We start from the raw sequence: 258,832 nt of genomic DNA, 5'->3' as shown, positions 1-258,832 counted from the left end.
GGAAACTTGCATCTATGATATGTATGGGCTCACATGTCCACTCAAAGGCCCTTGGGCCTTCTCTGAGGAAGTTGAAAGGAAAAGAGGGTTCAGTAACAATCCCAATTCTTCCTCTGCTAACCACTCCTGGAAAACCCATTTTTTATGTCCCTGCAAATTGACCCAACCTAGCGACCCAGGCACAGTGACAGAAATCATGTGTCCAATGGACATGTCATCTTTTGTACATGTGCCTAGGTATTCTTGGGTGGGTGGTGCCCATACAAAACTTCCTAAAATAAAGTAATCCAATTGACAAAGAGGGCTTTGAAGTAACAATGTGTTACAGCAGAAGGAGCTACATCCTCATAGAGAAAGCTAAAATGGGAAAGTGCATCCCAGAGCCACAGAAGCTGTCACCACTCTACCCGAAGCTTGAAGTGCTGGGAATCTGCATGCCATTCTCCACTTGCAGAAGAGTTGTTTTCTTTTCATGATCTTCTCTTTCAGGACACTCATGGTATCAGTGAGGACATGCAGCTCACATCCAGGTGTTTTGACAGCCAAGCCCCCAAGGGCATCACCCTCAAGTGTGGGAAGGTTCTGCAGTTCAATGCAAGTATCCAAATTCAGTTCTGAAAATAAAACAGGAACTGTTATCCTGTGACATACCTATTGACCCCAAAGAGTCACCTAATCAAGAAAGCAGCCTTGCACAAGAAAGTCTAAGTATGGATGTGTAGCTTATAGAGACTGATACTTTCAGGGCTGGGGTTGTAGCTTGGAGTTAGAGCACTTGCCTCAAATGCATGAGGCCCTGGGTTCTATCCTCACTACCACATAAAAATAAAGACATTGGGACTGATACTTTCATTTTGTTGATGATTCTGGCATATCCAGTATGATAAACTTGACAGGAGGCAAGTGTGCTTCCAATTCTTGAAAATATTCAAGAAATATGGAAGTTATAGACACCTATAGCTCCCCAATATAAAAGGCAATCATAACACACACATGTATTGCTCAGCCATAAAGAAGAATAACTTTATGATATTTGCCAATATATGGATGAATCTGGAGACTACCATGCTAAGTGAATTAAGTCAATCTCCCCAAATACAAGTATGAAATGTTTTCTCTGACATTCGGAAGCTAATCTACACTAAGGATTAGGAGGGAAGAGGGGAAGAATACAAGTTCCAGGTATTAGACAAAGGGAAATGAAGGAAAAAGAGTACGGCAAGGAAAGGAAATGAATGGTAAGAAAAGGAATGAACCTGACATAATTTTGCTGTGTACATATAGGAACACAATGCAGAGAATGTCACCTTGATGTACATCAAAAGCCTGGGGTCCTAATTAGATTAAGATATATTCCATGCTTCTATATGATATCAAAATGGGCTCTACTCTCATGAATAACTAAAAAGTAATAAAAAACAGAATAAAAAATGACACTTTAATTTGCATGTTTAAGTTAACAATACAGGGGGCTGGGTTTGTGGCTTAGTGGTAGAGCACTCGCCTCGCATGTACAAGACCCTGGGTTCGATCTTCAGCACCACATAAAAATAAATAAGTGAAATAGAGGCATTATGTCCAACTACAACTAAAAAAAATATTAAAAAAAAGATAACAACCCAGGTTTGAGTTAGACTTGTTCCCTATGAAAACCCCCAGAGAGAGATCCATGTGCTAGTAACTTCGGAAAGACTCATTCCCAGCAGAAAGAGGTAATGAAGTCAAGGAAATCAGGTACAGAAGGCAAAAAAGTCTAGAAAGTATAGAATTTAAGGGAAGGTAGCATGTGTCTGAAAGATGCTCTTCATAAGGTTGGGACCCTAATCTGACTGGGCTTCCCTGTGTCAGTTATCAAGAATATTAGGAGACCAGGTGTGAGAACAGAGCAGAGTTCAGAATGTAAACAGGAAGTGTAGATGGAAGGGCAGGTCAGGGCTACAAGGCCATGGGAAATACAGATAAGACCCAACAGAGGCTCCATCTGCTGTTGGAGACAAGCACAGGTGAAGAGAAATCACTGCAGAAGGATGAGCTCCAGTCTTATAGAGTTAAAAGGAGTCAAGTGCATCCCAGAGCCAACACACCTGAAGCCTGAAGGCCAGGGAATCTGCATGCTAGTTTCCTCTTGCTCATCAGAATTTTTCTTACAATTATCCTTTGTTTGCAGACAACTGTGGCATCATTGAGGACATGCTCTGTAAGTATGTGCAAGAAAGACAGGATTTGTAAAATCCAATAGCACCCAGATATATTTGCCAAACACTAGAAAATCAGAGTGGAGGTAGGTTGTGCTTTGGGGAAGAAAGAGATAATAAAAATCAAGCAAAATCAAAGGAGAAACAAACACATTATTAAAGAAAGGAAAACTCATCCTAAGGAATTAAAAAGTATGCATAAGAATGATATACTTCATGTATACCCATTATATATGATAAAGCACATGTATAAACAATGTGTAATACACACAGGAGGGATCTCTATATTTATCTGATGGACAACTGCTCCTTTGGGCTCTTGATTCCACCTGTGCATGGGAAACTTGCATCTATGATATGTATGGGCTCACATGTCCACTCAAAGGCCCTTGGGCCTTCTCTGAGGAAGTTGAAAGGAAAAGAGGGTTCAGTAACAATCCCAATTCTTCCTCTGCTAACCACTCCTGGAAAACCCATTTTTTATGTCCCTGCAAATTGACCCAACCTAGCGACCCAGGCACAGTGACAGAAATCATGTGTCCAATGGACATGTCATCTTTTGTACATGTGCCTAGGTATTCTTGGGTGGGTGGTGCCCATACAAAACTTCCTAAAATAAAGTAATCCAATTGACAAAGAGGGCTTTGAAGTAACAATGCGTTACAGCAGAAGGAGCTACATCCTCATAGAGAAAGCTAAAATGGGAAAGTGCATCCCAGAGCCACAGAAGCTGTCACCACTCTACCCGAAGCTTGAAGTGCTGGGAATCTGCATGCCATTCTCCACTTGCAGAAGAGTTGTTTTCTTTTCATGATCTTCTCTTTCAGGACACTCATGGTATCAGCGAGGACATGCAGCTCACATCCAGGTGTTTTGACAGCCAGGCCCCCAAGGGCATCACCCTCAAGTGTGGGAAGGTTCTGCAGTTCAATGCAAGTATCCAAATTCAGTTCTGAAAATAAAACAGGAACTGTTATCCTGTGACATACCTATTGACCCCAAAGAGTCACCTAATCAAGAAGGCAGCCTTGCACAAGAAAGTCTAAGTATGGATGTGTAGCTTATAGAGACTGATACTTTCAGGGCTGGGGTTGTAGCTTGGAGTTAGAGCACTTGCCTCAAATGCATGAGGCCCTGGGTTCTATCCTCACTACCACATAAAAATAAAGACATTGGGACTGATACTTTCATTTTGTTGATGATTCTGGCATATCCAGTATGATAAACTTGACAGGAGGCAAGTGTGCTTCCAATTCTTGAAAATATTCAAGAAATATGGAAGTTATAGACACCTATAGCTCCCCAATATAAAAGGCAATCATAACACACACATGTATTGCTCAGCCATAAAGAAGAATAACTTTATGATATTTGCCAATATATGGATGAATCTGGAGACTACCATGCTAAGTGAATTAAGTCAATCTCCCCAAATACAAGTATGAAATGTTTTCTCTGACATTCGGAAGCTAATCTACACTAAGGATTAGGAGGGAAGAGGGGAAGAATACAAGTTCCAGGTATTAGACAAAGGGAAATGAAGGAAAAAGAGTACGGCAAGGAAAGGAAATGAATGGTAAGAAAAGGAATGAACCTGACATAATTTTGCTGTGTACATATAGGAACACAATGCAGAGAATGTCACCTTGATGTACATCAAAAGCCTGGGGTCCTAATTAGATTAAGATATATTCCATGCTTCTATATGATATCAAAATGGGCTCTACTCTCATGAATAACTAAAAAGTAATAAAAAACAGAATAAAAAATGACACTTTAATTTGCATGTTTAAGTTAACAATCCAGGGGGCTGGGTTTGTGGCTTAGTGGTAGAGCACTCGCCTCGCATGTACAAGACCCTGGGTTCGATCTTCAGCACCACATAAAAATAAATAAGTGAAATAGAGGCATTATGTCCAACTACAACTAAAAAAAATATTAAAAAAAAGATAACAACCCAGGTTTGAGTTAGACTTGTTCCCTATGAAAACCCCCAGAGAGAGATCCATGTGCTAGTAACTTCGGAAAGACTCATTCCCAGCAGAAAGAGGTAATGAAGTCAAGGAAATCAGGTACAGAAGGCAAAAAAGTCTAGAAAGTATAGAATTTAAGGGAAGGTAGCATGTGTCTGAAAGATGCTCTTCATAAGGTTGGGACCCTAATCTGACTGGGCTTCCCTGTGTCAGTTATCAAGAATATTAGGAGACCAGGTGTGAGAACAGAGCAGAGTTCAGAATGTAAACAGGAAGTGTAGATGGAAGGGCAGGTCAGGGCTACAAGGCCATGGGAAATACAGATAAGACCCAACAGAGGCTCCATCTGCTGTTGGAGACAAGCACAGGTGAAGAGAAATCACTGCAGAAGGATGAGCTCCAGTCTTATAGAGTTAAAAGGAGTCAAGTGCATCCCAGAGCCAACACACCTGAAGCCTGAAGGCCAGGGAATCTGCATGCTAGTTTCCTCTTGCTCATCAGAATTTTTCTTACAATTATCCTTTGTTTGCAGACAACTGTGGCATCATTGAGGACATGCTCTGTAAGTATGTGCAAGAAAGACAGGATTTGTAAAATCCAATAGCACCCAGATATATTTGCCAAACACTAGAAAATCAGAGTGGAGGTAGGTTGTGCTTTGGGGAAGAAAGAGATAATAAAAATCAAGCAAAATCAAAGGAGAAACAAACACATTATTAAAGAAAGGAAAACTCATCCTAAGGAATTAAAAAGTATGCATAAGAATGATATACTTCATGTATACCCATTATATATGATAAAGCACATGTATAAACAATGTGTAATACACACAGGAGGGATCTCTATATTTATCTGATGGACAACTGCTCCTTTGGGCTCTTGATTCCACCTGTGCATGGGAAACTTGCATCTATGATATGTATGGGCTCACATGTCCACTCAAAGGCCCTTGGGCCTTCTCTGAGGAAGTTGAAAGGAAAAGAGGGTTCAGTAACAATCCCAATTCTTCCTCTGCTAACCACTCCTGGAAAACCCATTTTTTATGTCCCTGCAAATTGACCCAACCTAGCGACCCAGGCACAGTGACAGAAATCATGTGTCCAATGGACATGTCATCTTTTGTACATGTGCCTAGGTATTCTTGGGTGGGTGGTGCCCATACAAAACTTCCTAAAATAAAGTAATCCAATTGACAAAGAGGGCTTTGAAGTAATAATGTGTTACAGCAGAAGGAGCTACATCCTCATAGAGAAAGCTAAAATGGGAAAGTGCATCCCAGAGCCACAGAAGCTGTCACCACTCTACCCGAAGCTTGAAGTGCTGGGAATCTGCATGCCATTCTCCACTTGCAGAAGAGTTGTTTTCTTTTCATGATCTTCTCTTTCAGGACACTCATGGTATCAGTGAGGACATGCAGCTCACATCCAGGTGTTTTGACAGCCAAGCCCCCAAGGGCATCACCCTCAAGTGTGGGAAGGTTCTGCAGTTCAATGCAAGTATCCAAATTCAGTTCTGAAAATAAAACAGGAACTGTTATCCTGTGACATACCTATTGACCCCAAAGAGTCACCTAATCAAGAAGGCAGCCTTGCACAAGAAAGTCTAAGTATGGATGTGTAGCTTATAGAGACTGATACTTTCAGGGCTGGGGTTGTAGCTTGGAGTTAGAGCACTTGCCTCAAATGCATGAGGCCCTGGGTTCTATCCTCACTACCACATAAAAATAAAGACATTGGGACTGATACTTTCATTTTGTTGATGATTCTGGCATATCCAGTATGATAAACTTGACAGGAGGCAAGTGTGCTTCCAATTCTTGAAAATATTCAAGAAATATGGAAGTTATAGACACCTATAGCTCCCCAATATAAAAGGCAATCATAACACACACATGTATTGCTCAGCCATAAAGAAGAATAACTTTATGATATTTGCCAATATATGGATGAATCTGGAGACTACCATGCTAAGTGAATTAAGTCAATCTCCCCAAATACAAGTATGAAATGTTTTCTCTGACATTCGGAAGCTAATCTACACTAAGGATTAGGAGGGAAGAGGGGAAGAATACAAGTTCCAGGTATTAGACAAAGGGAAATGAAGGAAAAAGAGTACGGCAAGGAAAGGAAATGAATGGTAAGAAAAGGAATGAACCTGACATAATTTTGCTGTGTACATATAGGAACACAATGCAGAGAATGTCACCTTGATGTACATCAAAAGCCTGGGGTCCTAATTAGATTAAGATATATTCCATGCTTCTATATGATATCAAAATGGGCTCTACTCTCATGAATAACTAAAAAGTAATAAAAAACAGAATAAAAAATGACACTTTAATTTGCATGTTTAAGTTAACAATCCAGGGGGCTGGGTTTGTGGCTTAGTGGTAGAGCACTCGCCTCGCATGTACAAGACCCTGGGTTCGATCTTCAGCACCACATAAAAATAAATAAGTGAAATAGAGGCATTATGTCCAACTACAACTAAAAAAAATATTAAAAAAAAGATAACAACCCAGGTTTGAGTTAGACTTGTTCCCTATGAAAACCCCCAGAGAGAGATCCATGTGCTAGTAACTTCGGAAAGACTCATTCCCAGCAGAAAGAGGTAATGAAGTCAAGGAAATCAGGTACAGAAGGCAAAAAAGTCTAGAAAGTATAGAATTTAAGGGAAGGTAGCATGTGTCTGAAAGATGCTCTTCATAAGGTTGGGACCCTAATCTGACTGGGCTTCCCTGTGTCAGTTATCAAGAATATTAGGAGACCAGGTGTGAGAACAGAGCAGAGTTCAGAATGTAAACAGGAAGTGTAGATGGAAGGGCAGGTCAGGGCTACAAGGCCATGGGAAATACAGATAAGACCCAACAGAGGCTCCATCTGCTGTTGGAGACAAGCACAGGTGAAGAGAAATCACTGCAGAAGGATGAGCTCCAGTCTTATAGAGTTAAAAGGAGTCAAGTGCATCCCAGAGCCAACACACCTGAAGCCTGAAGGCCAGGGAATCTGCATGCTAGTTTCCTCTTGCTCATCAGAATTTTTCTTACAATTATCCTTTGTTTGCAGACAACTGTGGCATCATTGAGGACATGCTCTGTAAGTATGTGCAAGAAAGACAGGATTTGTAAAATCCAATAGCACCCAGATATATTTGCCAAACACTAGAAAATCAGAGTGGAGGTAGGTTGTGCTTTGGGGAAGAAAGAGATAATAAAAATCAAGCAAAATCAAAGGAGAAACAAACACATTATTAAAGAAAGGAAAACTCATCCTAAGGAATTAAAAAGTATGCATAAGAATGATATACTTCATGTATACCCATTATATATGATAAAGCACATGTATAAACAATGTGTAATACACACAGGAGGGATCTCTATATTTATCTGATGGACAACTGCTCCTTTGGGCTCTTGATTCCACCTGTGCATGGGAAACTTGCATCTATGATATGTATGGGCTCACATGTCCACTCAAAGGCCCTTGGGCCTTCTCTGAGGAAGTTGAAAGGAAAAGAGGGTTCAGTAACAATCCCAATTCTTCCTCTGCTAACCACTCCTGGAAAACCCATTTTTTATGTCCCTGCAAATTGACCCAACCTAGCGACCCAGGCACAGTGACAGAAATCATGTGTCCAATGGACATGTCATCTTTTGTACATGTGCCTAGGTATTCTTGGGTGGGTGGTGCCCATACAAAACTTCCTAAAATAAAGTAATCCAATTGACAAAGAGGGCTTTGAAGTAACAATGCGTTACAGCAGAAGGAGCTACATCCTCATAGAGAAAGCTAAAATGGGAAAGTGCATCCCAGAGCCACAGAAGCTGTCACCACTCTACCCGAAGCTTGAAGTGCTGGGAATCTGCATGCCATTCTCCACTTGCAGAAGAGTTGTTTTCTTTTCATGATCTTCTCTTTCAGGACACTCATGGTATCAGCGAGGACATGCAGCTCACATCCAGGTGTTTTGACAGCCAGGCCCCCAAGGGCATCACCCTCAAGTGTGGGAAGGTTCTGCAGTTCAATGCAAGTATCCAAATTCAGTTCTGAAAATAAAACAGGAACTGTTATCCTGTGACATACCTATTGACCCCAAAGAGTCACCTAATCAAGAAGGCAGCCTTGCACAAGAAAGTCTAAGTATGGATGTGTAGCTTATAGAGACTGATACTTTCAGGGCTGGGGTTGTAGCTTGGAGTTAGAGCACTTGCCTCAAATGCATGAGGCCCTGGGTTCTATCCTCACTACCACATAAAAATAAAGACATTGGGACTGATACTTTCATTTTGTTGATGATTCTGGCATATCCAGTATGATAAACTTGACAGGAGGCAAGTGTGCTTCCAATTCTTGAAAATATTCAAGAAATATGGAAGTTATAGACACCTATAGCTCCCCAATATAAAAGGCATTAATAACACTAAAGATCTAGACAGAGCTTTTAATCAGATAGAGATTATCAAAGTTAAGCAAAATCATAGTAGAAGGAAAACTATATGAAAGTAGAGAACTGGGGAAGAAACATCCCTGGAATATTTTAAATTTTACTCTGACTGACTTATTTTATATACAGGCATCATTACTAATAGAACTACTGTATATGCCTAACATATAATGGATACATCTGATGAACAGAATATTATGAACATTTACATGTGGAATTGTATAATATCAATATTCTGGCCACTAGAAGTCAGAAATAATTTAGAGACCTGAGGGAAAAAAAGAGAAGTTTGAAAAGCGGATGTTCAAAAATTCCCTGTGAGACACTGCACTACATCCCCAGGCCTATTTTGTATTTTATTTAGTGATAAGGTCTGAGTTGTTTACTGCCTTGCTTTTTTCTGAGGCTGGCTTTTTAAATTTTTTTTAGTTTTAGGTGGACACACAATATCTTTATTTTTTTTTTTTTATGGTGCCGAGTGTTGAACCCAGTGCCTCATGCATGCTAGGTGACTGTCCTACCACTTGAGCCACATCCCATGCCCTCTGAGTTGGCTTTAAACCCAAGATCCTCCTGCCTCAACCTCCTGAGCAGCTGGGATTATAGGCTTGTGCTTGTAATCAAAGGATCAAACATGAGCAAGAACACTGTAGGAGAGATCAGTTGTCCTAGGTTGTAAGAATAAGGTCATGCAGAGCCCTGATATGCACACACATAAATGGTACCTGTGAGTAGGTTACAGTCTCTACAACTTCCCTGCTCTTGTTAGTTCTAGGTTTACCATCCTGAATTTGTCACTGGACCCTCAGAAGTATAATTAATAGGAGTGCATTTGTGTTTTAATGGGGTAGTCATGAGCTGCAGCTAGACAAACGGAGACTTCATGCTCACCCAAGAGAGCAGCACTGAAGCACGGGGGCTGGTGGATATCTGATGATTCAGAGTGACTGGGGCAAGTGTTACAGCCCTCATTCAATACGTCCTGCAGGATTTCTTTCTCCTCCTGTGGGGCTTGTCTCAGACTGGAGGGATAAAGAGTACGATTAAATGAGAGTAGTAAATATGAGTCCCAGTTGGTCTAAATAGAGGCCTAAGGGAGTGGTCACAGAAGGGCAAGAGGGTACTCCTTTCAAAGAGAAAGAAAATGATCCTCCTAGGATGTGGGCAGGGTGCACATGTCTTCATGACAGGAGATAGGAAGAGGGGCTCAATCTACTGACTAGAAAAGAGCTGAGGACAGAGACTCCACTCTCCCTGTGTGATACAACCATGAGCCACAGCATACACAGAAAATGGACTTTATGTGTGTGTGTGTGTGTGTGTGTGTGTATTCCCCCCACCCAAGGCTATGACATTCCTGCCAAAAAGTCTTATCAACCAGAAAGAAACCAGATTTATATCTCATACTCAATGGACCCATACAAGACAGGAGATGTAGATTCTGTGAGGTAAAAAAACAAACAAACAACAACAACAAAAAAACCGAAACATTCAGTTAGTTTGATTACTTCTAGTTGGATACAGACAGGAACGACAGAGAAAAGAAAAACACCTCCTTAAAAGATGGACTTTTTCCGTGATTGAGGAATGCAGTCATACCAGCAGCTTGTGTTTGCCTTTGCATGTGAATAGTGTGGACACTTTGTACCTCTTGGTTTGCTCATCTGGGGACCCTCCTCATATTTAACCCATCCTCTTCCAGGCTCTTAACACTCATTGTTACCTGGGAGCCAGCAAGTCCTGTTCTTTTCCACTCTCCTCCTCTGCACCACTCCCTGAAATCAAATTCAGAAACATCCAGTCAGTCAATGAGTAGTTTCTACATCACTCACTACAAACACAGGGGAAGCCTGAACTGAATGGAGAATCATTAGTCCCAGACCTTTACCAACACGGCTGTTATATGTCTGTGGATCTGATATGGTACAAGAGAATACTGTTAAAAAAGGTTTGAGCTATTCTTGAGGATGAAAAGGCATTTTCATGTCTCCAGTAGAAATCAGTAACTGGGAATTAACCTATGCCCACCCTACACTTCCCTGTAAACTAAAAGTGGCTGTAGTCTTTGTGTTTCATTATTCCATTGTTAGTAAACTGAAGGCAAAATAACAATATCTTTACTTCTGGAAATGATGGATTTCCTTTTGATGAAAGAAAAGAGGAGAAAAAAATTTGGAGAAAATCTTTTTCTCAGAGGGGAAACAGACAATCATACCTCACTTTAGTGACTATAAACCTATCTGCAACTTACGATATTTCTGGAACTGGTTGGTAAGGGTATACACGGTAGATTGACATAAGATGAATTTTTCTTCCAGATCTCGGAAATTCCGTTTGTGTTCTTGTAATTCAGCTTGTAGTCCCCGTATGATTTCTTTAAGTTTCATCTGAGGCTCTCCATCAAGGTTCATTTCAACCCCTCCATCAGGGGAAGGGCTGAAGAATACTGCCATGTTTGTACAGTAAATGTACAGCCAGGACCTGCAAAGAAAACCCAAACATGTTATGGGTTAAAAACAAGAGAATCCAAGAGCTGGCTGCAGTGGCAAACGCCTATAATCTCAGAGGCTCAGAAGGTGAGACAGAAGGATCTAGAGTTAGAAGTCAGCTTGAGCAACAGCAAGGTGCTAAGCCACTCAGTGAGACCCTGTCTCTTAATAAAATACAAAAAAGGGCTGCATATGTGGCTAAGTGTTTGAGTGCTTCTGACCCAAATATTTAAAAAAATAATAAAATAACCCAAGTAGAATTCATCAGGACTAAGGGAAGACAGCAGCTGTCATGATTCACTTACTGTTGAGAAACAAGTACTCAGCAGTCCACAACACTTGAAACTCCTTCACCTTTCAAACAAGGATTCACACACCTGAGTCTACAGCGTGGACTCAAGACAGAAATGAGGAGGTAGGGCTGAGTGCGCTAGGTAACAGTCTAACAGAATTAGAAGGTTGGAGATGTCATGGAATGTGGGAGCCTCTGCCTTCCGATTGGCTCATGATGGCTGATCCACTGGTTTCTTCAGAAGGTCAGTACAGACGTAGACCACCACTCATTGGGCAGTCTCAGTACTTGTGTACCCTCATGCCAATATTACCAACTTTTCTTTGTTCCCTTCTCCAAACACCATATTTCACATTACTCCTATAGGTATATGTTGAGAATCCTTGAAGTAGAAATGGTTTCCCAACAAGTTAAAATTATCTACAGGACTACCCAGTGGTCACCTCATTATTTCCTTAATAATAAAGTGGATCATAAGGTTTTTCCTCAAGGGAACAATGCAAAACTGTCAATGTAATAGAGCCATAATGTTCTTCTCTGAATATGCCATTATTTCAAAATCCACTAAAAATACAGAACAAAGAGTAAACCATGAGTGTTTGAAATTGTTTTCTGCACTCTCTCAATATTATTTTGTTATACTCCGTTTTTATTGTGGCTTCTTTTCTCTCACTGGGACATCTGTTGGTGTACAGGACTCTGAAGGAATTCCTTACTTATTACAAAAGTTCCAATTGGCTCAGGCAATAGGAACATGGAAAGGAGAATAGAAACATGGAGGGGAGCCATGCTAAGTCTTTGTGAACCCTCAACTGTGGGACGCTCATTGGAAGAAGTTTTCCAGATCCCTCTTACTAAGTCCAAAGCAGATAATGTCCAGTGTTGACTCTGCTCTTCATGGCAATCCTCCCTTCACTAGGTCAGGCTACTGGTGTCTGCAATCAATGTTCTCACCTACTGAGAACCATGGCTGAATCTGAAGCAGATACATTAAGCTCTTTTCAGTAAGGATTGGATACCCTTCCTAGCATGCTGCAGGGAAATGAGCCCAGTGCTTTACCTGTCCAAGCTCAGCAAATGCATTCATTTGCTTTAACTCACTTATAATGTAAGTTCTCTATATACATGGAGATTTTACATTTTATACACACCACAGGGTAAACTGAGGAGCAAAGCAGGGGAGTTAGTTTATTCTGCTCCTATGAACACAAGAGTCATCGACTCTCATCCACTTGAATGTCAGAAAGCCAGGCTTTTAGCCACACCTTCCTCCCTTTGGACTGCAAACCTGAAATTTACTTCAATTATTTACCTGCATTTGAAATGAAGTTTGAGTAAAAACAAGAGTTGAACTTTGAGGAATGACAATATTAGTTTGTTTTGAAGTGGACAGAAAATGCTGAGGTCTAGCTAGAGAAAACATCACAATAATCTTCGCAAGGAAGAACTTATGTGTCTTACTTACCCTGCCTCTTTCTCCAGCTGGCCAGAACATACTCAGTATCTATTGATGTCATCAAAATCATCTTCGGATCTTGAGAATATGGATTTCTATGAGCCAAACTGGAGAGCAGGTGTTGGTCTGAGAAGTCATCCATCATTATGCTGGGACCTGTTGGAAACAACTAGTAGGGGGATCAACCTGACTACCAACATTTTTTTGATACAGCACTGGCTACACTCACCAATGAGTCCACTATCAGTTCTTTCACTTGCTGTTTACAAGACTGATAGTTCTGTATAAGCTAAGATTATGTTCGACCCATCTCTGTGTTCACAGTTTCCAGTGAGGCCCAAGCACTGAGGCAGGTTACACTCAATGAATGCATAAAAGTGGTTGCATACCACAGTTATTACAATGAAGTCCCTTTACAGTGTCATCTAAAGCCTTCTAGTTAGTGTCCCCTTCAATGAGTCCACAAGTGCCACATACAGAGTCCTGCACATAACTCTGCAGATGTGAAGTAAAGAAAACTGTCTTGAGAACAGTTTGTTTCCCACCTATAATCCACATTGCACTCTAGGGTTTGTAATCAGTGCTTCTGTCAGTTTTAATTTTCAAATGTAGAATTTTCTGTTACTAAAAACAAATTAACAGCTTTCTCACCACACATCCAAAACTAGTTATGATAAAGATATAGGGATTTGCTAAGGGGATCCATTCTAGATCTGAATAAGGTTTTTGTCCATAGAATTATTTCTCAAAGGCATATTAAAAACAATTTAACTTTAAAAATGAGTACCTAAAATAAAAAGAAAACCCAGTTGCAGGTGCCCTCTGCTCTTTTTTGTAATACAAAGAACTTTGAACTTACAACAGTATATGTGAATGATTAATTAAAAGTTCAATACCTGAATACAAAGAAAGAAAAACACAGCTTTAAAAAAATTGAATAAAAGACACTATGGGGTTAGAAATGATGGTAGAGGGGCTGGGGTTGTGGCACAGTGGTAGAGCACTCGCCCCACATGTGCGAAGCCCTGGGTTCGATGCTCAGCACCACACATAAATAAATAAATAAAGATATTGTGTCCAACTATAACCAAAAAAATAAATATTTACAAAAAAAGGAAAAGAAACAATGGTAGAATGATTTGGCCATTACTAATGCATGGGCCCACATGATTACATGAGTTTTGTAAATCTGCTTCATGGACAACCAGATGAAGGAGAAATTACACTTCACTGATTTGGGATGTGTCAAAGCGCATTCCACTGTCATGTGTAACTGATCAGAACAAATGAAGAATATATTTGAACAAATTAAAAAGCAGAAAGCAAGCTTACCAAAGTTCTGGGGCTGGTGTAAGTAGCAGATGCTCCTCTGCTGTCTGCATGTGTGGAAATTCTGGCTGGTGCGTGGGTCCTGGTCACAGGTGCTTGTGTCTTGATGCCAACAGCAATCCTTGTGAGCACGCAGGCATGTGTGTGAACACAGACAGCAGCTTCCACTTCGAGGGTCCTGAGGGCCATAAGGCACCTTGCTGGGAGATGTACATCAACGAGTGTCATTCAGAGCCCTGCCACATATATGTTCCCCATGATAAACAAAAACTAAATAATTTACAACTAGAATGCCCACACCACACAACATTCTCAACAAAATATTTCATGAGGATGAATTAAAAACAAAACAGGAAAGGGAGGATCTACACTAAATACACAGTCAACCAAACTAGAAACTAAGTCACATTAATAAGCAGATATAAGTCAAAATGAGTGGGAACCCAGATCATATCTCAATAATAAACTTGAATATTAACAGCCTGAACTCATCAATCAGAATATGCAGACTGGCAGATTCATTTCATGGGGAAAGACATCCACAGGCTGAGGGTGAAAGGATGGGAAAAAAACGTCACATTAATTGTGTAAACAAGCTGGGGTTTCCATGCTCATCTCAGATAAAGTAGACTTCAAGCCAAATTTAATTGGAAGAGACCAAGAAGGATATTTCATACTTCTTAAGGGAAGTATGTATGAGGAGGACATAACAATTATAAACATTTGTGTCCCAAACAATGGACGTCTGCATGTATCAAACAAATCCTTCTCAATTTCAATAGTAAAATAGATCATAACACAATAATACTGGGTGACTTTAACACACCTCTCTCACTACTAGACAGTCATTCTAAATAAAAACTAAATGAAAAAACTATAGAGGGGCTTGGGTTGTGGCTCCATGGAAGAGCACTTGCCTAGCATGTATGAGGCACTGGGATCAATTCTCAGCACAGCATATAAAATAAAATAAATAAAATAAAGTTCTAAGAAGTAAAAATAAATATTTTTTAAAAAGAAACCATACAGGTCGGCGCTCGGTTGGCGGGCCGGCGGCGGCGCTGGCCGCGAGCTGCTGGGGCCGAGCGCGAGCCCGGCCCCGCCCTCGGCCGCGCGGCCGCCCAGCAGGGTGCGGGTCCTGCGCGGGTCCCGGCCCGCCGCCGCCGCGCTAACCCCGCCTCCCCTTCCCCCTCTTGTCGCCCCGCGCGCAGGGCTTCCTCAGCCGCCGCCTCAAGGGCTCCATCAAGCGCACCAAGAGCCAGCCCAAGCTGGACCGCAACCACAGCTCCGCCACATCCTGCCGGGGTTTCGGAGCGCAGCCGCCGCCGCCGCCGCCGCCGCCGCCGCCGCCGCCAATGAGAGGCCTGTGAGGCGCGTCCCTCCGGACTGGGAGACTACAAGTCAGGCCCGGACTTGATGGAAAAAAGAACTTTATAAACAAGGAATCCAATCTCTCCAACATTTTCGTAGGAGCTGCTTAAAAGTCAAGCAACAAAAACCAGCAAAGTTTTGACTGTAATTTACAACGGCGTTATTGGAAACTGGGAGGTGAACAATTAGAAGATAACCCACCTACCCCCAATTGGGCAGTTTGCTCCACACTGATAACTTTCCTACAACGATAGGAAAAGCTGGTCAGTGCTATTGGCAGATTAAGGTTTCGCAGCAGTCCCGGACAATTTTTAAAACTTACCTAGTGGTCACAAATGAAAAACATATTCAACACACAGTGCGATTCTTTCCTTGATACTACGCACGAGGTTTAAAAGTTTCGTGTTATTTTCAAACTTTCTTAAATGATCCCATGAAATAAAAGTCGATAATAGAAATTCAAACAATACGGAGCAAAGAATGAGCTTACAGGAAGAGAGAAGCAAATAGAGGTAAATCGAAAATCCTTGAGCCAGAAATCTCCAAAGAGCTATTTGTAAATTCAGTTACCTCCTGAACTCCAGCCAATAGTCTCTTCGGCTCTGGAGCGCCCCGCGCGTACCGGTGGTCCTCCGCCGCCTCCGCTTCCATCATCGCTCGGCCTCGGCGGCCCCAAGTCCTGCCTGCCCCGGGGACTGCTTCCGTGCTGCCGGCGGAGGAGCAGAGGCGCCCCGCCTCATTCAGGATTTGGTTGCCGGAGCCGAGCCATTTAATAGAAGCCTGCCGTGAAACAAAAAAGTCGAAAAATCTCCCCGGTCGAGCTCTCCATCTCTTGGTTCTGGCTTGCCGGTCCCAAACAGTTAAAATGATGTTGGCCAGGCTGAGGGCGATCAAGCTCTGTGCGACTGCTGGGTGGAGTGGCTGGAGAGAGGCTTGGAAGGGACTGGGAAGCTAGGGCGCAACTCCTGGGTAGTCGCCTGCTGGACTTCTCCGCCCGCATGTTGCACTGCGCGCTTCAGGTCCAGCTAGTCAGCCTGGCCGAGACTTCCAGTTGCCCGGCAGTCGAGGTCAGTCACCGTGGCACTGGGGCGCATCAGGTCCGGAAGCCCCAGCCTTCCGGGCTGTCACTGCCCTATGGCCTTTCCCCGGCGTGATGGCGCTCCTCCCTCCTCCCTCTGCAACCCCGCGGGTCCTGGGTCCGCTCCATACCCCCAGTCTGGGAAAAGGCCCGGCACTCCAAAGTTTCGGGAGGGGGCGCCGATCTGGTTTAAGAGACCAAGTAACAGATGGAGGAGAACTCGTGTTTGAAAAGTTTTTGAACAGAACATTCATTCGCTCGATTGGACGTCTCCGGATGTAACCGAAGGGTCATTTAATCTGGATGTCAGGTGAAAGCAAGGCCTGGCAGTGTGGCGCACCTCAAAAGGAATGAGAACATCTTTTTATCGTATCTGTTTGCCATATTCTAAAACTAATTTCAAAGAAGGGGTTGAACTGAGTATGCCCTCCAAAAACATTTCACGTCCATTGTCGTGTTATGTGTCTTGTGTCACACCCACCTAGGTTCCCTGCAAATCTTTTCTCAGAAACCCTTTGACCATGGCTTAGTAGTTGGTGTCTCCTATGGTCCTTGGGAGAGAATTTCCTAATTAGATTATTCCATAGAAGACCCGTCTCCATAAGGAAACCTTAGGGTCTTGGTCCCACCCTCCAATTTGTCCTGGCGTTCCCATTCCCGAGTTCTGTGGGTCAATTCCTGCCCTCTCCGGAAGAGGAGATGAGACTGAGGTCCACCGAGGGCAAAAACCCGAAGCCACACCCGACCTACTTCCAGCAGCCCCTGAGGCGAAGGAAGCAACCAGGCTGGCCAGCGCCTTGTGGGTGAATATCCTTCTGCTGTACCCACTTGGGGCATTTAGTCCTCTCCCTGACCCCATCCTATACTCGCGGTGTGTAGGCTTCAAGGGTTCAACATCCACGCTAAGAAAATCCCAATAAGACCGAGAAAAAAAAAAAAAAAAAAAGAAACCATACAATTATACAATCAATAATTTATACTTAATAGAAATATATAGAATATTTCATCCATTAACGAGTAAATATACTTTTTTTTCAGCAGCACTTGTCTTCTTCTCTAAAATAGGCCATATCTTACACTGAAAAGCAATTCTTAGTAAATACAAAAAAAGCAAAGAAATTACCCAGCATTATATCATATTAAAATGGAAGAAATTAGGAATCAGCGCTCAAGTAAAAAACAGAAGCCACTCTACCAAAGGGAGACTACATTATACATTACTTAATGAGGAATGGATAGTCAAATAAATCAAGGATGAAATAAAAAAATTGTTAGAGGTAAATGAAAACACTGATATGACATATCAAAATCTCTGGGACACTAGGAAGGCAGTACTAAGAGGAAAGTTTACTGCACTGTGCATGAATAAAGGACCTAACACTACATCTCAAAGCCTGAGAAAAAGAAGAACAAATCAATACCAAAAGCAATAGAAGACAGAAACTAATGAAAATCAGGAAAGGCAGCAGAATACAACAGACACTAGTATGGAAGTATGTATAAACGTGGATGTATAACCAATGTGATCCTGCAATCTGTACAAGTGGTAAAAATAAGAATTCATAACCCACTTGAATCAAATGTATGAAATATGATGTCAAGATCATTGTAGTGTTTTGAGCAACCAATAAAAAAATAAAATAAAATCAGAGCTGAAATCAATGAACTCTAAAGGAAAAAAAATTGAAAAAACACAAAGTTGGTTCTTTGAAACAATAAATAAAATACATAAATCCTTGGCCATGCTAACGAAGAGAAAAAGAAAACTAAGATTACTAAAAAAGAAGATGAAGCAAGTAATATCACAAGGGACATGTCTAAAATGCAGAAAGAAATTAGAAACTACTTTGACAATTTGTACTCCAAAAAAGTAGAAAATATAGAATACATAAACAAATTCCTAGAGTCATAAGACCTACTCAAACTGAATGAGGAGGTCATACACAATTTAAATAGATTAATTGCAAGTAATGAAATAGAAAACACCATCTAAAGCCTACCAACCAGTCTGGGGTTGTGTGGTAGAGTGCTTGCCTGGCATGTGTGAGGCACTGGGTTTGATTATCAGCATCACATAAAAAATAAACTAAAGGCATTGTGCCTATCTAAAACTAATAAAAATATATTTAAAAAAGCCTACCAACCAAGAAAAGTCCAGGACCAGACGGATTCTCTGCTAAATTCAATGAGACTTTCAAAGAAGAATTAATACCATACTTTTCATAGTATTCCATGAAACAGGAAACGAGGGAAGCCTTCTAAACTCATTCTGAGACTAACATCAATACCAAAACCAGACAAAGACCCTTTAAGAAAACTTCAGACCAATATCCCCGATGAACATACATGTAAAAATTCTCAATAAAATTCTGACAAATTACACACAAAAAATACTAAAAACATAGTTCACCATGATCAAGTGGGGTTCATCCCAAGGACCCAAGGTTGGTTTAACACGCAGAAATCAATAAATGTAAATCATCATATTTTGTTGTTATTACAATATTTGTGTCGGTGGTATACTACATCATGAAATCACTCAAAACCGATGTTGAGTCCCCCTTAACACACTGGTTCCATCTACTCCCCATAGTTTCCTTGAAACCTCCTTGGGGGCATTCAGTCTTTGGTCATCTCAACTCACTCACATTCAGAAGCTTTCACCTGGCCTACGGCTAACAGGGAAAGGTCAGGGGATTTCAGGGTCTAACCCAATTCATCACTAGAGTCAACAGAATTGAGCTGGACTCCTGAGAACAGAGTAGCCATCCAGGACTCTACCCAAGAATTCCCGGACTCACCTGGAGGATGACACCCAGCTGCAGCTCCCAGCAGAAGTCCTCTCAGCAGGAGCCACCTAGCAGCTGTGCGGCACTCCCAGGTCTCCTGTGGCACTCCCAGGATCCTGCGTGCGCTCCCAGGGTCCTCCATGGCGCTGCCACTGTCCTCTGCAGCACACAGGAGAGGCTGTGTACCCAGGGTGCGCGGGGCGGAGGCTCTGGCCGCCACAGGGAGGGCGACCTGTTGGGCTTCTTACCAGCTCTCCAGGTGAGCAGCAGACCCTCAGAGGTATGGACGCCGGCACAGGAGCAGGACTCACAGAGTAGGGCTTCGAAAGTGAGAAGCCAACTCATGGGAACTGCCCTTTGGAGCGGGTCTTGAGGGTTGTGTTCCCCACAGGCGCCTGGGCCTTCCGGGGTCCTGGAGAGTGCGGAGCACGTGCGTGCGTGTGCGTGGGGGGCGGAGCTAGGCGTCGGCCACATCGGGGTAGGCAGGCGGGTGGGCGGGGAAACTTTCAAATTTGGGCGGGAAGCACAAGGCTTCAGAACCAGCAGGATGTGGTGCCCGAGGGTGTGCGACGGCACTTTTAAGTTCCCATCCTTTGGAGGCCTCGCCTGCGTGGTTTTATTAGTTGCTTCAGTCAAACTCTGAAACTCATCTCCCCCACAGAAGGTAGTGGTGCAGCAACTGAGTGACCGAATAGCGCTTAATAATAATATCTTTGGAGCTGGAGTTGTGGCTCAGTGGTAGAGCGCTTGCCTGGCATGTGTGAGGCACTGGGTTCCATTCTCAGCACCAAGATACAGGCCCATTTTTTTTTTAAAAAAAAAAAAAAGATCTTTTAAAAAATAATAATATAGTCATTTATTTATCGTTTTATTGAAATGCTAGTGAGAGCATACTGTTGGGTGTTGGACACAAAACAAATACGGGCCCTGTCCACCGAGTTTCTAGACTAGTGAGCCAGTGCTTTTCAAAGTATAAAATCAAGCATTCATTAAGCTCATACGTATGTGGTAAATACCAGGGAAGGGTGAGTTTTTCTTGTTCTCTGAAGGAAACAAAAGTTGTGGTTCTGTGTTTCCCTTAGAAGAGTGATGGACGCAGAGGAATGGAGAGGGTGCATATATGAAGCGTACAAGTCTGAAAGAGTGGATATCCAATCTAAGTATGAATTTATGTACTAGACTTTGTGTGTTCAGCATATCTCGACTGATGTTGATATGTTTAATTGCATGCCTGTCAACAGTGTGTTCACATTGATATTCAGCTGCAGATAATCTATCAGGAAAAACCTACAGGTGGACATGAGTTATTTTAGGGAAAATAAGTAGACAGTAGGTTTCAAGTTTGAGAGGATGGGATCAGATATGCAAAAGCAGAAGTGGGGGTGTTTATAATCTGGTATGAAAGTAGCCATTTTAAAATTTGTGAATGCACAAATAAATATGCATATATAATATATATGCAAATATATTTTTGATAATTGAATATATAGGTCTTGTTACCCATGTATATTCACAATTTTATGTATGCTTTATATTAATGTAGATTCAGGTATACGGTTATATTTAGGTTTAGTGTTAAATTTTCTGTAGGGTAAGGGTTAGGGTGAGTGAAAAAAATGCATATGGAAAACTAAGAATACTCATTAGAATAACCCATGAATACATGTATGAAAATATAAATAAATATGTTTTGAACTAGGGAAGGTTTTATTTTTTTATTATTTTAAAAAAAATTTAGTTGTTGATAGACCTTTATTTTATTTATTTATATACAGTGCCGAGAATCGAACCCAGTGCCTCACACATGCCAGTAAAGTGCACTACCATTGAGCCACAGCCACAGCCCTGAACTGAGAAAGGATTTAATGTGACACATATGAATACAGGTTTTTTAAAATAGTGCTTCTCTGCCTTCAACACACACACTTGCGCTGCCACTCCCTTGTCAGAGCACAGCCTGTGCAAGGCACCTGAGGCTGCTAGGGCTGCTATATAACCTGAAGGCTGCAGGAGGAAGGGGACCCAATAGGGGGTCCGGCTGCCCAAGCCTCTGGGGACCAAGTTGGCGGTCACTTCTGAAGGCTCCCTCTCTTAGCCCTTGTTCGCCCATTCCTGTTGCCTGGCTGGCCTGGGTGACTATCGCCCCAGTTCCTACACTCCATGGTGACGATTGATTAACTGGGAGAGATGGACTGCAGTGTGCTCAAAAAGCCTATGAAGTTGTGCGAGAACCGCTAAGGCAGAGGCTGTAGCTGTGGCGGCCTCAGAGGCAAAGAGGTTGGGAGATGGTGGTTGCCCTGGGTTGCATGTGAGGGGTGGAGACTGCAGTGCCTGGCGGCAGCTGGGCTGACACCAGTGGCAGCCCCTGAACCCTGGGGCTGGGGAGCGCCAGCAAGCACTTGCTGCTCGACTTTTTGCACACCTTTCCTATCAGACAGAGGTTCTGTCCACCTTCTTCAATACAACACCCAGGAAAATAGGCAGGCCAAGGGCTCCAGGATCCTGGAGTCCATCCTGCACGCTCAGGGGGAAGTGCGCCCTCTTGTGCTCCAGTCTCTACTTGGCTGCCATCCTCTACTTTGAGTGGAGCCCAGGCGCCAGGGGCTCAGGGAGGACCTCACCTTGACTCTAGTAGTGCGGACACTCCATCCTAAGCCCCAGTGAAGAGACGTCTGCTTGCTCAAAGGTGGCTGTGAGAAGTTTTCCTCTGCTTACCCAGAATTCTGTTCCAAAACCAGCGCCCCGGCAGACTTCTCCCCAGTGCCATGGAGTCCTTTCACCTGCATTGCAGCTCCACTGGAGCCGCTCTGCACAGGCTGCGGGGACCCTTGGAGATTCTTCAGTTCCTCTACTTCCAGGTTGCCTTCCACGCTGCCTGGAGAGACATGCTGCACGCCCTAGGGATCACAGTCCTATTGAATGTCTCCTCCGAATGCCCAAACCACATGCAAGGATGCTACCAGTACAAACGCATCTGGCGAAAGATAACCACAAGTCCAACATGGGCTCCTGGTTCATGGAAGCCATGGAGTAGGACTGTGCGGTGAAGGACTACCGCAGTCCAGGGATGGTGCACTGCTAGGAGGGCATCCTCTGCTCTGCTACCATCTGCTTGGCTTAGCAGATGATAAAGGAGCAGCTGAGGCTAGAGAAGGCCTTGAGCCGCATGGAGCAGCTGTCCCAGGTGCTGGCCACATCCCGCTCCTCCAGGCCTGCCAGCCCTTCAGGCCCCTTAGGGGTACTGCAAGCCCACTCCCACCCTTACCTCACAGTTTGTCTTCAGCTTCCCTATCTCCCTGGGTGTGCAATTGGCCCCCAGCAGACTGCAGGACCAGCACAACCCCAACCTTACCTCCCCAGCACTCAGAGCCACTCACCTAACCCCTGAAACTAAGGTTGCTGCCAGGGATGCCTCTGTGGGACTGAACAAAATATAAATTTGTATCAAGAGTATATAATGAGTCTAATGTCTACTATGGTAGATGTCTTTTTCTCCATTTATCATACCTTCTACTACTGCATAGACTGATAATATATAAGTGCAGTTTCCAAGTCTCATCTGGAGTAAGGATTGCAGTTGGCACTGATTCTTCAATGAGATGAATTCATGTGAGACAAACCTACATGTGCATACGGACGATTCAGGGTAGGAGTGGCATGTAGGGAATTTATGTTCTTGTGAAGAAAGTGAGTATCCTGATCAAGCTCTGGAGTTGGGTTTCTGGCAGCAAGGTGTTAAATGGCCCAAGCTGGGGAGTAGTGTCCACTGGAATATTTCTGTGCTGTGTTTGGACCTTTCTCCTTACTCCATTTTTTTTCTAGCTGTGCAGCATCCAAACAGAGGTCTCTATCCTTCCTAGAAATTTTATAAACTATGGAAATATCTTAAATATATCCCTTAATGTAATATAATTACATTAGATTATATAATTACATGTAATTATATGTAATTAATTATGTAATATAATTCTCCTCTCTACATATAAGACCTGACTGATGCCTTATTTGTGAAGATTGAGTTGATTCACCTAAAACACAACATTGCTGTGTTAATGAGCTTTGATGAAAACTACCTGAAAGAATAACTTTTAGAGGAGAGATTTATTTTGGTTCACAATTTCAGAGTGTTCAGATCATCATTGGCTGGCTCCAAGGCAGAAATATTATGGTGGAAGGATGTGATGGTGGAAAGCTGCTCAGCACATGGGAGCTAGGGAGCAGAGAGAGGGGAAGGGACCAGGACATATAGAGCCCAAGGTCATGCTCCCTCTGACCTTCTTCCTCCCATCATGACTCACCTGCTTACAGTTACCAACCAATAGTTCATTCAAATTTTTAATTCATCAAATGGATCAATCCAGTTGTTGTAATCCAACTGTTTCACCTCTGAATATGGTTGCCTTATTTAACACTCGAGTTCTTTAGGGGACATTTCTAGGTCCTTACTATAACAATTGACTTGCCCATGGTTAATATTTTTTCTATTATTATCACTACTGCTACACATAGAGCAACTACCACAAGATGTGAAGGAAGAAAGAATCCATTAGTAATAGCAACAGCAAACCAAATACTTAGACAAAAACCATTAGAAAGCTGTGCAAGATCTATTGGAAGGATAATTTAAAATACTGTAATGCACAAAAAAGAGACTTGAATTGATTTTTCTTAGACTCAATATCCTTCATTTTCACTTCTGCCTACAAGATTCATAAGGGACTATAATTTCAACAGAAATAACATGATTTCTTCAATTTTAGAACAAGACAAGCTGATTTAAAAAAAATCAGATTGACAAAGATTTGAAGAAAAAGCAAATTTACTTACTAATGAAAATATAAGACAAATTCATATTCAAAAGAATTGATACACAAAAGTGAATGAGAATGACAAACACACAATCAAAACCTTTGGTGGACTACAAATTTATAGGATGAAACCTAAAATAAGGTTTCATCAAGAACAATTGTGTTTTTCCCCCCTTTTAAACAGCTTTTTAGCAGTAGATGGACACAATACCTTTATTTTACTTACTTATTTTTATGTGTTCCTGAGGATCAAACCAGGGCCTCACACATGTCAGGCAAGCTCTCCACCACAGACTCACAACCCCAGCCCCAAAGGATAATTACTTTTAGTTTAGTCAGTATAGAGTGATATTCTTGATAGTGACTGTAGTGACTGTCACAATTGGTTTATTTAGAACACTGTATATATATATATAAATATGTGTGTGTGTGTGTGTGTGTGTGTGTGTATAAAATTTTCTAAGTAGATTACACTATTCTTTGCCTAAAGAAAATAGCAGTCACTGATATTGTCAAGAGTAGAGCAAAGGGAAGTATCCTAAAGATGCACTGTTTAGAATAGAACCTGATATTACAGAATACATAGGGGTAGCTTTTTCATTTTTACACGTCTCTTTGGCAGAGTCAACACCAGTAGTGTAGTCACAAATGTATATAGGGTATTAAAGTCCCTCTCATTCCACAATCCTCCACACCTCCACACCTCCACACCCCTCCCTTTACCTCCCTCCCCTCTGTCCAATCCAAGGTTCCTTCATTCCCCACCACCCTGCTTTATAGATCAGCATCTGCTTACCAGAGAAAACATTCAGTCTTTGTTTTTTGGGGTATGGCTTATTTTATTTTCTATTCTTAACACTTGTTCTAGGGACTAATATAGAAATGGGAAACAAAGACAAAAAAAAAAAAAAGAAACTATTTATACAAACTTTGCTTTAAAAGAAAACAAAAAGCCACTGAAAGACCGTTACAGTTTCACCCTGCCTGCCATCAGTGATGTTGGCCTTCAACGTATGGCTACAGCAACATAAATAAACCTCTATCTTACATTTACGCATACTAGGAGCACTCTGAAGACACAAAGGAGGCTTCAGTACAATTGGGGCCTGGCCCACACCACTAAGAAACAAGTAGAGGCTGCCATATGCAAGACTTTGCATAGGCTTGGTGTGGACATCAGTCTCATATTCCCCTGAGGGAAGTTAGATTAGCAAAATGGCACAGCATATTTAATGTGGAGGAGTGGGGGCAGTAAAATTTGGAGAATGAGTGAATAAAGGAAGCAGATTGTGCTAGGCTATAAATGAGAGGGCCTCTTAGCAAGTCATCAATTTCCTTCCTCACATGGACTCAAAGAGGTGAGACCTGATGGTGCAGTGCAAAGTCCAGCCTGGCTTGGCCTAGAGGAGCTACATGGTCAGGTGTGGATCTGTGAAAGGTGCTAGCTGAGTCTCACTGACACTGTCCAGCAGGGCCCTGCTGCTCACTAGGGTGCTTCTAGAACTGCCAAGGAGCTCTACATTGGAACCACATGACCCTTGTGTAGGAGGCAACAATTTCCCCAGAGCTGATTTTCTGAGGAGAGCTGCTGAGGTGAGAATTGTGTTGTGACAGGTGCTGTGTCACTGAGGCTGTTCAGAAGCAGTGTCTCGAGGTTTAGCATGCACTCTTAGGTGCACTTTGTCTAGTGAGAAGCCTGGTGGTCTTTGACTACTGGTATTCCATCACTGCCAGGAAGTCATTCTGCCTTTCTGACTACCCTAGTAGGAGACATTTCTGATCACCTCTTCAGACCTGCACCAGATTTGAAGGAATAGGGCCCAGGTGCTCCTTAGCAGATAGACAGTTGTTCAGATGTGGTGAGGGGGTTAGGCCTAGGCTTCCTCGTGTTTAAGGGACCTGTGGTGGCTTTGCTTCTTTTGTGGCTCCTGGAAGGCAAGAGTCTCAATGCTGGAGCACACAGAAGGACCCTTAACGATTTCACCTGCAAGTAAACAAAAGAATCCTGTTCAGATGGAACTGTTAGACCCCACTTATGATGCCCAGACACTGGAATTAGGGCAAAGCATGCAGGAAGGTATAAACATGGTGGGAGGTGGTAAAAAGAATGAGTCAAGGGGATGCACTGGGTCTGGAGGAGATTCCAGGTTCCAGCTTAGAGGATAAGCTTCCCTGTGCACCCAAATCCCTGGTGCCCCAGCCATAGCCCTACTGCATATCATATGGTCAGATCCTACTACTGTCCTTTTATTACCCAGTTCATACTACATGTTATATGGTCTGAAGAAAAATAAAGGCCTTTGTCATATTCTAGGAAAATAAGGATGGAGCATGAAACATACACATGTAGAAACAGCCTGTACTGAAGAGGACATATTGAGGCAAGTTCCCCTGTTAAGTGTGTGTCTCATTTTTCTTAAGGAGAAGTCAAATTGGCAGGGACCTCAGAGATTATCTAAGTCTAGGTCCACCTTTAACAGATGAAGGGTAGTAGCTCACAGAGGCAAAGGGGCCAGCCAAAGGCATACAACCAGTTGACATTAAGCCTGGAGTTAGAGACCAGAAATCATGAACAAGGAGAGGGTGGGCTGCACACTGGAGGGAGCCAGCAGGAACTGGAGGCTGTGGGTTAACTTGGCAGCGATAGGAGGAGGCTGTACAGAGCCAATCCTCTAAGTGTTGTGATAAGAGACTCAGGAAAGAAAGCAATCCTCAGAGAAGATCCAAAGGGAATTAGAAAGCAAGAGCTAGTTGATATACATCCCATGCTTGATCACACTGTGTGTCAAGGCTCTCAGGGTACAACTTAGGAACATTCCTAGAAGGCTCAACTGCTCTGATGTTTACCATATAAGTTTAAAGGTTTAATGTCTCATATTTAAAACAATCAGTTACACATCAAGTTTCTCTTAATAGGATTTCTAGGGAATTATTAGCACAGCATTTAAATAAATGTAGAGAATATCTGATATATATATAAATAAATTTCCCTTAAAGTGTCTTTTTTTCATTATCAGTTTTTTCTTTTATATCCAGGAGACCAAGTGGATCTTCCTTCATGTTTTTGAAAGAAAATGAGGTGTTAAAATAAAATGCTGTTCTTAACCTAATTTTGTGCACTAAAGTCAATTTATAAGGTTATGCCTTATTTGGTTTTTCATAAAGTAGTTCAGGAAAGTCCAGAATGCACATATGGCCTCGAGATCTCTTGGTAGACAACTGATTCACAGGGAGACTTTGAAAGTTTCTTCCCTCAAGGACCAACTGAACTGCATTTCTCTGACTCCTTGCTTGACTGACATCAAGGAGAGAAAATTGGGCTAAAGGGGACAGATGGTGACGAGAGGAGAATAATAACAGGGTAGAAAGCTGAGCGGGCAGGAGGGTGAAGGTATGGAGTCTTAAGAGGAGGCTATCCAGGAGCTAAGACCTGTGCGGTGGACCAGATATCTCCTAGAAGGTAAAGGAGGTCAGGGTCACTTACAGATCTGATGTCAGATGGTGATGTATTTGAAGCAGGCTCTGTGACTGTGTAAGACGCAATCGTTGCTTTAGCTCCAAGTTAGTCCTTGCCTTCTTCAAAACATCATGTGTCCTGGTCACTGAAAGAAGAAAAGAGCCCCACAAAGAAGGAATTTCCAGCTAGGCTCTACTTGCTGGGCATGCATTTTCTAGAGCATTTTCTTCTCACCCCTCAATCATGGCCTATTGCTGACCCCTTTGTCCCTGCTCCCGCTGCAACCACAATTGCTGTAGTCTAGCCTTCACCACACAAGATCTAAGGTGCCAGGACTTCCTTCTCATATCATTAGCGTATATATGTCACACAGAAAAGCAAAAGTTAGCAGATTGATATGTTTCTATTATTTAGGAAAAAAATGTTTGATGGATGGATATTCCACATGAATGTAACTTCCAGTAAAAACTTGTGAGGTACAGTTTCATAAACCACCTTTATGTATAATTTTCTATGTGCTTTCTAGTACAATGCCTTGTAGTGAAACTTCAATATGCACAAAATCACATGCATATATAAAATACATATACATATGCATATATGTTAAAATATTTATCAAGGGCTAGGGTGCAGTTCAGTGGTAGAATGAAGAAAAAGAAACCACTCTATAGAGTATGGCAGGTCTGGCACACATAGAAGAACTTGGGTTCAAATTCTCTGTATTACAAAAGTTCATCAAAATGTAAACTATCAATAAAAGGAGTTCCTGCTAAGAGGAGAGTGGGTCAGAGCCAGGTTCCAGTTCAGGCCTCTGGGGCTGGGAACAAGAGGAAGAGCAGGGACTGAGCCATGCTGCTGCATCTCAGCTGGTACATGGGAAAACAGTGACAGGGAAGCCCTGTCAGGAGGAAGTGAAGAGGAGACTCAACACCACACCCACCATGGCAGCTCCAAAAGGGCAAGGCAGCAACCTAATGTATGCTGAGCACTTCCTGCCAGCTGGGTACTGTGCTTAGCAGTTTATAGATATCTCTTACTTACAGGCCACAATAAAAAGTCCATGAAATAGTCCACTTTCATCTGACACTTGAGGTCATTATCTGAAAAATGTGTATTCAGCGCAACAGAGAAAATAAGGATTAACATGACCCAAGAATATCTGGCATGAGAATGTCAAGGCTCAGACTTAGAGAAACCTGAGCAGAAGTGATTGAGGATATGGCCATGGAGGTGATTGGAGAGCGTGAATCAATTGGTGTCCCCAAAAGACAAAACAGAAGACACAGAGTGGAATGTTGTGTCAAGAGGCTGGGGAGTGGGACCTCTGTTAACACTCAAATTAAAACTAGGGAGGCAAGATAGAGGCTGGATATTGAAGAGAGCCAGAGAAATCTGGTGAACATGCTTATCTGAAGAGGCAGGCAAGAGACTGGGGCACAAGTGGATGTCTACCACGTGGAATAAATGTGCCTGCCACCCAGCACATTCCCACAGCCCTGGTTTCCTTAGGGACAGGAGCATTGTGCCACATACTGAGGTCCCCCTAGGTGAAGAAAAGGAAGCCCTTCTAGAGAGTGTGGAAGGTCTGTGATACTGAGACGGAGCCTAGTGAGGTGGAAGGAAGAGCAACTAAAAAGCCAAGCACCTGATTAGGTCTCTAAGCCGTGTAAACCCAGCTTGTCTATTAATAAGTCTCAGTGCCCCTCTTTGCCAGTTGGATCATGTAAAATATAAAAATGTAGTAAAACCTGTCCTACTATAAATGACATTGGAAAACACAGGCTCCAGGCCAGTATGTGTCTCCCACTTATAGCCAAACTTCCATAGAAATTTGTTTTTGCCTTTTTAGGTTTCATAATGATTTTCTTACCTATATTTCTTTTTTAAGATTAGAACTGTGTAGTTATACATAGTAGTGGGTTCATTCGGACAAAATCATACACACATGCAATTTGACTTCAGTTCATGATTGCCCCCTTCCCTCTCTCTTTTTTCTCCCATTCCCCCTAACATTTCCCAAATCTTTTTCATCTACTCTACTAAACTTCTTTTTGCTCATCTATTAATTTATATTTGATTGCTTCTTTCTACCTATGCATAAAGGTGGCGTCCCCTGTGGTATATTTATATGCCCACGTAACAACTTTTTAAGAATTCATTCTGGGGCTGGGGTTGTGGCTTAGTCGAGAACACTTGCCTCAAATGCCTGAGTCCCTTTGATCAATCCTAAGCACCAGGTTAAAAATATATATAAATATATTGTGTTCATCTATAACAACAAAAAACAATCATCTGCATTGCCTCCCCTTACCCATCTCTGCACTCTGCCTCTCAATCTTCTCCATTACTGCTCTTTCCTTTATCTGTATGATATCCTATCCTGCCCTCCCCATTTCCTTTGTTTTACTCTAGTTTCTGCATGAGAGTAAACATTCAAGTTTTGAGTTTTTGTGTTTGGCTTATTTCACGTAGCATGATATTCTCATTGCTATCCATTTACCTGTAAATGTCATTATTTCATTTTCTTTTATGCCTTTGAAGAACCCCAGTGTGTGTGTGTGTGTGTGTGTGTGTGTGTGTGTGCATGTGTGTTTACACACATATCATATATATGTGTCAGAATTATAAAATTTATTTATCTATTAAGGTGATTCCATAATTTAGCTATTGTGAAATGTGCTGCTATAAACATTGAGGTAGCTGTCACTGTAGTATGCTGATTTTAGAAGTTTTGGCAAAATACCAAGGAGTGGGCAGATCCTCATAGGATGTTTACATCTCTAGTTTTTTGATGAATCTCTATAGTGGTTTCTGGACTTGTACTAGTCTGCAGTCCCCTTAACACTATACAAGTGTACATTTTCCCCACAACCTTGCCTGCATTTTTTTTATGTATATTCTTGAACATTGCAATTCTGGAGTGAGATAAAATTTTAGTATTCCTTTCATTTGCTTTCCCTAATTGCTAGTGATGTTGAACCTTTTCTCATCTATTTGGCTATTTGTAATTTTTTTGTTAAGAAGTTTCTATTTCATTTTTTCTACTGCCCATTTACTGATTGGGTTATTTGGGATATTTTTGTATGAAGTGCTTTGAGTTATTTATATATTTGGGGTATTAATCCCTAATCAGATGAGTAGCTAACCAAGATACTTTTCCCATTCTGTAGGCTCTCTCTTCACACTCTTCTTTCTTTCCTTTGCTGGGAAGAAGTTTTGTAGTTTGATGGCATCCCACTTATTTATTCATAGTTTCAGTTCATGTACTTTTGAGGAAGCTGGTGCCAGCAATAATATGTAGAATGTTGACCCTACGTTCTTTTCTAACAGTTGTAAGTTTTCTGGTCTAATTCCTAAGTGTTTGATTCATTTTCATTTGAGTTTTGTGCAGGGTGAGAAATAGGGTTTTAGTGTTATTTTTCTACATAGTTATCCAGTTGTCCCAGAACCATTTATTAATAAAAAGGCTCATTTCTCCAATGTATATTTTTGCACCTTTGTTAAGTACCACAGGGCTCTAAGTATGTGGATTTGTCTCTGTCTTCTATTCTGACCTATTGGTCTTTGGGTCTATTTTTGTGACAATATCATGCTTTTGTTACTAGAGCTCTGCAGCATTACTTATTGTCGGGTGTTTTGTATTTAACAGTGGTACCAATAATAAAAAACAAACTGAAATAGAAAATTAGTTCAAGAATTAGATAGTAGGAGACAACTATGTAGGCTAATATATTAACATCCCAACTTGAAGTGGTGGGAATTACAATATATATATATATATATATATATATATATATATATATATATATATATATATATATATATATTTAGGAATACAGTATTTTTCTTTTGGCAGAGCTATTTTTGTTTAATACTTTTACTTTATTTATTTTTACGTGGTGCTGAGGATCCAATCACTGCCTTACACATGCTAGGCAAGTGCTCCGCCACTGAGCTACAACCCCAAATCTAGGAATACAGTATTTTTATTGAAAATTCTTTTTTAAAATATTATTTTTACATAATAGCATATTTTGGCATACTATACATACATAGAATAATTATAACTTGTTGAAAATAGGATCCCCCATTATTGTGGTTGCACATGACGAAGAACTTCATTGTTTGTATATTCATACATGAAGATAGGAAAGATGTGTCTTATTCATTCTCCTGTCTTTCCTATTACATGTTCCCCCCTTCTCTTCATTCCCCTTTGTTTAGTCCAATGAACCTCTAATCTTTCACTCCCTTGTTGTGAGTTAGCATCCACATTCTGCCTTTGGGTTTTGGGACTGCCTTATTTCACAAAGCATGATAGTCTCCAGTTCCATCCATTTACTGGTGAATGATATAATTTTATTTTTCATTATGGCTGCGTAGTATTCCATTTTGTATGTATACCAAATTCTTTATCTATTGATCTGATGTAGGACACCTAAGTTGGTTCTGTAGCTTGACTATTGTGAATTGAGCTGCTATTAAATATTGGAGTGGCTATGTCACTGCGGTATGCTGATTTTAAGTTGTTTGGCTATAAAGTGAGGAGTGGGATAATGGGGTCAAATAGTGGTTCCATTCCACGTTTTGTAAAAAAGCTCCACACTGCTTTCCAGAATGATTGTACCAATTTGCAATTCCACCAGCAATGGATTAACTGAATCTCTTTCCCCACATCCTTGCCATCATTTACTGTTGCTTTTATTTTTAATATTTACCATTCTGAGTGGGGTGAGTGAATTCTCAGTGTACTTTTGATTTACATTTTCTAATTGCTACGGTTTTAAATACTGCAACCTCTGGATCAACCAAGTTTAGGCAGCTTTTCTGATCTCAGGTTTTTCTGTACTAAATCTGTGTTTCTCTGTGTTCTCCCCTCCATTTGTGGGGAATCTTTGCTGCTTTCGGTACCCATGTGGCAGGTGCGTTGGCGTCTATATATTCTTATTCTTTGTTTTTGTACTCAAATTTCTGATTCCCTAGTCCAATTGAATGTACACTATTATATTTTGTGAAATTCCTTTTTCATCAACCTCAGTAAGTGGATATATTGCTGCTGCTAAGCTATGGATTCAACCTAGGTTTTGATATATATATACACACACATGTATTGCTCAGCCATAAAGAAGAATAACTTTATGATATTTGCCAATATATGGATGAATCTGGAGACTACCATGCTAAGTGAATTAAGTCAATCTCCCCAAATACAAGTATGAAATGTTTTCTCTGACATTCGGAAGCTAATCTACACTAAGGATTAGGAGGGAAGAGGGGAAGAATACAAGTTCCAGGTATTAGACAAAGGGAAATGAAGGAAAAAGAGTACGGCAAGGAAAGGAAATGAATGGTAAGAAAAGGAATGAACCTGACATAATTTTGCTGTGTACATATAGGAACACAATGCAGAGAATGTCACCTTGATGTACATCAAAAGCCTGGGGTCCTAATTAGATTAAGATATATTCCATGCTTCTATATGATATCAAAATGGGCTCTACTCTCATGAATAACTAAAAAGTAATAAAAAACAGAATAAAAAATGACACTTTAATTTGCATGTTTAAGTTAACAATCCAGGGGGCTGGGTTTGTGGCTTAGTGGTAGAGCACTCGCCTCGCATGTACAAGACCCTGGGTTCGATCTTCAGCACCACATAAAAATAAATAAGTGAAATAGAGGCATTATGTCCAACTACAACTAAAAAAAATATTAAAAAAAAGATAACAACCCAGGTTTGAGTTAGACTTGTTCCCTATGAAAACCCCCAGAGAGAGATCCATGTGCTAGTAACTTCGGAAAGACTCATTCCCAGCAGAAAGAGGTAATGAAGTCAAGGAAATCAGGTACAGAAGGCAAAAAAGTCTAGAAAGTATAGAATTTAAGGGAAGGTAGCATGTGTCTGAAAGATGCTCTTCATAAGGTTGGGACCCTAATCTGACTGGGCTTCCCTGTGTCAGTTATCAAGAATATTAGGAGACCAGGTGTGAGAACAGAGCAGAGTTCAGAATGTAAACAGGAAGTGTAGATGGAAGGGCAGGTCAGGGCTACAAGGCCATGGGAAATACAGATAAGACCCAACAGAGGCTCCATCTGCTGTTGGAGACAAGCACAGGTGAAGAGAAATCACTGCAGAAGGATGAGCTCCAGTCTTATAGAGTTAAAAGGAGTCAAGTGCATCCCAGAGCCAACATACCTGAAGCCTGAAGGCCAGGGAATCTGCATGCTAGTTTCCTCTTGCTCATCAGAATTTTTCTTACAATTATCCTTTGTTTGCAGACAACTGTGGCATCATTGAGGACATGCTCTGTAAGTATGTGCAAGAAAGACAGGATTTGTAAAATCCAATAGCACCCAGATATATTTGCCAAACACTAGAAAATCAGAGTGGAGGTAGGTTGTGCTTTGGGGAAGAAAGAGATAATAAAAATCAAGCAAAATCAAAGGAGAAACAAACACATTATTAAAGAAAGGAAAACTCATCCTAAGGAATTAAAAAGTATGCATAAGAATGATATACTTCATGTATACCCATTATATATGATAAAGCACATGTATAAACAATGTGTAATACACACAGGAGGGATCTCTATATTTATCTGATGGACAACTGCTCCTTTGGGCTCTTGATTCCACCTGTGCATGGGAAACTTGCATCTATGATATGTATGGGCTCACATGTCCACTCAAAGGCCCTTGGGCCTTCTCTGAGGAAGTTGAAAGGAAAAGAGGGTTCAGTAACAATCCCAATTCTTCCTCTGCTAACCACTCCTGGAAAACCCATTTTTTATGTCCCTGCAAATTGACCCAACCTAGCGACCCAGGCACAGTGACAGAAATCATGTGTCCAATGGACATGTCATCTTTTGTACATGTGCCTAGGTATTCTTGGGTGGGTGGTGCCCATACAAAACTTCCTAAAATAAAGTAATCCAATTGACAAAGAGGGCTTTGAAGTAACAATGTGTTACAGCAGAAGGAGCTACATCCTCATAGAGAAAGCTAAAATGGGAAAGTGCATCCCAGAGCCACAGAAGCTGTCACCACTCTACCCGAAGCTTGAAGTGTTGGGAATCTGCATGCCATTCTCCACTTGCAGAAGAGTTGTTTTCTTTTCATGATCTTCTCTTTCAGGACACTCATGGTATCAGTGAGGACATGCAGCTCACATCCAGGTGTTTTGACAGCCAAGCCCCCAAGGGCATCACCCTCAAGTGTGGGAAGGTTCTGCAGTTCAATGCAAGTATCCAAATTCAGTTCTGAAAATAAAACAGGAACTGTTATCCTGTGACATACCTATTGACCCCAAAGAGTCACCTAATCAAGAAAGCAGCCTTGCACAAGAAAGTCTAAGTATGGATGTGTAGCTTATAGAGACTGATACTTTCAGGGCTGGGGTTGTAGCTTGGAGTTAGAGCACTTGCCTCAAATGCATGAGGCCCTGGGTTCTATCCTCACTACCACATAAAAATAAAGACATTGGGACTGATACTTTCATTTTGTTGATGATTCTGGCATATCCAGTATGATAAACTTGACAGGAGGCAAGTGTGCTTCCAATTCTTGAAAATATTCAAGAAATATGGAAGTTATAGACACCTATAGCTCCCCAATATAAAAGGCAATCATAACACACACATGTATTGCTCAGCCATAAAGAAGAATAACTTTATGATATTTGCCAATATATGGATGAATCTGGAGACTACCATGCTAAGTGAATTAAGTCAATCTCCCCAAATACAAGTATGAAATGTTTTCTCTGACATTCGGAAGCTAATCTACACTAAGGATTAGGAGGGAAGAGGGGAAGAATACAAGTTCCAGGTATTAGACAAAGGGAAATGAAGGAAAAAGAGTACGGCAAGGAAAGGAAATGAATGGTAAGAAAAGGAATGAACCTGACATAATTTTGCTGTGTACATATAGGAACACAATGCAGAGAATGTCACCTTGATGTACATCAAAAGCCTGGGGTCCTAATTAGATTAAGATATATTCCATGCTTCTATATGATATCAAAATGGGCTCTACTCTCATGAATAACTAAAAAGTAATAAAAAACAGAATAAAAAATGACACTTTAATTTGCATGTTTAAGTTAACAATCCAGGGGGCTGGGTTTGTGGCTTAGTGGTAGAGCACTCGCCTCGCATGTACAAGACCCTGGGTTCGATCTTCAGCACCACATAAAAATAAATAAGTGAAATAGAGGCATTATGTCCAACTACAACTAAAAAAAATATTAAAAAAAAAGATAACAACCCAGGTTTGAGTTAGACTTGTTCCCTATGAAAACCCCCAGAGAGAGATCCATGTGCTAGTAACTTCGGAAAGACTCATTCCCAGCAGAAAGAGGTAATGAAGTCAAGGAAATCAGGTACAGAAGGCAAAAAAGTCTAGAAAGTATAGAATTTAAGGGAAGGTAGCATGTGTCTGAAAGATGCTCTTCATAAGGTTGGGACCCTAATCTGACTGGGCTTCCCTGTGTCAGTTATCAAGAATATTAGGAGACCAGGTGTGAGAACAGAGCAGAGTTCAGAATGTAAACAGGAAGTGTAGATGGAAGGGCAGGTCAGGGCTACAAGGCCATGGGAAATACAGATAAGACCCAACAGAGGCTCCATCTGCTGTTGGAGACAAGCACAGGTGAAGAGAAATCACTGCAGAAGGATGAGCTCCAGTCTTATAGAGTTAAAAGGAGTCAAGTGCATCCCAGAGCCAACATACCTGAAGCCTGAAGGCCAGGGAATCTGCATGCTAGTTTCCTCTTGCTCATCAGAATTTTTCTTACAATTATCCTTTGTTTGCAGACAACTGTGGCATCATTGAGGACATGCTCTGTAAGTATGTGCAAGAAAGACAGGATTTGTAAAATCCAATAGCACCCAGATATATTTGCCAAACACTAGAAAATCAGAGTGGAGGTAGGTTGTGCTTTGGGGAAGAAAGAGATAATAAAAATCAAGCAAAATCAAAGGAGAAACAAACACATTATTAAAGAAAGGAAAACTCATCCTAAGGAATTAAAAAGTATGCATAAGAATGATATACTTCATGTATACCCATTATATATGATAAAGCACATGTATAAACAATGTGTAATACACACAGGAGGGATCTCTATATTTATCTGATGGACAACTGCTCCTTTGGGCTCTTGATTCCACCTGTGCATGGGAAACTTGCATCTATGATATGTATGGGCTCACATGTCCACTCAAAGGCCCTTGGGCCTTCTCTGAGGAAGTTGAAAGGAAAAGAGGGTTCAGTAACAATCCCAATTCTTCCTCTGCTAACCACTCCTGGAAAACCCATTTTTTATGTCCCTGCAAATTGACCCAACCTAGCGACCCAGGCACAGTGACAGAAATCATGTGTCCAATGGACATGTCATCTTTTGTACATGTGCCTAGGTATTCTTGGGTGGGTGGTGCCCATACAAAACTTCCTAAAATAAAGTAATCCAATTGACAAAGAGGGCTTTGAAGTAACAATGTGTTACAGCAGAAGGAGCTACATCCTCATAGAGAAAGCTAAAATGGGAAAGTGCATCCCAGAGCCACAGAAGCTGTCACCACTCTACCCGAAGCTTGAAGTGCTGGGAATCTGCATGCCATTCTCCACTTGCAGAAGAGTTGTTTTCTTTTCATGATCTTCTCTTTCAGGACACTCATGGTATCAGTGAGGACATGCAGCTCACATCCAGGTGTTTTGACAGCCAAGCCCCCAAGGGCATCACCCTCAAGTGTGGGAAGGTTCTGCAGTTCAATGCAAGTATCCAAATTCAGTTCTGAAAATAAAACAGGAACTGTTATCCTGTGACATACCTATTGACCCCAAAGAGTCACCTAATCAAGAAAGCAGCCTTGCACAAGAAAGTCTAAGTATGGATGTGTAGCTTATAGAGACTGATACTTTCAGGGCTGGGGTTGTAGCTTGGAGTTAGAGCACTTGCCTCAAATGCATGAGGCCCTGGGTTCTATCCTCACTACCACATAAAAATAAAGACATTGGGACTGATACTTTCATTTTGTTGATGATTCTGGCATATCCAGTATGATAAACTTGACAGGAGGCAAGTGTGCTTCCAATTCTTGAAAATATTCAAGAAATATGGAAGTTATAGACACCTATAGCTCCCCAATATAAAAGGCAATCATAACACACACATGTATTGCTCAGCCATAAAGAAGAATAACTTTATGATATTTGCCAATATATGGATGAATCTGGAGACTACCATGCTAAGTGAATTAAGTCAATCTCCCCAAATACAAGTATGAAATGTTTTCTCTGACATTCGGAAGCTAATCTACACTAAGGATTAGGAGGGAAGAGGGGAAGAATACAAGTTCCAGGTATTAGACAAAGGGAAATGAAGGAAAAAGAGTACGGCAAGGAAAGGAAATGAATGGTAAGAAAAGGAATGAACCTGACATAATTTTGCTGTGTACATATAGGAACACAATGCAGAGAATGTCACCTTGATGTACATCAAAAGCCTGGGGTCCTAATTAGATTAAGATATATTCCATGCTTCTATATGATATCAAAATGGGCTCTACTCTCATGAATAACTAAAAAGTAATAAAAAACAGAATAAAAAATGACACTTTAATTTGCATGTTTAAGTTAACAATCCAGGGGGCTGGGTTTGTGGCTTAGTGGTAGAGCACTCGCCTCGCATGTACAAGACCCTGGGTTCGATCTTCAGCACCACATAAAAATAAATAAGTGAAATAGAGGCATTATGTCCAACTACAACTAAAAAAAATATTAAAAAAAAGATAACAACCCAGGTTTGAGTTAGACTTGTTCCCTATGAAAACCCCCAGAGAGAGATCCATGTGCTAGTAACTTCGGAAAGACTCATTCCCAGCAGAAAGAGGTAATGAAGTCAAGGAAATCAGGTACAGAAGGCAAAAAAGTCTAGAAAGTATAGAATTTAAGGGAAGGTAGCATGTGTCTGAAAGATGCTCTTCATAAGGTTGGGACCCTAATCTGACTGGGCTTCCCTGTGTCAGTTATCAAGAATATTAGGAGACCAGGTGTGAGAACAGAGCAGAGTTCAGAATGTAAACAGGAAGTGTAGATGGAAGGGCAGGTCAGGGCTACAAGGCCATGGGAAATACAGATAAGACCCAACAGAGGCTCCATCTGCTGTTGGAGACAAGCACAGGTGAAGAGAAATCACTGCAGAAGGATGAGCTCCAGTCTTATAGAGTTAAAAGGAGTCAAGTGCATCCCAGAGCCAACATACCTGAAGCCTGAAGGCCAGGGAATCTGCATGCTAGTTTCCTCTTGCTCATCAGAATTTTTCTTACAATTATCCTTTGTTTGCAGACAACTGTGGCATCATTGAGGACATGCTCTGTAAGTATGTGCAAGAAAGACAGGATTTGTAAAATCCAATAGCACCCAGATATATTTGCCAAACACTAGAAAATCAGAGTGGAGGTAGGTTGTGCTTTGGGGAAGAAAGAGATAATAAAAATCAAGCAAAATCAAAGGAGAAACAAACACATTATTAAAGAAAGGAAAACTCATCCTAAGGAATTAAAAAGTATGCATAAGAATGATATACTTCATGTATACCCATTATATATGATAAAGCACATGTATAAACAATGTGTAATACACACAGGAGGGATCTCTATATTTATCTGATGGACAACTGCTCCTTTGGGCTCTTGATTCCACCTGTGCATGGGAAACTTGCATCTATGATATGTATGGGCTCACATGTCCACTCAAAGGCCCTTGGGCCTTCTCTGAGGAAGTTGAAAGGAAAAGAGGGTTCAGTAACAATCCCAATTCTTCCTCTGCTAACCACTCCTGGAAAACCCATTTTTTATGTCCCTGCAAATTGACCCAACCTAGCGACCCAGGCACAGTGACAGAAATCATGTGTCCAATGGACATGTCATCTTTTGTACATGTGCCTAGGTATTCTTGGGTGGGTGGTGCCCATACAAAACTTCCTAAAATAAAGTAATCCAATTGACAAAGAGGGCTTTGAAGTAACAATGTGTTACAGCAGAAGGAGCTACATCCTCATAGAGAAAGCTAAAATGGGAAAGTGCATCCCAGAGCCACAGAAGCTGTCACCACTCTACCCGAAGCTTGAAGTGCTGGGAATCTGCATGCCATTCTCCACTTGCAGAAGAGTTGTTTTCTTTTCATGATCTTCTCTTTCAGGACACTCATGGTATCAGTGAGGACATGCAGCTCACATCCAGGTGTTTTGACAGCCAAGCCCCCAAGGGCATCACCCTCAAGTGTGGGAAGGTTCTGCAGTTCAATGCAAGTATCCAAATTCAGTTCTGAAAATAAAACAGGAACTGTTATCCTGTGACATACCTATTGACCCCAAAGAGTCACCTAATCAAGAAAGCAGCCTTGCACAAGAAAGTCTAAGTATGGATGTGTAGCTTATAGAGACTGATACTTTCAGGGCTGGGGTTGTAGCTTGGAGTTAGAGCACTTGCCTCAAATGCATGAGGCCCTGGGTTCTATCCTCACTACCACATAAAAATAAAGACATTGGGACTGATACTTTCATTTTGTTGATGATTCTGGCATATCCAGTATGATAAACTTGACAGGAGGCAAGTGTGCTTCCAATTCTTGAAAATATTCAAGAAATATGGAAGTTATAGACACCTATAGCTCCCCAATATAAAAGGCAATAATAACACTAAAGATCTAGACGGAGCTTTTAATCAGATAGAGATTATCAAAGTTAAGCAAAATCATAGTAGAAGGAAAACTATATGAAAGTAGAGAACTGGGGAAGAAACATCCCTGGAATATTTTAAATTTTACTCTGACTGACTTATTTTATATACAGGCATTATTACTAAAAGAACTACTGTATATGCCTAACATATAATGGATACATCTGATGAACAGAAAATTATGAACATTTACATGTGGAATTGTATAATATCAATATTCTGGCCACTAGAAGTCAGAAATAATTTAGAGACCTGAGGGAAAAAAAGAGAAGTTTGAAAAGCAGATGTTCAAAAATTCCCTGTGAGACACTGCACTACATCCCCAGGCCTATTTTATATTTTATTTAGTGATAAGGTCTGAGTTGTTTACTGCCTTGCTTTTTTCTGAGGCTGGCTTTTTAAATTTTTTTTAGTTTTAGGTGGACACACAATATCTTTATTTTTTTTTTTTATGGTGCCGAGTGTTGAACCTAGTGCCTCATGCATGCTAGGTGACTGTCCTACCACTTGAGCCACATCCCATGCCCTCTGAGTTGGCTTTAAACCCAAGATCCTCCTGCCTCAACCTCCTGAGCAGCTGGGATTATAGGCTTGTGCTTGTAATCAAAGGATCAAACATGAGCAAGAACACTGTAGGAGAGATCAGTTGTCCTAGGTTGTAAGAATAAGGTCATGCAGAGCCCTGATATGCACACACATAAATGGTACCTGTGAGTAGGTTACAGTCTCTACAACTTCCCTGCTCTTGTTAGTTCTAGGTTTACCATCCTGAATTTGTCACTGGACCCTCAGAAGTATAATTAATAGGAGTGCATTTGTGTTTTAATGGGGTAGTCATGAGCTGCAGCTAGACAAACGAAGACTTCATGCTCACCCAAGAGAGCAGCACTGAAGCACGGGGGCTGGTGGATATCTGATGATTCAGAGTGACTGGGGCAAGTGTTACAGCCCTCATTCAATACGTCCTGCAGGATTTCTTTCTCCTCCTGTGGGGCTTGTCTCAGACTGGAGGGATAAAGAGTACGATTAAATGAGAGTAGTAAATATGAGTCCCAGTTGGTCTAAATAGAGGCCTAAGGGAGTGGTCACAGAAGGGCAAGAGGGTACTCCTTTCAAAGAGAAAGAAAATGATCCTCCTAGGATGTGGGCATGGTGCACATGTCTTCATGACAGGAGATAGGAAGAGGGGCTCAATCTACTGACTAGAAAAGAGCTGAGGACAGAGACTCCACTCTCCCTGTGTGATACAACCATGAGCCACAGCATACACAGAAAATGGACTTTATGTGTGTGTGTGTGTGTGTGTGTGTGCACGCATTTTTATATGTGTGTGTGTGTGTATGTGTATTCCCCCCACCCAAGGCTATGACATTCCTGCCAAAAAGTCTTATCAACCAGAAAGAAACCAGATTTATATCTCATACTCAATGGACCCATACAAGACAGGAGATGTAGATTCTGTGAGGTAAAAAAACAAACAAACAACAACAACAAAAAAAAACGAAACATTCAGTTAGTTTGATTACTTCTAGTTGGATACAGACAGGAACGACAGAGAAAAGAAAAACACCTCCTTAAAAGATGGACTTTTTCCGTGATTGAGGAATGCAGTCATACCAGCAGCTTGTGTTTGCCTTTGCATGTGAATAGTGTGGACACTTTGTACCTCTTGGTTTGCTCATCTGGGGACCCTCCTCATATTTAACCCATCCTCTTCCAGGCTCTTAACACTCATTGTTACCTGGGAGCCAGCAAGTCCTGTTCTTTTCCACTCTCCTCCTCTGCACCACTCCCTGAAATCAAATTCAGAAACATCCAGTCAGTCAATGAGTAGTTTCTACATCACTCACTACAAACACAGGGGAAGCCTGAACTGAATGGAGAATCATTAGTCCCAGACCTTTACCAACACGGCTGTTATATGTCTGTGGATCTGATATGGTACAAGAGAATACTGTTAAAAAAGGTTTGAGCTATTCTTGAGGATGAAAAGGCATTTTCATGTCTCCAGTAGAAATCAGTAACTGGGAATTAACCTATGCCCACCCTACACTTCCCTGTAAACTAAAAGTGGCTGTAGTCTTTGTGTTTCATTATTCCATTGTTAGTAAACTGAAGGCAAAATAACAATATCTTTACTTCTGGAAATGATGGATTTCCTTTTGATGAAAGAAAAGAGGAGAAAAAAAATTTGGAGAAAATCTTTTTTCTCAGAGGGGAAACAGACAATCATACCTCACTTTAGTGACCATAAACCTATCTGCAACTTACGATATTTCTGGAACTGGTTGGTAAGGGTATACACGGTAGATTGACATAAGATGAATTTTTCTTCCAGATCTCGGAAATTCCGTTTGTGTTCTTGTAATTCAGCTTGTAGTCCCCGTATGATTTCTTTAAGTTTCATCTGAGGCTCTCCATCAAGGTTCATTTCAACCCCTCCATCAGGGGAAGGGCTGAAGAATACTGCCATGTTTGTACAGTAAATGTACAGCCAGGACCTGCAAAGAAAACCCAAACATGTTATGGGTTAAAAACAAGAGAATCCAAGAGCTGGCTGCAGTGGCAAACGCCTATAATCTCAGAGGCTCAGAAGGTGAGACAGAAGGATCTAGAGTTAGAAGTCAGCTTGAGCAACAGCAAGGTGCTAAGCCACTCAGTGAGACCCTGTCTCTTAATAAAATACAAAAAAGGGCTGCATATGTGGCTAAGTGTTTGAGTGCTTCTGACCCAAATATTTAAAAAAATAATAAAATAACCCAAGTAGAATTCATCAGGACTAAGGGAAGACAGCAGCTGTCATGATTCACTTACTGTTGAGAAACAAGTACTCAGCAGTCCACAACACTTGAAACTCCTTCACCTTTCAAACAAGGATTCACACACCTGAGTCTACAGCGTGGACTCAAGACAGAAATGAGGAGGTAGGGCTGAGTGCGCTAGGTAACAGTCTAACAGAATTAGAAGGTTGGAGATGTCATGGAATGTGGGAGCCTCTGCCTTCCGATTGGCTCATGATGGCTGATCCACTGGTTTCTTCAGAAGGTCAGTACAGACGTAGACCACCACTCATTGGGCAGTCTCAGTACTTGTGTACCCTCATGCCAATATTACCAACTTTTCTTTGTTCCCTTCTCCAAACACCATATTTCACATTACTCCTATAGGTATATGTTGAGAATCCTTGAAGTAGAAATGGTTTCCCAACAAGTTAAAATTATCTACAGGACTACCCAGTGGTCACCTCATTATTTCCTTAATAATAAAGTGGATCATAAGGTTTTTCCTCAAGGGAACAATGCAAAACTGTCAATGTAATAGAGCCATAATGTTCTTCTCTGAATATGCCATTATTTCAAAATCCACTAAAAATACAGAACAAAGAGTAAACCATGAGTGTTTGAAATTGTTTTCTGCACTCTCTCAATATTATTTTGTTATACTCCATTTTTATTGTGGCTTCTTTTCTCTCACTGGGACATCTGTTGGTGTACAGGACTCTGAAGGAATTCCTTACTTATTACAAAAGTTCCAATTGGCTCAGGCAATAGGAACATGGAAAGGAGAATAGAAACATGGAGGGGAGCCATGCTAAGTCTTTGTGAACCCTCAACTGTGGGACGCTCATTGGAAGAAGTTTTCCAGATCCCTCTTACTAAGTCCAAAGCAGATAATGTCCAGTGCTGACTCTGCTCTTCATGGCAATCCTCCCTTCACTAGGTCAGGCTACTGGTGTCTGCAATCAATGTTCTCACCTACTGAGAACCATGGCTGAATCTGAAGCAGATACATTAAGCTCTTTTCAGTAAGGATTGGATACCCTTCCTAGCATGCTGCAGGGAAATGAGCCCAGTGCTTTACCTGTCCAAGCTCAGCAAATGCATTCATTTGCTTTAACTCACTTATAATGTAAGTTCTCTATATACATGGAGATTTTACATTTTATACACACCACAGGGTAAACTGAGGAGCAAAGCAGGGGAGTTAGTTTATTCTGCTCCTATGAACACAAGAGTCATCGACTCTCATCCACTTGAATGTCAGAAAGCCAGGCTTTTAGCCACACCTTCCTCCCTTTTGACTGCAAACCTGAAAATTACTTCAATTATTTACCTGCATTTGAAATGAAGTTTGAGTAAAAACAAGAGTTGAACTTTGAGGAATGACAATATTAGTTTGTTTTGAAGTGGACAGAAAATGCTGAGGTCTAGCTAGAGAAAACATCACAATAATCTCCGCAAGGAAGAACTTATGTGTCTTACTTACCCTGCCTCTTTCTCCAGCTGGCCAGAACATACTCAGTATCTATTGATGTCATCAAAATCATCTTCGGATCTTGAGAATATGGATTTCTATGAGCCAAACTGGAGAGCAGGTGTTGGTCTGAGAAGTCATCCATCATTATGCTGGGACCTGTTGGAAACAACTAGTAGGGGGATCAACCTGACTACCAACATTTTTTTGATACAGCACTGGCTACACTCGCCAATGAGTCCACTATCAGTTCTTTCACTTGCTGTTTACAAGACTGATAGTTCTGTATAAGCTAAGATTATGTTCGACCCATCTCTGTGTTCACAGTTTCCAGTGAGGCCCAAGCACTGAGGCAGGTTACACTCAATGAATGCATAAAAGTGGTTGCATACCACAGTTATTACAATGAAGTCCCTTTACAGTGTCATCTAAAGCCTTCTAGTTAGTGTCCCCTTCAATGAGTCCACAAGTGCCACATACAGAGTCCTGCACATAACTCTGCAGATGTGAAGTAAAGAAAACTGTCTTGAGAACAGTTTGTTTCCCACCTATAATCCACATTGCACTCTAGGGTTTGTAATCAGTGCTTCTGTCAGTTTTAATTTTTTCAAAATTTTTAATTTGTATAAAAGTTAAAGGTTGACTGAAGAAAAGACTTACACATTGACTTATGCTTGTCCTAAAAGATAGGTGTTAGAAAAGCATCTATGTGCCAGTGATTTACGAAGACCATGCCTCCCAGGATAAAGAGGGAGTGGAACTGAGGGAGCTGGGAAGAAAAGGCAAAACAGCCTACAAAGTGTGTGATTTCAGGGACAGCGCCATGTGTTTAAAGGATAATTTTTATAGTATTTGGACACTGAGTTGGCTCTGCGTCAGTGTGGCAGTTACAGAGATGAGCAAGACAATAGCTTTGGATACAGAAAAGAGTTCGGAGTGAAAACCATAGAAGTGAGCCAACCTTATGCATAACCAAAGTTGAATTTTACACTCTCCTATCAAGTGAATATAGCTTCCTTCATGTGGAAAGTCCCACAGAACTTGTGCCTTGTAGGCCTCTTCCTGTCAATATTTTTACATCATATGATATATTGGTGTTGTTTGTGAAGCTGCTGTTTTTGCTATGGCAGAACTGTCCAGGATCTTGGGATAACACTGCAGAAAGAAGTTATTCATGTCATTCTCATTTTAGTTCTTTTAAAGGAACAACTGACTTTTTTTAAGGGAGAAAGTCCCCAAGACTTCTCAGACAGGTGATAAAAATGCTCAACAGAAAACAGGCAATACAGAGTGGTTTAGCAAGGGAAACCAGTGACACCAGCAGATGGTTTTTACCTTTGCAGCTATTTTGGCCTGTTTGTGTGCTCCTTTTTGTCTGACAATTACCCTCCCAGGATGATTCCCTGGGGGCCAGTGATTCAAGTGATGCTTTTTCTTCATCATGATGCTCTTCACTCTTTCCTACAACTGAATTTATAAAAGCCCCTTTAGATATTAAGCAATTCTACCTCACTCGTTAAAAACTAATGGAAGGTAGGAATCAAGAAAAGAAACAACGGATCCCCTTCCTGGTTACCAGAATGGATGGAATAAGTACATTCTGTACTTTTGCTCTTCCTTGGGACCTGCAAAGACAGACACAAAGAATAACAACAAAAACTTATCCTTATGTCCTGTTACCAACCTGGTACCAATTTATTCACAGGGTGAGTGTATTCTTTATGTGATGAAAGGAAACTCTGAGGAGTACACTCAAGGAACTCTTGGGGTGTATCTTCTGAGAAATGGAAAGGTGTCCTTTCCTTAGTCACTGGTCAGATATCCCTTGTTTGGTCAATTAATAGCATCATACTCTATTTTTTGAATCTGGTGAACAGCTGAAACTATTCATTATCCCAATGATCAAGAAAAACTTAAAGACTGGCTTGTAGAACACTTTCTTCAAGACTCAGACCTTACTCCAGAAGCTAGTTTCTTTGTAGATTTGAGATTATTTACAGGGACTGAAATAATGTGTGGGATCTATAGACCTTCCTTGAGGAAAGATCTTTTGTGCTACTGAGCAAACAGAATAATTTCTATTAAAGGGAGTGGAGTGTGTCAGGGTCTAGTCCAGGCCTTCAGGAATAATTCTAACACATTCATGAGGGACCATACAAAAATATCTCCCATGATACAATCAAGAGCACTAACCTATTTGTACACTCACCAATCCTCAAAGTAGACTTACTGTTCAGGATCAAAAATTAGCAAGGACATTATAGGAGAGATCACCTGTTACAGCTTGGAGGAAAGAGACCATGCTGATCTCTGTTCCACACATGCATCAGTGGTGCCTGTGGGACTGTTGCAATTTCCACAACCACACCACTCTGGTGATTCCTGTGTTCACCATCCTGAATTTTCACTGAACCCCAACAGAAATCTGACTGATATCAGTATAATTCTCTTTTAATGAACTACTCCCAAGCTGCATCAAGAGAAGTGACTTCATACTCACTAAGAGGTCAACACTGGAGCAGGGATGTTGGTGGATATCAGGCAGTTCACAGTAAATGGAGGATGTCTTACGGGTCTCATTAATGAGTCCTTCAGGGCTTCTTCCACTTCCTCCTTTTCCTCCTGTCCCTCTTTTTCAGCCTGGTGTGATGAAGGGTATTGTTAAATCAAGAAAGTCAGATGCAAGAGTCCCAGATGGTTCTCAAAGAGGCCTAAGGGAGTGGTCACAGAAGGTCAGGGGAACTACCTTCTAAAAGAAAGAAACTGGTCCACCTAGGATAATGGCAGAGTGCTGCTGCTTTCATGGCAGATCATAAAAGAAGATGCACTGACTAGAAAATGAGCTGAGGATGATGGATTCTCAATGCTCCCTATTTGATACAAGCATGGCCCACAGCACCGACAGAGAACACAACAGTGGCTCCAACTTTTCTATAAATTGCATTGATTTTTACACACTTCAGAAGTCAATGGACTTGAAGCACTGCAAAATCCAAAAGGTTTTATGCATTCTAGGATTCTTTCTCTACATATTGTGAATAGATATCATGTTTTTTCTGGTTCCATGGTATGAAATCCCTGCCAATATGCTAAAGCCACCCATGCATAAACCAGATATATATCTCATCCTCAATTTATCCATACAAGAGTGTAGACATAGATTCTGAGTTTAAAAACTTTAGTGAAGCTGATTATTTCTACCCTCATGAAGCCCAGCATAGGAGAGTCCCCCCCCCAAAAAAAAATCTTCTCAAATAAATGGGTGAATTTAGTGTGTTACTTTAAAGCTGAAGAGGATAACTTGGGCTGTAGCCATAAAAAAGACTTGGTGAGGGCTGGGGATGTGGCTCAAGCGGTAGCGCGCTCGCCTGGCATGCGTGCGGCCCGGGTTCGATCCTCAGCACCACATACCAACAAAGATGTTGTGTCTGCCGAGAACTAAAAAATAAATATTGAAAAATTCTCTCTCTCTCTCTCTCTCCTCTCTCACTCTCTCTTTAAAAAAAAAAAAAAAAAGACTTGGTGAAACTTATAAGAGCAAAAAATTACAGCAAATTGTTGGAAATTGTCTCATAAATTAGAAGCAATAATGCAATACCTTTCTTCCATCAATCACTCAATCAATGTACCTATATTTATACATAGGTGCGAGTGTATACATACATATACACAAATACACAGGTATTATATTTTATATCATATTGTGTACTTAGTTTTCAAAAATGAATTAAAGCCAAATTCTGTTTTATAGATTTTGTTGTTAAAAATGGAAGTGTACTCTTTATTTCTCACTTGAAAAAACAAATAGAACTTAAATCATATTAGATAACACATTATCCTTTACTTACACTTATCCTTATCCTTTACTTACACTTATCCTTATCCTTTACACCAACTATTAGGTAGTAACCAAAACATCTCTATTACACTTAACTAATTTTTCAACCATTATCTGTAAGAAAGACATTACACCGAACATAGCTACAAAAAGGAAGTTATATAAGTGGTGTAATCTTGAATAATTACATTAAGAATGAGATTTACTTATATATACAGTTATTCAAAACAATTGTTTAATATTTTTTTTCATTTTATATATGGTTGTCCTTGATGTGTACAGAATGGTTCCTGGAATTTTACAAAAGTACACTGATGCTCAAATCCCTTAAACCATATGGTATAGTATTTCCATATATTATACACACACACTTCCTGGTACTTTCAGTCATCTATGGATTTTGCATAAACCAAATACAATGACATAATACCTTTATTTTATTTTTATATAGTGCTGAGAATCAAACCCAGCTGAGCCACAACCCCAGCCCACCCTACAGCATTTTAAAAGTATCCGCATTATTCTGCAGTGATAATTTACTAGATTATAGACTAAGGTTTTGGTTTTACATATTTATTTTACTTCCAAGAACTCTTAAAATGATTAAGACCTTGTCTCCTTGCACTGGATTTCCTACCGCCTAGTTTTATCTCTCACAGTAGAGAAACATCAGTAAATATTTGTTAAATGAATGAGTTTATTGAAAGGTCTATCTATCTTGATTTCTAAGGTGCTATCTATTGTAATACTGTCTTTCAAGTCGACAAAAATTTTTCAGAAAAGAAAAACTATATTAAACATTTACCAATTTAAAAATGCACCTTAATTTAGGGAATATGAAAATGGAAAAGTATTTACATATCTGAATTGATGTAACCCAATAATGTCTAGAAAAGGGACTAAATATATTAAAATAAAGCATGTTCGCAAAACAAATTAATGGAAAACAAAATATTCCAAAATAAAACTGCATCTTCTGTTTTAGAAGATACTGCATGGAAAATGTTGCTTTTGTTCAGAAAAAGCTTTTAGTTCTAACCCAGTATGTTTTCTCTCTAAGCAGTTTTTTGCGAAAATACAACTGCTTCCATTTCTCCCTTCTTTCTTGATAATTACTTCACTCCCAAGTACTTATCTCATCTTTTCATCAATTATTACATTTCCCACCTTTCCGTTAATGATGCCTTTGCTTGGTTGCCTATAGGTAGAATTAAGATTAAGGATAAAGGCACATTATTTAAGTGAATTGCAATCATTTATGTTATTATTAAATGGAGAGCAAAAGACTGTTAAGGTGAAATTGGAATTTCTGGATTACTACCATCCTGTGGAAGTTATTAATCAGCTACATCACAATGGCCTGATGGACCATAAGAACTCAGAAGACTTCAATTATGTCACAAGGTCTACACTGCTGCAACAACTAACACTCTATGTCTTTAGAGGGTGAAAGAGGAAAGTATGTACCTAGTCTGGTGTTTAAAAATTTGTGTCTAATCTGCAGAGGAAAAAAGTAATTTAAGATCACTGTTTTACAGTATTAGCTTCATACCATAGCCATGTAAATTAGGAAAAAAGTAAAATTACATTTAATGATAAAAACTAGAAATTGAAATAATTTTATATTTATTTTAAATGCTAAATGTTCACACATACTTAATTTCATTTTGATGAAATTCTAATTCTCCAATTTTTAGATCTTGAAAATATGTTCAAAGTATACTATAAGGAATCACAAAATCATTATCTTTAACATTAAGATGTTCATTTAGACACAATATAGAATAATATAGCTCATATTAATTATCCTCCAACTCTAGGCACAAAATCAATGTGCTATTTTCACTGTGTGCCTAGTAAGGGCAACAATTAGTCAACAGTGAATCAGTTACCTATAAAAGTGTCATCAGTCTTATAACAGTACACAAGCTATTATATTTATGCTATAGTACAATAAATTATTTTGTTAGTTTGTAATTCTTGCAAGGATGAGTATATTAGTGGAGATCATTTTATACTTATAAGAACAAGATTAGATACATAGTTCCCTATAGCAATTTAAAAACAAAACCCAAAGCACATTTTTAAGAAAATGTGCCCCAAGATACACAGTTCCTTACTGTGTGTATCTGTTTCCTGTGGGTCTTGCTTCATGACCATTTTGTGCAGCTTGTGTGTGTCCAGTTACAGACAGAGATCTTTAAGGTTGCTAAATGTTGAATGGAATTTCAGTGGCTGCTTGACTGCAGAAGAGCATAGATAAAGGGTGTGATTATTTCACAGCTAAAAGAACACAAAGATATTACTTAAGCATAAATCAGCACAAAAAAATATCAAAAATGAAATTGATGATGTTCAATATTCAATATAACTATACAAGCAAAGACCGTTTACTACAGACTCATATGATTAATATGAAAATAACCTTATTACACAGGACACTTTTTCAATAGAAATACCTATCACGAGATTCCATACTTAACGTCATTTGAAAAATTAAAACAAGGGAAAAAACTGTTATTGCTTTGTTCTCAATAATGTGGTTCTATCACAAAGATTATTATTTTAAACTTTTTCTGGTTTGCTTAAGTATTAATGTAAAGCATAAGCTTATTAATTGAAGAAAAATTCACTATGGAATAACAATTTCTTCAAATAAATTTGCATATAACAATGCAGAATGATATTAGGATCACATGGTCATGCAAAAGTGCCTTTTTTTTTTGGTGGGGAGGGAGGGGGGCATACAATGGACTTAACTCAGGGGCACTCGACCAGTGAACCACATCCCTAGCCCTATTTTGTATTTTACTAGAGACAAGATCTCACTGAGTTGCTTAGCGCCTCTTTAAATTGCTGAGGCTGGCTTTGAATACCAGATCCTCCTGCCTCCACCTCCAGAGCCACTGGAATTACAGAGGGGCCCCCCAAGCCTGGCCAAAAGTTCCTTTCTTAATTTTCAGGATTTTTTCTCCTTTTAAAAAACAATTTATCAAAACTACACTGTTTTATCTCGCTCCAGTTTGAATGCCAACCATCAAGAGTACAAATAGTAAGAAATGCTGACAAGGATGCAGGGAAAAGGGAACAGGGACCCTCAGTGGAATCCTGAATTGATACAACCTCTATGGAAATCAATATGAAGGTTCTTGGATGGTGTAGTCATATTACCACCATATGCCCCAGCTACACCGCTCCACAGTATTTATCCAGAAGAACTCTTAGTTAGCACATACAGAGCAAACATAATCATGTTTATAAACATGCAGAACATGCACAATTCATGTTTATAGTAAAACAATTAACTAACGATAGCCAAGTCATACAAGCAGCCTAGGTGTCTGTCAACAGATGAAAAGACAAAAGACAATGTGATACATATAGACACAACAGAGTTTTACTGAGCCCTGGAAAACAAAACAAAATTATGTCACTAACAGGAAAATGAATGCATCTAGAGAACATCGTGTAACGTGAAATAAGCCAGACTCAGAGAGTGAGAGTCATCTGTTTCCATTCTACGTGGAAGGTAGAGAGAAGGGGGGGGGGGATGCAATATCTCATAAAGACAGAAGAGAGAACAGTAGTGTAAAGGATGGGGTCAAGACGCGGGAGGATGGGAGAGAAAGCGGAAGTACTAGGGAATGAAACTGACCAAACTGTGTTAAGTGCAGGTATAAATATATCCCAATGAAGAGGAGGAAGGGTCCGCAGAGGCGGCGGCGCTCGGGGGAGCGGAGTCTACCTGCGAGCAGAAGTCCGCGGCCCGGACGCCCAGCTTGACGCACGTGGGACGCTGGAGCTTGGTCTCGCTGCTGCGGCCGTCCATCTCGCACACCCGCGTGTCCACCGCCGCTGTGCTGCCCGCCTGCCCGCCTGCTGCCGGCGGAGGAGCGGTTCGCCGGGGAAGAGGTGGAAGGGAAGGGGGACCGACAGCGCGAAGGGGAGGAGGTCTCGGCAACGGAGTCTACAAAGGAGTCCCGCCCCCTGCGCGTCCGGAAGCTAAACAGGGAAAAGCGGAATCCCGGAGGCGACCACTCTGTGCGCCCCGCCCTCGTCCAGGAGCGCAGCTGGCGCCCCGCCTCCGCCTTCCCGGGTCTTCCCGACAGAGCGCAAGTGGGGGCAGCTGGGGAGTCCAGCCTCGCTTTGCGCTGGTTGGACGCAGTTCACTGTCTGCACTCAGCTCTCCCCAGCTCTGGGCGGTGAAGGCCAGTGAGAGTCAGCGAGGAGAAGCGGGTACGCCAAGCCAACTCTGTGCCTTGGAAGACACATGCCCAGACGTCCTTACTGACCAAGGCTCTAGAGCTCTGCAGGTTCCCACGTCCTGCACGTCAGGCAGATGGAAAGGGCGCTCTGCTCTTCTGCTTTGCTTCCACTGGCCGCTCGGGGCAAAGTAATTTCTTTTCCTATCTCTCACTTATAATATTTCTTCTGAGGCCTAAGGACCACCGCTTGTCACAGAAAGGAGAATCAGAGCTGTCATGGGGAAGACAGCTGGGGTTTGCATCTGTTCTCTCTCTCTCTCTCTCTCTCTCTCTCTCTCTCTCTCTCTCTCAACTTTTGCACACCACCACCACTGCTGGTTTATCTCTTGCAAGAGAAAACATACCTTATACATATTTACATATATATAGTAAATTCTAAATAAATAATAAAAGAATGAAAGGTAAATGAAGTATTAAGAGAGTTCTTTTTTCAAGTGACAAGAATTTTTGGCTAGCAGATTAGCAGTGGAAGAGAAATTAACCAAATCAGGGTCAACTGAGTATTTATACAAAAAAGACAAAATTGAAGTGCCAATCATATAGTCAGAAAACTTTCTACTGAGAAGTTTGCAATTTTATTAAATAGATATTAAATGGACATGTAAGTCATGTCCAAAGTATTGTATCTCAGTGTACTGTCAAGATTACAAAATTCACTTCTTTTATACGGGAGAAAAACAGTGTTTTTATATGTCATGTCAAACATGATGAGACTTCCCTGCAGGTACTGAAAGCTATATACTTAGCTTAGAAAAACAAAGAACACAAAATCAGATATTTTTATGTTTCATCGATTATCTTTTTCACTTTTTAGAAAAAGAAGGAATATTCATGATTACACAGGCCTCTCCCTAACCTCTTAAAGATTGAGTTGGGATAGGTGTCATAGGCATCACGTTCCTGGTCTTTTCAAAGCCCACAAGATGGTACCCCTATTTTGCATGAATTAGGCACAAATAGAACTTGCCTTCTTGGGTTTTCTATCTCTGTCCTTGATCTTCTTTGCCAAAATTTGGGTATGTAGAAATATTTGTGCATATTCCAATCTATGACAGTTTTATCATCTGTATAGTTTGTATTCAATTAGAGACCTTTCCTATGGAAATGTTACTAATTTTTATTAAAAGATTGCTATTGTTCATGTAAAACATGAAAAAAAATTCAGTGAATCTGATAGTGTGAACTCGGGGGACTAGATACTCAGAGCTATGACCAAGTAGAGGGATTCATGCAAAAAAGTGTGGTGCTTTCCTCTCCTGGGCTCAGTTCTGTTTCACACCCTCTTGCACTCCAGATGATCAGTGATGTCTCTCCGGCAAGTGCCCGTGCCTCACCTTTACTCTGAGAGGAGCCACCAGCTAAAGGGGAAGGGGCACGGATAGGTGCTGGGTCATTCCTTGTTATCCAGGAAGTTCCTCCAGGGTAGTTTAGCCACCTTGGCTCTGACAGGTTCCTTAAGGAGTAAGGATGCTTGTACAAATCAATGGTGCATAGAGAAAGCTGAGGGTCAATTTCTCAAGTCTCTCTAAGCCATGATCATTGCACTCTTGCGTCTCAGTATAGTTCATTATTTTGGGCCCCATTCCTAGACTTCAACTTCATCATTAATTCTCAATTGTGTACTTGCTCAAAGTTTTACACTGGAGGTTACTGTCCTTATGAAGAACTGCATGGCTTCCTAATAAGAATAACAGGAGATGGTAGAAAAATTAAACCTGATTTAAAACAACCTTAATATTTAATGTTTATTTTTAAAACTCAGCCTTTGCAAAAAGTCTCATCATAAGATAGCACCCAGAGAATGTGTCAGCTTGGATAAAAGGTATGAAATAAAGCCACAATAGAAAGGGAACCAGTCAAAATTACTAGGCTCATAACATATCACAGGCTCTTTGAATACTTTAAGAAATAAGCTGAAATTATTGCAGCTCATGGAGGATGACTGAGAACTTCCAAGACTGATAAAAGCTAATGTAATGGGTTGGAGGTAATGATGCTTTGTTGGGGGATGGGTGGGGGAATGAGTGGAATTGTCTCTGCTGCACCCTGGTTCCCAGGATGCCAATAGAAGTAAACACAGATTGGTTCATTAGGAAAGGCTCTTTACTGCAAAAACAGCATTTGCTCTAGAGCTAGGCTCCCCTGCATGTTGCCACCATAGCTGGCAAACAGGTTATCGGCCACATGGCAGTCTCTTTATCCCTACCTTATCCCCTCCCTGTTCCCCCACCCTTTGCCCTGTTCCTGACTCAGTGCATTCTCCTTTTCTTCAGTGACCAGCTAGGCCAACCAACATTTGTCACCATCTTTTCTCTTGGTACTAGACTGTTCTTGTTTTCATAATCACTTGCTATATATATTTTGGGTCTATTATTTCCATCATTTAGTTCTAGAAGGTTGCCACAGTATCAGCAGTAGATAACAAGTACCAGGCACCGTGCTAACTGCTTTGCTCACATTGTCTCATATAATCCTCACTATAGCTCTTCAGTGTGCACTGTCAGTATTTCCATTTACTCCGTGAGTAGTAACATGAAGTTACCAAAGGGAACTGGTGGAACTGGGATTTGAACCTGAGCAGGCTAGCCCAGGTTCTTCCTGGTGGGCCTTTCTCCCTGTAGACATAGGAAGTGGGCGAGGCTGCTGATGTGGGTGGTCTCCCTGTATGGTGTTGCAGGTGGAGTTGTGGGTTTGCACTGACTACCTAGTGGGAGACCCTGGAGTACAATGGATGGCCTATGGGCTTTGGGTCAGACAGACCCATTCCAAGCCTTATCTCTGCCATTTACTAGTAAATTACTCAATCTTTCCAAGGTTCATTTTTTATTACCTATAATAAATGTCACCTACTAGGATGATGTTATGCTCAAATGAGATAAATATTTGTATCAGTGCCTAGAAAATGAAAAACAACTCAATAAATGGTAACTAATAATTTTGCCATTATTATTGCTTTTGGCAGTACTGAGGAGGATTGACCTTAGGAGTTCTCCATCACTGAGAAACACCCCCAGCCCTTTCTAATATCCATTTAGTTATTTATCTCCCTAATTTGCTGAGGGTCCCACCAAGCCACTGAGCTGGCTCTGAATTTTCGATCCTCCTGCCTGAGCCTCCTGAGCCACCAGGACCACAGGTATGTGCCACCCTATTAATTTTGTTTTTATAATATATAAATCCTTAGTTGTCACTGATCTATCCTAAAAGTTCAAGATTAACAAAAAAAGGTTTAGGCTTAGTCAGTTTTGCAAAAGTTAATGATGCTGTATTGATTTGTTTCCCTCCAAAATTCACCATAACTGCAGGGCTGGGGAGGAGACATGGGATCTCTAATTCAAAACACTCCATCACTTCAGCTGGTCTGTTTTTTCTGTTATATGACAGGATCACAAATGTTAGGAAATTATGAGTTGGGCATGGTGGTGCATGCCACAATACCACAGCCTGGGAGGCTGAGGCAAGAGAACCACAAGTTCAAAGCCAGCTTCTGCAACCTAGGAGGTCCCTGTAACCCAAGGAGACCCTGTCCCAAACCACAAAATAAATAAGCAAAGGGCTGGGAATGTGGCCCCCCTGGACTCAATTCTCAGTACTCCCCCCACCTCCCAAAGTTAGAAAATAAAATTCTGGCTATAGAAATGGAATCTACAACAGTACATTCAAGGCCTGGTTCATCCAGTCATTGCATAAGCATTAGCTGAATGTCCACTAAATGTTAGGAACTATTACTGAAGCCAGATTTAAAGTTAGGTAGTCAGTGTAGTTAGGTAAATCGGGTCTAATACCAAGTGAAATCTAAAATGGAGGCCATGCTGAGAATGATTCTGGGAAACACAGGACAACTCATGGAATGTTAATGAAGCCCTGAAAAGGCCCTAGGCCAAAGTCCATTCCAAAGAAGTGTGAATGAAGTCCTTCCTGCTCAGACTACTTCTGTGGCCCACCTGTGTCCCACCCCTTGGGCCTTCCCACCTACATTTCATCACTGAAAGAAACTATAAAATGGGGAGACAACCACACTTCCATGGGTTCCACCTCTTGGGTCCCCTTCTTCCTCCGGGAGAAGTCTTTTCTGCTGTCCTTTAATAAACTTCTAATTTCTACTCTGACCTAGCCTTGGCGTGTGCTTTTCTGGTGTTATTCTTCAACATCGGGGAAGCAAGGACTCATCGACGGTCAACAGCATAACATCACTGGCGCCTGAGGTGTGGGGAAGAGTGGTGAGGCCTAGCACAAGTGCAATGACTGAGTAAGAGAGGAAGTGGGCTGAGCACAGGATCCTCGGAAACACTAACATTTAAGGAGTGGGAGGAAATTCTGCAGCTGAGACAGAGAAATAGCAATAGAAGAAGGACAAGAAGAAGAGAGCTGAGAAGGGGCAGTGGCCATGAGGCTGGACTAGATGAGGTGAGGGAGGCACAGCACTTGCCTGGGATCTCAAATTTAAAGGGGAACAAAAGTTGTGTACACAAAAGTACGACTTTCTTATATTTGATAAAGGGGCTAAAAGCATGCAATGGAGGAAGGATAGCATCTTCAACAAATGGTGCTGGGAAAACTGGAAATCCATATGCAACAAAATGAAACTGAATCCCTTTCTCTCGCCATGCACAAAAGTTAACTCAAAATGGATCAAGGAGCTTGATATCAAATCAGAGACTCTGCGTCTGATAGAAGAAAAAGTTGGCTACGATCTACATACTGTGGGGTCGGGCTCCAAATTCCTTAATAGGACACCCATAGCACAAGAGTTAATAACAAGAATCAACAAATGGGACTTACTTAAAACTAAAAAGTTTTTTTCTCAGCAAGAGAAACAATAAGAGAGGTAAATAGGGAGCCTACATCCTGGGAGCAAATTTTTACCCCTCACACTTCAGATAGAGCCCTAATATCCAGAGTATACAAAGAACTCAAAAAATTAAACAATAAGATAACAAATAACCCAATCAACAAATGGGCCAAGGACCTGAACAGACACTTCTCAGAGGAGGACATACAATCAATCAACAAGTACATGAAAAAATGCTCACCATCTCTAGCAGTCAGAGAAATGCAAATCAAAACCACCCTAAGATACCATCTCACTCCAGTAAGATTGGCAGCCATTATGAAGTCCAACAACAACAAGTGCTGGAGAGGATGCGGGGAAAAGGGTACACTTGTACATTGCTGGTGGGACTGCAAATTGGTGAGGCCAATTTGGAAAGCAGTATGGAGATTCCTGGGAAAGCTGGGAATGGATCCACCATTTGACCCAGCTATCGCCCTTCTCGGACTATTCCCTGAGGATCTTAAAAGAGCATACTATAGGGATACTGCCACATCAATGATCATAGCGGCACAATTCACAATAGCTAGACTGTGGAACCAACCTAGATGCCCTTCAATAGATGAATGGATAAAAAAAAATGTGGCATCTATACACAATGGAGTAATATGCAGCACTAAAAACTGACAAAATCATAGAATTTGCAGGGAAATGGATGGCATTAGAACAGATTATGCTAAGCAAAGCTAGCCAATCCTTAAAAAACAAATGCCAAATGTCTTCTTTGATATAAAGAGAGCAACTAAGAACAGAACAGGGAGGAAGAGCATGAGGAAAAGATTAACACTAAACACAGACGAGTCGGGGGAGAGAAAGGGAGAGAGAAGGGAAAGCATATGGAAATGGTAGGAGACCCTCAATGTTACACAAAATTACATATAAGAGGTTGTGAGGGGAAAGGGGGGGGGAACAAGGGAGAGAATTGAACAACAGCAGATGAGGTAGAGAGGGAAGATGGGAGGGGAGGGGAGGGGGGATAGTAGGGGATAGGAAAGGTAGCAGAATACAACAGTCACTAATATGCCATTATGTAAAAACGTGAGTGTGCAACCGATGTGATACTGCAATTTGTATTTGGGGTAAAAATGGGAGTTCATAACCCAATTGAGTCAAATGTATGAAAGATGATATATCATGAGCTTTGTAATGTTTTGAACAACCAATAAAACAAACAAACAAACAAAAAAAAGTTGTGTACAATGGCACATACCTATAATCCCAGTGACTTGGGCAGTTGAGGTAGGAGAAGTGTAAGCCTGAGGCTAGTCCTTGAAACCCAGCAAGACCCCCCCAAAAAAGGGGTGGGGATATAGCTCAGTGGTAAATCATCCTTGTAAAGGGCACCAAAAAACAACCCTCAGAAATAAAATCATATTTCAATGCAACATTTAAAATAATCAAATTAATATAAAATTCATGATGAACCAAATATCAACATTTTACATAAAAACAGGATCTGAATCTGCACCTGAGATCCTTCCTCACATACCTCACCCTGTGTTCAAATGAAAAATGTTAATTAAGACAAGAAAAGAAAACTGGAAGTCTAGATTTGGCTGCACAGAGTTTGCTGATAACCATGGTCAGCTTAAGTGTCATGACTTGAGGGTTGAGAAGCCAGATTATAGATACTGACATTTCTCAAAGCATGATCTGTAAACCATAGCATCAGAGTTATTGGGAGTGCTTGTTAGAAATAAAGGTCAAGGCCCTATACTTAATCTGTTAAATCAGAACCCTAGGGGTGGGTGGACGTAGGGAGGTAGACTAGTAATTTGTACTTGTAATTTTTAATTTTTTGCTGGGCTAGATTAAAACCCAGTGTTTCATGATGTTAGGTAAGCACTCTACCATGGAGCTATGTCCCCAACCTAAACCTTTATTTTAAACCTCTTTTATGCACACCAAAGGACAACATTAGGGTGAACCTAGAGACATATTCCCTTTGGTCTGTGTTCTAGGTCTGAATCTGATTAATAATTTTTTTAAAAAGTAGGTGCCCTTTCTCACTGAGTTATATCCTTGGCACTTTTTATTTTTTAAAAAGTTTATTTTGGTGGAGCTGGGTATCAAATCCAGGGCCCCATGCATGCCAAGCAAGCATTCTACCACGGAGCTCCATCCCCACATCTCCAGAAGCTCCTACTTTCCATTTTGAGACAAGGTCCTGCCAAGCCACCCAGGTGGCCCAGAACTTGTGATCTTTCCACCCCAGCACACCCATAGCTGGGATTACAGTCATGTGCCACCACACCAGGCTGTTTAATAATTTTATCAGTGACTTAAATGAAAGAAAAAAACAGCTCTGTTTAATTAAGCCTTCAGTTCTGCCCAGCTTCAGACTCTCTGCTTCATTCCCTCCTTTATTCTGCAAACAAGTGCCAGCCCTCCTAGATAATAGAAATGCAGAGCTGAACAATGAAGGAGACAGATGCAGCTCCTGGTCTCCCAGTGGGGGTAAAAGAGATATTGAGCAGGTAATAACAATCAGATGTTATGACTATCAGGACAGAGCGAGGGCTGTGAGTACAGGTAATGGGAACCTCAGGTTCTCGGGTAGTCTGAGGCTCAGTGAAGGGCTTTCTAAAAACTGATGTTTAAATTGAGGTCTGAATTTGGGAGTAGGACTTAGTCAAATAAGGAGGGAGTTTTCAGAAGGGGACGGGGTTCAGGCAAGGAGAAATCTCTATATTAAAAGGGTCTGACTTGGATGTAGTGGTGTACACCTATAAGTCAGTTATTAGAAAGACTGAGGCAGGAGGATTACAAGTCCGAGGGCCAGCTCTGGCAATTTAATGAGACCTTTTCTCAAAATAAAAAATACAGTAGTATGGTGACCCTGGGTTCAATCCTTTGTCCTGCCAAACAAAACAAAACAAATGAAATGGTCTGAGATGAATTCACAGGCAGGCAGACCAAGAATATCCCCAGATCTTACCATAATACAAACCACCTCAAAGATGTCCAAATCTGCTTTCAGTCTTGCTCTGCCTACAGGGCTCCTGAACACAGGAACCTCAAACTCAGCATGTCCCAAATCAAACTTAACTACACCTAAACTTGCTTCTTTTTTATGTTATCTTCCCATTCACCTAGTTTCCCAAGCCAGAAATATGAGAGTCATCCTGAGGCATGAGTGGAGAGAGTAGCTGGGTATATAAATATGGAGCCCAGATTCCAGAGGGAAATTATCATGAAAATGGATGAGACCACTTAGGGAGAACTTGATAGTGTGAGCAGAGAAGAGGGACAATTAAGGGAATATTTAAAGTTTTCCCTTAAAGAAGAAAAAAGGAAGGAACAAAGAGATTTGGCATCACAGAAACCCAGGGAAGAGGGTTTTGAGAAGTGGGAAAGTTTGATTGACAAATGCCACTCAGGTCATGTATAAGGAAAGAGGATGTAGTCACTGGGCTCCGCCATTAGAAAACCATTGGCAATCTTGACAAGACCAGCATCAGTAGAGTCAGGGCAACAGGGATTAGACTGTAATAGGCAGAGGAGGAACCAGGAGAGGATGTGGAGACAGGGAGAGTAAATAGCCTTTTCAACAAGCTTCACTATGAAGGGCAGGATCTGGGTGCAACTTATGTTTGAGGCATGGGTTTAATTTTATTTTTAAGGCAAAAGAGATTCCATCATACAAAATACTGATGAAAAAAAAAGTTGGTAATGAGGCAAAGAAGAAAATACAGGAGAGAAAAAATAAAGTCCTTGAGGAGATGGGAAGGGAATCAAATGTTGAACAAATGAGAATTAGTCCTAAGAAAGAATACCGACTTCAACTCTGATGGGAGCAAAAAGATATGGAGGTCAGACTGGGGACACACTTACAGGTTGGGAAGATAGGAAGTCAATGGAGTCCTTGACATTGGGGATATACATATTTTTTTAATCATCAAATGTCCTGTTTTAAAATATTAGAGAATATCAAGAGAAAAGCTCCCTTAAAAATGTTCTCTTTTTTTCTTCTTTTGAAATTTCCTATTGTTTCGACCATGCAGCAAAGGCTACCTGCTTCTAAGGCAGGATCAACCTTACAAGGAACAAGCTGGATCCTTGGCAAAACTCCTGCTTCAATTCAGGGGAAGTCTTGCTTTGGTGGGTTTGAATGAAATTGTTGAGGATGTGATTCCTTGTGACTTTGCCAGCATCGTCCCACTCTTGTAAAAAGCTTAAGAGCCTGCTAATTGCTGCCTGTTCTTTTATAGAAGTCATGATCAATCAGTAGTCCTGAGGTTGGCTCACTACCCCCAGAGAACACTGGATATGTGATTCCAGGAAGGGTGTCCACTTAGCCTAGCCAAGCAAGACAACTGGGTGGACAACTGTGTATCAATCTCCAGCCCTGGAACTGAAGCTGGTAGTGGATAGTGGAGGCAGCTGGACAATGAAACCAAAGGGCACTGTCTTCAAGAATGCAATCCAGAGAGGTGAGACCCTCTGGGTTGGCAGAAAAGGACACTCCAGGCTTTCTACCTACACAGCTCTGTGAGGGGACACATTTTCTATTTATGGCTCAATTTAAATTTTTTGATGTTCCATAAATAAGATTATATAAATAATATAAGTAAATTATATAAATAATCTTATTTATGGAACCCACCCCTCCCTCTCCCCCTCTCTCTCTCTCTCTCTCTCTCTATATATATATATATATATATATATATATTAAAAAAATCTGGTGTTTCAAAACTCAGCAGCTGCCAGGAGTGGTGGCTCACACCTGTAATCGAGCAGCTGGGGAAGCTGAGGCAGGAGGATCATGAGTTCAAAGGGAGCCTCAGCAATTGAGTGACACCCTGTCTCTAAATAAAATGCAAAATGGAGCTGAGGACATGGCTTAGTGGTTGAGTGCCACTGAGTTCAATCCCAGACACGCCCCCCTCCCCCCAAAAAAAACCCCAGAAACTGAAAACTACCCTCTTGGCTCCTTGCTGGTAGACCCTCTTCTTTCTCCTTTCTGTTGCTATCCCCTCCCTACACGACTGTCCAAGGCTCCCAACTCTTTTTTTTCAGATGCTCCAAAGTGAGTCCCTCAAAAAAGCAACCATTATCCACGGGAATTAAAAAAGAAAAGGCTGTCTAGCGCCAGGTGGGGAACATTTTAATTAGATAGGAAGCTCCTTTCAAGTCCTCTTCTAATTTTCTAAATTTCTCCGTGAAGAGGAGGAAATCACAAAGAACTTTTCACGATCTCCAAGGGCATCAACCCTGCGATTCTGGGCGCGCTGCTCAGGCTCCTCTCGCCTTCTCCCAGGACCAACTCCGCTGGGATTCCCTACACTGAGGCGCAAAATCCTGGGCACCTGCGCCCCCTACTGGCCTCAATAGACACTCGGAAGCGCGCGATTCTTCCGGTCAAACGTGGGTGACAGTTAAGAATCTAAGTAACTGACTGAACTGCTCCCAACCGCTTGAACCCAGGACTGGAAACAGAATCTGATCATCCCACCTCTGAGCTAAATAACACCTTTTCCTATTTTCTACTTGTACGGAAATAGGACAATAGGTCCAAATAGAAGCAGGTGTCCTGGCTAAGGATTTGGTGGTCAGCGGCTTAGGGTCACCTGAGGACAGAGGGGGGTCTTGCAGGGTCATGGGGCTCATTGGCCACGGGGTGGAGACCTCCAGTGCCAGCAAACATGGAGCCCTCAGAGTCACCGGGGACAGGATCTCCCAAGCTTGGACACCCAGATTCAAAGTATCCAGTTTCTCAGTGGTTGTGGCCTCAGGCTCCTGAATTAATGAGGAGCCAGGGGACATCACTGGGGGACAGGGCTGAGTGGACAAACAGCAGGGGACCATGGAGGACTAAGGGAGCAGCCACTGTCAAGAACAGTCTCTTTCCCTGTCCTGAATCCTGCTTGTCCCCTCAAGTAGAACTTGGAGAGAAAACCAAGTCCCACTTAAGGAGTGAGAGAAAATGGGCTTTACCCCAACTAGACAAAAGGTTCCACCTAGAATTAAACTCTGATTGTTGGACTTAAAGTGTCCAGAGTGCTCACCATTACTGCATGGAACCACAGTAATGAACAAGTCCCAACTCTCCCTAGATTTGCAAGCCCTTTCTCAGGCTCCATCAAGCCCCAGCTTTTCTTCCTCCAGTGAGTACAGATATTACTCAGCTATTGCTCTATGGGTCCTCTAATCCATAAACACATTATATCTCCTAATTTAGGTGTTCGTTTATCCTTTTTAAATTCTTTGCCACTTATACACTCTAATTTTTTTGAAGTATTTCATTTTGGGAAAACCATTTTAAATGGTATTGATTTTAAAAGTTTGCTTTCTAGTTGTATATTGCTATTAATAGAAATACATTTTTGTTCATGTACACTGTACCCTACAACTCAGCTAATCCTGCTCATTAGTTTTTAATATTTTGGGGAGTTTTCATCCAGAATCTTTGGGATCTTCTCTATGGACAATCATATCATCTGTGATAGAAACAGTTTTATCTCTGCCTTTCCCAGAATGGATGCCTTTTCTTGTTCTGCACTGTCTCATTGTTAGGACTGACATAGAATGCTGATGTGACTGGTGAGGGTGGACACCTTGCCTTGTTACCAGTGTGATGGGGAGAGCATTTGGTTTTCTCCCGGAAGTGTGATGAGTGTGATGTTAGCTATTCCATTTCGTAGATACATCCTTTATCAGTTTGAGGATTTTTTCTTCTATTCATAATATGCTGCTACTTTTTTTATCACCAGTAGATGTTCTCACTGAACTGCCTTTGTCCCTTTGTTAATAATCAATTGGCCATACTGATGGGGCCCTATTTATGTAGCCTAATCTTTTTGTTATTTTCATCTTTGTGCTTATCCCTTTGCCCATAGTACAATATCTTGTTAACTGTAGCTTTATAGTAAGTCTTACAATTGGGTAGTGTAATACATTGTCAAATATAGTTACTATGCCAACTGATATTATTATGTAGTTTTAGTATTTAAACTATCGACATAGTGAATTATAACAATTGATTATTTTACAGAGACCCGTCAGGCATCCCTGGGATTAACCCAGCAAATAGGGAAGTTTCTCCCCACAAAAAAGAGAACCAATAAGATATATAGATATGAGAGGATGCATTATTAGAATTGACCCACAATTGTGAAGGCCAGGAAGTCCCATGATATGCCATCAAAGCTGGAGACCCAGATGTAATTCAGTCTGAGTCCACAGGCTTAAGAAGCAGGGAGTTTCACTGCAGAGTTGAAGTGATGACAGTCCCAGCTCCAGAAGACAAAGTGAATTAGTTATTCCTCCATCTTGATTATCATTTCTGTTGTTATTCTTTGCAGTATTGGAGATTGACTCCAGAGCCTTCTACATACGAGGCAAGCAATCTGCCACCGAGATACATTCCAGCCATTTTTATTTTATTTTGTGACAGGATCTCATTGAGTTTTCCAGGCTGGCCTTGAACTTGAGATCCTTTTGCCTCAGCCTCTCAAAGAAGTGGGAGTACAGGTGTGAGCCATCATGCTCAGTTCTCTATCTTTATTTTTATGGGACCGTGGATGAATTGAATAATGTGTGTCCACATCAGTGAAGATGGATCTTCTTTCCCAGTCCTGAGTCAAATACTAATCTTTACACAGGCAGAAAAAATGTCTCACCAGTTATTGGTGTGTACCTTAATGCAGTTGAATTCACATTAGAAAAAAATTATCACACCCACTTTATTGTATTGCTCATTTTGTATATTGCTGGAATTAATTTGTTAATACTTTATTACAAACTTGCATGTATGTTCATGAGGGTTACTGATCTATAGGTTTTGGGGTTCTTTGGTTGTTTTTAGAAGGCAGGGATCTCTTTTGTATTAAGGTCATGCTGACTTCACAAAATGAATAATGAAGTATTTCCTCCTTTTCCATCTTCTGAAAAAAATTCTGTAGCTTTTGTAATTTTTTTCTTTAATTGTTAACAGAATTACCCAGTTAATCAATATGGACCTCCAGATTATTTTTTATTATTAATATGGTTTTAATAATAGAGCACTATTCAGGTTTTTTGTTTCATTTTGAGTTAGTTTAGTAGCTTGGGGTTTTCCAGAAATGAATCCACATTTGAATTCATATGTATAGGGTAGTTCATAATGTTACAATATTCCCATATTATGCTCTTGATATTTTTAGGATCTTTAATGATATCCCATTGCCATTCCTGATAATACTAATTGTGTTTTCCTTCTTTTTCCATAAATACCAGTTATAATTTAACATTGTTTACTTTCTCAGAGAATAACATTTTCAAAAATTAGAGGAAGAATTGTGGAAGAGAGGATCTAAACAGTGGAGTTGGAGATTCAGAAGAACCACTGAGAAGGTAATGAAGGTAATGCATGAGAACTGATATGTCAGTTAACTGAAGGGTGACCTCAAAGAAAGAAGTGCTGGACTCACACAGGGACTTATTCCTTGTGGTTCTGCTTCCAGATATCTGGGTATGGGTCTCGTGCCACTGCAGGTCTATGCTGGCAGCAGTCACGAAGGAGAGCTCCATGCAAATGGAGGAGAGCAAGGGAAAGCTGGAACCCACCAGTTCCTCTCCATCTCTTCATCACCACATTAAACCAGAAGAGTCCTAAAATTATAATGTAGACTTACTTTCATACACATTTATTTTATAATTAATTAGGTATATATGACATCAGAATGCACTTTGATTCATTGTACACAGTTGCATCACAACTTTTCATTTCTCTGGTTGTACATTTCTCTTTTAACTAATTTCTTTTGGGGCAATTCTGAGAAGTGTACAACAAAGGAAATTCTGTGGAACTTAGTTCCAATTAAGCTGAGTTGACAGGGCACAAAATACAAGATCCTTTAAAACAGATTTCCAGACAAGGAATATTACCAGAACAAAAGGTGATCTTTCATAATTATAAAGAAATTGATATTGTTAAAAAATTTCTTTAGTTGTTGATAGACATTTATTTTATTTATTTTTATGTGGTGCTGAGGAGTGGACCCAGTGACTCACACATGCTAGGCATGCAGCTACCACTGAGCCACAACCCCAGCCCAGGAGTTGATATTTTAAGAAAACATGAAATTCATAAATGTGCATGCATAAGAGCTTCAAAAATGGAGAAAAATGACAAGAACTAAAGGAAATCTACCATCACTATATAGAGTTATAAACATTTGTTGTCTGTAAATGGTAGAACAAGTACAAGAAAAGAAAAAAAAGTGTATGGCTATAAATGATTTAAATACCACAAAGATTTAAAGAGTATTATATCCAGCAGATATTAAAGACTTATTCATTTCAGGATTACATGGAACATTCACCAAAGTAAACTGTAAGGTACATCGTGGTTATAGTTTTAATCTTGTATTTTCCACACATACTTAAGTGCTGAATGTTGGGTCCCTCACTGATGGCTCTATTAGGAGTGGTGGAAACTTTGGGAACTGGGACCTATTTTGAGGAAGTAAAGTCATTGGAGGCATGTCCTGGAAGGGGGCAATAAGGACTTGGACCTCTTCTGCTCTCTCACTTCCCACACACCATGATGTGAACACCTTTGCTCCACCACATGACTCAGACCAAAGTGTTTGGCTTCACCACAGGTCAAAGGAAAGGGGCTAAGAATCCATTTCAAAACATTTTGCTTAAACACATCTTTTCTTCTTTTAAGTTGTTTATCTTAGGTATTTTGTCACAGTGTTGGCAAGTTAACTCATACAATCATAAAGTGAGTCTCAAGATTTTCTTAAGAATTTTTTTCAGAGTATATTATTTGACAACAGAATTATGTGTCAACAATGTAAATATCTGAAAGATAACCAAACCTTTTGGAATTGAGTAATGTATTTCTTTTAAAAATACATGTGGGTTAAAGAAGATAATTACAAGGGAAATTGGAAATTATGTTGAGCTGATGGATAGCTTGAGATTCAACCAAGCAACAGCAATAGCAGGTAGTTGAAGAAGTTCTTAAAAGAGCATTTCTATTTCCACCTGCTTACATTAGAAAAAGACACAGGGATAAAATCAATGAAGTCTTGAGCTCCCACCTTGAGAAGCTACAATAAAGAAAGGAAATAAGCCAAAGTAAATGGATGAAGAGAAATAATAAAGATAGGAGGAAAAATAAAATAGAAAATGATGACACCATAAAGAAAATCAAGAAAACAGAAAATGATTCTTCAAAAAGCTGAGAGCAAGACCAAGCAAGAGAGAGAAGTGCAATAAGCAATACCAAATACAACAGGCATCTCAACAGATCCTAACATACTACAATAACGTAGTATTGTGTATCTTTCTGTAAGGATCTATTGTATAAAAAACAAAGACAACATAGATTAAAACAATGACAACACAGATTTTAAAAAAAACTTGAAAAACAAATAATCAAAATTCATACCAGCAAAAAGTGAAAAATCTGAACAGCTATATACGTATGATAGTAACTAAATTCATAAAAACGTATCAAATGTACTCTAAAAATATTACTTCACTGATGATTATGTAAAATATTTAAGAAATAATACTAATCTTATACAAAGTTTTTCTGATAGCATGCCCTGGATATGTGATACAGCCAAACCCATCTTATGAGGTCAGAAGGATCCTGGTCACAAAATACCCAAACAACACTTAAATGTTTTATTAAAACTTATGACCAGTATCACTTCTTCAGTGCTGGTGATTAAACCCAGGGCCTGTGAACCCTAATCAAGGATTCTACTGCTGAGCAAGGACCTCAATCATCACAAGGACATTTTGAGATAATAAAATGACAAACTAATATCCTTCATGAACAGAGACATAATAAACACCACCAAATATTAGGAAAGTAAATCTCAAAATATAACAAAATGGACATGGTATTGGGGGAGCGCCTGTGTGTGGAGCTGATCTCTGGGGCTGCTGTCCTTCGTGTGTCCTTTGGTCACCTTATGCCACAGGCTGTGGTTGCCGACTTCCACTGGGCTAGGAGTCCCTGAGGACTGTGGCAGCATGCCACTTTTTCAGGCCTCAGTGTTGCCTGAATCTCCATCTGATGCGCCACCTTGCGGAGGAGCTGAGGCGCTGGGACCAGCTGCAGAGCGAGTCTTTGGGGAGATAATCCTGCAGTTCCTGGACACAGTGGCACATGGAATGTTGACATATCCAACCAGACCCTGAAGGACAAATATGATGCCCTGCAGGGCACTTCTACTGCCATGGAGGAGAAACTGAGGACAACTACTGCAGAGAACCAGGAGCCAGTCACTAGGCAGATGGCCAACAAGGCCCAGGAAGCCAGCTGCCTCAATGCAGAGAAGGAAAAGGACTCCAGGAGACAGCAAGCCTGGCTGCAGAAAGAGCTTACTGAAGCCACAAAGGAACTGCTGCCCGTTGAACAGGATGATGACACTGAAATCATTGTGGATGGGACAGAGCACACAGAGGAGATCTCCCCTGTGCAAGCTATCAGTAGAGCAGCTGCTAAGTGACCCTCACAGCCTGCTGGAGGCCTTCTGGATTCTATCACTAATACCTTTGGGAGGTGCTTTGTCTCTCCGTTTCCAGTCCCCCAAGGCAATGTGGGCACTCATCTTGGTTCTGGTAAACATATGAGGGTACCAACTATTGCCTTATGTGTCTTTGATGCACACGATGGGGAAGTTAATGCTGTGCAGTTCAGTCCAGGTTCAGGGTTACTGACCATGGGTAGATGGAAGTGTTAAGTTATGGGAAGGATTTAGAGACAAATTTGAGTTCAAAACCTACCTATCTGGTAATAATGGTGGAATTACAAGCATTGAATTTTTAATTTTTTGCTGTTTTTTTTTTTTTTTTTACTTTTTACTGCTTCTTTTTAGTTATACATAACATTTGATAGTGCTGGGGCTTACAACTTCAAATGATTTTGCAAGCTGAATCTGGACTGTGGATTATTATTGATTATGGCACATGCTCACAGGACATAGTGGGGAAGTGCTCTCTGCTAATTTCCTGTTGGACAATGCATGGATATCTCAGGAAGTCATGACCTGACTCTCAAACTCTGGGATCTATGCAAGAAAGCATAAAGACAGCATTTGCAGGATTCAGTTGCAATGATGTTGTTTTCACAGAGCAATGTGTGATGAGTGGGCATTTTGACAAGAAAAGTCATTTCTGGGACATTCCATCAGAGAGCGTGGCTTGAGAAATGGAGCTGTTGGGGAAAATCTTTGCGTTGGATCTAAACCCAGAAAGGACTGAACTTCTGAGCTCTTCCCATGATGACATGCTGAAAATCATTAATTCTCAGACAAATGCCCTCAAGCAGAGGTTCAGTGCGCCTGGATTCAAGTGCAGGTCTGACTATAGATGGCAGTTATGTGGCAGCAGGCTTGGCCAAGGGCTCTCTCTACTCTCTATGTCTGGATTGTGCTCACGGGGGAAAGAGATTCTTTCAAAAACAGCATAGCTGCTCCCTTAGGCTGGATTCAGTGAGGCCCGACTGCTAAGGGAGCTAGACTTATAGCGCATGGAGAAGTTCTCCAGAATTCTTTTGCTGTCAAGTAGTCCCTGCTTGGGTGGGTGCAGCTGGACTTGGAATGCACTGGGTCTGGTTTGCAGTCTTGACTCCAGTGCTCTTCTGGAGCTCCTCCATCAACACTGTGGTGTGGTCTCCCTCCAATGTGCGTGTTGTCAGTGTGGACAAAAGCAGCAAAGCTGTGCTGAGGGCATAGACTTGATGACCTTTAGGAGAGGTGCAGGGATTCACACAAGTCCTTCCAGAGAAGAGCCCAAGTCATGCAACATGGTGGCCTTCCTTTGGATAGGATTTCTGAGAATTTTGACTAAGCTCTCTAAGGGCCTGGAGGAAAAAATACTGAAACAGCCTGACCCTGCAAGTCACCTGGCCAAGGTTCAGGCTCTTGCCTCAGTTGGTGTGGGAAACACTAGTAGTTCTGATCTTCCATACCTCATTGGGGAGCACGGGGTCTCCTCTGGGTCTCCTCAGTGGATGACAATGCCAGTGACACCCACAGGTCTGGGTAGGTCCCCAGATGTGCTGCTCCTATCCTGTTCTGATGGATGCACAGCCCCTCACCTGAAGGTTCTTGGCCCAGTGGACTTGCTCTAAGCATTGGATTAGAGGAAACTCCAAACACAGGTCCTGGGGTGGTCACAGGGCTCTCATGATCTCATTATTGCTGAAACTTGAGGTCTCTTGAGTGGTCTTCAGAACTTTGACTCCCTCCAGATCTTCTACACATCTACTTCTTGGTCAAGAAATGAATATCAATTTGGTTAAAAATCTTTTTGAGACAGGCAAGGACATGTGTCAACCTTTTCCAGTGAGGTGGGTTTGTGGCAGAGTTGAAAATAGCTCCTGTATCACTTTTCAAATGCCTGGAAGGTGGGTACTTGCCACATTCTTACTGGTGATAAAGGATTTGAGGACTCTGATGTATTTTCTCCAGAGCTGGTGGTGGTGATTCCAGCCACTGACTCTCTCCAGTCCTGCATGCCCTGACCTTGGAGTTCAGTGCAGGAAGCCCAGTCAAGGAGCATAGTGGTGTTGTGATCCCCTGTTGGGCTGTGATGAAGGCTGGGGAAACATTTATCCTTATCAGTTGACCTGTGTAAGACTTTAATTCTGTGTCTGGGTGTCCAGAACACTGTTTTTATCACATTTTAATTTGCACTTTTTTCTTCCACACTTGTTCTCTGGACATGAGGGTCATGAGTGCCAGAAAAGGAGAAAGGGATGAGGAATCTTTACTCTTACAGGGACATCATCTCCATTTTTCATCTTTTCCCTGCTTGCATCTTCTTTTTTGGTCTGCCATTTAAAGAACTTGTATTGAAGGGAGTGGAAATTCATAGCCAGGGCACATCTTTTATTTATTTAATTATGTTGTTGCCCAATAGAACTTGATGTAACTTAAAAAAAAATCTGTTATATACTTTTCAAAAAAAAATAATACCTTGTGACCAAGTAGGTGATATCTCAGGAATAGTATATTACTACTAACAATTGAATATTAAATATTGCTGTTAATCACATTCACAAAATTATTCACCCTCTAAATAGATGCAAAACTAGAACTTCACAAAATTCAATACCATTCATGTTCTAAGTGATAAGCAAATGAGGACTAGAAGGATAACACCTCAATCTGATAAAAAGTCCTATAAACAGCCTACAGGTGATTTTATACCTATTAGGAAAAGCCTGAAGTGCCAGAATCAATAAGTGAATTTAACAAGTGGCTAGAAGTGCCCATAACTAGGGACAGAAGAGGAACTACTGGACAATGGGAGTCTGTCCAAAAGGAAGATGGAGGGTAGGGTGAGGCTGGTGAGGGGCTTGCCTTTGTTTCAGCTAGAGCAGATTTGATGGGGAAAAAAAGAGAAGGATATCTTCCAGGTAAGGAAGAGAAGAAACTCCAGATTCCAGGTAGAGGTCAGTCCTGAATGACTCCAATAGGGAGATATTGTCTTCTGCCTTTGTTTTGTACTCAGGTGTTTAAGTATTTGCAAGAATGCCTTTGGCTTTGAAATACAGAGGAACTCACTGGCAGAATTAGCTGAAGAAAAGTCAGTGGAGTAGTTATCATTTAAAGACAAAGTAATAAATGGTGAGGGGCTCTAGCCATGGGACAATTGTAGCAGCCTTCAATTTTTTTTTTTTTTTTTTTTTTTTACCTCTAAGCTGTCAGGTTGGAAACTTGATAAGATAATAGTGATTTCTGGACAACTCAAATATCAATCCTTAGAAAGTAATTTTTTCTAACCAGGAGCACAGATGACAAGGACAAAATATTAGGTGATGTTTAGTCTGAGATCCAGTAGATCCAGCCACAAATGCCTTTTGAGGAAAGTTTTAAAGGCTATTGTCATTTTATCTTTATGTTGAAAATGAGCTCTGTGCCTTAATAGGTGACAGGAAAATATGTTTTCAGTGTTTAATTTTTGTAAATTGTATTCTTTCCCTGTGTATTAGCAGATAGAGATCTCATTATTTAAGAAAAGAGATAAAAGCAAGCAAGCAAGCAAGCTGCTTAACATTGGAACCATTTCCCCTCCTCCTGGGTGTTTTGGTGCTCATTGTAGATCTCTCACTATCCCCTCCTCCTCTATCCTTCCTAGCTGCTTGGACCTCTTTACTTCTAGAATCAACTTTTAAAATAACCAGTATTTGTCTCTCAGATCCTGGTTTATTTAACTAAAAGTCCTCCAATTCATCAACATTGCTGCAAACGATACAATTTTATTCCTCATTTATTGTTAAATCATGATGCAAAGAAAAGACAGCACTGACTCCAATTTTAAACCAAATTAAAGCAAGCTTATATTGTGTACACAAAGAGAGCTGGCCAGTGGCTGTCTCACCCAAAGCCAGGCTACAGAACAGCCTAGCTCTCAGGGAAGAAAAGGTTTATATAGCACAAAAAGTTACAAAGGGGGATGTTTTGGGGACTTAACAGCTAACAGTGTTGTGGAAAATGTAATACAAGGGCAGATAGAAGGTTAATGATCTACATGGTATGATATTTCAAGGTAGGGAGTAAATTCAGATCCCAACATCAGAATTTATGAGTCATCACTTAGGTTTCAGAGAGGGTAGTTATCTGGTCACGGGGAACCAGAATTTGTGAGGTGCCACTAAGGTTTTAGAGAGCATTGTTATTTAACGGTCAAGGAGAGCCAGGTATGATTGAGTTCAGAGCATGGGCAGGAATTCCAAACAAGTTTAGAAATATCAGTAATTTACAATAAAACAGAAATGAACTTTTCATGACTTTGTGATGAAAGGGATCCTAATCTTAAGATGGAATTTGGCTGGGTTCATCCTTTATGGCTGCATATGATTTTCTTGAGTATATTTACAATATTTTTGATATTAATTAACTGATGGATGGGCACCTAGGTTGATACCATCTTTTGGCTAGTGTGACTACTCCCACAATAAACATGAGTGTTCTGCTGTCTCTTTGATATAATAAATTCCTATTTTTTTTTCCTGAGGTTTGAACCCAGGGGCACTTAACCACTGAGCCATGTCCCCAATCCTTTTTATTTTTTATTTTGAGACTCGATCTCGCTAAGTTGCTTGGGCCTTTGTAGGTTGCTGAGGTTGGTTGTGAACTCAAGGACCTCCTGACTGAGCCTCAGGTGCTGCTGGGATTTCATCTGTATTCTACCATACCTTTTTGATTTATATAACTTAGTGAGTTTGCTGGATCATATGGTAGTCTCCACAATGACACTAATAATTTTTGTTCCCACCAACACTGTATATAAGATTCACATTCTTGACACAACAGGTGATGAGAATCAATGAGGGCTGAATTGTTTCCCCAGATGTGAAAATTGAACACCTGAAAAACATGGAGGCAACCTTAGAGAACAAGTTTTACTTAAAGGATAGAAGAGAAGTCGACTTCTCTGCAGAGATAGGGATCCAGAGCTGGTATCTAAAGAAGTGTGTGTGTGTGTGTGTGTGTGTGGGGGGGGGGTGTCCTGCCCCTATTATACTTTTTAGATTTGCTTTCTTCTCATTTCCTCCTTCTCCCCTTATCTTGCCTACAGGACCAAAAGGTGGGTCAAAAAGGTGGTGTGATCCTGGGTAGTAAAGGAAGGGAATGGCCCAGGGGGCATTCATTAAAAGCCCCTGGAAGGGAGGAACAGTGGTGGGGGGCGGGGGCAGGTTACCTTAGCAACAGTTGAAGGAGGAAGGGGAAGGGCTCTGGAGATATTAGCATTAATTTTCTTTCCTTTTGAAGGAGACTTAGAAAAAATATTTTTTGGCACTTTCTGTTCTATTTAGGATGGAGACATTCAAGTAAAGATTTCATTTCTTCTGTAGAAATTTCATTTTGCTTCCTAAAAGGCAAAAAAAAAAAAAAAAGTGAACTCTCAATTTATTTTCACTTAAATTATTTGAGGCAAGGGATTAATAATTCAACTATTCAAAACATCCCCAAAATTGAGCTTTCATCTCAAGTCTTATGGTTTGAATAAGCGTACCCCAAGGCTGAAGTAGTAAAGGTTTGTTCCCCAGCTTGTGGCACTATTGGGAAGTGGCAGAACTTTTAAGAAGAAAGCCAGTCATGGGGGGCATGTCCTTGAGGGGATATTAGGACCCTGGCCCCTTTCTGTCTCTCTTTGCTTCTTCCATGAAGTAAGTGGCTTCCTCTGCCCTGCACTCCCACCATGCCCCAGGCCCCAAAGGAGTGGAGCCAACTGACCATGTATTGGAGCCAACCTCTAAATCTATGAGTCAAAATTAACCTTTCCTTTTTCAAAGTTGATTTTTTTAGGTATTTTGTTATGATAATGAAAAGCTGACACACCGAGATATCAGATGATATGTTTAACCATCAGAACATCCCTGTTTCTAATTGCAGAGATAGAAAAAAACTCAGACATAATCCAATTCAGTGATTTAGATTTAAAATCACCTAGCATACTCCCCAGAGATTTCATAGAACCTGAGGAAATTTCTTAGGCTCTCTGGAGATTAGTCTTTAGTGCATCTGAGAACCACTGATTTAATCTAATCCCATGGTATAAAGATGAAACAACAGCTCAAGGCATTATTTGTCTGTGGTCTCTCAGCTAGTTAGGTACAAGATCAAATGAGGGACATACATTTTAAAGACCAGTATAAATATTATGCAATACAGGTTCTTCACTGTTTTAGGGTAGCCCACCAATGTTCTTATACCATACTGGATAACTATTTGAAAAATCATAAATAACTGTTTCTTTATGAAGTGCATAATCTTTTGCCTCAGAGTTCCTCTAAATCAGGTGTTTTTAATCTGAAGTCTATGGACAGGCTTGGGGGGGGGTCCACAAACACCCTAAAATTATATGTACAATTTATTTGCATGGGAAAAGGGGCCACAGTTTTTTTAAGATTATCCAAGAGACATAGCCTAAAAAGAACTAATAATCATGGTATGGAAACTTATAAAGGGACAGTTCAGGGAGCTTCATCAGAACAGGCTACTCTGATGGGGGTTCCAACCTCTGAGAGTTTTTCTCCCAAACACTTTGGAACTAGGGTCATGCTTTCTGCTCAAGTCTACTTGAAGTTACACTAATCTGATTATAAAGCCTTTGGGATGAGCTTTGCTTACTGGAGAGCATTTTTCCCCACTTCAGCCACATTTCTCTTATAGTAAATCACGGAAACTCACCAAGACTCCGCAAAATTCTATTCACCCCACTGGGCTCAGACTCAGGAATTGTTTCCAAGTACTGGAGTGCCCGGACCTCAAACAAACCTATAAAGAAAACTCATGTTGGTAAACCTGTTCAGTGCTCTGGAAATTAGTTAAATAAAACTTTATTCTTATTACCAGTATATTATTTCAATATTACAAAATAAATAATTCTCAAACTGAACATTTCCAAGTTTGAGCCCTTATAGCTTTACATTGTTTTTGGATTATATTATTATATTCATGCTATTTAAGCCATCACCAAATAAAGAGAACTCTAGGATTAAAACTGACCTTTAACTCCACTTTTCCGAAGCTCTCGGTCCTGGATGAATCCTGCAAACATCTGAGTCTCCATGAAAAGATCGAGAAAGTGGCGTACACTTCGGGATGTGTGAGATTTACGGAATGGTTCCCTTTGGAATACTCGCTCCCCACGCTCAGTGACAGTCATGTTCAAAGAATAATGTCCAACCAATTCCACAAAAAACCTGACAAATGCTTCAGACACCAGAGAATTGAGTGTCACATCTGCTGCAAAATGAAAGAAAAAAAAAAGAAAAGAGAAATCTCCTAAATGTTGAGTATCTGGGAACACAGGCTCTCGGGATGGAAGTCATACATTAAGAGGTGGAGAATAAACTGAGGAATGCTCATTCTTAGCTTTCTTTCGTGGTCCATGACCAGCAAAAAGCAAATAGCTCATATTCTGACCTTCATTTTCCTCCCACACATACTCTTATTACATCTTTTTTTTTTCCTGCGGGGTGGGTGGGGGTAGGGGATAACCAGGGATTGAACTCAGGGGTACCCGGCCACATCCCCAGCCCTATTTGTATTATTTAGAGACAGAGTCTTGGTCTCGCTGAGTTGCTTAGCACCTTGCCATTGCTGAGGCTGGCTTTGAACTCATGATCCTCCTGTCTCAGCCTCCTGAGCTGCTGGGATTACAGGCATGTACCACCATGCCCGGCTCTTATTACATCTTGCTTTGGACATCTATGGTTTCATGGGTAACTGCTCTTTCAAAGGTTACCAGCGAGAACCAACCAAATCTAATCGACTTTTCTATTTTTACCCTTCTTTAAACTCTGTGCTTCATTCCTGCCCAGCACCATGTTTCTCTTCTCTCCACTTTATTCTCTCCTGATTCCCTCATTCTTGTCTTGCCTTTAAGACTAAACATTAATTTTTCTTTACCTCTTCATTTCTAAGTATGATCCTCAGAACACTTCTCTTCAACATTCCCTTTCTTAAAAAGCAAACTGGCACACAGAAAGAACTAGTTATTTTGGTGATACTCAGTCTTAGATCTCCAGCCTGGTTTTCAGCCTGTGCATTTTCTGGCTATCTATGGGTGATCATTGTTTGGATGTCCCATTAGCACATAAATTCCATTTATCTACAAATCACCATATCAGGTTCCTTTTGGAAATTGGCAGATTATGAATCAATTAAATAAAACACATTTAAACAAATAAAACACATCTAAAGCCAAATTTACTATATTTCCCACCAAATGTTTCCCTTTCAACTTTTCACCTCATATTTCACCATGATTACTCCATAAAAATAATTTACTGATGCTAACACACAATAAAGGGCAGGGCTGAGGGAAAAATAGAAGTTTATTGCATTAGACAAAGAACAATGAAGGGAAGGGAGGGTGAATAGGAATAGGAAAGGCAGTAGAATGAATTGGACATAACTTTCCTGTGTTTATATATGAATACACCACCAGTGAAACTCCACATCATGTACAACTGCAAGAATGAGATCCTAATTAGAATAAGTTATACTCCATGTATGTATAATATGTCAAAATACACTCCACTGTCCTGTATATCTAAAATGAGCAAACAAAAAAGTAAAAAAAAAATAATTTGTTGAGAGCTCAAGAAACACCAGGCATTATATTAAATGCTTTTAACAAACACAATAATGAGGTAGGTATTACTATATCTCCTTCATAGTTGAGGAAAATAAAGCTCCAATGGTCAAAGGAATTCTTCAGGGTCATGCTATCCAGGTAAGCAAAGATGCTGGACTCTCAAGTACCATGATTTTTTTTTTTAATTGAAGATTAAACCCAGGGTACTCTACCCCCACTGAACCACACCCCAGCCCTTTTTATTTTGAGACAGGGTCTCAGTTGCTGAGGCTGGCCTTGAACTTGTGATCCTCCTGCCTCAATCTCCTGAGTAGCTAGGATTACAGGTATGCGTCACTGTGCCTGGCCAAATCAGGTGATTCTTTTAATTTTTTTTTAGTTGTAGATGGACACAATACCCTTATTTTGTTTATTTATTTTTTTTAATGTGGTGCTGAGGATCAGACCCAGTGCCTCACACATGCAAGGCAAACATTCTACCACTGAGCCACAACCCCAGCCCCTGATTCTTTAACTACTATAATATACAGTTGCAATCTGTAGTATACTCTGCCTCCAGATCCCAGGCTGAAATTTCATATTCATCTTAGACTCCTCACTTTTCTTCCATCTGAATAGTCCTCCCACCCCCACCTTCACAATTCTCCTTTATCTGGGTTTCACCCTGGACTGGGAATCAGGAACCTATGTATAGTCAGTTCTATCATATCATAGCTGTAAAATAGTGGGTACCCTCACTTTATCTGTCATGGCCTGCCCCTACCTGTATAGTGACAGGGTGCTGATTAGGTGACTTCATTTGTTCTTTCTTCCTTCCTTTCTTTTTGCAATACTGGAATTTGAACCCAGGGTCTCATGCATTCTAGGCAAGTGCTCTATCACTGAGCTATACCCCAGTCCTTTAAATTACATTAAGTAATTGATTTTTTGGGGGGCAGTGCTAGGAAATGAACCGAGGGCCTCACTCACACTAGGCAAGTGTACCACCACTGAGCTGCATCTCCAGCCCCTTTTATTTTATTTTGAGACAGGACTCCCTAAGTTGCCAAGGCTGGCCACAACCTTGCTATCCTCCTGCCTTAGCATACTGAGTTGCTTGGATTACAGGCATGTGCCACCATGCCTGGCTAGGTGATTTCTAATGTCTCTTTCTGCATTACAGTTTGATTCTAATCTAGGTTTTTATTTTGTCCAACAGACTTTCTTCTTATATCTCTTCTTCTGTGGTTGAGAATCCACGGGCCATTATTGCATTTATTGTCAATGTTTTGCCCCACTTTCCCATTCCTTCCAGTGATTGCCCCATTTCTCTTCCACTTCACAACAATGTTTCTTAGAAGAGTTGTCTGTACATGTTGCTTCTGCCTTCTTATATCTAATTCCTTTTTTAAAATCTTATGTTGTTCTTTCATAACTTTTATTCAATTCCCTTCTACTCTTTAAAAAAATCTATTAGTGTATTATAGATTTAATATTAAAGTTGATTTTTACATAATTATATAAGCATAAATCATAATTTGTTCCAATTCAGTCCACAGTACTTTGTTTATATTTTAAGGTATCTACTTTATACATTTTTTGCATGTATGAATATTTCATAAGATCAACAGTGGAATGAACACTCAAGAACTTACCATAAAGCTTAGAAAAAAAGACATAACATGTCTCCAAAGCTCCCTGGGTGACTCCCCTACTCTAATAGAGGATGACCATCATTTGTAATTTTGTATTTGTTATTCTCTTGCTTAACATGAGAGTTTCATTCCACATGTATACACTTCAACAACATGCTGTTAGGTTTTTTTTACGTCTTTGAACAATATATAAGACTATGTTCCTCTTCAACTTACTGTTTTATTCAATGTGTGTTTTAAACATTCATTTTTAATATTATATTTTTCTGTCAATGTGCATTTAGATAGTTTTTAGTTTTTACTATCACATACAGTTTCACTATAAAAATTATTGTATTTGTTTCCTAGCGATCACATGTAATAGGTTCTCTAGGGTATGAATCTAAAAACTAATTTGTTAGCTTGTGGAATATGTATACCTTTAATTTTACTTTTAAATGTATTAAGTTAGGCCAATTTGTTTTTCCAAAGTGATTGAACTAGTTTACACAATCTCACCAATACTTGAGATTGTCAGACTTTAACATTTTTGCCACTATAGTGAGTATAAATATGGTATTGCATTGCATTTGTTTTATTTTTTGGTACTGAGGATTGAACTCAGGGACACTCTACCACTGAGCTATATCCTCAGCCATTTTATTTTTTACTTTGAGACAGGGGCTCACTAAATTTCGAAGGCTGGCCTTGAACTTGAGATATTCCTGCCTCCCAAATTGCTGGGATTACAGGCAAGTTGCTGGGATGGCAATCAAGTGCCACCATGCCTGGGTGCACTGTGGTTTTAATTTATATTTTCCTGATCTTGATGAAGCTGCACACCTTTCCACATGTTTTTGGACCTTTCATATTTCCTTCTTTTCTTCTCTCTTTTTTTTTTTTTTTTTTTGGTGCTGGGGATTGAACTCAGGATTTCACATATGCTAATAAGCATGTGCTCTTCCACTGAGCCACATCCCTAGCCCATGTTTCCTCTTTTACAAATGTTAGTTGGTACATTTCCCTCATTTTAACATAGGATTGTTTATCCTTTTTTTTAATATTTATTTTTTAGTTTTCGGTGGACACAACATCTTTATTTTATTTTTATGTGGTGCTGAGGATCAAACCCAGTTCTGCGTGCATGCCAGGCAAGCGCGTTACCGCTTGAGCCACATCCCCAGCCCTGTTTATCCTTTTCTTGCGGACTATGGGAGTTTTTTAAAAAAATAAATTCTAGACACACAATTCTTTTGTTAGACTTGTTGAAAATGTCTTCAGCTTTTTTTTTTTTAAATTTCTTTTTCATGGTGTCCCTTGATGTTATTTCTGTGCCAAAACCAAACCATCTGAATTTCTATAACTTTATAATAGATTCTGATGCCTATTAGTACAAGCCCCTCAATTATGATCTTTTTCAAGAGTGTCTTAACTATTTCTGGCTTAAGAATGATTGTACTTTCATTTTACTTTTTTTTTTTTTTTTGTGGAGCTGGAGATTGAACCCAGTGCCTTGTGCATGTGAGGCAAGCACTCTACCAACTGAGCTATAGCCCCAGACCTTCACTTTAAATTTACATATACTTCATATATGTATAACATGTTAGAATACACTGTCATATATATCTAAAAAGAATAAAAATAAATTTAAAAAAATATCTTTTCCCTACACGTGGTTTTTTACACGTATATGCTCTTAGTTTTTCTATAGTTGCTCCTCTAAGTTTCCTTTGCTGGATCTTCCTCTTCTTTCCAACCTCCAAATATCAGAACTCTAACATTATTGTCCACCAACCCAGGGCTCAAATCTTAAACCTCATCTGGTCCCATAGCTTTAAAATAACAATTTATTTTTTTAAAAATATATATATTTATAGTTATCAATGGACCTTTATTTTATTTATTTATATGTGGTGCTGAGAAATGAACCCAGGGCCTCACATATGCTAGTCAAGCACTCTACCATTGAGCCACAACCCCAACCCCTAAAATAGCAATTTCTTTCTTTCTTTTTTTTTTTGGTACCAGGGATTGAACTCAGGGGCACTCAACCACTGAGTCACATCCCCGGCCCTATTTTGTATTTTACTTAGAGACAGGGTCTCACTGAGTTGCTTAGCACCTTGCTGCTGCTGAGGCTGGCTTTGAATTTGAGATCCTCCTGCCTCAGCCTCCTGAGCTGCTGGGATTACAGGTGTGCGCCACTGCCCCAGGCTAAAATAGCATTTTTTTCCTTTTTTAATTGTAGATGACACAATACCTTTTATCTATCTATCTATTTATTTATATGTGGTGCTGAGGCTTGAACCCAGTTCCTCATACTTTCGAGGCAAGTGCTCTACTGCTGAGCTACAGCCCAAGCCCCATAAAATAGCAATTTCTTAATGCATGTCTCTAGCCCCAATTTTTTTCCTCTGAATCCCAAATTCACATATACATGTGTGTGTGTGTTTGTGTGTGTGTGTGTGTGTGTGTATATATATATATATATATATATATATATATATATATATATATATGCCTACCTAACATATATAAATGCCTATGTAATATCTCTAGTTGGATATCTGCAAGGTATCAGATGTCTAAATTAATACCTAAAACTTAAAAAAAAACTAGATTTTTTATTACTCCTCTAAATCTGTTTCTTCCTTAGTGTTCTCCATCAGTAAATAGCCTTAGCTTTCTCATCTGTGAAATAAGAATTACATAATGATACTTGCTTCCTAAGTGTATTAAAAGAATGAAATAAAATATATGCTAAATGCTTAGTATAATGCCTGGTACAGAGTAAGCACCCAGTAAATACTATTTGCCCATTTATTCAACAAGTACTTATTAGATGGTGAAAAGAACAAATGGGGGGAAAAAAGAGGCAAGGAAAAGGCTAATGAGCTCTAGGAAAGTGGGTGAGAATTTTAAGCAGGATGTTCAGGAAGAACTCAGAGAGATAATGACATGAGCATGGACCTACAAGAAGAAACGGTAGGGGTCAGGTAGACATCTGGGGGAATAGCATTCTATAAATATAACGGAGCAAGTGCAAAGGCTCTGCAGTAGGAGGAGGCCTGGCATACACAGAATTAGCAAGGAAACTGATAAGAAGGCTTTCAAGGTTCAGGGAATCTAATAGAACTTTTGTACAACCTTTAACAAGAGTGTTGGACTTTAGTATTTACTGCCTTAACTTTTAAGACTTTGGCCCATATATCTCCTACCTTGTGAAAAATTCTTCTCCTGAGCCAAGATTTCATTTCGATCTTCCAAAATCTGCATCAAGGCAGCTTGAAGTTTAGATGGTAGAATTTCATTCTCATCAGATACCTGAGGGGAAAAAAATGGAATTTGGTATGAGCTTTAAGGGAGGTCTCAAACAAGCACTAGTTAAGTCCCCAAAATTCCACAAGTGATTTTGTATAATCTTAGCTGAAGAATCAGCCTAAAGTTTCTTTCCTTCTATGGTGTAGAATCCGTGATGTTCATGGTATATATATTTAAATTTTATTTTTAAAAAGCAAATAAATCTTATAAATTTTTCTGGCATGTTTCCATCAAATATCGTTCACGTACTAGTCTTATTCTATATCTCTAAGACTGTCCCCATTTGAGTGTAGTAGTGCATGCCTGTAATCCCAGTGATTTGGGAGATTGAGACATCAATCACAAGTTTGAGGTCAGCCTCAAAACTTAATGAGACCTTGTCTCAAACAACAGCAACAACAACAACAACAACAACAACAACAACAAACCAAACAGATTTAAAATAATTCTCAGATAAATGATATTTCAAATGTGATGAGCTAATTTTTTTTGGGGGGGGGGCAGTTACTAGGGATTGAACCCAGGGGCACGCTACCATTGAGCTACATCCCAAACCCTTTCTATTTTTTATTTTAACACAGGATCTAACTATGTTGCCCAGGCTGGTCTTGAACTTGTGATCCTCCTGCCTCAGCCTCCCAAACAATTGGGGTTATTGGTGTGTGCCACTACACCCAGCTGGAATTTTTATTTACATTTCTAAAACTTTACATATATGTATCCCCGCTTAGTCTATAAGACCTGAGGACTCAAACTTGTCTTAGATATCTTTATATTCAAACTGCTTAACAGAGTATCTAGAAATAATCAGTGCTTAACAAAGGCTCTCTCTCTCTCTTTCTCTCTCTCTCTTTCATTTTTTGTGGTGCTGTTGAACCTAGGCCTCATGAATACAGAGTCAAGCACTCTAACGCCAAGCTACATTCCCAGCCTAAAAGGTGCTTTTTAAATTTAATTAAATTAGAGCTTTCTGTCAACTCATCTGGAGTTGAAGGATGATTACTTCTTTTGAGAATGGCATTTATTATTTATTCTGTTTCCTCCTTCCTTCTTTGGGATAGATAGCTATAAACCTACGCCAAAATTTTTCAGGTCAATCTTGTCTGAGTGGCCACAATGTCAATTCAAGTGTGGGTAGGAACTAGAACTTTTGGCTGAGTCATGTTCTCTAAGTACTTTCACATATTTTCTGTCTAATTATCTACAGAGAATTCTATATCCCAAACATGTAATCACCTCCTTGTCACTCACCTCCTGTAAGAACTTGTCTGCACAGAGATCAACTATCAGCACCTATGGAATAAAGGAGTCAGGCAAGTTTAACCAGAGACACATTCACAGGCAAATACATTAGGCACTGCTAGATCAGGAGGGGTGAGAACAGTTTCAAACAGAATTGTCTTGAAGTTGTAGCAATCCATCAAAACAACAGATTGCAAAACTATTAATAATAATGGCATGCATATTTATAGACTAAAAGAGACTTAAAAAGGGTTAAGGCAACAGATTAGTAGGGTAAGAACAGTCTTTTCAATAAGTGGTACTGGCACAGGTGGTTATCCATACCAAGAGGGGGAAAAATGAAATGACCCTACCTTACATTGTGTACAAAAAAGTAAAAATACCCGGTGGATTAGATGGGCACAGTGGCACACACCTGTAATCCCAGCAACTCAGAGGCCAAGGTAGGGAGATCACCAAGTTTGAGGCCAAACTCAGCAATTTAGCAGGACCCTAAGCAAATTATCAAGACCCTGTCTCAAAATGAAAACTAAAAAGGGCTGGGGATGTAGCTCAGTGGTAAAGCACTCCTGGGTTCAATCCCCAGTATGGGAACAGGGGCAAGGGATTAAAACAAAACAAAAGAGAAAACAAACAAAAAACACACATTATTTTGGAAAGTGAAAAGGCAAGCCTCAAAGATATTGGTTTCCAGAATATAAAAACGCATCAAGACTGGGGGTGTAGCTCACTGGTGGAGTGCCACTTAGCGTGTGTGCGGCCCTGGGTTCCATCCCCAGCACCACACATACAGACACCTTACAAAGCAGTAAGAGGATAAGTAATCCAGTGGAAAGATAGACAATACGTTTTATAAAAGTTGATATTCAGATAGCCAGTAAACATATCCTGACAATAATCAAGGAATATAAATTGAACTAAAATGAGAAGAATATTACCCACCCACCAGATAACATTAAATTACACAAACTGATGATAGTGTTGACAAGGACATGGAGCAACAGAACTCTCATATACTATTGGAGGGAGTTTAAATTGGCACATGTATTTTGGTAAACAGTTTTACTTTATTTATTGAAGCTGAAAATATGCTTACCATATCTTTAATTTCCAAGTAATTGAATTTCCAAGCATATACCCATATAACTGAATGCATGAGTGTGCCAAGGGTCATGTGTAAAAATGTCTATAGTAGGATTATTCATAATAACGTCAAGCTGAAAACAATTCAAATGTTCATCAACTATAGAATGGATAAGAAAATTGTGGTCAATTCACATAATAGAATACTATACACAATCTGAATGACCCAACTAATATTAAACTCATTAATATGAATGAATCTGATATATAAAACATTGAGCAAAAGAAGCCAGACAAAAACTATACTATATGAATCCATTTATATCAAGATTAAAAATAAGCAAAGCTGTATTATACTGTTTAAGGATGCATGCCTATGAAAAAACCCAAGTAAATGAATACTATAAAAGTCAAGATCGTGGTGACCTTTTGTGTGGAATGGGGACGGGATCAGAGATTAGAAGAAGGCATGCTGGAGACTTCTAGCGTGCTGACACTAACTCCATTACTATAATGTGACATTCCATTCCAATGCCATGTTATGGAAGTGTTCATTCACTCTGTGACAATTCATTGTGCTGTGTATTTTGTTTAGGGCACTTATAGATACATATATAATCAATCTTATTATATTTGAAACAATTTTTAAAGTTAACCAAGGGTAGTTTTTGTATATGACTTAAATATGACAGCATAATATATTAATAATTCTACCATTCTTCAAGAGCACTTAGTTTCATTTGTCAGTGCGCTCAGATTTTTCACAGGTGCCATTTATTCCATCTTACCTCTTCAATGGGTAGATCCTGGAGCTGTGGTAAGGAGCAAGACAGGATTCCAATGAGGAATGGAGTAGGTGAGCACACGATGTCAATCATAGATGCTGGCAGGACCGGGATATAGGTGTGCTGCCAGGTGAATGGATACAGTGTAGCAACCACAGCATGGCCACATTTCGAGAGGGTGCTAGACAGAGGAGAAAGCAAATGTTGTTACACTCAGAGCAACCCAGGGAAGGTATTCCAGACATTATGTTCAAGAATTACAAACAGAGGCTGGCTACAACTTGGTGAATACTCATTAATTTTTGCCATTCTATTCAAAATTTTAATTTACTGAAAATATTTAATATCAACCTATTATGTTGATATTATATATCAACATATATATATATATATATATATATATATATATATATATATATATATTATGTTGATATTATATTATATAAATGTTCCCAAAAAATTATCAAGCTAAAAATTAGTGTGCAAATAGAAAAGAATACTAATTTTTTTTTTTTTTATTTTTGTAGTTGGTGTTTGAGAGTTGAGTCTTGCTATGTTGTTGTCAAGGCTGGCCTTGAAGTCCTGGGCTCAAGTGATCCTCCTGCCTTACTTTCTCAAATAGATGAGAACCACAGGCAAGAACCAGACTAGTAATACAAATCTTTAACGACAGTTTAAGCAAAAATTCATTTTGAAAGGAAATCTATTAACCCAAAAATGTCATTGTTATAGACTAATGTAAATGGCTATCTAGTTAGCATTTGGAATTATTCATGTCTCTACAGCATTAGGTAACTGAGAGGCTTATTTTAGATTTTCTTAAATATGCGCAAGTTTTAAAATAGAAAGAACAACAGCAAAAAATGAAGAAATGTAAAAAACAAAAGAACAAGCACCAAGGTGAACTAACATTTTTCATTTATTTCTTACCTTAGGCTGTTAGCAACAAATATTACCCTCCGCTCTAAGAGAAGAGAAGCACAGACCCGGATGAGATGACACACGCTCAGGCACTTAAAAAGGCATTCAAAGTCCACATGTTCCAATCTTGAATCTAGTGGTCGGCAGAGTTCAATTGACTGAAATGCAAGAATTTGAATCAGGAAAGCTGATGTTGGAAAACAACCCATAATGGCAACACTAATAGATACTCTCATGCTTTTACAAGTTAAGTTCCAGAAAGAGGGTCTGCTACAAAGTATTTGTGAAACTGTCTACACTAATCCTAAGATCCTATAGCTTTTTTTTTCGCTATAAATTTCTGGTCAAAACTTTATTCCATCTGAAAATAACATGGATAATCATCATTTATCACACTGAAATTGTCACTACAGAGGGATCTAATCTAATCTAGGATTACTTTGGGTCTTGGGTTGAGGTTCAACTATTTCAGAACAATTGGATATTTTCCAGTGCTTTATAGGAATAAAAATATTATTTACAGTTTATGAAAAGGGGAAACTATTTCTTTAAGTTCCCGGAAACTCTCCCTATAGTACAAGGCCTTCTCTCTGGTAGCTATGAAATCTTTTCAAAATGAGCTAACTTACCCCATCTCCAGCCCCAGGGAGGTAGCTCTTAACTGTGATGGTACGTCCAGGAGCTGGGAAAGGAGCTTCCATGACACTTCGCATGAATGGATAAACAAGGGCAGGAGACATTTCTCTTCTCTTCTCTACTTCATCCAGAATCTACACACACAATGTATGTTATTTTATTTTGAGCTCAGTTCAAAGATAAAAGAATCCTTCCTATTGTCGGAACTGCCAAACTTGGTGTATATATCTGAATTTACGATAGATAAGCTTCTGAAAGCAATGAAATTTCATTATAGCATCATATCTGTTGAGGGTTTCTTTACAATCCTAAGAAAAGTTACTAACAAATCAGATTATTTTTAGAAGATGAGTTCCTTTTCATTTCACTAAGGAAAGGGCAAAGGAAGGTAACACTGAATATGATATCCTGCAATTTGGGGTCTAGGAAAAACATGAGAGAAGAAAGGAGATGCTTCAGGCCATAGTCTTTAAAAATTGAGTTTTAGCAAACCAAAATGAGAATAATATAGCTACACTCACAGCCCCTGTGGGGAACCTTTCTAAAATAATTTGTCAAAGTCTTAGTGTTTCTCAATGAAGTCATCAGCAACAAAACTTTCTTGGAGAGCAGAAAGGATATCAATTTTCAGAGAGTCCATTCTTCTCTCACCTTTGAAAAAAGATTGAAGCAGCCTAGGCGACTAACCATGCAGTAGACCTCCGGGAGTCGCTTTCCTTTGCCTTCTGGCTAAAAGAAAAAGCAACAAAGACAACAAAAATCAAGCAGCACAAGTCTTTACTAATTCTGACTATTAATATTCTTTTAATATTCTTTTTGTGACATGAGTCTTACTATGTCACCTAGGCTGGCCTCAAACTTCTAGGCTCAAGCAATGCTCCTGCCTCGGCCTCTCAAGCAGTTAGCCTACAGGCATGCACCACTGTGTCCAGCTTCTTTTAACATAAGCTCATACAGAGAAGGATCTAAGGGTCTTATCTTTGGTGAACACTGAAAGATAGGAAAAATGCCAAAAATGATAGCTTGATGTATTCTAAAATTGACAGCATAATTTACTCTAAGTTAAGTGTAAGCACTTACAAGAAGAAAGCCCTCAAATGGCTGGTGAGTAACTCAAAGCTCCATTGATTGGCTCCTTGTACTCCATTCCTCAAATATATCCACACTGATATTCAGCCACTATGTTAGAAGTTACTTTATTATAAACAAATAAATTTTTAAAATATCTTTATTTCTATTTATTTATTTTGATGTGGTGCTGAGGATCGAACCCAGGGCCTCATGTGTGCAAGGCAAGCACTCTACCACTGAGCTACAACCCCAGCCCAACAAATAAGTTTTTAAAAAAATCCATACCCTTTCTATTCTATTCTTTCTATTCTAGAACTAACTAAACACATAAATTTTATTCATGGCTAATCTCCATCTTGCTGTTGTTATGTAAACTTAATACAATTTCTTTTAAATACAGATCACTGAGTAGTCCTCAGACGCATCTAGAGATAGTGTTTCTGAAGTCTATCTATTATTCCTTGACCAACTCACTAACACAAATCTGGTACTTACCAACAGCTTCTTACAGTAACCAAACCACCGACTTCCATCTTCACCAGTCAAGACAAAGGAAAATGTTTCACTGAAAAAATAGCCAATAGTTATTCTGAGATAAAAACAACTGCTTATGACATTCCTCATGGAACAAACAATTGAAAATTAGGGTTCAACAGCAGTCATTTGTGATATTAAAGGAAGCATTAATATTACATTTATTTCAAGTCACACTCCTCCTGAGGAATGTCCAGGCCTTGAGAATATCTTGCCTTGTACTGAAGTAAGCAAATAGGTGTAGGATATGCTATTGGTGCTGTTGTCCCTTCTAATTTCTTATTTATGCAATCTAGCTATGAATCAATCCATTTTTATTTTATTAAATGTCCAATTTAGTCAAATATACAGGTAAGTGATAAAGGATTTCAATATGCCATTTCTCTCTTGCAAATTCTTCTATTTAGCTGTGAGAGGCTACATGGAACAGTAATAGAAAAAAAAATCCTTAATCCATACAAATTAATAGGAGGGTCTGGGGCTATAGCTCAGTGGCAGAGAGCTTGCCTAGCATATGTGAGGCACTGGGTTTGATCCTTAACACCACATAAAAATAAAAAAACACAAAATAAAATAATTATTAAAAAATTAATAGGAAAAATATCAATTCCTCATTAGAAACATGGGCAAAAGACATACATAGATAATTTACCAAAAAAAGGACCCAAAGATGCCTAAGAAAGAAACTCAGTAATAATTAAGAGGTCCATATTTAAATAATGAATATAGATTTACATATGGCCAAAAATAAAGATTAGAAAAGAATATGCCAAAGTATTACAGTGATTATTTCTCAGTAACCAGATTGACAGTGATTTCTAATTTCTTCTTTTTATTTACTCTTCCATATTTTCCAAACATTCTGGAATAAACATCTTAACCTAGGGGGAAAAGCCAGACCAATCTGAAAGAAGCTGCTGTGTGGCTAGTGCTGCCACGGACAGCACTAGAGTACCGCAGCTTATGGCTGAGATAAAGAGCGTAATCAGGCTAAACTGGCTATGAGAGCCCTGCCAAGTCTGGAGGCAGGGCAGGGCCACTTAGGTAACAGCTGAGACTATCATATAGCAGGCCACTGGCATGTGACATGGCTCACTTAAGTATTTCAACCTAAAAAGCACTGTTAATAGTTACAGGGTTCTTTTGTGTGTTTGGGGTTTTTTTGATATAAGGTCTCACTACATTGCCCAGACCAGTCTCAAAATCCAGGGTTCAAGCAATTCTGCCTCAGCCTCCCAAGTATCTGGGACTATAGTTGCAGTCCCACCTGGCTTAATAATTAAAATTCTGAATAAGGCAGTTATATGTATTTATAAGCAGAATTCAGAGATGATAATGGTTTATTAATTAAAAATGATAATTTCTACCAGGCACAGTGCACATGTCAATCCTAGTGATGATGCAGGAGGCTGAGGCAGGAGAATAGGAAGTTCAAGGCCAGTCTTGGCTGTCTAGTGAGACCCTATCTCAAATAATAATAATAATAATAATAATAGGGATGTAGTTCAGTGATAATAGCACACCTGAGTTCAACCCCAGGACCACCAAACAAACCAACAAAAACATGCAATTTCCTCTTTAATTCTTCCCTTCTCAAATACACCCACACCTCACAAACTGTAGCCTCCCTCAATACAAGTTCCACAGGGGGAATGGTATAATCTAGGCTGTGGCTTTTTTACCCACTTGAAAAAGAAACAAGATGAGAACATTGTTCTTTTTTATCTTTGTTTCTAGGACTAGAGTCCCAAAGACCAAGTCTTTTTTCATTTTCTGTGCACTCTGGGCCATTCCTTATTGTATGTAAGGGAGAACTATTTTCTTCATCAAAACCAACAAACCAAAGAGACCTTCAAACTTGTTTTCTCTTTGACCCTGAAATTACTGTCTTCTTTTTTTTTAAACTTCTTTTTAAAAATATTTTCAGTTGTATAAGAACACAATACCTTTATTTTATTTATTTATTTTGATGTACTGCAGAGGATCAAACCCGGTGCCTCACATGTGCTGGGCAAGCACTCTACCACTGGGCTACACACCCAGCCCCTGTTTTCCTTTTCAAGTCCCATATAGGAAATGTTCTGATTCTGTTTCTTCCTTTCCTCCCACTGTATCCTTGGTCTGCCACAATGTTCACAAAGCTTTATCCCTAGTTCTACCCATTTCTCAAATACTCTGGTTCCGTTTTGGCAGTCCCAACAAATAGAAATCAGATAAAGTAGCCCATTCACCTCTTTAGTTCTGAGGTTGGTGCCCAGTCCTTCGAATCAGGAAAACAAAATTTTGGGATAACTTTGAGCCTCTCTTCAGTGTCTTTGGATTGCTTAAAGCCATGATCACCCTGAAAAAGATAACAACATAGGTAACATTATTCTATGAAAGTAGAGACTAGAAATAAAAACTCAGCCTGGTCTCAGGAAAAGAGATGTCTGATAAGCCTGAGCAAATGTCTCAGTGTGGTTTTGTGCTTAACAAAACAGGAAGGCCAAGACTGAGAATCACGGAAGATGCACTAAGAACAGTTACTAAGAATAAAGAATCCTATTTTTACACAGAAATGGTGCTTGTGGAGATCCTATAATCTAGTGTAAAAAACGTGGTTACAAATAGTTTCTTATCTAGAGGCAGACTCTTAATTCAGGATTCACACACTAGTAGAAACCCAGTATTTTTATAAGTCAGAGACTCATTCTATAATATTACTAATAGCAAAAACCTAGTCATCTCAAGACATCCTCTGATCAATCATCAAGGGTGCTTTGAGAAGGCAGATGAATGTTATTTAGAAAAATGCTATTTTTAGAATCCATCCCATATATAATCATTTCTCTTAGCATATAATCTTTGTTACCTAATTACTGGTTTGCAACTTCCTGTAAAATTTTACCATGGAATAATCTTGTGTAAAAGTGGCATTGCATTTTAAAAGACAGTCTAAATTTAGTTAAACCAAAAGACATTTAGAAACTAGTACCACCTGTCCTCTATAAAAATAAGCACATAAGTCCAATTATCACATTACTTTTAGATTATTAATATCAAGCTCTTAAAAACAGAAAAACATCAGGGCTGGGGATGGAGTTCAGTAAGACAGCACTTGCCCAGTTTGTTCAAGACCCTGAGTTCTATTCCCAGCACCACAAAAAGGAAGGAAGGAAAGAAGGAACTAATAAAAACATAGTTGTATCATAACCTTTAATTTTTACATTGTTAAAATATAAAAATACTTTCCACAATCATTATCATCCAAGGTTTCCACAACAAAATCCAAAAGGATCAGGTCTTTCCTCCCATAACTGGGAATGCCTACAGCACAAAGATGGTATGTGACTTACTTAGAGATGTTCCTGAATCACTGCCAGAATTAACTGTGTCCTTATCTGGTTGAGTCTCTTAATTCAGACTTAGCTTTCCCTTTCCAATTGTAAGACTAACTGAAACCAGGAAAAATAATTAAGCTCCTCTTAGTGGCAAACTTGATATCAAGCTATCTAAATAACCTTATTTTAGCCTATATATTATAGTGCATTTTACTAAACAATGCTATGACTTTGTGCTTTCAGGCTAAGTGAAGGAATTTTATGAGAAATTAAACTTATGAGAAATTATGGATTTATTCACTGTAGGGATATTGTTGAGGCATTTAAAAAATAAGAATCCATGCAGAAAAATAGTTCTTAGATTCCAGTACAGTTGTGTTTCACTAATTTTTTTAGTGAAACATGTAACTCAGGGTTATAAATCCAAAGTCTCAAAGAGGATCAGCAGATAAATGAGAAGTGGTGCAAGTAATAAGCTGGAAAGTCAGTAAATGTCCTTTTTAAAGGGATAACTTCTTTTTTTTTTAGTACTGGGAATTGAACCCACGGTTGCTTAACCACTGAGCTACATCCCCAACCCTTTCCTACTTTTTATTTTGAGACCCTCTGCTGGGTTTCCTCCTTCGCCAGCAGCAGACCAAGGGGCCACCATTTTAACCAAAAGCAGTTGGGCAACCCCCAGGGGTTACAGTCTCCATACTGGGATGTGCTTGGTACTTGGATACTTGGTACTTTCCACACTTGGAAAAGGCTTGCTTCCACTGAAGTCATCCACTGAAGATATGTGGCGCTACCAGCCCAGGGCAAGGCAGGAAAAACTGCCCCCATGCTTTGTGTAGAGATGCTGCAGAGGAATGCTTGCCTGAGCCCACCCTCCCCCATGCCTATGCTCAAGTCCCTGCCAGGCAGCAGTCACTCTACTGGGATGTAAAGGAAGTCAGACAGGATCCAGTAAACCAGGACAATCAGTAAACTCACCCCAGGAGGGCAACAGGAGGTGAGACCAAAGAACTGAGGCTTTAAGACCCTGGTACAAGCTGGGAACAGTGGCACACACCAGTAATTGAGGCTACTCAGGAGGCTGAGGTAAGAGGATCACAAGTTTGAGGCCAGCCTGGGATTCTTGGTAAGAAACTATCTCAAAAAAAAAAAAAAAAAAAAAAAAAAAAAAAAAAAATATATATATATATATATATATATATGTAAAGAGCTGAAGATGTAACTCAGTGGTAAAGGGGCCTTGGGTTCAATCCCCAGTACCTCAAAAAAAAAAAAAAAAAAAAACCCGAAAATGTCCTTGGCACAAGTCCAACTGTCCTATCAGACTTCAATTAATAATAAACACAAATTCAAAAATTATTAAGCAATTCAAGATGGTGACTACAGAGCACTAAATCCCCCTCATAGGGCCCTCCTGAGTGAGGGGCCTTATAGACTACACTGGCCCATGAAGTTTTGCTCTTTACTCGGTTTCAGTCAATTCCTGCCACTTTGGAATGCAGGCTTAGTGTTGCTACTTTTTCCAGTTTCTCATGACAAGGCAGAAATACAGATTTGCATGTGAAATTTGATTTGCATAGAGGCTGAGGTACATCTCTAGCCCCTGAAATTTGATTTTTTTTTTTTTTTTTGAGCTACTAGAGATTAAACCCAAGGTCTCTCACATGCTAGGCAAGTGCTCTACCACTGAGCTATACCCCCAGTCCTTTTTTAAAAAAACTTTTAAAAATATTTATTTTTTAGTTTTAGGTGGACACAAATGTCTTTATTTTATTTTTATGTGGCGCTGAGAATCGAACCCAGTGCCTCACACATGCTAGGCGAGCGCACTACCACTTAAGCCACATCCCTAGTCTGCCCCCAGTCCTTTTAATTTTATTTTGAGGCAGTTTCTTGCTAAGTTTCCAAGATGGCCTCAAACTTGCCATCCTCCTACCTCAGCCTCCTGAGTGGCTGGGCCACTGCATCCAACTGGAATATTTTTAAACACCTGCAACAAAAGTTGTTTTTTTTTTGTTGTTGTTGTTGTTATTGGGGATCAAATCCAGGGGTGCTTCACCACTGAGCTACAACCCCAGCCCTTTCTATTTTGAGACAGGGTCTCACTAAGTTGCTTAGGGCCTTGCTACGTTGTTGAGGCTGGCTTTGAACTTGTGATCTCCCGCCTCAGCCTCTGAAGTCACTGGGATTACAAGCATGTACCACTGTGCTCAGCCACAAAAGTTATTGATATTATTTTTATAAAAATACTAAAAGAACCAGAAAGAAAGAAAAAAAAAAAAGGAAGGAAGGAAACACATGTGCTTGGGTTAATTTTCTCACAGGCTCAAAAGGCTCTCTGAGAGCACAGACTAAGAAAAACTTTCTCAGTTGCACTCCCATCATCTAATCCTGGCAAACAGCAGGCACAATATTTAATTAAATGAATGAATTGTTTTTTTTAAAGTAGAGTGAACCAAATAATAGTTTTAATAACAGCTATCATCTATTAAGTACATTCTGTGTGTCAGGAACTGCACTAAGCACTTTACTTATATTATCTCATTAAATTCTTACTAATAATGGATAACATTATATAGAGTTCACTGCATGTCAGACACTGTTCTAAGTGCCTTATATAAATCAGCTCATTTAGACTTATTATATCTCAAAGGGGTAAATACCATTATGATTATGCCTACTTTACAAATGAAGAAACCAAGGCATGGAAAGGTTAGGAAACTGCTCAAAGGCACTGTGCTAATAGATGGCAAATACAGTGTTGGCTCAGAGTCCAAGCTATCAAGCAACACACTATTCTGCCTCTTATTAGGGATCAGAAAATTGAAGCTTTGTAACCTGCTAAAGATTACTAAATGGTGAAGCTAAAAATAAAAAATCTAATTTGGAGAATGAACTAATTCTCCCCCAATTTCCATTTGCTTATAGTTTATGCCTGGTGAAAGATGTCATCAAAGTCGTTTACCAGATCCTACAAGTATGATAAAAGCTGGTCGAGATAACAATAAACAAAAAGAAAGGAAATAAATATACATGGCACGCAGGAACCTTCCTGAATGCTTCTTGGTCTCCTTGTACCTACCTTGCTAGGGAACTGCTGTATGACCTGGGGAATATAGCTTATTCCTGATGCCTTCTTCTGTAGAGACACCACCACAAACAGTTCAAACAGCTGCTGTTCCTGCAATTCAATAAGATCCCGCTCCAAGGTCTGGTAGTGAGGATTCCTCTTGGAAGACTGCTGCAATTGTGCTAAGCGTTTGTGGCGATCTGTAATAAAATCACAGAGCAAGGGTTTTCCCCTGAGATCCTCTAGTCCCAAGGTCATGACCCACACAGGACCAATCTTCACAGGTTCACTGCTGAATGCACACTGACTAAACAATATGTGCCACACACAAACACACACACACCTACACCTATTAGGATTGACACACTCAGGGAAAAAGTGCAGACCCTTACAAGTGCCCAGGGACCCCACTCCACTTCCTGCCAGCAGAAAGAATGACATTGCATATCCCAACTGATATGCTATGTATGTCCAACACACACTATGCTATCGTACGGCAGCACACCAGAATACATGGAAAACAATAGACACCACTGCTGGGAATGCCCGGAAATCAAGGGGGAGGGGAATACCTGATGAAAGAACCAAGTCTTACAGAGCACAAGTATGAGGGATTAGTTTGATAAAATTGAAACAAGTTATTTTCACATTGAAGAAATGTCCTTTTCCCTTCTCTCCTTGGTACATGTTACTAATAATGGATATATTTTTATATCAATAAATGGTGTTAAATTCAAGAGGAAAATAATGAAGTGGAAGAAGACATCCATATTAAAAAGCTATTCCTCAAAAGAATGAAATTTTGGAGGCATACTATTTAAATAGTACATGGCAAATAAATAGTATATACCACCCCAACTGGATAGAATCTATTTTCTATTCTCATTTATCTCTGAATTTTTAATAATTTGGGTGGTGTGTTTGCAGGAGAAAGAATCTGCACACTCCAGAAATTTGTTTCTGTGTCATTCTGAGCAACTGACCAAAGGACTTAGCCTCTAACTTGTCTTTTTGAGATATGATGCATTCTTCCCTAAAAGAAGTTACACTGTACAATCACAAAAAACCAAAGGCCCAATGTTCTCCCTTATTGCTAACACAATAAGGGGGTGGAGGGAATAACAGAAATTCATTGGATTAGACAAAGAGGAATGAAGGGTGGTGGTGGATGGGAACAGGAAAGAAAGTAACTTTTCTATGTTCACATATGAATACATGACCAGCGTAACTCCATATCATGTACAACTGCAAGAATGGGAAGTTATACTCCATGTATATATAATGTGTCAAAAAATACTCTATTGTCATGTACATCTAAAAAGAACAAAATAAAAATAAATTTAAAAAAGATAAAAAAGAAGTTACACTGTAGATTAAAATACTAAAGACATTTAAAAAGTATGACTAGAAATGGCTCCTTAGAATTAATTATCCAATACATTTAGTGTTCTAGGCAAAGCTTTATGTACCCCAAAGGTTTGAATTCAAGTTAAGGCCAATTTTAGGTCCTGTTTCTCATTAGCAATAGCACTAAATTAGTCATCCTTACACATCAAGGTTGAATCTGATGATGCTTTAAGTTTCATCTTTAGTCAGGCTTCAGAATGAAATACCTGAAGCAATTCAGGATAGTAGAAGGAGCATAAGACTATTAATCATAAGATTAGAGTATCAGACTTGGAACTACCCTGTACTCTGTACTCAGCTTTGATAATTTACATCTCTTATTCTTCTAAGCCCAAGTTTCAGGTGGTTAAACAGGAAGTAAAGAGCTTGCTTTGACAGTGCATTAAATGAAGACACAGAGTACCATGAAGTGCTTGGACAAACAGTGCCAGAAATGCATCGTGCATTCTGTACTCTAACATAAAGTAAACAGCATAATAATTTGGAATATAAGTGCCTATGAAAATAGATAAATGTGTCCTTTCTCAATGTCAGAGGTATTAGAGTCACTTAATAAGTATACTTGAGTTACTATGAAAAAAGCAGATATTTGACACTAGGTATTTGTCTCAGCAGGTGACTCACATACTGTTTTGGCTGCCACGAAACTACTGTAGATATGTCTAGACATGCAGCTCTCTGCTGCTCCCCTAAGAATATTCCATCCTAAGAGCCATGTTGGTCTACTTCACTCCACTATGGGAGATTTCTAATGCTGTAAATGACTGATGGTGTACTGTTCAGTTCTCCAAATTGCAACAGGTTCTAAAAATGAAGAAATCACCTACAAAATAAAACTTCATGTGGGGAAAATCATGCTTAATCACAAAGGCAGGTGGTGCCACTCCACCCACAACCAGAATCATCACAAGAAAGGGAGCACCCCATTGACTCACTCACTCTTTGGCAGATATTCAGCATCACTTTCGTTCCCACTGGTTTCACCTGAAAAGAGAGGAAGCGATTCCATTTGTATTGTACAATAGTAGGAAGTACATGAGAATGAGAACAATATAAAACCTCCACAAACCTGGGGACTTGAATTTTAGGAATAAGATGCTAAGCCTTTCTTTAAACCACTTAGTTATGTCACGTTAGGACAGTTGTCAAAAGAGAAACAGTAAAGCTGGGTTTAGTGGTGCCTGACTATTATTTCAGCCACTGGGAAGGCTGAGGTGGGAGGATCACAAGTTTGAGGCCAGCCTCGGCAACTTAGAGACCCTGTCTCAAAATTAAAAATTTAACAAAGGACTGGGGATGTACCTCTGTGGCAAAGTGTCTGGGTTCAAATCTCAGTATCAAAGAGAGAGAGAGAGAGAGAGAGAGAGAGAGAGAGAGAGAGAGAGAGAGAGAGAGAGAGAAAGAGACAGAGAGAGAATATGCAGTGGAGAATATAGTGGTTCCCCTTTATTTGCAGGGGATATATTCCAAGACACCCCAGTGGATGTCTGAAACTGTGGACAGTACTGAATCCTATATATATGTATTTTTTCCTGTACACACATCCTAAGAGAAAACTTAATCTATAAATTAGGCATAGTAAGAAATTAACAATATACTATAATAAAAATGTGAATATACTATAATAGCAATATATTATAATACATTGTAAGATGACACAATGTCTATGTGATGAGATGAAGAAAGGAGAATGAGGTAGGCACTGTGATGTATCATTAGGCTACTACGTAAGGATGAATTAACATAAGCACTGTGATTAAAGGACAGTTGATCTCATAACCCAGAGGCTACTCATTGACTAACAGATGGGTAGTGTACCCAGAGTAGAGGGCTGGACAAACAGATGATTCACCTTGTGGGCAGGAAGGAGAGAGACAGCTTGATATTTCACTACCTGCTTGGAATGGTGCTCAGTTTAAAACTTGTGAATTTTTTTTTCCTAGAATTTTCCACTTAATATTTTCCAACCTCAGTTGGTCAGTGGTTAAGTGAAGGGAATATCTTTTTTGTTTTTTTTGGTGGTGCTGGGGTTTGAACCCAGGGCCTTGTGCATGCAAGGCAAGCACTCTACCAACTGAGCTACATCCCCAGTCCTATGAAGGGGATATCTTAAAAGGCTCAGAAGAAACTGCTGTATTACATCTTCCCTTTGTTTCACTCCTCTGTTCCCCTCCTATCTCTAATTCTGGGCATTGACCACCTTTCCGATTAGTTTTGTTGCGGTACTTTTTTGGTGGTGGGGATTAAACCTAGATGTGCTTTATCACTGAGATCCATCCTCCGCTCTTTTATTTTTTATTTTGAGACAGGGTTCCACTAAGTTGTTTAGGGCCTTGCTAAGTTGCTGAGGCTGGCCTCAAACTTGTAATCCTCCTGCCTCAGCCTCCTGAGTTGCTGGGATTACAGGTTTTTGCTACCTCATCTGGCCTTTCTGACTAGTTTTAATAAGTTTAGTTCAGAGTGGATTCTAATTTCACATTCAACTCTTTATTTGTATATTCCAAATAAAGTATCAAAGGGAGAACAATACTGACCTGTCTAAACAAAAATCTCAATACTAATCAATTATGAATTTAGAATAACAAAAAATGTGGAAGAGTTTTGAGAAAGAGATTACCAAGTTTAAGAAGTAACAGTCTATCTCTTTTATGAAGCCTCAACAACCTCTAGCCCATACAGATTTTCCCTTTACTCTGAATTCTTACGGTCCTTGAGATGCTTTGAACTGTTCTTATTTTTCCCAATCATATTTTATGTATCTTGAGGATAAGGAGCTATGTTGCTTTCACAAGAAGTGTTGGTTGAGTTTTTTTTGTTTGTTTGTTTTGTTTTTTGTTAATTTTTGAGACAGGGTCTCCCTAAATTGCTTAGGGCCTTGTTAAATTGCTGAGGCTGGCTTGGAATTTGAGATCCTCCTGCCTCAGCTTCCTGAGACACTGGGATTATAGGTGAAGGCCACTGAGCCCAGATTTTGTTTTGTTTTCTGTTATTTTTTTTTCCTCTCTTGCTGCTGAGATTGAATGTAAGACTTCACACATGCTAAGCACGTGTTCTACCACTGAGCTACATCCTCAGCCAACAAGGCAGTGTTTTGTACCATAATTCAGGGCACACAGACAACTTACCAAAGGGAGGAGGGAAAAAAAGTTTAAAAGGGATGGGCATGTAGCTCAGTGATAAAGCACTTGCTTAGTGTATGTGAGGTCCTGGGTTTGATCCCAAAACTTGCAAAGAGGTGGGGCAGGGGGAATAAACAAAATTCTAGATTAGGTGTAAAAAGCTAAAGCAAAATAAGAAAAATACAAAGAAAGGGAAAACCTTTAAATGTATCAGGAAAAACAATGCTTAGGAATCAAAGATGAAAATATATGCAAGTTTGAGTATATACAATTGTAACATTTCTATTTAATCAAAAACCCATTAGTATACTAAAAAAAGAACAATAAACTGGAAAAATATTTATCAACATTGCAGATATAAAGCCAAGTTTTTACAAATTGAGAAGAAAAAGAATACAGGATAGGAATGGATAATTTGTAGAAGATTTATAAACAATGGATAAACAAGAAAACTGCTCAAATTTGAAATGAAGAAAGTAAATTAAAATGATAAATAAAACACAAAACTTCAAACATCTTATTAACAAAAAAAATGAAATCTTAAACAACTTAATCAGTATTGGTGAAGATTATAGGAAAAGAGGCATATTCAAATGCTATTCACAAAAACAGAAGCTGTTACAATCTGTTTGTGTGACAATCTGGCAGCAGCTATAAAAATTTTAGATCCATATTTTCTTTGAACAAGTAAGTCCACTACTTACCAGGGATTGAACCAGGGGCACTTAACCACTGCTACATATTCCCAGTCCAGGAACTTATTTTAAGATATATTCTTACAAATATACAAAAATATAAGCAAGGGCTGGGGATGTGGCTCAAGCGGTAGCGCACTCGTCTGGCATGCGTGCGGCCCGGGTTCGATCCTCAGCACCACATACCAACAAAGATGTTGTGTCCGCCGAGAACTAAAAAATAAATATTAAAAAATTCTCTCTCTCTCTCTCTCCTCTCTCACTCTCTCTTTAAAAAAAAAATATAAGCAAAAGGATGCACGTTGCAAATAGTGTTTGAAAACACATTCATATTACGTATTTATATTAATTAAAATGCTAGAAACAACCAAAATATATACAGGTTAAATAAATATTTTTTCTTGTTTTCATGGTACTGGATATCAAACTGAGGGTCTCACTGAGTTATATCCCCAGCCCCAATAAAATTATTTTATACCTATATAGGAAAATACAGTACAACTATGATGATCTCTGTGTAGATGCTGAAAGATCTCTGGAATACACTAATTTTTTTTTTTTAAAGAAAGGCATATAAAGTCAGAACACTATAAGACTATTTGTGTAGAAAAGATATTTGTATCCTTAGCACCAGGTACCTCTTAGGAACTTATAAAGCTTCTCAAAAGAAAGAAAAGAGGAAAGGAAGAAAAGGCAACATAGCTGGAAAAAGATCTTACAAAAGATCATTTAAGTGGGTCTAATATACTGATGTCTATGGGCTTTGCTGACATCATTTCAAAACAGTGAGTGAAGGTTAAGGGGATTATGAACCGAAAGGGAAATTTATAGGGATCAAAAAGTACCAGGCTGTCACTTTTTATCTGTGACTTCAACACACAAAAGTACAATGACAGAATTGAAGAAGGACAATAAGTCATTTTGTAACACTAGAAAATTGAATGTTAAGAAATGTTTAGGTTGGAATGTATTGAGTAAACCCTAGCTTGTACTGACAGAGTTGGCATATATAATTAGCCAGTTCTATAGACATTGTTCATATGCAGACAAAAGATTAAGGAGGAAAATGAAAATTTGAGAACTGTGACCTTGGAGCCAGGAGATCCTCAGGCATGAGAAAAACTCCTCCAATCCCCTGAAGAAACTGGAGTTAGTCACAGATTCTGGGTAAATGCCCTTTTTTGTTAAGCTACACAAAGGCAAAACAACCTTTTAGGGAAGAATTATAATGTAGGGACTGCTCCTTTTTATTTTTTGGTGCTAGAATTTGGAAATTCAGGCGGTTGAATAATTTTTTTCTTCTTTTCAACAATGAGATAGTTTTTTGGGTTTGTTTTTTTTTTTTAAGGATTTGACTCTTCAAATTTTTCTTTTTTTTTTAAATATTTATTTATTTTTTTAGTCATTGGTGGACACGACATCTTTGTATATGGTGCTGAGGATCGAACCTGGGCCGCACGCATGCCAGGCGAGCGCGCTACCGCTTGAGCCACATCCCCAGCCCTCTTCAAATTTTTCTTAAGCTAGGTGTGGTGGCACACATTTGTAGTCCCAGTTACTTGGGAGGCTGAGATAGGAAGATGGCTTGAGCCCAGAAGTTTGAGGTCAACCTGGGCAACAAAACAAGATCCAGATCTCAAAACAAAACTTGTCTTAGAGTAAATTTACTAAACTTCTCATCCACAAGGGATAAAACACACATATAATCCTGCCCCTGTCTGAGCGTACACTGAGCTGGGAGAGGTTGGAGCCGCCAGGCTCGGGCTCCCGGGGCTGCCTGGGTCTGAGGCTGGGGTACCTCTGTGGAGCCTGCTCCGAGCAGAGTGTGGCAGGGATCGGAGAGGCTGGGTTCTGGCTCTCGTGGCTGCTTGAGCCCAGGGTCGCGGAGCCTGCGGGGACCGCGAGCTGAGGCCAGCCACAAGTGAAACTTGCGACGAGGGGCAGCGGGACTCTGTCTCCTGGAACAGTTTTGTCCCGGAGCTGGGGAGCCCGCGGGAAGTGCGTCTTAGACTCTGCTCCCAGCGGAGCGTGCACCGAGCAGGGAGAGTCTGGTGCGGCCAGGCTTGGGCTCCCGGGGCGGCTTTGGCCTGGGATTGGGGAACCCGCGGCGGTTGCCCTGAGGAGCCTGCTCCTAGCAGAACGTCGCGGGGATCGGAGAGACCGGCTCCTGGCTCCCGAAGCGGCTCTGGCTCAGGGTTGGGGATCCTACAGGGACTGCTTCCTGGTCCGGGTCCTGCTGGGTGCTGCGGGGGCCTGGGGGGCAGAGTGGAGCTGCCTCCTGTGCCCAGAGCAGGCTAAGGGTCCCGCCAGTGTGGTATCGCGACACCCCAACTGCAGCTGGGGCCGAGGAGAGTAGCCGCCCACGCCTGGAACAGGACCAGCGACCCGACGGCAGGGTAGCCAAGTCAACCCACTTGGAGTGGAGGCCGTGAAGAGCTGCCGTCTGACCCTGCAAGGTAGGCAGTCCTGCGTCCCACTGGCAGGACAGGCTCGGCAGCCTGCCAGTGTGGTGGACGAGTAGCATCGAGGCAGTCACGTCACACTGGTTGGAGTGGGGGTTGAACAGAGCCGCCGCCAGCGTCCGGAAGGAGCCCAGAGACCCGTTGGAGAGGCAGTTAGGTACCCCCACTGGGAGTGGGGGTTGAGCAGAACTGCCGCCCAGGCCCGCAGGGTGGGCAGATCTGAGACCCACCGGCGGAACAGGCTTGGAGGCCGACCAGCCTGGTAGACACGTCACATCAATTGGAGCAGGGGTGGAGAAGAGCTGCTGCCCACATCCGGATCAGGACCAACGATCCGAGGACGTGGTAGGAACGTCACCGCAATTGGAGTGGGGGCAGAGTAGAGCAGCCACCCGTGCCCGCAGGGCGGGCAGACCTATGACCAACCAGCGTAGTGGATAGATCACCCTGATTAGAGGAGGATCATAGCCACTACCCGCCCTACAAGAGAGATATCCCAAATATACAAGAGCAACATAAATAAACAGGGGGAAAAATTTCAAAAACACAACAGTTTCACCAAGCAGAAAGAAACGCAAGCAACATGAAAAGACAAGGAAAGAAAGGACCATAAGCAATGCAGGTCAACTCAACTCTAGAAGAGGTAATAGCTGCAACAGATGGAATGTCAGATAAAGAGTTCAGGATATACATGCTTCAGATGATCTGGACTCTCAAGGAAGACATGAGACAGCAAAATCAGACAATGAAAGATCACATTGACAAGGAACTACAGAAACAAATCCAGGAAGTAAAAGATCAATTTCACAGGGAGTTAGAAGTAATAAAAAACAAACAAATAGAAATCCTAGAAATGCAGGAAGCAATAAACCAACTTAAAACCTCAATTGACAATACTACCAGCAGAATAGATCACTTAGAAGATAGAACATCAGACAATGAAGACAAAGTATTTCAACTTGAGAAGAACATAGACAGTTCAGCAAGACTGCTAAGAAACCATGAGCAGAACATTCAAGAGATATGGGATAACATTAAAAGACCAAACTTAAGAGTCATTGGGATACAGGAGGGCACAGAGCTCCAAACCAGAGGAATGAACAATCTATTCAATGAAATAATACGAGAAAACTTCCCAGACTTGAAGAATGAAACAGAATCCCATATCCTAGAAGCCTACAGGACGCCAAAAGTGCAAAATCATAAGAGATCCACACCTAGACACATTATAATGAAGATGCCCAACATACAGAATAAGGAGAGAATTTTAAAAGCTACAAGAGAAAGAAAGCAGATTACATTTAGGGGCAAACCAATCAGGATAACAGCTGATCTCTCAACACAGACTCTGAAAGCTAGAAGATCCTGGAATAACATTTTTCAAACACTGAAAGAAAATGGGCTCCAACCAAGAATCGTGTATCTGGTGAAATTAAGCTTCAGGATGGAAGATGAAATTAAAACCTTTCACGATAAACAAAAGTTAAAAGAATTTGCAGCTAGAAAACCATCTCTTCAAAAAATCCTTGGCAAAACATTACAGGAAGAGGAAACTGAAAATAACATTGAAAACCATCAGTGGGAGGTAGGACAGTAAAGGGGGGAAAGTAATCAAAGAGGAAAACTAATCAGGTTTAGTAACATAAATAAACAAATATGACTGGAGGAACAAACCAAATCTCAATAATAACCCTAAATGTTAATGGCTTAAACTCACCAATTAAGAGACACAGGCTAGTCGAATGGATCACAAAACAAGATCCAACAATATGTTGCCTACAGGAGACGCATTTGATAGGAAAAGATATACATAGACTGAAGGTGAAAGGCTGGGAAAAATCATTCCACTCATATGGACTGCGGAAACAAGCAGGAGTGTCCATACTCATATCAAACAAAATAGATTTCAAGCCAAAGTTAATCAAAAAGGATAAAGAGGGACACTGCATACTGCTCAAGGGAACCATACACCAACAAGACATAACAATCATAAATATATATGCCCCAAACAATGGTGCAGCTACGTTCATCAAGCAAACTCTTCTCAAGTACAAGAGTCTAATAGACCACCATACAATAATCATGGGAGACTTCAACACACCTCTCTCACCACTGGACAGATCTTCCAAACAAAAGTTAAATAAGGAAACTATAGAACTCAACAACACAATTAACAACCTAGACTTAATTGACATATATAGAATATACCACCCAACATCAAGTAGTTACACTTTTTTCTCAGCAGCACATGGATCCTTCACAAAAATAGATCATATATTATGTCACAGGACAACTCTTAGACAATATAAAGGAGTAGAAATAATACCATGCATCTTATCTGATCATAATGGAATGAAACTGAAAATCAACGATAAAAGAAGGAAGGAAAAATCATGCATCACGTGGAGAATGAACAATAGGTTACTGAATGATCAATGGGTCATAGAAGACATCAAGGAGGAAATTAAAAAATTCTTAGAGATAAATGAAAACACTGACACAACATATCGGAATCTATGGGACACATTGAAAGCAGTTTTAAGAGGAAAATTCATTGCTTGGAGCACATTCCTTAAAAAAAGAAAAAACCAACAAATAAACAATCTCATATATCATCTCAAAATCCTAGAAAAAGAAGAGCAAAATAACAGCAAAAGAAGTAGAAGGCAAGAAATAATTAAAATCAGAGCTGAAATTAATGAAATCGAAACAAAAGAAACAATTGAAAAAATTGACAAAACCAAAAGTTGGTTCTTTGAAAAAATAAATAAAATTGACAGACCCTTAGCCATGCTAACGAAGAGAAGAAGAGAGAGAACCCAAATTACTAGCATACGGGATGAAAAAGGCAATATCACAACAGACACTTCAGAAATACAGAAGATAATCAGAAATTACTTTGAATCCTTATACTCCAATAAAATAGAAGATAGTGAAGGCATCGATAAATTTCTTAAGTCATATGATCTGCCCAGATTGAGTCAGGAAGATATAGACAGCCTAAACAGACCAATAACAATAGAGGAAATAGAAGAAACCATCAAAAGACTACCAACTAAGAAAAGCCCAGGACCGGACGGGTATACAGCAGAGTTTTACAAAACCTTTAAAGAGGAACTAACACCAATACTTTTCAAGCTATTTCAGGAAATAGAAAAAGAGGGAGAACTTCCAAAGACATTCTACGAGGCCAGCATCACCCTGATACCTAAACCAGACAGAGACACTTCAAAGAAAGAAAACTACAGACCAATATCTCTAATGAACCTAGATGCAAAAATCCTCAATAAAATCCTGGCGAATCGGATTCAAAATCGTATCAAAAAAATTATACACCATGATCAAGTAGGATTCATCCCTGGGATGCAAGTCTGGTTCAATATACGGAAATCAATAAATGTTATTCACCACATCAATAGACTTAAAAATAAGAACCATATGATCATCTCGATAGATGCAGAAAAGGCATTCGACAAAGTACAGCATCCCTTTATGTTCAAAACTCTAGAAAAATTAGGGATAACAGGATCATACCTCAACATTGTTAAAGCAATCTATGATAAGCCACAGGCCAGCATCATTCTGAATGGAGAAAAATTGAAGGCATTCCCTCTAAGATCTGGTACAAGACAGGGATGCCCTCTCTCACCACTTCTGTTCAACATAGTCCTCGAAACACTGGCCAGAGCAATTAGACAGACAAAAGAAATTAAAGGCATAAAAATAGGAAAAGAAGAACTTAAATTATCACTATTTGCAGATGATATGATTCTATACCTAACAGACCCAAAAGGGTCTACAAAGAAACTATTAGAGTTAATAAATGAATTCAGCAAAGTGGCGGGATATAAAATCAACACGCATAAATCAAATGCATTCCTGTATATCAGCGACAAATCCTCTGAAACGGAAATGAGGACAACTACTCCATTCACAATATCCCCCCAAAAAATAAAATACCTGGGAATCAACCTAACAAAAGAGGTGAAAGACCTATACAATGAAAACTACAGAACCCTAAAAAGAGACATAGAAGAAGACCTCAGAAGATGGAAAAATATACCCTGTTCATGGATACGCAGAACTAACATCATCAAAATGGCGATATTACCAAAAGTTCTCTATAAGTTCAATGCTATCCCAATCAAAATCCCAACAGCATTTCTTGTAGAAATAGATAAAACAATCAGGAAATTCATATGGAATAATAAAAGACCCAGAATAGCAAAAACAATGCTAAGCAGGAAGTGTGAATCAGGCGGTATAGCGATACCAGACTTCAAACTATACTACCGAGCAATAGTAACAAAAACAGCATGGTACTGGTACCAAAACAGGTGGGTGGACCAATGGTACAGAATAGAGGACACAGAGACTAATCCGCAAAACTACAACTATCTTATATTTGATAAAGGGGCTAAAAGCATGCAATGGAGGAAGGATAGCATCTTCAACAAATGGTGCTGGGAAAACTGGAAATCCATTTGTATCAAAATGAAACTGAATCCCTTTCTCTCGCCATGCACAAAAGTTAACTCAAAATGGATCAAGGAGCTCGATATTAAATCAGAGACACGGCGTCTGATAGAAGAAAAAGTCGGCTATGATCTACATACTGTGGGGTCAGGCTCCAAATTCCTCAATAGGACACCCTTAGCGCAAGAGTTAACAACCAGAATCAACAAATGGGACTTACTCAAACTAAAAAGTTTTCTCTCAACAAAAGAAACAATAAGAGAGATAAACAGGGAGCCTACATCCTGGGAACAAATCTTTACCCCACACACTTCAGATAGAGCCCTAATATCCAGAGTATACAAAGAACTCAAAAAATTAGATAATAAGATAACAAATAACCCAATCAACAAATGGGCCAAGGACCTGAACAGACACTTCTCAGAGGAGGACATACAATCAATCAACAAGTACATGAAAAAATGCTCAACATCGCTAGCAGTCAGAGAAATGCAAATCAAAACCACCCTAAGATACCATCTCACTCCAGTAAGATTGGCAGCCATCAAGAAGTCCAACAACAAGTGCTGGCGAGGATGTGGGGAAATGGGTACACTTGTTCATTGTTGGTGGGACTGCAAAATGGTGCAGCCAATTTGGAAAGCAGTATGGAGATTTCTTGGAAAGCTGGGAATGGAACCACCATTTGACCCAGCTATTCCCCTTCTCGGTCTATTCCCTAAAGACCTAACAAGAGCATGCTACAGGGACACTGCTATATCGATGTTCATAGCAGCACAATTCACGATAGCAAGATTGTGGAACCAACCTAGAAGCCCTTCAATAGATGAATGGATTAAAAAAATGTGGCATTTATACACAATGGAGTATTACTCTGCAATAAGAAATGACAAAATCATAGAATTTGGAGGGAAATGGATGGCATTAGAGCAGATTATGCTAAGTGAAGCTAGCCAATCCTTAAAAAACAAATGTCAAATGTCTTCTTTGATATAAGGGGAGTAACCAAGGACAGGGTAGAGACGAAGAGCTGGAGAAGAAGATTAACATTAAACAGGGATGATAGGCGGGAGGGAAAGTGAGAGGTAAGGGAAATTGCATGGAATTGGAAGGTGAGCCTCAGGGTTATACACAACTACATATAAGAGGAAAGGAGGAGTAGGAGAAAAATTATATAAGTGGAAGAAACGATTTATAGTAGAGGGGAGGGGAGGGGAGGGGAGGGGAGGGGGGACAGTGGAGAATGGGATAGACAGCAGAATACATCAGTCACCAGAAAGGCAATTTGTAAATCAATGGAAATGTAACTGATGTGACACAGCAATCTGTATACGGGGTAAAAATGGGAGTTCATAACCCACTTGAATCAATCTGTGAAATATGGTATATTAAGAACTATGTAATGTTTTGAACAACCAACAATAAAATAATTTAAAAAAAAAAGAAAAGAAAGACTCACACACGCAGATTTAAAAAAAAAACACATATAAAATAAAGGAAAATGATAATGTTTTACAAACACTTGGGTTGGCCCCTAGGATCTTGATATTTTGCATAATTTGTAATTTATAATTTCTTTCTTTATCTAGTAAATAAAAATATGTATGACACAGGGTTAGAAAACTAATAACACATGGGAAGGGATTCAAAATAATATCTGGCAAGAGTTTCCATTTTGTGTATCTAGTTCTGAATTAAATAAAAAACTGTTGATAATATTCTTATTGAGAATAATGAAATACATGGAGAAGAGGTAGTTATTGAACTGCTAAAAATCAAGGTTTATAACAAAAATTGAGAGTAACTAAGTTTGGTAAGAGAAGAGGATCAGAGTTTGTAGAGCCATAGTTCTTGACTTAAATCTATGCTTCCTCCTCTGGCTCTGCTTCTCTGTACATTTGGATGGATCATCCCCAACTCCTAGTCCTAATGTTACAAAAGAGAGTAAAGTCTGTAAATAAACTATTACCTCATCCCATAAATGGTAACTATTATTAAAAAGCAACCAAAAGTATTTCTTCTCCAGAGAGGACTCAAACATGTTTTAATAAATGCTTCTGAAAATATGAAAACTCACACTAAAAACAGTAACCAGCTGATTTTGTTGTTGTTGCTGTTGTTTTATGTGCTGGGATATTTTTTCTTAATGTGCTGGGATTGAACCCAATCATTACAGAATAAGAATAGAGTCTTCAGTTGTAACACAGAGGATTTTATCTCCAGAGAATTAGTTGTTGGAATGTAGAATAGTTTTTTAAGAACAATTTTAAAATTTCTATTTTTAAATGCCTACAAAAATAATCAACATTCTCCTCTGGTGTGACTTGGCTGCTATTTCTCACTTATGAATATTATAAACAAAATTACTAAATTCTACATATTTCTTGCCAGGCAACCAAGTTAAGAAACTCACATGAATTTTTCTTTATTGTGGTGCTAGGGATAAAACCCAAGACCCGTACATGCAGGGCAAGTGCTCTATCACTACCTAGCCCTCATATGAGTTTTTATGAAAATTCTAATAACTCATCATAGATGTTCAAAGTTTTTTAATGAAAGCAATGTAAGTGTTACTTAGGCATCTGTTGGATAAAACCACTGAATTTACGCAAAGACTACAAATTGAGTACCACATACCTTCAATCTATATGTACATAATGTTTTCATTTCTCTACTTGTTCTATATTGATAAATAACTATAAATCAAAGGTCTACAAAATAATTATTTCAAATTGCCTATGAAAGTTAATCACATTCTTTTATGATTTTTTTCATTTACTTATTCACCCAATACTTATTACTTGGTGCAGAATTAAATAAAAGGGATTTTTTAAAAAAAAATCCTCATTCTAAAGAAGTTTATAATTAAATTGGATTTAAAGGAAAGTAAATAAAAAATCATGATACACATCAAATATTAAGTCATAGGGCTGGGGATGTGGCTCAAGCGGTAGCGCGCTCGCCTGGCATGCGTGCGGCCCGGGTTCGATCCTCAGCATCACATACCAACAAAGATGTTGTGTCCGCCGGGAACTAAAAAATAAATATTAAAAAATTCTCTCTCTCTCTCTCTCTCTCTCTCTCTCTCTCTCTCTCTCTCTCTCTCTCCTCTATCACTCTCTCTTTAAAAAAAATAAAAAAAAATATTAAGTCATACAATGATTCTTCCTTCTTACATTGACAGCTATGGACAGCTGAAACAAATATAAATAATTCTTACCTTTTGAGGGAGGTACATCCTTTGCATTGTAAGGATGTAACTTTACCTTCTTCTTCCCTCTCTTAGATTCAAAAATGTCATCTATTTTCAATACAAGCTAAGGAAAAAAAAAAGATTAGAAAAACACAAGTTAAAACTAACATCTTGGGGGCTTAAGGCTCAGTGGTAGAGTGCTTGTCTGGTTTGTGAGAGGCACTGGGTTCAATCCTCAGCACCAAATAAAATCAATCAATCAATCAATAAAGGTATTGGGTTCATCTATAACTAAAAAGTATTAAAAAAACTAACACTTGTGAGGTATACATATTAATAATTAGTGATTCTCATTTAGAGAAAGATCCATTTTATAAATAAAAACCCGCTTCATATTTTCCAATTTTGAATCTAAAAAATGATCTTCAATTAGATGATACACTGTTCTAATATCAAGTCCATATATCAAGGTAGGGGAAAGGTTATCTCCTTTCCAGATGAGCCCAGCTCAGTCCTCTTAAGGAATATTACTTGAAATCAAACCTAGAGAGCTTCTGTCAAAGGTACTCTTTGCTACTGGGAGTACTAATATCACAATTTATTTTGGAATTATGTGATAAAAATTGGGAGACTCTCAAATATGTGTTTGAGTAAAAACTTCCCCCCATCATTCATTAATATACATCTCAAGCAAGTCCAATTCACATGTTTTTAAACTTTTATATAACTATTTTATATGCATTAGTAAGCTTTTTTCAAATTGTAGATGGACAGCATGCCTTTACTTATTATTTATTTATTTATTTATATTAATTTATTTACTTCAATTAGGTATATATGACAGCAGAATGCACTTTGATTCATTGTACACAAGTGCAGTACAACTTTTCATTTCTCTGGTTATATACTATATAGTGTCACACAGTATGTACAGTCATACATGTACCTAGGGTGATGATGTCCATCTCATTCCAACATCTTTCCTGCCCCCCTGCACCCTCCACTCTCCTCCCTCCCCTTTGCCCAGTCAAAGTTCCTCGATTTTTACCATGCCCCCTACTACTTTTCAGAGAGAACATTCGCCTTCTGGTTTTTTTGGGATTGGCTTACTTTGCTTAGCATGATATTCTCCAACTCCATCCATTTATCTGCAAATGCCATAATTTTATTTTCTTTTAATGCTGAGTAATATTCCATTGTGTATATATACCACAATTTCTTTATCCACTCATTTATTGAAGGGCATAGAGGTTGCTTCCACAGTTTAGCTATTGTGAATTGAGCTGCTATAAACATTGATGTGGCTACGTCACTGTAGTATGTTGATTTAAGTCCTTTGGGTATAGACTAAGGAGTGGGATACCTGGGTCAAATGATGGTTCCATTCCAAGTTTTCTAAGGAATCTCTATACTGCTTTCCAGATTGGTTGCACCAATTTGCAGTCCCACCAGCAATGTATGAATGTGCCTTTTCCCCCACATTCTTGCTAACACCTATTGTTGTTTGTATTCTTGATAGTTGCCATTATTTTATTTATTTTTTTATGTGGTGGTAACCGAGTGCCTCACATGTGTTAGGCCAGTGTTCTGCCACTGAGCTGCAGCCCCAGCCCAAGAATTCTTTTTTTTTTTTCCTAGGGGGGGGCACGTGCTGACCCCCCCTTTTTTTTTTAAAGAGAGAGTGAGAGAGGAGAGAGAGAGAGAATTTTTAATATTTTATTTTTTTTTTAGTTCTCGGCGGACACAACATCTTTGTTGGTATGTGGTGCTGAGGATCGAACCTGGGCCGCACGCATACCAGGCGAGCGCGCTACCGCTTGAGCCACATCTCCAGCCCAAGAATTCTTTTTTTTTTAAAATACTTTTATTAGTTTTTGATGGACCTTTATTTGTTTGTTTGTTCATATGTGGTGCTGAGAATCGAACCCAGTGCCTCACACATGCTAGGCAAGTGCTCTACCACTGAGCCACAACCCCAGCCCCCAAGAATTCTTTTGTGTGTCTTTGTGTGTGGCGCTAGAGATTGAACCAAGGGCCTTGTGCAAGCTAGGTATGTGGTCTATCACTAAGCTACATCACCAGCCTAATAATAACTCCTTTGCTGCTGGAAAAGGGTGTGAGAGTGTGTGTGTGCGTGTGTGTGTGTGTGTAAGACAGAGAGAGAGAGAGAGAGAGAGATTTGGATTAAAAAAAAAAAGAATAAAAGATGATCAACAGACACTTAAACTGAGGAACTGATTAGTTTCCAAACTGGTTAGATTCTAAATGTCTAAATATTAATCCTGATTGAACATATTTAATGCCCAGAACTGTAATTGTTAAGGACATTATATAATAGTCACAAAGTTGCTAGAGAAAAATGCTCTATTTTCTCTTTTGTCTTTGTTTCTCCAGCAGTTCTGGCAATTAAAAAACAATGAATCAGACCAGTGCAAGAAAAAAACATATGAGAAACATGTGCTTCCAATGTGCAGATTATTCCCACATTTCTGGGTGAGTTGCTTCTCTTAAGATTTTTATTGTTGCCATTCAAGTAAAAAATTGCCTGTTTTTAAATAATACCATTATAAAAAAATAAGAGAAGCCAAAATAAAAAGATATCATTACAGGCTTCAGTAAAGATATATGGGAGTAAACATATTTTGGGGACATAGAGACCAAAAATTACATATTTATTAGTGTGCATGTGAAAAGTGTAATCTAAAGCATACTCAAATATTACAAAGGAAAGGAAGCTAGTGTTCTAGAAATATGAAGTAAAGTAACAAAATTAAATTTTGGTTATAAGCTAGGGACAGGCACCTATATTTACCTTCTGGTTGGAGGAAATACTAAAGAATATTCCAAGAAATGACAGAATTTATACACACTTAACACAAACAATATCTAATAAACAGTCCCACAAAGGCTCCCACAGCAGGGAAAGAAAGGAAGGGTGGGGAAAAGCATATGGACTAGATCAGAGATTTTCAAACTGTAAAAGCAGTTTCCTTTCCAGGGACAGCGGGAGTCATCAGAGGAGAAATAAATGAAAACTGCTTTTCTTATGGAATGTTGTTCCTGAAGATATTCCCCAAACGAACTGCCTGTGTGACATCCTGAAAGGATTTAATCCAAGGCAGGCCACAGGTAGAATACAAATAGTCCGTTTTGGCATGATAGTCAAGAATTCATCACCATTTTCTCTCTTCTTATTTCCCAAAAACCTCAGGAAATTCTAGTGAAGGATGAGCTGGATCCTATCACCCATCATCAGACAGAGAAAAGGCTTTGAGTACTTGAGATTAATAGTACATAAAAAGCTGAGGAATGAAATTGAAAGCAATGCAAAATCTCCTGTGGTGTCATTTAACTCTATACTACACAATTACTACCAAGATTTAGGAATCGTAACTACAGTCCCTTAGGTATTTGTATATTTCCCCTTATGAACCATGATCTGTTGTTTCTGGGCCATGCGGGAGGCTGCTTTGTTGTTCCAGCATGATCTACCAGGGGAGAGAGCTACTGCAGGACTTCTGGCAGTTCTTTAAACTTCTGATTTTTAAAGAGGAAAGGCATGAAACAGATCAGAAGAATTAAAGTAATTGTGGAACAGAATATTTCCCAAGGAACCAATCTGAGTCACTAAGCCAAAAAACAGCTGTGACTTTTGTTTAAAATCAGGTACAAAAATTGTGTGCTAAACGAATACATGCAGCTGATTCAGACTGGATTAAGGAAAGGAATAATATTTAAAAGATCTGATTCTTCATTACTGAATATTTTTGCATAGAATTTTGTCAATCTTGAAAACACCTTGAATGAATGAATGAAGTAACACAGAGAATTTAAAAATATATTCCTGTAATCTCTTATGTGTCTCTCCTAAAAGAAAATATGTCTACCAGTAACCTCAATTTCATTTGCCTTTTCTCCTTTAAAGGAGAAGTAAGTCATTTCAGTCAGTATGGCTGCTGATACTTTTCAGTCCCAGGTAACCATTCATTTTTTCTCCTATGAATGGAAATTTTTGTCCCAAATGAATGGCATATCTTCATCATTACTCAAAAATTTGTAAACTCAGGCACAAAACTGAACTTACTTTGCATATGAGTGAGAACAACACTGAAACCAGCTTGATAGAATGTCCTTTTGTATGAGAGTCTGGTGCTTTCCTGAAACAGGCAGCTTTAACTAGAGCTAAAGCAACTGAAGAAAGCGCTCCATGTAATTTGGGTTTTCCAAATCCATAGGGAAACCCTGGTAAAAGCCATTCACGTACTTTTCTTGCATGAGCAAAAAAAAGTTTATAACTTGTTTATTTCCTTTTTCTTTCTTTTTTTTTAAATTTTTTAATATTTATTTTTTAGTTCTCGGTGGACACAACATCTTTGTTTGTGGGGCTGGGGATGTGGCTCAAGCGGTAGCGCGCTCGCCTGGCATGCGTGCGGCCCGGGTTCGATCCTCAGCACCACATACCAACAAAGATGTTGTGTCCGCCGAGAACTAAAAAATAAATATTAAAAAAAAAATTCTCTCTCTCTCTCTTCCCTCTCTCACTCTCTCTTTGAAAAAAAAAATATTAAAAAAAAAAAAAAAAAAACATCTTTGTTTGTATGTGGTGCTGAGGATCGAACTCGGGCCGCACGCATGCCAGGCGAGCGCGCTACGGCTTGAGCCACATCCCCAGCCCTAACTTGTTTATTTTCATTTATGGAAACGTTAAAGTGAGATATGAAGAATGGAAATACTGGAGTCCTCACCCTTGGAAGATTTCTCCTTTTCCTGTTAGCAACTTCTCCAGCTCGGAAAAGTTTCCATTCAGTTAAAGTGACAGGCAAAGTGGTATCCTTTGTGAGCTTTGATCGTAAATGAGCTTGGGAGCTTTTCAGTTCCATAGTCTTCCGAAGGAACTGTGGTTTGGGAGGAAGCTAAAAAAGGAGAAGATGTACTGGTAAAGATAAAGATAAAGATCATCTAGGTAATGCCTGTGTTTTTCATGCAAAGGCAAAGCTATCCCAAAAATATATTTATCTTTCCTTTAAAATGAGGACAACATAATTTCTTCTGCATTACAGCAAAATGGCTCCTGGGGTTTCTAATCCGACATTTCTCCTATTCCACTGTAATCAAAAACCCAGAGAACAAAGTTCTTAGTTTTCACTAACTCAAGTCATGGGTCTCAAATGCTTTCAGGCATCACACAGTTAATGTAGGTCACAGGCCGATGTGAGACTAATAGGGAGTTGTAGGAACAATAGTGAGCTGAAAAGTTTGTGGCCCATCTAAAGGCACTCATATTCTTGTTGGGTTTTGCTTTTTGGGTTTTTTGTTGTTGTTGTTTGTTTTTTCCTTTAATACTAGGGATTGAACTCAGAGGTGTTCAACTCCTGAGCTATATCCCTAGTTGTTGTTAATTTTTTATTTTGAGACAGGGTCTGGCCTAAAACTTGGAATCCTCCTGCCTCAGCCTCCTGAATACAGGTGTGCAACACCACAATGGCATATTCATTTTTTTTTTTTAGAAGTGCTAACATAATAACAACCAAACCAAGAAGGCAAAGGAAAAAAAAAATAAACCTGTATACTTAAAAAAAAAAAAATACCACCATCATCAACAAAACCTGTCAGTGTCTCTTAGTTTTGACCTCAATTAAACCATTTTAACTTTTCTGTAGAAATTCTAAGTGAGAGTCTAATGTTTTCTGTGATTCTCTGGTTGTACCTTGGGTGCTCTGAAAGCACTTTTAGGGGGTGGTAGCTTCCATGCTGAAGGCGATCTCCACATGGGTAAAGGCTGCACTGATATATCTTCATATGGGTTTTCTTTGGTGGGATCTTGAAAAATAATGAAAAAAAATTGCTTAGGGGAACATAATTAAGTGGAAACAAAGTGACTGAAGCTAGCACAAGAAATAAAAATAAAAGGGATACAGTCTCAAGATCAATGGCCCTTTAGTTTATAAACCCCTTGGGTGTTCAACCAATCTAAACAAATTCTCAAAATATTATACTGTAAACATTACTTCTGAACTGAGCAGTCTATTACACTAGATATAAAAATCATTCAAGAATAAAACAATTTATACACTAAAGGCTCCATATTACAAAGACAAACTTAGAAGGAGATTTGTTTGATTATAAAAGAAAATACCATCCTACAGTTAAGGACATCACCAAATACATGCTTATTAAATTTAATTGCAAAGCTGTGGACACCTACATAAGATATCCTCATAGATATTATCCTCAGATTGCGTGTAATAAAGTGCTGAACCAGAATTTCTTCCAAGTTCTTCATGGATCTTCCGTGAGTTCCGATTTCGAAAGTGCTGAATATCCTCAAATTCAAAGGATTTCCTTAAGGAAGGAGATACATTTTATTTAAAGTCATATCTTTCAAAACTCTTATCTTCTTTAAATTGGTATGGGTAGACAGAAATTGGTAAGTAAAGAACTTGTGTGCAAAATTACAAAGGTGTTTTTATCAGAGATCTAAGAATAATAAACTAGCCTGGTGCCCTCTGCACATGAGAAAATTGGAGGATTTAACCAATCATATTCATGTTCTCTTTTAGGTTCTCTTATTAAGTTCTCTCCCTAATTAAAAGTGGGGCTAAGGCCAGCATGCCCTAAATGAAGTACAAAAACATACTTGCTTTCCTACAATTCTTTTGCTTTCCTTTTTTTTTTCCTTTTTGGTGTACTAGGAATTAAATCAAGCACTCTACCACTGAGTTCCACCTACTATCCCTTACAGGGCCTCACACATGCTAGACAAATGCTCTACAACTGAGCTACACCCTTGGTGCTTTTTAATTTTATTGTGGGACAGGGTCTTGCTAAATTGTCCAGGCTGGCTTCTAACTATGTGATCCTCCTGTCTCAGCCTCCTGAGTAGCTGGGATTACAGGCATATGCCACCCTACAAATTCTTAAAGATACAAATTGGAAGGTTTTCTGATGCTCTTATGTCAGCAGATTGTCTTAGGTATTACCTATCCTTCTACTTTGCCTTCTTATTTTCCTTTCATGTTAATCAATATTGGTACATTGAAATCAGTGACATAACCTAAGCTGGAAAATGGAAATTGGTTTAAAAGGGGAAAAAAGCTCAATAATTTTGTAAGAAAAATATTTACAAATCATTATCTATAGGCTAAATACATACCTTTTAGATCTACCTCTGATTTTTCCACCATATTTCTTTGGTTCAGGTTCCTGAGAAGAAGCCAAAGAAGATTCTGCACAAGAATTATTTTCACAGTATTTTTTGTCACAGTTTCTTTCTTTACATGGCACAACACCAGATTCAGATAAATATCTGAATGTCCTACGAGGTTTTGGCAAAGGATTTATAGAAGGCCCACATTCTTGCCCCTCAGGTTCAGAGTAAATATTTTCTAAGCTCTTGGTTATTCCATATGAACTATCCAGAACTCTGAAATTCAATTCTTTTTCTGAAGAGTCACAATGTTCTAAAGTCAAATTTAAGACTTTATCTGGGGGAATTGCTTCTATTTTTTTCCACAATATCTGTGAGGTATAGAAATTTCCTGGAGGTAATGAAGTCTCTGGATCCAAAACAAGTTCTTTCCAGTTTTCAATTTGTTTGACCCTGGAACATACCCAGTTGGATTCCGATTCATTTTTAAAGCAGCGTGTGTCATCATATTCCTGATTCTCACTTTCATCCTCATTTTGATGGTGGCTTTTGGCATTTTCATTCATATCTAAACCTACATTTTGAAAGTTGGTTAGACCCAACTTTTTGCTTTGACCTTCAGGAACACAATTTTTCTTAGGAAGAATCTGTTGGTGACAATTATTATATCTCACTCCAAAGTCTTTAGGACGCCACTTGGCTGGATTAGATATACCATTAGTCCTTCCTTCCCACTGAGAAATTTTTTGTTTTATGTTTTTGCAGTGGCTTCTTGACAGTGTCTGAACAGCGGAACGAGAAAAACCAACATCCATGTTCCCAGTTGGGTGCATGACAAGTGATGAATCTTACAAAGCTTCCATTACAAATAACCATGAAGTACTATATTCCTTATACTGTCAAAATCAAAGTGATTCCAATATTTTTCTTTCATGTTGCACTTGAAAATGTCTCTTTAAAAAGAATAATTTTGATCACTGATCTTCATTGAAAATGGCTACAATTCTATCTTGAATATTCCTATTAAAATGAGACAAGAATATGTTAACACAGTTTTATAATTTCCTGATTTAAATCCCACTAAAACATTGCCCACCTTATCACTAAATAATTCATTTACATAACAAATATAAAAATGTGCTTATAATTCAACTTCATGAAGGTATTCCAGATATGGTGACTTAATACTGAGAAAACATTACTTGTGGTATTTCTCAAGTTGTCAGTTTTTATAATCAGGCATATTTAATTTCCTGAAGTTAAACAAAATGAGGTTTTATAAGAGATTACACACACACACACACACACACACACACACACAGGGTTGGGGTTGTAGCTCAGTGGTAGAGCGCTTGCCTCGCAGGTGTGAGGCACTGGGTTCGATCCTCATAAAAATAAATGAAGATATATTAAAAAAAAGAGGTTACACAGAGGTATACAATATTATTTTACAATAAATCAATTCATTATGAACCCTCTCTTAATGAAACAAGGACAACTGGACTATTATAAAAAGGACACATATACAAAGATATATCAAGGAACAAAAAAGTTTATGTATACATCCAAAGCAAGAGCCAATTAGTTTATAAACACACCAAATAATTAATTTATTCTTCCTTCCTTACGTTGATAGATAATATCAGTCAACCATATATGCTTATTTCAACTTTACTATTAGCAGCACAGGATTCCATACAGACAATGCGAAAGAGAATCCAAGGTGCCATGAACTATCATTGTTTTAAAATATAATAACCTATTTTGTCACTGACTGAACTTCCCACCTCTGCCACCACACCCTTGAATGAAATCAGCAAAAATACTTACAGTCACTGTCATGTTCCTTCCTTCTGTAAAGAGGTTTCACTCAGTCAGGCCCATAAACTGTTTCCTCAAATGTAAAACTTGGCAGAAAACTTTTCCTACCAACTGCACAAAGACCTGCTCTCAAGTTCTACTGTATGCTAGTTATATATAGCAATTGACTCAAAACTTCCTGAGGTAGGAGTCATCCTTCCTTGAGCTCTGTCTGTGTGGCCTTGATTAACAGGCAGGAAAATATCTTCGCCCAGCTCTGTCGGTCCAGCTGACCAAAACTGATACAAACACAACACACACACACACACACACACACACACACACACACTTTTATTCTTGGCACAACAGCTGCTCTTCAGGACCTCAATCAACTTTCACTTAAACCATTCCCACAGTTGGTAGGAAAACCAGCCTTGCCAGCAAATAAACTTTGGGGATGACCTATGCAAAGAAAATCATTCTCAAAAACCTTAAATTAGTCGCTGGGCTGTCAGCGGCAGAGCGCTTGCCTAGCATGTGTGAGGCACTGGGTTCGATTCTCAGCATCACACATCAAAAAATAAATAAAATTAAGGTCTATTAACAACTAAAATATTTTTTTAAAAACCCTTAAATTAAACTCATGCAGACAAGGAAAACCATAACAAACAATATGAAACCCCACAGAACTCCTAATAAAAGTAATGCATAGAATGTGAAAATCTTATTAAAACTCCCATAATCCTTTTCTTGTTTCTAATGCTTATAGGGGATTCCTAAGGATTTCAAGGTATCTTTAAGACTCATGTTTTCTTCACTATTGACCAGATAGGAGTTGTTATTTGTGGCTCCTGTAAGCCTTGAGGTTCCTATCCTTATTAACCTTTTCTTTATTTTTCTATGGTCAACATGCTGTGTCAATAGGTCAAACTGAGGGGGAAAAAAAACCATGAAAATTGTCAGGGCTATACAACATTTTTTTTTTTAACTTGAAAATTGCTGGTAACAAATGGCTAAATCTATGGAATTCAAACACAAGTATAAATGCTGTGTATGGACTGATAATGTTTTAGTGGCAACAGAGTAGCACAGCGGCATAAGCCACTCCTCTCATCTGCAGGTATTACAGAGAAGGCCTACTTACACTTAATGTATGTACTAACGCCTTGCAACTTTCAAAAAATGAATAAACTATTTCAAATATAAAAAAGTGTTAATGCATATTAACTACATCTATGACTGTATTTAAACATGGAAAATCTGTCTTTATAACTGATTTTATAGTTCTAATTTTTGCCAAATTAAATTTATTCCCTTTATAATACAACACACAAGTCTTCACACACAAGTTGTGATATGGTCCCACCAAAAAAAAATAAAAACCACTTGTTAAATAAAAGTTGCTTCAGACCTCTCATGTTCTGAGCCACCTTGCTTCCTAGCACCTCTTCCCCAGGCCCTGCCAGTTTTTTGTCTTGACAGCCACTATTGATAGACTTTCTACCCCTAAGTGCTGGCCTAATTTTCAAGTGCTACCTCTCTCCCAAGCTTCATCATTTGAAAACTTCCTAAATTTAGCTAACTTATTCATACGCACATGTGTCCCTGCAGATTGCTTTTTCAACCTTGCTTCAATAGTGCTAACTGAAACAGAGGTTGCAAAAATCAACACTTTTAAGAAACGTTTTGTTTCTTTTCTTAATAGCACAAAATGAGTCAAAGACTTCTCCAGACTACTAAGTCAAGCAGGACACACAAAAAAGAGCACAGGTAACTACAATGGATAATCTCCACAGAAGAGCAGGTAGAAGTCATTCAGTTCCTCAAGAGAACAGAGAAGTATAAATAAGAAAAATCAAGTGCAACAGTTTCTTGTTTGTTTGCATGATAAGCAAGCACTCTAAATCTGAGCTACATCCCCAACCCAAGCATGCTTTTTAAAAGTATAATAAAACAAAATGCTTGAAGGTGATCCCCCACAGTCCTAAGGATTGAACCCAGGGGTACTCTACCACTGAGCTACATCCCCAGACCTTTATATTTTTTATTTTGAGACAGGGTCTCACTAAGTTGCCCAGCAGGTCTTGAATTTGTGATCCTTCTGCCTAGCCTCCTAAGTAGCTGGGATTATAGGTGTACACCACCACGCCCAGGTGGTGATTCTAAATCATGTTCCTTTGTTTTTATTTTCTATTGCTCTTCTGGGTATTTACTTTCATCTAAGAAATACATCAAGTGTTTGCCAGTTTAAAATATAATCTATAACAACCTATCATATTTAGGATTCTGTTTTTAGTATAGTAAAAGTAACCAATCTAAATTCATTCACATAAATGAAGTTCTCTAGGAGAACATTTCACTGACTCAAGTCAAGTTTCTCCAAACCTTTCAAAATATTTTATTTGATTAGACATAAGTACCTGATATAAGAAATGAGAAGAATTTGGAACATTCTCAAAGCTGATTTACAAAATGAAGGAGCAAAATGGTTAATTTCACAGTATGTAAATATTAACCTCAAGTAAAATAAAACTAATTAAAGGGACCAGAAAGACACTCACTTCTGGCCAAAACAGAATAACTGAACTAGAAACTAGACTAGACTTCCCCACATAAATAACTACAAAATGGGACAAATATATATAACAAATGTTTTCCTATCCTACATAACCAACATCACAGAGCTGTAGTCCCTGAAAGAAGGGAGACAAATGAGACAGACCCTAGCTTTCTCCTTGGAAAATCCACAAAGCAGGATTGAGAGGGGAACCCAAACAGTACACAGCAACCTTGCTGAATTGAGGATGAAGAGATTTGAGTTTGGAGAGACTGAAAGAGATAGAATTTTCATTTTCGAGGCAGAGTATCAGAAAGGAAGGATTAGCACAGAGAAAAAGTTCCAGAAATTTACACAGGATCCCCTGAAAGCTGGGGCCAAACACTAAGGTGCTATGCATAGGGTACTACTACTTAATTTTTTTTTTTTTAAATATGGAACGCTTCACGAATTTGCGTGTCATCCTTGCGCAGGGGCCATGCTAATCTTCTCTGTATCGTTCCAATTTTAGTATATGTGCTGCCGAAGCGAGCACGGGTACTACTACTTAAGACCAGACAATACTCAACACATGGGAAAAGAACAACTACGTGGGAACCAGTACCCAGAGTTCCAACACAGTTGTGGGAAATATTCAAATTTCAACAGCAGAGCAATGACCTCAAACATATAGATAACTCAGTAGAGATGCCAGGAAGTTATGACTTACCAGTAGGACTAAACCAGAAAAGCTTAATTCAGAGTCACCCTAACAAGAATTAAGCTGACTCACAAGTAAGTTCTCACAAAATCCAAACTCAATAATTTTTATATGAAGACAGCAACATTCAGACATGCAGGAAAGTAACATTTATAAAGCCAGCATTCAATCAAAATTATAAACATGCTAAGAAAATGAGACCCAAACCAGCAGAAAAATCAGTCAACAGAAATACAATAAAAAATGAAAGACAAGAGGGAGTCAGCAGAAAAGAACTTCAAGTTGGCTGTTATAAATATATTCATAAATTTAAAAAGAAAGCACGGCATAGTGAAGAGAAAAATGGAAGTCTTTTATTTTTATTTTTTATTTATTTTTTTTTTTTTGAGAGTGAGAGAGGGGAGAGAGAGAGAGAGAGAGAGAGAGAAAAATTTTTTTTTAATATTTATTTTTTAGTTCTCGGCGGACACAACATCTTTGTTGGTATGTGGTGCTGAGGATCGAACCCAGGCCGCACGCATGCCAGGCGAGCGCGCTACCGCTTGAGCCACATCCCCAGCCCATGGAAGTCATTTTTAAAAGACAATAAATGAAAAATTCATTACATGGGTTGAATGATCAATTTTTTAGATATTTCAGAAGAAATGACCAGTGAAGTTGAACAAGTAACAACAGCAACTATTAAAAAAAAAAAAAAAAAAAAAAAAAAAAACCTTCTGAAACACAGAAAGGCTAAAACAAAACAAAACAAAAAAAAAAACAAACAAATAAAAAAACCCAAACCTCATTGAAACAATATTCAGTGATTTACCTTACATATAACTGGAGTCCCAGAAATGAAGAGGAGGGAATAAAAACTAAATATTTTGGGGATGGGGTTGTGGTTCAGAGGTACAGTGCTTGCCTAGCATGTGTGAGAGCACTGGGTTCAGTCCTCAACACCACATGAAAATAAATTTTAAAAAATAAAGGTACTGTGTCCACCTACAACTGAAAAATAAATGTTAATTAAAAACCTAAATATTTCAAGTAATAATGCATGAAATTGTTCTAATTTGATGAAAACTCTAAACTCTTGAGATTCAAGAGACTCAACAAACCCCAAATGAGATAACCACAAAGAGAGCCACAAGGCAAATAAATCATAAACAAAGTGCTAAAAAACAGTGATAAAAAGAAAATTTTTTAGAAGTGGCCAGAAGATACTCAGAAGTCTGAAGAAGGTAGACTGCAAGTTTTTGAGGTTAATCTGGATAAGTTAGCGAATCCCTGTCTCGAAATAAAATCATTTAAAAAAGGTTCTGAGGGGCTGGGGATGTGGCCCAAGCGGTAGCGGTAGCGGTAGCGCGCTCGCCTGGCATGCGTGCGTCCAGGGGTCGACCCTCAGCACCACATACAAACAAAGATGATGTGTCTGCCGAAAACTAAAAAATAAATATTAAAAAAAAAAATTCTCTCTTCTCTCTCTCTCTCTTTAAAAAAAAAAAAAAAGGTTCTGGGGATATAGCTTAGTGCTTGTCTAACATGTACAAGACCCTGAGTTCATTTCCTAGCGTGCACACACACACACATAATTAAATAAACAGTAACCAGTGTAAAATATGTATAATTTCAGGGTTGGGATATAACTCAGTTGGTAGAGTGCCTGCATCACATGCACAAGGCCCTGGGTTCAATCGCCAGCACCACACACACACATACACACCCACACACACAAAATATACACATACACACTCACATAATTTCCCATAAGGAAAACAAAGTAAGCCAGATAACTAAGTAAACATTTTAAGGTGCTGATGGAAAACCATTGAATCTAGAATTCTAAACATATTCTTCAAAATGAAGGTAAAATAAACACACTTTTTATAAATTTTCATCAGTTTTTTCAGTCAAACAAAAGTTGTGAGAAACTGTCAACAGCAGACCTGCACTTAGCACAGTGACAATTCACAGGTCCAAGTGCAAATTACAAGTGTGAGGCTTCTTTTAAAAAGGCAGGGAAAGTGCCTCTATTTTTTCTTTCTTTTTTTTTCCTCCTTCTGCTACCTCTCTTTCAACTTATTGTGTATATTTTATTTGATATTTAATGTTGTAAAAAATATTATTAGTCTGAACTTTACAATTTATATATATATATATATATATCACAATGCCCATTTTAAATGCAACTATCAGTGCATTTAACTTGTATGAAGAATCAGTGAAAGTAAGTAATTAATATTTGGCTTGTCCTGATGGTTGCCTCCAGTTGCCAGATGAAACAAACAAAAGCCATATTCACAGAGAGACAAAGTATCCCCAGGCATGGAGCCAGCCAAGAGAAGGTTCCCAGGCCTCAGGATAATTATGGGGTGAGTGCAATTCTTCATATGAACATGGGAGCCCAGCCCTATGCTGGGTCTAATGGCTACTGAAGTCCCCCTTCTGCCAGCTGCCAAATCAATATGCCATAGTGCTGGCTGGGGCAGAGTCCAAGGAAGTTCAATCAGGTGTCTGTCTCCCCATCCCATGGACCTGCTGCTCCAACCTATGATGAACAAAAGCCCTCCAAGATCTGTGAACCTCTGCCCAAGTGACACTCAGTGTCTGGATATCTAGAAAAGGGATGGATGAGAGGTTTGCCTCTGTAAAGCCAAAGTCCCCACCTGGTTGACCCCAGGATACACCTTGGTGCTGCCATCATGGGGCCAGACAGACACTGTCATGCCCTACCTGAGACATTAAGGGGCATGTGTGACCAACTTCAACCCTCCTACACCCAGGCTGCATGGTACAGTGACTGCAGGTTGGAGACAGAGAAGGAGAAATCAGGCAAGTGCAGGTTTGCCAGGAGGCTGGAGAAGGTAGCAGATAACCCACAAAGAGGAAGTGACAGGAGGTAGAACCATGCATGAATTGAGGCTCCATGGCCCTGGTGCATGCTCTATTGCCTCAACAAATTTCACTATAAACAGAAACTCCCAGTGCCAATCCTGCATAAAATGTACTATTGTTTTCAATATTATATTCTTCTATATATAGCCTACAAGGAAATTTGAGTGCCATCATTCCATCTAAAAATAACTGAATTAAAAAAAAAAAGTCAATGGTTTAATTCTCTTTTAAACTGGGAGCGGTGGTACCTGCCTGTAATCCCAGTGACTTGGGAAGTTGAGGAGAAATACTGTAAGTTTGAGACCAGCCTCAGCAATTTAGTGAGGCCCTAAGAAATTTAGTGAGACCCTGTCTCAAAAATAAAAAGTTAAAAGGGCTAGGGATGTGGCTCAGTGGTAAAGCATCCCTGGGTTAAATCCCCAGTGCCAAAACCAAACAAACCCTACATGATTATCTTAGTGGATGCAGAAAAAGGATTTGAAAAAATCATACTCATTTGTGATTGGCGGGGGAGGAACAGAAAAACCTCTAGAGCAAATTAGAAGAGAATTTCCACTATCTGACAAAGGATGTTTAAGAAACCACTGCTAATATATTACGTGATTTCATTTAAAAATGGGAAAGACGACAAGGACATCTTCTCTCACTATTTTTTAAAAATATTTATTTCATTGTAGATGAATACACGGTATCTTTATTTATTTTTATGTGGTGCTGAGGACTGAACCCAGTGCCTCACACATATGAGGCAAGCACTTTACCACTGAGCTACATCCTCAGCCCATTCCCTCACTATTTTTATTTAACATTATATAAGAAAACGCAATGCAATATGGCAAGGGAAATTAAGGATCAGAAAAGAAGTAAAACTTTCCTTTTTTGCAAACAATGATTGGACATGTAGAAACACCAGCAACTACAAACTACCAGACTCCATAGGAGAATTTAGCAAGTTCTCAGGTTACATAGTTAACATACAAGATTTAAATGTACTTCTACACACTAAGAATAATTAGAATACAAAATCTGAAATAACATGTAACATACAAACCATGAAATATTTAGGAGTAAAGATCTGTACAATGAATGCTGAGAAAAAAAATCAAAGAATAACTAAACAGAGAGATATTGTACATAAACGAACTAGAAGATTTCATTCTGTTAAGATATCAAATTCTGGGATGGGAATGTGGCTCAAGCAGTAACTCGCTCGCCTGGCATGCATGGGGCACTGGGTTCGATCCTCAGCACCACATAAAAATAAAGTAAAGATGTTGTGTCTACCGAAAACTGAAAAATAAATACTAAAAAGAAGATATCAAATTCTCTCAAAATTGATCTATAGATGCAACATAATCCCAATGAAAATCACAGCAGGCTTTATTGTAGAAATCAATAAGTTGATTTTCAAATTTAAATGAAAATACAAAGGATTCTTCAAAAAGAAGAATAAAGTTAGAGGGCATATACTACCTGACTACAACACATAAAGCTACAGTAATCACAACAACATATTTTTGTGATAGAATAGACAAATGGATCAGTAGAAGAGCACAGAGTTCAGAAACAGACCCACAGTTATACAGTCAATTGATTCCCACAAAGCTGGGGAAAGAATAATCTTTTCAATATGGCACTGGAACAAATGGATATCCATATGAAAAAAATAAAGTCCACCATTACCCACACCATTTACAAAAATTAACTTAATGTAGATCATAATCCTAAATATTAAGAACTAAAACTACAGATTTTTCTGGGAGAAAAAATAGGGAAAAAAATCTTTATTACTTTGAGGAAGAAAAAGACTTCTGGTATTGGGGGCACACACACACAAACTGGTACCAGAGATTGAACCCAGGGGCGCTTAACCAGGCAGCCACACCCCCAGCCCTTTTTATATTTTATTTTGAGACAGTGTCTCACTAAGTTGCTTAGGGCCTTGCTAATTTGATGAGGCTGGCCTTGAACTTGCAATCCTCCTACCTCAGCCTCCTGCAACACTGTGCCACCACACCCAGCTATAAAATAAAACATGTCTGATCATAAAGAAAAAATAATTGATAAACTGTACTACATCAAAATTAAAACCCATTTTGCATCTAAAGATGTTGGTTTACAAATGAAATGGAAAGTCAAAGACTGGGAGAAAATATTTTATATATATATATATAATGTATACATATATATAGCTACTATATAGCTATATATGTAGATATATATTTGACAATGACTTATCTAGAAATATTAATATATCCAGATATATTAATATTAAATCCAGATTGTATTAATTATTATGACTGCATAAATCAAACACCACAATTAAAATATGAGTAAGGTGTGAGCGGGATACTTTACAAAAGAATTATGAGTAGCCAATAAGCACAATAAAACACATGAAAAGATGAACACCATACCTACCAGGATGGCTAAGACAGAAAGATAATGATAAGTGTTAATGAGCAGGTGGAGAAATGAGAACCATGATTCACTGCTGACAGGAATGTCAAATTGGACAGTCACTACCATGGGGCCCAGGCTTTCAAATTTCTTTTGGGGACAATAAAACTATTTCAAGGGTTGGGGGATACAGCTCATTTGGTAGAATGAATGCTTGCCTCCCACGCATAAGGCCCTGGGTTCAATCTCCAGCACCAAAAAAAAAAAAAAAAAAAAGGCTGAAAGAAAGAAAGAAATTATTTAAAAGTACATGGTAGTGGTGGTTAGAGAGCTCTCTGAATACACTACACCTACAGTCAAAGCCTAGTTTGCCAAAATATGAGAAGTTATAAAACAAAGCAAATTGTCAAATTAAAACCTGTTCCTACCAAAGTCCAAAAGACACTTGTTAGTCTGTTGTATGCTACTTTAAAACTTTATCAATAAGAAAAAGAATGCAGAGAAGACTAATTTTACATATCCCATTAACATTTCTTTGTGTAGCACAAAGTGATTTGACATCAGATAAAATGTAAATATCTTGAAAGTCCACTTTGATATAGAATTCCATGACAACTTCTACATCATTAAAAAAATCATCTTTTTTAAAAAAACATGCACACCATTATTAGTCATCAAAGAAATAAACATTAAAACATGAGATATCACTACACACCCACTAGAATGGCTAAAACTTAAAAGAATGGTAATACAAAGTACTGAAGCACCTGGAATTCAAACATCACTGGATGCAATATGGTACCCAACTACTTTATTTTTATTTTTTAAATTTTTTCATTTTAATTTGTTACATATGCAGCAGAATGCATTATAATTCATAATACTCATCTAGAGCACAATTTTTTATGTCTCTGGTTGTATACAAAGTAGAGTCACACCATTCATGTCTTCATACATGTACTAAGGTAATGATGTCCATCTCATTCCACCATCTTTCCTACCACTGTGCTCTCTCCCTTCCCCTCCCGCCCTCCCCTTTCCCCCTTTGCCTGATCTAGAGTTCATCTAATCCTCCCATGCTCCCCTCCCCATTATGAATCGGCTGTCTTAAATCAGAGCCCAACTACTTTAGAAAATAGTTTGTCACGGTGTTTTTGGTTTTGGTTTTGGTTTTGTATTGTAGGACTACGGATGAAACCCAGATCCTCACACATGGAAGACAAGTGCTTCTCCCATTAAGCTACTTTCCCTGACCTTTTATTATTTTTTTCTTTGATACAGGGTTTCACTAAGTTGTCCAGGTAGACCTGAACTTGTGATCCTCCTGCCTCAGCCTCCCAAGTAGCTGGGATTACAGACTTGCAATGCCACATCCACCCAGTAGTTTCTTTTAAAAGTAAACATGACTGCCATATAACACAGCAATTTCATTAGTATTATATATGAAAGGAAAACATGTTCTTATAAATACCTTTACATGAATATTCATAGCTTTATTCATATTTGTAAACTAGAAATAACCCAAAGGTCATCAACAGATGTATGCATAAACAGACCATGATACATTTATACAATGGAATATTACTCAGCAATAAAAAGGAATAAATTAATGATATATGCATGATAACATGGATATATTTTAAAAACACAGAGAAACAAAAGAGTGCATATTTCATGATCCAGCTTATATGAAACTCTAGATGACATAAAATCATATTTAATGAAAGAAAGTTTGACCAGTTGCACAGGGCCAGCAGGTGAGAATTAACTACAAAAGAGGATGAGGAAACTTTCTAAGGTGATGAAATATAAGCTGTAGAAGTGGTAGTTATGTAAGTAAACACAATTGCCAAAATTCATTGACAATACTCTTCAAATGGATGCACTTCATTGTATGAAATTATATCACAAAAGTGCTAATTTCAAAAGTGAAAAAAAATGATGAAGGATAAAATAAGTATTGTCTTGAAATTTTTACTTTTAATATGAATGAGAAAAATCATCCTGATTTTTTTTCCCCCAATACTGGGGGTTGAACCCAGGGATGCTCTACCACTGAGCTCTATCCCTACCCCTTTTTTAAATTTTTATTTTGAGATAGAGTCTCACTAAATTGCCTGGGCTGTTCTGGAACTTGGAATCTTCCTGCCTCAGCCTCCCGAGCCACTGAGGTTACTATGAGGCATCACCAAGCCTGAGGCTTTCATTCTGACTTTTAAAAATATTTAAAATATGTTATTTACTTCATTCTTAATTTGCACAGTATTGTCAGTTATAAAGCAGTTTCAGTGAATATGCCTCTTTTCCTCTTCATAACAACTTCAATATATATTTTTATGCACATATTTATAGGTGAACATACTTCAGCTCAAAGATAAATGTTATTACCCAGGTTAAAAATTCCAAGGTTTTTCTTTTACTTCAAAGCTGGTATTAAAAATGACAGTAACTATGGTTTGTTCTTCCTCTGCCAGAGTCAGAGCCATTGAGTTCTCTGATTGTTTCCTAGGCAAAAAAAAAAACAAAACAAAAAAAAAAACAGCAATAGGATTTAATTTCTTGAATATGAGTGTTCTAAGGGAAAACACTGCCAGTATCAAATTTAAAAACAAATGGCCCAGGTTTTTTTTTTTCTTGTTTATTTTTGGTGGTTCCCGGGGCCTTGTGCAGGTGAGGCAAGCACTCTACCAACTGAGCTATATCCCCAGCCCAACCAAATGGCCACTTTTGTTGAAGTTACTGTACCTCAAAGTAATCAGTACTGGTCTTCTGTATCCTTAATAATAAAATGGGAATCACTGAATTGAACAGTATTAATAAATGCATTACTGCAATAAGCAAAATCCAAATATGGTGAATTTCACTTTGGAGAGAATTTGACTAACTTTCATAAAACAATCATATTTCTAATTTTCACATTAGGCTTTCTGCTTTGGGATCGAGGAAAAGGAAGCTCTGAACTTATTAAGAAGGCCCTATATTTATGAAGAATTTCAGAATAACATTTGGAAGAAGTGAATGTATGCTGAATAAAGTTTGCTAATTACTCTAAACAAAAATCACTATATTCAAGCAAAGATTCTATAGAACCAGTATTAGCTTCCTCTGAACAGATTTTGATGAAGAAATCCAAAATACTTCTAAAATAAATTGTCACACAACCATATTATTTCATTTTCTTTTCTTTTTTGGTGCTGGGGGTTAAACCTAGGGCTTCTCACATGCTAAGCCCAAACTCTACCACTGAGCTATATTCTATCAAAACTATATTCTTTTTTTTTTTTTAAAGAGAGAGTGAGAGAGGGAAGAGAGAGAGAATTTTTAATATTTATTTTTTAGTTCTCGGCGGACACAACATCTTTGTTGGTATGTGGTGCTGAGGATCGAACCCGGGCCGCACGCATGCCAGGCGAGCGCGCTACCGCTTGAGCCATATCCCCAGCCCCAAAACTATATTCTTAAACATCTGAATAATCAAAAATTTCTTTCTTAGTAATACATTCAGCCCTGAAGGAATCTTATGTATGCTATTCATTGCAGTTTTACCCTGAGATTTCAGCTTTTTTTTTTTTTTTGTCCTGGGAAAGAGGGAAATTAGGTGTAAATGCCTATTTCTACAACACCAGTTTCATGTTTAGTGCCAAAATGATTGTTCATTTGAGAAACAAATAATAGTTGCCAAAAGGATTCCAATCTACTTAGCTACTAGAAGGAACATAGTCCAATGGAAACAGAATTATTCTTGGTGTCATAAGGATGACTGATTTCAGGAAAGAGATGAGATACCCTTCTCTGGGAAAAATGACCTTTCCAAAAAATTCTCCATTGATTAAAAAAGAGGAGGGCAGCATAATACAGTAAATAGAGGAGAAGAGAACTTCTCTATAATACGCAAGGTACTTTAACAAAGAGTACAATCCTCCCTCAACCACATAAAGTAGGTAATAATCTCTTTTTGACACATTTTTCATCTGAAAGATGGAGATAAATGACTTTCCCAAATAGTTCAAGGTCCCAATAGCTAGTGGAGCTGGGATTCAGATCTGAATATGACTACTCAATTTGCTTTTTCCACTCAATATGCTACACGGTTCCCCAAAGAGTAGTGGCCTAAAAATCAGAGGAAACCGAGTTTAGTCATAATCTTGCAACTCATTAGCTGTGTGACCTAAGAAAGTCACTTCTTCTTTCTGGATTTCAGTTTTCTTGTATGTAAATCTTGATTATTCACTTATTAATGATGATATTTAACATATTTATAATCATCTTAAAGTCCTAGTTGTTTAACTTCATGTTTCCTTATAATGACTCCATTTCCTCTTTTTTTATGGTTCACATTTTTCTGTTTCTTCTTTTGTCTTGTGATTTTATTTTATTTGGTGATAGGGATTGAATCCAAGGCTTGGCACACATTCTACCACAGAGCTACACTACTAGCCCTAATGTCTTGTTATTTTAAACAATATTCTTAACACTGTCCAAAAAAGACCAATAGAGTATAAGGTGCACTTTTCATTTGTTTGTTTTACTTATTCCTAAGACTTCAAGCCTTTCCTCTGGCAATTAGATTGAAGGGCTGATCATTCAGCTTTCTCCTTAGTCAAGTGGAGCTAAGTTTGGGTGACAGGACTTATTACAAGGAATTTTCCTGGAATTAGTCAAATCTCTAACCTCTTGAGTGACTGCTTTTAAATCTTGTCAGTGTTTGAGCAGGAAAGAGCTCAGCTACAGTTTCAAATATTTATGATTGACCCTATTCAACTCTGACGAGGCACCACTGCACAAACACATGGATCTATGGAATCTCTTCATGTCCTCCTGCAATGCTGCTTTCTTAGCAAAAACTGAGAGAAGGGTGACTCAGAAGATAATTCTTGGGCCAGTTGGTTTTATACTTGGAATTCTTCCAGATTCCAATCCACATTCCGATTCCCACAGTTGACACTGTTAATTAAGGCTTTACTGAACTTCCCGAACATGTCAGGGCTATTTGTATCCAGACCATGTATAAGTCTCCAGGTATAAGAGTTTTTGTGGCTCTCTGACCACTTTTGAGGGGCTCATTTTACTTTGGAATTGTGTCCACTGCTATTCACTGGCTCCAGAGAAATATATTATTTTTATTTTGTCTATGTTTTTGTTACTATGGGAGCAAAAGTCTTTCAAATCTTTCTATATTCTTTTTTTTTTTAAAGAGAGAGTGAGAGAGAGGAGAGAGAGAGAGAGCGAGAGAGAGCGAGAGAATTTTTTTTTAATATTTATTTTTTAGTTCTCGGCGGACACAACATCTTTGTTGGTATGTGGTGCTGAGGATCGAACCCGGTCCACACGCATGCCAGGCGAGCGCGCTACCGCTTGAGCCACATCCCCAGCCCAATCTTTCTATATTCTAACTGAAAGTTTTTAAAATGTTTTCAATGAAATGAAATAGTGTAGAACAAAAAAAGTGGAGTATGCTGCATGTGAGTAAGCCCAGGAATATTGGTTTCAGGTGTGTGTGCATCTCCATTGAAAATGTGTTTATTTTGAGGAGTGTTCAAAAAAATCTGGGAAGTCTCTGTTCTAGAAACATTAAAGTTCACTCCAGTGCTAAGCAAGAAGTTTAGAGAATAGATAGTAGGACACCAATCCTTAAAGAAAATAATAGTCTGTTGCTAGATCCAACACCTGCACTCAAGTTGTTTGGAAACCTAAAGGTAAATTTTACATATCAACATAGAACAAAATAAGTTCTTGGAAAGTATACAAAAACATAAATTGGGTTTGGAAATGTAGCTCAATAGGACAGTGCTTACCCAGAGCCCAGGAGGCCCTGGATTCAGTCTGCAGCACTACAAAAACTAAAAACAAACAAAAACTCCATAAATTATCACAATAAGCAATGCTGTTAAGAGAAGAGTATAATGCATCCAGATATTGTAATAACAAATAGCCTTTGGGTTTTTATTAAAGTTTTGGTGTTTATTACTATAATTCAATTTGTTACTTACTAATTGCTATTACTATGTTGACAATACAAAATCTCTGAGGAGAAAATATGCTCCTTTTATGTTTGGACTCCTTACTAAAAATCTTTTTTAAGTTTTTTTTTTTTTAAGAGAGTGGGAAAGAGACAAGAAGATTCTCTGAATGTAAGAAATCTGTTCCTAGAGGAACAGAATTACTCAACTCAGCAGTTAGTGAGACCAACCACAAAAACAGGTACATTATAAAACTTAGGCAGAGACAATGGTATTGAGTTTATAAGGGAGGTATCATGATATATAGTACAGGCTTTGGAGCTAGACACCTGAATTTAAATCTTCTGGATCTCACTTAGCCATATGGCTTTGTACTCAACCTCTCCAAAGCCTTAAAATCCTCATTTATAATAATGTAATATGACTCACCAGTGGAATTATTAGGAGGATAAATGAAACAATATGTAAAGTGTTTTGCACAAAGTAAGTGGTTATTAATGGTTATGACATTATTATCAAGTTTATTTAAATATTACCCATATATGGATATCAGTACATATTCTGATCAATTTAACTTTCTGGATGTCTTTTCACTTCTATCCCCATTACGATGATGTTAGTGCTCCATAATCTGCAGAGGTGGTTAACAAAATATACTGCCAAGGGGCCGCAGACTTTCAAGAACTTGACCAAGTTTTTGCTGTCAAAACATTATACTTTACCAGTTTGCAGAAAAAAATCAATCCAGTGGACATAATTTCCTCAATATAGTTAGTTCTCTGCATCTGGAAGTTTTGCATTTATGGATTTAACTAAATGAAGACTGAAAATCATCTGTCCTGAACATGCATGGACTGTTTTCTTGTCATCATTTCCTAAACAACAGAGTATGACAACTATGTGCACAGCAGTTACACTGTATTAGAAACTATAAGTAATCTACAGATGATTTAAAGCATATACAAGGATGTCTATAGGTTATATGCAAATATGATACTATTTCATATAAGGTTGCTGAGCATCTACATATTTTATATCCACAAGGGGCCCTGGAACAAATCCCATGGACATGAAGAGATGAATGTATTAAGTTTTTTCTACACAAATTTATCTTAATCATTTGACACTTACTACTATTTAGGATGCAAATCAATATTAACATACTGGTAAAACAAGCAAATGTACAAATATTAATGAAAAAAACTGAGAAAAGAAAACCACACAGACTTTTAAATCTTTTAAAAATGTCATGGGGGCAGGAAGCTATAGCACAGCAGTATAGCACTTGATTAGCAGGTGTAAGATCCTGGGTTTGACCTCTAACATCACAAAAAATAAAAACAACAACAAAAAAATTCACCTGTATTTTTATAGTGCATACACAAAATATGGTCAGAGTTTTACTACTTTTTAAAATGGTTTCTGGTTTAAAAGATAAAATCAAATATGCAAATATTTCATGCTATACAAGAGATAAGATAAAGTCCAAATTCCTTAAGATGACATAAGAGTCTTTCATCTTCTGGGGCTGGGGTTGTAGCTCAGTGGTGGAGTGCTTGCCTAGCATGTGTGAGGCACTGGGTTCAATCTTCATATCACCACATAAAAAAAAATCAATAAAATAAAGGTATTGTGTTCATCTACAATTAAAAAAAAAGTCGGGGCTGGGGCTGGAGCTCAGTGGTGAAGCACTTGCCTTGTACATGTGAGGTACTGGGTTCAATCCTCAGCACCACATAAGAATAAATAAAATAAAAGTATTGTGTCCATTTACAACTAAAAAATATATATTTTTAAAGTCTTTCATCTTCTGATTCCAGCTTTGACTCCTGCCATTTGCCTTGCTGACCTTCTACATATATTCCAATATTACCAAATAATTTGCAATTTCTAGCAGTCCAGAGATAGAACACTGGAATCACACAGAATTCAAATACCAGCAAATTTGATGCTTGGATATGAAACTTAGTCAAATTACTTAATTATTCTAAGCCTGATTCCTTATCTGTAGAATAATGATTATACTATAGATAATACTATGTAGCACTTACTATTAGGCAGACATAATTCCCACTTTATCAATATTAACTCATCTTATTCTTATAACAGCTCCATGAGCTAGATTCTACTAAAAACAGTTGAGGAAATGAGATATAAAGAGATTAAGTCTTAGCATCCCAATATCTGTCATATCAGACACAGATATTTATTTTAAAAGGTGGTTTTCAGATTTAAATATGAGATACAAATACAGTATTTAAGGTAGTTTCTAGAATATAAAAACTACTGAATAAATAACAAGCAACTATTAATTTCTCTCTGAATGTACCATAAGACCAGTCGAAAGTGTTTCTGTGAAACCATCCTTAGCCCTTTCCTTTGAATCTGCACAATTCTATTATATCTGTTAGTATATTGCAATACCCTTAAAACAAATACTTCTGTACACCTTTGCCATGACCGCAAGCCTTAAGACTCTGAAAAGAAAGGGGTGTGTGTGTGTGTGTGTGTACCATGAAAATCAAAGGGAGATCAGTAGAGGAAACAGCCTGGGGAATAGAAGGAGTGAAGGGAGAGGGGAAGTGCTGGGAGTAATACTGGCCAAATTATATCGTTATATTGTGTGCATGTACAAATATGTGACAGCAAATCTCTCATTATGTACAACTATAATGCACCAATAAAAAATGAGGAAAGAAGCCAGAAACTCAGGAGGCTAAGCAGGAAGATCATGAGTTCAAAGCCAGCCACTGCAACTTAGCGAGGCCCTAAGTAACTTAGTGAGATCCTGTCTCTAAATAAAATACACACACACACACACACACACACACACACAAACACACACACACACGGCTAGGGATGTGTCTCAGTGGTTAAGTGCCCCTGGGTTCAATTCCCGCTACAAAAAAAAAAAAAAAAGTGTAAAGAGAAATAAAAGAATCTTAATGATTCTGGAGTCATTCTTACTGGGGATACTTAGAAAAAGAGAAAACTTCAAGGATGAGACTGAAAGGGGGTTAGCATAATTTGTCAGAATTGAGTAAACTCTTCAATGCTGTCTGAGAAGACTGAAGTAAACCTAAACCTCAGAATGTCACTCCTGTACTAGTTATAGCAGAAGTAAGTTATGTCTCAGAGAAAAAGTAAACATAATAAAATCTGCTCAAGTATGGGTGTGAAGCCGGATGTGGTGGCACATATCTGTAATCCCAGTGGTTCGGAGGCTGAGGCAGGAGGATCACAAGTTTGTGGCCAGCCTCATCAACTCAGCAAAGCTCTAAGCAACTTAACGAGACCCTGTCTCTAAATAAAAAAATATAAAAAAGGCTGGGGATGTGGCTCAGTGGCATCCCTGGGTTCAACCTCCAATACAAAAAAAAAAAAAAAAAAAGAATGTGGGAATTTCAATTGTTTACATTATTTGCTTCTCTGAATTTTCTATTAAGTATATTTATATTAAAATATTAATATATTATTTAAGTTGTAAAGCCTATGGGCAAATTTTTAATAAAAGCTATAGGAGGGCTGGGAATGTGGCTCAAGCGGTAGCGCGCTCGCCTGGCATGCGTGCGCCCGTATTCGATCCTCAGCACCACATACAAACAAAGATGTTGTGTCCGCCGAAAACTAAAAAAAAAAAGATAAATATTAAAAATTCTCTCTTTCTCTCTCTAAAAAAAAAAAAAGCTATAGGAAAAATTTTTCCAGGAAATACTTAATTGACTTTAACTAAAAATATTTTAAGGCAAATGAGAAAGGACCAAACCAATGGAGAAAAAAAACAAGTGTCAAACTGGTTTCTACTTTTCGACCTTAATCATCTTGTCGACTGTTCCTTGAATAACAAATCTTCAAAGCAAGCACATACAGGATATCAGCCTTTTATCTCACTACTATCAGAGGAAACAGCCTTATTAAGTAAGTAAAAATGGTTCCCAAAATAGCAAAGAAAAATTTAAAAATCCTAATACTCGTAATATACAATATAAATTTCTCCCAGCAGTTATTGTGCCTAATTGCAAAGCAAGAAACATGAAAGATTCTTCAAAAATAAGTCTTTCACAGATCTATCAATCCTGTTGTGACATGTCATGGGATTTTTTTGAATTTTTTAAAAGAAAGAATAAAAAAAGATAGTTGATATCATGCAAATTATATTTAGAAGTTGGAGGCACATGCCAAGGACTTACAATAATGCTAACTTTGTTACTATGTTACATAGTTGGCTGTCCACATTACTCAAAAAACTTTCCAAGTGACCACAATCCTCCTCCTTTGCTGCGCACTTACTTTAACATGTACTACTGGAGGTTTTAATAGCCACAGCCATGTGACCCCCCAGGACTTATCCCCCAAACTAACCAATGGTAATTAATACCTGGGGGCTCTACCTTTAAAATATAACTCTTGGCTGGGCATGGAGCATGCCTGTAATCCCTGCGGCCTGGAGAGTTTAGGCAGGAGTATAGCGAGTTCAAAGCCACCCTCAGCAATTTAGCGAGGCTTTAAGCAACAGTGAGACAGTATCTCAACATAAAAATTTTTAAAAAGGGCTGGGGATGTGGCTCAGTGGTTTAGTCACCCTGTATTCCATTCCCAGTTCCAAAACAAATAAAACTCTCAAGCTGAATATTTTTTTATCTTCACTGGTAACATACTAATCTAAGCTACCATCATGTTTCCTTTTCTGACTTCAATTTTACTCAATTTTCACCTTTCCTATCTATCCTGTCTAACCTAAATCTCCTTGCCAGCCGTGGTGGTGCATGCCTGTAATCCCAGTGGCTTGGAAGGCTGAGGCAGGAGAATTGTGAGTTCATATACCAGCCTCAGCAATTTAGGGAGGTCCTAAGCAACTTAGACCCTATCTCAAAATAAAAAATAAAAAGGGCTGAGGACTTAGCTCAATGGTAAAGCACCGTTGGGTTCAATCCCCAGGATCAAAAATAAATAAAGCGGGCTCGGTGGCTCACGCCTGTAATCCCAACAGCTCGGAGGCTAAAACAGGAAAATGGTGAATTCAAAGCCAGCTTCAGCATAGGAGAAGTGCTAACCACCTCGGTGAGGCCCTGTCTCTAAATAAAATATAAAATAGGGCTGGGGTTGAGGCTCAGTGGTCCAGTGCCCCTGAGTTCAATCCTGGGTACCAAAAATATAAATAAATAAATAAATAAATAAATAAATAAACAAACAAACAAATAAAGAATCCTTTCCCCACATGATTTTTAAAGTCTGTCTCCATAAGACTCTTTTTATTTTTTTAAGTTGTAGATGGACACAATCTTTATTTTTATTGTCTATTTTTTTGTGTGTGGTGCGGGGGATCGAACTCAGGGCCTCATGCATGTGAGGCAAACACTCTACCACTGAGCCACAACCCCAGCCCTCCACAAAACTTTTTATTATCTGAAATTCTATGACTATATTTGTTTACTTTTTTGCCCCCTCTCCATGTCTATTTTACCTATTATATTCCCAGCACCCAGAAGAGTATGAACAGTGTAGTAATCCCTCAGTAAATACTTGTTGATCAAATTAACAACATCCTGAATTACAGGAATATTTAAAAAGAGTTTCATGAAAATTCTGTGATATCTATTACTTTAAGTATCTCTAAAATTGCCTCATTTATAGAATTGAAAAACATCTGAAATATTTTAGGTATAAAATTAATAATGCTAACATACTTATTTAAATATTTAGCATCACAATAATAAAAATGTTTTTGTATATTTACTATTTGCCAGGCATAATATGCATGACCTCATTTAAGCCTCCCAACAATACTTACAGAAGGCATCTCCATTTTCTAGAGGAGGAACTGAGGCTAAACAAGATTAGATGACTCTCAAAGGTCATATACACACTATAATCAGGAAAGTCAGAGATTCCCCTCCCCCCAGGCCTCAAGTATACAAAGAATTCCCCACCAACACCTTAAACTTGGACTTGTTGTCAGAATATCAATTTCTATTGTTGAAGCCACCCAGCCTATGGTACTTTGTTTATGGCATCCCTAAAAACTAACACAAGGAACCACAGTAAGTAAACTACATAGAATACATAGAGCCAGTGAAAGAACTTCACTGAGGGGCCGGGTACAGCTCAGTGGTAGAGTGCTTGCCGGTCACGCACAAGGCCCTGGGTTCAGTCTCCGGCACCAAAAGAAAATAAAAGAACTTCACGGACTGAATCAAAATACTCATTTGTCAATTCTATTCACCTTAAGTTAAGTAAGTTGCTACATTTGACTAGTAAATTATATCTTCTGTAATGTTTATCAACTATAATTGGGTACCTGGTTATTTTACCGGTTTTTTGAAAACCTATCTCAAAATTAAATAAAAAGGGCTGGGAATGTAGTTCAATGTTAAAGCACTGCTGGGTTAAATACCCAGTACCCAGTATTGGCAAGGGGTGGGGGTCGGTGTCAGTAGGTATGAATCCCCTTACCCAACTGGACACATACAGATGGCTCTATGTTGCAATAAGCTAAAAGTGAATAAACAGGTGAGGATGATGTCACTGTCAACTCCTTTTTACTGGGAAATGCCCGCTCTTCTCTTGAGATTTACTTCTTATGAGTATGACTCAGGGTGAAAGCACCAAGGTAAATCTGAATATTAAAAATTCAGTAATGCTTAATTCATTTTCAGATGCAAATTAATTTAAACAGCAATTCTGTTTTTTTTTTCACACCCTAATGTACCATCCTGTGCACCCTTGGGAGATCACAGGTACAGCATAAGATATTCCAATACCAGATGTATTAGCCAGGCACAGTGACACACACCTGCAATTTCAGCAGCTCAGAAGGCTGAGGAAGCATTGCAAATTCAAGGCCAGTCTCAGCAATTTAGCAAGGCCCTAAGCAACTTAGTGAGAACTTGTCTCAAAAAAAAAAAAAAAAAAAACAAGGACTGGGTACATGGTTCAGTGGTTAAGCACCCCTGGGTTCAATCCCTTGTACAAAAAACAAACAAAAAACCAGGAGGAACAGAAGAGATGTTTGTATATTAATGATATTAAATGATAATAATTATTATTTGTTTCATCTTAAATGTGCCAGGCATTATGCTAAGCACCTACTTTCATTACTGCATGTAATTCTCTTGACAACCTTGACAGGTAGTTATTATGACCTTAAATAGTAGATAATTTTATTATACTGTGAACAAGGAAGCTGAGGCTGAACTGGGTAAGAAACAGCTTTACTCCAAGGCTGTTTACTTAACCAGTATGTATTACTTGTTCATGGGTAGACATAACAATAATATCAGCCAATATAACAGGATGTCAAATGCAACTTTTCCTGTCTTCTCTTGAGTTTTGGTAGGGTCCTCAAAGGCCAAAAATCAAAACAACAGGCATCAAATACTCCACATCTAAGAGCTGTGCAAGTGTTCAAAGTGGGGTGGCCAAAAACCGGCTTTGCTGACATCAGTTCATTACCCTTCTCAAGGCTATAAAGACAAGAATTGGTATTAGTTAATTGTGAGGATTATAAGGGACAATAGAAAGGACTTATTTAAAGAAACTAGGTGGGGGTCGGGGAGGTATTTTCTTGCCTCCTAAGGGGAAAAGGCAAGATAGGTCCTGCCCACCTGAAGCCAAGGGACTACCTTAAGGAAACCAACCAGAGTGTTTAGTGGGGATCCCCAGACGTATGGGAGTTTGAGGGACACAGGGACTGGTATCACACGCTCAACTCAATTAGCTCATAGCTAGGTCTTAAAAATAACTTAGGTGAAACAGTCAAATGAAAATTCTGAATAGAAGGGGAAGTTTTTCAAACTGTCACAATATGGAATATTACATATAAAACTAACTTGAATAACACAAGCTTAAAATTTCATTATATTAACTCAATGATAGGAAAAAATTTGATCTAATTATTATTTTTAAAAAACTTCCTCTAAGGTAAGTAATAATTGTCCCAAACTAAAACTTTTCACTTATACAAATTATTTCAATTTTCACCTAATCACAAATTCATATTCAACTAGGTTTTTCTAAGAAAGCCACTGGAAAATAAAAGGCAGTAAAATCCTTAATTCCTAAAAAGTGTTCAAGGTTGGGAAAGTCTTCCCAGACACTAGAAAAAAAGCTTTACTCTTAAAAACTTCCAAAAGTCATAAAGTAATACTACTTTTATTTTTAGAAATTTTGAAATAGAGAAAATAGGAAAAAATGCCTGTCTACCACCTCTAGCATAATCACTGGTATACTTTGGTATATTTCCTCCATGTCGTTTTCATGAGCATATTTTTATATCATCACAATTACAGTATATTTATAATTATAGCCTACTTTTTTCATTTATAGGTATATACAATTTTCAAGGAGCTGAAACTATGGGCACAACAACTCTCATAAAAACGGTAAGTTCATATTGAGTGTAAAATGTAACTTTCTCATTCTACAACTAAAAAATCTAAAAGATGAAATTTTCAAATTTTCAAATCACATCCCCAAATATACATTCTTTGTGTATTTCATTTCACTTGACAGTATAAAAAGAACACTACTAAAACTGCATTCATATGGTTATTAAACACATGTTTCAGTCCACAAAGTACCATTTAAAATACAGGGAGACTTTTGTATTCTCAGCTGCTCCGGAGGCTGAGGCAGGAGGATCTCCAGTTCAAAGCTAGCCTCAGTAATTAGTGACTCAGTGAGACCCTGTCTGTAAATAAAATACAAAAATGGGTTGGTTCCCCTGTCTGGACACAAAATAACCGAGCCTCCACAAAGCCTTGTAGGTTCAAACAGCAACTCTTTATTCCCGAACTCTCACTGGCACTCTACACACACTTCCCGGGAATACACTCTCTCCACAGGGCTCCACACGCCAATTCCGCGAGAACTCAAAGTAGCGGGCACCCTGAGGCAGCAGGAGCCGCCCTATTCCCAGAGCAGGGTCACCTTTCAACCATTCCCTCTAGCAAAATGCCAGGCGTCATTCCGACTAAACTGTGGCTCTCAATAGGTTGGTGTGGCTGGTTGAGTGCCCCTGAGTTCAATCCCTGGTACCCACTCACCAAAATAAAATAAAAATGAAAAACAACTCTTCCTCTTTCTAAACCATGCCTGATGCTAAGGAAGAAGGTAGGGAGAGCCTGTGTGGAAGAGGGTTTCCCTTATGAGCTGTCAAGGCCCAGAGAGAGGAGATGAGGTCCCCCCCACACAGGAGCAGCCCAGAGCAGGGTGTTAGAGTGTGAGCGGGGAGGAAGATCTCATTAGATGCCACAGTATAGGTTATCAGAGGCAGAGCAGGGTAAGAATAGCTTCCTTCTAGGAGGCGTACCCTAACACAGAATACTGACAATACTCTGTACCACTCTATGATTATTAAAAAAGATAAGGTTGAGATCTGTGTGCAGATACGCAAAGGTGTGTAAAACAGAAGTGGGGGGAAAGCCAGGCATAGTGGTGCATGCCCATAATTCCAGCATCTAGGAGGCGAAGGCAGAAGGATACCAAATTTGAGGCCATCCTGGATAACTTAATGAGACCCTGTCTCAAAAGAAAAACTAAAAAGAGCTGGAGGTATAGCTCAGGGGTAAGGCACACTTGGGTTTAATCCCAGAATCAATTAAAAAAAGAAAAGGAGGGAAAACTTTTTCTTTAATATGATTCCCTTTTCTATAGACTTTAAAAAAAGCATATACATGCATCTATATTCTTACCCCCCCATGCATACACACGCATTGCCATAATATGATCTTGGACTTTACACACTGACTCCTATCCTCTCTCCAGTCCCTTTTCTCAAAGAAGTTGGTGTGGGCTAGTTCTCATTTTCCTCAAAGCAGAGGAAAGGAATACATAGGAAATGGTCATCTTGTGATCATCTGGACCTTCTCAGTTATGCTATGGTCAGTTATGCTGTTTTATTATCTTCACATTGGTATTTTTTTCTTATTTTTATTAAATTTTTTTCAAATGTAGGTGGTAATGGAATTAGGGTTATATTTTTATCTTTTATATCTTATTTTTACACCATATTTTAAAAATACCATTTTTCATTATCCTTATAACAATATGACTCAATGTTTTTATAAGATTGAATTTTAGAGGCCCACTTACTGATTTATGGTGAGTGGCTACATAAGAAATTGTCAACAATATGGTACCAGTGAAAAGAATCTATTGTTAGGGGACCAAGTTTTCTATCTCCCATTTTATGACTTTTTATAATGGTTAAAATTTTTACCAAGGTTATATATTTTTTTCTTGTTTTTCAGTGTTATAAAATGATATAGCTGGATGGAGAAATAATAAGACTTTAAAAACTGTATTTGTTTTTCTATAGTAAATAAACCCTAATAAATTATTTTTATATTAATATATAATGATGCAGAAATACCACTTCTAATAACTTATTCTAAGGAAATAATCAAATTCACAAAGATATATGTACAAGAATAGATTCAGAATATTATAAAATTGAAAATAAACTTCTAAACAGGAATTTAAATATACCATTGTAAATCCATACACTGAAATATTAGAAAGTTATAACATGCTCAAGTTCTCTTAAGTAAAATAAGAACGTTACAAAGACTGAGTAGTATAAGGTGATTTAAAAATCTATATGGGCTCTTTGTTGAGTGGGCTCCACCAGGCCGAAGTTTAGGCAACCAGGTAAGTCCTGCAGCTTGCCATTTGAAAATCTGGATCCTAAACTTCCTCTGTATGTTCTAGATTGAGGGCTGTCCCTTACACAAGGCAGAAAGACGGTGGCGGCAAAGATAATGAAAAAGTCACTGGACTTGATTAACTCTAGGCTCCTGCTGGGGTAGTACAAGGAGACTCTGCAGATGATCAGACAAGGCAAAGTGAAACTGGTCATCTTCACCAACAACTGCCCAGCTTTGAGCAAATCTGAAACAGAGTACTGTGCCATGATGGCCAAAACAGATGTCCAGCCATCACTGCAGTGACAATAATACTGAATTGAGCTCACTGTGCAAAAAGTACTAGAGTGTGCACACTGGCGTCATTGAACCAAGCGATTCTAATATCATTATAAGCATGTCAGAACAGAGAGGTGAAAAGTAAACCATGTGAATCTTTTCTTTAATAAAGCTTGCCAGAGTTTGTTTGACTTCTTACATCTGTATACACAAATGCATAAAATCTGTAGTTAATATAGACATATACCAAAATGTTATTATAATGCTATTTGATCTCCAGATGATAGAAGTGTAGTAGAGTTTTCTTTTAGTTTATCTATATTTTTTAATTTTAAAAAACAAACTCAGATTGTTTGCATCATGCTTGCTTCAAAAAAAAGATTACTTTTTAAAAGATTTATCAAATACATTCTCAATACCCACTTCATCCATAGCACACTGAGAATAAAAACAACAATAACAGCAGTTAAGCTTTATTAAATACTATGTGCCGGTCATTTCAATCATAGTATCTCAATGAATATTCATAGCACTCTTTGGAGTAGTATACCATTTAGGATTAGGTTTGGGTACATGTAATTGAAAGTGAAAATAGCAGGTGGATTAACCAATACAGGTTCCTATATTTCTGTTATGTTATCCTCAACACATGACTTCTATGTTAAAGACTCTTCATTGTCCACACTAGCTACAGAACACCAGTTATTATACCCACATTCCTGGAAGCAGAAAGGAAAAAAGATAGCTATATTTATTCAGCCTTCCTGGAAGTCCCCTATAACACTGTGTTTATGGCTAACTGACCAGAGCTTAGTCATATAGACTAAATGGAAGCAAGGCCAGGAAGTATACTCTTTTATCCTGTAATGTGCTCAGCTAAAAAAACTGGGCTCTGTTACTTAGAAGAATGGATATCAGAGTAGCCCTCCCCACAAAGAAAGTCTCTGCCAGAAATAGGTATGATCATCCTCATTTGCACACTAGAAACAGAGGTGCAGACTCAAATGGGTGAATTTTAAAGCAGTCTATGTACTTTTTACTATATATTCTGTGTCCCATTAGAAAAACATTTGCACAAAAATAAAATACAAGCCCACTCACAGCGTATTCACATATATGTTTACAAGGTATTTTATTATTAAATGAGACTATTGATAGATGAGAAGGCACCTACTGAAGAGGCATTCCTGGCAAATTGAACACTAGTAATAAGTATTTAAGAAACATCTAAGATGTACCAAAGATAACCTAAAGCCTGTAAAATTTTTAATGTAACTTAATAAAGCATATAAAGTCCACTAATACATATAATTCAGAGACTAAGTGTATATATAAAATCTTGTTTAACCATCACATAGCACCCCAAAAGGTTCTTTCATCTCCTTCCCAATCAATAAACACACCTCCAGGGGCTGGGGTTGTAGCTCAGTGGTAAAATGTTTGCCTAGCACGTGTGAGGCACTGGGTTTAATGCTCGGCACCACATAAAAAAATACATAAAATAAAGGTATTGTGCCCATCTACAACTAAAAAAATTAAAAATAAATAAATAAATAAAAATAAACACAGCCCTGGAGGGAATCACCATTCTATCTTCTATCCAAGAATTATTTTTTCCTGTTCTTGAATTTCACTTAAACAAAAATAATATAGTATATATGTATGTGTACAGCTCATTTTGTATAAAATCTTTATGATTGATTCATTTTACTATGTAATAACAACTTTACTTTTTATTGCTCTATAGTATTCCATTTAATGAAAATACCAATATTTAGCCTGGCATGGTGGCACACGCCTGTCATCCTACCAGCTTGGAGGATTTTTAAGTTCAAAGCCAGCCTCAGCAACTTAGCAAGGCCCTAAGTAACTCAGCGAGACACTGTTTCTAAATAAAATATATAAAAGGACTGGGGATGTGGCTCAGTGGTTAAACACCCCTGGTTCAATCCCCAGTACCAAAAAAAAAAAAAGAAAGAAAAGACAAGACAATATTTATCCCATTCTCCCATTGATATATTTGTTGATTGTTTCAACATTTTGGCTATTGTGAATAAAGCTGTTATAAACATTTAGGTTGGGTATTACCTAGGAATAGAACTACTGGGGTACAGACTAGGTATATTTTTAACTTTAGTGGACATTGTCAAAGAGTTTTTCCAGAACAATTGTAGTAATTTACACTCTCACCAGCAATATATCAATTCTAGTTACTCCTCAGTCTTGCTACCACTTGGAATTGTTAGTCTTTTTAATATTAGCCATTCTGGTATGTAGTGGAATCTCATTGCTGTTTCCATGTAAACTTTTCAAATTCATTTATTTCATATCTGCTTTATTATTATATAATCATAATTTATTTCTTTAAATTACTTTTCCCCCCAGTATTGGGGACTAAATCCGGAGACACCCTACCACTGAGCTATGTGCCCAGCCCTTTTTCTTATTCTGAGATAGGGTATCACTAAACTGCCCAAGCTGGCCTTGAACTTGTAATACTCCAGCCTCAGCCTCCCATGTATCTGGGATTATAGGAGTGTGACACCATGCCCAGCTTTAAAAATGATGTTTATACATCAGCATGTTCTGATGAAATTAACTTATACATCAGCATGCTCTGATGAAATTAACCGCTCATCTAGAACTGGTCAGTTCTCAGGCATTCTAGATCAAATGGTAATTTAAGTCATAAAGGTAGACAAAAGATGGGAAAAATGCCAAAAGTGTGTAGAACAATGGAAGCCAAAGCAAGAAGGTCTTTTAAGAAGAAAAGAGTGAGGGGCTGGGGGTTTAGCTCAGTGGTAAAGTACTTGCCTACCATGAGAGGGTTCAATCCCCAGAACAATAACAACAAAAAAGAGAAAAAATATATATATGGTACAAATATAATGAAGTATACAATAAATGCAGACAAAAAGGAGAAGAAAGTTGTCTCAAGAAAGAGATGCTAGGATTCCATGGGGGATCTGAGAGGATAGCAGTTCTTGTAGAAATAGAAGAAAGGTGAGAAGATATGTGCATAATGAGGACCAAGATCAAGTCAAGTGAACTTGCTCATACCTTGGGACCTTAATCTATTAAAATAAAAATAACCATGAATTAGAGAAAAAGTTTGGCAACTTGAGGATATAATCTTTAAGATCTGCTCAACAAAAAGCTGGAGTTAATAGGAAACAGGAGAAGAATATTCAATTGAAGGTGAATAGCATGATTCATACAGAGTCTGGTGTCCCTGTTGTCTTTCTTTCTTTCTCTCTCTCTCCTTCCCTTTTTCTCTATTTCTGGAGATTGAGCTCAAAGGCACTCTACCACTGAGCTACATCCCCGGCATTTTTTAATCTTTTAATTTGAGATAGGGTCTTGCTTAATTGCCCAGGTTCACCTTGAACTTGTGATCCTCCCTCCTCAGTCTCCCAAGTAGCTGGAATTACAGGCATATGCTACCACACCTGGCCTTGCCTATGAGATTCTTGGGCCAAAGATAGTAAAATTAGTGATTATCCTCACTGGGGAAATGCCTTGATTTTCAATGTGCATACAGAAGGTTAACAGAGCCAAGTAACCCAGTGATATCAGGACAAAACTGAAGTCTGGGGCATTGGGGATAGAAGGGGGTGTTAGTGGGGAGAAACTCAATTTGAGGGAAGCAATAAGGAAGGAGGAACACATAATATTAAAAGGGCAAGAGACAGACTGAGCAGTCACAATTTTTGAGGAGGTGGGATGGAAAATAAAAATTTTTCTAAGGACAGTTATAGCAGAATACATTAGTATGGTTTTATACAGTGCACGCGCATGCACACACACACACACAAAAAAAAAAATTCTAAGGATCTGGGTCACCTATTGAATAAAATCCTCCTTCTCTTGAACTACAGATCAGTGTTTCATGAACCTTTTTGATCAAAATTCATGGTAAGAAATATATTTGGAACCTACAGAATGGGAGAAAATCTTTGCTAGCTACTTTTCTGACAGAGGATTAATATCTAGAATATATAAAGAACTCAAAAAACTTTACACTAAAATAACCCAATTAATAAATAGGCAAAACAGACATTTCTCAAAAGAAGAAATACAAATGGCCAACAAATATATAAAAAAATGTTCAATATCATTAGTAATTAGGGAAATGCAAATCCTACACTGAAATTTCATCTTACACCAGTCAGAAGAATGGCAGTTACAAAGATACAAATAATTATAAATTCGGGCTGGGGATGTGGCTCAAGCGATAGCGTGCTCGCCTGGCATGCGTGCGGCCTGGGTTTGATCCTCAGCACCACATACAAAGATGTTGTGTCCATGGTGGCATGGAACCATGATATGACCCAGCCAAGCCACCACTTCATATTTTTTCGGAAGAATTAAAGTCCTTTTACTACAGTGATACATGCATATCTATGTTAATAGCAGCACAAGTCACAATAGCCAAACTATGGAACTAGGAGTCCATCAATGGATGAATGAATAAAGAAAATGTGGTATATATACACAATGGAGTTTTGTTCAACCATAAAGAAAAATGAAATTATGTTATTTGCAGGAAAATAGATGGAACTAGAGATCATTATGTTGTCAAACTCAGAAAGGTTGTATATCTTCTTTCCTATGTGGAAGTGAGAGAGCTAAAAAGGAAAAGAAAGGTGGGGGTGGATCTCATAAAAATCAAAGGGAGATAGGTAGAGGAAGGAACCAGGGAGTGGAAGGCTAGGAGGGAGGGAGAGATGCTAAGCAGTGACACTGGCCAAATTATATTGTTATATTATGTGTATATGCAAATATGTAACAACAAATCCCATCATTATGTACAACTACAATAGACCAATAAAAAAGGTGGGGGGAAGAATTACATTTGGTATCAGAACACACACAAAACTGAAACAGAAGTTTCATAAAAAAAAATTACCCTTATCACATGACAATGTACAACATAAAGTTAAGATCAAATATTATTTTATCATTATTCAAATAAATTTCACATTCTAAGATAAATAATATTAAAATAAAATAAAAGATTCAACTTCATTAAATAGTCTTTCCTGTTCATAAATTAAATCGCAGTCTGGAACACACAGGACAATGCCATATGCTTATCAGCTTCACTTAGGAGTCTGTTTTATTCTTTTCCTTTTAATTAGGTCAGGGTTGAAAATCCTAAGTGGAACAATAAGCTGTTGTGGATGGTAAAAATAACAGTGCACTCTACTTAGCAATGGAAATTCTTCAGCCTTAAAACAAAAATGATAATTGGCAATGTCACATAATCATTCTTGAGAATAAATGAAGAAAAGCTGCAAGATTAATTTTCCTTTTAGAATATACATTATTTCAATTACTGATGTGATGAGAGAGGCAAGACTAGTGGATCTTTTAGCCAAATGTTCTTGAAAATTTCAGTTTCTTTTCAGGAAAATAAAATGAAAAGACACAGAAATGAGATATAATGATATCTACACATTTTATTTTTTTTCAAACTTTCTTTACTAAAAATGCTGTCTTGGAGATGTAGAAATAATTTTGAAAGTTATAATGGCTAGATATTGACATAGTGGCAAGTATGTCATGTCCAAACAGTAGGCTTCAACAATATAGCTTCAAAGTTAGTTAACCAGATTGTCAAAAATATTACTTAAACGTGGAAATTTTGTTAGTCAAAAACATTAGAGCCAGGTGTGGTGGCTCACACCTGTAATCCCAGCAGCTTGGGAGGCTGAGGCAAGAGGACTATCCGTTCAAAGCCAGCCTCAGCAAAAAATCGAGGCACCAAGCAATTCAGTAAGACCCTGTCTCTAAATAAAATAAAATAGGGTTGGGGATGTGACTCAGTGGTCTAGTGCCCCTGAGTTCAATCCCTGGTATAAAAAAAAAAAAAGAAAAAAAAAAGAAAGAAAAGAAAATGTTTGCCAAATGAGCCTTTCAACTAGAAAAATTCTGGATTCTTACTACCTACTTAGCTCTCTCTCTCAACAGCTATTAAACTTTGATCCAAGATGGTAAATTGGTATGATTAGCTCTGAATAAAATATTCAACATGTCTATGAAATTCAGAGGTTTTCTGTGTGTACTAAAGCTTTGCAATATATAAAACAACAATTTCAAACAGCACTCTAAGCCCTTAAAACAAATGGGATGGAAAGAACCCAGCAATGACTTGCTGGGCAGTGCATTCACCTATGTCCAGACTATAGTTTTCGCTGGAGAAAGCTCCAAATAGTCCAGTGGTCCTGCTGTCCTGGACATTCAGCAGAGAGCAAGAAGATGTCTATACTGTCAGCTGTATTGCTTTAACCATCCACTGTACCTCTGTTCCCCTCACTGTAACTCCTTGCCTCTCCCTGGGCACTGGTAGGTGCTTTGAAGAGATAGTCATTAAAATGTAAGCAATGAGCCTTGGGGAAAAAAAACAAATCTGTTATCAGCAGCTTCAAACAATGCTTAAAATATCTGCCTTAATTTTCTGATCATATTTGCTATTCTATTAACTATGCTTATTTAAAAACTTTTTCTGCAGGGGTTGGGGATGTAGCTCCCTGGGATGTAGCACTTGCCAAGCATGTGCAAGGCCAGTTCCATCCCCAGCAATGAAAAACAAAACAACTTCCCGCACCCTGGTTAATTTATGAAGATCAACAACTCACTTTTAAGATTCTGTAAATATCCCCATACACGAAGTTAAACATATAGTTAACAAGATGTAGTCAACAACACAAGAAAATCCTCCTTATTAATTATCTTCACCAACTAAAATCATAATGCAGTTTCTGATTTCAGTGATCTCATCAATGTAGACTGTAAAATCTGCCCAGACTGTAGCTGCCCCACAAGCACTGCTGAAATGTTACATAATGGCACAGAATAAAGGTATGCCATCATTAAGAAGGATTTTTTGTTTTGCTTTCTTTTCTTTTTGCAGAGCTGGGGATCAAACCCAGGGCCTCACACATAGCCAAGTGGTCTACCGCTGAGCTACACCCTAGGTCCAGAAGGCCAATTTTTAATTTTCGCCTGATTTATCATCAAAAATCATAAAAACAAAATTCATGCATTCTAAATGAACACTTCTCTGTACAAAAAAGATACGTTGTCATTTTTCTTTTCTGCCAGTTATACGCAACTAAATAGGACATACAGAATCTTTCTCAAGAATGGTGTTTGAATAAATAGGAAATTGTGGTAAACTTATTTTTTGTTTTTCTTTGAAAGTATCTAAAAAGTCTTATTTTAATTTTTTTTTTAAAGAGAGAGTGAGAGAGGAGAGAGAGAGAGAGAGAGAGAGAGAGAGAGAGAGAGAGAGAGAGAGAGAGAGAGAGAGAATTTTTTAATATTTATTTTTAGTTCTCGGCGGACACAACATCTTTGTTGGTATGTGGTGCTGAGGATCGAACCCCGGCCGCACGCTTGCGAGGGAGCGCGCTACCGCTTGAGCCACATCCCCAGCCCCAAAAGTCTTATTTTAAAAGTTTAGGGGTTTGGTGTGTCGCTCAGCGTAGAGTGCATGAGGTCCTGGATTTGATCTCCAATGTACCAACAGCCCCCTCCCAAAAAACAGAAAAGAAAAAAGAAGGAAGGAAAGAGTCCAGTATGCTGTATTTCCAATAATCCTTATCATTTTAAAGATTTTTAGTTTTGTTTGCAACATTATTACAAATTCAGGGAGGCTGTCATTTTAGTCAAGTTTTGCCATTTAATAAAACTGGATTTTAAATAATCTTCACTAAAAGTCTTACACTTGTTTCTCAAGTCATCCATTTCCTCAACATTTTTTTTACTTCCAAAATCCAGCTACTGAACATGCCTCTGTATTTTTTAACTCATGCCCTTTTTCTTCTAATAATAAAATAATACATTTTAAAGGATAATTGATCAAATTTGCTTTTAAAATTACAGTTAGTGTCAAACTCTTGAAAATGCATTAAAAATAGAAAAATGTCTTTAAAGTTCAAAAATAAAACTTGTTTGAACACATCACCATTTTTACTAACAGTAGATAAAATTCTCCCACATTCTGCTTGACCTTGAACTATGTTAATATAAATTAAATTTGTAATGATAACCATGGAATTACAGTGGTGATCAAGTTAACCATTACTCTAATACTCATAATTATTTTGTTCCATATTATCTTTATAGTTTAAATAGGAACCAGAGAAAAGGTGATTTTCAGTAAATACTGTTGTGGAACAGGCTGTGTCATTTCCTCCCAGCAGGCCCCATTATTACAGTCTAAACAGACCCTTATTTAATAAGAACATCAAAAAGTACAGATAAATATTTAAATACAAAATTAAGCCTCAGATTGCTAAGTAACCAATTCAAACATATCCCAAACAGCTTGGGGGTTTTGTTTTTTTTTATTCTAATAGAGAAAAAAGAAAAAAGAGGAAGAAAAAGAGAATAGCTTTTAAGATGCAGAAAAAAATAATGCACACACATATATTCACCAAACTGCCCAAAATTTTAACTTTCATACAGGAAAAATTCATAAATATATCATTTCTAGGAATTCAAACTTCAGAGGAAATTAATAAATTCCCTCCATGTCACCTGATGTAAACATTTATTTCTGCTTTGAAAATTATGAAAAGTCAGAAAATTTAACTTTAAAAAAACGGAGCACAAATAATAATCTTTAATATAAATGGATCAATATGGTCTGAACTGGATGTTAAATTTTTTTTTCAAGCTGCTAACCAGGAGTCTAAGATATACATAAGGAAAAAAAAAATCTTGAATTTCTTCCTTGAAAACCTTGAAACAACTAGGATAGCTAGATGTAAAAAAAATAAATAAATAAATAATAGGTCCTTTAAATTTTTGAAGAATCATGATTTTTTTTAAGTGAATTTAAAAATCCAAATATTTTGAAGAACATTCCTTAAGACAGGGTCAGTATGGCCTGCCTGTGGATTAACTCTGGCTGCCTTTGTAAGGCCTCTGAGTTAAAAGTGGTTTTTATGTTTTTAAAAGGCTGGAAGAAAAAAAGTAAAAGTATAACATTTGTGATATGAATACTATATAAAATTGAGGTTTTAGTGTCCGCAAATTTTTTATAAAAATGCAGACCATGCTTATTTATTTAAGTGTTGTCTTTTCAGTTGTTTGTTTTTATTTATTTTTGTTTTGTTTTATATTGGTTTGGTTTTGGTAGTTGTGAAAGAGGCTAAAATGTTTACTATCTAGTCCTTTGTAGAAAAAGTTTGCTTCCTCTACCTTGAAGACTACATGCTTATTCTAATGATACTACAATTGAGGAAAATATTCTGAAACACTGCTTCTGAAAATGCTTTCAAAATAGTAATATTTTTTTGGTCACCTCAGTGGTAGCAAACCTTCATTCACTGAAGATGAATAGGACTTCTAGAAATGGCTAAGCTATTTGGAGCCAAGACAGTAATTCTGGTTATCAAGATGGATCAACAGCAAACATTCATTGACAATCTAAATTTACAGGAGAAAAAGGTTTTTTAAAGCTGTCTTTCTGATTTTAAGGGCTAATAATCAAGTGATCAGATAGAGAATTGAATGTACAGACAAGGAAAAATATTTTTGTAATAAACTAGAAGATCTACTTTCCCATGGGACTGTGAATTTGCTAAAAAATTGTTTTCCAAAGCAGGACTCCAAAGATACTTCATATAATACACTTCTGGAATAAATGAATGTATCCCTAATTAAATTTTAAAAGAACAGGAACCACATGGGTGCAAAAGTTGTTTAACTTTCAATGAAAGCTCATTTCATTGCTTTATAACAAGTTTTAAGACAAAATTAGCATAAACAAATAAATAATCAATTACTTCCATTTACATAAAGCAAATCACTGATCCTTGGTACTCTTCTCTTCTAATTCTGTATGTTTTCTTCCTGAGTAACTTAGTCTGCTGTTCCTGCTTCAATCATACTTGTGAAAATAACTGTGAAATCTGAATCACCACTCTCAGCCTTGACATCTCTACCTGAATATTCCACAGACATTTCAAACCCAACATGTTCAAAACTGAAAAAAAAATCTTCCCTCACATTAAAATAAAACAAGATCTTTTAACCATATATTTTCTCCCCCCTTCCTCTATCCATGTATTTTCTAAGCTAAGAAACAAAGTCACTTTTCTGTTTCTTCAGAGCCAATTGATTTTTAAGCCCTGCCAATTCCACATCTTCATTTCCCCTATTCTCTCTACCATTACTAGTTTCCTACTCCAGTCCCTTATCTGTTCTTATCTGAACTATTTCATTGGCAATAGTCTTTTCCCTACCTTTTGTCTCTTTTTTTCCAACCCAGCATCCACACTATATCATCACCATGTTATCTTTTCTAATCACTTAATATATTCTTCTCAGGCTCACCACTGTCTTTAGAATCAAGTCCAAAGTCCTTAGCATGATGCATAGGCTTTTCAATACCTGGTACCCCCTTCTTTTTATGAGTCAATGTTTTATTTACCTCACCAGACATTATTTTATAATATATTCCCTACTTAAAAGTATTAAAAGTGCCAGGTGCAGTGTCTCAGGCCTGTAATCCCAGTGGTTCTGGAGGCTGAGGCAGGAGGATCATGAATTCAAAGCCAGCCTTAGCAAAAGAGAGGTGCTAAGCAACTCAATGAGACTCTGTCTCTAAATAAACTACAAAATAGGGCTGGAGATGTGGCTCAGTTGTCAAGTGCCTCTAAATTCAATCCCTGGTACCCTCCCCCCCAAAAAAAAAAAGTATTAAAAGTGCCAATAACCCTATATTCTATAATAAAAGATTTTGCCCACCTGGACTAATCACTCACTTCATTATTCCAAATGAGGGGAAATGAACCCCATACCTTAACTATCAATTGCAGTGATCCTAAAGTGATCAGCAACCAAGCTCAGCAATTTTCTCTTTCCTGCTTATTTCCAAGCATTGTCCCCTTTAGTCCAAGCACCTGACTTTATAGAAAACCATGTGACTCTATACACTCTGACCTTTAGTGATAACAAACCACAACACTTTCCTCAAACACACCATGTACTTTCACATTTATCCCTGGTTTTCATTCATATCTTCTGTTTCTTTCCCCAACTCAGCACACTCCTATTCATCCTTCAAAGCCAAATTCAAACACAGAATCTCTTCTAGAATCTTCCTCCCTACCACAGGTAGAATAATTTTCCCTCATCAGTGTTTCCAATTAAACTCCATCTGTACCGCCGGTATCACACTGAAATTGTAATAAACTGGACTTGTGCACATCTGGTTATAAGCTTCCATCAGACAGGGAAGCATTTTCCTTTCTTGAATCTAACATTTAACACATGGGTTTGAGAACATATATATTAAACTTCTTACTAAAAAATAAACACTTGCTTATATTGCTAAAATAATGCCATAATTGTAGCTACTGAGTGAAAATTTAGAAAAAAAGTAAGAATCCAATATCACTCACCAGCCCCCCCCCCCAAAAAAGTTTTTACATACAAAGTATAATTATATTGTAGCTTGGACCTGCCTTTATCTATATCTTGCAATACCAGTTTGTTCCCTTCTCTCTCTCTCCTTTTTTTAAGTGTGTGTGTGTGTGTGTGTGTGTGTGTGTGTGTGTGTGTGTGTTATTGCTGGGGATTGAACTCGGGCCTCAATTCATGCTTAGCAAACACTCCACCACTGGGAGCTACATCTCCAGCCCCCTCCTCCCTTTTGAAGAAGTTCCTCATAGAACTCTCTTTTAACTACCCATTGGATTTCATTTGATCTCATTCACAGATTTGAAACTCAGCATAGTGCAGAGGTTTAAAATCAGGGTGGGGGCTGGGGATGTGGCTCAAGCGGTAGAGCGCTCGCCTGGTATGCGTGCAGCCCGGGTTCGATCCTCAGCACCACATACAAACAAAGATGTTGTGTACGCTGAAAACTAAAAATAAATAAATAAATATTTAAAAAATTAAAAAAAAAAAAAACATAAAATCAGGGTGTTTGGAGCCTGCCTGTCTGATGTGATCCCAGCTCTGCTACTTAGGCTATCTGATCCCAGGCAAGTTACTAAACCTCCTCTATATGACTCCCAAGGAGGAGATCATAATAATGGCACCCCTCATGGTGCTCTAATACATGTAAATAAGCTAATATATGCAAAGCATATAAAACACTGCCTGGCACAGTGTAGGTCCCAATAACTATGAGTTGATGTTCTTACAATCAGCCTTTTCAGTACTTATTTTAGCCTACATGGCAGAGTGTAATCTCCTAGATGGAAAGAATTATATCATATGTGAATACAACATTAAGTGCTAAAACTGCACCTTGGGATAGGTGCTCAATAATGAATGTAAATATAAGGCTTCAAATCTGTAATATCAACAAATTATAAATTCACAGCAAAACTTATTATAGAGGGCACGGTTAAAATTGGTGTATTAAAGTAGTTTCAAAACACCCAGCCAGCACATTAGTGCATGCTTGTTATACTAGTGGCTGGGAAGGCTGAGGCAAGAGGATTCCGAGGTGAAAGCCAGCCTCAGCAACTCAGCGAGGGCCTAAGCAACTTAGTAAGATTGAGTTTTTCAAAATTAAAAATAAAAAGGGCTAGGGATGTGACTCACTGATTAAGCGCCCCTGAGTTCAATCCCCAGTATAAAAAAAAAAGATCCACTGAAATTTTTGAAATATGTTCAATAAAACCTCTACTCCATTTAATTTTAGACAGTGGTCTAAAATTCTTTTTATAAGACTCACTATAGATCATTTAAAAGTAATATAACTTGCAGTTTTAGAAAACTGTCTATTTTTTTAAAACTGCCTATTATTAACCAGAAAAACATTGATATTCCTTTATTATTTCTGCATTTAAAAAATCTATTGCCTTCAGCTCATGGTGGCCCACATCTGTAATCCCAGCTACTTTGGAAGAGTGTATAGTTCAGTAGCAGAGCATTTGCCTAGCATCTGCAAGGGCTGGAGTTCAATCCCCAGTGTGGTGCAAAAATAAATAAATAAAAATCTATTGCCACATTCAAAACACACACACACACACACACACAAATCCAATGAAAGACCAAGAGATACAACTACTACATTTCCTGATTTCTGCCTGGGAAATTACTCACAAACACTCCTGTAAGTATTCCCAGAAGAAGACTGCAGGTTAATAACTACTATTCCCTTTCGTATTTCCCATCTCACCCCTAAAATTCTGGACACATAGAACCATAGTAAAGAACACAAACGTCTGTAATAAAGGCTGCACAAGCCAGGCACAGTGGCATACACCTGTAATCCCAGCAGCTAGGGAGGCTGAGGGAGGCTGAGGCAGGAGGTTGAGGGAGCCTGAGGCAGGAGGTTGAGGGAGGCTGAGGCAGGAGGCTGAGGCAGGAAGATGGGGAGTTCAAAGCTAGCCTCAGCACAAGCAACTCAGTGAGACCCTGTCTCTAAATAAAATACAAAAAAAGGGCTGGGGGCTGGGGATGTGGCTCATGTGGTCCAGCGCTCCTGAGTTCAATCCCCAGTACCAAAAAAAAAAAAAAAAAAGGCTGCACCAAAAATACAGCTATATATTAACTATTAACTTGACTTTAGATAACATAAATCTTCCCAAAAGCAGCCCATCAATTTACAAAAACAAATGAAAGTCTTAGTCTGAAACAATTCTCCCATTTCACTTTATTAGATATTAAACTACAACTATTTACCCTTTAAGGCAAAGAAGTAAATTATTTGATTGCTACCGAACTTCATGGTGAATCAGACACAGTAGATATGTGCAATTCTTGAAAACTTCATGAGAATCAATTAAAAATAGACCACAATTGCAACAATAACAATTTTGAGGAACAACAGCTTGAACAACTTATTTACCCTGTAAACACATTTAGCATTTTATCTAAAGCACTGTAGGTGAATCACTGGCTTTAGGGTAAAGGTTTACATAGTGCCTGCTGTATGCCAGGAACTTAGTTGCTTTAAGAACTATGCATGCTCCAGGTGCGTGGTCAAACAATAATACCTGACATTTGTGGAATACTCTCACTCATCTCATGTGACCCTGAGAATACTCACAGTCGTGTTTCCGAGTTTTACAGTTAGGGAAACGGAGGCCCAGAAAAGTTAATCTGGCGGAGGCGTGACATCTGGTTTGCAAATAGGGCTCTGACTCAAGTCTTTTGACTCATAATCTAATCATCTGCTATGTGAAGTTACTCAAATGCTCTTGAGCGTTTTCCTAAGAGAGTTTGAAATTAAAATCCTACTTGACGGCTTTCACTATTGTACTTGTCAGATTCTATTAAGAACCAAAACATTTTTAAAAATTTAAAGTCCGGGGCTGGGGATGTGGCTCAAGCGGTAGCGCGCTCGCCTGGCATGCGTGCAGCCCGGGTTCCATCCTCAGCACCACATACAGACAAAGATGTTGTGTCCACCGAGAACTAAAAAATAAATATGAAAAAATTCTCTCATTCTCTCTCTCTCTCTCTCTCTCTCTCTCTCTCTCTCAAAAAAAAAATTTAAAAAAAATTTAAAGTCCGTCGTCTTTGCGCGTCGAAGTTCAAGCTCGCTGGCTAAGCCTGAAGAAAACAGGCGTTTCCTCCTGGCTACAGGGCGCTCCCCGTCCATTCGGGACGGCCTAGCGCCACTCAGCCGTGGGGTCCCGAGCGACCGAGAGGCGAGGAATCCCCAAGCCCCGCTCCGCCGCCACAGCCCTCGGCGCCCGGCGTCCGCCCGACCTCCCTCTGGCGGACTCTGCCCGAAAGGCTCCCGACCCACCGCAGCCCGCGCAGGACAGCCGGGAGTGGTCGAAGCCCTGGCGGCCTCAAACTCCACCCCGGATCAAGACGCGCTTACCTGCTTGGGCCTCGAAACTGCCTCCTAGGCGGGCCTGCGACGTTCCGGGCCTCCCGCGAGGCGCGAGTCTCCGGGTGCCACTCGGCTCTACTCCGCCCGGCCCCCGGCAGGCTCGCTCGGGCTGAGCAGGACCGAGAGCCCCGCCCCTCCCACCAAATCCCGCTTCCTATTGGCTCCCGTTCCCACCCTCGTGCTCGGCCCGCCCGCGGCCCCGCCCCGCACCCCCTGAGGGGATTAGTCCCGCCTTGAGTTCGCGCACCAGCCAAAACCTTGCCCAGCGCCTCGATCGCCGCGACGCTAGGGCCCCAATAGGCAGGCAATCGGCGCCACCCGCGTCCGGCGGAGGCCTCCAGCCAAAGCTCCGTCGCCCACGCCGTGCCTGCCGTCAGACAGGCCCAGAGCGACGGACCTGAACTCTACGTGACGCTTGACTCAACTACCAGCGAGATTAAGCCTGGTTTAAGAGCGGCATCATCTCACTCGAGGAAAACTATAGAAATTGTCGCCTGCCCAGTGCTCAGGAGGCTTGCAGTCTCTAGGAAAACTATAGCACCGGTTTTTTTGTTTATTTGTTTTTTGCTTTTTGTGGTTGTTGTTTGTTTCTGGCCGAACTCAAAGAGCAAATATTTCTCAGGCAATTGCCAGACAGAGCCGACTTGAAACGTAGGGAGATGCAAATGGCGCTCGGAGCACCTGAGACTTCAAGTCCCAGATCAGGGCTGCTTTTGGTATTCACTCCGAGAGCAGCCGCCACGCCCTGTTGAGACACACATGCAGAAGCCTCGCCTGCAACACTCTCTTGTTCAGGTATGTGCATGGCACTGTGCCTGCTGCAAGCGTAGCCCAGTTTCACTTAGGCTGCGAGACTTGGATGAGTGGAGCTGTTTCCCAGGCCCTCGCTCAACGCCCAGCCCCACCTCGCCCCGCCCCACCCAACCAGAGCTTCTAGAGTCTAGTGACCAAACTCTTCCCCCATTTGTTCACATAGAGGTACCAAAATAGAAGATTGCCAGAAAGAGAGGTGTTTGGTTACACTTCACAGATGACTGTCACAAGCCAACTTAGCAAAGCAATAAAGGCAGCAGATCCCAAACTGTTGTGAAGCTATGAGCTGTGGACAATAAGACAGGAATAACATTTTATAATGGGGGAAGGGAGTGACAACATTTTTTTTAAAGTCATGTCCCAGTGAGGAAAGAAATGTGAATGTTGTTTGTAATAAATTTTGAACACTGATCTTTATGAATTGCTCATCCCTTATCTAATATATTTAGAAAGCACCCAAGGTAGTCGTCCAAGATGAGATTTTGAACTTAAAATAGTATGGTTTTGAAATTTATTTTTTTAACTTTGCACTTAGGAAGATAACTGGGCAAAATGAGGCAGATTGAATTCCAGGTACCAGATATGAAACCAAATGCGGGTTTTGTGGATGTAATAAATTAATTCACATGCATGTATTCTACTGCCCTCTTAAGGATAAGAAGAAGGTAACCCTGTAAGTCTGAGAATTGAGTGTTTAATTTAGCAGTTTGTATTATTTTGATGAGTAGGAGGCCAATTAAAATAAAACCAGGTTCTTGAAGGGACTTACAAATACTCAGTAAACAGACCTTCAGCTTCAGAAACCAGGAAGAAGAGTCTTCTTAAACCAGGGCTAGTACAAACATGCCGTCAGGGTCACACCTATGCTTTTGGCTACCTGTACAGAATGTGGAAATAACGCAGGAATTTGCTTTCATTTTTTTTGCACTTGAAACATCATTGTTTTCTGAAATGTTTCACACAACTCTTTATCACATTTGTATTCCTACACTCCATAGTTCAGTGCTGTGAACCATTTGAAGATAGAAATGAAGTCTTATTATTTATAATATTAATGTCTAAAATAGTATCTGATACTTTAGATGTTGGACCAATAATTGCTTTTTGAATAAGCTGAATGAAATATCAGCCCAGCCACCAGATGGCAACAAGGTTGTGTGTATAAAAAACATGTTATTCATCTGGCTAACCGGAATTCTACCTGACCTTGAGTAACATGCATGTTTCTGAAAGGTTAAATGTATATCTTACCTTGGTAAGCTAAGAATCCTCTTGTAAGATAAATTATCCCAGAGTATAATAACTTATATAAGTACTTATTTTTTTATATTAGAGCATATCTGCTCTGGTTTTGTCTAAGAAAGACACTATTTACTTGAATGCTATCAAAGGACTTTTTTAATATTTATTTTTGGGGTATAGATGGACACAACACAATACCTTTATTTTTATGTGGTGCTGAGGATCAAACCTGGACCCCACCTGTGCTAGGCAAGCACTCTACCACTGAGCTACAATCCCAGCCCCTCAAAGGACTTTTTTTTTAATTGTTCTAATTAGTTATACATGACAGGAGAATTCATTTTGACACATTGTACACAAATGGAGCACAACTCTTCATTTTTCTGGCTGTACATGGTGCAAAGTCACATGGGTAGTGTACATGTACACAGGGTAGTAATGTCTATGTCATTTCAAAGGACTTTTTAAGGGTTCTAAAAGCCTTAACCAGGCTTAATTCTATAAAAGCAAAAGTCTATATTCTCCCAATATCAAGTCATTTGCTTGTTTTTTTGTTTTGTTTTGTTTTGTTGTGTAGCTTTAGTAACTGTTTTCCTGAAACTCATGAAAACTCTGGAGTAAGACAAATCTAGGTCCCCACTGCTATACCTCACTAGGTGTATCCTTGGCAGATTATTAATCTTTTTAGTTGCTGTTGTTCTAATTAGTTATACATAACAGCAGAATGCATTTCAGTTCATTGTACACAGACGGAGCACAGCTTTTCATCTCTCTCTCTGGTAGTATACGATGTAGAGTTGCACCATATGTACAGTCATACATGTACCTAGGGTAATAATGTTCGTCTCATTCCACCATCTTTCCTACCCCCATGTTGGTTATTAATTTTATTAACATTCCCCAAATGTAGATAATAGCTGCCTTTTGAAGTTGTGAAAAAGATTAAATGAAATAAAACCAGTGGAACATCTGATAACAGTCTTTCATATAGTAGTATAGTAGTATGGTACTATTATTATTTAAACTCTACAGCAAAAATCTCACTCATATTAGTATTGGTTTATTTATTTTATTCTGTTGATTTAAGGCCCTCAGCAATTAAATTGAGCTCATAACACCAGGTTTCATAACGATAGGCCATGCGGATTTGGGCTACATTTGTCTTCCGGATATCATTTCCACTAGGGCCTTCCTCAAGGTAATTGTTGCCCAGAAACTTTGCTTTCTCCTATAAAAGAAAAGGAAGCAGAATGTTGTCTCTTCCCTTTGCCACCACCTCTGTTATAAACAATAACAGAATCTCCCACAAAAATTTATTCCTTTATGTTGGCCACAGGCAAAAGAAAAAAAAAAAGTAAACCATTACAAGCACTCACTAGTGCTTCAATGTGTATAATCTACTAAGAAATTGTGAGCAATTTTGTTTCCCTTACCCAAGGTATGGCCAGAGAGATAGAATAATCTTTTCTAGTCCCTGTTTCTATCCACAACAAATGCATATGGTTTGTGGAGGGAAAAAATTTGGGGGGGGGATACAAGGGATTTAACCCAGGGTTGCTTTACCACTGAGCCACATTCTCAGCCCTTTTTATTTTTATTTATTTATTTATTTATTTTTGAGACAGTGTCTTGCTAAGTTGCTGAGGCTGGCCTCCTACCGTAGCCTCCCAAGTCACCACATCACCACTTCTGGCTTGGAAAATTTTTTCTACATGTGTTTCACTAATATTTCAACATTCGAGTTACCAGACCCTTTACTCAGAAGGGTAGCCAATCAAAGACAGTTCTACCTCATGAGAAATTCCACACTGCAGAACACTGTTTCTTGCTACTTCACACATATCACAAGTACTCAGCTTGAAGACTTGTGCAGCAATGGCATATTCTTCCATCAGGGGCTCCTGCAGTTTATTTGCATGAAGTAAAAGAAAATGAGAGAGAGAGAGAGAGAGAGAGAGAGAGAGAGAGAGAGAGAGAGAGAGAGAGAAGAATACATTAATAAAAGAAATAATATGCATCTTGCACAAAGAGAATAACAAAGCACCTTGATTGACTTTCAAGTTTTGGGTGGGAAATAACCATTGAGGAAAATGTTCTTGTATTGCTCAACATTCCACTTGTGTACCTTGGTGAAGTGGAATTGCATCGGGTCATCCGTAGATAGTGAGATCATTAGCCCTTTCTGGAGGAAATCTAAAAAAGGATTTTTTGCATACTCGAGAAATAGGCTGTTGTTACTTAGTGGTGACATAGCAATGGGAATCTGGGCTAAGAAAAACAAGTACTGTAACACAGGACTCTGAAAAAAAAAAGATAAAAAACAAGTTTAAGGAGAGTGAAAGAGGAATAGAAACTAGAAACTTTAAAATCTCTTGTTCTACGTGGAACTTCAGCTTCCAACAGAATCATCACCTGCTCTTTAAACTCTTAGTAAAGAAGGATTCTAGTGTTTCAATGTAAGTACTATCCAACATAAATATATTTTGGATTGTACATTTTCAGAAGCATTGAGTCAAACCAAGTTGTTTATTTGAACTTTAATTGCTTAAGTAAGATGGTCTTAGACAATTAAAGCTCAAAAGACTTCGCCCTGAAACCTACTTTTCCCCAGCCACACGGAAGTTCTGACTCTCACAAGAGACATTTTAAAGCATGCTACAACAAGAAATCTGGCAAAAAGTAACTCAAGGTAAGCCAAACCACCCCTGAATTATCCCTTTTCAGTGTTGTAAACCAGAAGTCAGGAGATCTGCATTAACTCATCTCTGATGGCAACTAGGTAGGTAATCATGTGAGTCCCTTTGCTTCTCTCTATAGAATAAATCACACTCAATAATCTCAAAAATCTTTTATGCTCTCTTGAATTTGATTCCAGTGCTGGAATCAAATACGGTAGGGAGAAAAAAGACACCTCTGTATCCATGATAAAAATTAATATTAAGAACAGTCTCCAACTTACCTTTTTTAAATTCAGGCCATGAGAGATATTGTCTGCTATCATGAATGCTGTCATGAGGTGGGTGATAGCTCCAGCTTCCCCACAGTGAGGACGGAACAGAAATGTATTCATGCCTCGTTCCCTATAGAAATAAAATTGCCAAAGGAGTTGTAGGTTCCAGGCAGACTGGTTTACAAGAAAATTCAGTAGAAATGCTCTGGAAGAGAGCATCCATCCAAAGGATTCAGCAAAACTGGCAATCCCAATTCAACTTCTTAATTCTTCCTAAGTACAAACTTTTTAAAAAAGAGGTAGCAAAGGATATGGAAGTCAGGAGGTAACTAATAGTTGAACTGAAACATCTTCAGTCTCAACAGGAGATGTACCAGCACCACCATCTCAACATTTCTGGTGTTTACACTTTAGGGGAAATGGTTCCAAAGAACTCCATTAGGGACTGGGACTATAACTCAGTGGTAGAGCACATACATGCTTAGCATGTGTAAGGTCCTGGGTTCAATCCCCAGCACCATACACAATCCATTATAATCCTCCTCTACTCCTTATCCAGAGACAACAGGAAAGGTAAAAATAAGGAGTTTTATAATAAATTACACAATGATAAACAAAAATTCCTAAACTTCTAATGAAAAGGAACTGTGAAAGTTAACTGAAGTCACCAAAAATGTCTAATTTTGTCCCTAAATAAATAAAGAAATGGAAGAACCAGTTAAAGAAAAGAAATTCTGATTTGGGTCAATGGGACACACTGGAGTTGGAATCTGTAGAGGACCTTGGAGGGCTGATGCATGAGGACAGAGCTGTGACAGGCCCTTTCTTCAGCAGTTTTATTTCCCTCCCTCCTCCCCTACCCCTTGCTCTTTCTTTCTTTTGAGGTGCTGGGGATCAAACCCAGGGCTACACTGCATGCAGGGCAAGCACTCTGCCACTGAACCACACCCCCAGCCCCAGTCCTGGCTCTCTGGTACTTACTTTCTCAGGCTGTTGAGCACCGTGATGTTTGCATACATGTAATAACAATAATAAGTGTAAGATGGATTCTTTTCCATTGTCCACTCCTGAGGTTTGGGACTCTTGAAGGAAAACATGTGACCACTGTGTTTGGACTCATCATCCACACTGTCGAAGCCAGTAATCTGTCAGGAAAAGTGAGCCATGCAATGGGTTCAGTCCAACTGCAGGGTCCCTGTCTTGAGATAAACTTTCAGTTCCAAAGACAAGGACCAAACGTAAAGAGATAAGCACCAAGAGTTATTCTTGGCCAGGCCGCGGGACTGGTTCATGAACAGCAGTATGAAGGCCTGAAAGGTCATGCTTACGTGCTTGAGGAAGACACTGAGGTCTGGGTGAGCCTGGGGGTTGATGGTGGCCTCAAACACCGGCAGGAAAATATTCTCCAGCATCTTTCCAAAGTGTGGGAGGAAATTCTTAGATCGGAACACATCACTGGAGGCAAGAATAAAGAGAAATTAGAAGGAAAGGAGAAGATTTTTTTAGAATTGATGGCCCCCTTATGAGAGAATCAGAGGATCAAATACCATGTACAGAAAAAAGAACTGGAATGTTCACCCCACATCCACTCCCATATATTTTTCTTGCTTACCCATAAAGAGGGGTTCAGTTTGGGATAGGCAGAGGAAGTATTTCTAAACTATGTGCCATCTCTTCTAGACCTTCTCTTCTACAAACCCCCTATGGTAAGAAAACTAAGCCTTCACACTTACATCCAGATAGAGAATGAGCAAAGTTTCAGTTATTTATACAAGTACATGGTATACAAGTTGGTGAGCATGAAACGGTGATCAAGAATATCTCTGATCTGGGCTGGGGTTGTGACTCAGTGGTAGAGCATTTGCCTATCATGTGTGAGGCACTGGGTTCGATCCTCAGCACCACATATAAATAAATGAATAAAATAAAGGTTCATCAACAACTACAAAATAAATTTTTTAAAAAGAATATCTCTGATCTGTGGTACTACACAATGTAATATTACTCAGCCACAAAGAAGAATAAAATTATGGCATTTGGAAGTAGACACTAGTATGCTAAGTGAAATAAGCCAATCCCCAAAAAACCAAAGGCCAAATGTTTTCTTTGATATGCTGATGCTGACTCACAATGGGGGGTAATGGATAGAACAAGAGGAAATAGGGGGAAGGGAGGAGAGATGGGAATGGGAAAGATAGTAGAATGAATTGGACATAAATTTCCTTCGTTCATGTATGAATACACAACCAGTGTAACTCCACATTACATGCAACCACAAGAATGGGAAGTTATACTCCGTGTATGTATGACATTCTACTGTCATATATAACTAAAAAGAACAAATTTTAAAAAAATTAAAAAGAATCTCTCTGATCCATGGTAACAACAGACAATAGCACTTTATATATGCCAGCCGCTGTTCTAAGAAGTGGCCAGAAATATCAGTTAATTCAATCTTCATAAAAATGTTAGGTGCCATTTTCACTCCTTTTGAGAGACAATGAAACAAAGGCACAGAGAAGTCATGTAACTTGCCCAAGTCACACAGCTAGTAAATGGTAGAACCAGCATTCAAGCACAGCCAGTCTGGAGCCAGAGTGCGTACTCCTCATCACCATACTCTACTGCCTTGCTACCTTAATGGTATTAGATGGAAAGTGCTACCCCTGTCAAAAATCTAATTTTTTTTGGCCTAAGAGACAGGATAAAACTCTTGCATTGCCACCGGGCACACAGAGCACCTGGGGAGTTGCCAGAGAACACATAAACAAGTAAGTTAGATAAAACATCAATGATACTGAACCTACTGAGAGAGAAACTATCCCTGAAGGCAGTGAGTGATGATGTGTGGCATGAAAGGGAGCCGACTTCCTCACTTCCTCCGCAGTACCAGTTTGGGACTCTTGAAGGAAAACATGTGATCGTGGAGAACTTGAGCACGTTCACATGTGGGTGGGACAATCAGCAGACCCTGGTCACAGTTCTGATACAAGACAGCTACATCCCAGTACAGATGAATGTGGGAAAGAATGAACTGGACACAGAGGAGACCAGGAGAAAGAAAGTATCCACTGAAATGTACACAGTTCTTCTTTTAGCTTGGTGCTTATTTAGATTCTGGTTCCAATATTGAACTTGAAATGCTCTTTCTAATTCCTGTATGTGGTCAACAGTGCTGTACCCAGAGTGGACAGAACCAAGCATGCAGGGCCCTGTACTGAGGTGCTGCTTCAACAAAGCTGATTTCTGTCTACATGGTCTGCATGTTGCTTGTTCAAGCAGGGCCGCTGAGGCAGGTCATGGGAACAGGCTATAGGCTTCCCATGGGCAGGTACATACTAGATCCTAGGGACCTGGATCATCCATGTCATGTTGGGGCAGTAGATGCGGTTGCTGACAAACCAGGAGGAGAGTTTGTTCCACTCTTCAGGGCTGCGGCCATAGATGGACAGGCGGGGCTCTGCATGCTGGTACTTGGCCTCCACCAGGTCTGCACCTACCTCCTGCAAAGCCAAAACAGGAATCCAAAGCCAGAGATTCCCACCAGCCCCTCAGGAGCCTAAGCCCATGGGATCTAGGGAGAGGAGATGGTTACTAAGAAGAATGGAGGGAATGTTAAAAACAAACAAACAAACAAACATAAAAGGAAAAATATTTTGGAAAATATTTCTCAGTGAAGATCTAATGGCTCTCAGAATTCAGGAGGAGAATTCAGTGAGGATAAAAGACTCGTAGAACCTGACGGAGACCTGAGAGAAAAAAGTCAGACTGAAGATTATGAGATATCTGAGGTGCCCGCAAAAGAAATGCAGCTCTTCATATTTCCTCTCCCTGCAAAACACACTGCTCCCAAATCCACGTGCTCCCTAAGACACAGGCATCGTGAGGATGAGTGTGGATTCCCACCCAGCTCTTCCTGAATTTGCACCCAGAGCCTGGAAAAGCCAGGTCCTTAATCCCCAAGCCACACCCTTAACTTTAATAGAGGTCTATTAAAATTATTAGAGTGGCTGCTTCAGAAGAAATACTTGCATTCTTTTGGGTAGGGCTCGACTCCAGAGATGAGGAACCACATCTTCCCTTCCTTCTGTCCTTCTTCCCTCCCTCCTTCCTCAAGAGCCATGCCAGTTTCCATAGATCCAGTTGGTTCATCCCCTACACCCCATTGCCCCCCAAAGATCCAGTTGGTTCATCCCCTACACCCCTTCCTTCCCCCAAAAAGATTCAGTTGGTTCTTCCTCACCTTGATAATAGTGGCAAAATATTCTCCGTTAATGTAATTATCTGTCTTCAGGTAGAGGTCCCTTAGCTCGCTGGCTCCCACAGGATTGTATTTGTCATTGAATTTATCAAAACGCTGGAATGTCTGGCGCCCCTGGATCAAGAAACAGGAGTAGAACCGTAAGATTATCAGCTGCCTGGACACAGAGTGCTAGGGAATAGCCAAGAGGAACAGGGAGCTGATAACAGGGGAAGGGGTTGGGCTCTGAGAATGAAATCTGGGACAAATGACAGACAGTGAGTGAACTTCAAAAGTGGCTTTCTATAAGGGTGGTAAATCAACATAATTGAGAGGACAGTGAGAAGCAGAGTCATAGGAGAAAGATACGTGGGGTTTTGAGATAGGTTCACCTACAGCATGAACATCCAGAGAATCAACAGTCAGGTCGTATGGGTGCATTTTTAATTTAGTAAAGAGTTCCTTCAGTGTCAGAGTCTTCTCATTGGTGCTGTAGACCACTCTGTCAGCATCAATGTGGTAAGATTTCTTAATAAAACGCAGCAGATGTTTCTGGTTCATGCAGGCAGCTGCATGGATGTGGGTGTCCACCTGTGTGCATATTCAGAGAAAGAAAAACCAGCCATCAGCTTTAGTTATACTATTACTCTGTTAGAGGCTATGGTGCCTGCAAATCCCACTGTGGCAGAAGAATGGAATAAAAATTGGTGGTAGGAACTGACAGCTGGTGGAGGTGACCCAGCAATAAAGAACCCATTTTCACCCTTTCTGTGCCTGTGTAAGGATGTATAAGATTTGACTAGATGCAGTCATAGTGCTTGCTTCTTGTTGAGAGCCACAGCCAAAGGGGCCCAGCAAACTTCCAGCTGCCAGCAAACTTCCAGCTGCCGGCTGATGATTGGCTCACAGTGGCCCCAGCAACATCTAGCTGATTGGCTCCTCTGCAGTGATGTTCATTGGGCTGTTTCCCTGCCCTTTCAGACCACGGAGCTGCTCATTGGGGGACTTCCTTGGCTCCGCCCACGCGACCCAGCCAATCGGCCTCAAGAGCAGGAGGATTGTGGGAGGTAGTGAGGCTTGTGTGGGTGAGAGGCTTGTGGAAGCCGGTGGTGGCAGTTGGGCTCTGAGGGTTTTTCCTGAGGAGCTGTTTTGTTTGGTGTTTGTAGTTCTAAAAATAAAGTTCGTTTCTTTTGACAAGTGGCTCCTGAATTGTGCCCAGCCAGACTGCAGCAGTTTCTCTTGTGCATGAGTACATCCAATATACTTCCACATTTGACCCACACAGAGTTCTTGGGGACCATTCTCCACCCCGGAAATACAGTTAGAAGTAATGTAGCTACCATAGCTTTCCTCCCCAAAGAAGATAGGGTTGAAATGATGAGGCTATGGCACAGTGATGATGTTTATGAGATAGATATTTTTATAAGTATGAATTTATAAGATGAAATGTTTGGGGTTTGTTTTATTTTGTTGGTATTGGGAATTGAACCCAGAGGTGATTTAACACTGAGATACATCCCCAACTCTTTTTATTTTTTTCTGTTTTGAGACAGGGTCTCAGTTCCTGAGGGTCTTGCTAGTTGCTGAGGCTGACTTAGAACTTGGCAATCCTCCTGCCTCGGTTTCCCAAGTCACTGGGATTACAGGATTATAAACTAGGCCACTGTACCAAGTTTATAAAATGATGTTTTGACAGTTTATTTATTTGTCCAAAATTAGACATAAAGCTGAGCTAAGATTTGGGCCTAAATTTTTGTTCAGATGTTTCCTATTCCTACTTTCTGCCAATCATTTAACTTGCCAGAACACATACTGGAAGTGTTTCTAATTGATTGATTTTCACAGTCATTAGCTCATTGGGTATTCACAATTTCACAGAAGCTGTTTTGAGCAGATATATTTCCCAATTTTACAAATGAGGACACTGGAACTCAAAAACTATTATTTAATTACTTCCCCCAAAGTTTTAACTCAGGAAGCAGAAGAAAAATAACTAGAAGGAAGATCTTGTAAATCCTAGAATTGTAATTCGTGAAGTTTTGTTTGTTTTTCTTATTTTTGTTTTTGATGATAAGTGCGGTGCTGAGGATCAAACCCAGGGTCCTGCCCATGTTAAGTAGAATGCTTCCCTCAAGTGTGTGAAGCCCTGAGTTTGACTCCCAGCACTAAACACACACACACACACACACACACACACACACACACATAATTTTTTATGCTAAGAGTTTGGTGTATCTTTCTCTGGAACAAATAGTAATTTAGACATAGTCTCTCTGCTTTCACTAAAAAGCCACAAAACCTGAGAAAATTTTGATTAATTAGAAAATAGTGTTCTTGCCCTTTTCAACAAATCATTGGATTAATGTTTTTGCCAGGAATTATCTGAGTATCTAAACTTTTTACCTTCCTGCAGTTATAAAAATCTCGGTGGGGGTTGTTTTTCAACTCCTTAAGCTCATCCATCTCATTGAGCATCTGATGGACTTGGAACTTGGAAGAGAGGAACTTCAGGCGACGGTGGGTATAGGTCTTACTGTGAAAAATAAAAATCACGTAATTCTAAAACAGTCCGAACATTAAAGGAAAAGAAAACAATCACAATTTCAAAATCATCAGAACCCTTATCAACCGAAGGAAACAAATATTAGAACAAATGTTTCAGGCTTTTGTACAGTTAATCTCACTGAAAAGTACTGAGCTCCAAGTGGGGTGTTTGGCACATGCCTGTAATCCTAGCTACTTGAGAGGCTGAGGCAGGAGGATCACAAGTTCAAGGCCATCCTGGAGAACTTCAGCAGTCCCTGACTCAAAATGAAGTTTTAAAAAGGGCTGGGGAGAGGATGTGGCTCAAGCGGTAGTGCGCTCGCCTGGCATGCCTGCGGCCCGGGTTCGATCCTCAGCACCACATACAAACAAAGATGTTGTGTCCGCCAAGAACTAGAAAATAAATATTTTTTAAAAATTCTCTCTCTCTCTCTCTCTCTCTCTCTCTCTCTCTCTCTCTCCCCCACTCTCTCCTTAAAAAAAAGAAAAAAAAAGGGCTGGGGATGTAGCTCAGTGGCAGAGTATTTGCGAAGCTTGTGTAAGACCCTGGGTTCAATTCCCAGTAATACCAAGAAAAAAAAAGCATTGAGCTCCACTTCTTCATCAAAGTTGGACATAATCACAAGGGAGGACTTGGGAAGGCATTTTAATATCAGTGGTGACAAGTGTTGTCCAAAGTTAATGGTCCCAGCTGAGCATAGGGCAGACACTTGTAATACCAGCCTCAGCAATTAAGTGAGACTCTGTCTCAAAGTAAAAATGTCTGGGGATGTAGTTCAGGGATAAACTCAGGGAATGTAAACCCTGGTTTGATCCCCAGTAACATGAAAAAAAAAAAAAAAGTTGAGAGCCCTGGCTTTGCAGTCAGCAGATTTGGGCTCAGATCCCTTTTTAGCCATCTGTCTGACTTTGGATAAGTTACTTAACTCTACAAAGTTTCAGTATATAAAACTATAAAAATGCCTCATAGAGCATTTGTGAAAAATCAAAGAAATAAGGTAACCAAAGGTTTAATACAGTATTTGAACAGAGTGAGCATTTGATAAAAATGTATTCTTATTATTAATAATAGTAGCACTGGTTGTTAGTCAGGTCTCACTAAAAAACTTACACAGGTCCTTGGGCAATTAAAGCAAGCAGAAAGTTCATATCATCTAAGAAGTCGGCCAGATTTGGGTAAGGATATGGCTTGGGTTCATCCTTGCTGGCTGCTGCCTCGTTAGGATAGATGTAAACCACACCGTCTTTCATTTTGAGGTGGTAGCCCAGGTTTGCTGGAAGGTCATCTGCTCGGAAGGGGTCTTCTCCCTTCTTCGGAGGAGGGGTAAAGACTTTTTCAATAAAACAGAGTAATATATCAGCACAAGGATGAATGGCCATGTAAAAGTAACCAAAATATGAAAAACTACAATATATCATTAGTTTGGCATCCCATACTTCATAAGTTATAATTATCCAACTGTATTTAATTTATCCAGTAAATAATTTTTTTTCACATTATGTGTTCAAAGATGATTAAGTTAATAGTATAAAATGACTATAATAATAATGTTTTATCTAGTATAAGAATAATTTTTGAATTATTTAGAAGTTTACATAAAGTAATTGATATACAACTTAAATAATTTTAATTTTTTACTGAAGTTTGTCATTATAGGCTTCCTGTTTAGAGCATTTTGTTGGGGGGGGAGGTACCAGGGATTGAACTCAGGGGCACTTCACCACTGAGCCACATCCCCAGGACTATTTTGTATTTTATTTAGAGACAGGGTCTCACTGAGTTGCTTAATGCTTTGCTTTTGCTGAGGCTGGCTTTGAACTTGTGATCCTCCTGCTTCAGCCTCCCGAGCTGCTGGGATTACCAGCATTTTATTATGTGCCACCGCACCTGGCCTGTTAAGAGCATTTTATTATCCTGTTAAATAATTTCAAAGAGCCGGACACAGTGATATATGCCTGTAGTCCCAACTGCTTAGGAGGCTGAAGCAGGAGGATTGCTTGAGCCCGGGAGTTCAAGACCAGTCTGGGCAATACAATGAGTGAGACTCCATCTCAAATAAATAAATAAATGATAAAATAAAAGAATTGCATAAAAGCAAAGGTAAAACCACAGTTAAGAAAGAGTTTGGATGGTTACCCTTGAACCCAGGGGTACTCTACCACTGAGCTACGACCAAGCCCTTTTTTGTTGTTGTTGTTTGGTACTGGTGATTGAACTCAGGGGCACTGGACCACTGAGCCACATCCCCAATCCTATTTTGTATTTTTTATTTAGAGACAGGGTCTTACTGAGTTGCCTAGCGCCTCACTAAGTTGCTGAGGCTGGCTTTGAAATTGTAAACCTCCTGCCTCAGCCTCCCAAGCCACTGGGATTACAGGCATGCCCCACCACGCCCGGCATTCCTAGCCCTTTAGAATTTTTATTTTGAGACAGGGTCTTGCTAAATTGCTGAAGCTGGCCTTTAACTTGTGATCCTCCTATTTCAGCCTCCTGAGTTCCTGGGATTCCAGACATGTGCTACCATGTCTGACTTAGATTGTATTTTTTATTCAATAATTTTTTTAGGAGCAGCTTTAGGTAAGCAGAAAAATTGAGTGGAAAGTAGTTTTCATATATCCCCTACCCTCATCCCACATGGCCAGCCTCCCCCACTATTGGCATCCTGCATCAGAGATAACAAGTGTTATAATTGACAGGCCTACATTGACTTGTCATTATGACTGAAAGTCCGTCCACAGTTTTCATTAGGATTTATTCTTGGTTTGGTACACCCCATGAATTTTGACAAATGTACAATGACATGTATCAATCTTTATAGTATCATACAGAATAGTTTCCTAAAGTGGTTTTAATATAAAGGGAGAAATAAAATCAATTTTTATTATAGGAATTATAATTTTAATTATGTTTACCACCTTTTAAAGCACATATAATTTCTGCTAAAGGAACTTAGAAAAGAGGAAGTGGGTAAATGTTGCCTTCTTTCCACTGCTGACAATTTCAGCCTAAGAAGGCCCGAGATACATTCCACACTGGCACAATTTTTAAGCACTCACTCCTTTATTTTCAACAAATATGGTCATTCATGCTTGTGTAATGCTGTGTCCAAGGAAGGCATCACAAAATCTCCTCTTTGCAAGTGACGCCTAAAGTAGTCGGAGTGACAAAAATAATAAAGCCTAGCATGATTAGCCAGGAATGGTGGCACTTGCCTGTAATCCCACTGATTTAGGAGGTTGAGGCAAATTTGAGGTCAGCTTCAGCAATTTAGCAAGACCCTGGTGACTTAGCAGGACCCGGTCTCAAAATAAAAAATAAAAGGGCCTGGGGATACAGCTCAGTGGTAAAGTACCAGGTTCAATGGGAGGAGGGGGAGGGGAGGGGGGAAGGGGAAGGGGGAGGGGAGGGGGAGGGGAGAGGAGGGGAAGGGGGAGGAAGGGAGGTGGGGGTCGGGTGGAGGAGGAAGAAGTTTGAATATTTCCTATTCAAAACTGGGAGATAAGGCTGGGATATTGGCGCAGTGGTAGAGTGCTCCCCTAGCACGGGCAGGGCCTGGGTTTGATCCTCAGCACCACATAGAAATAAGTAAATTACTAAAGGTATAAAAAAAAAGTTTAAAAAAAAAACTGGGAGATAAGAAACACCAAAGAAGGGAAACAATATGTGGCCATATTAACTAACAATTTTATAGTTTTTGTATTTAAGTATATTAGAGAAATTACACAGGCAAGATAACCATTCTAAAGGTCAGTATTGTAGAGGATGGGCAAACCAATATTATGAGTCACCAAAGTGGACAAATGTTTAACACGATTACAGAGATGAGCTCATAGAACTTGAGATCTTTGATAATATGACGATTTGAAAGGTCAAAAAAATCCAACATACTTGCCTCTCTAGAAATTTCATTTCTAGAGTATAATCCTAAAGACAGTTTCTCAAAGATCTTCATTGTAGCCTTGTTGGAAATAAGTTTTTAAAAATCAGAAATATAAATGTCTGAAAGTAGAAATTGGTTAAATCAAGTATGGTACAGGTAATAACACAATAGAAATCTAAAATTATCAAAGGCTGGCTATTAAAAAAATCTGTATTTAATTTATATAAAAGGTAGAAAGTTAAAACTGAGATACGCAAATAAAATGTTATAGAAAGTCAGAACACAGAGTTCACTTCTATCCAAAGGTCAGAGGCAGGTAAGAAATGAAGTATTTGGGCTGTGTCTTGAAAGATTGGGTTGGAGCTACACACTGGGACACAGGGTCAATTAGCTCTGGAGACAGGGAACAGCCCAGCTGTCCAGGAGCAAGAAAGTCTTGAGCTCCACGAAGATCAGGCAATACTTCCAACTATAACGAAGAGTGCACAGGGTAGAGTAGGACAATAAGTTTAGAGATAGGTTGAGCAGGCAAGTCCAAAAAGAAACAAATAAAATGAAGTTAGGAGGCCAGATGGCCACAGGCCTGGAGTGCCAGGCTCAAATTGAAGTTAACAGGAGCAGCTGAAGGTTTCTGTCAGGAAGAGGAAGTACTCTCATCTGTGTATAGCTCACCCCACGGGCAGTACTGGAATTGGACTCAGGGATGTTCTACCTCTAAGCCTCACCCCCAGTCCTTTTTATTTTTTATTTTGAGACAGAGTTTCAAAAGTGAGGATGAACTGAAAGAATGTGAGATTAAAATGTATCGGAGTAATTTGGAAGCTACCACAATAAACAAGGAGAAATATAGATCTAAATTAGGTAAGAAAGAACAGGTTTAAAGAGATGCTGTACAAACTGAATCAAGTGATTTTGGACATGTGGGGAGCAGGCAGAATGGAGCCAGAGAGGACTATGATATTTTTAGACTGGATTACTTGCAATCTAGGGGCATAGTTTAAATGTAATATTTAGTAGTTAAATCAAAGAATATATCCTTATTCATTTTATTTATTTATTTATTTATTTTTGGTCCATGGGATTGAACTCAGGGGTGCTTAACCACTGAGCCACATCCCCAGCCCTCTTTTATATTTTATTTAGAGTCTTGCTAAGTTGCTTGAGGCCTCTCTAAGTTGCTGAGATTGCTCCTGTCTCAGCCTCCCAAGCCACTGAGATTACAGGCATGCACCGTGCCCGGCTTCCTTTTTATTTTATAAGAAAATAAGTTACCTGGATAGAAGCTTTCATTAGCTACCCAAGCTTCACCATCAATGTTTCTCAAGTACTTGGAAGGGGTTTTCGGGAACCGCTGAAATGACTTCTGCATGTATTTCTCCCGTATACACAATGCCCGATATAGACCCTTACAAACCACTTCAAAATCTTCAACTGTTACCTGCCAAGAAAATGTCAGAGCATCAGAGTCCTGTAAAAATCTAAATGCTGGGTGGAGCTTATCTCTGGCACCTCCCAGCTCACCTGTGTATTCCAGGCCATGATGAGCCTCACCTTCCTTCCCCCTGTTTTTGAATAGATTTGGATTCTGGGTCCACTCCAGGAGCAGATCTGGGAGTTTTTCTAACTCATCTCCACCAAAACATACCAGTCCTGTGAGTCTTTCCCTTATAGTCTTATATTTGTTTTTTGTTTTTTTTGGGGGCCATGCTGGGAATCAAATCCAGGGCCTTGCCATGCTAGGCAAATGCTCTACCATGAGAATGTTCTAATTTCTTTCTCAACCCCAGACCCCCTGTTTTTTTTTGTGTGTGTGTGTACACATTTAGTTTTATTGTAACAAAGCAACTTGTACACTTTTAACGTTTAAAACTGAGCATCATCTTTCCTTTCCAGTGAAAACAAAAAAGAAAATTTAAAAATAAACAAACAAAATTACAATAGAGAATGTCAATTCCAAATAAAATCCTACAGGTTCTGCTGATTCTCCCATTGAGTGGCAGGGCTCAAGTCATCATTAGGAGAGAATTTTATTTTAAAAGTGTCATCTTAAACTGCAAGGATGTCCGTTAAACATCACAATTAAACCTGCCAAAGGAGAAGCCATGTTGTCAAAATGCCCACTTAACCCACCCAAACATCTCAAACCCACCCTTTGCTGACCTTCTATAACCCCATTTTTTAAGTTTTTTTTTCTTTTTTTAAACAAGAAAAAGTAGACAGATACATGTTGGTAAATGCTAACTGTCCATATTCACATAGAGACATAGTGTAATCTCTGAGCCCAATATACAGAGAAAGGAGGAAAAAAGCTAGAATTCTATGCACTACTACACAGGGGCCTAGCACCCTCCAGCTTCCAGCAGAGTGAAGGGAGCAGAAGGTTTTTCTTTTTTCCCACAGAGCACGGTGGTGTTGATTCCATACAGTTTTTTGTTTTTTGTTTTGAGACAGGAAGGGATAAAAATGAATTTAGAACAGAAGGGTGTAGAGATTTTTTTCCCATTGTACTCTGCTCAAGATATTTCCCCCCAAAATAAGTTGAGAAGCATGGTTTGAGAAAAGAGACCTCAAGAACAGGGTGACTGAGCACAAGGGGGTGGGGGGGAGGGGGGAAAAAAGACTGCAACTTGCTCCCAGGGACTGAATTGAAAGAAAGAAAGAAAGAAAGAAAGAAAGAAAGAAAGAAAGAAAGAACAAAAGAAAGAAAAAGGTTGGAATTCATCAGTGTTCAATTAGTCGTCTTCTCCTTCATCCTCCTCTCCTTCCTCTCCTTCATCATCATCTTCATCTTCTTCACCTTCATCCTCATCCCCTTCTTCATCAATATCTTCCAATCCTTCTTCTTCTTCATCATCATCATCATCCTCTTCTCCTTCCCCTTCTTCATCATCCATATCAGGAACCAAATAGTACTGCAATGGATTTGGCCAAATATCATCTTTGATGACCTCTCCTAACTCATCTGCACCTGCATCAGAATGGTCAGTAAACCAGGTAAAGAAGCTCTCTGGTTCTTCATGCTGCCTCTTCCTGCTGGCTTTATTCTGTGTTTGACTTGAATCCTTTCCAGATTTCCATTTGATTTCAGTGGACTTTGAAGATGGATCACCACTCTCATTCAGAAGAAATTCTTTGGAGAGAACTTTATTTTCGAAGTAAGGATTTTCATCAAAATAAAAATCTATTCTGTAACCTGATTTGATATCTTCAAATTCTGTCACTTCAACTCTTGTCAAATAATGCAGCGCCTCTTCATCTTCCTCCCCAAGCAGTGCGGACACTTGTGGGTGGTTGACAAATGTTGTTACCCAAAAATTTGGGATTTTGGCGATCAATTCTGACCTCTTCTGAAAAAATGGTTGGCAGAGTTTGTTATATTTCTGTTCTACTTTCAATATCTCCTCACTGGCTTATTCATTAAGTCTGTCTATTTCATTTTGTATTTCATCAATATGTTCAATTGCTTCTTGTTGTTCTTTTTCTCCCTTCGGCAAACCCAGAGAGGCCAATGAATTCGCCTTCTCAGGGGCGGCAGGCAGTTTGGGTTTTTTTGTTTGAGACTGGAGCGAAGATTGGCATTTGGGGGCCATTCTGTGAGGGAAGTCAAGGAGCAGACCCACAGGTCTCACAGCTCACCAGGGAGAAGTGCAGAGAGCCCCTGTTTTTTTTTTAACATTTTTTTTAAAGAGAGAGAGAGAGAGAGAGAGAGAGAGAGAGAGAGAATTTTTTTTTATTTATTTTATTTTTTTTTGTCTTTTTTTGTTTTTCTTTGAGAGAGAATTTTTAATATTTATTTTTTAGTTCTCGGCGGACACAACATCTTTGTTGGTATGTGGTGCTGAGGATCGAACCCGGGCCGCACGCATGCCAGGCGAGCGCGCTACCGCTTGAGCCACATCCCCAGCCCCAGACCCCCTGTTTTGGTTTTTGACTTTTGCTACATCACAATGCTTATCCAACAAATATGATTAAAAGAACTCAGTCTAACATGGTATATACTTATTTCCTTCCATGGTATATACTTTTTCCTTCAGATTGACTTCTGAAGACAATCTCTCAACTGAAAGACAATGCAATTCTTTTTTTTTTTTTTTTAAGAGAGAGGGAGAGAGCGAGAGAGAATTTTTTTAATATTTATTTTTTAGTTATCGGCGGACACAACATCTTTCTTTGTATGTGGTGCTGAGGATCGAACCTGGGCTGCACGCATGCCAGGCGAGCGCGCTACCGCCTGAGCCACATCCCCAGCCCAAGACAATGCAATTCTAATCGTGAGAATTTGAACCACTTGTTCAATCAGGGAAATATTTTGGGATAAATACAGTGTTTTAAGTCCCTCAGACCCTATCACTCAAGTATTGCCTTCTGCAACGACGGATGGATCAGAACATCATCCTGTAACAAGTTATTCCTGTAAATAGTTTGAAAGAGAACCTTACCTCTGGCTGAAACTAGAGAACTTCCAAAGTAAAGCTTTGTTAGAAACACTGGAAATTTCCTAACCTGGTCCATTTTCCTTCCCCACCCCTAACCCAAGGCTGGGCCAGCCCTGCGCAGGCAGTATAATTGGAAATCATTGAATGATCATAATTGGAGTCCAAAGACTTTTTCTCCTGGGACAAACAAAAGCTTGTTCCCTATGGTTTGAGATATAGGAATGGATCCTAATCAGTTCGAGTATTTTTAAAGATGTGCTGAAGAATCTGGCACAGTTGCTAGGTCTGGGGGTCTGCTCCCAGTGGTATACTTGTCCCATTGCCACCGAAGAGCCCACCAGACTGTCTGTCAGGTCCTCCGGGACTGAGCTGGTTCTTATTCACCTTTCTGTCCTCACTTACCACACAATGCCCAGCACTGAGAGGCTGCTGAATGACGACGAATTAAATTGAATCAATCAAAATAAATGGATAAATAAATAAATTGAATCAATTGCTTATCAGGAATTAAGGCCTCAGGTCTTTAACCCTGATTCCCCCTTTACCTCTCTGCATTCCAAGGATGAAGACTGGTGTGGGTACAGCCCACAGCCAGGGGGAGTTGTTCAGTGGCTTAGCTATATTCAGCCACCAAGTAGAGCATGTCCTACAAGACTGCAAGCCAAGTTTCAGGTGCCCTCTGACTTTCAAAGGAGGAGCAATTACTCCCTGATATCTGTGTGCCTTGTCCTTCCTTCCATCTTTCTTTTAATCTTCCCATCTTTCTTTTTATTTCTGCTTTCATTTCTGCTAAACTCATGGGTATCAAGTTTGTCTTGTAATTTGAGAACTCTGGAGTTCTCAAACTGTGTTTCACATGTACTTAACACTATTAAATGTTTCACTTAAGTTCTTTAGTGTCCCAAACCCTGCCATTTGCAGATCATCTTATGTTATACAAAATAAATAAATAAATAAAAATAAACAAGAACGGTTTGCATTTCATTGCTGTGTCACTTCTTAGTATCTTAGGACTTAGCCTGTCTGGATCAGTTACATGAGATGGGGGCTCAGGACTGGTCATTAAAGCTATATTTGGAGCACAGACCATGGCTAAATAACAGTTTTGCCAATATGACACTTATACTGCAAGTCTGTGCAGCAGAGATTTATTAATTGACCAACTGTTCTGGATAGGACAAACAGGTCAAGTTGTTATTAACATGCACTTACTATTCCTGTTCCAAGCGTAATCTACTGCGTAAGCATTTGACATGAAACTGGAGAATTTAGTTGGTCCAAAAAAAAAAAAAAAAAAAAAAAACCAGTCCCTTAGAATGTTCTAATTTCTTTCTCATCTTTTTTTTTCTGACCTCTCCTTCATTTGTCCCTTTCTCCTAATCTGTTTCCTTTGTTGGTTTATGCTTATGCTGCCTGCTCCATTCTGGGTTTCCCTTGGGTCCATCTTTCCCCTAGAGCTCCCTGTGCCTCCCTGAGGTTCCCTTTCCTGTTTTAGGGAGTCCTTGCTGCTCTTTGGTCCTGCTGTCAAAATCTGTCCAGTGTATTCTGGGGCACATGCACTGCCCATGTTCTCCACACAAGCAAAGGACACAGAGGAGAAACCATGTGGGATGATAAAAGTATTACAGGAATAGAAAACATATCACATTAGTAAGGAAGTGCTACCCCGAAGCAGAACAAAGGACAGATGAGAGGACACCTTCTTTAACAGGAAGTGGGAGAAGGTGAGAAACTAAGAGCCCAGCTGAGCGGCTTCCCAGTAGCTTTGTCTGAGTGGCAAGGACAACTCACCCCAGAGGCATAGTCACCCGTGATCTGCACTCTCTGAAAATCGGGCACGGTCTCGTAGGTTGGAGATGAAGAAATGCATTCGTCAATGTGGGACAGTTTGGTAGAAGATGTCTCACTTATTGGAATTGACAAATTAACGGTCTTCCGTCCTTGGAAACGTTTTTTCCTGGGTTCAAAAATTTAAAAATAAGAGGACTTAAAGTGAAGTCTTCATCAGGATTTTCATTGTAATAGATGAATGTTTCATTATGCTATTTCATTTTTGAGGACAAAAAATGAAAATTAGAAATTGGATTAGGTGTCAGAAATAGAATACAAGTATAGAGGGAGAAGATGTCACTGAAGACACCTGACGAGGGCTGCTTTTGGTGTTTCTGAGAACAGTGGCCCTTAGGGAACATGACACCATTCCTCCCAGGCAGTCTACTCCCAGCAGAAGAGGGAGTCTAAGTGCTGCGATGAGCACAGGCTAACAGTTACTAATTGCGTCACTTTGCTCATGTTTCTTAAATTCTGTGAGCTTCCATCTCCACTCTGAAAAAAAAGTGGTGCAGTAATAGCTACCTTAGAGAATTTCTGTGAGATTGATATACTATTTAAAAATTTTTTCTCGTAGTTGTATATGGACAAAATGCCTTTGTTTTATTTTTATGTGGTGCTAAGGATTGAACCCACTGCCTCACACATGCTAGGCAAATGCTCTGTCACTGAGCTACAGCCCTAGCCCCTCTGTGAGATGTATGTATATAAAATCCCTAGCACAGTACCTGGATCGATATTATTTCCTCAAATCAAATATTCTTTCCTCAAATCAACAAATACTTATTGAGTTTCTAATTTAACACAAACAAGCCTTGTGTGAGGTTCTTTGGGTGATGCCAGAAGAGGTGGTTTGTTGTTTTTTTTCCTAAAAGACGTAAGACCACAGGATAGGGCTGGTGGGATGAGGGAAGGGCTGAGCAGTGGGAATTCCAGCTAAGTGGTCAGTGTAGGTTTGAGGACTAAAGTGTGGCAGGTAGTCACAGTGAATCCTAGGGTAGTTCAAGTAAAAGAAAATAAGACTTTGTCAAGAGGGATCTCTGAAGATACTCGGGAGAGGCAATAAATATGCATTACGAACACAGGATGGGCAGGACAGAGGGCAGGAATGGAGAGCGGCATCCCTAAGGCCAAAAAGCTGTCAGACTGGCTGGAGGCAAGGCTCGGGTCAGGAAACACAACACTTAGGTTGGCTAGGGACACAGCTAGAAGATGTAGCCTCGTGAGTTCCAGTTTATGTGGCAACTGCATATAGGCCAAGTAAATTCAGGACAGCTGTTGGCCCACTTTGGTTTGGAACAACTGCATAGGTAGCTTGAGGCTTCGACTCAGGGAGATGTGGGTGAGGGTCTGGGGCTCACTGCTTTCTTCTTTCTCTGTCGTTGGTTCTCACCCTAAAATACAGTGAATGGGGTTAGGGGAGAGTTTCTAATTCTGGCAGAGTTCTTTCTCTGAGTTGAACCATCATTCAGACTGAACTGTATCTGCCCCATCAACTCCAATTCCTTGTGCTCAGGTACTAAGCAGTCCCCCCACGCCACTTACCTCCTGCTCTCTGTAGAGGTGGCCAGAGTCTCCATGTGGAATATGTGTGCTTGCATCTCGTGAAAAGAAATCGGACAAATCTCATCCACGTCAAAGGGAGAGATCTCATGACGGCCTCCCTCATCTTTGACTTCAGAGGCAAACACTTTTTCAGCAAAACTACGCATCGCGTCATCGATTTCTAAAAGAGGTTTATATATATATATATATATATATATATATATATGAGGGTTCAAGTCCCTTTTCTCAAAAAACCTGAGAGTTTCTGCTAGGTGCGAGGCACAAGACTGTACTGAGTGCATGGCTTCCCTGCTCCCCAACCTGGGTTGCTGAAACACAGCAGAGTTTGGGCCTCTCTCTCCATTAGTGCATCTCTCTGTGCGTGCAGCTCAGAAATCTGCTTTCAGATACATGGGTCAGATTCTCACAGCACATTTCTGGAGGGTCCTAAAGATGGGACTGTAGCTCCAACACTTAATGGAAAATTGCCTGTTGCTGTCAGGGCTAAATTGGATTTCATAGTAACCAAGTGGCAGTTGTTCCCATGAGGCAATCACTGGGAAATCTGTTAGTCCTAAGAAATAAATGGCATCTTCTTCGTTTTGGTGCTGGGCATTAAATTCAGGACCTCACTCATGCTAGGCAAGTGTTCTATCGTTTAGCTACATTCCCAGAAGGATTTTCACCTTCTTAAGACAGAGATTGTGTTTCTCTCACACATCAAATCTCATTTTTCCCCCAAATCCTAACAATTTGGTGACATGCTGCTATGTGGGAGAGGGGGGACCACCAAAATTTATTACCATATGTTCAGACTTCCCTTCCTTGTGGCCATGGCCTTCCATAATGAATGACCTTTGGAAAACCAATTTGCTTTTACATGCCTTACTTTTCCCTTTCTTAAAATCAGGGGAGAGGGTGGCTCTCAGCCTGGCAGTGGATGACTCTAAAACCTTTAGGATATAAGAGAACCAGTTTCGTCATTCAGGGTAGTGAGGATCATCAAGTATCTGCTTCACTGTTAAATTCCTCCATGTTCTCCAGATACCCAATTGTTTACATTTGACTTGTCATCACTTGTAATGCTTGTAAAAGCCTCTTGGTATTTCCAAAAAGAGCTGGTAAGGAGTCATGAGAATGGTAAAACATTAACTATTTGAGGCAATAGTAGAAGACAGAAACATTACTCATCCGATGGCAAGAGAAAGATCTCGAAGGCCACCAATGTCTACGCAGGCCTCCAAAAGGCAACATTTCCAATTCTGACTTAAGTAAATGTAATCAGTTCAAGACTCTGCTCTGCCCTTACCAACTCCTCTCCTTCCTCTGTTTCAGTTTCCTTATCTTTCAAGTGGGGACACTAATACCTACTGAACCTCCCTTGCACAGCTGTTGTGACACCAAGTAAGTTAATGAATGTGGAAATACTTTCAGGAAAATAAAGCACCTGATTACATTGAATGATGTAATTTGGTGACATTGGTCAAACACACATTCGGTATTTAGGGTTAGCTTTGGGCTATTAAGGAAATGGCAAATGATATGACTTTGTTTAGAATGAAGCCTTCTTTAGAAACGATGGTAACTCACTCATAGCTTCAGCACCACTGTCAGGTTAGCGAGTTTTAAAATCCTGATTTGTCACAGCAGAGTTAACAGAGAAGCTCACTCTGTTGGCTGCACTGCATGCATCCCTTTGCCTCACTAAACTCAAACACTTCCTGAAACTGAAAAGCATCTTTGGAAGCTATTAGTAGTTCTTTGGCAAGCATCATGATCCACGAAGAAACAAATGGTGCCCTAAGTAAGTATATCTGATGGCTAAGAATGCCTCACTGCCAGCTGATCCCCAGAAATAGCATCATTCTTTCCTAAGCATCACAAGTAGGCATGTGCACCTCACAGATGAGTGGCAAGCAGGAGTTAGAAGAGGCTTCATGCACCATGAAGGGCAAATGGAAACAGACCAGTCAGTTATGATGAGGAGGATGAGGATGATGATGCAACCAGCTTGTCATGCAAGGTCTGTGGTGATGCTGCTAACAACCTACGGAAGGATGGTATGGAACCAATGCCCGGAGACCAGATCCAATTTGCTGATGTCCGGCTCTTCCAGAACAAGTATTCATTATCTGAGACGGCACGTATCCATTTGTTTCATATCTTTTTTATAGCAGGGATTGAACCCAGGGGCACTTCACCACTGAACTACATTTCTAGCCCTTCTTCTTTTTTTTATTTTGAGACAGAATATCATTAAGTTGTTTAGGCCCTTACTAAATTGCTGAGGCTGGTCTTGAACCCACAATCCTCCTGCCTCAGCCTCCCAAGTCGTTGTGATTATAGGTGTGCACCACATACCCGACAGTTTCAGATCTTTAAATATTATTGTTTTTACTAAGATTATGGCTCCCTAAACCACTACAGGCAGTTGAAAAGTAGAAATTCTATTCTCGAGTAGTTTACATGATGACCCCAAATTATATGGTCGCTATTTCCTTCCACTGAATCAACTAGTTGTTTTGACGACTTCACATAACCACAGCTGAAATTTAATCCCTAACTCAAGAGCTCTCCCATCAAAAATACTTCTGGGAGTGGTGGCAGTTGTGGGAAGGAAAGAGTGAAACTGGTATTTCAAAAGATAAGCAGATAAGATTTAATGACAACTTGAATTCAGGAAGTAAAGGAGAAATAATCCCCTCAGGTTTGTATGGTAATTACTGACTTCTTTTTGAGCATGTTGTTAGAGATAATAAGATAATAGAACATCCAAGTAGCAATGTCTTTTTATTTTTTTTGGTACTGGCGCTTAACCACTGAATCACACCCTGAGCCCTTTTTATTTTTGATTTTGCTACAGAATCTCATTAAGTTGCTTAGGCCTTCACTAAATTGCTGAGTCTGGCCTTGACTTTGCAATCCTCCTGCCCCAGCCTCCCTAGTCTTTGGAATTTCAGGCTTGCATCACCACACCCAGACTGAGTGACAATGTCTTGACAGATACATCTGGATTAAGAACAGACAAGAGAATAGAAAAAAAAAAAAATAGTACAATGGTGAAGCAGAAAGAATACTGGATTAGGAATAAGAAAATTGACTGTGACAGCTGGGTGGCCTTGGGCAAACCAAAAGATCACTGGGAGCCTCAGTGTTCATCATCATAAAAGGAGAATGTTAATAACAATAATATCCACTTCAGAGAGTTGTTGTCAAGATTGAACAAGAAATACTTTAAAAGCTACACAGTACCATCCAGAAATTGGAGATCATTATTATTAACACAGAGTGCAAGACTCTTGAGAAAAGGAATGTCATGCTTGCTCTCCACCCACCAGATTCAGAAAAACATGCATATTTCTCAGCAGTGCCTTATTCATGTGTGGGAGATGAGGTAGCAGATCTTTCATCTGCCACATGTTATCTCACAGAGGAACCCAGAGGCAGACCTACTATCAGTCAGCAAAAGGACAAGAGTCATAGGAGATGGAGGGCAACATCCAATCTAGGTTACAATTTTATCTAAAGTGAGTTTGTATTTTAATTAATCACAAAAATTCACAAAAAAAATTTCTGCATTGGGGTTGACTCAATAGGTCCCTTTGGCTAATCTGTGTCTTTTATTTTCTTATTTATTTAATTTTTTAATTGGTTGTCTTTTATTTTAAAACATCAAATAAGTGCCCAGTGAAGTTTTCTTTGAAAAATATCAGAGTTTTTGTTTTGTTTTTGGGATCCAGAAAATCCAAGAGTTCATTTGCTACTTTTTTGGGATATCTGTGGTCATTATTTATCTTTATTGACTTTCGAGGGAATCATTTAATAAACACTGCTGGAAAATAACCATGTTTGTGAATTAAGAAATAGTATCACATTTTTAAATTGATACTCTGGCAAAATAGCAGGAGAAACAGTTCAAGATACTCACGTTTTCCTTCCGCTGTATGAAGTAAAATAAAACAAGATACATTATATGAACAACTGACAGAAATCATAATAGCTATTAACCAGTACTTTGGAAAACACTGGTTGGCACAGGAACAAGGTGGTAGGAGTTATTCCAGCTCAGTCTTTTAGCCTACTTGAAGTTTGCTGCCTTAGGAAATGCTGAGAAGACGGTTATCATATAGCTCTTCATTTCCTTTTCTTCTCTCTCTCTCTCTCTCTCTCTCTCTCTCTCTCTCTTTTGTGGTACTGGGGATGGAACCAAGGGACTTGCACATACTAGGCAAGTGCTCTGCCACTGAGCTCTTCCCCAACTCTTTTTATTTTTATTTTTAAAAAGGGTCTTGCTAAGTTTCTGAGGCACACCTGGAACTTGTGATCCTCCTGCCTCAGCCTCCTGAGTTGCTGGGATTACAGGTGTGCACCACCACACCTGGTTTCTAATATGTCTTTAAATACTTGTGTATAATCTTAAAAAGGCTTTTTGTTTGTTTGTTTGGTGGTGCTGTGGATTGAATCCAGGGTCTCATGCATTTAATGCTCCACCAAGGAGTCACATCTCCAGCCCAAAAAAGTACTTCTTGTAAAATGTGAATTAAAAAATATTCTCATATGATGCTGGTAGAAGGTAAACTAAAACAGTTCTTTTGGGAAACAATTTAGTAACACCTACCAAACAGTCATTTCTGAGAAGCAATCCAGTGAAAATTCTCATTTAACACAGAAAAAAACTTTAGGTACAATTATTGTCAGAGAACATTTATACTTACCCAAAATTATAAAGAATCTAAGAGATTAGCTAAGAAAATTAGAATATTATACAGCCATGTAAAAGGGTGTTAAGGAAGAGTTTGAAATACCACAGTAAAAATGGTTAAGTTATAACAGTACGCCAAAGCATTGTCCTGCCAAACAAAGGACTAGAAAAAATACATACATAATATAAAGACCACTGTGTTTTTAAAAAGGTTCTTTAATTTTGCATGGGAAATAGATTGAAAAGAAAAACACTAAAATGTTAAGAGCATATTTTGGGGGTAATGGGACTGTGGTGATATTTTTCTTGTTACTACTTTCTAATTTTTGTAAATGAGTGTTTATGACTTTCATTTATCCATATAATTTTATCTTTATTTCATATGAAACATGCATTGCTTTTATAATGAAATACTTATAACATTATTAGTTTTTAAATTATTCTGTGTATAAACTCGGAATGTGAACCATCAGAATACCCAGATTGGGTTAAAATTCACGTCATGCTCATGATTTTTAGCTAGAAATGTTGTGTAGGACCCTTCTCAGAACTGGACTGTACAGATTTTGTTTAGACTAGCAGAGTAGATATCAACTATCTCACAGTTTTCTAAGGGATCATCAAAGATGCCATTTTAGAAAATTACCCTCCTCCCCAAACTAAAAACAAACAAAGCTTGAAAACGTCTTGCCTCTTTCTAACATGTATTGTTAAAGCTATTGGGAATCTTAAATAAAGGATCATGAAAACTGATGTGATAGTTAAAGGAAGGGTTGCAAATGAATAAAAAAAAAAAAAAAAAAAAGAGTTCTCCGAACATTTTTGCACACCTACCTGGAAGTTTGAACAGAGGCATTGTTGCTGGGATCCTCGGTTCTAGGATAGCACAGTAGAAAGGAAGAGATGTGGGGATGGCTGGCTGACACTTTAAAACACCCTGACACACACACTTTATTATTTTGCTTTACCCCTGTAATCTGACCTTCTCTGCTAAAAGGAGAGAGATGAGCTTCAGACCTATTTATAACTTTAGGCAATTGACAGTGAAAAACAGGTGAAGCTTTCAGTCTTTATGTGGGGATTTTAGAAAAGATATCTGCAGGGGGGTTGCTTTAGAATTCACTTCCTCATCTTCCTGCAGATTGGATTTTCATCAAGTGTATTCCCCCACCCCCCGAAGCTCATTCTTTTATTTTTTGGAGTGTAGTTTTCTTAGATGATGTGACCATGGATGGTTATTTTCTATTGAAACACAATGAAGTCTTCCAGGTTTCTGAAAAGTCAAGATCCCCAGGATTTCCCATAAAGAGGACAGTTTTCTGTGGTTGGTGAATATGCCGCAATGTTCATCAAGTCCTTGGAAATAACACACACAAGCATGTTCACACAACTTTTGAAAACCTAACCCAGACTTTCTTGTGTCATTATCTCCTAAACAAAATAGAATAGGGATATTTGAATAACATTTACATCATATTAAGTATTATGAAGAATACAAAACAAGGTGATTTCTAGTGATCGAAGAGGATGTTCAGCTTTCGGTAACTGAGCACAGGAGTAGCTCTCAGAACTGTTTAGCAGCAGCTGGGTGTGGTGGCGCATGCCTGTAATCCCATTGCTGAGAAGCATCCTCAGCAATTTATCCTGGTACCAAACAAAACAGAACTGTTTAGGAGTATAGATTTCAGAGTGAAGAGAACAGTTCTGGAGTGAACCTAACTACTTCATGTTTTTAATCCTCCAAAACACACAAACCCATCCATTTCAGGTTCTAAACCTTACCTTTTATTTTTTGGTGGTGCTAGGGATTGAACTCAGGACTCTGTGAAGGGTAGGCAGGGACTCTACCAACTGAGCTATATTCCCAGACCCTCTCAAACCTTACCTCTTAATGAGATTAGCTCAGGTTGTTGTGCTGAAGGACAGAGTTTGAGAAGGTGCATGCCAAGACACAGGGAAGAAAGGCAGAAATCAGACCATGCAAAGGATTTTTGAATTTAATCATTATAGCATTATAATTATCATCAGGGACCTACTGAAGTGCTTTAGTTTTTTGTTTCTTTGTTTTTCTTTGCCCAGTGCTGAGGATCAAACCAAGGGCCTCATGCATGCTAGACAAGTGCTCTACCCCTGTGTTACATCCCTAGCTGCCCCACTGATGTTTTTTTTTTAAAAAAAATGGAATAACAATAATAATACAGTTGGCTCTCCATATCCATGAGTTCTGCCCCCACAGCTCGACAAACCATGATGGAAAATACTTTTTAAAAATTGTCTCTGGCCAGATATCATGCTCATCCCTGTAATCCCAGTGATTAGAAAGCTGAAATAGGAAGATCTCATATTTGGGGCCAACCTCAATAATTTATCGAGGCCCTCAGCAACTTAGCAAGACCCCATCTCAAAATAAAAATTAATAAAAGGCTGGGATGTAGCACAGTGGTTAAGCATTCCTGGGTTCAATCCCTAGTACCAAAAAAAAAAAATGTGTGCATACTGAACATGTACAGACTTTCTTGCCATTTCCTAAACAATATAGAACAATGACTATTTGAATAGCATTTACATCATATAAGTAATCTAGAAATTCAAGTACGGGAAGACATACCAGGGTTATATAAGAGACTTGTGCATCTTCTGTTTTGGAATCTGCAAAGGTACCCAGAACCAACCCCCTGCAGATATCAAAGGACAATTGTATTAATAATAAAAAACCCCACATTTTAGCTATACAATTTGTACCAAGCACCTTTCATTTATTATTATCATTATTAGGTACTGGGGATTGAACTCAGGGGCACTTGACCACTGAGCCATATTCCTGGCCCTATTTTGTATTTTATTTAAAGACAGGGTCTCACCGAGTTGCTTAGTGCCTCACTTTTGCTGAGGCTGGCTTTGAACTTGATACTCCTGCTCAGCCTCCCAAGCTGCTGGGATTACAGGTGTGCGTCAGCTTCATTTATTACTTAGTTTCACAACAATTCCATATTGGCAGATACTATCTTTCTTTTATTTTTTTTAGAGCTGGGGATTGAACCTAGGGCCTCACACCATACTAAGTGTATGGTCTCTACCACTGAGCTACATCCCAGCCCCTATTTATATTCATTTTCCCAAATGAGGTATCTGAGGTTCAAAAATATTAAGTGACTGGCCACACTCATGCAATTAATTAGCAATAGTCAGGATTTGAACCTAAATTCATTTTAAGCTAAAGCCTGTGTTTTTTACTTCTGCATGACACTGCCTGTAACGTGCTCCATTTGCAGCTTAGGAAGACCCCTTTGGTCATAATAAGTTAGGAAGGGAGGAAGGCTAGAGGAAGGCAGACCACTTAGGAGATTATTTTTAAAAGCTTTTTCTTTTTTTATGGGGAATTAAACCTGGGGGCACTTTACCATTGAGCTACATCTTATTTTTTTTTATTTTGAAACGGCGTCTCACTAAATTGCTGAGTGCTCACCAAATTGCTGGTGAAGTGCTTGCCTAGCATGTTTGAGGCACTGGGTTCAATTCTCAGCACCACATATAAATAAAATAAAATAAACTTTGGATTCTCCTGCCTCAGACTCCCAAATCACTGGGATTACAGGTGTGTGCCATTACACCCAGCTTATTTTGACCTTATGAAAGATGATAAAGGCTTAAACTGAGGCTATTGCTTATAGATTTGGAGTGGAAGTGATAGATGCCATATATTTTTAAATATCTTTGGTTTTTAATTTATTTTTTTATGGGGTACTGAGGATCGAACGAACCCAGTGCCTCACACGTTCAAGGCAAGTGCTCTACCTCTGAGCTACGGCCCCAGTCCCAGAAGCTATATATTTTGAAGACAGGATCACAAATGAAAAATGAGATAAGGCATGTAATGGAAAAGGAGTTTTGAGGTGAAGTCCCAAATTTCCTTGTGGGTGGTCTATAGGAGAGTGGTGTCAGTCACTTAAGACAGTGGAACTTTATATAAGACTAAGGCAAAAACCAATGCATTTGGCTCTAATTCATCAAAGTGGAAATTTTCAGCAGACAACTATATACTGCTCTGAAGCTCTAGGATGAATCCTGCACTGGAGACAGATTTGAGAGTTATCAGCAATGATACTGGTTAAAACATTGATCATCAGTTACATCCCTTTGAGAGAATGAATGGAGAGAAAAGAATAAAGGACCACAGGTCGATTCTAAAGGATAACCAATATCTAAGTGTTGGTTATAGAAGGAAAAAACCATTTAAAGGAAAAAAAAAGATAAAATGAAGAGGGAGGAAGGAGACAAACTGGGAAATATTGGATCATGGAGACTATCGTGGGAAAAGTCTGAAACAGATGGTTTAAATGTCACAAAGCTTCATGAGATGACAGAAAACAATGGCTAAGCTTTGACAATAGAAAAGTTGGTGATCATTGTTGGCTCAGTTCAGATCCTCCAAGAAGAAGATGCCCACACAAGACATGTAAAAGATTTATTGCTTGTGAAGGATAAAAGGGAAGAGAGCAAGAGTAGGTGGAGATGACCTTCAGATAGGCTGCAATTCAGGTCTGACACTTGTGAGAGGAGAGAAGGAAGGAAGGAAAGAAGACTAAGTAAAAAGAGCTCAGGGGCTGGGGTTGTAGCTCAGTGGTGGAGTGCTTGCATGTGTGAGGCACTGGGTTCAATTCTCAGCACCACATATAAATAAAATAAAGCTCCATCCACAATTAAAAAAAAAAAAGTGCCTCAGACTGTAGTCTGAGGTTCCCAGCGAGGCCAATGAGGAATTCTCCAGCAAAGATTGCCCATGAAAGGAGTCCTGCATAGAGCAGACTTGGTCCGACTCTAATGTCTCTCCATGTTCATCATTTGTTGTGGGGTGGGGAGGGCCAGGACTGTGCATGGATTCAAGATCACAGATGAAGCCTTGTGTGGTGGCGCGTGCTTGTAATCCCAGTGGCTGGGGAGAATGAGGCAGGAGGATCATGAGTTCAAAGCCAGCCTCAGCAACAGTGAGGCACTAAGCAACTCAGTGAGACCCTGTCTCTAAATAAAATGCAAAATAGGGCTGGGGATGTGGCTCAGTGGTCGAGTGCCCCTGAGTTCAATCCCCAGTACACCACCACCACCTGACCCCCGCCAAAAAAAAAAAAATCACAGATCAAAAAAAAGGTGAGGCAACTGGAAGCTGACAATCTAAGGGCGTCTTCTCCCACCTTTGTGGCTACCACCATTGAAGAAATTTTGGAGATCTTATGTGATCCAAATGTGAGATCCAAATGTGAGTGGAGGTTTGATGGTTGTTAGCTAAAGAGTGGAAAGAGAATGGGGAAGTGCAAACTCTTCTTTGATAATGATGTTGTCAGAAAATGGAAGGAGAAAAAGAGAGTGATAGAGAAGTAAGATCGAGGGAGCATATTTATAGGATTTGAGGGGCAGAGATAAGTAGATAAGGGACATAGACATATAAAGAGTGTAGAAACTAGTGGATACAGGAGGAGAAGGAGGAGGAGCAAGACCCAGGTAAAGAGAGGGGAGACCTCTTCCCTCTGAGTCTGGAGTGGAGGAGGGGAGAAGGATGCAGAAGCACCTGGGAATGTGGGGGTAGTAAATTGGAGGTGTTCAAGCCCTGTATTATTTTTTAAATTTTGGATTCATTGATTAAATATATTAATGAATATAAAGTTGTTAGCATGCAGAGATACCCAGAAAAAAAAAAGTTGATAGTTTTAAACAACAAGGGAAAGTACACAACAAGAATGAGAAGATCTCAAGAGACTAGCCGTCTCTTTTTGTGAATTCTATCTGGGGCAGGTTGAAAAAAAGTGATCATAGTACAAAAAGTTGCTAAAACTTTATATATTCCAATACCTGTTTTTTTTTAAATTCTTTTTGTTTTGGGTACTGGGGATTGAATCCAGGGGTGCTTTACTATTGCTCTCTATCTTTGGTCCTTTTTGTTTTTTATTTCAAGACAGGATCTTGGGTTGGGGTTGTGGCTCCATGGTAGAGCACTTGCTTAGCATGGATTTGATCCTCAGAACCATGTAAAGATAAATAGATAAAATAAAGGTATTGTGTCCATCTACAACTAAAATAATGTATATATATATATTTTTTTTTAAAAGACAGGATCTTGCTAAGTTGTTGAGAGTCTTGCAAATTTGCTGAGGCTGGTCTTGAACTTATGATCCTCCTGTCTCAGCCTCCCTGGTCACTGAGATTATAGGCATGTGATACCATGCTCTGCTCTCTTAGTGTTTTTAAATGATTCAGTTTATCTAATTTTATTTTCCCATATAATTAGAAGCAAACTTGATTATTTAAAAAAATTCTTAGTGTTTAGCATATAGAGAGTCACTTTTTTATGTGGTTGGTGTAAGATTTTAGCTTTTCTGGAAGGAAATTTGGCAATGTATTTATCAAAAACCTTAAAGAATGTGCATATTCACTGATCTAATAATTTCACTTGTATTACCTTTATTTTATTTTATTTGTACTGGGGCACTCTACCACTGAGCTCTATCCCCAGATCTTTATTTATTTATTTATATATTTAATTTGAGACAGGTTTTCACTAAATTGCTTTTGGGCCTTGCTAGGTTGCTGAGCCTGGCCTCAAACTTGCCTCAGACTCCAGAGTTGCTGGTATTATAGGCCTGAACCATGATATCTGCTATACTTTTTTTTTTAATTTTAGCTTATTAGCATTTTTGAGTATGCTTTCTTTTATGGGGTCGGGGGAACCAAAAAAACAATCACCCTGTATTTAAAGCAAACAAGATAGATCTCAGTCCTACCATCATCTGTAGTCTTTAAGAGAAAATACTCAGAAATTCCCTTCAACAGGACAGGTCTATATCTAATCATCCATTTTCTTTAATTAAACCTGCTTTTCTTCAAGCACCAGTATGAAAGATAAACTCATCTTCTTTAATTTTATTTTTGCTTTAACTTTGTTGTTCTTCTTTGCTTATTGTTTTTGTGGTGCTGGGAATGAAGCCCAGGGCCCTGCATAACTAGGTAAGTGTTCTACTACAGAGCACTGCTTTAGCTTTTGGCCAAAGTATTATTTTCTATGTCTTTAAAAACTTGCTGGTGTGCCATATTTCAGCTACATTATGGACTAACTACATTGGCTGAGCTAATTTGGGAACCTAACCATCATTTACAACATTATTCCAGTGGAAAACAGATTCTGAGATCCAAGTAATAAATTCATGAACATCTTTTCTAAATAGATTCCTTGTGTGTTCATTAAGTTAGAGATAACTGTATGTAACCTGAGGCTCCAGGTGAAGTAGATGACACTTTTTCAGGTACAGACTATGCACAGGTTACTACTACCTCTTTTCTGTTCAGAAAGTCCTTCTGTCTAGTCTGCTGCAGTAGGTCTTCCTCCCGCTGTGGAATTTAGTGGGGTTCCTTCATCTTTCCTACTTGTCTTGATTCCCACAGTGACTCATGGTTCAGACAGTAACACACACTTTGGGGCTCAGTCTTACTTCTATGATTTATACCCCAAAAGTTTATGTGCTGCAAGCTTGGCCCCCAATATAGTGATATTGAGAGATAGTGGAACCCTTGAGAGGTAAGGCCTAATGGGAGATATGCAGGTCATGGGGATACCATCCTGTAGGGCTTAATGCCCATCTTGAGTGAGTTGGTTAGTTCTCAAGGGACTGGATTAGTTACTTCAGGAGTGGGTTGTTTGGGTCTGGGGCTATGGCTCAGTGACAGAGCACTTGCCTTGCATGTGTGAGGCACTGGGTTGGATCCTCAGCACCACATAAAAACAAACTAACAAAAAATAAAGGCATCCTGCCCATCTACAACTACAAAATAATAATAATAATAATAATAATAATAATAATAATAATAATAATAATAATAGAGTGGGTTGTTGGGGCTGGGGTTGGGGCTTAGTATTAAAGTGCTTACCTAGCACGTGTGAGACACTGGGTTCCATACTCAGCACCATATAGAAATAAATAAAATAAAGGTGTTTTTTTTTTTTTTTTTTTTTTTAAAGAGTGGGTTGTTATAATGAGAGTTCACCTCACATCTTTGGCCTCTTCTGCCATGTGATGCCAACCTCCATGTTTAGATACATAAGGCCCTCACCAAAATGCCTGATTTTGGAGTTTTCAGACTCCAAAACTATGAGTCAAAAGAAACTTCTTTATAAATTACCCAGTAAGAGATATTTTGTTGCAGCAACAGAAAACAGACTAAGGCAGTTACCTTCAATTAAGTTTCCAGACCAGTTTAACCCTTCATTACATTGCTTTAGCGGGAACAGTTCTGAGTTCATTACCCCTTCTGCCATCAGAAACTATGAACCTTCTTTGTCACTCTGTTAGAGGTAAAGACAATGACATTATTCCTAAGGAATGTGTGTTGGTTTGGAGCACAACAAACCAACCTAGGTGAGCATTCTACTACAGAGCTTGTTCTCAGCAAAAGAAACAATCAGTGAGTGAATAGAGAGCCTACAGAATGGGAGCAAATTTCTACCACATGCACATCAGGTACAGCACTAATCTCTAGGGTATATAAAGAACTAAAAAAACTTAACATCAAAAACCAAACAACCCAATCAAACCTGTGTGACAGTGAGGAATTTTATGGTATTTTACTACATTTAGTCTCATTTTCCTGTCAGTAATAATTCCCATACATGTCTAAAAATAAAGAAATCAAATTTATAAGACTCATCTTTTTTTCCAGAAACAAACTGACTTTATTTCCTGTCTCTTGAATGGAACTGAAATTCAGCAACTTGCTTTTAACAAAATAATCTGAACTTCAACATAAAGGACCAAGGAGGCAGGCTAGGGGGCCCATGTGATAGTACCAATGGGAGGCCCTGTTAGAATTGTTTTGTTTTATACATAATAACTCATTTAATTTTCTTTTTTTTTTAACTTTTAATATTTATTTTTTAGTTCTCAGCGGACACAACATCTTTGTTGGTATGTGGTGCTGAGGCTCGAACCCGGGCCGCGCGCATGCCAGGCGAGCGCGCTACCGCTTCAGCCACACCTCCAGCCCCTTAATTTTCAAAATAATCTTTCGATGGGGCTGGGGATGTGGCTCAAGCGGTAGCGCGCTCGCCTGGCATGCGCGCGGCCCGGGTTCGAGCCTCAGCACCACATACCAACAAAGATGTTGTGTCTGCCGAGAACTAAAAAATAAATATTAAAAAATTCTCTCTCTCTCTCTCTCCTCTCTCACTCTCTCTTAAAAAAAATAATAATAATCTTTCGAGGAACTACTTTACCTTCATTTTCAGTTGAAATTCAGGTACAGAGAGGTTGACTTGCCCAAGGTCACACAGCTCATAGGTGGTGACGTTGGGATTTAAGCTATTATTCTGTCTCAAGTGGATGTTCTTCAAAATCGTGTTGTATTTGGTCTCACTATTGCGTGGTTGTGCAATAAGCATGACAGATCTAGAGAATACTAGGTCCTGGGCTAGACATAAGGATGTGACCTACTATATTCCCAGATAAATAATGTTGGTAGGAGTTGATTTGTGAAATCAAATGGCTTTATAATTTTACTTGTGAAATCTTCAAATTAAATCTTGAATGGAAGCCTAAAACAAAAGATCGATGAAAGTAGAACTGCTCCTTTTGAGGTGAGGTGATAAGGGAAGAACAAGGCCTCACCCAGCCAGTCTCTCTGAAGTCTCCCTCATGATGGTCCAAGAGCTTTGAGCAGCATATTTTTTGTTTTTTTCGGGGGGGGGGGGCACCAGGGGTTGAATTCAGGGGCACTCGATCACTGAGCAACATCCCCAGCCCTTTTTAATATTTTACTTATAAACAGGGTCTCACTGAGTTGCCCAGCCCCTCGCTGTTGCTGAGGCTGGCTTTGAACTCGCCATCCTCCTGCCTCAGCCTCCTGAGCTGCTGGGATTACAGATGTGCTGTTTTGTTTTTGTTTTTGTTTTTTGGTTCTTGGATGCTTTACCACAAAACCATGTCCCCAGTCTCCCCCTTACCCCTGTCCCATTTTTTACTTTGAAACTGAGTTTTGCTAAGTCGTTGAGGCTGGCCTCTGAGTTGTGGTCCTACTGCCTCAGCCTCCTAAGTCACTGGCATTACAGGTATGTGCCACTGTGCCCAGCTGAACAGCATGGTTTGAAAACGACTAGTAAATAAGTAAATAAACAAATAAAGCAGATTCTAGAATGAGGAGAGATACCTAGGTTAACTTTTAGGAAAAAAATACATCCATTTTTAGGGTTTCGGGATTCCTTATCAGTAAAATGGAGATCATTCCTGTTTTACATGGTTGTGGATGATCAGAGGAGATGAGGGATGCAAGAGCACTTGAGATTTTGAAGCCATAGATAAACAGAAGTCTCTCTTCCTATAGAGCCTGGATTTGAAAAGTGGTAATGAGTTATAAGTCAATATTTGGTGCATCTTGGATAGTCTTAAATGTTCTCAGGAAAAATCAGGGAAGGGAGGAGAGGGCTGGGGGGGCAGTATCCAAAGCATGGTGGCTAGGTAATTTGTGTCCTTTGCCTTTGAAACAATAATGAACTTGCAATCAAGAAATTTTGTTTTAGAGATTTATTCCCAGTAAAGTATTAACAAGGAGCCAATATATACCCAGAGCAGCATAGGCGTAGGCATATAATAGGTGATCAATAAGAACCTACTAAATGAAAGTCGTAAAGAAAATGTACAGCCAGACATGGTAGGTGCACATCTGTAATCCCAGCAGTTTGGGAGACTGAAGCAGGAGGATTGTGAGTTCAAAGCCAGCCTCAGCAAAAGCAAGGCTCTAAGCAACTCATTGAGGCCCTGTCTCTAAATAAAATACAAAATAGGGCTGAGAATGTGGCTCAGTGGTAGAGTGCCCCTGAGAGTTCAATTCCCAATACCAAAAAAAAAAAAAAAAAGAAAGAAAAAAAGAAAAAAAGAAAGAAAGAAATTCAGAAGAAATTCAGGACTATCCTCAGCAACTTAGTGAGACCCTGTCTCAAAGTTAAAAAAAAAAAAAAAAAAATTAGAAGGGCTGTGTGGGAATGTAGCTCAGTAGTAAAACTCTTGGTTCAATCCCCAGAACCTAAACAAATAAATAAAGGGAGGAAGAAATAAAGGAAAAGGAAAGGAAAAGAAAAGAAAAGAAAAGAAAATGATCATGCCAGGTTAGGCCCTGACTTCCTTAATAAGACTCCTATAGCTCAAGAAATAAAATCAAGAATCAATAATGGGATAGATTCAAACTAAAAAGCTTCTTCTCAGCAAAAGAAACAATCAGTGAGGTGAATAGAGAGCCTACAGAATGGGAGCAAGTTTTTACCACATGCACATCAGGTACAGCACTAAACTCTAGGATACATAAAGAACTAAAAAAACTTAATACCAAAAAACAAACAACCCAATCAATAAATGGTCTAAGAAGCTGAATAGACTCTTTTCAGAAATATACATTCAATCAAACATATGAGAAAATGTTCAACATCTCTAGCAATTAGAGAAATGCAAATCAAAACTATCCTAAGACTTCATCTCACTCCAGTCAGAATGGCAGCTATTAGAAAGACACACTCATACATTGCTGGTGGGACTGCAAATTGGTGCAACCAATATGGAAAGAAGTCTGGAGATTCTTTGGAAAACTTGGAATGGAACCACCATTTGCCCCAGCTATCCTACTCCTCAGTCTATCCCCAAAGGACTTAAAAACAGAACATACAGGGACACTGCCACATCAATGTTTATAGCAGCACAATTCACAATAGCTAAACTGTGGACCCAACCTAGATGCCCTTCAGTAGATGAATGGACAAAGAAAATGTGATATTTATACACAATGGAATATTAATAATAATTAATAATAACAATATTATTCAGCATTAAAAGAGAATAAAAATCATGGCATTTGCAGGTAAATGGATGGAGCTGGAGACTATAATGCTAAGTGAAATTAGCCAGTCCCCCAAAACCAAATGCTAAATGAGTTCTCTGGTTTAAGGATGCTGATTCATAATATGCTGCTGGGGGGTGGGGGTGGGGATGGGAGGAATGGAGGAACTTTAGATAGGGGAAAGGAGAGGGAGGGAACAGATGGTGGAAGGAGATGGACTTCATTACCCCAAGTACATGTATGAAGACACGAATGGTGTGCTCTACTTTGTGTATACCAGAGACATGAAATGTTGTGCTCTATATGTGTACTATGAATTGAAATGCATTCTGCTGTCATGTATAACAAATTAGAATAAATAAGTAAAAAGAAAAAAACCCAATGCAACAAAAACATTTTGATAGGGCTTGTGGCTACAACCAGGGGATATCAAACATGCTAGAATTGCAGTTGGGGCTTTAAGATTAAACGTCAAACACCTCAAATTTTACAGGCAAAACAAGCATCAATGTATAAGATCTCTTGATTTAATTTTTTTTTTCATTTTTAATATTTATTTTTTAGTTCTCGGCGGACACAACATCTTTGTTGGTATGTGGTGCTGAGGATCGAACCCAGGCCGCACGCATGCCAGGCGAGCGCGCTACCGCTTGAGCCACATCCCCAGCCCTCTTGATTTAATTTTCAAAATGTCTTTCTTAAACTACATACTAGTGGTTTAATGAAACATTCATATCAGGCATGTTTGGCCACAGATGTAAACGTGGAGAACTGATTTATACAAAGATGTTTAAAATTATGTGCAAGGTTTCTTTCAGACTTAAATAGTATACATAATTCATGCATCTCAAGCTCCTACAATATCAATAGAACCAATTTTATCACTTCCACAGCAGCCATTCTAGAAGATTGCTTTTCCTAACCTAGATAATATTTCAGGCTCCTGCATTTAAAAGCTCTCGTAGGCAACTGCAAGTTTCCAACCTTGTCCTCCCCCATCAGACATGTGGCAGCCTCTATCTTTAGAAACATTTAATAGCACTTTAACTTCCAACATTGCAGGTGCTACCCATTTTTACTTTATATGATTCCTATAAATTGATGACAATCAGAATTCATGCTAATTAAGAGACTGAGTTTATTCTCTTAGGCTGGAAAATAACCCCTTCTCCCTCACCACACACCAGTAGTTAATAAATGATTTTGGTGCAAATGTGAAGTAAATCATGTGTAGGATATAGTCTCCAAAGAAGAATGATCAATTCACTAGTTTCTGAATCTGAACCATTTTAAGCTCCTATCAGCACTAGAAAGAGCATTTGTTATTTCTATTTTGTGTGTCCCTATAATTCCAGTTTTATTTTATTAAGGAAAAAAACTCACATTCAGGGGGATATGGTAAGGCATAACTATAATCTGTGACTTGTGAAGCAGAGGCAGGAAGATGACAAGTTAAAGGCCAGCCTGGACAACTTAGACCCTATTTCAAAACAAAAAATTTAAAAAGTGCTGGAGGTAGCTCAGTGGTGGAGCACCCGCCCAGCAAAGAGCAAGTTCAATAGTACTACAAACAAACAAACGAAACCTCACCACCAAAACCAAAACAAAACAATAACAAACAAAAAACAAACTACCACATTTCATCGCCCAGTTATTTTAAAGCATTGCAAAATATTCTCAGGCAGTTTGCAAAATGATCACTAGCAAAGCCTCTTGGCCCCCTTTTCATGTATTTATGGATATCAAATAACTCATGCAACTATGCTGGCCTTTTAATGACCTTGAATATTGCTTGTTAGGAGAAATGAAAGCTAAATAGCAATGATGCATAGGAGGTCCCCTCAGGGTCCAAATAAGCTTTTTCAGGTTTTTTTCAGTGTTTTCTACTATCTAGAAAACAATATTTTGCCACTTAAATTTACTTTTCTCAAGCTGAATTCAAATATTTAATAACCCCTCTCCATATCTACTTTAAGGAAAGAGAATTATGTCCTTGGTGGAAGAAACCAAATTTCCATAATCACCATATTCCAGAATTTATGCTAATAGAAGGTTAGGTTTGAAATCATTCTATCTTCTTAGGACTGGAAAATCTGATATCTCCTAACTGATCCCTCCCAATTTTGTAAATGAAGAAAGTATGAGTTGTAGTAGTAAAATTATAGAGGGAACCCAGGTTCTGTAGTTCCTAGACCAAAGCTTTTCCAACTATGCCAAGACTGCTAGATGAAGCAGTAATGCAAAGATACATTAAATATTTCAATGATAGTTTTAAAGTGCTTTATATTTCTCTGAGAATCTGACAAACAGCTATGAATCATCCCCGAAGTTTAAAACAAGCCTTGACATATTTTATATAGTCCCCTTGTGGGATACATTCTCAGGTCCCCAGTGGATGCCTAAAAACTGCAGATAGTACTATACAAGCATTATATTTCTACCTTATGTATATTTTCCTATACATACACATCTGTGGTAATTTATTAATTAGGCACAGTAAGAGATTTAAATGAATAATCACTAACAATACATAAGCATCAGTACTCTTGTACTTTGGGACCAATAGCAGATAAAGGGTTACTTGAATTAACTACTGTGATATCTTTATAGATGATCTGATATCAGAGATAGATAATAATTGACTATAGAGCAGGTAGTATATAGAGTATGGAAACACTGGACAAAGGAATGATTCACATTCTGGTTGGGATGGATTGGGTAGTGTGAGATTTCACTGTGTACTCAGAAGAGGGTGTCATTTAAAACTTAGGAATTGTTTCTGGAATTTTCCATTTGATATTTTAGGACTCTGGAGTAACTAAAACCACAGAAAGTGAAATAAAATGAAGAATTCTACTCTTCTAATACTGTCCAAATGTCACATCCAAAAGTCTAAAATTAATATTAGCTTTCTATAAAGACACGTCAGTAGGAAAAAAGAAATAATGACAAAGCAAAGAACTTCCAGTTTTTATTTTTTAAACATTATTTAACAAGAAAAATATTCAACCAAATTTTAAAAAATTAGGATGGATTAATTTACAATAAAATAATCAACTTAAAGTAGCCCTTTTATTTAGGGCCAAAGAGGCCAACAGTTCCCATTTAAACAGCAGAATTGCACAACTGATATTGTTACCTATATTTGATGGCACAGAAATAAAATGTCACACAAATTTCATTGGTACCCACCCTACACTCCAGAGTGGAGTTCAAATACTTGCTTGTCAGGTCAATACTCAGACTTAAAAATCAGTAATATTTTGACATATATCTACAACTAATCTGATGAGAACACTTTAAAAATAATTCTTATAGAAAAAAGAACCTTAAAATAATTTCATGGCACATTAGACTGCTTAAAGAAACAGCAAAGATGAAAAAAAAATACAAGAAATTTTAGTCCCTTCTTTACAGAAACTACCCAAATAAAAATATTTTCCCTAATTAGTTATCCTTGCTTCTTATAATTTATTAGCAGAGATGAATTATAAGAAGTAGAATGCACCAGTTTGGGGTTCTTGGTTGTAGCTGCCAGCTTAAGAGTGCATGACTGCAAATATAAAGCAAAATATGATTATGATCACGAATTCTAAATTGGGAAAAACTCAAAATCTCTTAAAGTTTTCCTTTATCCTTGCTTTCAAGTCATGAAAAAATTCACAGCAGTTTAAAGGATGATGAAAGACTAAACAGGGGCCCACCAAAAAAAAAAAAAAAAAAAAAAGAGAGAGAGAGAGATTAATTTTATCTATTACATTCCTAAAGAATAACTAAGTGTACTGTATTACCAAGTTAACATTCTATAGTAAGCTCCTGGAGCAGATAAAGCATTTAACAGATTCATTTACAGATTAGGTATGGTTGCTTTAGGCAGAACATCTTATTTTCACACTCTCCAATGTGCAATCTTTAAAAACAAAACAAAACCATAATGGAATATGTAATTTATGACAGCTGGCCAGGCACTTAAATTGGGGAAAGTGACCTTGAGAATTTGAGGTAAAACAATTATTTTCAGCAATTACATATTCTAAAAACTGTTTTATACTATACTAACTGAACTTTTCAGCTTTTAACTCTTAAGCATATCATTCTGTTGTGCCAGAATTCACACCGAAGTGCAACTTCTTAAGAAGCTATTAAAGAACATTTTCAAGTCTGAATTTTGGCCCCATTTCTGTACTTCTGTGCTTACAACATATCTAAGAAAACTATAGATACATACATACAAGGGCTAAGGCCACTACAGCCCAAAAGGAGTAACTATTTTTCTCCCTAATTTGACATTAAATTTAAAAAACTCTTTAGGTTCACATTGCTATCACATACACACACACATAAGAGTTCAAGTGAGGTGGTAAGTCTCAATCTAGCCTCAGGAAAATGACAGAGCAAAAGGGGCAGACACAAAGCAGCACAGTTTCATTTGTAGGTGACAACCCTACTGTGCATGCTCCTAGCATTAGCACTAAGGAGCACAACTCTTGAATTTATTATAATCTGGGCATAGTATATGTTTCTTCTACTGTTCTTGAACTCATTTCCGGATAATGTGGAGTTTGCTTAATAAATGAAAATTCATATTAGAAAACAAAAACCTCAGTAAATGTTCAGACATTAGAACATTAAGTGTTCATTCTGGAATTAGGCCTTTATCAAAAGTTATCCAAATCTACTTTTCCTTAGAATTCCTGGGGCTGGCTATGTAGCTCATGGTTAGCATATGTAAGGCCCTGGGTTTGATCCCCATGCCACCAAAAAAGAAAGGAAAATTACCCAAGGCATTACCTATAAATGGAAATACCATTCCTCCGAATACTCCTAATAATTAATTATATTTCTATTCTTTCCTCAGCAATCTCAACCCAAAGGCTATTTTATGTTTTGAACAAATTCATCAGTGTTTTTTTGTCTACTATGCAGACTAATTTATCACCATCTATTTAAAACCCCTCAGAGAATATTATAAATTAAAAACAATTTTTTGAGGCACCCTCATTCTCAAAAAATGAGAAAAAAATATTGGCTTAGTTTCCAAGTTGAAGAGGGGGGAGGTTGAAATATAAAAACTTCTAAGCTGAATCTCCTTAGAATACCAAACTTTTCTAGTCATGGTAGAGGATTCATGCTTATTAACCTCTTCTTTCCTTGCAGGGTTAACAGCAGGCATCCAACAGAACTACTGGCTGGAGTTACTGGTGCAGGGAGCAAATGTGGAATTTTTCTCTGCGTGATGCTACCTGGCTTGTTCAAGTTTAGAAACTGTGACCCCGGTCCATTAGCACCATGCTTTACTCAACTGAAATAATTAATCAAGCCCCTATTGTTGTGGGTTGAGGGGCAGAGAGTAGAGTGAGAAGGGGATTGAGGGCAGTTACATACATCACTAAGAGACTATGATATGCAGTGAAAATGTAATCTATTAACATACTATATTTGAGGTTTGAAAATCACTGATTATAGCTATAAAATAACATCACACCAAATTGTTATAATATTTGAATAACTGCAAATGTAGAGCTTTCTGGTATGACCCAAATATGAATATAAATGGAAGTTCATTGAACATGATATTATCAATAAGCTAAAAGAAACAAATTACATACATTTATAGGTAGTAACCTACCAAAAAAGTGGTGACAAGATAAAAATTAAGTAAAATTATCCATAATTGCTTCCAGTTTCATTTTTCCCCAGGGAAAGCTCCAAAATAGGCTTCTGGAAAACCATCTTCACATACATAAACAATGGCATCTGCTATTGTATATCTTTTCCTTAAAGGTAGATGGGTCATAGATATTCATTTTCAGGTATAATGGTTTTTGACACATCTATTCCAGTGAAGTATTATAAAGAAAGTCTACAAATCACTTCTAGGAAAAAGGCACTTTGTTGTGAAAGGTGGATTTAATTTCATGAAAGTTGAGAAGACTAGGATCAACTCGAAAGTTAGCATTCGCTTTAGTATTTATGAATACAGTGCAGATGCCAGTTTATAGACTATAGTTGATAACATTACAAATAAACCAATCTGCAACATTAATTATATTCTTGGCAAAACATTAATTCATGACATTTCTCCAAAAGCTAAAATAGGTCCAAGTTCAACAGTAAAAAGAAATAAGAAAAAAAAAATCACCAGCAGTTGCTACTTTAGCGCTCAAGGAACTGTTTTCAACAGAATTTCATGTCTAGTTTGGTTCTCTGTTTCAGAGCATGAATTGGCTTTTGATGAAAAACATGGGTGGTGGAGGTGTGTTTGTTTCTAAGGGGAGAACCCAGGGTGGAAAACTATTAGGGAATAAAAAGAGATGCATTTCTCTGGTCAGACAACCAAGTGAGGAGGTAGTTATTCTGAGAAATTCTCAAGCAGAGACTGTTGTGTTCATCTACCGAGAGTTGGGGAAGTAGCAGGAGCTTCTCTGAGATGAAGAGAGCAACAGGGATACTTCTCCTCCAGGGAAGTCAGGACCAGGGTATCAGTGCAGCTGAAATAAAAATGGAATGTGGGTAAGTGGCACACACAGTACGAGAAAAACAAGTTTAGGAACTCATTGTGAATGAAAATACATTTCCAAACTTGTCCTACCTTGAAAGTGGCTCTTTTTTTGATGACAGAACTTTGTAAATAACTATTAAAAAAAGAACACACACCATGTCATTTTCACTGAGTTTCTATACAGTGATTCTTCAAACTCCTGGCTTAAGAACATGGTATATGTTTCTTCTAATTTCTAATATTATCAAAAATAGAAAGCTATCTGTATAATAATTACATGTTTTAAAAACAGGTTAAACTTCAGTCCTCTCAGAAGGGGTACCATCAGGAAAATATTTGATAGTTATAATTACACAGAAATTCTCAGTTAAATAACAACAGAGTCAGCCAGGCACTGTGGCGCATGCCTGTAAATCCAGTGACTTGGGAGGCTGAGGCAGGAGGATTGTAAGTTCAAAGCCAGCCTCAGCAACTTAGTGAGGCCCTAAACAACTTTGTGAGATGCTATCAGAAGATAAAAAAATAAAATAAAATAAAGGGCTGGAGATGTAGCTCAGTGGTAAAAGCACCATTGGGTTAAATTCTTAGTAACAAAAACAAAAGAATACCAAACAATAGAATCAGTAACACTAACACTCCTCCAAACTGCCTAATGCTAAAAAATAACATTTACAATTATGTCAAAGTTATATGTCAAATCAGATCACACACTCACCTTGTTACATCACCACACATGGCAACCCCATACAACCTTGAGTTCCATCATCACTGCTGTTGAGTTTTTTCATTCGGTACTGGCGTATTTCTCTTACGAGTGTGTAAAAAGCATCTTCAACACCCTATGGAAAGAAAGAAGAAAGAAAATCTAAGGACAGCTCAACTAACACAATGCAAGTTATAAGTTTTCTCATTTATACTTCTTTAAGAGGGATGTAAATTCCAATTACTGGGCTGAGGTTGTGACTCAGAGGTATAGCACTCGCCTAGCACATGCGAGATGCTGGGTTCGATCCTCAGCACCACATAAAAATAGATAAATAAAAAGATATTGTGTCCAACCTACAACTAAAAAACATTAAAAAAAATTCCAATTACCAATTCACAGGTGATAAAATAGGGTGATTTAGAGGACACCAAGTTTAGTACATTCACAGGCTGATATACAAATAGCATATTTTGTAAAAACAGATTCCAGCAAAGGAAAAAGGGTAACACTGATACACACAGAAAACTACCAGATCTAATGATTCCATTCAGGAGGGCTTAAGCCCTAACAGTGATTGGTGCTGATGGGAAAAGGGCTAATGTTCATAAATATTTTAAATCAAGGGTCTTCACTAGAAATATGTGTGCCTGTTAATGCAGGAATAAAAATGCCATACTAGAACATTAGGTAAATTCATTTTGGGTTTAAACTGAAAATTAACAACAACAAAAGGATATAATTAGACATCTAAAACAAGGAATGTGAATCACATGTTAACAAATTCTTGCAAAGATGCTCAAAGCCCTACCATACCTGTCTGGTCTTGGCTGAGGTTTCAATGAACGGAATTCCATAACTCTTGGCCAATTCATGGGCTTGTTTTGTGTCAACTGTTCTTGTTGGCAAATCACACTTGTTTCCTACCAGCACCATAGGTACATCGTCTGAGTCTTTTACTCGCTTAATCTGCTCCCTAAAACAGGGAATATGTCATAACAACGTAAGGAAAACAAACTTTCAAGAAGGAATAGAATGGTAAGGCAAAAGAGAAATTGGCAAGTTCTATATGGCCCTATTAGCTTCTAGTATTGAATTTCACATTTTTTTGACCACTTATACAAGACCTTGTATATCAAGGAGATTGGTTTAGACTTGGTGCGGTAGCCATAGGGAAGTTGTAAATCTAGTTCATATTCTAATAGAAATGGATGGCTATTCTATGTGTATCCTGATGTACATCCTAGTTCGGCTCATAGATTCTCCAAAGACACTGACTCTGGATTAACTGTCACTAGAAATCATACTCTAGATTAAGGTTTGAAGTATAAAAAAATAAAGCCACTAAATTTTTTTACATTCCCTGGGGAATGACAAGACTTAATGAATAGATAATCCACTTTGAAGACAGGAGGCACCCAAATCGTTTTCTCAAACAAATTTATAGTTTCAAATCTAAGATATGAATGAGAAAACACCAGACTGATTGATCCTAATAAAGGGGTTGGGGGACTGAAGAAATCTGGAACTCCCAAAGATAGCAAGCACTCTCTTCAGTGACAATGCTAAGACCTACCACATAGCAGTTTGGAAGTTATTGCTCCAGACTCTCTCCACCAACACTGCCCAATAAAACTTTTTTGTGCTGTTGGAAATGGTCTATTTATATTGTTAAACATGGTAGTCACCAGTCATATGTAACTATTGAGCACTTTATCTCATTTTCTAATGCAACCAAGAGCTAATTTTCAAATTTTACTTCATTTTAATTTGAATATAAACTGCCACATTTTGCTGTGGCTACCATACTGCACCACTGCTCTAAACTCTAGCTTGGATTACAAAATCTTGTACCTAAACTGCATTCCACTGGCTGTCTGGAGAACTATTTATAGGTGTGATGGTAGTAGCTTATGTTAAGAGATATTACAGGACAACCTAAAGTACCTGGAACATGTCACTGTGTCAGGTTACTACTCTTCTTTACATTAAACCACACTCTTTCAAGATCAGAGCAATTTCTTTTTCTGGTGTCAGTACAATTTTGCTTCTTCTGAGCAACTGATTTGTTTTTCAGCAGATCCTGCATCTTTTAGCTTCTCTTTTCACAACAGCTGACAAATTTGTAGTCTAACTCTTCAAGGTCACTGGGCTTCAAATACAGTCACAAAATAAGCTCATCCCTAACTCCTCTTTATTTTCGCTTTGCCTCACTTAAGCCCGTTTCATTAGTTTATCTTGCTATACAGGCATTTTTACAAGATGCTTTAAATACTCTTTTGACTAGGGCAGGGCACAGATAGAAAAATGTAAGGTAGAAGAAAATTCTAAGGAAAAAGAAAATGACTTATAGAAATTCAATGAATATTTATTAGATGCTTGCCAAAAGTTGGGCACTTTTTAAGTGCAGTCATCCCTTGATATTCATGGGAAACTAGTTCCAGGATACACCCACAATTTATGCCAAAATCTCATGATGACCATCTGTTATATAAAATGGTATAGTATTTGCATATAATCTATGTACATCTTTCATCTATACTTAAGTCATCTCTAAACTACTGATAAAAATACAATATAAATGCTATTTAAAATATTTGTTTATATTGTTTAGGAATGATAATATGACAACAAATCTATAGATGTTCTGTACAGAAGCTATTTTTTCCAAGGTTGGTTGAATCGGAGGATGTGGAACATTCAGATACAGAGAGCTGAGGATACTAAGAGTACTTCCAGAGAAAAGGAAAACGGGAAGTAAAGAAGGTCTAGGAAAAAAACAAAACAAAACATTAAATTCAGTTGTGGATCAGTTTGCTTCTGAGAGCAAATATCTTCACAAATTGGGGAAAAAAAGCCAGGACTCAAGGCAGACCACTTACAAAGTATTTACTATGGGCCAAGTACTCTTCTGAGTGATTTACACACTTTTTTTGTGGGGGGTGGTGGGTACTGGGGATTGAACTCAGGGGCACTTTACCACTGAGCCACATCCCCGGCCCTATTTTGTATTTTATTTAGAGACAGGGTCTCACTGAGTCACTTAGCACCTTGCTTTTGCTGAGACTGGCTTTGAACTTGCAATCCCCTGCCTCAGCCTCCCAAGCTGCTTGGATTACAGACATTCGCCAGCCAAGGTGCCCAGTGATTTACATACTTTTTAATTTGTTTAATCTTCACAACTTTAACAGGTAGATACCATTATCTCATTATAGATAAGAAAACAGGACACACAGATTCAGTAGTATGCCCCAAAGTCACATACTTAATAAATGATGAAGCTCGATTTCAACCTATTCAGAGTCCATATTCTTAACCACTATATTTTCTGCCTAAATATTGAGCTATGAAAAAGGAGCCCTGGATTTTTGGGCCTGGGTCTACTAACAGTGCAACTCCAAAAACCCAATAAACCACTTTCTGAATTCTTTAATTTTGTAAAATAAGAACATTGCACTAGAAATTTTTATAATCCAATTTAGCTTTGAAATTTTATGGTTCTAGAGAGAAAGTCCATCTTTATGCTCCTTTGACTTTCTTCCATTTTTGATCTATACGCTATTTGTTTCTTCCTATCATTTTGTCTATTTCTTCCAAAAAGACACTTCTCTGAAATTCTTTTATGAGCTCTACTTGAACTGTCTCATTTATGTATTGTCAAACAGTAGCAAGTCTCATTTATATATTACCAAACACTACAGTAACAGTATACTATACAGAATTCCAGTATTTCAGTAAAAACCCCAGAATCTTAATGTCAAACAACCTAAAACCAACTCTTCCCATAATTAAAAAGCTGTATCTTCCCTAAGTAAGGTATCCTCATTCTCCCACAAAACTTCAGAAGAACACACTTAAGATCATCCTTTCAGAAAAAATAATGTTCCTAGTACCTGTAGAGGTTAATATCTGCAAATGATTTGCTATTATTGATGGCAAATACACAGAGGAAGCCTTCGCCTGTCCTCATGTATTGGTCTCTCATGGCACTGTACTCCTCTTGTCCAGCTGTATCCAGTATGTCCAATAGACAGGTTTCACCATCTATTACCACCTGTTTTCGGTAAGAATCCTGGGAGTATGGAGGGTTGGGAGGCAGGGAGAGAGGGAAATTCAATTTTTATTGAAAACCACAGGGCATGCAATGTTACTGTCAAGGATAAATAAGCCAACTATTCAAAACCATTTCTGTTTATCTAAATTGTCCCTCAAACTCTTAATATATAATCACAAATGTATTAATGTCACCTTAGGAAAAAGCTCCAAATATTAAACAGAAAACGAGGCCAGTCTGTTTCTAGAAAAGATAGAGAAAAAAGTGTGTATATCTATCTATCTATATATCTGTGTATGTATATATACATATATATTTATATTTATAATTTATTACATATATTTACTTATATCTATATATATGATGAAATATATAATACATCTATATATGTACACAGATGTAATATATAAGTATATGTACATAGATATAATATATAAATAAGTTCAAATGACAGCTCTATTGCAGTTAGGAAAACTACAGAGATTAAGTTCATTCATACTGTATTTTACTAAACTATGAACTAGATGGTTTTACTTGAGCTGTTTATTTTGCTTTTAAGATTCTAAACATAACTAACCTAGCTCTGGATTATGAATCATTTGTGTTATGACTAAATATACAAATACCTTTTGTTGCAGGGAGATTACAATACCACAAATGTTTTTCTCATCATAACAGACTGTACCTTTGGGAAATATTCCTGAATCAAATTCCTAGCTTCCAAACAAGGTACAATTAATTTCTCAGGAAGAAAGACATAATCATATAAAAAATACTTCTAGTGGGGTGTGGTAGTGCACACCTGTGATCCCAGCTACTAGGGAGGTTGAGACAGGAGGACTGCAAATTTAAGGTCAGCCTCAGCAACTTAGTGAGACCCTGTCTCAAAATGAAGGGCTGGAGTATAGCTCAGTGGTAGAGCACTTGCCTAGCATGCACCAGGCTCTGGGTTCAGTCCCCATTACTGAAAAAGCAAAATGTGAAAAACTTCCAATTTGGCTTTATGGCAATATTTTGTGCTTCAATAATGTCACACTTGGAAGAACTATTCTATGGTACTGGGAACATTCTATATTGTTGTTTGAGTGGTGATTACATGGGTGTATACAAATATAACCTGAGCTGCACACACGAGATTTATGTATTTATTTAAGTAAATTACCCCTCAATAAATAAAACTCTGGAAAACATTTCAACCAATTTTTAACAGTGAATATATCAGAATTAGTTTGCATTAAACATTCAGTAGCCAGCTGGCAGATGGGGCCACGGCAGGATCATTTAGACATTTCTAAGTTGCACAACTACAAAATTTTTCATTTAAAGAGTCTTAAATGTCACTTATTGAAGCCAATCTGTAACATGAACTCCCAAGATAACAAAAGAATCCTGAAGTACATATTAATAAGCGATGCTTTACCATTCACAAATAATTTAAACATTTATTTGATATTTCACAATATTCTTGTGTGGTAGGCAGGACAAAGTTCATGGCATTTTAATACATGCAGAAAATCAGGTTAAGAGATTTCCTCAATATAACAAAACTAAATAACCTTTAAACAGGGACTGCAATCCTAGGCACAGTGACTCAAAATCTCAAGTTGTTTCTACTCCAATTCAAATCTGACTTTCAGTAGCCTCTCCTAGCAAAGAAATGAGAATTGAAAAATATCCAGATCTGTGAATTCTTTATCTCCATCCTGTTTCTTCTACAAAATCAATCTATTTACCTGTGGTAAGCATTTCTATTTGATCCCCGGGACCCCCTCACCCCTATCACACACACTGTGAGGTCTTGCTATGTAGCCGGCCCTGGCTGAGAGCCTGTGATACTCCTGTCTCAGCCTCCCAAGTGGCTGGGGCGGGCTATCATGCCTGGCTCCATGCGTTTCTATTTAACAGAGCTGCCATATACAAAGAAACTGAATAAATTCAACACTGAGAACTGATGTAAACTAAATTTTTAAAGAAAACCTTCAGCAGCTAATAAACTCAACAAAGTTTTACTTTATTGCATCACTGAATGCAGTATCTAAAATTACTTTTTGTTCTGATTTACTTACAAAGGATAAAGGAAATGGGTAAGGGGAAAACTGATTATTAGAGCTAGGGTCACTTGGTAGACTACCACTGGGCCTCACCTCTATGGTGGGATCATATTCATCCACAAAATGGTTCTGGATTAGCTGAATTGTCAGTGCGCTTTTCCCAACACCACCTGCTCCAACCACCACCAGTTTGTACTCGGTCATTTCACACCAGCAAGAACCTGTGGGAAACCGGCAACTGAGATTAAGTGGCAAGCTAAATCTACAGTACTTCAAAGCTTCTAAAATCAACAGTAACTAAAACAAGAGTTTGAAGTGTATTAGTTCCATACATGTTCCCCTCCACTTAACTTCACAAAGTGATTCAGGGACACAAAAATACTTGCAGATTAGTGTGGGCTTCGGATTTCTGGCTTCTTGCTACTCCCACCCCAGTCTAGTTTTCCACTGTGCTTGGGTTCCGCTCTTAGCTTAAGGTAAAGGAACCCCCCCCCCCCCTTCTACTGCTTGTGTACTTCTTCTCAGCCCTGGGGCGGTCTCCGGCCGCGACCCCTTCCCATCGTTTCCACAGAACGCCCCACGTAGGGCCCCAAAGGAGGAACCCCCGCCCAAGGCCTTTGTCTCCGGTTCTTTGATTCCGCTCCATACCGGGCATGAACGGGAAGCCTGTATGCTCCAAAACCCGACGCCCTGAACGTCAGAGGCCTACCTCAAGCTCCGCTGCCCCCGCTTCAGACGGATTTAGGACGTCCACCGGGAAAAATGCTAGAGACCCCGGAACCGCCATGAACAGCCCCCACCAGGGAGCGGCACTTCCGGCCCCGCCCGCTACGCAATCAGTAAGCGCCTAGGGCGCCCAAGCCCCGCCCCAGCCACGTGGGCATGCGACCCAGGAGTCACGCGGCAGGCCGCACCCAGACCCGCCCCTCCCACGCAGGACGTTTCAATAATGAAAGCGCTAGGTGCTAGTGTCTCAAAAATCAGTAAAACTTTATTCGCTTCCATTCTTTCGCCATTAACAGAAAACTGGAGAAAGCAAAATGTTTTGTGTTTACAAAGATAAATGGCCTCTTTACCCAGAGATCAAAACCTCAAACGACAACGGGGAAGATAAAAGCGCCCTCCCCTACATCCCCTGAGCTGACCCTTGTCATCTTAGACAAAGCCTTCAGTCCACTGGCCAGGGACCCTGAATATGGCCAATTTAAGATGAGGGCCAAGAAATCAGACCAATCCATTCCCGTGATATAAAGTTGAACAGAAGCTACACCAAGGGTCAAGTGCCTGTATTCCACAGGACACAGGAACCAGGCGGCTACTTATAAAAAAAACAAGATTCATTTCAGGCACAACTTTTTTATTTTTTTTTTCTCGTTTTGTTTTTAAATCAGTAAAAGAAACTGGGTCCTAGAAGCTGCAGTGATCTAAGCAGCAGCAAGTTTGTGCATTCGTCCTTTTTTTTGTTTGTTTAAATATGTTCAAATTATCACACTGCTGGCACACTTCATTTGCACGAAATTCTGCACCATATATACTAATTGTAGTAAAGTTATTTGCCCCCCATCCCAGGAAAAAAATACTACTCTGGAAGATAATTTTCACTGAAATCTAACCAAACTTTGTTAAGTGGATTGTGACAAGATTATAAATGATATGAAAAATAACATTTTAACATTTGGCCATCAACTTAAGAAAATGGTTTGCCCACACAAATTTTTGTAATTTTTAAAAGGTAATATATCCTACCCTCATATGGTCCTCAGAATTAAAGCATAATGAACAGGAAAGAAAAGGAAAAGAATGCAACTGAGTGCTAAGGCAGCACATGTTGCCAGAAGTAATGAAGGTAGAGTATATACTAAATATCAAGTGCAGAATTTCATAGGGCCAACAAGATAACAGTCTGTATTTTTCACTTACGCAGGCGAAGTGGATTTTGCAATTACCAGTTGCGTTAAATGCACCAAATAAAGCTCCTAAAATTGATACTATAAGGCGCCACCTTAAGTTTTCCAGGCTGCAACTGTGCATAATTTTAAAATGGTTTCTTAAATTTATTTATTTTTTTAAACATAACACGAGGAAGGTGTTAAAACTGGTGTAATAGCTCAATAGAATAAGTATTCCAGATTTTGGGAGGGATGAAGAGGGAGATATTCAGAACCCTTCACCAGAATCCCCCCAACTTGATCATAGTGGGTTAATGATGTGCTTTATGGATGTGGTTAGTCAATGACACCAGCTTGACGAATCTTTCTTTCTGCACCAAATCCCTGTGAAAAAATAAAAATTGCCATTAATAACTTTGGTGCACCAAAATAAGTACATTCACAACTCGTGCTACTTAAGTATTATTTTTCATCACTTTAACCATTACCAATTCTTTATTAGAGGAGGAAAATCCATTTTTAAGTGCTCTTGACCATTATCCAAGCTATGTAGAAAGTATTAAGAAAAGCAAGAACTGTGCTTCTTGATTAGGGGCTAAACCAACATGTAGAGAATCCAAACTAGTTATAAGCAATACTGAAGCTTCTTGCTTCATTAAGTTCTCTAACCTATGTTGAAATAAGACTTCAAATAGTATGGTGGTCTGTCAGTTGTCCTCCCTCAAGCCTTTTGTGGAACCATACCATTGAGTTATCTGGTCCCCTTGGCTGACGAAGAACCATTAGGCGAGGAGCACTAGCATCATCCAGGGTGATGTTCTTCAAGCGATTGACCAACCGATCTGGTCGAGGAGCTGCAACGGACTTGGGGCCCTCACTGTAAGGTGAGAACAATCAACACTTGGTAGGAAGAAAGTATTTGGAGGGGAGTGTGTTTCCTACTTAATTGCTTAAATGACTCACTTTTAATGGGGACTGTTGCCTCATCTAGAATGCTGGCAATACAAGACAGACCAGTTTGTGTGTGTGCATCCCCTCCCCCCATTCAAGTAGTTCCAACTATGTATGATCTGGAAGAATCATTTCAGTGATGGTCAATCCTACACTTGTTAGTTCCATAGATGCATAAAACAAACTAGTTGATGTAGAAAACCTTAGAAAAGTGAGATATGAACAAAGAGTTTTAGAGAATCCCAGTTCCTACAATGGTGAAAACATTGAGATTTAAAAGAAAAAAAAAAAAGGAGAATCAGGATGAGAAAGATTTGAAAATTAGAATTTCAAGCACCATATATCCTGGAAATGTCCTGATGGAAGAAATAAGCAAATAAGCAGAATTCTTTAAGAACAAGGACTACATAAACTTTTTATATTTAACATCTACCATATATAATGCTAGCATAGCATAATACTTAAGTGTTTCAACTGGCCCAGGTTTATGAATGTTAAGTCCAAGCAATGAAAACTAGAGGAAAAGAAGATAATACTACAGGTAAAAAGCATGAATACATAACCAAAAATGGCAAAAAGAGCAGGGAATAAAACCAGAATGGCAAAGTTAAAAAAAAAAAAAAGTGATAAAAGGATAGACAACAGAAATTATGAGAACCCTGGGTGATTACTAATCCAACTACAATCAAAAAACTCACCAGACTCGCCAAACATTACAGGCACTGCACTTGCCAGTACGCTGATTAAGAATCACTGAGAACTCCACTTCATCTCCTGCCTGTAGCTCAATGCCATCTTGAACTTCTTTCACATGGAAAAAGAGCTTCTTGCTATCTCCTACTTCGTAGTTAATGAAGCCAAACTGGGGGAGGGGGGGTTGGAAGGGAAAAAAAACTCACAATCACTGCCATTCTGAAATAAATCTTTGTCTGAAACAAAGGTTGCCTTGTTTCTTTATATATTATTATCAACTAATTTTTTGAATTAGTAAAATCACTAGGGAGTCCCTTACTTAAACCTATAACTCATTTTGATCCCTTCTAGATTTAATCAGTTAGGTTTATGGATATTAGCCACGAAAACTGTTATATTCACTGTACTGATGTTTCCTCTAAGAATTCTAAGGGATGAACCAAAGATCTCAGTAATAGGACTAGTTTTGTTTCTCCTAAGCTTATTTATTTTTTGGTACTGGGGATTGAATCTACAGGTTCTTAACTGCTGAGCCACATTCAGAGCCCTTTTAATTTTTTGAGATAAGTTTAAGTTGCTTAGGGCCTAGTAAGGCCCTAAATTACTGAGGCTGGCCTTAAACTTGTGATCCTCCTGCCTCATCTTCACAAGGTGCCAGGATTATAGGTGTGTATCACCACACCCAACTCCCCTAAGCTTATTTCATAAATACTCTAAACACAATTTCTTTGGGTGGTCTGCAAAAGAAGCTCAGAGCATTAACTGTACAAAAATCTCATAATTCTGGGGGATGAACTTGATTAACTTTATGTGCATGTATGAATATAGATATTGAACCCTATTATTATATATAAAATACTAAGAAGAAATAAATTTCAAAAACTCTTATAGCTCCTTTACTCTGGAACTCTTCAAGTTTACTTTCCGCAATATACAGTATTAGTTATGAATAATCACTCTTATTTTCTCTTTACTAATATAGTCACTTTCTTTTGATTTTCCTTCCTATTTTTATAAGCTACCCCGAATTAGTAAAAATAAAATAAAATCAAATAAATGTCAAGGTTTTAGTTCAGAGGTTCAAATTCATATCCAGAGATGCTGTACTTACCTGATCTTTCACACACTCTACTGTGGCCCTGCGCAGGGGCGTGATGTTATAGGCCATAGTCTGTGCATTTTGGCCCAGGACACACAACTGGAACTTGACACTCTCCCCTTTCTGCAGGCAATCCCCTTTATTGGCCATTCCGACTATGCCAAATGGATACACCTCACCTTTCATATCCCCTGTAGAGAAACAGGCACAAAGTCTAAAAGCTAATATTTTACAATAGTACTCTGCATCTCTTCTAAATATAGGTGCTGGAAAATGTGTCATAAGAAAGTTTACTTTTAAGCTTAAAAGGAACTCCAAATGTTAAATACTAAACGAAAACAAAAGAGAACTTGATCCCTTATTAGTACTTTACTAGCTAATGAACACTTTAACAAACTTGAAATCTTATTAGCTGGATTTAAGCATTATTCTCTTCCAGTGTACAATATAAACCAAATAGACAAAATATTGCTGCCCCATACCCAATCAGAAAGTAAACCAGTTAGACATAGGCAAACAATGCAGAACAGAAAACCCTTCTTTGACATTCCACCTCCTAAGCTTATGAGACATCCTGTCTATCACAACTACCCAACAGTGCCGCTGCAGTGATATAGCAATCAAAGAAAATATGTAAACAAACGAATGATATTTTTTTCAAGAAAACTACAAAAACATGCCATCTTTTTTCCCCTCCTTGAGTTCTGCCCTACAACAGTAAAAAATTCTCTAGAGGTTAGTGCAGGATACAGATAATAATTGAACCAATGAGTTTGGGTGCATATCAATTTAGCTAGCACCCAGATAAATCCAATGAACTAATAAAGGAGAAGAGAAAAATAGGCAAGAAATGGAAGCTTTGGAACTGAAAACACTTTTTGGTGGGGGGTAGGGTGGGAGGGGGGAGTGTTTGCTGGGGACTGAACTCAGTGGCATTCAACTACTGAGCTACATCCCCTGCCCTATTTTATATTTTACTTAGAGACATGGTTCTCATTGAGTTGCTTAGCACCTCGCTTTTGATGAGGCTGGCTTGGAACTTGAGATCCTCCTGCCTCAGCCTCCTGAGATGCTGGGATGGAAACATTTTTATCATCCTGTTAACACACAGAAGTAAAGATTTAAAAAACAAAAATATGGGCTGGGGTTGTGGCTCAGTGGTAGAGCGCTCACCTAGAATGTGTGAGGCACTGGGTTGGATCCTGAGCACCCCATAAAGAAATACACAAAATAAAGATACTGTGTCCATCTACAACTAAAAAAGAAATCTTTAAAAAAAAAAAAAAAAAAAACACACACAAAAAACCCCCCAAAACATGCAGGAACCCAAAATGTGAAGATAATTCTAGCAAATCAAGTCATACATAACAGTGATTACAGATTTAATTACCATTTTATTAAGCACTCATTTCTTTTTTGCAGTATTGAAGATCAAATCTAAGAACTCAATGGGGCTGGGGCTATGGCTCAGTGGTAGAGCGCGCTCACCCGCATGCATGAGGCACTGGGTTTGATCCTCACCACATAAAAATAAAGGTACTGTGTCCATGTACAACTAAAAAAATACATTAAAAAAAAAAAAAAGGCTGGGGCTGTAAGCACTAGGTTCCATCCTTAGCACCACATGAAAATAAATAAAATTAACAACAACAACAACAAAAAACAAACACTTAAGGCCTCAAACATGCTAGGCAAGCACCCTACACTGAATAACATCACTCGCCCCACAAGTATTCATACTGATTCACACCTAATCTTTATAAAATATTTTGAAGTTGAATACCCTCATTTTAAAGATGAAGAAACTGAATAAAGGAAGATTTAAGTGATTTGTTTAAGGTTATATAACTAGGACATGGTGTTCAATGTTGCCCAACTCCAAAGTCTTATATTGTGTGAGTTTTAGTTGTGTTCCTGAATTAAAAAGAGCTGTCCTTACAAGTAAATGGGAAAATGTGATCTGTTTAGCCCTAGAAAATTCTAGGCTTAGAGATGTCCCATAATATCCTTGCACAGTTAGTGATGAAGAATAAATGGACTGGGAGATAAGCAGCTTTTAATTTCTTTTGCATCTCTTATGTAGGGGCAGGGGGGAGAAGGGCAATTCAATATTTTTCCCAAGTTAAAATTAGAGAGTAGCCCATACTCCCATGGTCTTTTTAGAGTATTGTGTCATCATAGCATTAGTTTAAAAGACTTTCTATAAAGTCAACTCATGTTTGGGGTGGGAAGTGTTCGTGAGGGGATGGGGAGGAAGGAAGAGAAAGAGAGTTTTATGTAAAATAAAAATTCCTCAGGACTTCATGTGATAAAAAGTAACAGGTTATCAAGGGGTCATTTCTTTCTCCCAAAGACCTTTTCTTCCCCACTTTAGTTCTGACTTATAGATGATAAAAGGATTTATTTTTGGTTAAAATATCAAACCAATTCATCCACTCCAACCACTATGTATGTCTGCTGTCCTAGTCATCCAGTTTCTTCCTATTTCTGTTGCATTTATTTAATACACGCAGCTCATACAAAGTTGGTCTTAACAGGTGGCGACAAAAGTCGATTATCAGAACTCGAGGAGTTCTTGAAAACAGAGAAAAAAAATGTAAAGGTAGAAAATGGTGAGAATCTTGGCCTAGAGATAAAAAGCAGAATTTTCATGGAACTCTAGCTATTAAGGCCTTGACAGATGGATTAAACTTTTGCAGGATATAAAAATACTTATAAAAGGTGAATAACAAGTGACTAGAGTGTTTGATCACCATTCAACATTAAATATATATTTTTTTTACTGTGAAAATTTGTTCTCAGTCTCAAATAAGTCAGTTATTTAATCACAAATTGACCATGTGCTAACTTAGCAATCATTTGTTCATAATTTAAATCCAGGATGACCTCATTTCCAAGAGAATAAAATAAAAATCAAGCATGGGGTGAGGGAATGAGGAAGAGTCCCTCTCCTGAATTCATATTTTAAGAAAATTAAAAACAACTACAACAAATCCCATCTATTTTAAAATCCTGAAAATGTCCACCAGGACCCAGGAGGTTGATGTAGGAGAATTCTAGGTTCGAGGCCAGCTTGTGCAATTTATCAAGACCCTGTCTCACAATTAAAAAATAATAAAAAGCAGATGTAGTTCAGTGATAGAGCATGTTAGGTTCAATCTCCCACACACACATACCAAAAATTAAAAATAAGTGTTCACCAGAAGGTATGAAAATTTCATTCCATCTGATAGGAATGTGCTTACCCTCATCCACGATCTCAATCATTCCTTGATACTCAATCTGTGTTGGATCAACACCTCTGAGGGGGCGAATGACTTTACCAGAATAGATAGTGGGATCAGCTTCTTCAGTAATGCCATTCACTACAAAATAAAAACCAATGCATGTACATGTTTCACTTGACAATTTTAATTCCACTCAAAAGTGGGGCCAAAAAAAGGGGCAGAAACCAACCTAAATGTTAATGCAGGTGGGCTGTGTGCCTGCTATTCTTTAAGTGGTATGGCAAACCTAAAGCCAAGCTCTATTTCTAGAATAGATGCTTGACCTTCAATACTTCTGACTTTGCTAAATAAACTCAAATAATTTAAGGAATTAACAAGTACTGGTATTTAAAATTTGGCTCTCTCCCCTTTTCAGATGACGAATATCACCTTTTTAGTGAGGGCTTTCCTGGTCTCTAATATGGGATACTACTTATATACTTTCTGATTTATCTTTAAATATGTTTTATTATCTTTCTAAACATATTATATACAAATGTTTAACTCCTTGTCTGTCCGTGGTTTCCACCAAAAAATAAGCTCAATGAAGGCTGGGATTTGTCTGGTTTTTCCCTTCAGTATCCTCAGTGTCTAAACATACATTATATACTTAACATGTTTATGGTACTGAAATTAATGGTCTCAGTTACCATTTTGGGGAGTTTAGATGGAAAGCCAAAACTTAGTTTGCAGATCTTTCAAGAGATCCCAGACAGAAGTGATTTTCATAATTTCCCATTATTTTTCACATTTAGACTTTTTCTTCAAAAATAAGTCTTCTAAAAAGATCACCTTTCTGGGCTTGTGGGTTTTTAAAAAGAGACTTAATACAAATTAACTAAAATATCTAGAACATTGCTTCTTGAGCTTTGGTGTATACCAGAGTCACTTGAAATACTTAATAAAAACAGATTGCCTATCCCCAGAATTACAGCAGGCCTGAAGTGAGGTCAGATAATTTGCATTTTCTAATGAGGAGCCAAATTATATTACTGATCTGGGGACCACATGTGAGAATGACAGAGGTAGAACAACTAACTGGGTCATGTCTTCCTTTCCCACCCTATCCCTTATCTTCCACCCAAAGCACATGCTGAAAACAGTATATGTCACAATTCATTACCTGAGTGAGTTTTGTTTACTTTTTCAGCACTGACTTTGTTGCCTTTGCCTTTGGACAAGCTGTATTCGACCATGTCCCCCAGCTCCAGGCTATCAACATCACCAGAGAACTCACTAAAGGGAAAAGAAAATGACATTTAAATAAGCCATTACCAGAAACAACAATAGCAAGTAGACTTTCTTCTATAAAACATTCATGGCATACTTACTTATGTTGAATACTTTTAAATACTATGAAGTGGGCACCATTAATCCCACCTTCCAGATAATAAAATACCAAGAAGTTAATTCATTTGATAAAAGTTACATAGATGGTTAAGTGACAGAGCCTGGATCCATATATGAATTCTCTGGTGCTGGTTCTAAGAGCCCACATTCTTAAACATTATGCTATACTGTATGTCAGATGTACAACTCTCTGCTACCAATATGTAAAAGAAAATATTCTGTCACTGGAGTAGAAAGGCTCTCCACTGTTCAAGAAGACACAGGTTTGTCCCTATCTTTTGGTCATATGTTCTCTATGTAGAAGTTAGTATATATCTTAAAAATATTGTGCCAAAATGGAATCTGAGATTCAAGAAATATAACCAACAATAAAAACAGCAGTCAATATTTAATGTTTTATGGCTAAAGCAAGATAACAAATAAGCTATAAGTTCCTAAAAGACATTCCTTACCTGTAATGGAAAAAGATTTCCTTATCATGATTGGCTGTTTCAATAAACCCAAAATTATCTTTCAGAGTTGCCACATAACCCAAGAGCCTCTTGTTGGAATTACGACCTAAAAGTCGCACACAAGTTGCAATCTGCTGTCCAGGCCTCTGTTTGTCACTAATACTAAATTCAACCTGTGAAAAATGAGCATGATCATTAATACTGTTCAATGTCAAGTTTCTTAACTCTGAAAATGAGACCTAAAAATCCTCCAGATCATGCTCCCCACTCCAGATATTCTTTGTAACTACTTGGATGAAATGAGTTTTCACAAACAATTCTATGTCTCATATCATTTTTCACCAAGGATTAAGTTTTACTGATCTTCAGTTATATATTTCTTAGTCTTATTTTCTCTATGGGACTGCTATCCAAAACCCAGAGATGAGAAAAAGATAAATGACATTGTAACATATTTGATATTTTATTTTGGTAATATTTCAAATGGATTTATGTGTACCTTCCCTAATGCTTAAAGAGAGAATTCTCAAAAAGATTGAACAAAGAGCTTTCTAGACTGGGTATATTAATTGAATGAGCTGCTTTTACATATGAAGATAATCATGGGGCTGGGGTTGTGGTCAAGTGGTAGAGTGCCTACCTAGGCAGTACGTGTGAGGCACTGAAAATAAATTAAAAAAAAAAAAAAAGTCCATCAACAACTAAAAAAATATTTTAAAAGATAATCACATATTTAACTTTTTAAGTACAAAAAATATTTTGGCAAAATTTTAAAGAAAAAAAAATTAAAGAAACCATCCTTTAGGATCTATGATCAAGATGACAACCTTAAACCCTCCTCTCAAATAAAGATTATCTTGCCTTATCTCCTATTTGAGGAGAAGTAGATCCTTCCACATCCTTGGCTTGAAAAGCAATGGTCAGTTTCACCCCACAATCATCGTAAGCAATAATGCCATCCTCAGCCTCCTAAAAAGAAACAGGGTCAGAATACAATGAAAATAGCCCCAAGAAAAAAACAATAAAAAACACAAAGCAGGTATTGTTTGGTAGCCTTAATCCTAGCTATTTGGTAGGCTAAGGTAAGCCAATTCCAAGTTCAAGGCCAGCCTCAGCAACTCGGCAAGACCTTAAACCAAAATAAAAAGAGCTCTTGATATAGCTCCATAGTACAAGGTCCCTGGGTTTAATCCCCAGTCCAGGAAACAAACCAACCAACCAACCAACCAACCAACCAACCAACCAACCAACCAACAATATAAGCAACTATAGTTGTTAAGAGATCCTTGAGCTAAAAGAATTGGCAGAGCCATAGAAACTTCTAATTGTACTGTTTTCTTTCTTTCTTTTTGTTATTGAGGATTTAACCCAGGGGTGGTTTACCACTGAGCTACATCCCCATTCTCTTTAATTTTGAGACAGAGCCTTGTTAAGTTCCTGAGGCTGGCCTTGAACTTGTGATCCTCCTGCCTCAGTCTCCCAAGTCACTGGGCTAATTCTAATGTTTTCTAACAGTAACAGATTACTTCTGTGAATAAAAAGGTGGTCTTGCCGAAATCTAAGATAGGACCAACCTGCTGCCATTGGGTGTTTCAGTCTTAAGAACCTAATTTGTATTGTTGAAGAGGGAAAATTTTTGAAAATCTTGAACATGCTTTTATTCTCTACCACTCACAGCCAACCAGGAAACAAACCGGGCATGTTATTTCTAACCAAGTGAAAATTCTAAACAGCAAGAAGCTTTAGTATCCTCTAAAGAGAAATCATTATTACCTCCTAACAAAGCTCAAGTATCCTTTGTTATCTAATAGTACACCACAGTGTTTTGGATACATTGTCAATCAGTACATTTATCAATGCAGGAGAATTTAATTTGATATAATGCACAGTTCACACCATTTGGTATGAAGTAGGTGATTAAGTTATGATATACCAATATTTCTACAATAAAAATTTAAAAATTTCAGGTATGCCATACAGAATCACACAGGAAGTAATTACATTGTATCAGCAATTACATAAATTATACCATTGTATGGTTTCAAAATCATTTCTATGGGAACAAAGCTCACATCACCATCTCCTTCGTAAGTTTTATAACCTCATTACTAACTATTACATATTCAAAACCAATTAATATCTACCTTCTACCATTTATATTTTTCCTATAACTGCTTATTTTTATGACAATTTTTAAATTACCATATATTTATAATATACCAGGCTTTTTCTATCTTCAAATTTGTTATGACAAAACCATCTCCATATAGTTAACTCTCTCCACACTTTGCAAATTGGAAAAGTCTTGGGAAAATAAACTTGACCAAGTACAAAGCCAGTACAATGGCTCGTTGGTAGTATTTTTAAATTCCTTGGCATATCTTTTTTTTCCTTCCAATTTTGAAAAATGTTATTTTTTAATATACATGCGAGTAGAGTGTATTTTGACATACATATATGAAAAAGCTTATTCTAGGGGCTGGGGATATAACCTGGCATGCACAAGGCCCTGGGTTCAATCCCCAGAACAACATACACACACAAAACAACCACTTATTCTAATTAGGATCTCCTTCTGTGGTTGTATATGATGTGGAGTTTCACTGGTGTTGTATTCATATATGAACATAGAAAAGTTTTGTCCAGTATCTTCTTCTCTTATGTATATCAATAAATTATATTAGCTATAATTTCCTGTACCTAATCTTCTTCCTCTTTTGACTTTCTCCACCTGCACCTTTGTTTGACTAATGAATGCCATTATCTGCCCCAAGCACACACCTGATACTACTTTCTAACAAAGATTTTTCTTGAAATGCAGCACATTGCTATTCTTAAGTAGCAACCAACACCCTCCCAATCTAGCTGTGTCCTTATTTTTCACCCATACTTATCCTATCTTCCCTCATCCAAAACAAAACACAAACCACATCTTCCTGTCAAACATCTTACTCACTGATTAAGAAACCCTGAAATTTTATTATCTGCACCTCTTTTGAGAAATTCTCTTTCCTATCTCTACCCTTTAAATATCAATACTTTAGTGGGACCACCCCACATCTTGCCAGTTACAATTCATTTTTGCCAGAACACTCTTATGGAATGTTAATAATAATATTTTGGATTCTGTATGAATTATTTATTTTGACTAACGCCACTCAATTCGTTATTTAGTTGTGAGTAGAAGCTAACTTACATTTTCTTTTTATTTACTACTCAATGGATTTTTCAATAATTTGAGTCCAAATGCATGAATAGAAAATGATATGAGTTTTAAACCGCTTAAAAGGCAAGTATTAGTATTTTTGATGGGTGGATCCCAACTGGGGATGACTTTGCCTCTCAAAGGATGTCTGGAAATTTATAGTGAAATTTCTTGCTGTCACAAGAGATTGTACTCCCCACAGCAAAAATTATCCATCCCAAAATGTTAATAATGGTGATGCTAAGAAATCTTGCTGTGATTATATCACTATTAATATTCACCAGAATTCTTGCTAGGCGTGGTGATGTTATGTCTACAATCCCAGTTGACTTGGGAGAGCAGAAGGATCTCAAATTCAGGGCTAGCATCAGCATCTTAGACCGTCTCACAAACAAAAAGGAACGAGAATGCCACTCAGTGGTAAAGTGCCCTTGAGTTCAATCCCCAGTATCCCAAAAGGTACAGATGTAGATCAGTGGTACAGAGCCCTGGGATCTCCCATCTAAAGAAATAATACTCCATTACTATGTGCCTGTAACAGAAGAGGAACAAAGAGCTATACAAACCATTCTGATTATGTAAAACTTACCTTCTCTTTGCCTTTATTTGGGCTAGTGGTTTTAGGATTGGAAAAAGTGGCTTCTTTCTCTACAGTGCCCAGAAAACGATGATCTGAATGGGAATGGAATGAAACCGTGCCCTTGGGAAGTTTTTTAATCCTAATAGCATGATTTCTTTGGGCAGAGAGCATATCCTATAAATGGTAAAACAAAATTAACTTTAAACTGACAAAGGAGGCATTAGAAACCCCACCCCCATACCTTTCTCAAACACTACTCACAGGAACCACAGTAAACTCTACTTCATCTGCAATATGGAGCTGGTTCCCATCCAGAATTTCACTGAAGTGGAAGAACATACGAGCATCACGATCCACACACTTGATGAAACCAAAACCATCTCTCATGGCAGCAATCACACCCTGAAACCCAAGTACAGTTTCACTGGTTGTGAAGCTTTTCAAGTAAGGTAACATTCAAGTCTGCAACATCATCAAGTTAAATTCACTAGGAATATTTACTATTAATAACCTGAATACTGTATCCCCATTTTTTCCTCTTTAATATAAATTCATACCTCTTTTTTCATATTAAGACAGGGTCTCACCAAGTCACTGAGGCTGACTGTGAACTTTTGATCCTCCTTCTTAGCATCCCAAGTTGCTGGGATTACAAAGTTATACCACTGCATCCAGCAAACTCATTGTTTTCAAATAAGTAATTTAAAATCAGCAATTCTGAGATCTCTGAATGTGACTTCTTAGCAAATATTTATTTATTTACCTGCCAGGGATTAAACCCAGGGGTGCTTTACCACTAAGCCCTTTTATTTTGATACAGGGTCTAAGTTGTGGAGGCTGGATTCAAACTTGCCATCCTCCTGCCTCAGCTTCCAAGTCTGGGATTACAGGCATAAACCACTGTATTTAGCTTCTTGGCAAATACTAGAAAAAGTGATATATCCTATTTGAATGTAAACACACATAACTCATTTCATAAAAGCCTAAACCTAATAACAATATAACCTCCAAAAATTTCAAAACTTTACCAATTGGCACTTCAAAAGTTGACAAAAAAGGCAATTCTTTAAACTCTACCTCAAAAATTTTTTTGGTGAGTTTACACAAAGGAAGAATTTAAGCTTAAGTCTGAAAAATAAAATGCAAAAAATCCTTTCCATACTTTTTCTTCTTACTAAATTATCAGCTTTTTGAGGGTACTGTATCTTGAACTTGAAACATGGTAGTAATCAAATGTTTACCAAAACAACATGAATTATCACCAAATTACCAATGAATTACATACTGCATGTTTACTAATGCAGGTAATTATTCTATAACAAAGATATGATCTAAATAATATTCTGGCATTTAATTGTTGCTAAGCTACACACTCTATACTGTAAAGCAAAACAGATCCTGAGAAATTTTCTTAAAAATCTCACATTCAGGCCATGCATGGTGGTACATGTCCATAATCCCAGGGACTTGGAAGGCTTAGGCAGGATACCAAGTTCCAAGCCAGCCTCAGCAACTTGGTGAGACCCTATCTCAAAATAATTAAAAAGGGTTGGAGATATATGGCTCAGCATTAAGCTCCTATGGGTTCAATTTCTGGGACATAAGAAGAGGGGTGTATGAGGGCTGCAAATGTAACTCAGTGGGAAAGCACCCCTGGGTTCAATCCCCAGTACGAGTACCAAAATAAAAAAATTAATAAATCACAAGCTCAGACCGCCAAATTAAAAAAATATATAATATATATAATATGTATGTACATATAAGATCAGTTCTCCAAAATCAAAGGTTAAAAATGGGTCAAGAAAGTTAAAAGTTCACTGACAACACTGACATACTATAAATAAAATGATCCCAACAAATATAAATTCTGTCCGAGAAAGCTCACAAAAACCAAGTTTGTAAAACATTTGGAAAACAATTCTGGTACACACCACTTCTGGACATTTACCCATTTAAAAGAATTTGCAATGTTCTGACAAAAAAAAAAAAAAGTAAGGAAAAGAAAACTAAAGAAAAAAAGACCTATTTGACTTTACGTAATCTAATACTTACTAAATTTCTTGGGCAACAGTTTGGGGAAAAAAAGCAACTCTACAATTATGAGCTTGAATCTTTCTGCTCTTCATATTTAAGGGTCAAAGAATTAATGGCCCTCAAAATACAATAATCCTGTCCAGATTTCTGTTCTAGAACTTTTTCACATATACTTTCAGGGTAACTGGCAGAGATAAACTTTGACAAACTTAAACGTCTGTGATTGTTAATTACCTTAAAAAAGGTAACTCCCCAGTGTGGTAAAAAACTTACAAGAACTTTTAATTTAGTAGTACAAACTTTAAGATAACGTTGGCCCTTCCATGTTAGATACAGATCCAGTAATATTCAATACTTACCATTTCTCTGGCTTCATTAGTGAACTGAAATGTATTTGATAGAACTTCTATGTTAGTTGCTCGTTCTAATTTGTCACGTCGGTCTGTTGAAATATTAAACCTAACATGGTCACCTTCCAATAGGGTCACCTTGGATTTTGTATCTTTGTCTCCAAAGGGAAGTTCTTTAGGAATCACAAAGTCAACTTTGATTCGTCCTGGCAATGGGTCATTCTGATGAGAAGGAAAAACGATTTTAGCTGGAGATTTCTCATCCTTCCTAGTTCTAAGTCAAACAAGAAGAACACACAGCAAACCCATGTTATTTATAATATAGTTCCCTAAAGGGGAAAAAAGGTGTTGACAACATAAGTCCTATTTGAAAGCTTCATGTTCTACAGTCACATGGCATAACCATAAATCATAACATTGCAGTTAAGACTCTGTACTCTGATATCAAAAGAGATTTTACTTAAGAAAAAGAATTTTTAGTCCTTAATAATTCACATTTCTTCCACAATGGCATCATTTATCTCCTTGCCACTCCCCATTAAAAAAACAAAAACAAAAACAAAAACAAAAAAAAACAAAAGGGGAGGGAGTGATTGGAGAGCAGGAAACAAAGGCACATCCAAATTGCAGACCAGGCCAGTAAGAATTTTTCCCAATTAACCTCTTATCAGTGAAAAAAATACATATTCACAGACATATCAGAAGTTTCTCATTTGGTTTAATTACATATATATGAAAAGATACTTGTGTTATACCCTCAACACAATTACATTAATCAAATGGAATAAAAATTTCAGTTTATGACACCCTATTATTTATTCAATTATTAATGGAGCAAAAGAGAACTCTCCCCCAAAAGATAACTTGCCTGGTTTTTACTGGGTACTTTTGGGATAACTTTGGTTACAGTTCCTTCAAAATGTTCAATGCTGATGTCTTCAAAAATGACTGTTCCTTGAGGCAAAAGTCTGACATCTGTTGCAACTTCTTTACCCTAAATCAAAAGGGGTTGGGGAAGGAGCAAGGGAAATCATATAATTTTAAGTGTTTCCTAAAGATGTAATCCACTACTAATCTTAAAAGATCAAAGATCAAGTCAGGCAACTATCTTACATTTCTGTCCTTGATTGTGAATTCCACATCATCTCCAGGCTGTAAGGTTTCTAGGTCACCTTTAAATTCACTATAGTGAAAGAATATCTCTTTTACAACATCACCTCTTTCAATAAAGCCAAACGCCTCCTAAAGTAAAAAAAAAAAAAAAAAAAAAAAGAAAACCCAAGAACATTTACAAATGTGTGATTATGACTTAAAACTCCATATGCCTCTTCACAATATTATTATAGTCAAAACAATATGGATTGATACAAACTCTAATATGAGCAATGAAAGACCCATTTTGAAGGACATAATTGAATCAGCAACCAAGGAATTTTAAGAGATTAGTTTTAGGTTAACAGTTAAGATATTTTCTTTAAAACAGAAGCTGGGGGGGAGGGTTTGGGTTTGAAATATGAGAATTATGATAGTCAAAGAAAAAATTCAAATTTTTCAAATTTGTTCACACTTACCTTCATGGCACAAACTACTCCCTGACAGCGGGCTTGTTTCTTTTTCAACAGCATAATGTTACGAGCACTTACAGCACCAGTACTAAAAAGGAATAGTGAAGAATTAAAGAGGGGTTAAAAATGAATTGGTTTGGTTAGATATGATGAGTCTAGAAAAACAAATTAGTTTTCTGGGCTTCAAAAATTCTGTTATCAGTAAGAACAAATGTTATGACATCCGATCCTTTTTATATGGCTTCAAAGGCACAGGATCTTTGGATAAACTCCTTATGCTTCTAAATTTGGCATATATGTGGATTATTTTTCTCTAAAAGATTTGTGCTTTAACTTGGGTGCATAATATTCTACTCTGCTTTACTATTCCAACAACAGATCTGAAATAAAGACAAATCGAATTTCAAAGTTGGGGAACACTAACATTTTAAAAATTAGAAACAAATATTTAAACATATTATGTGTTGCCAACTAAGGTACTGTTGATGGTGATCAATAAGAGCAATTTATGATTAATGAGTAGTAAATGTAATAGCCATTCATTCATTTTTTCAGTTCTGGATGGAGACTGAAACCAGGAGTGCTCATTTTTTTTTTTTTTTTAAACTCCAGCCCTTTTTAAATTTAATTTTGAGATATGGTCTTGCTAAGTTGCCCAGGGTGCTGCTGTTATTATTATTGTATTGAGGCTTGAACCCAAGGACTCTTTACTACAAAGTTACATCCCCAGCCTTTTTTTACTTTTTATTTTGAGACAGTCAGTTGTCAAGACTGACCTCAAACTTGTGATCCTCCTGCCTCAGTTTCCCCAGTAGCTGGAATTATAGCCACACACCACAATGCCCAGATTAATTATTTTTGACTCCAGAGCCATAAAAGAAAGTTGAATAAATGCACTGATTTTAGGAGAATTTGCCTTGGTTTTCAAAGTGACATTAATGGGCTACAGATGTAGCTAGTGGTGGAGAACTTAGCCTCATATGCACAAAGCCCTTGGTTCCATCCCCAGTAATGGAGTTGGGGAAAGTAATTCTTGGGGGGCATAGTGGTGCATGTATACCTGTAAACCCAGAGACTTGGGAAGCTGAGGCAGGAGGATTCCAAGTTCAAGGCCAGCCTAGGCAACTTAGTGAGACCCTGTCTTAAAAAAGAAAAGGGGTTGGGGATGTGACTAGTGGTAGAGCACTCCTGGGTTCAACTGCCAATACTGGGGGGCAGAGGAGGCGGGGAAGGCATTCTCCCCATTGGAGAACTGAAACCAGTCAGTCACAGACACCCCATGTTACTACATACTGCACCCACCTTTAAACACCAGCAATGTAAATTCAATTTTGTTTTAAAGATAATAGACTGCTGGGTGTGGTGGTGCATGCCTATAACCCCAGGATCTCAGGAGGCTGAGGCAGGAGGATTGCAAGTTCGATAACAGACTTGGCAATTTAATAAGATCCTGTCCCAAAATAAAAAACCAAAAAGGGCTGGGCTGGGGATGTGATCCAGTGCCCCTGGGTTCAATCCTCAGTAAAAAAACAAACAAAAAAGCAGCCCATAAAATACAGTGATATTGTTAGTATGGCTGTTTTAAGAGAGGAACAACAGCCGTGCATGCCTGTAATCCTAGCAGCTCGGGAAGCTGAGGCCCTAAGCAACTCAGTGAGATCCTGTCTCCAAATAAAATACAAAAAAGGATTGGGGGTATGGCTCAGTAGTTAAGCTCAATCCCTGTAACAACAACAACAACAACAACAACAACAACAAAAAAAGAGGAACAATAAACCAAGCAATTATTTTCTCCTTAATTCTTCATTCTTAATTCTCCTTTTAAAGAAATTTGACTAAAGACACCAGAAAAATCTGTGACTTATTGCAGATTTAAATGTTTGCTACTTAAAAGATGTGAATTTAGACTACTAATTTTGCAAGAATATATCCCTCATTTTACAGATGAAAAGCTCATCTGAAAAGTCTATAGTGATGGGCTGGGGATGTGGCTCAAGCAGTAGTGCGCTCGCCTGGCATCCTTCCAGCTTTGCAAGAGATAGGAACTTTTCCTTTCACATGGTGTTAAAAAGTGCATTCCTTGCATTTTCCAATTTCTTATTTTTAACTTCCTTCCCTGCGTGCATGTCTTGTCTTTTTTTTCACCCTAACGAACTCTACAGTTATATTTCCTGCGCATTACTAGCTTCTAAGTCTCAGGGCTATACATGCAACTGTATATTTGATATCCACCTAGATATACCACAGATATTTTAAATTCTAATTGCCAAAATAAGTATACTTCTTTTTCCATCATTTTGATTTTATCTTCCCAATGTGAAATTTTTTTCTGAATGTGATTTTACTTCAACTCTACCATCCCAGGCCTATCTGTATTATGTCCTCAATAGTTCTTTTTAACTCCTGACATAGCTAACTCTAGTCTAGAGCATTTCTAGTCTCCAAAAGTTCACCATCTCTACCACTTCCAAAGATCTAAACCATCATCTCCTTGAAAACCTGACCATGTTTTCAGCATTTCCCATTGTCACCTTGATAGTGCCTGCCATAGAATATTCAGCTGATAAGTAAAAAAATTAAGGTCAAAACTATCTAGATTTATGTTAGGTTTTAAACTCGCTTCAAATTTCTTAATGTAAAACCAACAAAGAATCACGAACATGAGAAAATTCTGAAAATAACTTACTGTTTATTGTTATCAATTACAAAATTTATTTTATCTCCGGTTTCCAGCTGAACATTCCCTTCAACATCTTCAGGGGTGTATGTCAGATAAAACACTTCCTGTGAAGTGATAAATTATTATTACTATCTTGGCAGGGCACATATTCACTCACTGTATACTATAATTTACTTAAATACTTCTTATACTGGCATTTTCAAGCCGAATTTCTTAAAAATTATGCTTTATGACAAGTTGTTTTATTCATATAAACACACATTTTCCCCCTCCATGGTGCTGATGACTTCTGCGAGTGCACAGCTGAGCAGCAATCCAACTTCAAAAAGTTTACACACGTGGAAGCATTTGCCCAGAGACTAGTTACATTTCAAAAAGACAATTTTTATGTAAGGCATTCCAAACAAAAAAGCTGGAGTTAGTGCTTAAAAGGAACCGGAAAAAGTACCCCCTCCATACCACCCCCCAAAAAAGCGTTTAAAGGAGCATTTTACCTTAAGATTCTAACTAAGGTCATACTTGGGCAAGCTAAGACACTTGGAAGTCCTATGGATTTTTTCTTTTTAAATTTTTTTGATTATGCTGCACTTGAAGCCTCTTAGAAATCAAATTTAAAACTGATTTTAGCAACTAGCTTACGTTTTCTACTTTGAATTTTAAAGTACGCTTATAGATCACATGGTGGATCAGGCAAAGGTTTAAGAAAAATACACAAGTTTACCCCATTACGTTCGTAGCATACACTCCCTGTTGGACTCTGACCCGGGGCAGCTGGAGATTTACTCTCTAAGTTGTGAGGAACAGCGCACACAACCTACCAGTCAAAAAAAAAAAAATTTCCATTGCTAATCATTTCAGGAGCAGCACTGTGCAATATAAACTGAATTTTAATATCCTCTATACTATACACAAGGATGCATTTTAATATGATCCACAAGAGGATGTCATGCTGCCAAATTTCAAACTTACAGTATATAAGTTGACTGTAAGTACAGACTTAGGGTTACATATAAAACCCAAATCGAGTCTTGACCATGTTTTTATGTCAGGTCAAGATATGCCAGTGCTTCTGATATAATTTTAAAATAGTAATCTTTATATACTATAGCTCTCTTTCGTGCAAACTGAGGAGATGGGGAGTATCTTCCTTTTCTAATGTGAAAGATATGCAAATGCAGGGCCCTAAGAAAATACAAAGCATCAAAGTCACTAACTTGTCCATTCATTCGTTCTTCAGGATGGATTTCTGGTTTAATCTTCACCAATTTAATAGCAATGGGTTTCCCAGTCCGCCGGTCAGATGATACTTCAAATTCAACATCATCTAAAATAAAGAATGTGTTATGTTTGTTGGACTAATGTTTGCAAAATGGTGTCTCACCTCTGAGTTCTACTTAAGGTAGCATTTGAACCACTTTAAGCCAGTGGTTCTCAAAGTGTGGGCCCTGGACCAGCAGCATCAACATTACCTGGGAGTTCAGTACAAATGCAAATTCTTGGGCCTCACTCCCGACCTATGCAAAGACAAACTCTGGGATCAAGTACAACAATTGCTTTAACAAGCCTTCCAGGTAATTCTGATACACACTAACGTTTCAGAACCACTGCCTTAGACTAAGCCACATACTAAGTCTTAGTTTTCATGGCATTTACACATATTACAAAAGAAGCGATACACAAATCATCACCTTTGACAAGGTTTTCTTTTAACCTCTCTGTACTTCAGATTCCTTATTGCAAAATGAGAATAATTTCTAAAAAATCAGATTATTGTGAGGGTTAACCAAAACAATGCTTAATAGCATGTACCTAGAGCATTTGGTATAACAAATACTCGTGTTAGCCATTGTTCTGATTTTCTCAGAACAAAGGCACAGAACCTCATAACTTCAGTCTTTTATGTCCTCTAAGCATGTACCATAAAAATACTCAAAAGTATCTCTGAGTCAACTAGTCTTTTATTCCTCATAGACACAACCACAACAGATTATGATTCTGCTACATATGTCAGTAATTTGGTACAAAAAAAGCCAAAACTTTCCTTCCTTTTTTTTTTTAACTTAACATTTTTAAAAAGCACTCTCATGAATAAGCTGACACTCAAAGAGAAATGTAAAAATTGGCAGATTACCTCCTACTTTTAAGTCCTGCAGGTTGCCATTATATTGTGAACAGTGGAAGAAAAGTCTAGCTTGACGTTCTGAACACTGAATAAATCCATAAGAGGTTAATAGTTTTTCAATAACCCCAGTTTCACGAAGTGCTGCTGAAGTACCATTGGGGTACCCATTGTGTCCATTGTTGTGGAGAAGGTTTGGATCAAAGCTCATCTGTTTTGAAAAAGAAAAAGAACTCAATACATACAGATCTGTATATAATCTCCATAGCATACTAAATAACTAAATTTTCTATACAAAAAGGCAAAGAAAATAAAGGTAAAAAACATAAAGGGAGGATTATGGACTTTTATTACTGAAATAATTTAGCTAACAAGACATTTTAGAAGAAATATTTAAGGGAACTACCCTCATTTATGTGGGAATTTTCACTAACCATATGAAATACAATTTCTGGAATTTGGTATTAAAGTAAAGCAACTACATTAGCAAAAGCTACCTTTACATTAAATTACTACAATAATAATTTAAGGACAAAGGATCCAAAACTATGAAGAGATTGTTTACACATTTGCAAACTTAAATAGACATCTTAGAACAACTTTGTAAGCCATGCATCTTGAAGGCATATTTAAAGTTAGTAGAGATTAACACAATAGGGCTGGGGATATGGCTCAAGCGGTAGTACGCTCGCTTGGCATGCGCGAGGCATCGGGTTCGATCCTCAACACCACATAAAAATAAAAAATATATTGTGTCCACCTAAAACTAAAAAATAAATATTAAAAAGAGATTAACACAATAAAACAAACTTTCTATGCAATACTTTATCTAAACGAGAATATTTTGGAGTAATGCATGCTGAGGCCCTATAAAAGACACACCAAAATAATGAGTTAGAAAATTTAAGGCAAGATGACAAAAATTCTTTTATTCTAATATTGTTTGATCATTTCTTTCGTAAATTTAAAGAAATCTTTTCACCTGCATGAACCTTTCACTTTTTAGACACTAATGAAATATCTAGTGGCATTTTGTTTTTATGATTAAATAAAGATAAAGAAAATATTCTTTATTGAAAAAGGAGCTACTTAAATGCAATATAATGGAATCTGTTCAGGTCATTAAATACTATCACTTTGTATATTTCATTGGCTATTTTAATTTACTTTTAGTAAACCTGTATAAATTTTTAAATGAGATGTAAAACAGCAAACTCTCTAACAAGACTAAATGTAAAATTTACTACAGCAGCAACATCTTTAAGTCTTTAATTATTTTTAGATCCTTGCATTAAAATTTGATAAGAACTTTAAGTGAAATGTTGGGTATTATTAATAAAATGGATACACTTTCACTAGGAAAAAGAGGATGATTAAAATCCTAGAAAGATAAAGTTTAAGCAATTAAATAGTATGTGGGTTGGTCAAATTAAATCAAAGCCACCATACTTGTAAGCAGTTAAGTTCTTCCATGCTAGCCACTTTTCTGTTTGACATGTATTAACTTGATTTTGACAAAAGTCCATGAGAAAGTAATATTATATTATCTCTACTTTACCAGTGAGGAAACAGATGCAGAGAACTTAAATGACTTGCCAAAATCAAATGGTAAATGTTTCAAACTAAGAAGGTCTACCTCCACAGCATGGGTTCTAAACAAGGCTTGGCAATCTTGTTAAAATACAAAAATAGATTCAGTAGGGATTTGAGGTATTCCATTTCTAACAAAATCCAAGGTGATACTAATGCTTCTGAATCTTGGACATGCAGCAGTTATCTTTCCAGATTCCAGGTGAAGATATTTAGGGAAGTTAGTGAGTTTAAGGCCATTACAACCATACTGAGTGGCCCACCTGAGTCATGCTCTTAACAAAAAGCAGACAAGCTGCAACTGCTTCTTTCCTGACTTACAGATCTCTGATACATGGGGGTCCTCTTTTGTTTTTTAGTCCCAGATGAGGTAGAAGATGAAGATAAAGGTAAAGAAAGTAAAGGAGGAGCTGCAGGAGGGGGATGAGGATCTGATGACATAGTAAATACATTCTCCATCTCAAATGCTGTGGTGACATAAGATAACGTTTATAACTATGATTAATAACAATAATACACATTTGACATTCAATTTTTTTACACTTATTGGGCTAGTTCAGTAAAATATAGTATACTTATTCATATTGTAATAAACAACATTAAAAGATCAAATTAAAATGTACTTTTGAAGCCCCTAAAACAATCTATCTCACGTTATCTACAATTTTTAAATATCATTAAGAATTTTGTAGCTGGGCATGGTGGCTCTCCTCTAATCCCAGCAATTCAGGAGGCTGAGGCTAACTTCAGCAATTTAATGAGACCCTGTCTCAAAAAATGAAAAGGGCTGTGGCTCAGTGGTTAAGTGCCCCTGCATTTAATACCCAGTACAAAACCAAAAACAAACCCATTTTCTAGCCAGGCACTAGGCACACACCTGTAATCACTATGACTAGGGAGACTGAAACAGGATGATTTCAAGTTCGATACCAATTAGTGGACCCTGTCTCAAAATAAAAGATAAAAAAGACTGGGGATGTAGTTCAGACTGAGCTTTAAAGCTCAGTCTCTGGAAAACAACAAAAAACCCCAGAACAGAACTTTCTGGTGATTGCTGGAGACTATTCAATCCAATTTAACATCCAGTAACTTTGTTATTATTGTTGTTAATTTGAAGTACTGGGGATTGAACCCAGGGGTGCTCTTATCACTGCACTACTTCTCCAGCCCTAGTTATTCTGAGGAAAAAGCTTTTAGAAGAGTCCATAACAGGTTGACAATGAAGTTCTCATTCATTTGTTCTTGGCACATTACAGTTTCAATATGCCAAAAGGAGTGAGCATACAAATTGAGTTACCAAGCTTGCAAATGGAAAAATAGCTGAAAAAAATTTCTGCAAAAGAACCTTAGATAAAAGATAAGGCAAGCTCAGGCAAAGAGCATAGGGGTTGACAGCTCTATTTCTTACACTAGTTATTCAGCCTTCATGTGAAGGAAGAAATGACTTTATTATGATACTGGGGATTAAAACCAGGGCACTTCACCACTGAGGTATATCTCTAAACCCTTTTAAGATAGGGTCTTACAAAGGTGCCCATGTGGGCCTTGAACTTGTGATCCTCTTGCCTAAGCCTGAGTAGTTAGGATTATAGGATGCATCACCATGCCAGGGATGGGGGTTAGGGAGGAAGACTTTCTAAATAACATATGACAAGTGTGCCAAAAAGTTAAAATCAAGACTGCTATGGAGTTGGGGTTGAAACTCTGTGGTAGAGCACTAGCCTAGCACATGTGAGGTACTGAGTTCAATCCTCAGCACCACATAAAAATAAATAAGGTACTGTTGGGTCCATCTACAACTAAAAATATTTTCTAAAAAAGATTATGCTATGGGCTGGGGTTGTGACTCAGCAAGGCACTGGGTTCAATCCTCAGCACCACATATAAATAAATAAAATAAAGGTATTGTGTCCAACTACAAGAAAATAAATATTTTTAAAAGACTATACTATACACATCAATTGTAATAAAACATAACACATGTAGATTGTCCCCAAGCTATAAATTCAGGAGAGGATAGTTCTTTTAAAACTAAATATTTAAAAACCTAAGCATCTGGAACATGACATACCTAGTGAATATGAAATATTTCTGCACTCTTAACAAGCAAACTACTTTCAGAATACTGCTTATTTCTTATTTATGCTCTTTATTTGGACCACTGTTTTACATTACAAACATAAGTTATACAACTTACAAATATAGACAATACATGTTTTTAACTAACAAACAGTATAAAAGTAATTCAAGAATCATTTTTCTCCATCACTGATTGAGATCATGACTTTCAGACAGTGCTTCTCTCATGTTTAAACTATAGTTCTTTTATACAAATAGGAAAATATTGGCAAGATCTGTAACATCAAAATCAGAAAGTTGGCAAAAAACACATTCTCAGGTCCTCTTATAGGTAAGAGAGAGTAATCCTGTTTTTCTCAACAGGGAAAAATCAACCAGAGTAAGAAAAGATCAGGGCTAGCATTTCCTTCTAAAGACTTGTTTCCCCAAAAGGCATTAGAATCTAGGATGTAATCTTATCCCTCAATGTACCAAAATACAGTTGAAAAAGAATTTCCCCCTTCTCCTAGAGTCTTTTGTTAACTCAAACCGTCTTTCCCTAGTCTTTGTCCATTTGGAAGTTTCTATTTTTCTTTCAAAGGGAAAGACTATACAACTCAAAACAATTTTAGGTACAACATCTTTTCAAAGAATACCTAGTAATTTGGCTGAACTATATTTTTATGGCATTATAAACTATTTCTTCACCAGGACCACCACCAAAAGCCTTTTAAGAAGTACTATTACACAAAATGAAAGTTATTACAAAAACATATACATCAAAGTAGAAGGCCAATGGACAAAGTAGACAGCTTAGTAACAGATCCTTATTTATAAAACATTAAGATAAAGGCACTCTCAGCTGGGTGTGGTGGTACACACCTATAATCCCAGCAACTTGGTAGGCTGAGGCAGGAGAACTGTAAATATGAGGCCAGCTTCCACAACTAAGCAAGATCTTGTCTCAAATAAATAAAAAGGCTGGGTATGCGGCTTAATGGGAAACTGCCCCTGGTTTCAATGCCTAGTACAATAATTAATGATAAAGACACTCAAAAAAAGGGGTTGGTACCATCTGCAGTGGCACATGCCAGTAATCTCAGTGACTATACAGGCTGAGGCAGGAGGATTTAAGTTTGATGCCAGCCTCAGCAATTTACTGAGGCCCTATGCAACTTAATGAGACCCTGTCTCAAAAAAGGAGGGGGGGAGGCAGAGTTTGGGATGTAGCTCAATGACAAGGCATCCCTGGGTTCAAACATACCAGTACCCAAACATACACACATACACACATAAAGGTCTAGAAATTCAACTCAGTGGTAAAGTGTCTCTGGGTTTAATCCCCAGTATTTCTTTCTTCCTTTTTTTTTTTTTTTTTTAAATCCACTGGCTCCTGGATTTGTGCTAGGAATAGATAGCAAGCTCCATAATTCTGTTAACTGAAAAATCAGGACATTTTATAGCTTCTGGTCACAGGGCTCTATTAACTATTATCATATCCCTAGCAACTAGCAAATTACCCTGTTCTCATTCATCTGAAGCTTCAGTGTTGAAGAAACTAGTTTCTCTGCAGAAGAAAGCTAGAAACATAACAATATTTCCTCGTTTTGCTTTCCTTTGGTCAACTTTAGACTATTTTGATCAAATCGCTCACCAATTCATGCCTATATTCATACACCAAACAAACTTCAATAAGTCTTTATTATTCTTTCTTGCCAGTTAGGGCTAATTCCACTCATATATTCCTTCCTTCCTAATTATGTACTACTTTTAATAATTTTACAAAAATACCCTTTAAAATATGGGGTTCTAGGGGCTGGGGATGTGGCTCAAGCGGTAGCGCACATGCCTGGCATGCGTGCGGCCTGGGTTCAATCCTCAGCACCACATACAAACCAAAGATGTTGTGTCCGCCGATAACTTAAAAAAAAAAAAAAAAATCTCTCTCTCAAAAAAAAAATCTGGGGTTCTATTACATTATCAAATCTGTTTCCTCAGCCACATTCATTTCAACTGGAATATTTCACAACTGTACAGAGTATGTTTTGGGGTCAGCCCCCCACCTTGATTGCAGTTATGGGTGCATATGGTGTATTTATACATTAAACATGTTCATGTGCCAAACTAATATTCAAAATACAAAGACTAGGCTAAACAAAAATCATTTCTAACTATGGGAGCCTTAGTTTCTAGTCTCTTACCCTTTTGAAATACAAATATAAAACTGTACGGTTTCAATTTGCACTATCTTCCTCACCTAACCCAACAGATTCAACTGAAATCACTTTTTTTTTTTTGGGGGGGGGTCCTGGGGATTGAACTCAGGGTGCTTAGCCACTGAGCCACATCCCCAGCCCCTTTTAAATTTTTATTTAGAGACAAAGTCTCACTGAGCTGCTATGGCCTTGTTAAATTGTTGAGGCTGGCTTTGAACATGTGATCCTCCTGCCTCAGTCTACTGAGCCATTGGGACTACAGGCATGCACCACTGTGCCCAGCATGTCTTAAATATTATTTTTAAAAAATCAGATGAGATAGAAACGAACAAAAACTAAATAATGTTAAGAATTCTCTAAAAATGCGTTGTCTGTTTATGGAAATAATTTAAATTAATTGCTACTATTGGTTGTTTTCAGTTGTTTGTTAAAGGAGTAATTCTGGTCCACAATAAGATCTTTAATACTATCACACAACTTTTGGACATAAATTAGACATAAAGGCCTGAGCACCTCTTGAAAATTTAACTTTTATGAGAACAATCTTTATAGTTTTCATTCATTGACCTCTGCAGCATTTTTATCAAGAACTTCTCCTTGAAATTATATGCTTTGGTGTTTCTCTCTTCACTACTATTTTTAATGTTCTCTTCAAGGTACTCCTTCCTTTACCACATATAAACTGATGACTCCTTTCTGAATTCCAAGCCTTTATTTCTACTCATTTCAGAAAATCTATAAACTTGATTAAAAAAAAAATTGCTCTCCACAAGCCTACCCTTTAAAGATAATCATTCTTTAATATTTAGGCCTTACATATTTTCTTCAACTTCAGATAACAATCTAATGAAAAACAACAGATTTTCACAATATATTTATTTATTTTTAAATATTTATTTTTTTATTTTTATTTTTTTTTTAGTTTTCGGCGGACACAATATCTTTGTTTGTATGTGGTGCTGAGGATCGAACCTGGGCTGCACGCATGCCAGGCGAGTGCGCTACCGCTTGAGCCACATCCCCAGCCCCTATATTTATTTATTTTTTGATACTTGTGACTGAACCTGCTAGTCAAGTGCTCTACCATTGAAGTACATCCCTATTCCATTTTATTTTTAAACAGGGCCTTGCTAAGTTGCTCAGGCTGACTTCAAATTTGCCATTCTCCTACCTCAGCCTCTTAAGTCACTAAAATTACAGGCATGTGCCACCATGCCTGGTTTCATAATACATTTCTAATTTCAAAAAGGTCCCAACTAAATGTTCCTATTCCTGTGATCAACAACGTGTGGCCAACAGGATTCTCTATAGGCTTATCTTCACATTTAAATGGTACCAAATGTTTACTTTTACCATTAAAAACATCTAATGCTTGTTTCTCCATTTATACACCAGCTTTTATCTTTTGTAGTCTTCTCAATCCTTAACCTATCCCTCAAGTGAATACATTATTTTCAAATCTAAAGTAATAAAGCTATCTCACTTCTGAAAAACAAAATCCATTAAGCCCTTGTGATGCCTCTCCTACAGAAGAATGTCACATACCCTGAACCCTTCAGAACCTAACTCCAAGAAGGCTCCTCTTCCAGTTACTCTCTCCATGCCATAAAACTGCATTTTCTACTCTGTTCATTACTGGACTATTCAATATACACTATGTGCTTTCAGATCGCCCTGAATCTATTAATTTTGTTACCTCTATAAGACACCGTATTAATAAAGTGTTACCCATCTTCAAATGTCTTTCCCTCTTGAGAAAACTGCTCCAGTTATTCTCTTCACATTTTCTCTCTTTAGCCTACATTAACTGACACTTTGTAATAAATTGCTCTAAATCCTAAGTCCATTATTGCCTTGTTCATTCATCATATTTTGGTGGTACTGGGGATTGAACCTAGAGCTCCATGCCTGCTAGGCAAACGCTCTACCACTAAGTTACATCCCCAGTTCCTATTCATTATCATATTCCAGCATCAGCAATACCTAACAATATAGTAAGCATGATAACCATTCATTCATAAATATGTACTAAATATGTAGCTAGTGGCAGCATTAAGTATTGGATGCAAAACAAGTTTCCTTCTAAATGAAGCTAACAACATTTTAAAGGATGGAAAGAAGGAAATGGAGATGCTAATATCAAATATCACCTAAGTTCCAAAGACCCCTATATAAAGAATACAATGAAGCCTTCTGGGTATCATTTAAACATAAGATAAGCCTATAGATAATGGACTTGGTCTATCCAGTTGACCAACCTTTGTTGTTCACAAGAATAGGAACATTTAGTTGGGACCTTTTTGAAATCAGAAATGTATTGTGAAAGCAGGGGTAACCAGGTATTGAACCCAAGGGCTCGTAACCACTGAACCACATCCCCAGCACTTTTTTGGAGACAGGGTCTCACTAGGCTGCTTATAGCCTAGCTTAGTTTTTGAGGCTGGCTTTGAACCTGTGAGCCTCCTGCCTCAGCCTCTCAAGCCACTGGGATTACAGGTGTGCACCACCATGACTGATGAAAAGTTTTAAAGTAGTACATGTGGAACTTCTCTATGAGACCAATAAGTCAAGAGTTGAGCATGTATCAGTATAATCTTTTGTACCAAATCAGTTTTGGTCATAAATACTGTCCTGGCCTAATAAGAGACCATAAATAAATGTTACTATTTTCATACTAAATACCCACAAAATAAGTTTTACAAAGAAATTAAGATTTTATATTTGGGCTGGACACATTGGCACATGCCTATAATCCCAGTAATTTGGGAGCCTGAGGCAAGAGGATCTCAAGTTCAAGTCCAACTGGGCAACTGAGCAAGACCCTGTGTCAAAATAATAAATAAAAAGGGTGGCGGCTGTAGCTCAGTAGTGGGGTGTCCCTGGATTCAATCCACAACACTATAAAAAGACACATGTATTGTTTTGAACAATAATTACAGAATCCAGAATTACAGAATTGATTCTTAAAACTCAAACCTACCTCGCAGTGATAATCAAATATTGCACTTTCAGTAGTATTTGCTGATTCTTCTTTTTCAGCACACGTTTCAAAGGATGAAAGTTGCTAGTATTAAAAAAAAGAGCGAGAGAAAAATGATCTACCAAGCTAATAAAGAATACAACTGCTGCTGCACCGGGCAATCTCACAGTACAGCACTGAAGAAAACAAAGACTACTAGCAGCGTTGGGAAGTGCTCTTTCAAAGCTGTTGAGTAGGCACAAACTTCTTGTTTCAGATCAAGTGTTGTGTCTTCAACTTAAGTGTACTCTTCTTTGGTCTTGTTGGTTGTTACGAGGTTTGTTCCTTGCCTGATCTGAACTTGAAGCAGCAGTTTCAGGTGGTAAAGTCTGTTCTGTTACACTTCATACTAGAGGCAAAAAAATGAAGACTTTAAGTATAATATACACAAAAGGATCAGTAACAGAACAGGAAGCGAGGCAAACCTCATTAACATAGAATCACTGGTCAAGCAAATAATTTAGGAAACTTGGAATTGTTCAAATAATGATTACTTCCTTCTCTGGCATCGCATACCCAAGATGTCAAGTTATTCCACAGTCCATCCTTAACTTCCCACTCGCATGTAAGCTGGAAGTTACATAGCATAATATTTAATACAGATCATTTTATAAGCAACTAGCACTGTATTAGGTTTTCTGAAAAATACAAAAGAACTTCCTCCCATTAGAGCCTACAATCTTGCTGAGAAGAGCCAGAATACAGGATTAAAATACCCAAAATTATTTTGCTTATCTAATATTTGGGTACCTACATATCATATACTATACTAAAAATAGTTTGTTCACAACTGTGTGAGCATCAAAACAACATGGTGAGCATAAAGAAGGCATAAAATTTGAACTGAACTTGGAAAACCAAGCAGAATTCTAGGAGAGAATAAATAGCTGAGTATTCTAGGGACAAAAATACCACATATGCCAATCCAGAATATGCCACTAAATTCTAAGTTCCTTGAGAGCAGGGGCAGTGTGTTAAATTATTATTATTATTTTAAGACTGGTACTAAGTTTTCTTCTGAATGACTACAGCAACAAGTATGGCTTGTTTCAGAGGAAATCAATAGACTGACTAACTGGGCTAGAACAGTGGATTTGGTCAAAGTGAAATAGATATGTTGTGTGACAGGTGTAGTCAAGTCAAAATATAAAACATTTCAACTTGATGTTAACAAGAAACAGCCTTAGTTCTTTGTAAAAGGAGTAATAAGTCTTGAACTCCTACTGCAGATGATTTATTGAAGGAAGCAAATCTCAGATCTAAGTTGTTGCAGTAAGTAGATGAGAAATGTTCACAAAAAATATAATTGTAAGTAAAAATCACCAAATTCTGCTTTGTGATATTTTGCACCGACTCTTAGTGTTAACAGTTCCGTTAACTGGAAAAAAAAAAAAAGTTTTTTTTTGTTTTTGTTTTTTGTATGTTTGTTTGGGGATTAGACCCAGGGGCACTTAACCACTGAGCCATATCCCCAACTCTTTTTCTCTTTTTATTTTGAGACAGGATCTTGTTAAGTTGCTGAGGCTGGTCTTGAACTTGTAATCCTCCTGCCTCACCTTCTCAAATTGCTGGGATTACAGGCATGAAAGAGAGTTCGGAAGAAAATTTGTTTTAAACGTTGCCAGGCTGGACTAAAACTCCTAAATTCAAATGATCCTACAGACACTTGAGCCTCCCAAGTAGCTGGGTTTACAGGTGTGGGCCACCAAGCCCAGCAACTAAATTGATTTACACAGGAAGAAGAAAAAGGTGGACATGCTGAGAGATGGATATCATATTCGTTTTAAAAACCAGAAATAAGAATGGCTATTAGGAGGCTGGGTATGGTGGTTCACACCAAGATGTGTCTTATACCTTTCCCTTTTTCTTTGAGACAGGGCCTGAGTAGCTAAGGCTGACCTGGAACTTGGGATCCTCTTGCCTTAGCCTCCTGAGTTGCGGAGATTACAGGTATGTGCCATAATAACCAGCTTCCATTTTAACTTTCTGCTGTTTTCCAGTTCTCCTAGATGTGTTTAAGGATTGGGGGAAAAAATAAACCTAACTCTTGAAATATTCCTGAACTTTTTCTTTACTCATATGTATCTTCCCATAAAGAACATAATTTTGCCATCTTCAAGATGACAAGGCCTTTCTTGACCATTCCAGCACAGACTCATTACCTTCTTTCTTAACTCCTACTAAGAGAGACAGCAATATGAAGTGCCTACATCAATTTTTTTGGTACCAAATCATTTCTACACTTTATTTCAAGTTTATGTACCTTGTTCTGATTACTGGGCTCACACTTACTAGGCATGTGCTCTAGTACTCAACATCTCTAACTCTTATATTTCAAATTTCTGAGAGGCAAACCGAAGCTTATTTCTCTATCACTGATTCTTTTAGCTATAACCCACTGCTACACAACAGAAACTAATAAAGTAAAAAGGCAATTAACCCATAATAGGACAAAGGACACCACAATTCAATGTAAATAGTTCTATCAGTGTTAAATGAAGTCTTAATTATCCAATCAAGAAATAATCTCAGGGCTGGGGTTGCGGCTCAGTGGTAGAACACTTGCCTACCATGTGTGAGGCACTGGGCTGGATCCTCAGCACCACATTAAAGAGGGAGGGAGAGAGGGAGAGAGGGAGGGAGAGAGGGAAAGAGGGAGGGAGGGAGGGAGGGAGGGAGAGAGGGAGGGAGGGAGGGAGGGAGGGAGGGAGGGAGGGAGGGAGAGTATCTCAGCCAGATGTGGTGGTACATTCCAGCAACTAAGGAGGCTGAGAAAGGAGGAAGGCAAGTTTCAGGTTAATTCTCAGCAACTTAACCAGAACCTCTCTCTTAAAAAACAAACGAAACAAAACAAACCATAAGGCTGGGGACATAGCTCAGTGATGGAGTGCCCTAGATTCAATCCCCAATAACAAACAAAACAAATAATCTCTTCTTTTAAAAATGTAGGCCTGATATAGAGATTTTATCTTAATACCTTAGTTTCCAAGGAAATATTTAAGACTGGGTGTATTACAGGAAAAAAATGTCAAAAGAAATAATTTGCCAGGCATGGTAGCACAAGCCTATAAATCCAGCAAGTCAGGAGACCATTGCAGGAGAACACAATTTGAGGCCAGCCTAGCAATTTGGCAAAACCCTAAGTAACCTAATGAGAGACTCTCAGATAAAAAAATAAAAATAAAATAAAAAGGGCTGGGTGCCATGATGCATGCTTGTATTCCTAGTGACTCAGGAGGCTATAGCAGGAGGATTGGCAATTCAAGGCTGGCCCCAGTAATTTAGCAAGAACCTCAGCTACTTAGTGAGACTGTCTGAAAATTAAAAACAACAAAAAAAGTGCTGGAAGTGTAGTTAGTGGTAAAGCACCCTGGATTCAACTAATACAAAGGGGGGGGGGAGATCATTTAAGACTTGAACTGAGGTTGGGGATATAGCTCAGTGGTAGAGTGCTTGCCTCGAAAGCAAGGTCCTGAGTTCAATTTTCAACACCTGCCCACCCCCCAAAAAACCCTTGAACTGCATTAACCCAATCTAGAGTGTTGTATATTAAACTATCAAGCTTGTCATCTAGTAACACAAATAAGAAACTTGTTGAGCCTAAAATGTGCAGAGCCAATCGCCAATAATTGAGTGCTAAATTAATATCTTTACAGCCATAAGATTTCTTTATGGGGAAGATACAATATTAGGAATGGAACCCAGTGATGTTTATCTCTGAGCTATAGCTCCTGCTCATTTTATTTTGAGTCAGGTTTCACTAAATTGCTTAGGTTGGCTGAGAACTTGCAACCTCATATCCTAGTCTCTGGAGTAGCTGGGATTATAGGCACGTGTCATCACATGAAAAATAGCTATGAGATTTTTATAGTTAACTAAATGTTCTTCAATCAAATTAACATTGAGGAACTTCAAGGTATTGGTAAAGGCCTTTAAATAAAATTGGTAACCACTCATATCAAATTATTAACTTTTAGCAGGATGTGGTGGTAGACACCTGTAATCCCAGCGGCCTGGGAGGCTGAAGCAGGAGGATCATAAAGTGAGTTCAAAGCCAGCCTCTGCAAAGGCAAGGCACTAAGCAACTCAGTGAGACCGTGTCTCTAAATAAAATACAAAATAGGGCTGGGGATATGGCTCAGTGGTCAAGTGCCCCTGAGTTCAATCCCCAATATGAAACAAACAAAAAAACCTTCTATCAGCTGTATACTGACAACTTCTTTTGACTTCATACTCTCAACATAAATGGATCACCCTTCATCCCCTCTATTGAAGAGTAGGGAATAACCTTACATAGTGGCCAAGTAGCCTGTAATTCCAGCTACTTGGGAGGTTGAGGCATAAGATTTCAAGTTTGAAGTCAGCCTGGGAAAAACAGTGAGACCCTGCCTCAAAACAAACACCAAACAAAAATCAGAAAGCACAGAGAAATAGCAGGAAACAACTGAACAGTCTTCCTGATTGCTAAGCAGTTAACTCCTTTTCCCTTTGCTCAACATGGAAAAGCATCATTATCATCAATGTCACATTGTTTCAGGAGGTAAAGCTAATTTCTTAATCCAAATGATTATTTTGTATGGCACCTGGCTTAAAATTATCACCACCTGTTTTTTATTTACCAGCTTCCTTAGCTGGTTTATTTCAAAGGCCTAGCAGAAACTAGGGATTATAGCAGGCATGAATACACGATGAGTGAATATATTCATGTATTAGGAAATCCATCTAAAATATATTACACAGGTACGGTGATGCACACCAGTAATCCAGTGACTCTGGAGGCTGAGGCAGAAGCATAAGTTCAAGGCAAACCTCAGTACCCTAGGGAGACCTGGTCTCAAAATAATAAAAAGCGGTGGAGATGTAGTGGTAAAGAATCCCCGAGTTCCACCCTCAATACCAGGGGTCAGAGGGAAGTATTACACTATCACATATATCATTTTAGCAAATTATTCTAAAGACATGACAGTACTCACTTGTGGGGACTGTTAATGAAAGGCTGAACTAGACTACAAATCTCCCCACCTAACCCATTTGAGTATCTTCTTCTTTTGTAGACATGCAAAGGCCCAAGTAGGTCAAGTTCTCCCTTGACTGGCATTTCACTGAGCACCATATTTGTATTTTTCAGATGGACACAGAGATATATGCCTCTAATCCCAGCAACTCAGGAGGCTGAGGCAGAAGGATCAAAAGTTCAAGGCCAGCCTAAGCAGATTAGTGAGAACCTGTCTCAAAAAAAAAAAAAAAAAAAAGGGCCGGGGATGTAGGTCATTGGTAGGGAGCCCCTGTGTATAATACACACACACAAATTTAATTGGGGGGGGGGGGTTATAACTAATACTCTTGCCTTCATAGTTCATATTTCTTGATGCATTGACCTGCATCACATCAAGCATAACACTTAATAGGTTTTATTTCATTTCTATTTCGGAATCTAAGGTATACAAAGTTTAGCCAATTAAAACAATCTAGGGGCTGGAGTTGTGGCTCATCAGTAGAGTGCTTGCCTTGCACATTCAAGACCCTGGGTCTTGAATGAATAAGTGAAATAAAGGTATTGTGTCCAACTACAACAACAACAACAAAATAAATATATAAAAGACCAATCTAAGTTGTCATCCACTGAGTGAAAATATACGAATCAAATCAATGCAGAGCTAGCCTTTTGTATACATTTAATAGTAACGACCATAGTGAATTATTATCTGAAGAGATATTAAGATTTAAAATAATGTATCTATCATTTAACTACTGTTATATTCAGTATGCCTGAAGTAGGACAAATGCCAGTGGAGTTCTTGAAGCTTAAGAAATGCTCCACATTAGAAAACAATGTATTGGCCAAGCACAGTGGTGCATGTCTGTAATCCCAGCAACTCAGAAGGCTGAGGCAGGAGGATTCCCAGTTTGAGACCAATCTCAGCAACTTAGTGAGGTCCTAGGGAGACCCTGTCTTTAAAAGGTTTAGGGATGTGGCTCAGTGGTTAAGCACCCTGGGTTCAATCCAGGTACAAAAAACCCAAAACAAACAAACCAATGTGTTGTCTAACAAAAATTTATTGCAAGTTACACTCAACTTTTAAAATTTTTCTGGTAGCCATATTAAAGTCAAAATAAACAGATGAAATTAATTTTAAGTGGGACGCAGTGGTGTGCACCTGTAATCTCAGCAACTTGTAAGACTGGGGAAGAAGGACCACAATTAGAGGCCAGTTTAGCAACTTAAGGAGATCCTGTCTTTAAAAAAAAAAAAAAAAAAAAAAGCAGGGGTGGGGGGGGAACCATGAGCTGCTGGAGATGTAGCTCAGCGGAAGTATCCTCTGGATTCAATTCTCAAAACAATAATCATAAATAATTATAATTAAATGTCTTATTTAACCAATTATATCCAAAGTGCTATCATTGTCCATGTGTACTCAAAGAAACATTTTCATTCCTTGAAATCTGTTATTTTAAACTACAGCATACTTCCATTCTGACAAATCATATTTTAAGTGATTCATATGCGCTAACCTGAGGATTATTAAAAAAACAACAACAAAAAAACCAAAAACATGCTGCATTAGCAAAAGTAAGGCTATGAGGCAAAGATTTTCTGTAGTAAAAGGAGACAATATTGGTCACAGGAGCTAGTAGTTAACTAAATTGGGGAAGCAGAAATGCAAATAACTGGTTATATACTGGCTACAGGTGAAAATAAAAGGATAGTATGTCTGTGCAAAGTGAAAAAGAAAAACTGCTGATCAATTTATTTTCAACTTCCCGTTAACATTTTACCTCAGCATAAAGGTCATATTTTTAATTTTTTTGTATTGTTTTATTTTTAACCAGGTATTCACATGCAAATAGAAAACATTCTGGTGCATGCCTATAATCCCAGGGGCTCAAAAGGTTGAGTGTCCCTGCTTTCAATCCCTGGAACCCCATCCCCAATAAGAAAACATTCTAATTATTAAGATAAAGGAATTACTTAAATCCTGATTGGACAAAAAGGAATTTAACATCAATGATGGGATTCAAGAAAAAACAAAAACTTCCACAAGTTTCATTTCCACATTCCACACTTGAGACATTCTAGTTAGAATATCTTATGAAAGTTTTTCTAGCTGTAGTAATTTTTTTTTTTTGGGGGGGGGAGTTAGAGTTTACCCAGGATTGAACTCAGGGGCACTCACCACTCAGCCACATCCCCAGCCCTATTTTTTTTAATGATTTATTTTATACCTTTATTTTATTTATTTATTTTTATGTGGTGCTGAGAATTGAACCCAGGGCCTCACATGTGCTAGAGAGCACTCCACCGCTGAGCCACAATCCAATCCCACCCTAGCCCTATTTTTAAAGACAGAGTCTGAGTTGCTTAGCCCTTCTCTTGTGCTAAGGCTGACTTTGAACTCATGATCCTCCTGCCTCAGCCTCCAGAGCTGCTGGGATTACTAGTGAGGGCAGCCTCCACTAGCAGCTGTGTTAATTCTTTACCATAACATTCTAAATGTTTTTAAGAACTTTCCTTAAGACAGTTTGAGTTAAAAATCTCAAAAGTGGTTCTCCCCCTTGTTTTTGGAAGACAAAGCTAAGAAGGCACATCAAATCTTTGTATATTTAATAAGATCAAGGTTTTTAAAAATTTTCATTTGTCAATATAGTCCCCAAACTCCAACTCCTCAAAAATTCATCTTCAGGAGGCTGAGGTAGGAGAATTGCCATGCAGCTCAGCAATCTAGGGAGCTTGCCTCAAAATTGGGGGGGGGGGGAAGTCCCCAAAGTGCAGAGGATGTGGTTCAGGTGAATCTCCCCCTGGTTCAATACTTAGCACCAAAAAACAAAACAAAACAAAAAAACCTATCCAAAAGGAATTTCTGTGTTTCAACTACCTTGTTAAAAAGCATGGCCTTCACTGCCATGAGAATATACTCAATGCCACTGAACTGCACACTTAAAAGTGATAAATACAGGAAATGTATATCTAACCACAAATTAAACAGAAAAAGTATAATTCTGTGAGGTGTCTTTAGGGGGAGGAAGGGGATATGGGTGGGATAAAACAAACACATCAGCTTTCACACAATTTTCATTCGCCAGGAAATTACCAGAATTTTCAACCACACTCTTTAAAGGTCACACTTGGTAAGTCAGACCTTATTTACAAAAGAAGAAAACCTATCTTCTGTGTCTCAAATACTTTACTTTTCAACTCAGCTGCTATAAATACTCATCTCCATGGTAAACATCCAGAGCAGCTGCAAAACCAAACTACTACCATCTCTTTCATTTCGGTTCTAGAACTAAAAGAAGATTAGTTATCTATATTTTATAACTCTGGTATATATACAAGTATATAAATCCTCTACTTATCCACACCAGCGTATTAAATCACCCCTCAATGTACTGAGGATGCACCTTCTTGTAATTCAAAATGAAAATCAGCATTTTGCAGAGTAGCTTGTATTAGTGGTTATAATTTGGAACCTACCACTAATATGGCATTATGTAAAAATGTGAATACGTAACAAAAAAAAATAATAATAATTTGGAACCTACATTAAAAAAAAGTAGGTTGGTAGCCCTGGCTGCAAACGGCCAGTTCACATCAGCCTAATAAAATTTTAGTTTCTCCAAAGAAATAGATTTAACCACAGAACCTTTGGACAATCTCCCTCCCTCTCTGCCTTCTCCAAGCTGTTTAAAAGACCACCACATTCTTTCAAACATTTTAGATACAAAAAAAGGAAATTAACTCGCCCAAAAACGTTTATTCTTTTTTTGCAGTGAGAAGTCTGTTTTAGGAAGCTTTACCTGTCTCACTTGTGAGTCAAACAAGACAGCAGCCATCTGGGTGTTTCTAAAGAAAACCTTTAAAACAAAACAAAACCCGCCCAATCAAGATTTCGTATTGATAAAACATCAGATGGCAAAAACTTCGCATGGGTCTCCAACTGCGGCTGTGAAAAAAACCAACTCTACATAGAATGACGAAGCCAAGCGGTTCATTGCACAATGTGGGCCAGCGCTTGCAACACATGAGCCAGAAGAGGTGGTAGTGAAAACACCACCAAACTTAGGGCCCATGCCGTTTCCCCAAAGATAGAGGGGTGAGAGCCACGAGCCTAAAAGAGTAGGGGCTGGTTCTCTTCCTCAAGAAGCCAAAGGGGAGCCGAATAGAGGAGGGCTGGATGTTGAGACCCATCTCTAGGTGACTGAAGGAGGGATGTCAATTCTGCGGCGCTAGTGTCAGCTGTGAGGGAAGATTTCCCTAAGCACTTCCCCTAGATGGAGTGGGGTCTCAGTCCACACACACAAAGAAGGCGCCACTGCCGCACTGCGCTCTGGTACTCGTAGTCAGATCCCCAAACAGGTGACGGGGAAAAAAACCCCACACAATCCACAGACAAGAGCAGGCCCTTCTCCACTGCCTTTGCTCTTCCACCCTCACACAAAGGACCGCGCCACCACCCCCACGCCCCGCCCGCCGGGACTTGTAGTTCCCGTTTCCCCGGCCAAGCCGCAAAGGGAAGTGGGCCGACTACAGCTCCCAACAGCCTCCGCGCCCGAGCCCCGCACCCTCTGCCTCCATCTTGGCTGCGGTCGGAGCCTCCATTTTCGCTCCCTCCCCCCACTTTAGTCACCACCACCACTACCCCCACGCGCGCCCCTCAGGCCTCAACTCCTCGCTAAGGCTCTGTGGCCTGACAACAAGTCTAGACGGTTGGACGAGGGAAGAATTGAAAAGCCTGGGGTAGAAACTCAGGGTGAGATCTTCTCTACTCGGAGCTCTAGAGATGCCCACCTTGACTCAGAAGTCTCTCCCGTTAGTCTTCGTTTCCTCATCCGCCCTTAACCTGGCTTCCTGCTACCCCTAATTAGACCCTGAGGTCGTACTCACCCCAACAGCTCAGCGCCCCCTCTCCAGCGCCGCCATAAGCAGCACGGCCCGGTACGTAGGAATAAATCTCGCTTCTCTCGCGAGAGTTGCAGGCTCCGAGCGCGTGCACGGGAAGGTGGTGAGAGGGGGAGCGTACTACTAGTACGCTTGCGCACAGGAGCCGAGTGACGCCAACCAGGGCGCTGAGTTTAGCCACAACCAAGATGGTAGCTACGTTCTCCTACATCCCCTCCCCGTGTACTGCGGGGAGCAATCTCGGTGTTTACTGGCTCCGCTGGGACGGTAGGGGTAGAGGCAAGGTGGCAGGTGACTTTAGGCGTCTCTAGCCTTTGCAAGGCTGAATATGTTCTAGGCAGCGAGACTGGCGTATACCTTAAGGGCGAACAGTTTTTGAGGGTATATCCTGGAGTGTCATAAAAAAAGATTTCTCTAACCAGCGATAATCCAGAAGTCCTCAAACGCGAGTTTGTCTTCACTCACTGGGGAAGCAAGCATTCCTCGTCTTCTACATTAGAGTAGAATTAGTTTAGTATAGAGTCAGAATTATGGTAAAGTAATTTGGAAGTTTGAGACCTTTGTCTTCCACAGATTACATTGCTTGCAACAGAGTGAGCAAGGCTGCATAATCACTTAAAAACAAAACAAAGAAACCCAATACTCCTTCAACTGACCTTCCTAGCCACCGCAGGTTTTTCTCATATATCAGGTAATCAAAAGTAATTGAAAGATTTAAGTTAGAGCAAAGGAATTACTCATCCGGAGAAAGAGAAGGGAGATGGTTAACTCTGGTCACCGAAAAGTTCAATGGTTTATCAAACAATAAATCCTTCTCTGATGAGAGGAATGCTTTCACAGATCCACTGTCTCTCTGGCTGGACTGGGCGGTATTAAATAATGAGAGTCACTGCCCTGAAGAACTTTCCCACTCACTGCTTTTGTTTAAAGAGTAAAATACCCCGCGGCCAGATAACTTCCTAGGCATATTTGAAGTTTGTTATTCGGAGAAACTTCAGACTTCTGCAGGCAGGCATATCTCTGAAGGAAAAAATTGCATCAATCTACAAGTTGTAGAGTAAGCCACCAATGCAAACAGAGGTTTTCTTTCTTTATCTGATCAGGAAAGATCTCTTCTGAGGAAGAAGAGATAAGAGATCTGACACCTGGTCCAGGCAAAGATTACCACTGATCTTCTGAGGGCTGCTACCTGAGAAACTGCTTATAAGATAGCCTTTGATTGCCACTAAGGTCCTCTCTTGAATCTCCCATAGTTTGGATTGCTACCTCTTCCCTCTAGATAAGAAGTCTAGACGGTTGGACGAGTGGGCCCCAGCCTACTACTCCTTTGTTATTGCAAGATATTATATAAACATGGACAACTGTGTCTTTTATTATCTTATTAATCATCTGTCAATAGACTAAAATTTCCAGAATTTCCGAGGGAAAGAGGAAATTTACAACTTCCCTACACTTTTATCACGTTTATACAGCATTTGGTATGTGTAACTGCTAAGAAGTATACAGTAGTAAAGAAAACTGAACATGATCCTGAAATAGGATAGAACAAATAAAAAATAGGTGAAAGGAAACTTAAAGGAGGTTTTAAGACCCACATGCTTTTCTAGGACTGTCACTCAGAAAATAAATGTTATTCTTCCAGGCTTGTTACTACCAAATTCTGTGAAATCAATCTTTCTGTCTGGAAGATTGAACCCAGGGCACTCTATCACTGAGTTATATCTCCAGCCTCCTTTTATTTTTTGGTATTGGAGATTGAACCCCAGGTTGCTTAATCTTTGAGCTACATACCCAACCCTTTTTTGTAATGTTTTTATTTTGAGACAGAGTCTTGCTAAGTCTTTAGGGCCTTTGCTGAAGGTGGTCTTGAATGTGCAATTCTCCTGCCTCAGCCTCCTGAGTCTCTGGGATTACAGGTGTGAGCCACCATGCCCATCTATCCCCTTATGTTTTATTTTGAGATAGGGTCTCGATAAATTGCTGGGACTTTCCTTGAACTTGTGATTCTCAGCCTCCTGAGTCACTGGGATTACAGTTTTGCACCATCAAACCTAGTTCTAAATTTCTGTGAAATCTGTAAATTTTAGAGGTGCCATAAATTCACTCGATTGTGAAATACCTCATACTATAATTAACCCATCAGTAAACTGACTAGGGAATCTGAGACAGGAGGCTAATGAGTTCAAAGCTAGCCTCAGCAACCTAGTGAGATCCTGTCTCAAAAAAAAAAAAAAAAAAAAAAAGGCTGGGCGTGTGGCTCAGTGGTTAAGTGCCCCTGGGCTCAATCCCTGGTACAAAAAAAAAAAAAAAAAAAAAAAAGAAGAATATTTTAAGAAACCTATGATTTAGGGAACTTCCACATTTACTGATTGATCAGATAATTAATACCAGAATTATCAAACCACCACAAACTATCTTGTGATCACCAATCTGATGGCATTTTCACATACATTCCCTTTCCCACCTCTCACCAAGTTTCCTTTAGGAGAGGATTCAGGAATCACCAAAGCATGCTTTACTCTAAAGATGGCCTGCATTCTCACTTGAATGTGTATTCATTGCTTTAACCCCAGCATATGTCTCTCTCATATATAGCCCACATTCTTCCTTGAAAGTCTATCTGCTTTCTTCTTTTTTTTTCTTTCCACATTTTTTTCCTTTGGTGCATAGTTGTACATAATAATGGGATTTATTTTTACATATTCATACATACACACAATATAATGTAATTATAATATAATTTCATTCCCCAGCACTTGCCCTCTGCCTCCCTACTGTGTATCTGCTTTCTTAAATAAATCTCTGTGTCTCTGACGTGTAATATATGCCAAGGACCCCACCTGTCTGGAGTCATTCCCCGTCTCCAGGAACTCTTTAGAACTTTTTCCAGTATCAGTCCTTACTAAAGGAATTTTTAGAATAGCCTCATTAACTGATCACAAAAATGAATTAAAACATGAATGTTGGAATAAGTGGAACAAAGGAAAGATGCATAGTATTAAGAGAGTACAAGATCCAGTTCTGAGCAAATCATCTTGAATTTTATGAAGAGGCAGAATTCTATTTCTATTCAAAGATTTCTTCTCCATATTCAATCCCACGTTTAACATTTCAATTCTGCCTCTTCTCTCTTCCCATACTTTCCTAAGCACAGATATTGCTTTACTTTCAATGATGTCATAGCTTAACTTATTATTAGTACTAGATAGTGATACTTTTGGACAGAGCATCTGACATTCATTTTTGCATCCCTGGTTCCTGATAGTGACTGGCCAACTCTCAAAAGCTTCTTGAATGAATAGCACTAGATGATAGCATGAGAAAGTGTTGATACTGGAATGTTCTTTTGGGTATGGTGATGCATGCCTGTAACACCAGTGAACCAGGAAGCAGGAGGATCTCAAGTTCCAGGCCAACCACAGCAACTCAGATCCTGTCTGAAAATAAAAAATAAGCATGGAAAGCAAAATAAAAATAAAAAAGGACTGGGCATGCCGCTCAGTGGTAGAGTACCCCTGGGTTCAATCCCCTGTACTGGAGGGCAGGGGGACTGGAATATTCTGCTGGGAAACTACAAAATAGAAACATTTCAAATTAGTTGTTTTGTTTCCTTTGTTCATTTTATAAATATAGATCTCCCTTTCCTAGTAATAGATAGAGTCTGAATATTCTAATCTAATGTTGCAGAAAATTTCCTTGGGCTCTTGTACTAGATACAAGGTCACGTGAAACTGGTCTAAACATAGAATTAGGTCCAGGAGGCACACACATGTTCAAATATCACAGCAAAGGGAAATGTAAAACATAACTCACCATATTCTTTCAGTACAATTCCTATTAATAAAAAAGGATAAAGACTTGATTTCTACTGTTTCACATAACTTCTTGTTTTGGCGCAGAGGATTAAACCCAGGGGCGCTTAACCACGGAGCCATAACCCCAAGCCCTTTTTATTTTTTGAGACAAGGTCTTACTAAGTTGCCCAGACTGGCCTGGAACTTGGGATTTCCTACCTCAGATTCCCTAGTCACTGCAATTACAGGTGTGTACCACTGCACCTGGCCCATTATACATAACTTTATAAAGACCTTAAACAGTATGTCCATTTCATCATCATTCTGAATATGGCCCAACTGCCTTTAAAGTTGATCCAAAATTAATATCAACTCATATTTAATACAAAATGTAAATATATATAAATCCAGAGATATAAATTTTAGCTTTTAGTGCATTAAAGAAGGTAACGTGGGAGAATTTGATTTAAATCAGTACTTAAAATTACTTCTACAGGGCTGGGGTTGTGGCTTAGCAGTAGAGGCCTAGCACGTGTGAGGCCCTGGGTTCAATCCTCAGCACCACATAAAAATAAAACAAATAAAATAAAGGTATTGTGTCCAACTACAACTAAAAAATGAAATGAAAAAAAAAATATTTCTACAGTTATAACCCATAAATAGAGGCAAGTTTTGTATTTAGATCACTACATTTTCAGGTAATGATTTTTTATATGAATTTTCAAGTCAATAAACTGAAAAATGTAGTTATTTTTTTAATTAATATTTTTTTCTTAAAAACAAAACAAAAGGTTCAGGTTGTGGCTTAGCAGTAGAGTTATGTGCCGTGCCTAGCACGTGTGAGGCCCTGGGTTTGAGC

General features: G+C 38.7%; 4 protein-coding genes and 2 pseudogenes across 12 annotated transcripts; 1 reads left to right on the top strand and 5 right to left on the bottom strand.

The window, feature by feature from the left end:
- The first annotated feature begins 42,940 nt into the window (after positions 1–42,940).
- LOC308655456 (autophagy-related protein 16-1-like) lies at positions 42,941–70,069 on the top strand (annotated as a pseudogene). The gene is made up of 6 exons: positions 42,941–43,016; positions 52,209–52,748; positions 62,778–62,975; positions 68,706–69,063; positions 69,121–69,396; positions 69,457–70,069. The product of its transcript is annotated as an autophagy-related protein 16-1-like (transcript).
- LOC308656637 (protein SET-like) lies at positions 59,897–179,070 on the bottom strand (annotated as a pseudogene). The gene is made up of 2 exons (XR_014024287.1): positions 178,176–179,070; positions 59,897–59,911 (listed from the first exon to the last, which is right to left on the bottom strand). The product of XR_014024287.1 is annotated as a protein SET-like (transcript).
- DENND2C (DENN domain containing 2C) lies at positions 74,346–159,953 on the bottom strand. 4 transcript variants are annotated; one of them, XM_081307906.1, is made up of 19 exons: positions 159,799–159,953; positions 117,780–118,793; positions 116,832–116,968; positions 116,334–116,446; positions 115,372–115,539; positions 110,654–110,750; positions 97,621–97,665; positions 95,287–95,474; positions 91,116–91,225; positions 88,846–88,915; positions 87,931–88,008; positions 87,273–87,413; positions 86,653–86,801; positions 85,726–85,903; positions 83,864–83,905; positions 82,510–82,615; positions 76,082–76,321; positions 75,764–75,850; positions 74,346–74,441 (listed from the first exon to the last, which is right to left on the bottom strand). In XM_081307906.1, the coding sequence occupies exons 2-19, from the start codon at positions 118,604–118,606 to the stop codon at positions 74,410–74,412; spliced, it is 2,808 nt and encodes a 935-aa protein (XP_081164032.1). In that variant the 5' UTR covers positions 118,607–118,793; positions 159,799–159,953; the 3' UTR covers positions 74,346–74,409. The 4 variants fall into 4 exon arrangements, with proteins under 4 accessions (XP_081164032.1, XP_081164033.1, XP_081164034.1 ...); XM_081307907.1 differs by having other exon boundaries at positions 76,082–76,318; XM_081307908.1 differs by lacking the exon at positions 110,654–110,750 and having other exon boundaries at positions 97,617–97,665.
- AMPD1 (adenosine monophosphate deaminase 1) lies at positions 162,919–188,964 on the bottom strand. 2 transcript variants are annotated; one of them, XM_081307914.1, is made up of 16 exons: positions 188,828–188,864; positions 187,220–187,231; positions 183,292–183,472; positions 181,708–181,873; positions 176,753–176,918; positions 172,711–172,930; positions 171,459–171,588; positions 169,452–169,646; positions 169,059–169,190; positions 168,155–168,318; positions 166,144–166,270; positions 165,797–165,960; positions 164,825–164,945; positions 163,991–164,164; positions 163,656–163,766; positions 162,919–163,093 (listed from the first exon to the last, which is right to left on the bottom strand). In XM_081307914.1, exons 1-16 carry the CDS (start codon positions 188,847–188,849, stop codon positions 162,935–162,937), a joined length of 2,244 nt encoding a protein of 747 aa, XP_081164040.1. In that variant the 5' UTR covers positions 188,850–188,864; the 3' UTR covers positions 162,919–162,934. The 2 variants fall into 2 exon arrangements, with proteins under 2 accessions (XP_081164040.1, XP_081164041.1); XM_081307915.1 differs by lacking the exon at positions 187,220–187,231 and having other exon boundaries at positions 188,828–188,964.
- Positions 188,965–202,812: 13,848 nt separating this feature from the next.
- On the bottom strand, positions 202,813–214,009 carry NRAS (NRAS proto-oncogene, GTPase). The gene is made up of 7 exons (XM_081307918.1): positions 213,875–214,009; positions 213,259–213,386; positions 210,954–211,132; positions 207,877–208,036; positions 207,073–207,196; positions 206,448–206,490; positions 202,813–206,346 (listed from the first exon to the last, which is right to left on the bottom strand). Exons 2-5 carry the CDS (start codon positions 213,367–213,369, stop codon positions 207,077–207,079), a joined length of 570 nt encoding a protein of 189 aa, XP_081164044.1. The 5' UTR covers positions 213,370–213,386; positions 213,875–214,009; the 3' UTR covers positions 202,813–206,346; positions 206,448–206,490; positions 207,073–207,076.
- A 122-nt stretch (positions 214,010–214,131) lies between these two features.
- On the bottom strand, positions 214,132–254,319 carry CSDE1 (cold shock domain containing E1). 3 transcript variants are annotated; one of them, XM_081307911.1, is made up of 21 exons: positions 254,165–254,319; positions 244,243–244,630; positions 237,310–237,455; positions 235,411–235,609; positions 234,494–234,603; positions 234,001–234,093; positions 233,286–233,383; positions 230,606–230,687; positions 230,148–230,276; positions 229,903–230,028; positions 229,044–229,256; positions 226,912–227,052; positions 226,660–226,824; positions 223,727–223,834; positions 222,866–223,038; positions 222,187–222,299; positions 221,043–221,162; positions 217,810–217,988; positions 216,704–216,867; positions 215,799–215,931; positions 214,132–215,438 (listed from the first exon to the last, which is right to left on the bottom strand). In XM_081307911.1, exons 3-21 carry the CDS (start codon positions 237,445–237,447, stop codon positions 215,391–215,393), a joined length of 2,532 nt encoding a protein of 843 aa, XP_081164037.1. In that variant the 5' UTR covers positions 237,448–237,455; positions 244,243–244,630; positions 254,165–254,319; the 3' UTR covers positions 214,132–215,390. The 3 variants fall into 3 exon arrangements, with proteins under 3 accessions (XP_081164037.1, XP_081164038.1, XP_081164039.1); XM_081307912.1 differs by lacking the exon at positions 234,001–234,093; XM_081307913.1 differs by lacking the exon at positions 237,310–237,455.
- Between the last annotated feature and the right edge of the window lie 4,513 nt (positions 254,320–258,832).

Source organism: Spermophilus citellus (genome assembly GCF_964194105.1).
Source record: "Spermophilus citellus genome assembly, chromosome: 9".
Taxonomy (NCBI): domain Eukaryota; kingdom Metazoa; phylum Chordata; class Mammalia; order Rodentia; family Sciuridae; genus Spermophilus; species Spermophilus citellus.
The sequence above is the reverse complement of the archived record's forward strand: the minus strand, read 5'-3'. Positions and strand labels throughout refer to the sequence as shown.

What these genes read in the sequence shown, in the direction of transcription:
- DENND2C (XM_081307906.1), bottom strand. Translation starts at nt 118,606, where the DNA reads ATGCACCCAACTGGGAACATGGATGTTGGTTTTTCTCGTTCCGCTGTT. An exon ending in ATCAGAGGTAGATCTAAAAG is followed by an intron (nt 116,969 to 117,779) that starts GTATGTATTTAG and finishes TCCTTCCTTAAG; the next exon opens with GAAATCCTTTGAATTTGAGG. An exon ending in TAGAATTTTGCGGAGTCTTG is followed by an intron (nt 74,442 to 75,763) that starts GTGAGTTTCCGT and finishes TTTGCCTTTTAG; the next exon opens with GAAGCAAAATGAAATTTCTA.
- AMPD1 (XM_081307914.1), bottom strand. Translation starts at nt 188,849, where the DNA reads ATGCCTCTGTTCAAACTTCCAG. An exon ending in CGGGTGACTATGCCTCTGGG is followed by an intron (nt 176,919 to 181,707) that starts GTGAGTTGTCCT and finishes TTTTCTTGGCAG; the next exon opens with GTAACAGTTGAAGATTTTGA. An exon ending in TCAGTGTCTTCCTCAAGCAC is followed by an intron (nt 165,961 to 166,143) that starts GTAAGCATGACC and finishes TTTTCCTGACAG; the next exon opens with ATTACTGGCTTCGACAGTGT.
- NRAS (XM_081307918.1), bottom strand. Translation starts at nt 213,369, where the DNA reads ATGACCGAGTACAAACTGGTGGTGGTTGGAGCAGGTGGTGTTGGGAAA. An exon ending in AATATGATCCCACCATAGAG is followed by an intron (nt 211,133 to 213,258) that starts GTGAGGCCCAGT and finishes CCATACTCCCAG; the next exon opens with GATTCTTACCGAAAACAGGT. An exon ending in CCTCAGCCAAGACCAGACAG is followed by an intron (nt 207,197 to 207,876) that starts GTATGGTAGGGC and finishes TTCTTTCCATAG; the next exon opens with GGTGTTGAAGATGCTTTTTA.
- CSDE1 (XM_081307911.1), bottom strand. Translation starts at nt 237,447, where the DNA reads ATGGAGAATGTATTTACTATGTCATCAGATCCTCATCCCCCTCCTGCA. An exon ending in CTCCTCAAATAGGAGATAAG is followed by an intron (nt 223,039 to 223,726) that starts GCAAGATAATCT and finishes CATTTTTCACAG; the next exon opens with GTTGAATTTAGTATTAGTGA. An exon ending in GATTGAGATCGTGGATGAGG is followed by an intron (nt 217,989 to 221,042) that starts GTAAGCACATTC and finishes GTTTCTCTACAG; the next exon opens with GGGATATGAAAGGTGAGGTG.